The 288,358-nt window shown below is 39.4% G+C and overlaps 3 protein-coding genes, 1 non-coding gene and 2 pseudogenes across 5 annotated transcripts; 4 read left to right on the top strand and 2 right to left on the bottom strand.

Annotated features, from left to right (window-relative positions):
- Positions 1–4,594: 4,594 nt before the first annotated feature.
- Positions 4,595–33,780, bottom strand: LOC148852928 (Zinc finger C-x8-C-x5-C-x3-H type family protein). Its single transcript, XM_088947286.1, has 10 exons — positions 33,437–33,780; positions 32,641–33,004; positions 32,334–32,495; positions 32,105–32,242; positions 31,788–31,946; positions 17,132–17,224; positions 16,515–16,631; positions 9,188–9,262; positions 8,743–8,966; positions 4,595–6,047 (listed from the first exon to the last, which is right to left on the bottom strand). The coding sequence occupies exons 2-10, from the start codon at positions 32,977–32,979 to the stop codon at positions 4,898–4,900; spliced, it is 2,457 nt and encodes an 818-aa protein (XP_088803412.1). The 5' UTR covers positions 32,980–33,004; positions 33,437–33,780; the 3' UTR covers positions 4,595–4,897.
- A 29,210-nt stretch (positions 33,781–62,990) lies between these two features.
- LOC148852927 (uncharacterized) lies at positions 62,991–63,894 on the bottom strand (annotated as a pseudogene).
- An 805-nt stretch (positions 63,895–64,699) lies between these two features.
- LOC148852926 (small nucleolar RNA R71) lies at positions 64,700–64,806 on the top strand. Its single transcript, XR_016100143.1, has one exon. It is a non-coding gene; the product is annotated as a small nucleolar RNA R71 (small nucleolar RNA).
- Positions 64,807–94,169: 29,363 nt separating this feature from the next.
- On the top strand, positions 94,170–211,466 carry LOC148852925 (putative serine/threonine-protein kinase At1g54610). The gene is made up of 8 exons (XM_088942389.1): positions 94,170–95,512; positions 106,171–106,455; positions 142,418–142,735; positions 142,887–143,114; positions 157,793–157,893; positions 186,738–186,852; positions 186,940–187,440; positions 210,709–211,466. The coding sequence occupies exons 1-8, from the start codon at positions 95,060–95,062 to the stop codon at positions 210,913–210,915; spliced, it is 2,208 nt and encodes a 735-aa protein (XP_088798515.1). The 5' UTR covers positions 94,170–95,059; the 3' UTR covers positions 210,916–211,466.
- Positions 211,036–216,077, top strand: LOC148852924 (U-box domain-containing protein 8-like; annotated as a pseudogene). Its single transcript, XR_016099446.1, has 4 exons — positions 211,036–211,143; positions 212,730–212,872; positions 214,356–214,511; positions 214,931–216,077. The product of XR_016099446.1 is annotated as a U-box domain-containing protein 8-like (transcript).
- A 47,406-nt stretch (positions 216,078–263,483) lies between these two features.
- LOC148852923 (uncharacterized) lies at positions 263,484–271,434 on the top strand. Its single transcript, XM_088947533.1, has 3 exons — positions 263,484–263,801; positions 265,474–265,696; positions 270,559–271,434. The coding sequence occupies exons 1-3, from the start codon at positions 263,577–263,579 to the stop codon at positions 270,972–270,974; spliced, it is 864 nt and encodes a 287-aa protein (XP_088803659.1). The 5' UTR covers positions 263,484–263,576; the 3' UTR covers positions 270,975–271,434.
- Positions 271,435–288,358: the final 16,924 nt, after the last annotated feature.

The raw sequence follows: 288,358 nt of genomic DNA, 5'->3' as shown, positions 1-288,358 counted from the left end.
GCCATAAAATCTATCTTCATCACTAAATGTCTTCCCAAGTATTATACATCCTCTTTTATTCTTTTAATTCCAAAGATCAATAATCCCAAGCGGTCAGATTTTAGATTAATTAGTCTCTATGGGTTTTGTTATAAGATTTTTGAAAAATTGCTATCAGAAATGTTGAAACCATTACTGCCTCGTATCATATCTCCAGAACAAGGGGCCTTTATGGAAGGCCATTTCATAGGGGAGAACATTTTCATTGTCCAAGAGATGGTTAGTAAAATTATCAGATGTTCTAGGGGAGGAAATGCAGTTCTTAAACTGGACATGCTAAAGCCTATGATAGGCTTAACTGAAATTTCCTATTCTAAACTCTTCAAAAGTTTGGCTTCAATAATTCTGGGATTTAGTTAATTAAACTTGGACTTTGTAACTGTTGGTTCTCTATCTTGATCAATGGTTCCCAGATGGGCTACTTTAAATCTTCAAGAGGATTGTGCCAAGGTGATCCCCTTTCTCCTAGCTGGTTTATAATTGTTGAAGAGGTTTAAAGTAGAGGGCTTAACAAAATCTTTCACAACGATTATGTAGAGTTTTTTAAAATGCCAAGAGATACTTTTCAAATCTCTTATAGCCTCTTTGCAAACAACACGATAGTTTTGTAAAAGGTCTCAAAAGAAGCCTGAAAAAATCTTATAGAATTCTTCAAAGTTTACGAAGAAGCTTCGGGACAACTAATTAACAAGCATAAGTCGTCCTTTATCACTTTTGAGAAGATTTCGAGGCACAGAATTGAGATGATTGCCAAAGTGATTGGTTTTTCAAGGAACCTCTCCCTTTTATGTATTTAGGAGCCCCAATTGGAAGGAAAAAAAATTAAGAATAAGGGAATTTGATCCTCTAATTGGAAAAATAAGAAAGCGTCTAGAAGGGTGAAAACCAAAATTATTAACACCTAGTGACAAGCTTATTCTTATTCGGAATGTGCTTCAGAGCATGATTGTTCATGTTCTTAGTAATACAACTATCCGTAAGAAAATAATTCATAGTATTCAGAAAACTTTTGCTCAATTCTTGTGGGGAAATTCTGAATATGGACCAAAGCACCATTGGATAAATTGGGAAAGAGTTTGCAAACCTATGGAGGAGTGAGAACATCCAAGAAATTGTTATAAACTCTGAAAAGCAAATGACAAGCTAGTATGAACCTATACAAATAATGAAAATTTCATAGTTGGGTATGCTTGGAATCTCATCCATTCATAGGGCACTCAAGTAAATTTGTCAATGTATGTTTGGAATTCTGGTATCCGTAATAAGATTTCGATATTTATATGGCACATTCTCAATAAAGCAATTCCAATGGACATGGCTATCAAACAAAAAGGGATAATTTTAGCATCTAAATGTGGGTGTTGTAAGGATGCCAAGGAAGAATCTTTTGATTAGTGGAGCACTTGCAACAATAACTCCCCATCCAAAATGTTGAAAGTTCTATGTAGAAAAAATTGGCATTCCAATCCACCCCATCCAACACATTAGAGACCACATTTTAGATTGGTGGAGCACCTGCAACAATAACTCCCATTGTAGCCAGGTTCTTAGGGCATTGCCTTCAGTTCTACTATGAAAAGTTTGGGTGGAAAGGTGAACAAGAGTCTGATGGCAAGTTTATTCCCGCAAGCCAAGTAATCCAACGCATCATAAATTGGCTTGTTGAAATTGATAAAGTTACTTCATTTCCCACTTTCGAGGATGCAAATGATTGGTGGAGGATTGATTTTCCAATTCTGCCCAAGCCCACCTAATCAAAGCTGTATAAATGGGTAATATGGCAAGTTCTTTCACATGGTAAGGTAAAACTAAATACTAATGGTGCTTGTCGAGGAAACCCAAGTGTAGGAAGTGAGGGAGGCTTGATTCATGATGACGAGGGCAGGTTTCTTAAAGCTTGTTCAAGTCCTTATGGTATTTGTACCTCTCTTCAAGCGAAAATTAAAGCTCTTCAGGATGCAATTAATGTGTATTCAACATGGTTATCTTCAATTCGGTCTCTATTCCATGGAGTATCCATTACTGTATAGTTGAAATCAAAAGGCTCCTAGACTCTAGCAATTACTCAATAAAGCATGTGTTATGTGAAGCTAATTGACCAACAGACTATTTGGCTAAAGTAGGTGGGAACCGTGGGATGTTGGAAGGATTCAATAGCTTCAATGCCCTCTGACATATCCCAGATCAGGTAAGAAAAGTAATATTTGAAGATTTTATAGGTTTATCCAATCTAAGAGTTAGATAATCTATTTAAGGATTTTAGTGTCGGCTGGGATGAGGGTAAGGTTGAGAGATTTGTATCTTGGGCTTGGGGCAAGGTAGGCTAAGTCCTCCCCTGTAATAGCTGTTTTTATTTTTGATAATGGTTAATAAAATTTAAGGTGACCACCCCTCCATCTGGAGTATATTTTAGGGTTAAAAAAACATATTTCAGTATTTGAAATGCAAGCATATATTGATTTGTCATTGGAGCTGTGATGCTTTTGCTTGTTAGATCTATGATATGGATACATGTATTTTCATGTATTAACGGATATAGATCCAAAAGTTATAAAAGAGACGTCAATGAGTTTTATTATCCAAAACTCACCTATTAAGATTTCGGTTAGATCACTATTAACGATCATTAATAGAAATTGTCCATATAAACATTTAAGTAACCATCCCTCCATCTGGAGTATATTTTAGGGTTAAAAAAACATATTTCAGTATTTGAAATGCAAGCATATATTGATTTGTCATTGGAGCTGTGATGCTTTTGCTTGTTAGATCTATGATATGGATACATGTATTTTCATGTATTAACGGATATAGATCCAAAAGTTATAAAAGAGACGTCAATGAGTTTTATTATCCAAAACTCACCTATTAAGATTTCGGTTAGATCACTATTAACGATCATTAATAGAAATTGTCCATATAAACATTTAAGTAACCATCCCTCCATCTGGAGTATATTTTAGGGTTAAAAAAACATATTTCAGTATTTGAAATGCAAGCATATATTGATTTGTCATTGGAGCTGTGATGCTTTTGCTTGTTAGATCTATGATATGGATACATGTATTTTCATGTATTAACGGATATAGATCCAAAAGTTATAAAAGAGACGTCAATGAGTTTTATTATCCAAAACTCACCTATTAAGATTTCGGTTAGATCACTATTAACGATCATTAATAGAAATTGTCCATATAAACATTTAAGTAACTACCCCTAATGGCCAATCAAGTTTATTAAACATGTTTATGACAAAATTATCCCTGACCCGGGTCCAGGCCCACTCTAGGCCTACAACTTTTAGAGTGGGTCTTGGGCCTAATATTTCAATCCAACCTAGGCCTGACCCAAACCATATATATATATATATATATATATATATATATATCAGGGTTAATATTATAATAAAAATATTTAATAAGGTTGATTAACCATTTTAGGGGTAGTTTGGTCATGTAAAATACTTAAATGCTTGACTTAATGGAAATCTAATGGAATGTGAGTTTTGGACAATAAAATTCATTACCAAGAGCTCTCTAGAGGTTTTGAAAAGTCATGGTGAGTTCAAGAGAAATGTGACAATCATGATGATTTTTAGATAATATCCCTTAATTTTAAATGATATCAAATGCATTTATCAAATGGTTGGAAGGATCTATAAGATAGAACTAAGAATGATATCAAATGCATTTATCAATCAACAATTTATGCCAGAAAATTAATTTTTAATTATTGGTATTTACAGAATTAAAAATAAAATAATTGCTTAATTATTTTAGTAATTTAAATTTATGAATTTCTTGTGGCTTCCAAATGCTAATGGATCTGCTATATTTTATAAATTAAGATTATTTATTATTAAAACCAAAGTATATTATTTACAAAACTTACTTTACATATAGCAAGTAACTACCATATCAAGAATTGTGTCTTTGACCCTTAGATCCATGGATCTACATTTTCAAAGATCTAATGTATTTTATAGATTAATTACATATTTTATAGATATTAATTGATAATTTAACTTAAATAAATATAACACATTAATGGTATTCATACCTAGGGGTGCTCCAGTTCAGTTAATCAAACGATGAAAAATCATGAACCAAAACCAAACCGAAACCAATCAGTTAACTGGATTGGCAGTTTGGTTTTCAAATGGTTCGGTTCTTTTGTTTTTCATTGTTTTGTTATTTATAATATATATTATAAATAATATACATACTAGAATATATGTATCGGAGTTAACCAAATTGTAGCATATGCTTCTTTCAACCTTGGATTTAGTGGTATTAACATGTATGTCGGATTAATGAGAATTTTCTTAGTGTTACAACGTGTTCAGATTTTTGCCTCGTATCCATGCAGTCCAAAGTATATCACAATACGTATCCGTTTCCAACCTTAGAGATATACATACCAATATTTTGAACCTTGCGTAAAAGTTGTATAAATCGGCCACCTTCAACCCAATCTAGACCTTGGTAGCATGTCTTCCCTAAGATAAAGATCATCCAAGCACCTGTTTCTCATGATTTAAATTCATTAGTTAGCATTTAGCAAACTATCAAAATGCACCAACTTGTATAAGGCAACTGCAGTATTCCATCCCTTGAGTCCCTGTACCGTACAAATTTTGGATCAGTGAATTGGTAACTCCAAAGTAAGATATGGAGATATAAACTACATCACATGCTCCCACTTCCTTGGAGCAAGTCTACTACCTTCAGTTGGAATATGAACATGACACCTGACGATAGCTAAAAGGCTAAAACAGAATTTCAAAATCTGTTTAAGCTAAACCATAAGACATCCAAGTGGGAGATCTATGCATCATTTCTACAGTGGCTCCTCTCTCTTAGATCTGACTAGAACGATGAAGAGGAGATTCACTTCTCAATCTCTTCCTAGAGGCATTACCTTTTCTACCCACAACGCTATGTCCAATCTCCGCAACCTCTTTGCTCTCATACTTTTTCCTCCGGTCTCTACCCCTTCTGCTAACTCTATATTTCTTCTCATGTTCAGCATTGTCGGAATTATCCCCTAATTCTTCAGGGGTGGAGTGACTGTTATTTGAATTATTTGGCACAGAGTAGTAAGCTTCATCTTGTTGGCATGACTTTCCCTCAGACTTATTGAAGGATGAACACTCATCATCAGACCCCTGCTTCTGGTATTTATATACCTTGTCACGCTCATGAGTGTGAGATCTATGTTTCTCTTTCTGCCTACTGTTTGAGTGTCTGTCATGGGCAGATTGCCTACTGCATCTGGACCTTTTTTCATGATATCTCCAACCAGAGTTTTGACCATGGGATTTGTATTTCCAATTATACCTTTGTCGATCATCATCATTCCTCCTGGATTTATCATGCTCCTCATGGAAACTTTCTGTTTCCCAACTACCACATTTGTCCATGCTATCATCAGTGTGGTGATCAGAATCATGATCATGTGATGTATGTCTACCATCATACCAACTAGTAATATAAGCCTCACCACATTCTTCTGATTTCATATCCTCATCAAGAGAATCGCTCTCCTTTATCTGTGTACTTGAACCCTCTCTTCTGCTTGAGTGACTGTGCTTTCGGGCTCTATGTAAATCTGAATATTTTCTACTGGAATCATGATATTGTAATCCATCTTTCATGTCAGTTCTTCTGTGACCGTTGGGATGATCCATCCCCTTTCTCTGGAGATACTCTCTTGAATAACTACTATTTCGTTCTATGTCATCCCTATCAGAGAAATCCTCACTCGAATCAGAATCATGACTGATCCTGCCATCATATCTATCATCTTCAGAGAAATTCTCTTCAGATTGTCGCATCCTATCATGAGAACTTCTCTCCTTCCTACCAATAATTAAGTGTCTGTTCCTCTTCAAATGGCTACTTTGTTGGTGGTCATCATTTTCCTTGGCATGATCTCTACTAGAACCAGCATCCGACCAATCTACATCTTTAGATCTAGACCTTGTTGAGCAGCTTCTTGAGTAATACCTGCCCAAGTAAATCAAGAAATAACTGATGGGAAACAATTAAAAATATTTAGCAAGAAGATCAGACCTCAGTGAACACCACCTTAGGAACACTATAAATTACAAAATCTGTTGATGAAAACCACCTTAGGAAGGGATAAATTACAAAATCTGACCCTTGAAAAGGAACATTATAAAACTTCATTTTCTATACTAATGTTATTATTTTTAGTAACCCGAACTTTCAAAATGTGTCAATTCTGTACCTACCATTAACCAGCCATTAAGTGGCATTTGAAGACACAAATGCCCTTTGAGTGTCATCTAATTTTCTTTATCAACCATCCAAACGTTGACAAAAAATGAATAGTCCCAAATCCTTGCCTCATCTATTCAAGAAAGTTGGGGTCACCATAATGCCCACTAGGACATGACCCCAACTTTCTTGAGAGAAGAGGCAAAGATTTGAGACTGTTCATTTTTTGTCAACGTTTGGATGGTTGATAAAGAGAATTAGATGACACTCGAAGGGCATTTGTATCTTTTCAAATGCCACTTAACGGCTGCTTAACAATTGGTTAACGGCAGGTACTGGACTGGCACGTTTTGAAAGTTCGGGTACTGAATTGTCGCACTTTAAAGTTCGGGGACCAAAGTTGCACTAGGCCCAAAGTACAAGGTACTAATCGGGAATTTTCTATATTAGTGTTATTGTTATTTTTAAATAAGAGTTACAAGACTAGACGGGACAAAAGTGCAACAGGATAAGTGTATCTATGAGAGTTAGGAAGCCAGTACAGCAGACAAGATGATAAGAACTCATAATGGTCCAATTTGGGTATTGACCAAATACTACAGCAGCAAAAGAAAGCTACATTTTTGCAAATCAAATACCTCACCAAGGGCAAGGTGGGGAGAACAGGTGGATTGAAAAAGTGAGGAAAATTATTTACGCAGCTTTTCAGGAGCTTGTTCAAGTTATAAGCATATGCAAGTTATTCAGGTAATCTGGTCTTCCAAAGGAAACATCAGGTGGGTTTGGAGGGAAAGGAAGAAAGCAAGAGAATCTTTTTAGGCTAAACTAAAATCCATTTACACTATACAGGGGCATATGTTTTAATATTTAGGGATGGGTGCTACTATTGAAAGCATAACAAGTATATGAAGAGAATTAATGGTAAAAGGCAATAGAACGAGATTGTAAGACATTTACTTCATCGGACATACATTTTCAACCATTCAAAAGGTTAAACATACAAATACCTTTAGGGTGTTCTTATCAATTAAGATTTTTTTAGAATGAGATATTTTTATATTTATCACCCCAAATTTAAGGCTTTTAGTGCCCCTACTGGTGAAGCAGATGCTATCAATACCCAAGTGATGACTCGCCTTGCAGGGACATGCATAACTAAACAATTCCAGATCTCTTTTCTTTGCATTGAAGGGGATTTGACAATTGCAATCAACTGAAGCCAAAGATTTGGGTGCAACCATTGACATTTGGCCATCTACTTTGATGAGATTAGGGAGACCTTCAGTGTCATTATAGTTCAAATGAAATGGACGCCTAAGAAGTTTATTTGGCACTAGATTAATTGCAACATCATGGTTGAGAGGAGTGTTTTATATGCAAACAGCTCATTGCACAACCTCTCATGTACTAATGTAATCCCTCTAGCATACACTTGTATTGTAACACAATGTACTTACCTTTTCAAGATAAAATAAAGGGATTATAGCTGATAAGGGCAACTTTTGGGTTTTATTATCAATAAAAATAATTTTTTTAACATAACTTCTAGAATAAAGTAATTTTTAAAAAAGTATATCAAAAAAAGGTAAAAACACTGTTCATCTCCTTCTTCCTTCAGATAACTGCTTCCGATTCTGGAGAGATCGCGGCTAATTTTCCTCCTTTCTTTTGTTTCTCCCCATCGCTTATTCTCCACAGTCACGAACCAGAATCAAACCAGATCAGCCCACCGTCCCCCTCTCTTATTTTCCTCCTTCCCCTTCTTCCCCCCTCTTTTCCTCCCCTTTTCTTCTTTGTTCGTCTTCTTCTTCCCCTTTTCTCCCCTGTTTCCACAACTGAATCAGAGGCCTTCTCTTCCCCCTTTTTTAATCAAATATATTTTATTTATCAAGGGCCAGACCTAGAGAAAGCCTTCTCTGAATCAGATCTATTTCTCCCATATTCGGTCACCAGACCTAGAGTTTTTGCGTAAAACTCTAATGAATTCAGTTGACACACCATCTTTCTCCATAGGAACACCCAGGGCACCACCGAATCAGTTGCAGCACCGAACATTGCAGTGAAGACCACATCAATGAAGGTCGAGACCTCCCTCATTTAAAATCCTTTCCTATTTTTGTTAGGTGTGGATAAATAGCTAGAAACACAAGAAATTTATTGGAAAACAAAACTCTCTCGTTAATCGTGAAAACCCGAAGTGTGTCACGGACGGTTGATTTTCAAGAAAAAAAAAAGGGACTATAGCTGAAGGAAGAAGGAGATGAACAGTATTTTTACCCTTTTTTCATATTTTTTTAAGAAGTTACTTTATTCTAGAAATTATGTAAAAGATATTACTTTTATTGATAATAAGACCCAAAAGTTACCCTTATCAGCTATAATCCCTAAAATTAGTGACAAATTTCAAAATCAAACCATAGACACCATAAAATTTAATATGATGATTGAATAACAAGCATACCTGTCCCAATTTGCTGTTATCTTATTGCTGGACCTCTTCAGTTGCCCCCCAGTTTCTGGCTCCATGTCTTTGCCATTTATCAATTCATCTGAAGGACCAAATAAAGCAGCCATCTTTTTGACCCAGTACTTAGGAGGTGGGTTATCCCAATCAGCCCATTCATAGTCTCCACCAGGATTTCGAAAGCAGTGGATAAAGTTGCAGGCTGTACCATGTGAGCATGTCTGTCAAAAAGGGAAAGAAGGATCATCATCATCATGTAGAAGGGTGAGAAATCAAATGAAGAAAACAGTATTAATATAGTAAAGAAGACAATTAGGAAAATCCCCAAGTCTTGAGTTCCAATGTGAATAGAAGAGGCATGGCAGAAAACATAAAAATACTTGTATGAGAATGAGTACTAACTATTAGAGGGATTAAATAAAAGAAAAAATATTGGTTTTACCCTGAGCCTAGACTTCATGTACTCCCCACATATTGCAACCTTCCATCTGGTCACACCAACAAACTCACATGTTATCTGTCAATAATCAGCACAAAAGTCACAAGTCAGTATATAAAATTCTAAAACTGAATACAGAGAAAGAAAACTTTGAAAGACCAACAGGCGACACATTAAAAATGGATAATAGTAACAAGAGATACAAAAGACTTTTCAAGGAAATATTCCACATCAGGTTAGGGAGAAGAAGGCAGAAAAGCAAAATTAAAAATGCATGTGATGGACACTTATATAGCTCTCATTTTCTGGTCAATAAGTGATGCGATACACAGGAGGCAATATTTGAAATCATTTGTTTAGGCCTCAATTAAAAATTGAAGAAAAAATATCAGGCCAGTCACTCAATATGCAGCTAAAATTTGTGTTTTACTTGATTCTTGTGTCATTAGATGGGTTATTCAATTGCTTATCCAACAAGACCAAGATTATGCAATTTTGACATCAATTGAGCAATATGACCAATTTACAAAGAGCCAATGACTTCATATTTTTTATTGGTAAGATTTTTGGAAATCATAAGTTTGAGGATTTACCTTAGTAGATATTTGTTTTAGAAGTAGCTTCTTTATTAAAAAGTTGTGCTAAACTTATAAATTAATTGGTCAAAATGTCAATATTTTAGAAGATTGTCAAGGAGTTCTAATCGGCTTTTTTTGTCATTAAAACTAAAGGTATAAGTTGGAGATTGATTAGTGAAATGGTAATATCCATGATATTGATATAAAGAGAATGGCAAGATTCAGATGCCTTTTGATTTCTTCTCTTTGGGTTAGATGCTAAAAAAACTTATTTTTTGTTTGACTCAATTGAAGGCCTTGTATTTGAAGTGATTCCTTACTTGATTCCAGAACAAAGGTGTACCTCCCCATCCCAGGCCATCGTACATGGTCAACCATCTCATAGGACTAATGATTATGGTTGTTATAAAGAAATATTTTTTAAACCATGTATTCTACTTGCCTCAATGTACATGTCTACATAAAGATGGCTACCATTTTTTCTGTTTTGTTCTTTGCTGAGGTGCCCTTCAATTAGGTCCAGGGTCGTCTGAGAACGTGACAGCCATATCAGGGGCTTTGTAACCAAAGATTGCCACCATCTCCATGAAGTTTAAGCAGAAAGAGGATGATTATATGTGGGTGCTCACAAATGTATACGGACCAAATGACTACAGAGAGAGAAAGGGGTTGTGGGAGGAATTGGCTAATGTTAGAGGGTTATGGGATGGGCCCTGGTGTATAGGTGGGGATTTCGATGTGATCAGATTCTCGGAGGAATCCAATAAAGTTAATCAGAGGGTGACAAAAAGCATGAGGAAGTTTAACAGTTTTGTGGATGCCTTTGAGCTTAAAGAGACTCCCCTAACCCATAAGACATTTTACATGGCCAAATCTCCAAGCTAGACCCATTTGCTCTAAGCTGGATAGATTCCTGTTCTCTTTGGATTGGGAAGAACATTGGGGAACCTTGGCTTCTAGAGCTCTCCCTAGGGTGACCTCGGATCATTGGCCCATAGTGTTATGTAAGGAGGAAAGAAGGTGTGGAGGTCCTACCCCCTTTAGATTTGAAAATATGTGGTTACTTCATCCAGGGTTTACTAACAAAGTGAGGGAGTGGTGGTATGAGTATAACCCATTGGTGGAATGGGAGGGGATGAGATTCCATAAGAAACTACAATTCTTGAAAGCAAAAACTAAGAAATGGAATTTGGTGGAGTTTGGGAGGATAGAAAAAAGAAAGGGAGCTCTGATGGATAAAATTGAAAGCCTTGACTCTAAAGAAGAAATGGGAGAATTTGGAGAGGAAGACAATGAACTCAGGAGAGATTTGAGAAGACAGATAGAGGATTGCCTACACAAGGAGGAAATTAGCTGGAGACAAAAATCTCAGTGTAAATGGTTGCAAGAGGGAGATAGAAACACTAGGTATTTCCACTCTTTGGCATATGGCAAGAGAAAGAATAACTTTATCTCCAAATTGGTAGTAGATGGAGTTGAGTTAATACAACAAGAGGAGATAGTTGGGGCCTATGTGGAGCATTTCAAATCTATTCTAAGAAGGCCTGTGAATAGAAAGGTGTGGGTAGAAGGATTGGATAGGCCAGATGTAGGGGTGGAGAATAGGAGAAGGTTGGAAAGAAGCTTTAATTTGGAAGAGATCAAGGAGGTTGTGTTTTCTAGGGATAGAACAAAAGATCTAGCGCTGGATGGGTTCACAATGGCTTTTTATCAGGATTGTTGGGATATTTTGAAAGATGATTTTCTACGGGTGTTTGAGGAGATTTTTAGAAGAGGAATTGTCAATCCGAGTGTGAACTCTACATTTATAGCCTTAATTCCAAAAAAAAAAGATGCATCCTACCCGAAGGATTTTAGGCCAATTAGCTTGGTTAATAACATGTATAAGATCATTGCAAAAGTGTTGTCTTTGAGGCTGAAGGAGGTATTGTCAAATATCATTGCACGTTATCAAGGAGATTTTGTGAGTGGAAGACAAATTACTGATCAGATTTTAATTGATAACAAGAGTGTGGAGAACTTTAAGAGGGATAAGAAGAAGGGAGTGGTCTGTAAGTTGGACTTGGAAAAGGCTTATGACTTGGTGGACTAGGAATTTTTTAGGAAAGTTGACTAAATTTGGGTTTGGGGCTAGATGGTGTAAGTGGATCACGGGTTGTGTCCGGAATTGTCATTATTCAGTGCAAGTGAATGGGACAGTGGTAGATTTCTTTCCAGCCAGTAGGGGTATAAGACAAGAAGACCCTCTCTCTCCTTTCTTGTTCATTCTAATTGCGGAGGTTTTGGGGAAACTGATTCACATAGCAGATTCTAGGGGGCTCATTAGAGGCTGGAGAGTTGGGAGGGTGGAAACCCCCCTCACTCACTTACAGTTTGTTGATGACATGATTCTGTTTTGTGAAGGCGGTAATGTGAGCTTTATCAGGAACTTGAAGTCGGTGATACAACTATTTGAGAAAATGTCCAACTTGAAGGTTAACCTTGGGAAAAGCTGTGTAGTGGGGGTGAATATGGAGGAGGGAGAGATCAAGGAGAGTGCTGAAGTGCTGGGGTGTGAAGTCTCGGGGTGTCCTTTGAACTACTTAGGGTTGCCATTAGGTGATAATCCTATGAGAGAGAGCTTTTGGAATCCGGTGGTGGAAAGGTTTGAAAAAAGACTAGTATCCTGGAAAAAGAACTACCTCTCTCTTGGTGGGAGAATTACACTAATTAAGGCCACGCTTGCTAACTTACCCATCTTTTTGTGGGAGAATTACACTAAAAAGACTACCTCTCTCTTGGTGGGAGAACTACACTAAAAAGACTGGTATCCTGGAAAAAGAACTACCTCTCTCTTGGTGGGAGAATTACACTAAAAAGACTGGTATCCTGGAAAAAGAACTACCTCTCTCTCGGTGTTTAAAATCCCAGTGAAGGTTTCTAACAGATTGGAGAAGCTAATGAGAGATTTCCTATGGGAGCCGGGAGAGGAGAAAGGGATCATAGAGTTAGCTGGGAGATGGTGTGTAGGAGTAAGACTTGTGGTGGTTTGGGGCTTGGAAATATTAGGAGAAGGAATATGGCTCTTTTGGGAAAGTCATTGTGGAGGTTCCCTATGGAGAAGGAGAAGCTTTGGGCTAGAATAGTGGCAAGTATACATGGGCTGGAGAACAATGGATGGAATGTTGGAATCAGAGCTATGATCACAAGCAATTCTCTTTGGAAAGCCATTCATGACCTGCTACCAGTTTTCTCCCCTAATATCAGGTATGATGTGAATTCCAGTAACTCCATAAAATTTTGGGAACAAACCTAGGTGGGGAGTGCCCCTCTAAAAGATTAGTTTCCTTCTTTATATGCTCTTTCTGATTTGAAAAATGAGCCAATCTCGTCTTTCACCACCCCGTCATCTTCCACTTCTGGAATTGGGTGGAACTTGGGTCTAAGAAGGGATTTGAGGGACTTAGACTTCGACAGTATTTCGAGCCTTATTGCACTTCTTGATAACATTGTTTTAGACCCCACTAGGGCGGATTCTAGAATTTGGACACCTACCCCCAATGGCATCTTTTCTTGTGCTTCTTTCTTCAAAGTCTTAAGTCAATCCACACCAGTCCTACTTCCCCCCTTTCCCTGTTGATGAGGTTTGGTGCAGAGCAATACCTCCTAGGGTTGGTAGTTTTTGTTGGGAAGCAACACTGGTGATCTACTCCAAAAGAAGAGACCCAATACTTGCTTGTCACCTCATTGGTGTGTTCTTTGTAAAGCGGATGGGGAGACTGGTTTTCACATACTGGTGTCTTGCCATTTTGCAAGGTCAATTTGGGATTGGGCTTTCTCCCTATTTGGATGTAGCTGGAATCCTCCATCAGACTTGTAGGGCCTTTTTTCCCCTTCTTTTTTCAGGTGGCGGATAAAAAGGGGAAGGACTATGTGGAGAGGACTAAGGGTTGCAGTATGTTGGACACTTTGGGAAGAAAGAAATTCCATGATATTCTCAGAAGCTGAGAGAGGAACAGCAGATCTGAGGGCTATCATACATATTAGGGTTGTACAATGGCTGAAATCTTTGGAGCTATTCACAGATTACACTGTGAATGACATATTGAGTAATGGGCTGAAATTGCAAACTGCACACAGACCAAGTCAGTAATGAGTGTGTCTTGGACCCCTCCACCTGGTGGATTCTTGATATTAAACTTTGATGGGTGTAGTAGGGGAAATCCGGGACAATCAGGGATTAGGGGTGTTTTTAGGGATGAAAATGGGGCCATTTCTGCCATGTTCTCAGGCCCAATTGGAGTGGGTGACTCCCTTAGAGCTGAGATCTTTGCAGTTATGGAAGGAGTCCAGAGAGCTAAGGAGTTGAACATTGGGAAACTCATAATTGAAGGGGATTCAAAGGTGGTGATAGGGTGGTTGATTAAAGATAACAATGGCTTATGGAAGTACAATAATGAGAGGAGGAAACTTAAGTGGCTGGTGCGGGAGATGGAAGTTAAGATATGTTGGGTGAAAAGATCAGCTAATTCCCTAGCTGACGGTTTAGCTAAACAAGGGGCAGAAAGGGATTCATTGTTTTGGGCTAAGTTGTAACTTTAGTGTTTTTTCCTTTTTTTCCTTTTCTTGAGGTTCTTTGTTGCTCTTGGAAGATAAGTGTGTTTGTCTTCCTCTTGTAAATCTTATATTGATGATTTAATGAAAGTGTTATTGATAAAAAAAAAATAACACCCCACATCAATCATGTACACAGTGAAAATTCGGGTGGTTGTGGGGCATATACACTTCATGCCTGACGTGGAGTATTATTATTGGATACATAACCATCATGTTCAGCTAATCCAGACTCGAATGATCCTCAATGATTGTTTTTTTGTTGGGCTATTCTCCCTTACATTTTTTGGTGTTTTGTAATAGCTACTGTTAAGTGTATCTCTTTGTAAACTCATACATGCCAGACATTGAGTACATTACTTTAACTTTCTCTCAAATGAAGAGAGAGAGGCACCACATGATTGCAGTTTTCCATGAACTCGCCTAAATGAATGAAGTATCCATGTGAAACATGCATCAGATTTCAACATTAAATGGATTCTTGAGGGGCACTCCCATGTGACATTTTTCTTTCTATCATTGCTCGTTTTATATGAAACTACAGCTGATTTTATTTTCTCAGCAAAAGGGTTTCATTAGAGAAAAAGGTTAAAAATTAATACAACTGTTGGAAATTCAAACACCCTTTGGTAACAGTTTTACAAGTTTGCCCAGAAAGGATTTTGCCTGTCAACTCCCTGTTTAGCTAGTACATCCTCTACCCCATTTGCAGTTCTTCTCACCCATCTGAAGTGTGAATTTAATTGCTTTGCAATAACAACAATTTCCCTGAATGTATGTCTATATTTCCAAGGTGCTACCTTGAGTTGCTTAATGGATTACTAGTTGTGAGTCACCCTCCACTTTCAAACCTCTAAGACCAAGCTGTTGTGCTAATCTCAAGCCTTGCAGAAGTACCAAAATTTCTGCCATAATTGAATATACTAAGCCAACTGGACCTGAAAACAAAGCCACCAATAACAACCATAGATTTTTGTACACAAATATCTACTAACACTACTAACCTACACTTTAAGCACCTATATGTAATAGTGGTCCAACCATTTAAATTGTCCAATAGGGGACTCTAGTCACTCTAGTATTTGGATTTTCCCAATTTAAATATAACTTGTGACCAATTGTTTATTGGAAGGCAAATAGGCAAAGGCTGTGAGTTAGCTTATCAATTGTCAGTGGTAATACTTAAAGTTGTTAAACTATTATAGTTCTATGAATTTTAAGAACATAATTTACAATATTTAATATGTATATATAATTAAGGGTGAATTACAGTTCAGCCCAGGGTCAGAATTTGTAGGCCCAAAGTACTGTTTGGGTAGGTGCCAGCTCGGAATTGATGCCAATTCACAGGCGGGAGTTGGTGCATAGAGTGTGGGTTGTTGACATTTTGAATGTTTATAGCTCAGCAGTGGAAATCAGAAATCTGCATTAGGCCTGTTCGTACTTTTCTGTATAATTAAATATCATTTATGTGAGACATGTATACAAATCCTACTTTTTTAGGTTCACCAAGTCAGATTCCTGCACACATGTCAGATTCCAATTACTGTGTCCATGTCCATGGGCTTTTGACCAGGATACAAATTATCACCATCATCATCATCTAAGCCTTATCTCAACCATATGAGGTTGGCTACATGAATTCTGTTTAATGCCATATCAATTGTTAATTTATGAGCACTTAAATCATTTCTTACTATTCCATCCAATGTCCTTTTTGGTCTGTCCCTAACCTTTCTAACTCCTTTACCTTGTAACTCATCACTTTTTCTTACAGAGTTGCAGGTTCTGGGGAATCAGGATGCATATTATGACAGTACAAAAACCATATTTCATTTTTAGTTGTCAAATAGCACCCTTCCATGAAACCAGCCATATGTGCTCATTTCAAACACAAGGAGACCCACAGAACCATTACATATCCAAATTGAATGCCAACCCAACAGTTGGAAGATGAGATACAAGCTACTGAATGAGGTCCAAGCTGCCACTTCCAATTATACTTCTTTCACTTCAAGTATTCATGTGAATTGCATGGGCACAACCAAGATAAACCAATAAATTAATTTACAAGGAAAAGCATGAGCAACAAGAGAAGGAACTTCACAGAAATCAGTCCCTCATGGCTGGAAACTCTTAGCTAAGTAAGAAATGTATACCTGTTTGCCAGCATAATAGCGACCATTCATAGAATGATATGCAAGAACAGCTGATTCCAGGGACTTATAGTGCACATATGCATTCCCACGCAAATGAAAGGAACCATTCTTACACACCTGACCAAAAAAAAATTGCATTAAAAAATGAGACAGTAAGCAACAAGCATCTCAGTGAGATTCAATACTACAAAGTCACCAATTCACCATTGACCATTCATGGTATCTGTTTTCACGATATTTCCAAACACAAAATAAATTACCAACCAAAAGAACATTCGTAATATTCATTTTCAAGATACTCCCAAGCATAATGTATGAGATTATTAATTTTAGATGGGAAGATCAGCAAATTCCTTAGCGGATGGGTTAGCTAAGCAAGGGGCTTCAAGGGAACATTTATTTTGGGCTGCTTTGTGATGCTAGTTCTGGTTAATTCTGGTCAATTATGTTTTTAATTTGATGTAATACTTGTTAGAATAGGTAACAACTCATGCCTCCTCTTGGGTCTACTGTATTGTCTCATATTTCTGATTTAATAAATCATACTCATTTATCAAAAAAGAAGATTATTAATTTTAGAAATATAAAAAAACAACATGAAGGTAGCAACCAGAAACCTTGAAATTGACAAGTTCCCCAAACTTCAGAAATTCTGTGTGCACATCCTCATAAAACTCTTCATAACATCGCTCAACCTCTTCATCTGTGTACTGAAGTACATATGAACCAGGAAATGTCTGTCAGATAAAAAGTATATGCAACTTGAAAAGCATGCAAAAGACTAACTGCCTGATATCACAGGATTCACAGCCCACAGGACAAAGATGCTAAATTCTGTATAGAGAGATCTGCCGGATGTTCTCACAGATGTATCATGCTAACACACATAAATTAACAGCAGCAATACAGCAATGCTGATTCAAATTCTAGATACCCATTCATGCAGAACTATAAATCAAGTAAGCAAACATGGCTTGATTTATCACCTAAAATCAAAAAAGAAAGAGAAAAATAGAAAGAGGAGGCATAAAGAGTGATCCATATATAGTAATGCTGTTATTACTAGAGATGGAAGAAATTTTTAGAGGCAGCAGCATGAAGTAAGGCACTAAGATCTTCTGACACACATAAACCTCAGGACTCGAGGCTTAAGCTCATGAGTTCTCATTCTTTCATGTAATTTAGATGAAATGACCATCACAAAAACAAGGATTATAAAACTAATTAGATTCTTCCAAAATGTTGCAAGATTCAGAGAAAGCTCCTGTGCAAGTTGGATATAAAGGCCTATGACTTGGTTGATTGGAATTTTTTACTAGAGGTCATTAAGTCTTATGGCTTTGGGGATGGATGGTGTAATTGGGTAAATGGATGCCTCCAATCTTGTCATTATTCTGTCTTGGTGAATGGAGTGGATAAGGATTTTTATTCCCAGCTTGTAGAGGACTTAGACAAGGTGATGCATTATCACTTTTCCTCTACCCTAGTAGCTGATGTGTTTGGTAGACTAATTTCTAAAGCTGAGAAGGAAAAGGAGTTTTGAGGATGGAGAATAGGAAGAAATAATATTGTTGTCACTCACCTGCAATTTGTAGATGACTTGATTCTGATTCATGAAGGGAGTAATGTTCAAAGGTGAGAATTTTGAAAATGTTGATTAGGAAGTTTAAAAGAGTTTCAAATTTGAAATTCAATTTGGTAAAAAGTTGTATAGCAAGGGATTAATTTGGAGGATGGGGAGGTAGACTCAATTGCATCTTGTTTAGAGTGCTCCACCTCTAGTTGGCCCTTGACCTATTAAGGTCTCTGTCTCCCTCTAGGAGCAAATCCTTAAGGAAAACAGATTTTGGAACCCAGTTTTAGAGAGGTGCACCAAAAGGTTAGCAAGAAGTTACACTTTGTTAGAGGGGCAGAATTACATTAATACAATTTACACTTCACAATCTACCTGTTTATTTTCTCTCTGTGTTTAGAATACTGCAAAAAGAAGCAAGAAGCTTGAGAAACTTATGTGGGATTTTTTATGGAAAGCCAAGAGAAGGAAAGAAAGATCACTTGGTGAATTGGGATCTAGTGTGTGGGAATTAAAAGGATGGGGGTGGTTTAGCTGTTGAGAATGTGGAAAAGAGGAATTTTGAACTCTTAGAGAAGTGGCTGTAGAGGTGGCCTTTGGAGAGAGAGCATTTGTGGCATGAGGTAGTAGCTAGTATCCATGGTAGGTCGAGCAATGGTTGGGATACAGGTGTATCTTATTGAGATACGTTGACATCACCTTGAAAGGCTATTTATAGTATCCCCCCCCCCTTTTCTCTGATGTGTAAGTGATGTAGGACCAGCTCAGTTCTAGTCCTTAGAGAATGTTGAATGGTCTTCTTGATCAGAATTTTATGGCTGTCAATGGCTGTAATGGCTTCTTCAAGGAATAAGATAGAAAATAGGGAGAGAGAAGAGAGAAAATACCCGAAATCACTCACAGGGTGCCTAGAATCACTCTAGGGCATGGGAATCACTCACCATAGCTAGCATAAGCTGAAGAAAACTCAATATAATTCATAATAATCCTAGGAGTCAAACTGTTAGACTTAATAATCCTATCAGGACTCAAACTAAGTTGTCATATCCTATTTCAATTCAAAGAAGACTCAATCACTCTAATCCTACTTATGCAATGACTCTGAAATTTTAAACATAAGAAAACTATAACTAGAAAATTTAAACCCCATCACTGGACCACACAAAACTGCAAAAGTGACAAAAATACCACTACTGTCCGAATATACAGAAATACATAAGTAAGGCATGAGGTACATATGTTAAGGAGACTTTGTTTGCTTCTGGGAAGATATTTGGGTAGGTGATTCCCCACTTAAGGATTCATTCCCCTCTTTTCAGTCCTTGCCTTTACTCAAAAAGAGTTCTGTGTCTAATTTCTTAAATTCTCTTGTACTACCCGTGGGTCACAATTGGAATTTTGGCTTTCACAGAGGTATGAGGGACGATGAGTCTATTTCTGTGGTAACTCTCTTGCATATTCTTGATAACATTTGTTTGGAACTGTACAATTTGATAGAAGGGCTGGGTTCCCCACCCTAAGGGCTTCTTTTCTTGTGCTTCTTTCTTCAACTCCTTGTTCCTTTGATTATCATCAGCTTTTTCATTCCAACGAAGTGTGTCATGGGAAGGCGAATACTACAGACCTATTGCAAAAAAGAAGACCACTTATGTTCTTATCCCCAAGTTGGTGCATCCTTTGCAAGTCTAATGGTGAGAGTTGTGAAGTGGTGGTTCCCCAAGTGTAAGATAGGGATTGACTTGGGTAATAGAAGGGAGATGGAATAAGAAGAGGAACTTGATATTAATGCTGAGAATTTGGTAATTGCTAAGAAACATCACAGATCAATTAATTCTCATTTGGTTCATGTGACTAAAGTTTATTCACGTCTGAGGGACAGTTTGATGGGGGCGGGTCCTACAAAGAAGTACAAAAGAGTCTTCAAGAGAAGGTATGTGAAGCAAAATGTTCTGAGGGTAGAGACCACTGCTGGGATATCTCAAACCCACATTGTATCAAAGGCAAAGGTGGTGGATATTCCTCTTCAGAAGAAGACTACAGAGGAGTGATCTAAATCTTCATTGGAAATGCAGGATACTCATCCAGATGGCATCATGGCAATTTAGAGAGGCAAGGAAGTATGCCTCTGAGGAAATCGTTAACAGAGATGTTCAGGATGGAAAAGGGCTTGGGTTGTTCTTTTGGGGCGGGGAGGCATTTGTTAGAAGAGCTTTTGAAGAGTTTGAAAAGAGGAGGGAGGAGAGGATGAAGAAAGTCAAGGGATGGTGGAGAGGGCTGGAATGAGGACGACAATGGGCAAGAGGAAGTGTTTGAAGGGGAGGATTAATGGGGGTTTATGTTGGGGGCTCTCTTGATGTTTGATTTTGTTGCAGGCCTCGTGGAAGTTTGTGGCTCGTCAGCTTGTGTTGTTCTTTTTTTATCAATAACAGAACCTTTTATTAATAAAGAAAATAAAGCAAGGTACAACAAGAAGTTAGGAGGAGAGGAAAACTATCTTAACCCTCCCCAAGAAAAACAAGAAACAAATTACAACACAGCCCAGAATTTGCCCCCTTCCTTCCCCATGTTTAGCAAGTGTGTCCATAAATGAGTTGGCACTTCTTTTCACTCGTTGGAGCTAAATCTCTATACCTTGAGTTAACCATTTGAACTCCCTTTTTTCATTAGCATATTTCCATTGCCTGCTCTTCTCCTTTTGCAACCATTTTATAACCACTTGTGAGTCTCCTTCAACAATTAACTTTTGTAGATTCAATCCCTTAGCCTTCTTTAACCCTTCCAGTACTGCCATAGCCTCAGCTCTAAGAGAATCACCCATCCCAATAGGACCGGACTACAACACTATAACTTTCCCTTCCTCATCTCTAAAGTTCCTCCAATGCCTGAAGGCCCCAGATTACCTTCACTGCTCCTATTAAAGTTCAGTTTAATAAATCCAAAAGCTGGTGTAGACCAAAGGGGGGTGGTTTCCATTTGGACTCGTGCTGAATTGGCCACTTCCTTCCAATTTCTAACCAACATATCTGTAGTGGTGTCTTCAAACAGCTCTAGTGATTTTACCCACTGCGCCACTCTAACAGTTACTGCTTCAATTATGGTCTCTTTACTCATTTCCTTTTCAAAAAAATCTATGAGTTCCTTTCTTCCCAGATCGTCCAACAAATGGCAGCCCGTACACATCTTCACATTACTCTGCCCCTCTTCTTTGACCACCTAACAAAGGAAGAAGCAAACAAACCTTGTAGACTTGGCGGGGGAAGTCCATCTACAACCAAAGAGAAGAACCAATCCTCAATAACAAAAACAAAGGGATTGGAGATTAATAAGTGGTACCAGCTCTCACCATTGCCTTAAAAAGGATACACCAATTAGGGGATAAGCACCAAGTAGGTCTTTTCCATTGAAGCAAATCACAGGTATTGCACCTTTCCAAGAAAGCTTCCCAACAAAAAGCTCCAATCCTAGGAGGAATCAGTTTACCTCAAACTTCCAAAACTAGAAAGGTTTGTCCATTGCTAACATAGGACTGAACTAGAGGTTTGAAAAAGGAAACACAAGAGAACTCACCAAAGGAGGTCAAAGTCCAAATTATACCATCTTCCCTCGAGGGGTCCAAAACCACCCCACTCAAAATCTGGAGCAATGCCGAGACATTCTTAGCTTCAGAGTGCCTAAGAGCTAAGACCCCTTCTAAAAGCCCAAGTCCCAATCAAACCCATAACTCGACTTAGAAGGGACCAAAAAGGTAGACACAGACTCCTTGAACAAAGAAAGGGAATACAACGAAAGAATTTGTTCTTTCAAAAGCACATCCCCCACCCAAAGATATTCCCAAATTTTCACATGAATTCCAAAGCAAAAGCTATACCTGATAAACTGCATGAGTGAAGGTAAAATGCCATAAATGGATCTCCATGAAGAAGGTCTTGTATCCTTTCCAAGAATTCCGCAACCCATCCATTAGTTGCTTTCCTATGAATACTCAAAATTACCTTAACCCACAATTTGTCCCTATCCCCTGCTAGTCTGCACAACCATTTCCCCAATAAGGCATCATTTCTCTTTTGAATGTTTCCAATGCCAAATCCACCATCGCTCCTGCTTCCAGTGACCATTTCCCAACTCTATGATCTCTTTTCTCTTCACCTAGTTCCCACAAAAAACCTCCCATCAACTTTTCCAATATTCTACTTACTTTTTTTGGGACCCTAAATACAAATAAAAAAACACAAGCAGTTTGGTCAAGGTAGATTTTATCAATGTGATTCTATTGCCCAAGGATAAATAATTCTTCTTCCATGAAGCTAACCTCTTAGTAAATCTATCCACTACTGAGTCCCAAAAACTGTTATTTCTCAAATTATCCCCTAGAGGCAGTCCTAGATAATTCAGAGGCCATTGAGAAACCACACAATTTTTAGCCTTCTCTGTTACCTACCTCTCATTCATATTAATCCCCACCACACAGCTTTTATCGAAATTTACTTTCAAATTTGACATTTTCTCAAAAAGCTGAAGCACCAACTTCAAGTTCCTAATCCACCTAACATCACCCCCCCTAGCAGAACAGAAGAGTGTCATCAACAGACGGTAGGTGAGTAATTGGTATCCTATCCCTACCAACCCTCCATCCCCTCACCAGGTTTTTGGAATCTGGCCTCTCTATTAGCCTACCCAGCACTTCAACAAATAGAGTGAATAGGAAAGAGGAAAGGGAGTCCCTTTTCCTAATCCCCCTAATTGTCGAAAAGTGATCTACCATTGTCCCATTCACCATTCAATACATCCATGTATCCATTTACACCATCTCTCCCCAAAGCCAAAAGTCTCCATCACATGCAACAAAAAAGACTAATCCACCAAATCATATGCCTTCTCCACATCAAGTTCACACACTATACCCTTTTTCCTAGCTATCTTCAAGTCCTCCAAACTATACCCTTTTGCAATTAAGATCTGCTCAACTATTTGTTTATTTGTTATAAAGGCACCTTGATTATGTGAAACTAAATGTGGAAGTACAAACTCTAATTCTCCAAGAGAGCAACTTAGCAATAATTTTGTACACACTGTTCACCAAACTAATAGGTCTAAGCTCTCTCGGATGACTTGCCCCATAGTTTTTTGGAACCAATTCAATAAAAGTGGAGCTCAGGCCCAGATTTATTGCCCCTCTCAAAGAACCCATTGAAAACCTTTTGGATGTCTTGCTTTAGAATGTCCTAGCAATCCCAATAGAAAACCCATCTGGACCTAGTGCTTTAGATCCATCCACAAAGAAGATTAATTCCTTTGTTTTCCCCAAATCAAAACTCCTTTCAAACCACAACTTAAGGTTCTCAGATAAGTTGGGCCAATCCAACCCTTCTCACCACAGTTTGTTCTTCAGGGGTCTCCTATAAATATATTTGAAGTGTTTGCACAAAGGCCGCTACAACCTCAAACTATTGGGTGTCACACCATCATTCTCCAATTTTTCTTCTTCCATTAGCCAAGGCATTAAAGAATTTTGTGTTTCTATCCCCCTCCCTCACCCACTTATGTTCGGACTTTTCTCTCCAACTGATTTCTTCTTTAAATAACAAATCCTACAGCTGCTTCCTAAGGGCCCATCTCATCTCCTTGTCCCTTTCCTCAAAGGTCCCTTCCCCTTAGCATCCAAATCCTCAATTTGACTAATAACCTCATGTTTCCCCTCTTCAATCCTTCCAAATTGTTGAATATTTTATTCTTTTACCATACCTTTTATTTCCTTTAATTTCCAATGAAATTTCATACCCTCCCGTCTCACCCATAGGTTACTCCCATTCCACCAATACTTTACTTTGTCAACAAAACCAAGGTGAGACAACCACATGTTCGCAAATCTAAAAGGGTCTAGACCTCTACTACCCAACTCTTCTTTAGCAAAGGTAATAAGCCAATGATCTAATGCTACCCTAGGCAAGGCCCTGGAGACTAAGTCTCCCCAATGTTCTTCCTAGTCTACAGTGAACCAAAATCTATCAAGTTTAGGGCATATAGGGGTTGCCTAATGTTAGACCGAGTAAAGCTATCATGCAAACATGAAGGTATTTCTTCCATTTCACCCCCTTTAGTTAGACAGAAGTATGATTTAGTAGGAGTTGTGTCAGTTAGTCAACAATCCAATCTTCCCTTCTATCCTTCCTATTCTCCTTCTTCTACCTTCTTTCTTACTTCCTTCCAAATCTCACAAAAAATAAACAAGAAAGAGTTTGACTATGATGCCAAAAGCATATCATACCTAAAAGACTGAATTGCAATGAAATAGACAAGTAGTATCTATTAACTATAAAAGAGAAAGAAAAGTATAGAAAACCTTATTAAGGGGTGTTTAGCAAGTCTTTTTTTTTATCAGCAACAAGGATTGATTCATTAATTAAAATATGCTACAACGAGGCCCAATATAGATGATGCCTTGCAGCCCCTTGTTTGGCTAAAGTATTTGTTAACCCATTTGCACTCCTCCTGATCCACCTATAATAAGCATTTATATCCTTTGCCTATCTTTCCACTTCTCTGAGGATATGTTTGAGGGTCCATGGGACATGTCTATTACATCTTGCCCAAGATATAACAACTTTTGAATCCCCTTCCACTTCCACCTGACAAATACCCAATTGCTTTACCAATCGGAGACCTTGAAATGAAGCCAGTAACTCTGCCTTTGTTGATTTTGTAATGCCAATTGGCCCTGAATATAGAGCCAATATCTTGCATTCTACATTCCTGATTGCTCCCCCTATTCCTGCCACTCCCGGTTTGCTCATAGAGCTTCCATCAAAATTCCATTTTACTTTGTTAACCTCTGGCAGTTTCTACTCAACTCTTAGAATTTCCTTGTCTCTAGAGGACTATGCTATTTCCTTCCATGCCCTTAGGATGTCACTTAGAGAGAATAATTGAAAACTATCTAAGGTTTTTATCCACAATGCAACCCTCAGTTTTATGTTGTCAATGACCTCTTCCTAAGTTCTAGATTTTCCAGCAAAATTTATGTTATTTCTTTCCTCCCAGACTCCCCATGCAACAGCCGCTTTAGTAGCTCTCCACATTATTCTCCCTCTTTTCTTTTGTTGCCTCAAGAAGTTAGGGTTGAAAATGCATGTTGCCTTTTGGGAATGGTCTCACTTGCAACCAAAGAGAAAAAAGAAAAATTCCCAAATACAAAGTACAAAGGAGCAGGAACTCGGTAAGTGGGAGAGGGACTCTCCACTATCCCTATAAAGAAAACACATATGAAGAGAGAGGCAAGTAGAGGGGCTCCTTTTCTGCAGAAAGTCACATGTATTTACCTTACCAAGGAAAAGAGACCAATAAAAAACTTGAATTTTTGGTGGGATAGGCTCACTCCAAATTTCTTTCACCAGAAGAACCACCCTTTAGGGCCTAGCAGATGCAAAATGTCTAAAGAAAGAGGAACAAGAGAAAAGCCCATCTGAGGAGATTACCCAGAACCTAGAATCCTCCAAATTGGGGTCTAAGTAAACTATTTGCAAGGTTCCAAGGAGATCAGTCAACAAGATGCACTCTCTATCCCTAAGGCCTCTTCTGAATCCAAGGTTCCAATTGACACCTAAATGGGAAGCCACACCCAAATTAGAAATGGTTTCATTCTTGAAATCAGAAATGGCATAAAGGTTAAGGAATTGATCTTTCAGTGGTGATTCCCCTACCCAAAAGTCTTCCCAGAATCGGATTTTATCCCCCTTTCCCACATCATACCTAATGGAACTAGAGAATGTAGGGTAAACTTCATTAATAGCTTTCCAAGGAGAGGCTGAAGTGGAGTGATGAGCCAATTTAGAATCCCAACCATTACAATCTAGACCATGAATGCTTGCAATTACTTTGTGCCACAACCTGTCTTTTTCAAAGGGAAATCTCCATAATCATTTACCCAACAAGGCAGTGTTCCTAAGAGGCCAATTTCTTTGCAAACCTTTCGACCACCGGCTTCCTGAATCCTTCTGTCCTCAAATCCCCCCCCCCAAAGGTAAGCCTAGGTAGGTAATATGCCAACTTCTAATCTCACAACCCAATACCTCTACAAAGCTATGGAGCTCCTCTTCCTCCACATTAATTCCAGCAATTCCACTTTTGTTCCAATTAATCCTCAAACTAGAAACACCCTCAAAAGTCTCAATCAGCAACTTTAGGTTTCTCACCATTTCCAACTTAATGTTCTCGCAAAACAGAATTGCGTCATCAGCGAATTGGAGATGTGAACCAATTACTTGGTCTCTTCCAACCCTCTAATGCACCAGCAATCATCTAGTAAGGACCTTTGTTACTAAGGTGAAGAGGAGGGGAGAAATGGGGTCCCCTGATGTGGACGCGTTTATTGGGAAGAAGTATAGCCGGCGGCAGCAGCAGTAAAGGGAGCAAGATTTGTTGATTCTTATCTTATCTAATTCTAGCTAGATACAGTTCTTATCTTATCAGTTCAGTCTTATCTTATCTTATCAGTTCAGTAGGATAGATTAAGGGAGTCCTATCTTATCTTATCAGTTCAGTCTTATCTTATCTTATCAGTTCAGTAGGATAGATTAAGGGAGTCTTATCTTATCTTATCTTATCAGTTCAGTAGGATAGATTAGTAGGGAGTCTTCCTAATTAGCAAGGAGTCTTCCTAAAAGTAGGACTCTTATCTCTTGTAATCTCATATTTAAGGAGCTGATATTATTCAATAAAGGCATCGAAAATTTCAGTCAAGAAAGAGAGCAAGGAGAGTTAGGTGATCTCTTGGACAAATCACCATTAGGGCGCCAAGATAGGTTCATCAAGAGCAGGGAGGAACAAGGGAAAACAGGAAGTTTTCCCTGTGGACCAACCCGATCCTATTACCAGGCCCATAACAACTTGGTATCAGAGCAAGGTGTCATGGGTGACCTTGAGCAGTTGACGACTAGGGTTTATGAACTGGAGCTCTACATCGTGGAAAACAGCACGGAGGTGCGCGAGATCAAGGACGACATCCGAGAATTAAGGCGCTTGATGGAGTTGTACTTTTCCAGCAAGGAAAGGAACCCGGAAGGGGCTGCAACCACAACCGGCCGCCGACCAGACATGGCAGAATCGGCCGGCGAGCAGCAGGTCGTTGCCCTAGCGCAGGTTAGCAACACCCAAAATGTCTTGATTAAGCAGGAATCCGGTGTCGTCGAGGATTCCATCGACGAGAGTTCAAAGAAGAATAAGAGCAACTACTCCAAGGTCGTCATCGCTAACCTCAACGTCGACCCTCCCGAAAGCGACGGCGATGACTGTGCCTCCATCGCTCCTCCTAATCCCACCAGGAGCATTAAGGAAGAAAATTGTGGGGAGAAAAGTACCTTAGTATGTAAAGACGTTGTGGTTGATGCCACAGAAGGAGAAGCTAAACGGTTAAATAAACTGGGGAAGTGTCGTTCAAGAATTAACAAGGGAAAAAGTTCTCTTAAATGTGGGCCTGATACGGATGCCGATCAACACTGTCAAGGGGCGCTAGCATCCCATGAGGAAAAGCCACAAAAGGCAATGCCAGCATATGAAAAGGCAGCAGAAATATTACTTCAGAGTGAGGAAGAGATTGACAGGCCTGTGTTACTTTCCTTGGTTCACATTCATCATGCATAGTGCCTCCTGCTAGGAAGTACAATTGATCATTGTGCCGATAAAGAACTCATGCATGAAGAACTTGGAGAAATTATTTCTAAGTTGAAGGAGTTAGCTGTAGTCAAATCAGATCCTAGGGATGCACATATCTGGGTGAATCTTGCCAATGCATACTATTTGGTTGGTGATCATAGAAGTGCTAGAAAGTGCCTGGAGAAGGCATCAAAACTGGAGCCTAATTGCATGTCAACTCGATGCTGTTGCGCTTCATCGTATCAAGGATGCAGAAAGGTCTCAAGATCCCACTAAACAACTTTCATGGGTTGCGAATGAAACGGCTTCAATACTCAGAGAAGGGGACTCTGCAACAATTGAGCTTCGGATAGCATGGGCAGGACTTGCCATGGTTCACAAGGCTCAGCATGAAATTGTAGCAACGTTTGAAACTGGACATAATGATTTAACGAAAGTGGAAGAGAGAGCTCTGTACACACTAAAGTAGGCAATAGAAGAGAATCCAAATGATGCAATTCAGTGGCACCAGCTTGGCCTTCACAATCTTTGTACTTTACGGTTCAAGACATTTTAGAAGTACCTTAAGGATGCAGTTGCCCGCGGCAAAGGATGCAGCTACGCATGGTCAAATCTTGGTATCTCACTGCAGTTGTCTGAGAATGAACCCTCTTCATTGGAACCCGATCCAGGGGGCAAACTCATTCCACCTATCCTGGATTCCTTTTCAAGACACATATCCTGATTTCGAGCTTGAGGACAAGCTCTGAGTCCAGGAGGAGAATAATGATGTGGACGCATTTATTGGGAAGAAGTATAACCGCCGACAGTAGCAGTAAAGGGAGCAAGATTTGTTTATTCTCATCTTATCTAATTCTAGCTAGATACAGTTCTTATCTTATTAGTTCAATCTTATCTTATCAGTTCAGTAGGATAGAATAAGGGAGTCTTATCTTATCTTATCAGTTCAGTCGTATCTTATCTTATCAGTTCAGTAGGATAGATTAGTAGGGAGTCTTCCTAATTAGCAAGGAGTCTTCCTAAAAGTAGGACTCTTATCTCTTGTAATCTCCTATTTAAGGAGCTGATATTATTCAATAAAGGCATCGAAAATTTCAGTCAAGAAAGAGAGCAAGGAGAGTTAGGTGATCTCTTGGACAAATCACCATTAGGGCGCCAAGATAGGTTCATCAAGAGCAGGGAGGACCAAGGGAGAAAACAGGAGGTTTTCCCCGTGGACCGACCCGTGACGAGATCCTATTCCCGGGCCCATAACATCCCCTTGTCTTAGACCTCGCTTAGCCAGGAAAAAGTCTTTGGCCACTCTATTAATAAGAATGGAATAGTGTACTGACTTAATGCAGCTTTAATCCACTTCCTCCACCTTTCTCCAAACCCAAGCCTTTCCAAGATTTCTAGCAAGACGCCCCAATTCACTAAGTCATAAGCCTTTTCTAAGTCCAACTTACAAACCAAGACTTTTCCTCTGCTCTTCCTTTTCTCAATAACACAATCATTTGCCACAAGGATTTGATCCACAATTTATCTCTGTTCTACAAAGGCCCCTTAGAAAGGAGAAACTATTAAAGGTAGGACTTGTTTGATCCTCTCTAAAAGAACCTTTGAGATAATTTTGTAGAGGCTCCTTATCAAATTGATTGGTTTGAAATCCTTGGGAGATTTTGCCTCCTTAGGCATCAAGGAGATGAAGGTAGCATTTGCTCCAAAGGGGATCTTGCTTTTACGGAAAAATTCTTCAAAAACTTCCAAGAGATCAAATTTTAGGTGATCCCAACACTCCTAATAGAAGGTCATAGTAAATCCATTCACAAAAGCAAATTGGGTTTGAGAAACCAACTCTTTTAGGACTTCTCTGAGTCGTTTTGAAAGGCCATAGTAATTCCATCTGGTCTCGAGGTTGTCAATCTGTCCATGGAAAATATTGCTCCCTTAATTTCTCCCAAAGAGAAGTTTCTTTCCAATTCCTAGGAATGATCCTCTAAAATCATAATCCAACCCAATTCTAGTGTTGTGTTTTTATGAAATTAAGCCCCAACTCTTAATACTCTTCCAAAAAAACACTTGTCCTATAGAAACATTATTGTAGAAAGATTAACATTTATTAATTTGACGGATTTAACACATCAGCAAATTGTGAGAGAAAAATAGTTGCATTTTTCGCTTCATAAAAGAGGGGGATTTCTTGAAATAGTTCACTCCCATCTTTGAAATGCCAAAAACGTGGTAATTTCATATTTTTGCTTACTTGCAAGCACAAAAACCAAGGAAAACAAAAATAACCAACTTGTAGAAAACCCTAAAAAATATCTGCATGTGTTAATGGACAATTTGACATCGAAAACTTGCAAAGCTCTAGTAAAATAATAGAAACTAGAAGCTAAGGAGGTGCTCTATAACAAGAATGTCTTTGTTTTCATTTGTTTCTGAAATTGTCACATCAGCAAAAAAACAAAAACATGTTCTTGAACTTTGTTTTTGTTTTGAAAAGCAAATATAAGTTGTTTTTGTTTAAAAATAATAATTTGTGTTTCTGAAACCATCAAAGCTATGGTTTTCAAAATAGAAACAAACTCTGTAGTATGGAAGTTATATGATTTATGGAATATGATAGTAAATAACCAGATGAAAACATGTTATTTAAACCAGAAATTCAAGAACACATTTTTAGTGAGAGTTTTGGAAACAAAAAATGCATATACGAACATATTTTCTGTGATTTCTTTAAGAACTAATTTATTTTTAACCTAGATGGTTTTGATTTGTTTTTGGAACACACAACAAGAAAAACATTTCACATTGGAGAACACCTCCTAAGTTATCACAGACTTGAAAGCCCTGCTCATCTCATCCAATAAGCACGTATTGCTGATAATAGCTAACTGAGAAGCATACTTGAAATCATCTCACAGAACCATAGAATCACAGTGCTCAGAAAACTCTATTAGTTAGAAATATCACCAACTTGTGTTACACTCCAAGCCACATGTGAGCCTATCCCTGATGGCTTCAATTTTTTATGGCAACCCTTGCCGTCATCAAGTATGCATTTACATAATTTATCTTTTGCATTCAAATTAAATTGTATATAATGAGCATATGGTAAGTACAGAGATTGCATGGTATGTATAAGGTTCCACCACCTCCAATTTTTATCTCCAGAAGCATAGCCATCACCAGCAGGAAATGCCCAACAAACTACCAGTTGTTAAGGAGTGAAAAACTCATATTTGTCCATATAAAAAGATCTTTTACTGAATAACAAGAAAATTTTATTAATAAAAAGAAAAATGGACCAAAAAACTGCTTTTTATAAGGCTTGACTTAACACCCACACAAGAATGACATTGTACCGAAGCTATCTTAAAAATAAGAAAGTATCGTTATTCTAACAAAAATTAATGAATGTATAGCAGCATCATGGATGTATACAAGCAAAAGATATCAAATGAAAAATGTACCAGTGAAATTTAGGAACAAATATAATGTCTGATAAGAAATACCAACCAAAAATTTAAGAATGTTAAGAATCCTAACTAAATTGATAACCAAGAAGTCATAGAAACCACAGCCGCATATAGAAAATGGCATAGGATACAGAATTGCTATTAAACCTCTATCGCCATCTTCAACCATAGTCAAGAGCATGAATCTCCATTGATGTCAACCTTGAGATGAGTTTCTGATGCAAATAAAATCAAAGAAAACTAAAAGAGCATTTTAATAGAATATGGCCCAAGTCATTCTAAATTTTTTGTACCAAGAGGTCGAAATGAACAATATAACAATTATGCAATGAAGAAGTTAATGCATGAATTGACTATCATGAATTGTCATGCTTCTATAGAACAGTTTACAAGATGCAGATAGGCGGAGGTTCAACTTCATATGAGATATTACAGGGAGAATTTGTCAGCCCCAATATGGAGCCTCAACTCCCAAGTCCTAGATTATGATATTTGCTTAGCAGATAATGCATAAGTAGAATATTATACTATTTGCTTAAAAGATAATGCATAACTATCAGGATACACATGAAAGTGTTATGTACAGACCTCAAGCCCCTCATCTTGTTCCCAAGCAAGGCCAGGTCCATTATACATGTTCTTGATAAGCATTGTGCAAGATTTATCAGGATAAAAGTGAACTCTGCTGCAACGAGACCCAAAACGACAGGCTCCAGTTTTGATATGAAAAGGACAATGAGCTTTATCCTAACAAAATACGATTGAGAGATCACATTGTAATACTCAAGTATTCAACAATAACAATAATTCTAAAGTATCAACAACAAACTAAAGCCCTTGTGATTAAAAAAATCAATAAACAAATACAGAATCAGCATTAATAGAGAGAGAACTGAAATATACACCTGTTCAGTTCCAAAATTTGGGATTTGTTGAGCAACACTCTCAAAGACCTCTTGCGCAGAAATAGATGATGTGTTCTTATATGCAATGAAAGCTTCAGATTGTGGAGGAAGAGGATTGGATGTAGGTCTGTCAGCATCCTGTAACATGAAAAATAACCTTTTACAGTAAAAAAAGATGCACCACAACCACAAAATAACTAAATAGACAAGGTAAAAGACAGTGCAACACCTCAATTTTAGGTTGCTCATCCACATTTTTCTTAGGAACTTTAACCCTTTTCTTCTTGACAATTATCTCATTTCCTTGCCAGATTATTTCTGCAGGCCCTTCTTCTACATAGTCCCAAGCATTATCGTCATCTTCTTCCTTTAATACATTCTCTTGTTCAATCTACAAATTATTTCCAGAAATAAATAAAGCCCACCAGTTCAAATTCAGAACTACATAGCTAAAAATTGGTATCGCAAACCAAGCAAAATAAGATTATATGAATGAAGATAACGATTTCAAATTCAGAACTACACGGGCATTAAACCTGATTGTTAGGTGATTCTTCAAGCAGCTTCTTCTGCGCCTCCTCTTCGGCTTTCTTTGCAGCCTCAATCCACAACCTCTCACGTTCTTCAAATGCTTTCCTCTCCCTTTCCAATACCTTAGCCTCTTCTTGTTCCTTTAAACGAATCCTAAGCTGTTCTTCGGGATCATTCAATCGAGCTTCTTCTTCTTCCCGTTCCTTCAGTGCAATCTCTCTTCTAATCTGCTTCCTCTTTAGCTTCTTTGCAATTTTTCTCCTCTCTTTTCGACATAGACCCACTTGACTTTCCATTTTTAACGGCTTTTTCTCCTCCATTTCTGCCGTAACCTGCTCCGTCATCCTAAAATCAATCCCCCTGCTATGGCTGCAAACCAAATTGAATTCCTGTTAGGATATATTCAATTCAATTCGGTAAGGAAATCATCAGATTCGATCATTCGAATTCGATAAGAATAGCAGAGCATAAACCCAATGATCAAGCAGATACAACATACAATTATGATGTTATCTGATGATAGATACATCAGAACTCAGGAAAAAATTACGGTGGTTCTAGACACTCCAATGCTCGAAAGCAAACAACTCAGAAAACCCACACTGTTTCCAATTTCGTGTTCACACACATGTAGAGAGACAGACAGAAGAGAAAGGGAAGCAACAGTGTCTTTGGATCAGTTGGAGACTTTGAGAGAAATCTGGGAAACCAAGGGATGAAAAACCCTTTCAAATACACAATGAAAATGACTGCAAACCCCAAACAGATTGATAGAAAATTCATATTAGGAAATACTCTTACTTGACTAATAGGGATTCCACGTCCGGTGGTAATTAGGGTTGTAGACGCCAAACAGTCGATGGCATTCCTCGTTCGGTGGTCGAAGTTCGTCGAAACAAGTTCGAAGTTGTCCGATTATTAACAAAATCGAAAGCGAAGAGACGACGAGTGAAGAGGGGATGGGAGACCAAAGAGTGAGCCATTGTTTTCAAACCTTCATTGACCCGGACGGTTTAATCGTTTCAACCGTCATCTGACTTCAATTTCGGTCCGAGTTAATCCCGAACCCGCCAATTGGTCGAGAAACGTCGATATAGGCGAGGAGATCGGCTTCGGTGAGGGCAAGCATGTGCTAATACCGTCCTAACAGCCTATTGCAACCTTGTATCGGAAATATCTCGCCATGAAAGAGTATATAAGTACGGAGATATTCCTATTTTATATGCTTGGATGATTTTGAATTTTGCAAAAAAGTAACTTTGCCTTTTGAGGAATCAATTTAGACCTCGGACAGAAGTTAAGACTTAATTCAGAGATAAATTTGACTTTGCCTTTTAAATTTTTTTTTAGAGTATTTATAGTAGTAGTTTTGGATTTTGGGTAGAATTTATTGGTGATTGAGATTTCACCTATGGTAGTGGTAATTCCTATTGAGTCTATTTGGCGGAGTAAAATTGACAATAAGAATGGCATTCCCAAGATGACATCTTGCCGTAAGTCCCTAACCATGAGGAGCAAGGTTTACAGGCAAGTTCCTTGCTTACAGATATGAGTTGTAGGAATTTTATATTTAATCCCTAAATTTCTTTCATCAATAACGTTTACCTGTTGAGAGGTTTTTTCAAAATATTTGGAAGGTACTATTCCCTCCTTGATACAATTTATATTTGCACCTGAATTGATTAAGGCTATAACTGAAAAACTAAAACCTTTAATTCGAATGGTTAACACTAAGAACCATTTTTTTATACTTAACTTCTTCGGTAGAGCATATAAACTCTTCATCTTCTCCTATGAATTTTGCGGGTTTGAATTTTGATGACTTCTTAAATTGATCCATTGAGTATGTATAAGATTCTAATTGTTTGACTTTAGACTTTAGTGTCTTAACTTCCTTCTTAAGATCATTGACTTCTTGCTTAAGGTCTATTAGAGTAGGGGCCATGAGGTTTGGCTTCTGCTGTAAACAATTTTTTAGATTTTTGTTTTTTATCATTTTCTTTATTTTGCATTGCCATGAACAAATGCTTTTTTCTTGTTTCCTCATCAGAAATCTCTTATAGGATTTTTAGAAGGTGTTTTTCTCTATATTTACAAGTGCAGATTCCGTCATTGTAGCAGGATAAACATCAACTATTAAGAGGGTCTTCTTTTTAAAAATAGTCCCAGAATCAATCCTTTGAAGCCTAGCCCACATGATAGTCTATACATATGGAGAGATCGGAGGTATACAAAACAAGTCTAGTTCACAAGCATCTTTGACACCACAAAAGGACACCTAGGATCACTATTTAATTAAACCCACTAGAAAGTCTAGAATTGCTATTGATAAAAAATGTCATAAGAAATAATGAATTCGAGGGGGCATATGATGCGCCAAAACTGCTTACAATTGGACGGCTTGTACACATAGTGGTTTTTTATATTATTTTTCAAAATAAATCTTTCACTTTTTAATGAAGATAAAGGCACAAAAAGAGGCTTATTAAACACGAAACCTTGAATAGAAACAATGATATCGGGTCCGCTTGGTTCGTAGTCGGAATCGAAATTGGAATCGAAATCAGAATCAAAATCGTTTAGAATCAAAATCGAAATGGTTCATTCCCATAGTCTGTTTGATTTAAACAAGAATGAGAATGCAAATTAAAATCAGTAGGAATGGGATTCCATTCCCAAGGGAGGGGCAGGGAATGGCATTCCAACAGGAATAGGAATGGATTCCGATTCCGCCCAACCAATCAGTTGGAATCGGAATAGCCCATTCCAATTCCAATTCCAGACCCCTATTCCTGCAAACCAAACGGACCCATTAATGATACAAATTGACATACCACCTCTAAAGAACAATGCTCCAGCCTCCTTATTTAGTGGTTAGGGTGATGATGTGTCCGACAAGCTTGTTGTGCCTTTTGCGTCTTTTTCAAATTGTCACAAGTACCCAATCATTGCTTTCATTATAATGAGAATATTCAATGTAATGTTCTCAAAACCAATATATAAGTATGATCCACCAATAAAACGATACCAAGTATTTACCCTAATGTCTTCGTCTCCTCCATAGTGACCCTTTGAGTGGGATCATCACTATATCTTAGGGTAGCACTGGTCTTACCTCCTAGCAATGGGGAGAAGTTTATACCATTTTAGTATCAAAGCTATTGAGTGTCAAGTACCTAGGAGCAATGTTTTCAAAATCGGACTAGATCGGAACCAGTCCTTTTTACCCCAAAACCGTTGTTTAGGCAAAAGCTGTTGATTTGGTTAGCAAATCGCTGACCCGGGTGATCAAACCATCAAACTGTTTGACCTGGGAACGGTTTTGGCCGTTTTTTATTTTTATTTTTTTAGAATGGGCCATCCATTCAGAACGGACGGTCGGGCCATTCGACTTGGGTATCAGACCCTAGAATGGTTCCCTGTATGATTTGGTTTTGAAAACATTGCCTAGGAGAGACACATGAAAAACATGGAAGGCAAGCTTAATGAAGTGCAAAAAAGGGCATCGGGATTCTATGTGCATGACTAGATGATATTGTTGAGAAACTCAACCAATTGATTAGGTTGAACGAGCCTCACAGTAAGGCATTGGAGGTTTTTTCTTAGCAAGGATCACATTTAGAAGTTGGGGGTAGTAGACTGGATGGCTTGCAGGGAGAATTAGAGGAAGTTCATATCAGTGGCTCTCTAACTACCACCTTCACATAACCAAGAGATAGTTCATGGCCGCTCCGGATGTCAAGTTTAATGGACCATAGGGAACAAACCATTTTGGAAGGCTAGCGAAACTGGTTCACTCAGGCATATTTAGTTGAATGTTTCACCATAAGGTTGAACCATGAAATTTGGGTTAGAGTGGAAAAAATGGAGCTGGTGACAATAGCATGAGCACTATGATTAATTATGTTAGAAGAAGAGGAGGTAGTAATTAGATGCTAGGGGCCGACTAGAAATTGATCATCCTAGACCACGACCATCTCAATTACCCTTACGAGGTCTTAGGCCAAAAGGTCCTACTAGCAGTGGACATAAGCCTTAAGATCAAGAGGTTGACACCAATTAAGGCTCGTAAGAGGAGCGCTAAGGGGCTTTGTTACAACTATGATGGGTCATGGGTCATATACCCCAACACCGTTACAAGAGCCAAAAGTTACTATAGATCATCCATGAGTCAAATGAGGATGATAGTGACATTCCCTAGTTAAGTAAGAGGTGAGACATAAGACAACATGCTATAATTTTCCATTCATGTGATGGTAAGGAGATGGGACCATCTCTTCACACTATGAAGGTCCAAAGAACATTGTAGTATCAACAACTATTAATACTAGTTGATGGGGGCTCCATTCATAACTTCCTTGATACAAATGTTGGCTAGCTGATGAAAGCTTCAGAGCTTGGCTACACTCACTTCAAAGTGAATCTGGCTAGTGGGGAGCGGTTACATGGTGTTGGAAGGTGTTCTTTACTCCCTCTTAAGGTTCAAGGTAACAACATTCAAGCTATTTTTTTCCTCCTCGAGTTACCTGACTATGATGCCATGTTAGGGATACAGTGGCTGCGAACCTTAGGTTTGTCACATGGGATTTCACTAAGATTATCATGCAGTATACTAGCACAAATCGACCCAAGTTGTTATAAGGGGATTAAATCATTTGGACTCAAAGAGGTGAAACCCAATTTGGTCAGTGGAAAAGAAGGACAACTATACATCCTACAACTTCAAGTCATGGACTCCTCTACAACCTAGAAACTGATTGATCCAACAATATCCAACTTTCTAATAGAATTTCTAGATGTTTTTGATGAACCAAAGACCCTTCCACCACCCAGAATCTAGGGCCATGCAATTCCTATTATTCAAGGAGCTAAGCCAATTTGCATTCATCCTTGCAAATGCTCATTTCACTAGAAGAATGAGATTGAACACCTAGTTCAGGAGCTCTTAAAAACTAGGGCAATCTAGCCTAGCTCAATTCCATATTCCTCTCTTGCGCTATTGGTGAGAAAAAAAAAGATGGTAGTTGAAGGCTTTGTATAAATTATAGAGCCCTAAATCAAATGACCATCAAACACAAATTTCCTATACCTAAGGTGGACAAGCTTCTTGATGAGTTGCATGGGGTGAGAGTGTTTTCAAAGTTAGATTTATGATCTAGATATCACCGGATCTAGATTGAGGAGGAAGATGTGTAGAAAATGACCTTTAGAATGCATGAAGGCCAATATAAGAAATTCTTGATTATGCCATTTGGGCTAACCAATGCACTAGCAACATTCTAGTCACTGATGAATGATCTACTTAGACAATATCCTCGCAAATTTACATTGTTGTTCTTTGACATATTCTAATCTACAAAAAAATAATTAAGGAGCATCTGGAGCACCTATGAAAGACCTTGACTTTTCTGTGATAGCAACACTTATATGCTAAACTCAGCAATGTAACTTTGTATCCATGTTCATTGACTATCTTGGGCATTTCATTAGTGATAATGGGATACAAGTAGATCCATCTAAAATTGAAGAAGTTATCAAATTGCCAATTCTTAAAATTGTCCAAGATCTCAGAGGATTTATGTGACTCAGATGATATTACCAAAATTCATCTAGAACTATAAAGCTATAGAGAAGCCTTTAATCAACTTTGCTTAAGAAAGGGTGAAGGTAGTAGACAAAAGAGCAAATGGGGCTTTTGATAGACTTAAGGTGCAATGACTCACACATTTGTGCTTACCCCTCCCAACTTCTCAAATGGGTTCACCATTGAATGCGGTGCTGGTTGCACTAGGCATGGAGCAGTTCTTTTTCAAGAAGGATGTTCAATAGCCTTCTTTGGCAAGGCATTGCAACCCATGGACCAATCTCTTTCTACTTATGAGAAAGAACTAAGAGCTTGGTGATTGATGTTCAAAAATGGCAGTCATATCTTATAGGCCTAAAGTTCACAATTCTCACTAATCACCAAAGCTTGGGGCACTGGCTATGACAAAGCTTTCCACCCCAACACAATAAAGAATGTTGGCTAATATGATTGGCTATGACTATGAGGTGAATTATATAGGAGAGGGAAAGAGAATGTGGTGGCAGACTCTTTTATCAAGAATGAAATGCCCAACTCTCTCTAGGCCACTATCCACTTGGCTAGTTAAATGGGAAAATTACTTATTAGTACCCTGTACTTTGGCTCGAGTGGCAATTTGGTCCCCAAACTTTAAAATGCAACAAATTAGTACCCGAACTTTCAAAATGTGACAATCCAGTACCCAAACTTTCAAAATGTAACAATCCAGTACATGTTGTTAACTAGTCCATTAATCAGCCATTAAGTGACATTTGAAAAGTCAAAAATGCCCTAAGAATGCCATATAATTCTCTTTATCAACCATCCAAACATTGACAATAAAATGAACAGTCCCAAATTCTAGATTCTTCTAAACAATCACCAACTTTTTTGAATAGAAGAGGCTAGGATTTGGGATTATTCAATTTTTTGTCAACGTTTGGATGGTCGATAAAGAGAATTAAATGGCATTCAAAGGGCACTTTTGACTTTTCAAATGTCACTTAACGGATGATTAATGGACTGGTTAGTGGTAGGTATTGGATTGTCACATCTTGAAATTTTGGGTATTGGATTGTCACATTTTGAAAGTTCGGGTACTGGATTATCACATTTTAAAGTTCAGGGACCAAATTGTCACTCAAGCCCAAGTATAGGGTACTAATCGGGAATTTTCCCAATAATTTAAGAAGGAAGCTACAACTAATTTGGAAATACAACAACTCACTTAGAAGGTACGAACTCAACCCAAAAAAATTGAAGGCAGGGGTGATTTTCTTTGGAGGAAAGGGAAAATTCTATTAGGTTCTAAGTGAACCTATCAAAGAAGGTTTTTTGATGAAATGCATGGGGCTCCCTTTGGAGGCCATTCTAAGCTACAAAACACATTAAGACACATGAGATCTTACTCTTATTGGAGGTAGATGGCCAGCGACATCCAGCTATGGATAAGAGAGTGTGATATTTTTCAATTGTAAATACATCCGTTTCCCTATACCAGTGAAGGCGATGAAGGCATCAAAACTAGGCTTATAAGCCCATAGTCTATCATAGGCTTGCGATGAACCCAAAGCCGTCGTGGACGTGCGATAGACTAAAGAGCGACCGCATGACTATAGCAAGCCGAAGATGCTCATGACGAGACATCCAACAAATTAAGTGAACTCTTCGAATTAGTTATGATGACATTCTCGCCACATCAACATGGGAGACCCATTAAGGAAAGTAGCAAACGTGTGTCATGAGAATCCTTGGACGAAAGGAAACTTCATCCAAGGAAAATCTCGCTCTACATGTGGTGAACCCCCAGTGGTGTCTTCCTGACAACCGACACCGAATCATGGATTCCCTTTCCAAATGGGAATTGAACTCATTTTAGAACCTTACCCTTAGGGCCTCTGGATCTATACTTATAAAAAAGGGGAATAAATCATAACCAAGGGACAATTTCATAAATTCGTTGCTACCTGATATCCCTCGACCTTTCTTCATCCTTTAACGAGACCACCACACTCAACCTTACCACACCACTTACATTAGAATTTCTGGTTATTATCCTTGATCATAGAGAATGGTTGTCCAAAGAATTAGTCTTTCCCCTATCCCAAAGGAGCAATACGAGAACCCAGACAACTCTAACATAGAGCTTGAAGACCAAGACAATCAAGAGATGATGGTGTAGGCAGACATCGCCATCCTATCCCATAAAGTCTACATCATTGAGTCGTGCTTCAACTGAATGGAGCAGATGCAGGTAGAGATGTGAAGCATCTTGCAGCTATTGTTACAAAGGTTGGCAACTCCCAAACACCCTCCCTTCGCTTGTATAGAACCACCCACACCAACTCCTCCTAGCCATCCTGTGACATCGATTGAGCGACTCACTCAAAAGTGACCACCCGTTTGTGCCTACCATAGACCAGAGAACCCAACATTTTGTTGCCGAACAAACATAAACAACAGTGCGCAGCCCAGAGATAACTAATGCACCCATTAGTCGAATGGAGATTAGGGAATATGTCTAGGGCTTGATAGAGGAAAGCCAAAACAAGACACAAATGACCCTCACCCTACATAAGCTCTAGTTTAATCGCATCTTGTATAAGCCTTACCCAACCAACTACACCCCTCCGCAATAGTGGCCCCAGTATGACGAGTAGAAAGGGAGCCTACAGGAACATGTCAATAAGTTCGAGGATGCGCTAGGTGCATTCACCCTGGATGCAGATCTAAAGGTTAGGGAATTCTCTAAATCCCTGACCGGACCAACTCACTCCTGGTTTGTCAACTTCACAGCAGGGAACATTGACTTATGGATGGAGCCCACGAAGAAGTTTTTGTCCAATTTGCCCAAACCTCAACCCACAGGAACATGTCAATAAGTTCGAGGACACGCTAGGCGCATTCGCCCAGGATGGAGATTTGAAGGTTAGGGAATTCTCTAAATCCCTGTCTGGACTGACTCACTCCTAGTTTGTCAACTTCACAGCAGGGAACATTGACTTATGGGTGGAGCCCATGAAGAAATTTTTGTCCAATTCGCCTGGCTTGTCAGCACCTAACTTTTGCTCGATCCCCTGCCTAAACCTCCAATTCGCCTGAACATTCGATTAGACCCTTCTAATCCTTCCAAAACACCCAAAAATCATAGCTTTAGGCCCAAAGCCCCCCAAATCCACCATTAAACCTCTTCGATACTAATTTGATGGCCCAAATCAATCCCTATCAACACCTCGACCACTAGATCTAACTCCACAAAATTTTAGCTCAAGATTCCTCCGTTTACCCCATCATCAAGCAATTATTCCATTCAGACGCCTCTCATTAGCCTAAACACTCGGAACCCATATTCCCTTGATTTTACACATCCGAACTAATCAAACCACACTATTAAACTCGGATACATCAAAACACCTACCCATAAGGTCCTATTTACCTATCTATCAAACAAAGATTCCATTCCAGAGCATTCTGCTGACCCAAACTCCTATGACCTTGACCCTCTAAAGGCTTATTAGACATCACCATCAGATCCCAGACACCCCTGAAGACCACCTGTGAAATCTCATCCCAGAATACCTCTGTTTACCCTTTAATCACACTAAGATTCCATTTCAATGTTTCAAATTGACCAAATTCCAAACCTGCCCTATTTGGGCCTAGTTGGCTCAATCTAACCTCACCAATCACCTCAAACTACCCAAAAATCCTACCTTATAAATTTTTATACAAAATAAACCTTGTTTGCCCCTCGATCGCATAAAGACTCCAAACCTTGTTTACCCTTTTCCAGATCTGACACATCTGGGCCTAGTTGGGTTAATATGAAACTACCAAAACCACCAATCAACTCAGAATATATGAAAACCCCACCCTATGAAAATTTAGGCAAAAATACCCTCATTTACCCTTTCATCTAAAAAGATTCTATTTCAGTCAATCTCGCTAGCCTGCTCACACAAAACCCTTCTCAATAGTCAGACCCACCTTAACCCTCTGATATTTGAAAAAAAAAATCCCCACCATTGAACTAGAAACCTGACATAACTCCTTGAGACCCGTCTTCACCCAGTTTTTTTTTGAAAATTACCAAAATACCCATCTATTTCCCCAAATTTATAAAACTACCCCTTAGCCCTAATATAAATAAAGAGCTATCTTTCTAATTAAAGCTAATGCACTATCATCATCTTATTCAAACTAAACAGAGGTGGCAGTGGCGTCGCACCCCCTCTCGGCCATTTCCCCTCCAATCTAAATTCCCTTATCCCTCTCCTCTCTTCTTCTTCTTCTTTTCAAATCCCCTATTCACCCTCTTCTTGGTTCGAATGAAAACTAGAGCGGCGGTGAGAAGGAGCTCTCGGTAGCAACGCTGAACAAGTGGCAGATCTGAATCAGGAGCCCTTTCTCTCCACCTCTCTCTATCTCTTCCTTCTTCTTATTCTTCCTCATCTTCTTTTTGTTTTTATTTTTGAATCCCCAGTACACTATTCATTAGCGTCTTCCTCTCTATAGCAGTGAACCAGAGCGACGGTCAGTTCTCAGATCTCTCTCTATTTCTCTATCTTCCTATCATTCTTCTTCTTCTTCTTCTTCTTCTAATTTTCATTCCACCTTCTCTATTTAGCATTTGAAGCTAACTAGAGCAACGAAACTAGCTCTGATCTCCATCATTTATTTCACTCTCTTGATTCCCCATCACTCTCTCTATCATCTTCTCTCGATAATCTTTCTCTTTTTCCTCCCCATGTTATCGCCCCTACCCGCTACCACTGCTACAACTCGCAGCGGCGGTTGTCTTCTCTGTCACTCATGTGATCTCTTTCTTAGTCATCCTCTTGATATCTGTTCTTTCTCTCCACCCTCCCTCTCTCTTTCTATTTTTCCCTTTCCCGAATCAACCACAGTGAACAATGCACCGGTGGCTGAAATCACTACCACCATTGCCGTCAACCATAATGAAACCCACTTGGATTAATCTTTTCTTAGTTCAGACTACAACCCACCCCAAGCAATAATTGCTGAATTCCCACAAGCACAGGTTGTTGCAACTCGGCTTAGAGCTAACTAAGATCTGTCAAAAGTTTCATACGACCAAAAACAAAGGAGACTCCTTGTTACAACATCCAATCTCAGGGAAGATATCATTAGGTAAATGTATTTGTTCCCCCCTCTAGTAGTTTCATTTATGTTATCCTTTGCTAAGCTTGGAATCTAAGGGGAGAAAGAACCGACAAAGTTGGTTTGCCAAACCCACTCTTGCAAGTTCTCCGTATCGACCCGGTTCGGCTATGGTTTTCCTATGCCTTTCTTTTTTTAAATGATACTCATAGATCAAAACTCATTATCTTTGTCTTATTCTCTCAATTTTGAAAATGGTTGTTAGAATGATGTTTATTTTGAATCACTTTTATCCTTGTTTATATTATTTGTGTTTAGTCATAGTGGTGAAAGCATAAATAGATAAATAAATTGTGTTTGATTCCCTTATGCTAGTTTATTTTTGTTTTGGCTTACCTATTAGTGCGATTGTAGTTAATTGAAATACTATTTCATGTTCACACTTGCTTGAAATACCATGTGGGCCTCACCTATTGGACCTGGGAGACGGGTGCCTAACCCCTTCCCTTTCCCATCCAAGTCTTACCCAGACTGGTGTAGACGATGCCTCCGGTTTTGGAGTCACTATTTAAAGAAAGCATTTTTGAAAATCATTTTCGGAGGTCCAATCACCGCCATTTCCTCAATTGATGGGTGATGATTTCATTCCTATCCTAAGTGAGCCATTTTCTCAACGCTCACAATGGTTCAACTAGGAGCGGGGGCTGACCATGGCTGACCTCTACAACATGGAGCAATGCGCCGAGGAGGACCTCCTAGCCTATGTCATGCAATTTCAAAAGTTGACCCATTCAGTCTTCGAGGAACATGTAATAGAGAATGGTTTTGTAGAGCAATGCATACAAGGGATGCACCCTGCCTACAGAATTGGTATAAAAAAACGTGGAAGTAGAGACCTTCAACTAACTCTGGAAGTGTGCCGAGATGACAACACGAACAGTGGCCACCCTTGGAGTAATTACCACCACACAGAGGCTACCTTATGCTAAGCTAGAAGTGTACGCGAACCCTATGGAACAAGAGGACCCAACCAAGCATCGTATTATCGTGGTAGTAGACGAAGGAGCAACTCACTCCTGCCACCTCCATCAGCATTTCCCCTGCAGTAATAGTGAGGTGATTATGATTATGAACAGGTAGTGGGGGATTAGGAACAGAGTTCCAATAGTTTTTCAGCAAACAAGGGGAAAATAACACAGTTCAGAGACTTGCTGTCAAGGAACTCGTAGAAACATTTAGGAGGTCTCTACAACCGCATCATATGGACAAGCTCGAAGTAAAATTCACACCGTAGGATATTCGCTTGGAGGACGCACACCTTAACCACCCCTTATACATAACAACGAAAATAGGGGGCTATGAGATGCGACGGTCCTTGGTAGATAAGGGAAGCTTTGTGAACATGATCTCTATACATACCCTGCGACTGATGAACATACCCCATGATGCCATCAAAGGCTTGCACATGGAAGTTACTCATTTCAGTAGCAATGCATCCATCATAGAGGGCTCCCTCATGCTACCGGTAGCCATTGGCCCTAATGAGGTGTGATTTGGCCCGACTTTTAAACAGTGGACACTTGGAAGTGACTTGATGATTGGATAGTGACTCAGCATTTCCTACCACCTTAGAAGGCTAGGCCCCCTCGAGGTCCAAGTAGCTCGGGATGTCCCAGCCTACCGAGGTAACACGTAGCGGACATCTAGAAGCATGCCAGATGTCTTTGAGCTCTTTGGGATCATGCCACATGATTGTGGGTCTTATCCTCATCCCGCTTGGATTGGACAGACACGATAAGCCTTATCGGCTACCATGATATCCACCTCTCGGTGTGCAATGAACGCCAAAAAGCATGGGCCAAGGATCTCAGTGGTGTTTCGTGAGATCCAAGACAGCTCATCTATATAAGGGGACCTACCCTAGTGGCCCAATGTACGCAATATTTAGTGCATTCATGCTATCTTACTCCCAAGCTTTCAGCTCGCATAAACTAAGATACTAACTTAAGCATCGGAGTGACCACGCCAGGTGAGCCACCTTGGGTTCTTTGAGCATTCATTCTTTGTAGTTCGACCAGCTAGCTAAGCAACCAACATCTAAGTTGCCATCCAGCTAGGAACAACCGTATCGCGCACCATCAATTGGCATCGTTTGTGGGAAACGTGACAAAAAGCTAAATTCCTACTTTATTTACTTTTCCTACAACATTTTATTAATGGCATCATCTAGAAACACTGGTAAGAGTATTGACATGACTGTCATCAGGGGTAGAACCAAACCGCAATCAACTTAGAGGTCCCCTCAGGGACCATCAAATAGTTCACCATCCCCCTCACCATTCTAGGGGTGTCAATAGCTTAGAGTCAATCTTTCAAAACTCAATCCATTAATGCTCCGCTGCCTCATGTGAGCACCACCATCCTAGTCGTAGAACCCTCTGTAGTTCCTCCTAGGTTAGAGCACAGTAGTTCTATGAATTGATATAGAGCGTATGGATCGTGCAGATCCAAATGCAATAGATCCAACAATTCTTGCACTACCAGTATCAGCAGTTCCCTCTGCTCCACCAAAATAATCGGAATCATAATCAGACCCAGAACCAACAGAACGTGCACCGGTCTCCTCCCTGGGGTATAAAGCCTTCTTTGGTCCCGACTGCTCCTCGCGACACAATCTCACCTTAGGACCAGCAGCAGGTCGGCACCCGTCACCACCTCGGTAGGTGGTGGATCAAAGAAATCAGCCACAACGTAGCCGTCAAAGCAAGACCGATCAACAACATTAATCACGACACGAGAACAATGAAAATCAGGTCAGTAATCAGCAATAGCTCGGGGTAAGAGGGGAGGACCCAGTTCGGGGCCCGTCTAACCTTCGCAATTTCCAGCAACATCCTCGTGAGCATGTTAGCAATAGAGACCAACTGCCCCTTCGTGATAGTGTTCAAGATTGGGAGAATACTAGGGTCGAGACTAAGACGCAGACCAAAGTTAACAACACCAACCAAGAAGCAGCAAATAAGCGACGCCGCACCTCGGGAAAGAACATTGTTCTCCCATTGACCACAATAGAGAGATAATAGGAAGAAGTGAGCTCGTTAGCTGCACAACCGGCTCCTGTTTTGTTGAGCCGGCCTTCCCCTCTGGCATCGGAGATCCTCTCAGTCCCGAGGCCAAAAGGTTTTAAGACCCCAATCCTGGAGACCTACTAATGATGCACAATCTGGTCGCTCCCTCGTGTACTATGATTGGCTTGAACCAGGTTCTAATCTAGCAGTTTTGAGCTGCATGGCCGAGCTAATATCTGTACATCCGAGCTAGAAAGAACTATAAAGAGAGAAGGGTGAGAGTGCCCAGGTAGGTTTTACCTAGGAGAACACTCTGATGCTTAAATTAGTATGGGAATTTCGTGAGAAATGTATGAGAGAGCTTAAGTGCTTTAGTGCGCATACCTCTTTGGGATGGATTTAGGGTCCTTTTATAGTCATTTGAGGTTCAGGTGCCTTGGGCAATGTCTTTGAGTCTTTGAAGGAGCTGTTTTAGCACTATAAGGGGTGTTGGCATGTTAGTTGCAAGATTTGCATGGTGGTTACAAGTCGCCCAAGGGTCTTGTAGGGCACGGTTCTCCGAGCTGCTCCTATGGTTGCGGTAACGGCACTCGCGAGGTCGTGGTGCGTGGAATGATTTTGGGTGAGCTCGTGTTGGTGGTAGCTCAAGCTCACCCCAGTTTGGCCGCCTACATGATGTTGAGTGTTACGTGCTGACTTGGCATTGCGCTATCAACAACGTCCACGTGTCGTTAGTTGTCCAGAGGGACCAAAATGCCCCTCATCAATTGACCCCACTCTCAAGTCACTGTCTAGTTGGCGAAGGGAGTAGGATCTTCTGAGGTGACTTTGGTCCATCTGCCTTGTCAGTAGTCTAGCTCGGGCGCATAGTTTGGACCCCTCCTTCTAGATCCTTCTAGAAAGGAGGAAAGAAAAATTCCTCGTGCGCATTTGGGAGGTCGGGCAGTTGAGCGTGCTTTTAAATAAGAATTCGAGTGTGCGCTCATTCGAAAATTTGAATTTGCACGCTCAAATATTGAGCCCGCGTGTTGCTTCCTTGCATTCACTAGGCTGTTATGCATTTGCATCGTCAGATCTCAGGCTGTTAACTATAGTCCTCATCCACCCCATCGGTTTTACCCCTTGTGAGCTATAAGTATGGGGCCCCTACTGAGGTCTCGGCTCATCTAATGTTGGTTTTTGGATTCTCTAAAGAATGAGGGTAGTTTGTAAGTTGGTGTCCAGCATTGATCTACTGAGGTGAGCTCTAGTTATCTTTATCTCGAGACCTTTTGCCGTCATTTCTGGTCCTTTACTTTTTCTAGGGAGTACTTTTGTTTTTCGCCATGTCTCATTGGTTTACTAAAGATAGGCCGTCTAGCAGTAGGTCGAATGATGAATCAAGCTCCTTTGGGGAGGGATTGTATAGGGTCTATTTTGATGGTGCCTTAGTGGGCAGGAGAGAGGAGGTAGAAGCTGTAGTAGGTATCTTTGAGCCGACCCAGCTATCTAGGGAGGAAATAGTTGAAATTTATCAAAGGTATGAGATTCCCGACGAGTATCGTTAGATTGAGCCTACTACTAATCACTATTCTTGGGACCACGGCCGAGAGGGGCTGTGCGTCTATGAGGAGTCATTGGCAGCTGGCCTCCACTTCCCCCTTCATCTGTTCATCACCACTATATTGAGGCGCTACAAGGTATCGCTGGGTTTGCTCACTCCAAATGGGGTCAAGACACTGGTTAGACTGATCAGTTTATGCCACCATTGGAGCTTCCCTTTGAGTCTCACGTCCTTCTTATCTTTAGTAGAGATGAAAAGAATTTCCAGCCCATTTTGTTTTTACGTCCCCTTCCGTAGTGCGAGGAAGATCTTCAAATTTCCCAATAAGGTTAGGGGTTGGAACGAGTTAGGATTGAAGAGTTTCTGGCCGAGCTGGTGCTTGTTCAGGTAGGACTAAACCGTATAGGTTGGTCAGTTATTAGGTTGTAGGTTGCATATTTTCTTTAAGTCATACATCTGCTTATTTCTTTTTCTTGTTAGCTTGGCTGACGGTTCTGTCCTTATCCACATGTATGGCAAGCTTGTCTTCAATGATGTCAACCGATGAGGAGTTGAGGTCTTCTCATAAAAGTGCCGAGCAGAACATCGATCTTCTACGGGAAAGGTTTCTTCATTCGGGACCCCTCCTGTCTTCGATTTGGAGGGGAAGGGGACCCGATGTGCACTAAGCAACACTCGCCTGAGCCCTAGGTCGCCTAGGGAATGGGAGGTTGGCCCTTACGTGTCTGACATGCCCCCTTTATCCCAGTATTCCTGATGTGCTTGTGCTTGACCGATTGAGCAATTCTCGTGTTGCTCTTCGGTTGGGTAGGGGGCTACTTCTTCTTGAGGGCATGCGGCAGTTTAGCGAGCTGGATCTTGTCGAGACTGGAGCTCGGTTGACCCAATGTGTCATCCAGGTTTGTCTCTTTTCCTGCTAGCATTTCTTGATTTTTTTCTGCGAGGCATCTTACTCCATTTTTTGTTTTCGCAAGCGAACACCTATAGTCAGGTCCTGTTGGACCGTACTCACTCTGGCAGAAGGAAAGGGCCAGTATGCAAGCTAACATCGACCTACTTAACGACAAGGTGCAGAAGCTCAGGATTGATTCAGAGGGGGAGCGCCAGGAGTGCCAACGCCTTTATAATGTAAACCTGAGTCAATAGTGCGAGCTGATCCAATCCCGATGCTAGTTGAGTGAGTGATGATCTAGGTGTGCTCAGGAGGTTGATCGAGCTAGAGAGGAGGCAGTTGCTTCTTACTTGCAGTCCCCCGCATAGGGGAAGCAGAGGGCAGTAGAAGGTATCCCTTCGATAAAGAGATGATTCAACTTGTGTCATCATTATCTAAAGTCCTTGTATCCCGATCTCGATGTCATCGCCATTACCTTATGCAAAGTCCCACACGAGCTCGTCACACAGGTGGATGAAGAGCCCTTAACCCTAGAGGAGGAGGAGGAAGATGATGAAGAGGGGGTCGAGGAAGGAGGCGATGAGGAGGCCCAAGGTGATGGCGGTGGTGGCGAGTAGCTTGGTCTGCAGCTTGGCTAGCGGTCTGGTGGTGGTGATGGCAATTTCCTTTACTATTTCGGGGGCTTTATGCTTCTGTGAGCTTTTTGGGGCTTGTGTGCCCCGTATTATCCGAACCTATTGAAATTTTCTTTTCTCCTTCTTTCTCTTTCTTTTTTTGCGGCCACTTGATCTGCTCTCTTGTACAGCCGTTTTGCCCCCATTTTTGTTAATATAAGCGGTTGTTCTTTGCAGTATCTTTTGTTTGTTTCTCTATTTCTGTGTTGTTCAGCTTGATTTTGTTGTTGAGTATATCTCCATTCTTTTGCCATTAGCATTGTTGACTTACCTTTCGCGATGTTGGAACGAGCTGTTAGTTGATTCTAGTGAGCTCTTAGATGTAGTTCAAAACACTTTGTTTTTAGAGTGGCCTGATGAGAATAAAAATTATCATATTTTTATCCCTTAACATTTAGTCTTTTGTACTTATTTTGTGCCTAATTGGAATCACTATTCTTATATTTCGATTTAGGGCACGAAAAGGCGTTAGGTGAAAAACAAGGATAATCTAGTAATTTTGCACAGTTTTGGCACCATGTGGTAATTTGGGCATAATTATCTCATCCGAGCTCCGATTGAGATTATTCAAGATGCATTGGAAAGGTAAGGAAAAACTCTACAACTTTTTTTTATTTTGAGTTTTGATAGATTCGGACTGCATGGAGGTCAAAATTAGGCCCAAATTCTCTATAAATTCGTAGAGAGCCCCAGATTGCAACAAAGCCCAATTTGTAGAAAAGCCCAGTTCGCTGGAGAAGACCAGTCGAGTTCAGCATGCAAAAGAGTGGGCCCACTCTTTCAATCCTAATAGGATTCGACTGAGATAGAGGCTGAATCATCAAAGAGTCTTATTAGATTCAAATTCTTGCTGTATTTCTAAAAAGAAAAAGGAAAAAAAGAGTGAAAGTCCATCTTAGTTAGCATTTCTAATTAGAAAGATAAGGATAAGATTAGATCTGAATTAAGCCTTATCCCATTAGGAGATAAGACTTTCTATTTTTGAGAGGGAACTCCTAAGAGGAGTTGAAAGCAGCCCCTCCCCCTAAGGCTATAAAAAGGGGGGCAGACTAGCAAGGGATCACCACTCAACCTTGGAGACAAGAACTCAGCAAGCAAGGGAGAAAGAAAGCAGATTTGGAGCATCTGAACCTCTCTTCTCTTCTCTTCTTTATTCTCTAATTTTTCTTGAGTTTTCACCATGACCATGCATGGCTAAACTCTAATACTTTGTCGAAGGAAACAAAAGCTTCAGAATCCACCAAAATGTGAAATCTAATTTGATTTTTATTGTTTGATTTATGCTTTGAATATCGAATGTTCTTCTATGTTCTTGTTCATGATTGTTTCGTCTGATTACTAGGAGGCCTACTAGTTTATTATTCATTATGATCTACTGCAAGATTATATATCAAATCCGTAATTATTTGATCCCTCTAATCTGTGAAATAACTAGGGGTTAATGATTTGTTGCGTTAGAAATCGTTAGATCTTAGAAAGAACACTTGACTAAATTAAATGCAACCGCTTGTGCTTGTGTTGTTTAGCTTCATCGATCTTTAATGCTTAAGGCTGTTACTGGATTAAATTCTTTAATGCTTGTGTAAGGGTTGTTCAGTAGTAAGGGTTAAGAGGATCGCTTGTTTTCTGATTAACTATGAAAGGGAGATACAGGAAACCAATTCCTACGATGAATATTCAAAGTTTGAATTGATTTATTTTTGCATCGATGAGCAGTAGTGAAATTCTGATGGTGGATGTTATCCTAAACCAAGACTCATTCTTTTGATTAGTCTCAGCAATCAGAACCACATTGTTTCCCATTTAAATTTTGTTCTTTTTAATTCTAATTTTCTTTTTTTTTAATTATGGTTTTCGTTGCATACAACCCTCTCCACCTTTGTTCACGCAACACACAATTTAGGTTAGATACTCTCTATGGGAATGATCTTTACTCGCGCTACAACATTTAATTTTTAAGATTATAGGTTTTATTTTTGGGTGCCTACGACAGCACGCCATGTCCCTATTGTTGAGCTTGGGAGAGACGAGCTTTTAGGCCTCGTAGAATGGCCCCGTTGGGGACCTCAGCTTGTCTATTAGCTTGGGGGTGCGTTGCTGAAGTGAAGTTTTGACTTATCCCCATCTGTGCACACCAATTTTAGAACTTAATATATTCGAATTGCTTCCTATTGTTCGAAATCAACACTCTGCCTAGACCAAACTTACAAACAATGCTTGTCCAGAAGAAGTTCTAAACGTTGTGAGCTGTTATGGCGACCAAAGGTTTAGCTTCTACCCACTTGGTGAAATAATCAACTGCCACTACTAAGAAATTTTCCTGCCCTTTTGCTGGTGGGAAGGGGTCCAACAGATCTATGCCCCATTGTGTAAACGGCCATGGGCTGGTTAAATATCTCAGGTTGGCAACGGGCTGGTGCAGGATGTTTCATGGTAGGCTAGTAGTACTGGTGGGTGCCGAACCCAACCAAAGATAAATATTCTTGCTCTGGGTTAATAATTTGCAGATAGTGATGAGCAAGGTCGTTCTCCACAGGGATTGGGTGGATTTATTTCCGAGTAGATGGATTAAGGGGGGTTGTAAAGCTAACAAAAATAAGAAAATAGCATAAAATAACAGAAAACAAAGATTAAATCGATGGGAAATGGTTTCCGGTTGAAGGGACAAGTTCAGTTTTGATTTGTAGCATTGATCCTTGATGCAAAGATAGATTCATATGTTTATGAATAAATTGGTTATAGCTATTAACAAGCTCTAACAGCTAGCCTCTACTCTTATTATTAGACAACCAAAACAAGCTCTTTGATTGCTTCCCTTATTAATAGGCAGTCCAAAACAAGCTCTTAGGATTTAACCTATTAATAGCATTAAGAGGGGAGAGACCCAATTCTGGTCAGCGATCTCACAAGCTCGGATCGTTTAAACCTGATCATATATTTTCCTAACATAGATCGAAAACTTTTTTTGCAATCAATTTATGTTAGTTGCCACCATGATCGATCCTACCAATCATATACGAAACTGGAGGTTCAATCGGCCATAGATTATTTCCATTGAATGAGCAAGGGGCCCTTCTTGCTTAATCAACAAAAATAATCCTCACAGTTAATTAGCAGAAAACATATAAATACCCATAAACAATGAACTAAAATAAAAAAATCAATTAGATCTCACAATATTACAGAAACAAGGCTTTCCTAACCCTTCAACCAGAAATAAAAACTTACAGACACTTCATGATGAAAATGCAGCTTCTAGATGAGAAAGGTGGGCGAACTCTTGCTTCTTCCTCCTTGGTTGCTGATTTCCCTCTCTGAAGGCTGAAGCTCTCCTGGAGGAATTGATGCCTTGGGTGCTGGTCCACCCCCCTTTATATAGATTTTGGGAGAGGGCTGCTCTCCAACTTCCTTAAGGAGATTATCCTCAAATTGGAATGTCCTAGTCTAATTTGAACTTATTGTATCTAACTCTTATCTCTTATCTTTATAGGATTACAATTTGAGAATTTAAATCTGGTAAATCTCTTTTATTGAGAGTACATTAAACTTCTATTCTAATGGGACTCTTGGATCTTGAATTCGAATTGGGCTTCTTTAACAATTCGGGCTTGCTTCAAGACTCTCTGCGAAATGGGCTTCAGCTTGTGAAATGGGCCTTGCTGCGAAATTGCTCTGACTTTGGGCCCGAATTCGTCTTTGATGTGGACCGATTCTGCCAAATCTCAAAACATAAAAGTTGTGGGACTTTTCCTTATCTTTCCGTGCTTCTTGAAATATCCAAATCGGAGTCCGGAATTGAGAGTTAGGCCCATATCACTGATCGGTGGCAAAACTGTACAAAAACATCCGATTAGCCTTGTTTTTTTCCAATCGCCTTCTTGCTTGCCCTGAATTGAAATACAAGAGTAATGAGTCCAATTAGGTACCAATTAAGTGTAAAATACTGAATATTTAGGGATAAACATATGACAAATTTTATTCTTATCAAGTACTCTTGCCGCAAAGCCTTCTAGGCAAGGGCCCTATCCCCCTTGTGTCCTCTGTAGAGGCCTTCATGAATCTTGTGCAAGTAAGGTAGTGTAAAAGACCTCCTATAGAGAAGATTGCCCACTATCACGTAACACGTTGACTATCGTTCTATTCGCTAAGCTGCATTCCTCTCTATTGGTAGTGTTCTGTGTTTTAGGTAGTTGTAGATCAAGTCAATCCAACTCAGCTCTGTATCAATTATACGGGTGACCTCTTCTCCCCATTTTTCTATCGAGGGGCGAGGTAACTCTTCCATGTAGACCATTTGTTTTGTCGAGTCAATCGTGTTCATAAGACTAAAAAGGGCATCAACCTCTGTGTTTTCCGATTTTGGAATCTACTGGAGGTACCAAGATTTGAAACTAGGGGGATAGTTCACTTACTTTGGCTAAGTAGGCTGCCATGGTGGTTCTCAGGATTCGTAGTCCCCATTTACCTGATTTACGATGAGATGTGAGTCGCTGCAAACTACCAAGTGCTTAGCTCCTACCTCCTTTGCTAGTGCCAAGCTAGCCAATAGTGCTCCAAATTCAGCCTCATTATTCGAAGCTCGGAATTGGAATCGGAGAACATACTCCAGCTTTACAGTGCTAGATTCATAGAGCATTCACCTAGCTCCGTTCTCGCCCTGGTTGGACGAGCTATCTCATCCCAACCTGCTATCTCACGAGTTGGAGGTGGTGCCACACTAGACGAAGCTTCTACTTCTAGCCCTGTCGCTTCGGGGGGTGGTGAGTTGAAGGAACACTCGGTAATGAAATTTGCTAGGACCTGCGCTTTTCTTGTTGGCCATGGCTAGTACCGGATGTCGTACTCACTGAGATCTATTGACCATTTTGCCAGTCTACTTGAGACCTCAAGTTTCTGATGGACTTGTTTCAGGGGTCAATTGGTTAGGACAATAATGGTGTGGGCCTGAAAATATGGTCTCAGCTTTTATGTGGCTATCGCTAGTGCAAAGTAGAGCTTCTCTTTGTTAGGGTATCTTGTTTCTGCCACATGTAGGACTTTGCTTACGTAGTACACCAATCGCTATATTCTATCAACTTCTCTTATCAGGATTGAGCTAACTACATCGTCACTTGCGGAGAGGTAGAGTTTGAGCTCGTCCCCGGTCTCAAGTCTAGTCAGCAGGGGAGGCGAACTAAGGTACAACTTTAGCTCATAAAAGGCGAGATGACAGTCCTTAGTCCACTCGAAGGCTTGGTTTTTCTTTATAACCTTGAAGAAGGGAAGGCACTTCCCAACCGATTTGGACATAAATTGGTTCAAAGTTATTACTCATCCGGTTAGTCTTTGGGTTTCCTTAAACGAGCTAGGCGGCCTCATGTCTAAGATAGCCTAGATTTTCTAAGGATTGGCCTCTATGCCACGCTGGCTGACAATGTAGCTTAAGAACTTACCTGAGGTTACACTGAAAGCACACTTATTCGGGTTTAACTTTAAATTATGCTTTCTGAAAACAATGAATACAAGGTTTAAATCGGAAATCAAATCCATTGAAAAATGAGTCTTTACAACCATGTTATCTACATAGCACTCTACTTTATCTCCAATTAAATAAATAAAAAACAGAATTAAGTAGACATTAGAAGGTCACCCCAACATTTTTCAAACCAAAGGGCATGACCTTGTAATAGTACAAGCCTGTTTTGGTAATAAAAATAGTCTTCTCCTGGTCTTCTAGATTCATTAGGATCTGGTTATAGCCTGAGTTGGCATCCATGAAGCTGAGCAACTCAAATCCCGAGGTTGCATCCACTAGGCGATCTATGCTAGGAAAGGGAAAGCTATCTTTTAGGCAAGCTCGGTTTAGGTCTATGTAATCTATGCACATTCGCCACTTGCTATTTGCCTTCTTTACCAGAATTGGATTTTCTATCCAGCTCGAGTATTGGACTTCCTTCACAAAGCCAGTTGCCAATAGCTTTCCCACCTACTCGTTTACTGTGTGCCACCTTTCTGGGGTGAGGTTTCTCTTCCTATGCCAGATGGGTCTAACTATAGGGTCAATGTTGAGTTTATGAGTTATTAGTCTTGGGTCTATGCCGGGCATTTATGTTGCCAACCTGACGAAAACATCTAAGTTATTTAGTAAAAAACTTACCAGTTCAGATCGCACGGGTTCCACCAGGTGGTCTCCGATCTGAAGCATTTTTTCCAGGCTCTGTTATGGAGACTGGGAACATAATGGTTTCTTCTATCGGGCGAGCTCTTTCTTTAGTATTTTCCAGCTGTGGTTCTAGATCAATACCTGCAACTATCTTTCCCTTTATTTTTAGAGATGCTACATAGCACTTTCTGGGTTCCAATTGGTCTCCTCACAGAACCCCTATCCATGTGTTTGTTGGAAACTTTAATGTGAGGTGGTATGTTGAGACTACAACGCCCAGCGCATGTAGGATTGGTCATCCTAGCACCTCAACCGACACTCTTACACTTCCAACTGGGTGAACTACCTCACCAATGAATCCTACCAAGTGTATATCAGCGAGCTGTAGGCCGACTTTGTTGAGCTCCATTCTCTTGAAGATTTCTATAAACAAAATATCTATTGAGCTATTTTGTATGGGTACTAGATCCCATGCATATCTCCTCAATGAAGTAGATTATTTCTTTTTCTAGGGGTGCTTGGACGGATTGCTATCTTCCTGTTCTAGCTCACTTACTAAAATTCTACCTGCTGATAAGGTGCAACCAACAACTATTGAACCTCCTGTGATTACATTAATGGTCCTTTGGACCTGTCTTTCCTACGGTTGCTGGTTGTGGGGAGCTGGCTCCTGTTCACTGCCGGCCTGGGGCACTTCCCTGTTGGTTTCCTCTTCAGGTTGTCGTTCATCTTTAATGAAGTGTCACAGGTAGCCTCTTTTGATGAGGCATTCGATTTCATTCTTCAAATTCCAACAATTTTCTGTGTCATGTCCTACGTCTTTGTGGAAATGATACTATTTGTTTGGGTTTCGGGTAGTGGGGGTCCCCCCTCATCTTGGGTGGCCATTTCACATAGTCGTTAGATTTGATTTGCATCAAAATTTCCTTTCTCTTGGAATTCAATGGAGTGAATGTCCTGGTATACGCTGGCGGTGTGGCTGATCGTCTATTTGACCCCCTAGCTGCGACTTGCTTCTTCGGTGCGGCGAGCTGCTACTCCTTCCTCTTGGCGACTTGCTCCTCCTAGAAGTCTTACTTCGTCGTTTGGTTCTATTCATACTTGCTTCTTCCTTGGTTTGTTTCCTCTTCCTGTTCTGGTCAATTTCTGATCCCATTGCTTCCTCTGCCTTGATGAATTTGTGAGCTACATCAAGAACACATCCATGGTGGATGGTGGGTGTAACTCAAGTTCCCTTAGTTTCTCATTTGGCTTTTAGATGACGTTAAATAGGCAAATCGCTGATTTGGAGTGTCTTCAGATAGTGGCAAATTGGTTGATGAAAAGCTTGGCGAACTAGTCCCAATTCTTTATGGAACCGAGAGTCAATCTAGAGTACCAGAGCCAAAATTCTTCTTTCAATGTTGTAGGGAATGCTATACGCAGGCTGGCATCATTTGCTTCATGAAGGAGCATGAGGCCTAGAAGTTGTTGGCATGCTCTATCGGGTCTATCTTACCTACGTAGCAATCTAGGGTTAGGGCCCATAAGTTCTTTGGTCTTAGAGCTTTGAGAATTGTCTCACCCAAAATTATTATCCTTGGCTAAGCGGTCATTGAAGCGTAGCTTTAGGTGTCGAATCCACAGAGAAGCTAATTAAACCAACAAAAAGAGTTATCGCTAAGAGTGAATAACCTAGAGAAAATGATTTTCTAAAAATAAAAAGAAGGGCAAAAATATTTGAATAAAAGTAACGATGATTAAAGGATGAAAAGTAGTATTGTGATAAACATGGCTTTGAGATTCACTTGATCGATTTGCTTAACTGGTCTCGACTTTGATTCCTATTACTCAATTACAAGTTTCAAATCCCAAACAAACAATCGGAAAATATAACTTTGAAACCAACAACAAGAACAAAAGTATTTGTTCTGAGAGAATTAATTTTCGATGAAAAACAGAATGATCTATTCTTACAAACTACCCAAGAACGACAATTTATCAGATTGACAGTATTGTAGTCAATGATCAATTCATAAAATAAATCTACCCAATCAATTATTTTCTAACAAATTGCACATAAAAAGAGCATGACTAATCTTATATGGAAATTGAAGAATATAACTTCAGGGCTTATCAAAATAATAAAACAAATCTCTCAAAAACAAAATTAAACATTGAAATATCTCAAGGAATCAAAGTAAAATAACAAGTAAAACTCATCCATCAAGATCCTCCCTAAACTTGTTGAAGTGTTAACTGTGCTTGGATGTCATTCTCCTCTCTTCTCTTCAGTGAAAGACTGAGAAAATAATGCCAAAATAACCTCTGCAAGTCGTCCCCCTTTTATGTCAGATTTTTCCTTTTTATTATGCTACCAGGCTCCTCAATCAACTCAGCCCGAATCCACGCCTTATCCCCCAATTTTCACTAGATGGAAATTGATTTAGAGGAAGTTATCAATAGATGAATTGTATCCCTATCTCTTATCTATCCATAGCCCCAAGAATCATTGAAATTCTATATTTGTAGAGAAAGATATGCCCTAAATACTAGACCCTATTTAGAGTAAAGTGGGAAACGAATCAGCACTCAAACTTGGGTCATGGAACTTGGGTTAGGGTTTCTTGGACCAATGTTTGGGCTTTCCTATATTTAGTTATTAATTCTTTCAACATAAAAATTTGCACAAATAATAAAATTGACATTTATAAAATTATTAGGAAAAAATATTACTTTTAAGCTCTTTATTTTTCAAATGTCCATTGTTGAGCACACTTTAGATATATATTTTCATGCTTTTGTCACAACCCCCAACTAGCTTATTGCTAGCCCCTAGCAATTTAAGCGCAAATAAAAAGACAAATCATGATGATTAGCTTAAACTAAAATCCAGCAAAATCACGTAGGCATTTCAAACAAAAAGGTTGGAAAAACATCACAAATGCAATCAAAATTACTTCAATTATAACTTCCAAAAGTGAATGTGTGTGAACTAAGCAAAACCTTCATTCTACAAACCACAACACATATAGCCTTGAGAATTAATCAAAGTAAAAGCTTTAACTCCATATCCTCACAGGTAAGTTGTTTTAAGGCAAGGGATTTTCTCAGGGAGTTGGAAATCAGATAATCACTCAAAGAAAATGTCAAATTTACAAACAAATAAATAAACGATAATTGATTAGAAGATAGGAAAGTTAATTGTTGAGAACACAACCATTCTTACCACCAACCAGCTTTAGGATTTTGATTAGTCAAATTTGAGAGCAATGCAAATAGAAATTGAACCTAGTTAGAAAGATTGTTCCCCAAGAAAAGAAGTTCATCTTTTGAATTGACAGAAGACTTTATTGTACTGAGTCTTCTTCTTCAATTTTTTTTCTTGTTTTTTCTCTTTTTTTGACTATACAAAGTAGGGAAAGTGAGATTTTCTCACATAACTAATATTACACTTGTTATTCCAAAGGTTTCACATAAAAATAACACGAACTAGTCCCCCTCTCTCTCTCTCTCTTTTTCTTTGGAAATTGACTAATATCATCCTTCAGCTTATCATCCAAACATTCCTCAAACCAAGTAATTCTAAATAGCAATTAACTAATTCAACAGATCAATGAAAGTTCATAAGTTGTTTCCTCAACTCTCCACTCACTCACAAAAGATGTGAGTCTAGAAAAATGTGCACTTAAACATGACAATTCTCTTAGCTGTACATATTGAACATCCATCTAACCACAAAGCTTAGTATTGTGCGCAAAAAGTTTTTAGAAGTTATTCTTTGATAATCAAGATAGAGAAGTGACTTAAACCAAACAATTTTGAAATCATACTTAGATAGAAGAGCAGAAAATCCAATCTAAGCTTCTCAAACATGCAATGCAAACTTATTCACACAAAAACCACCAGAATAAAAATAATAAGCAAAGTGTTGGTTGTCTCTCTTTCATACGAGAAGAATGTATATAAAACTGTGCATATTATGTGCATGCAATGCTACCACCCCCAACCTGAATGAGACGTGTCCTCACTGGCATAAAATAAAAGAAATAGCAAAGCAAAGGGTATGAAACACCTGATTGATGGACTGAGACTAGACCTGCAAATTTATCAAGTAGAAGAAGGAAACATAAAAACCAACAAAAGAAAAACAAAAACAATTAAAAGAAAAGAAAAATAAAAGTGGTAGTGTAGAAAGATAGAACTTGATTAAGCATTGTAGACCGGAGCTACAAAAGTGATCTCCTCAGGTTAGTCTACCCTCTCCACATAATGTTTCAACTGTTGTCCATTGACTCGGAAAACTCTCCCATTGGTCGAATCCTCAATCTCAATAGCACCGTTAGGAAAGACTCACTTCACCACAAATGGACCTATCCATCTAGAATCTGTTTATCATGAGCCGCTGGAGATGTAAATGGGAATCATACAAATTCACCCGTTGGTTTGGCTCAAAATTCTTCCTTAGGATCTGTTTATCATGAGCCACTTTTAGTTTACCCTTGTAGATCCTAGAATTATCATATGCATCATTCCTTAATTCTTTTATCTCAAACAACTATAACTTCCTTTGAATAACTGTAGCATTTAAATCAAAATTAAGTGCTTTGACAGCCCAATTAAGTCGGTGCCATGTCGCTCCTTAATTCTTCTATCTCTAACTGTAGCTTTATGCTCAAGCTCTACAGGTAAATGACACGCTTTCTTATAATTAAGTTGGTATGGGGACATCCCAATGATAGTTTTGTAAGCAATACGATACACCCAAATTGCATAAAAAAGGCGTAAAGACCAATCTTTACGGCTCGGGTTGACCATTTCTTTCAAAATTTACTTGACCTCCCTATTAGCTAACTCAACTTGCCCATTGGTCTGTGGATGGTAAGCGATTGATTCCTTGTGAATAATGCCATGCTTGCACATCAAAGTTTCAAAAGAATGATTAGAAAAATGTGCCCCTTGATCACTAATGATCACACGTGACATATTGTACCTGGATAACACATTTTCTTTTAAGAACTTAACAACAACTTTGCTATCATTAGTACGGTATGACATAGCTTCAACCCATTTAAACACATAGTCAACAACAAGAAGAATATACAGATAACCAAAAGAAGGTGAAAATGGCCCCATGAAATCAATACCCCAACAGTCAAAAATCTCAATAACCAAGATGGAGTTAAGGGGCATCGTGTGACAATGAGTTAACGTACCTAACCTTTGGCACCTATCACAAGAATGACAAAAAGCATTAGTATCCTTAAACAAAGTAGGCCAGTAAAAACCACTTTGAAAAACCTTTGCAGCAGTCTTCTTCATAGAAAAATGGCCACCACAAGCTTCAGAATGACAGAAATTAAAGACACTATTAATCTCACCTTCTGGATTGCAACACCTCATGATTTGGTTAGGGCAATAAATAAACAAGTAGAGATCATCCAAAAAAAAATTTCTTACCTCCACCAAGAACTTAGCTTATTTTGTGCACTCCAGTTCGATGGAACTTCACTTAAAACCAAATAGTTAACGATGTGGGCATGCCATGGCACTTGGCTAACGATGAACAAATGCTCGTCGGGGAAGTCATTTCAAATGGGTGGGTCATCATCAGCAAAATTATTTAACTCCAATCGAGACATGTGATCAGCCACCACATTTTCAACACCCTTCTTATCTTTGACCGTTAGATCAAATTCTTGCAAAAGCAAAATCCACCTAATTAAGCGAGCCTTAGTATCCTTCTTAGAAAGAAGGTGCTTAAGAGCTGCGTGGTCAGTAAACACATTAATAGGTGAACCAATGAGATAAGCACGAAATTTATCTAAAGCAAAAACAACAGCTAGTAGCTCATTTTCAATTGTACAATAATTCCTTTGAACCCTATTAAGAGCTCTACTAGCATAATAAATAACAAAGGGCTTCCCCTCCCTTCATTAGCCTAAAACAGCTCCCATTGCATAGTTACTAGCATCACACATAATCTCAAATGGAAGGTTCAAATCCCGTGATTGCATGGTCAGTGCGGTGGTTAGCTTAGTGATGAGAGTTCTAAAGCTTCTTCACACTCCGAGGTCCAATCGAACTCAACATCTTTGACTAAGAGGTTGCATAATGGTCGTGCTATAGCAGAAAATTTTGTATGAACCTCTTGTAAAAAACAGCATGTCCGAGAAAACACCGGACTTCTCTTACTGTTTTGGGAGTGGATAATTTAGAGATCAACTCCATTTTGGCCTTGTTAATCTATATTCCTCTTTCAAACACGATGTGTCCCAAAACTATACCTAAAGACACCCTGAAATGACATTTTTCCCAGTTAAGCACAAGTCCTTTTTCTTCACACCTAGTTAAAACCGCTTTTAAATTAAGTAAGCATGAATCAAAAGAATCACAAAAAAGAGTCAAATTATCCATAAATACTTCCATGCATTTTTCAACCATATTAGAAAACACACTAAGCACGCAATGTTGAAAAGTAGCTGGAGCATTACATAAACCAAATGGCATTCTACAGAAAGTATAAGTACCAAAAGGACATGTAAAAGTACTATTATCCTGATCTTCTAAAGCTATCTCAATTTGATAATAGCTTGAATAACCATCAAGAAGGTAATAAAAAAGGATGGCCAGTCAAACGTTCTAAGATTTGGTCAATAAATGGCAATGGAAAATGGTCTTTCCGGGTGGCTGCGTTTAATTTCCTATAGTCAATGCACATGCGCCACCCAGTTACTACCTTAGTGGGAACAAGAACTCCTCCTCATTTTAAACTACAGTGACCCCTGATTTTTTTGGCACAACCTGTGTAGGACTAACCCATTTACTGTCAAATATAGGATATATGATTCCTGCGTCTAACAGTTTTAAGACCCAGGTTTTAAGACCCCCATTTTAACAACTTCTTTCATTATTGGGTTCAATCTTCTTTGGGGGTCTCGACGTGAGATAGTTCCTTCTTCTAAATGAATCTGTGGGAACACATCATTAGGCTTATGCTTTTAATGTCAGCTATGATCCAACCTCGTACAACCTTATGTTCTCTTAACAGATTTATCAACCTCTCATCCTGCTCAACACTAAGTTCAGAAGATATTATAACAGGAATGGTATCACCTGATCCCAAAAATGCATGTTGCAATCCTTCAGGTAGTGGTGATACCTCCACTTTGGGTGTATCCATAGAAGATGGCTTCGGCTGGTCTCTCTCACGTGGCAACTCCCCTTAGCGTGGTTGCCAAAACTTCTTCTACTTATCCTGCATATCATTAGAAAGAGGAAACATTAGAGACATCATTAATAGGATAAACCAAAAATTCAGAATTCAAATCAGAATTACAGAGAGATATTCTAAAGATTCAGAATTTTCCCTTTCATGTACTTCCTTCCTCTGCAATGAGAGAGTCTATCATGTAGGTATGATAGCACTCATCCTCATCTCGAGGCTGCTTCCCAGCATGAAAAATATTCACCTCAAGAGTCATATTCCCAAATGAAAGTTTCATCAAACCATTCCTACAATTAATAAGAGCATTGGATGTAGCAAGGAATGACCTTCCTAAAATAAGTGGAATCTTCAACTCACCATCAACTACAAATTGAGTATCTAAAACTAGAAAATCAATAGGATAATACAATTTATCAATCGAAAGGAAAACGTCTTTCACTGTCCCCCTTGGTTTTCGAATAGAACAGTCAGCCAACTATAACACCACGGACGTGGTTTTATCTCTCCAAGACCTAACAGCAAGTAACTAAATAAGGCATTAAATTTACACTTGCTCCTTGGTTCAAGAGAGCTTGACCGAAATCTTGTGTCCCAATATGGCAGGCAATTTTGGGGCACCTTGGATCTTTGTACTTTGGCAGCGTTCTCTACTCAATCACCGCATTCACCTGTTCTGTCAGAAATGCAGTTTTCTTGACATGGTGTCTCTTTTTCATGGTACATAGATCCTTGATCACCTTGGGATAAGCTGGTACCTACTTAATCCCATGCAACAAAGGAAGATTAATCTTAACTTCTTTCAAATGTTCCAAAATCTCACCTTGGTTGTCTAAAAATTTTCCTCCAGATCTGAGAGCTTGGGGAATGGGCACTTGGATTGTAGCATCATTTTTTGGCTCTTTTAAGGGGGCATCTTTTGTTCTGCTCGAAATGGTGACGTTTGTGCAAGGTGGGCTCGACAAAGGCCCATCTAAAACCTTACCACCATGAGTAATGATGGCGTGAACCCCCTTAATGTTTTTCGGATCATAGGTGGATCCCTGTACCATATGTGACTCATTCAAATTGGTCTAAGGCTGAGATTGAATTTTTCCTCTCTCTTGTATAGTAAGAGCATTGGTAAACTTCGTTATCTGACTCTTGATATCCTTGTTCTCTTTAACCACCTACGTAAGAACAGATTCAAACATTTGGTTAGCCTAATTCTGTGCCTCCATAAATGCTTGAAGTGTTTCCTCTAAAGGATTCCAATTTGGTCGAGCATTGTATTGAGGTGCAGGATGAAATATAGATGGTTGTGTCTCTACACTCCAATTATTGTTGGACGATGTGGGTTAGTTCTGATCAGCCTTCCAACTAAAATTGGGGTGGTTCCTCTATCTAGGATTATAGGTCTCTGAATAGGGTGTGAAAGGTTTCCTATGCATTCCTAAGGCATTACACTGTTCTTCAGAAACCTCTCTCATCTTACAATAGGTTGGGAAATCCTGAGCTAAGTGATCCAATCCCCCACAAACAAAACATGAAGTTTGAGTTTCTACCCTGGTGACCATGTGGGTGACTTTATTATTTCTCATCTTTACGGCCTCAAGTTCTCTAATTACAACTTCTAATTGGTTTTTGAGGTTGTCTTCCTCCTTAAGATGGTAAATCCCGGTTGGACGTGACCTATTAGTAGTAACAGTAGCACTAGGGCTAGTCCATATGTGGGCTTTCTCAGCTAAATCGTTTAGGTAATCTATGGCTTCTTCAGGATACTTTTGCAAAAACTCCCCATTAAACATCATCTCTATGAATTGGTTCTCCCAGCTGGTTAATCCCTCATAAAAATAACTAACTAGCCTCCAACTTTCATACCCATGGTGTGGACACAGGTTCTGTAAATCTTTAAATCTTTCCCAAGCTGGGTATAAGGTTTCACTATCCTTTTGAGAAAAGGTTGAGATCTATCTCTTAAGGTTGTTGGTCTTATGGTGCGGGAAGTACTTGTTAAAGAAAAGCTTGGGTCATATCTGCCCATGTACCTATGGATCTCGGTCTGAAAGAGTATAGCCAACTCTTAGCACTCTCTTTCAAGGAAAAAGGGAAAATTTTCAACCTAACAATGTCTGCAATGTCAGCTCAGTTATGGAAGGTGGCCACTACCTCTTCAAATTCCCTAATATGCACATACGGATTCTCACTATCTAAACCATGGAAATTAGGTAAGAGTTGGATCATTCCAGGTTTGAACTCAAATTATAGTGTATTCGGAGGGAACATGATGCATGATGGTGTGGCTGTTTGGGTGGGGTGCAGGTAGTCTTTTAAAGACCTAACAGGGTTGTCCTCGTGTTGACTCATGGTTTCAAAATTAGAGGACAAACTAAATGCTACTTCTTTAGGGAGGGGTGGTGGGTTTATTCGTATCTGTCTAGTGAATCTCCCTCTTTTGTCCCTTGGTCTATTCATACACCATAGGCTCCTATTTTTTTGTTTTTGTTTAGCTTACAAAAAGAAGAAAAGGAAAATAAGATCAATAAAATGAAATGCAACAAAAGAAAATGAAACAAATAGAGGAAATAAAAGAGAAGTAAAGAATGTTCAAACTCAATTGTTGGTTTGGCTTCCCCGGAACGTCGCCAAATTTTGTGTCTCGCCCAAAATTATTACCTTTGGCTAAGCGGTCATTGAAGCATAGCTTTAGGTGTCGAATCCATAGAAAAGCTGATTAAACCAACAAAAGGAGTTATCTCTAAGAGTGAATAACCTAGAGAAAATGATTTTCTAAAAATAAAAAGAAGAGCAAAAATATTTGAATAAAAATAACAATGATTTAAGGATGAAAAGTAGTATTGTGATGAACAAGGCTTCGAGATTCACTTGATCGATTTGCTTAACTGGTCTCGACTTTGATTCCTTTTTAGTACTCAATTGCAATTTTCACATCCCAAACAAACAATCAGAAAATATAACTTTGAAACAAACAACAAGAACAAAAGTATTTGTTTTGAGAGAATTAATTTTCATGAAGAATAGAATGATCTATTCTTACAAACTACTGGTTGGCTTTCTGCTGGGACTTGGTCATTTCGGGCAGTACCGTCGGCATGATCCCAGTCTCCACCTTTGTCAAGGACCTGAACCTAGCTACGAACCCGTGGGTGAGGTGGGTCTTCACGGTTCAGGATATTGTCTTGAGGAGGCATCTACTGGTAGTTTGTAGGTACTTCTTAGTTATTATGTGGAACTTGTCGGTCGTTGGGCAGTACTTACTGATTGTTGAGTGGTTGCTATTGACTGTTTCGCGTACCTGCTGGCCATTCTACGACACTTGCTTGTTGTTCTATGGTACTTGCTGGAGGGGTACCTGCGGGTATTGCTATTGCTGATATTTTTGTTGTTGCCATTGTTGTCCTGTCATGAAAGGTAAAACTGTTCTCCCAGGACCTGTGTTCTAGATCATGGTCTACACGCACTGCACCAGGTCATTGAAATGTTGTACGTGAACCGCCACGGGGGCTGCTGCAGGGTCGGTAACTGGAGGAAGTACATTCATATTGCCTTTAGCTTCAGTTGGAGGTAGGGGAACATCGATCTGGCCTATGGTGACAGTGGGGATTTGGCCATTGATGTTGTTATTGGAAAAAGGATTGCTTGAGGATGTCATTGATGGGTTCTCAAGTAAGAATAAAAGAAGGGAACTCTAGATTTTTGTTGCATTTCACACATACGGTGCCAATTGATGATGTGTAATCTGGTCGCTCCCTCATGTCTTGTGACTGGGTTCAAACCAAGTTCTGATTTGGCAATGCGTAGTTGCACGACTGAGTTGATATCTGTGTCTGAGATGGAAAGAGCTATAAAGAGAAGAGTGAGAGTGCCTGGGTAGGTTTTACCCAGGAGAACACTTTGATGCTTAAGTCAGTACGAGAAATTTGTGAGAAATGTATGAGAGAGCTTAACTGCTTTGGTGTGCAAACCTCTTTGGGATGGATTTGGGGTCCTTTTATAGTCATTTTAGGTTCAGGTGCCATGGGCAACGTCTTTGAGTCTTTGTTGGAGTTGTTTACACAATGTAAGGTGCATTGGCATGTCAGCTGTTACATTCGCGCGACGGTTATAGGTCGTTCGTGGGTCTTGTGGTGCACGGTTTGCCAAGCTGCTCCTATGGTTGCAGTAACGGTGCCCACGAGGTTGTGGTGCACAGAACAGTTTTGGGCATGCTTGTGTTGGCGGTAGCTCAAGCTTGCCCCATCTTTGCCGCCTACCTGATGTTGAGTGTCACATGCTGACTTGTCGAGTTGGCCTGTTGACTTGGCATTGCGCTGTCAACATTGTCCATTGTCATTAGTTGTGCGGAGGGACCAAAATGCCCTTCATCACCTACAAAGGGAAGACTGATCCTAATGACCACATTGATAGCTTCCAGTCCTTGATGCTGCTCGTGGGAGCTGATGAAGCCAGCCTGTGTATGGCGTTTTCAACAACTCTAAAAGAAGAAGCAAGGTTGTGGTACCAGACTCTGCCTCCAAGTTCGTTAAGGAGTTGGAAGCGGTTTGTCGACCTTCTCACAACACACTTCACTACTAGCAAGAAGTGCCCAAAGTCGGTAACAAGCCTTCTAAATTTAGCGCAAAACGAAATGGTGCCATTGAGAGACAACATCAGGTGGTTTCACTCAGAAAGGTTACAAATACCAAATCTCAACCTCGTCATGCAACTCGGTACAACCAAAAGTGGAGTATGCCTACATGATCTGCATTGGCACCTCGAGTTGAACCCCTCGAGCACTATGGAAGCATTCCTTGAGGAGGCCGATAAGTTCATCAAGGCGGAAGAGGCTCTTGGGTTGTGGCTAGAGCAGCACTAGGCTGGAAAGAGGAAGAGAGAAGAGGAAGAGTCAGGCAGTAGTAAGCCCAAGCGTGAAAGAGTAAGTCATTGAAGAGAAGCAGATACCCAAGAAGTAGAAAGAGCAACTTCCCACCTTGAGGTTCTAGGTCAAGTCAACGATCTAGATCCCCTCCTACTCAGAGATCCAGCTATACCAGCCTGAATGCCAAGCGGGGCAAAATTCTAATTGCCATTATGGACACCGGCTACGTCAAGTGGCCGCCTAGGATGAGAGGAGACCCTACCACTAGGAATCTGAATCAGTATTGCCATTTCGCCTGCGACATCAAAAATGGTATTGAAAGCTGCCATAACTTAAAGGATGAGATTGAAGAACTGATATGTTGGGGTTATCAAGCATGAGGACAGAGAAGCGGAGAACCGACCTATCGAACAGTAGATAGACAGGCTAGAATCGAGCATGTGGAATAACTGTGACCAGTAGCTACCTCGACAACCACCACCAGAAGACAGACCAATCTGCGGGGTGATCAACATGATCAATGGTGGATCCATTGTTGTAAGTTACAGTATGATAGCAGGAAAGACATTAGTTCAGAAGTTCGCTCACGAATAAGAAATCCCATTGAAGCACCTTGGGTGGAGGAGGTGATTTACTTCACCGAGGATGACGTTCACGGGATCCAATACCCACACCACAAAGCCCTTGCAGTCAAGAAGGTGATTAATGACTTCGAGGTGAAGTGGATATTGGTGGATTCAAGCAATTGTACAAATATCCTGTTTTGGAGGCGTTGGACAAGCTACAGTTGGAGTGGAAAGACTTGAAGCCAGTAGACACACCCCACGTTGGGTTTAGTGGAGACATGGTAAAGCCTCTCGGCAGAATCACGGTTTTGGTTGTAGTAGGAGGGAGGCCCAACACAGTTTGGTTCGAGCACACGTTCCTAGTGGTGACGACCCTGATCCCCTTACAATACAATTCTAGGTCGGCCCATCTTGCATGCCTTATGTGCGGTATTGTTGACCTACTACCTCATGATGAAATTCCCGACAAGCTACATAGTAGGGGTAGTGCGGGGCGACTAGCTAGAGTTGTGCAAGTGCTACATGGCTGTGTTGAAGGGAAAAGCAAAGTTGGAGGATGACGTCGAGCTGGAACTACCCCCTAAGCATACAGAGGAGCGAGCTGCCCCAATGGAGGAGACTGTCTAGGTCTCGGATTCTGATGTTGAGCCCACGAAGACTCTCCAGATCAGTGCTCACCTAAATGAACCACTTCGGTCGCAATTGGTAAGATTTTTACTTAACAATCTAGATGTTTTTGCTTGGTCAACAGAAGAAATGCCTGGCATAGACCCTAGAGTTATAACTCATAATTTAAATGTGGATCCTTTAGTAAGGCCAGATGGAGAGAGAAAAAGGAGCATTGCCCTAGAGCGGTGGAGGGTAGTAGATGAGGAGGTTAGGAGGCTCCTTGTAGCAGACTTCATTAAAGAGGTCCTGTACTCGAGTTGGTATCCAGCCCTATGCTCGTGAAGAAAGCCAAACGAATGTGTCTTCAAGGTCACCTTGGTTAAATTCCTCGGTTATATCGTGAACCGACATGGCACCAAGGCCAATCTAGAAAAATAAAGGCTGTCCTAGATATGAGACCACCCTGAAAAATAAAGGAAGTACAAAGGCTAATTGGCTGGGTAGCCGCCCTAAACTGGTTTATGTCTAAATCACTTGGTTGGTGCCTACCCTTCTTCAATTCAATAAAAAAGAACAAGGACTTCAAATGGTGCGAGGAGTGCTAGCTCGTGTTTGACGAGCTCAAAAAGTATCTAAGTATCCCACTGGTATTAACCCGACCTAAACTAGGAGGCGAGCTTAGAATGTACCTCTCTGCGAGTGATGAAGTGGTCAACTCGGTACTAATCCGAGAAGTAGACCTTGTCAAAAGGCCCGTCTACTATATAAGCAAAGTTTTGCAGGCAGTTGAGAGAAGATACCCCGACATCAAGAAGCTGGCTCATGCCATAGTCATCATAGCTTCGAAGCAAAGCCCATACTTCCAAGCTCATACCCTCGTCGTCCTCACCTACAGACCTTTGAGGCACATTCTGTAGAAGCCCGAGGTCTCAGGAAGATTGATCAAGTGAGCCATCGAGCTGAGCGAATACGATATCCGGTTTGTGCCATGCCCAGCCATTAAAGCTCAAGTCTAGGTAGATTTCATCGCAGAATGCATGTTCAGCACGTCATCCCTTGAAGTGACTGAGCCAACCAACACGTCGAAGGCATCAACCAATGCGACATCGATTCCGATTAGGGAAGCCCCGACTTGGGACGAGGTGCCTTAGATCCTCCATGTTGATGGATCGTCTAATCAGCGAGGAAGCGAATCCGGACTCATATTGTATGGGGCAAGCGAAGTGAAGTTGGAGTATGCTCTCTGATTCGGATTCGAAGCATCAAACAACGAGGCAGAGTATGAGGCATTGATAGCTGGGCTGAACTTGGCGAAGGAGGTCAGAGCGAAGCATGTCGTGATGTGCAGCGATTCCCAGCTAGTTGTGAACCAAATGAAGGATGAGTACGAGGTTCGAGAACCCACCATGATAGCTTACTTGGCCAAGGTAAGGGAACTCCTACCCGGATTCCACTCTTGGTTCATTCGGCAAGTACCGAGGTTGGAGAACGCCAAGGCTGATGCACCCTCAAAGTTCTCTTGTACAAGAGACAACACCATGAGGATGGTGTACATCGAAGACCTGCCTTGACCCAACATCATTAGGGGAGCAGAAGAGGTTGTTCTCGTGTTGCAAGCAGAACCGAGCAGGGTCGATCCACTTGTTGACTATTTGCTCCATGGGACCCAACTAGAGGAACGTAATGTAGCTCGGAGGGTAGAGCATCTGTCTACCTGGTACATTATCATCGACAGGCGGTTATACAGGAGATCCTTTACACTCCCCTACTTGCGCTGCTTATGGCCTTCAAAAGCAGGCCATGTGCTATGCAAGATCCATGAAGGTCACTGTGGAGGACACCGGGGGGCAATGTGCTTGCCCCAAAAGCACTATGGCAAAGATACTAGTGGCCTACAATGAAGGCGGATGCAATCGAGCTTGTTCATAAGTGTGACAACTGCCAGAGGCACACCAACATCCTTCATCAGCCTGCTGCCGACCTGAGGTATCTAACCAGCTCGTGGCCTTTTGCCCATTGGGAAATTTAAATCCTTGGTCTGTTCCCACCAACAACCGGGTAGAGAAGATTCTTGGTTGTAGTAGTTGACTACTTTATGAATTGGGAGGAGAAAGTGCCACTGGTGACAATCACAGCTCGGAACATGCAGAACTTCTTTTGAAAGAATATATGTCACTTCGGACTACCCAATATGTCAATCTTAAGCAATAGGAAGCAGTTCAAAGACATCAATTTCTAGAACTGATGTGCCAAGATGGGGATCTAGCAAAACTTCATGTTGGTAGCACATCTCCAAGGAACAGGCTGAGGTGGCGAATAGGGCTATTCTCCATGGACTGAAAGCTCGTCTGCTGTGAGCTAAGGGTTTGTGGGTGGATGAGCTGTCTAGTGTCCTTTGGGCTTATAGGACCACCATCAAGACTGCAATGGGTGAGACTTCATTCAATCTGACGTATGTTATGGAGAACGTCATCCCAGTCGAGATCGAAGTACCGACCTTGCGACTAAGGCGTATGACAAGGAGGCCAATGACGATAAGCTATGCACAAACCTCAACCTGATCAAAGAGGTATGTGACTTAGCCTACATCTGGACTATGGCGTACCAACAATGGGTAGCTCAGTACTACACTGCCTAAGTTAAGAGACGCCGGTTCCGAGTTAGTGACCTTGTGCTTCGGAAAGTAATGGTGCTTGAGCCCGACGTGGTTAAGCTCGGACCGAACTGGGTTGGTTCGTATAGAGTAAGACGGGTATTCAGTGAAGGCATGTACGATCTCAAGACGTTGGAAGGGAAGCGGGTGCCCCGTGCCTAGAACATCGACAACCTGAAGAAATACTACTTGTAAGCTCGGGAGCAAAGCATCCGCCAAAATTTTCTGAGTCCAAAAGACCAGCGAACTGGTCAGGTGGCATGTCGACTAAATGATATAGCCAACTAGGCTATGAATTGCTCCTAAAGCCTAAGGGATACGGTGTTGAGCTAATAAGTAATCTCAGCGCTAGACACAAATAAGACCTAGTCGCTTACAGTTGAACTCAACTTGTGCCTCATCAGTGCACAGGCAGGTCGGGTATATACCCTACTATGTCTCTCCACCTTGACTCACATTAACTTTGGGTTATTCCTTATTGTAACCCATACTTACAAAAATTTTGCAAATTCATATTATTGTACACAAACTAACAAAAAAGAGAGTATTTCATTACTTCCCAAAAAAGATGCTTCATACATTTAGTCAAAAAAAGAAAGAAAGAGAGAAAAGGTAAAGCCTATTGAACTGAGTTTAGAGGCATGGTTTACACTACGTTTATAGGGAGGCCTAAAGAAAAGAGGCAAAAGTTAATCTTCATGGGGGCTCCTTGCCCCCACCTTCGATGTTTCCACAGTCCCTTGCTAGCTCAACTGCCACAACCTCGTCTACTATAGCAACCTCATCGGCCTTCATGGCCTCATCGACTGTGGCGTCTGAGTCTTTCTCCATTGCTCCCTCGTCGCCCTCCTCATCGGAGTCTGACTCTTGGGTAGCTTCCAATACCATCTTGGTGGTAATCTCGGTAGAGGTGATGACTCCAAGGTCGCGCTCGAAAAACTTGTGCTTGGTCACCCAACGACAGAGCTTGAAACCTTTCTGGAAGGCATCAATACCAAGCTCCTCTTTCATCTTGCTGTAATCTGGGGAGGCCTGATAAGCCTTGACAGCAGAAACCTCGGCATCCTTAATGCCTTGAAAAAGAGTGGCCTCACACTCGACAGAAGAAACCATCAGCTCCTCAGTCTCCTTCTCTAGTTGCTCGATTTGCTCCTTCATCGCCAACACTTCGACCTCCAACTCTTGAACAAAATCGACTATCTTCAACATCTTGACTTGGCACTCCACAGTTGAAGCCTCAGCTCGTTCAGCCTTTGCCTTGGCAACCTTAGCTTTTGCAATGTGTTGATCAAGCTAGTGTATGAGGGTGTGGATCATGGAGTTCGCCTGCGGAAAAGGGAAAAATTCGCTAAGTATGGAAGACATAACGAATAGAAACCAGGTATCGAGTTCAAGAGTATACCATCATAACATAGCCCATCGCCCTGGCACCCACTTGAGCATGAAGCAGCTCGACAAACCTGGCGATCTCTTTGGGAAAGGTCACCCCTTGCTTTTTATTAAGTTAGTTCTGTCGTTCATGATGCTAGACCAACTCATGGCCCTCTCTAGAGGAATTGGCTCCGGGATGGATGGTCTGAGGCTCAAATGGCGAGACTGACTCAGGTCGGTGAGGAGATTGGCCCTTCTCTTGGTTCTCCTCGACCAAATTAATGATTGGAGGGTCCTCGGGTTAAGCAGGAGCAACCGACTCGATTAAAGGTGCTTGGGAAGAGTCATCTAACAACATCTTTTTTTCTTTCTCTTCCTTATGCCAACGAAGAGGTTACTCATTGGAGCGCTCGACATAATGCCTGTAGAAAGCAAGTATCATATTATCTGGAGTGATGTAAAAAGAAAGGTGTGTGCTTGTACCAAGGTGGCGACCTACCTAGAGGACTTAGCTCGGAATTGACAAGCTTGTCCTCGGCCAAGTAATCTCCCAATTTCAGGTCGAGTTCGACCAACTTTTGCATATTCTTCCTCATCTTCATACTTAACCGGTCCCCAGGATCACTAGTGGCAGTTCTCCACCGAGTTAAGAAGGGCCATCCCCATTCAGCTATCATAGTAAAGTACCTATTTTTCCAAGATGGCACTTTGGAAGGATATTCATGGAGCAATTTGTACCCAGGTCGTTAATCTATGTAACAACTAAACTTGTCGACCCCTTTAGGGCCGACAGGGTTCTTCTTGATTCAGCAGAGTAAGGTGAAAGTATCAATATCCAAGGGGAGGCCGCGATAATGAAATAGAGAGATGGTGCTGACTACAGTGCAAACTGAGTTTGGGTGAAGTTGGTTTATGGTGACATTGGAGAAGTTGAGGACTTTAATGATAAAGGGGTGAAGAGGAAGTCGGAGCCCAGTGATCAACTGTTCCCCGAAGATAGCAATCTCATCATCGCCATGCTCCCAGGGAAAGTTCTCTAAGGGCAAGTTCTAACCATAGTGGTCGAGAATTTTATAATTGGCGATTAGCGCCTCAATCCTTTCTAGCATCAAAATAGAAGGAACGAAGTAGTGAGGTCCCCGAGTAGGACGAGTGCAACAAGAAGAAGAAGCCTTTTTACTAGAAGCCTTACGCTGTTGAACCGAGGTGTCCACCTTAGATGGCTAGACTCCAAGCTGTGGGCTGACATGGCCATCTCGGCCAGGCTAGATTCTATGTCTTGAACCAAGGTGCCCACTTCGGCCCCTCCAGACTCACTACTCATCTTGAACAAGTTACCACAGCACCATTACTAGACATGATGAAAGTGAAGAAGCAAACTCAAACAAAGTCAAGGAAAAGCGACTTACCTATGGGAGAAGGAGGAACGACTTTGGGAACAAAACAAAAGCACCTACTTGGAATCTAGCGCGTGAGCTCGAAATTGCGAAATCCAAAATAGGACAAAGCGAATGGAACCCCAAGGCCCCTATTTATAACTACAATAGTTAATCTTGGATGGATCAAACCAGTGCGATTCGATGGCCCTCATAAAAACCGATTGCACGGCTCTCGAGGCCGAAATCGATTGAGCACGCATTTTGACGTCTACGGAGTTTGTAATCCATGTGATGTCCAGGCATCCCCTTTACGCGACTTGGTTTAGCAGTCGAACCAACCGGGTCATTACGGTCTGGCCACAGGATCGGGCATTAGTCTAGGTGAAGACTGGGCCAAATCTGTGCAATCCTATCATGAACTCCCTGCGCCAGGTCAGGACCTCTAGCATGAGGAGTGGGGGGCAATTGATGACGGGTAATTTGGCCCGACCTATAAACAGTGGACATGTGAAAGCAACCTGATAACTGGATAGTGACTCAACATTTTCTGCCACCTTAGAAGGCTAGGACCGAGGTCTGAGTAGCTCGCGATGTTCTAGCTTATTGAGGAGACACGTAGCAGACTTCTAGAAGCACTCCAACTATCTCCGAGCTCTTCGGGATCATGCTGCATGAATGATGGTCTTATCCTCATCCCGCCCGGATCGGACGAACACGATAAGCCTTATCGGCTAACGCAATGTCCACCTTCCAATGTGGAATGAACTCCTAACAGCGCTGGCTAGGGATCTCAGAGGTGTTTTGTGAGACCCACGGCAGCTCATCTATATAAGGGGACCTACCCTAGTGACCAGGTTCTCTGAGCATTCCTTCTATGCAGTTCAACCAGATAGCTAAGCAACCAATGTCCGAGTTGCCATCTAGCTAGGAGCAACTAGATCGCGCACCATCAATTGGCGTTGTCTGTGGGAAATGCAACAAAAAGCTAAGTCCCGACTTTATTTACTTTTTCTGCAACATTTTATTAATGGCATCATCTAGCAACACCGGTAAGAGTATTGACATGACTGTCACCAGGGTTGAGAGCCAACCCATAATCACATGAGTAGCCAAAGTCGAGGATTGCAATTACCAAAGCAATTAAGCGATCTTCCTTGAGCAGCAGATTGGAAGAAGCAATTCATATGCGTAAAGGTGACTGACGAAAATGGTAAAAGCTACTACACGATCGTCAAAGAATATAAGGAAGCTGCTCCCCCCCCCCCAATCGGAAAGAAAGCCATTCCAAAGACCTATTTTGTGAAAAACATGTCACTGGAATCACCAAACAATAACATCATGATGTTCGCATCCCAAACAGAGCAGAACTCATCACAACAAAACATAACAAAGCAGAAGGATCAACCAAAAGAAACAATAGAGTACTATGATGAAATCCACGTGCCTCCTAAGCACATGCAAGATTCAAATAGCATAGTTGAGGAACCATTAGAGGAGGTTGACATGACCATTGGAGAAGGAGAGAAGAGGCCATTATACATATCAGCTAAATTGAGCCAAGAAGAAAAGACGAACTTGATAGGTCTCCTAAAAGAGTTTCATGACATTTTCGCCTAGTCGTATGATCAGATGTCGGGGCCAGATTCGACACTAGTCAAGCATTTACTTTGCGTTAACCCTAAGTCCAAACTAGTGAAACAACTACAAAAGGGTGTTCAAACCAAAAGTCACCCTAAAGATCAAAGAGGAAGTTGAACGACTCCTACAAGTAGGCTTAATAAATCCCAACGCACACCCATATGGCTAGCCAACGTTGTCCTGGTCAAAAGGAAGAATGGCCAGCTAAGGTGCTATGTAGACTTCAAAGACCTCAATAAGGCCGACCCAAAGGATTAATTCCCGTTGCCCAACATGGAGATCCTCATTGATACCAAATCCGAGAACCAGTTGTTTTCGTTCCTAGATGCATATAGCGGCTACAACTAGATCTACATGGATCCTAGAGATGCACCCACACAACGTTCAGAATGCCAATAGGGAACTTTTATTACAAAATTATGCCCTTTGGTTTGAAGAATGCTGGAGCCACCTACTATAGTGTTACGTAGATGATATTGTCGTAATAGTTAAGAGAAAAGAGGATCTTGCTGAGGTGCTGAGGAAAGTATTCACATGATACTATGCCTTCAACCTAAAACTCAATCCCCTCAAGTGTGCGTTCGAAGTGCAATTAGGAAAGTTTTTAGGCTACTGGGTCAATCACACTACAATCCACCCAAGCGAGGGCATGGTGAAGGCAGTCCTAGACTTCCCTCCCCCAAGTATTGAGTTGCAATTGAAGACGTTCCTAGGGAAAGCATCTTACCTTAGGAGGCTAATACTTAGCTTTGCATATGTTGCATCTCCCCTCCTCAAGCTCACCAAGAAATCCATAGAGTATAAATGGACATTGTAGCATTAGAATGCTTTTGACCAGATAAAACATGCCCACGCTAAGGCACCAACCATGTCCTCACCAAAGAATGACCAAGAGTTCCAATTATACATCGCGTCCAATTCAAAAGCCATAGGGTGCCTATTAGCCCAGGAAAATGAGGAAAAGGTAGAGTGCTCCATCTACTATACCAGCAAGACACTGAAACTTGTAGAGAAGAACTATTTCCACATGTAACAACGATTTCTAGCATTAGTGATTGCTACATAGAAGTTCATGCATTATATATTAGGTCAAAAGGTGGTTCTAATAGCAAGAGGTCGCCCACTCAAATATTTCATGGATAGACCACCACTCTCCGGGAGGCTAGTCAAATGGATGATGCAACTAAGTGAGTATAGTATTGAGTACACCTGGCCTAAAGCAATCAAATGTAAAGCCGTTGCCACCATGTTGGTAGCCTTCCCATCTAGAAATGACTTCCCCATCTCTAATGAAATACCAAGTGACCTCCCCTCATTGCAACAGTAGAAGACATTGAATGGACCTTAACCTTTGATGGCAGTAGTACCAATTTTTTGATAGGTGCAGGAGTAACCTTAACCTCCTTTAAGTTACAATTCCCCTGTTCTCAAAACATCGTAGAATATGAGGCCCTAGAAACACCATGCACGATCTTATATACCATGGAAACCCTAGGAGCGATTTTACATACCCTAGCAACCCTAGGGGTGACCTCACATACCCTATCAACCCTAGGAAGGCCTTGACAACCCTAAGGGTGATCTCACATACCCTAGCAACCCCAACCCCATGTGCTATCTCAAATACCCTGGCAACCTGGGTGCGATCTCACATACCTTAGCAACCCTAGGAAGGCCTTGGCAACCCCAGGTGTGATCTGATATACCCTAGCAACTCCAAGAAGCCCCTAGCAACTCAAGAACGATCTTACATGACTTGGCAACCCAGGAGTGATTTTGCATAGCCTAGCAACCCCAGGAAAGCTCTAACAACCCCAGGCGTAACCTTACATACCTTGGAAACCCTACGAAGGCCCTAGCAATAGCAGGAACGGTCTTACATACCCTGGCAACCCCAGGCGCGATCTCACAGACCCTAGCAACCCTAGGACCAGTCTTACATACCCTGGCTACCCCATGCACGATCTCACATACCTTAGCAACCCCAAGAGCAATTTTATATACCCTGGCAACCCCAGGAAGGCCCTAGCAACCTCATGAGAAATCTTACATACCATAGCAATCACATGAGCAATCTTACATACCCTAGCAACCCCATGCACAATCTCACACACCTCGGCAACCATACGCGCAATGACTCATCCCTTGACAACACCAGGTAGGATCTAACAAACTTGGCCACAAAATTTACAGAAGGCATGACATAACAAGCAGAAGAATCTAATTTTTGAAAAATCACTCATCGCAAGAAGATATAAAATGCAAGCAGTAACATTGTGCTCTACCAAAATGGGAACATAATACAACTTTACCAGGGGGGCTCAAGCCATTTGCTCGTAAAGGTACCTCAAGAACATGGAAGCCAGGGGAAGCTGATGACCATTGGCTGCCAGGATTGCAGGTGGGGCCAACACGATGTGGAGACCATAATCAGGGTTCTCAGGGAATAGAAATCATTATGCAACATAAAGAATAAATGCAACAAGATGGCACTAGCTATCCGCTTTCCTAACCATGATGTCTAACGTGTTGTTGCTCTCAAATCAGTAACTCACCCATGCTTAAAGTGGCTACTTCCCCCGAGCGGTCGTCACATCCACTTGTACCTTGAAAGTGGAGATCTAACAATGCACTGTGTGAAGATCTAACAACGTGCTGAGAATAGGCTTGGCACATTGCAAATGGTGGGCTGAAATGGCACTGGCCAACGACAAAACAAGTAAAGCAGCCACGTCTTCCATGGTAATGCCAAATTTGCCAAATGTGCCAACAAACATACGCATTCGACAACACCAATGCGACAGGAGAGGCCACATATAATTAAGGATGACAATTTTCCTCATTTCCCCGATCCCGATGAGGATCTACCCCGAGTGAGGAGGGGATGGGGATGATTTCCCCTCGTAGTGATAGGGATGGGGAAACACATCTTGGAAAGCGATCCCCGCCCCATGGGTTCCCCACTAATATATATGTATGCATACATTATATATGTATATATGTACACATACGTCTATATATTAATATTTTTAAAAATATGGTCGAATATTTTCTAATAGGATAGTAAATTTTAATTATTTTATTTTTGTTTTTTAAATAAAATAAAAAACAAAAAGAAAAAGAAAATGATTAACATTATAAAAAATTACAGGGAATGTGGATCCCTGTGGGGACAGGGATGGGGATAACCTTGTCCCTGTTAGCGGAGATGGGGACAGGGACGGGGGTGGGGATAGGGATTTTCGTGGGGACGGGAATGTGGAGAGACTCCTCATCCCCGCCCCGCCCTGTTTCCATTCCTACATATAACTCATCCCTTCCCTACTTGGAAGATGCATGAAACAATCAACAAACTTTAGGAGCCCGACATTATGCAACAACTGATAGTACATATGATTTTCAAGAATGAAAAGAGCCCATGAGGTAGAGGTGAGAATTCAGTTTATTTTGTTAAAAACCAAATTTAATTAATATATATTTATATAATATTATATATTATAACCTATAATATACATTATGAAATTTAATTCATTATAATACATTATATATAATATATTAATATATAAATATATAGCATATTATATATATTAAATATTATACATTGTATATTATATATTATATAATGAATTTTAGTTAATTCGGTTAACCAAATTTCTAAATCTGAAACCAAAATCAAAAACCAAAATTACTAAAAACCAAATTAACCAAACCAAATTACCCAAAAACTAAAAAAAATCGAAACCAAAATTTTTGGTTTGATAATTCGCTATTAACCGAATAATGTTGACCCCTAGGACAAGGCAACACTATGTTTCTAGCGACCATACAAACACAATATTTCATTTCCCTCCACAACATCGAATATGCCACCCTTCCCCCTCGACATTGGCATGGGAGGCCAAAAAACCCGTCGGTAGCTTTGGCATATTCGTACTCTGATAACATTTCGGTCATATCCACCTCCCTAATATAATCAACAAAGGGACAAATAGACTGCACATACTGCACATTATTCTAATGCTTGCGAGGCACCATTTGAACTAGAGAAAACCCTCGACGAAGGATACACCAACCAACATCAGAACTCGTAACAGAGAACACAATAGAAGTATACCCTTAAAGCGAAATGAAACTTAGGTGGGAAGAAACCCCCCCCCTCCAAAAGAGTATTTAAATAGAAACACGATAGGGTGGGAAGAACGCCATACACTGTGTCGCGATAATTGTCCCCAATTAGGCAGGAAGGAACGAACCCGATGATTATCCTATTCTAAGTATACACCCCATTTTTGTGCCCCTTAGTCTTTTTACGGTATTTTGAGTTTCAAACGTATTTTAGCTAATCTCACAGTTGATTTAGGGTATTTTTGGATTTTTACAAAAGTTGGGGTCTTAAGGATCCAAGACCATAGGTATGTAGAGTCTAAAAACCCGATCTCAATGACACTAATCACCCAAATCTGATACCATTTACCCTTTTATCCTAAGATTCGAAGCTGAAACATATTCTAATCGTCCGATCGGAGTCATTCTGATCATGAACCTCATTTCACATTAAATCCAAAATCTGAGACTATAGGTACGCAGAGCCCAAAATCCCAAATCCAACAACACCAAAATCACCCGAGTCCGACACTCTTTACCCCATCACCCAAAAACCCAAACTGGAACCAATTCCGATCGTATGATCGGAGTCATTTTGATCATAAACTGTATTTTACATCAAATCAGAAATCCAACACCGCAGGTATGTAGAGCCCAAAAATCCAAGTTCGACAATACTAAGATCACCCAAATCCAACACCACTTACCCCTTCATCTCAAGATCCGAAGTCGAAACCGATTCTAGCCATCCGATCGGGATCATCTCTAATCCTAAATCCTACCCCCCATAAAATCAGAAATCCAATACAATAGGTATGTAGAGCCCAAAAATCCAAGTCCGATAACATCAAGATCACCCAAATCTTACACCGCTTACCCCTTCATCTCAAGACTCGAAGCCGAAACCGATTCAAATCGTTTGATCAGGATAATCTCTTATCTGAAATCCTATCCCCCCATAAAATCTGAAATCTAACCCTGTAGATGGATAGAACTCAAAATTTTGAGTCCAACGGTACCAAGATCATCCAATTTCGACATCGTTAATCCCTCCATCTTGATACCCGAAGCTAGATTCAATCCAAGCCCTCTGTTTGGAATTCTCTTCACAACAACTTTGAGCCTAGGGCATCCTACGACCAAAACTTCCTCTTTGCCTCTAGAAGCATCTTAAAAATCAAATATTTGACCAGTTAGGAGTCTCCAATCAATCAGGCCAATCACATAAACTTGGAATGTTCAATTTAGGTAAATTGGTGAAATCTTTCATTCTTTGTCTTGATTGATTGAGAGGATCTCTCCCAAAGTTGTCTTGATAGCCCATTCTCTCAAATAATCTCCCTCCAAAAACCCTTTAAACCTCAACCATTGATTTCCCTTGTCTCCCAATCTCAGCTCTTCATTCTCTTCTAGAATCCTCCCCAAAAATCTATAAATACCACCCCTTTTCTCACATCCTAGACACATAATCTAACCTACACAAGCTAGCTTAGAGAGAGAGCTCAACACCAACAGCCATTACCCATGTTCCAAAGCCTCCCCCTCACACTCCAGCATCCCTAGAGTCTCTCATATTAGTTTGAAGCCAAAGAACACCCTTGGTGTAGACACCCTATTTTTGCACTCTTTAGTCTTTTTGTGGCACTTTGAGCTTCAAGCATGGTTCAACTAACCTCTCAACTGACCTGGGGTATTTTTGGAATTTTACAAAAGTTGGGCCTCAATGATCCAAAACCATAGGTACGTAGAGCCCAAAAAATCAAACTCAATGACACCAATATCACCCAAATCTGATACTATTTACCCCTTCATCTTTAGACCCAAAGCCGAAACAGATTTCGATTGTCTGATCGGAGTCATTTTGACCCTAAACCACATTTCACACCAAATCATAAATCCAAAACTATAGGTACATAGAGCCTGAAAATATAAATCCAGCGACACCAAGATCATGTGAGTCTGACACCGTTTACCCCTTCATCCCAATACCCGAAACTGGAACCGATTCCGATTCTCCGTTCAGAGTCATTTTGATCTTGAACCTCATTTTACATCAAATCCAAAATCTGAGACATAGGTACGTAGAGCCCAAAAATTCAAATCCAACAACACCAATATCACCCGAGTCTGACACCATTTACCCCATCATCCTAAGACCCGAAGTCGAAACTGATTCTGATCGTTCGGTCGGAGTCATTTTGATCATAAAACTCATTTCACATCAAAACAGAAATCCAATACCATAGGTGCGTAGATCATGAAAATCCAAATTAGACGACACCAAGATCACCTAAGTTTGACACTGTTTACCCCATCATCCTAAGACCCGAATCCGGAACCGATTCCAATAATCTAATCATAGCCATTTTGATCCTAAAACTCATTTCCCATCAAATCAGAAGTTCAAAACCATAGGTACATAGAGGCCAAAAATTCAAATCCGACGACACCAAGATCACCCAAATCCGACACCATTTACCCTTTCATATCAAGGCCTGAAGCCGGAACCGATTCCGATCGTTTGATCGGAATCATCTTTTATCCTGAACCCTATGCCACATGAAATCTGAAATCCAACATTGTAGATGGATAAAGCTCAAAATTTCAAGTCCAACGGTGCCAAGATCATCCAATTCTGACACAATTAACCCTCCATATTGAGATTCAAAGCTAGACTCGATCCGAGCCCTTCGTTTAGAATCTTATTCACAATAACTTTGAACCAAGGGCATTCCACAACCAAAACTTCCTCTCAGCCTCTAGAAACATTTTAAAAATCTAATATTTGACCAGATAGAGCCTTCCATCATTCAAGCCAATCACCTAAACTTGGAGTGTCCAACTTAGGTAAATTGGTGAAATCTTTCACTCTTTATCTTGATTGATTGAAAGGATCTCACACAAAACTGTTTTGATAGCCCATTGTCTCAATCAATCTCCTTCCAAAAACCCTTTAAACCTCAGCCATTGATCTCTCTTGTCTTCTATCTCAGCCCTCCATTCCCCTCTCAAAAAAATCTATAAATACCACCCCTTTCTCATATCCTAGACACACAAGAAAGCTTAGAGAAATTATTCTATACTCACCAGTATAGAGAATACCCCATTCACATTCCCCACGTCATTGTGTCACTCCATATCAATCTTAACTCCAAGAACCCCTAGGTCAAACTACATTGAAGAAGAAAACCAAAGCATTCTTAAGTCTGAAGTTATTGCAGAAATGTTGACGATGTCCAACACCGTTTATTGGGCTACATGAACAACACTTTCTCATTCCTTGGGCCAAACATATCTACTGCGAGATATAATGCATTTCTCTTGCCTCTAGATATATCGGTCGTACTCAAGGAAAGTTCACGATCTGAGGTTCCTTTGTTTGATTTGCTCATTGTTGATAGTAATCGTTAAGGATTGTTAAGGATTTATTGGTTTGACCTATGATTGATTGTTTTCACTATTAGCTATTTATCTTTTTAGTGATAATCAAATTTCTCAATAGTAATTAGTTCACGTAACTAAGGTTGCTTAGATTTCACCAATAGCCTACGGTTGATTTTCAAGTCTATAGCATAAGTTTTATCATTCTGATTATTATTATTCACAAGTGTTAAAAATGGCTTAGTTAATTGATTTGCTTATAATACGAGCATGCATGCATATGTTCAATAACCGTAGTCCTCATGTGATTAACAAATAGTTTGTTTATATCTTTTCCACCATTCCCATCATATGCATTAATTAGGCCTGGCCTCTAGTTTAATACACTTGTTAGTTTACGTATCCATCCCGCTTTTCTTATATTTTCAGCATACAAGGTAGGAAATGTCTTTAGTAATTTTCCATTAAGTCTTAAAGTTTATATTTAGTAGTTAGGTTTGTAGTTCTAATTTATTAATCATTTAATTTTCTAATTAGTATTATCTTTCTATTTTGAGTTTCTTCTTGCATATATTTGATTCACGGATTGACTGTGCCTTTCACAATATCACCAATCTCCTAGTTTTTCATAGTTTTTTTTTCCTATTTTGTTTACTAACAAATTCCTTTTCATGTAATACTAGATCTTTTTCTCTTACTTGTGTTATGTTTGTTAATTTCAATTTGTCCTCTTTAAAAATTTTCTTTTTTTAATGCCCAATAATTATAAAATTATCCTTGGAACATTGGTGAACTAGAGGCCGGTTCAACCAGGCGAGTGTGGGGTGCCTAACACTTTCCCACACCATACCTTGGTCCTTGGACCCTAAGAATCTCATCTCCATTGGATAACGAGTTACCAAGAAAATCAAATTGTTTTTTCTTGAAAATTCTCGGATTTTTCTAAATTACCATTTCCAAAAATTTAGAGTAGACACCCCATTTTTGCACTCTTCAGTCTTTCTGCAATACTTTGAGCTTCAAGCATGGTTCAGCTAACCTCGTGGTCGACTTGGGGGTATTTGTGGAATTTTATAAAAGTTGGGGCCTCAAGGATCCAAAATCAAAAGTACATAGAGTTCAAAAAACCAAACCCAATGACACCAATATTACCCAAATCTGACATTGTTTACCCTTTCACCTTTAAACCTTTTGATCGTCCGATCGGAGTCATTTTGACCATAAACCACATTTCACACCAAATCAGAAATCCAAAATCATAGGTACCTAGATCCCAAAAAACCAAATCCGATGACACCAATATTACCCAAATTTGACACTGTTTACCCCTTCATCTTAAGACCCGAAACTAGAACCAATTCCGATTGTCCGATCAGAGTCATTTTGATCTTAAACTTGATTTCACATCAAATAAGAAATCCAACACCATAGGTATATAGATCCAAAAAATCCAAGTCCGACAACACCAAGATCACCCAAATCCGACACCGCTTATTTCTTCATCTCAAGACCCGAAGCCAGAACCAATTTTGATCATCCGATCGAGATCATCTATGATCCAAAATCCTTTCCCCAGAAAATCTAAAATCCAACCTTATAGATGGATAGAGCTCGAAATTCTGAGTCCAACAGCACCAAGATCATCTAATTCCGACACCATTAGCCCCTCCATCTTAAGACCCGAAGCTAGACTCGATCCAAACCCTCCGTTTAGAATCATATTCACAATAATTTCGAACCTAGGGCATTCCACGACCAAAACTTTCTCTCAACATCTAGAAACATCTTAAAAATGTAAGATTTGACCAACTATAGCTTCTAATCAATCAAGCCAATCAACTAAATGTCCAGTTTAGGTAAATTGGTGAAATCTTTCACTCTCTGTCTTGATTGATTGAGAGAATTTCTCTCAAACCTGTCTTAACAGCCCATTCTCTCAATCAGTCTCCCTCAAAAAATCTTTTAAACCTCAGCTATTGATTTCCCTTGTCTCCCATCTCAGCCATTCATTCTCCTTTCAAAAAATCTATAAATACCACCCATTTCTCACATCTTAAACACAAGAAAGACTAGACATCGTACACTCACTAGTGTAGAAAATACCCCCTTCACGTCCCAAGCAGCCCAAAACTTCCCTAACCCGTGTCCTACACACTTTCTCTACCATCTCTCATGTCCCTATAGTCTCCCCATATCAGTGTTTCAGACTAAGAGCTCCCCAAGTCATGTATACATCGAAGAGACGAAGCTGAAAGCATTCTTGAAACAAGAACATTGCAATAGATAGATGACAACGTTTTCTCCCATATTAGGCCACATTCCAGCACTCTAAAAGCACTCTAAATCCTTTTGATAACAAGTCAGAAGTTGAGGATCGGTCGCGAGTTCATTCAAAGAGGAGAGAAGCTTAGGATTTGCTTGAGAGGATGCTGAAAAACAGTTGATAGAAATCTTCTTAAGTCATTTGGGCCATATACTCCTTATCTTTGTCCTTTTAAAATGATCTTAAAGTCAACGTGTTCTTCATGGCGCAAGAGGTGCTCAAAGGGGTGCATTTGAAGAGATGGCCTTTGTTGAAATCGTTGGTTCCAAAATTTTGAATTGCTGAATATATGGCTAAAGGAACAATGCCTATGGTGGAAAACGTTCTTAGGGTATGTATGTTGTGTTTTTTTTTTACCAATTAGTATATCTTTATTTAGTTCATATTTTTAAAATCAGAAATGTTTTAGGATTGGCCTAGCAGCCATCCCACGATGAATATCATTTTTAGATCTTAAGTGCTTACTTTTACCTAGCATGAGCATTCCTAGTTTCTATTCATTTAATTTACCCAAATACAATCATTGGTACTTCATTTCAAAATTAACTTTTTTTTCATGCATTAAAGTCATTGAGAGCATTACATGTTTAGGGAATGTTCAGCATTGTTTTAAAAGGTAAATTAAAGGAAAAAAAGTTGTCATCCAATTTCCTTTTTTTTAAGAAAAACTAGTTTTTTTTTTTTTTTTAAGTCAAGCATCTTTCACTTTACAACAATCCTCCATTAATAGGTCCATTTAGTTTTTTTAGGTGTATTAGTCTCACTTACAACCTCCATTAACTTGTTCTTTTATATGCAGTTGTAGAAGATTTTTTCTTTACTTGTTTGGTTTTGTTAGTTATCCATGTCTTAATAGAGTATCTCATTTTAATCATCTTTTTTTTTTTTTTTTAGTTTGTTGGTTGTTTAGTGGTCAATTGGATTCTTGACTCTTTTTAATGTAGTTCAACTCATCACTTGTTTACTAGTTTCCATAGTTATCTTTTTTGTTGCAATTCAGTTTATCCCTTAACTAGTCCATTACTTTTCTAGCTTTTTTTTTCATGTTACTTTGTCTTAATGTTTCATTTAATTTTGTGTTCATTTTATTATGTTTAGTGAATGCGTGTTCATTTCATTAAATAATTCAAGCCCAAAATTGTTAAATTTTTCTTGGAACTTTGGTGAGGTAGAGGCCGGTTTAATCGGGCAGGTGTGAGGTTTTTAACACCTTCCCACACCGTACTTTGATCCCTGGACCCAAAGAATCTCATCGCCATTGGGTAACAAGTCACCAAGAAAACAAAATGTTTTTCATGAAAAATCCCCAATTTTCTTAAATTCCCAATTCCAAAAGTTTAGGTGACAACTCCAAACTCTATATCCAAATCCGTCTCCCCCCCTCCAGGTTGGATAGCCACACTTATATCGTGCCTCAATTCAAGAAAGAAGCACGAAGCATTCTTGAAGCAAAGATTTTGCTGCAGAAAAGTTACAATCATCCAACATATTTTCTCACATTTTGGGCTACAAAATCTCGTCATTAACCTCCCAAATAACTGAGAGTTCATCTTGAAACCAAGGAGTCTCTCGAGGTTTCAAAGGCCTCATGGAACACATAACAAGGGCAGCTATCAAGGTCGGAGTTATTAAGGGAAGCTATTCAATATAATGATAAAATGGAAAGAGTAACTCCTACTTTGTGAAGCCAACTATTAAGGTATGCCGTTCTCTACTTCCATTCTTTTATTATTATTATTATATTATTTTTGTCATATAGGTTTGTTGTTTCCATTCTATTTTAGAAAACTTTTGCTTCTTTCAATGTAATCGAGTAGGATTAGTTTATTAGTTGTCCGAAGACGAAAGTCCCACCCTTAGAGTGCTCTTTGTTTAGTCTAACAATCATTTGCATGCATTTTTTTTTTTTGCTTTTATTTCATTATTTTCACCTTTAAGCCTAAATTCCTTCTATTGGAATCATCAGAATTTCACGTTAATCATTTCCTAATTAATTGTCTAAGAAACTTCTACTAACATTTTTTGAAAATTGCATTAGAATAGTTGTGTTTCATGTTTTTCTTAGATAATTAAATTCGGCCTTTTTCTAATCAATCATTTAAGTCGGTACCTCTTTTATTTTAAATTTCATTAGCATTATTCCCATTTGTCTAATTAGCTTCCTACATTTGCATTTGCATATTTAACTAGTTCCAGCCGTACCTTGTTTTCTTTGAATTAGTGTAGAATAGTTTGCATAACCCAGGCTTGTCATACCACATTAAGTTTCTACTTGTTTTCTTTTAAGCTGTTATCATAATATCATTAATTTTCTTCTTCCACTTAGCTAGTACTTTTTAGCATTAGTTTAGAACTTGACAATGATTTTTCAACATTCTTTTATGATTTAAATAGGGTCATTTGTCAACTAATTTTCTTTAATGATATTAATTGTTCTTAGTTGCTTTAGTCCTAGCACTATTATCCATGTATAATTTATTGCTAGCTTATAGATTTTGCATTTAACGTTTCATATCTCCATGGCATATAGTAGGTTTCGTCCATTAGTCACAATTTTCAGTTCTTTTTTTTTTTTTCTTTGCAAATAACTAGCTTGTTAATTTATTAACCCACTCCATTGTTATCATTCTAATAGTTCAAATGCATCTCTTAGTTAATTGATTAAATGCTTAGAACTTCCTCTTTTCTTTCTAGATTTCAATTGCTTATTTTAGGTTGTGTTTTATTTCTAAAACCAAAACTAATGAAAGTTTCTTTGGAATGTTGGTGAAGTAGAAGCCAGTTCAACTGGGCGTGTGTGGGGTGCCTAACACCTTCCCACACCATATCTTGGTCCCTGGACCCTAAGAATCTCATCCCCAGTGGCCAATTAGTCATCAAGAAAACAAAATGTGTTTCCTTGAAAAATCCTGGATTTTCCTAAATTCTCAATTTCAAAAATTTAGGTGGTGATTCCAAACTCCATATTCCACAAATTCATCCAATAAAGATCTCGCTCGACATGTGGCAAACCCCCACTGGTGTTTTCTTGACAACTGACATTGGGCTCATTTTGGAAACTTCCCCTTAGGGCCTCGAGATCTACACTTATAAAAAGGAGAATAAATCATAACCAAGGGACGATTCCATTAATTTAGAGACCCTTTCTCATCTTCGCTACTTGATACCCCTCGACCTTTCTTCACCCTTCAAGAAGACCACCACATTCAGCATTACCACACCACTTATATCAACAAAATAAATATGAAAATGTGCCATTACTTGAGCTATTGCAACCTTTATGGCTGCTAGAAAGGGTCTGGTCCAAAGTCTCAATGGAGTTTATCAAAGGCCTCATTCCTTCAAGTAAAAAGATGGTGGTCATGGTGGTAGTGGATAGGCTCTCCAAGTACAAGCACTTTGTTGCTCTCTCTCACCGTTACACTACATGAGATGTCACCCAGGTCTACATGGATAGAATATTTTGACTCCCTGGGATGTTAGGGAAATTGTGAGTGATAGAGACACTACCTTCACAAGTTCCTTTTGGCAAGAGTTGTTCAATTTATATGGTACCACACTGAGAATGAGTTTTTCCTACTATCCCTAGACAAACGGGCAAATTGGTGTTAAACTGGATTTTGGAGGCATATTTGAGGTGGCTTGCTGGTGCCAAACTGGGCTCATGTCAAAGTGGTTGGCATTGGTAGAGTGGTGCTACATTAATACTACATACTAGTTTGTAGTTTGCAGCAGAAATCATCCATTCTATGTAAAAAAAAAAGATAGGGTTGATAGCTTCTTGTTGAAAGTGGACTTAGCCAAAGCATATAATGAGTTGAGTGGAGCTTTCTCTTATGGAGCCTTCTACAATGGGGATTCTCTCCAAATTTCATCTCTCTTATCCGTGCCTGTATTACCTCTGCTTCTTACTCTATCTTGATAAATGGTAAAATGGGAAACTCATCCAGACCAGAAAGAGGTTTAAGACAGGGGTGTCCTTTATCTCCATATCTTTTGATCTTATATATGGATATTCTCTCTCTAATGCTTCTACACAAATTGAATGGTGGTTTGCTACAAGGTTTCAAGATTGCAAGGAATTGTCCAAAATTAAATAATCTTTTCTTTGCAGATGATATACTTATTGTTGGTAATTGTTCCATCTCTGAAATTTCAACTATAAGAGAGATTCTTTTCAGATTTGGGGGTGCTTCAGGTCAAAGAAATAATTTTGAAAAGTCAGTTATTTATTTTAGTAAAAATGTCCAGAGACGGAGAAGGAATGATATCTCCAAATTTCTTGGGGTTTCCACTATGAAAACTCATGACACCTATCTTGGTGCCTTGCTGTTGAAACATGAAGGCCAAAAGAGCATTTGGAACTTTGTCATTGAAAAATGTAAGCAAAAGCTAAGTAAGTGGAAGACTGATTGTCTATCACATGCAGGAAGAGAGGTGCTTATTAAATCAACAATTACTTCTATTCCATCTTACTTCATGGCTTCAAATCCCCTCCCTCATTCAATCTGTTCCCAAATCAATTCAGTTGCACGGGATTTTCGGTGGGGTTTCAAAAGCAATCAGGCTCATATCTATCTCAAGGGTGGAAAAAATTCACAAAACCAAAGTTCAGTGGTGGTCTTGGGATTCAGGATATTCTCCTGAAAAATTGTGTGGCATCCATGAAGCAAGATAGACTTTGGGCCAAACAACTGAAGCTAAAGTATTTGAACTCTGGTGAATCTTTCTGGAGTATTAAGCCTAAGGGCTCATCCTCCCACATCTGGAGGTGTCTACTTTACTGAGGGAGGATTTAAGTAAGGGAACACGGATGTTGAGCTCAAACGGATGGGACACAAACATCTTCAATGATCCGTGGGTCCCAAACTTCATCCTTAACAAAGATAATTCTCAGTCCAATGGTAAAGTTGCATATCTGATTGACTTTGACTCAAGTAAGTGGAGATCGGATTTGATTTGCTCGAAATTCGATCTTGTTATTGCTCAAAGCATTCTTAATATTGAGATTCCGACTAATCCTCTTGCCCACCAGGATAAGATTATTTAGGCTTTCACCCCCAATGGTTGTTTCTCCAGGTTCTTCCGCATATAGATTACTGAATGGGGAGTATGCTGATTCTTCTTATAATTTGAGTGCAGCCCCAAACATTTCTTGGAAAGAATTCTGGACTTTCAAGGAACTTTCGCCACGTATTCACATCTTTGTTTGGAGAGTTCTTCGCCAAATTCTTCCTCTGAAAGGAGTTCTCTCCAAGTATGCAAAGAAGATTGACAATCTATGCCCCTTTTGTTCTAAAGTGGAGGAAGATTTGGATCACCTATTTATTCACTGTTATTTCCTTCGCCTAATCTGGTTTGGATCATGCTTATCACTTAGAGTTGAGGAGCAGCCACATAAAGGAGTTAGGGATTGGATTTCCTTTTGGTGGGACAAAATCAATGTAACTCCAGATAATGATCTCAGTGCGTTTAGTAAATTTTCTATTATCCTTTGGCACTATTGGAAGGTAAGATGTAAAGTAGGGTTGGAGAATTCCCATTTTAGGCCTTCTTCGATAATTGCTGAGACCAACACCCAAATTGAAGAGTTGACCAATGTGAAATTGAGCCAAGTTTTAAATCAATTGTCGAATTCAGTCATGATCTCCCCAAAAATTTCATGGTGCCCCCCTACCCAACCTTTCATTAAAATCAATGTGGATGGAGCTCATAACCACTCTCACTCTGGTTTGGGGATTATTCTGAGGGACCATAAAGGTAAGTTCTTATTTGGTAGAGTGGTTAACTTTCCTTTATCTGATCCGGATATCTCAGAGGCTCACGCTTTCTGAGAAGGTATTCAAATGGCCAAAGATTTATAAATCAAGGTTCAAAGTATCGTTACATATCGGCCAATACAATTATTCCGGGACCCTTCCGATACGCCCCTACAGTGGGTGTATCAGGGTCTGACTGGTTCAGGGGATGGAGGGGTCCTAGACCAGCTCCCCTGAACCAGTTTTGAAAAAAAAATAAAAAAAAAAATAAAAAAACAAGTATCAAAACAATCATATGCCCCTACTGGCGTATCGGGCGTATTGATTTTCAGTCTTACTGTTATCTCATTTAGGCCTCGTACAGGCAAATTAATTTGTCCTAGGCTCAACTTAGTTGCAGGCCTCGGTTCATGCTCTAACTTAGTTGAAAAAAATTAATTTGTCCTAAGCTCAGCTAGAATGAAGAAGATTGCGGACTTTGGCCACACTGAATGCGAGTTCTTAGTTGGAGGCTTTGTTTATTTGCGCTTCCAACCTTACCGACAGAGTTTGGTGATAGCCCATCGGTCATAGAAGTTGGTTGCTCATTATTATGGACCATTCAAGGTACTAGAACATGCAAGTAAGTTTGCTTGTAGATTGAAGTTACGGAATGAGTGTAGGCTCTCCATCCTGTTTTACATGTATCTGTACTAATTAAAAAAAATTGGGAGCCATTCTTCCTCACCTGATAGCAATCCTGGATTGAAGAGTTTTGAAAAGAGGGAAATAGCCAGATTGTAAGATGCTTATTCAGTGGGTAGGAATGTCTGAGGCAGACGCTACTTGGGAGCAGTGGATTGAACTTCGACGGTGGTTTCTATGGAGTCGGAGAACTGATATCAATTGTCATACCATCTTTCAAGAAGAGTGGTCCAACCTCCTTATTATTGCCCAGGGTGATGATGTGTCCAAGGGCATTGAGCACTAAAAAATTTGTCGTGCCTTTTGCACTTTTTTTTGGGTTCAACTATAATATGAAAAAGATATGATATCGAAAAAATAATTGGTTAATAAATTAGAATCATAAACGTGATAATGATTCATGTATAATTTATCAAAATTCATAGATGGATTGGTCAAAACTCTTTCCATACCATATATATTTTCTGCATCATAAATTTTCCTTTTGTTTATCTGTTATATATCAGTACCCAATCATTGGCATCACTTCAATGAGAATATTGGATGTAACGGTCTTAGAACTGAAAAAAAGTATTAATCATTGAAACTTCAGATTATGTGTGAGCTACATCAAATTTATATAAACAATGGGAAAAGTGCATATTTAGCATGGAAAAAATCCTAATTGATTACTAATTAAGAGCTGGTGGATAAAAGTTGGGTTGGTTTTGGACCTGAGTTCTAGTTTTTTTTTGGTTTCAAGAATTAATAATGAGATTGCCTATACTTTATGACATGGAAGATGACTAATGCAAGAACAATTGTACACAATGGTCTATGAATACCTACTAATATTTCAATCCATTGATTTTTGGGGTTTTTATTGTTCAATCCACCCCCAAAAATCTTAAACTCCACCCTACAGTTAGAGTAGGTGCCAATTCGGAATTAATGTCAATTCATGAGCATAGGTGTTATAGGTGAAGGTGTTTATAATTTTGAATTGTTGTAGGTTTAGGTTGAATTCAAAATTCCAAGGTTGAATGCAGTCAACTTACCCTTGATTCTTTAGAGTTGACTTATTGACGAAATTTAGTCAAAACAATTTTTTTTCCTTACATTTTAGAAAGGCAGGGGGGCAGGGCCAACCGGCCAATGCCATCTCAAAAGTCATTTACGTGAAAACAGATTCAACAAATAGCCCTACAAAATAGATTTTTTTGTCATTCTCAACTTTGTCTTATCAACATTCATCACAAAAGATATATTATACAAGAACTATAACAATTCAAAATTTCAAATACCTCCGCTTTAAACACCAATACCCGCACTATTGGCATCAATTCTAAAAAACTGGCAACTACCTGAACTGTAGGGCTAAGAATATACATACCGTGAGAGGCAAATTTGAATTTAACGGACCGGGTGCCACGTGGCAAGAATATAACAATTATGCAAGCCCAAGTCCGAGAACGAGCGCCCAGACGTGAGACGTTCGGAGTTGGAATGGTGGGTTGGACGCAGTCCACTCCTGCGGCGTCCGAGTGTAATTAAACATTGTCTCACAGATTCTTGCAACTTTCCTCCCTGAGTCCTTCCCCCACGGGAAGGTCGTTGTTCTCTGCTCCTCTCTCTCTCCAAACTTTCTCTTTCAAAGCGCTCACTCTCCTCTTTCTTTCTCTCTCTCTCTCTCTCTCTCTCACTCTCATGGTCTCTGTCTAACAAGGAAAGAGAAAGCCGGAAAGGAAAGACTTAAAAGAAGAAGGAAGGAAGACAGAAGTAAAAGGGCCGGGGGGGGGGGGGGGAAGGCGGGGAAAGAGAGCGAGTGAGCGAACTAGGTCAGCAAGGCTTAACACCCTGTCCAATCCCAAAATTTCTCGGCCACTCGCAACTTTAGGCCTTCTGAGATCCGAAAAATCCTCACTTTGGTCCTCTCCCTTGTCTGTGACAACCCACATTTCAAATCAAGAAAATAAAGGAAATAATATATTTTTTATATTTTTTTTATGCAAATTCTTCATTGTTTCTGTTATTTCCCCTCTCTTTCTTCGATTTATACAAAAAAATAGTAACATTCTGTTTTAATGCTTTTAACAAGTTGAGAAACAAAAAGATTCACCTTCCCGGAACGCCGTTGAAGTCCTCCCTCGGCCAGATTTCCTGCCTCAAGTTTGGATTTCGATTCGATTCTTGTGTTTAATGCTGGATTTCTGGTCTGGGGTTGGACTCTCTTCGGGTTCCTGATCTTTTTCTTTATTATTTTTCCCTTCTTTGCAGTTGTAGGAATTTAGAGTCTCAGCAGTGCTTATGATTTGGGTTGGTTTTAATAAAATTCGTCTGGTTGGGGGATCTGGGCTTTTGATGATTTCACATTTAGGACATGACATTCTAAGACTTTTGAAATTTGGATCTTCTCCACGTCTCTCTCTCTCTCTCTCTCTCTCTCTCTCTAGGATTGTATTATCCATTGCGCATCAAAGTTGATTGCATTAGTCAAATTATATCCAATGCTTCAGGTTCAGAATTGTGAGGATATATAACAGTAGTATTGGTGGTTGAAGAGGGCCTAGGGGTTTCTTTTTTTCATGTTGGAAATTTTAGATTAATGAACAATGCTCTGGTTAAGTTAAAGTATGTTTGGAGCTGCTGGGTTTTGATTTTCTAGGAGTAACTGGAGTATTCGAATTTTAAAGAACAATGTTGAATGGCTTGTGAGTACTGAAGGTTTATGAATCTGTACATTACGAAGGGAAATGTTCACTTGATTGGGGATTGCAAGGGTTGGGGAATTCGAGTGTTCTGGTAGAATGCTGGCGGACCACTGTCCTTAATGAACCAATGGTTGTTGCAATCAATAGAAACAGATTGGGCAGATAATTGCAAGATTTCAGCATTTACCTGTGAGTTGGGATTATGGGCTGTATTTGCTCAAAAGGGACCTCTGCAAATGAGTGTGTCGAGAGCCAGAGGGAGAAAGAATCTTCAAAACGGTTGGTTGCTCCATCAAAAAGAGAGGACATTGCAGTGGAGGTTGATGCTGGGGCTAATGGACCTTCGGATGGAACAGTATTGATATCAAAATTGGCACAGCAAGCGAATACGGTTTCCAACCCAATTTTATCTGTTGAAGTAGAGAGAAAGCCAGTAGTTGAGAGGCCTGCAAAAGCTCAACAACAAAGACTGGAAACTGCGGATATTGATGAAAATGGAGGACAACCACCAATTTCAAGGATTGTTAGTATGCCTAATGGTGTTGAGGGGGAACAGATTGCTGCAGGGTGGCCTTCTTGGCTAACATCAGTTGCATCTGAAGCAATCAAAGGGTGGGTGCCACGCAGGGCAGACTCATTCGAGAAGTTAGACAAAGTCAGTTTTCTTAATCCTTGCACTAGTTTTCCTCTCTCTCTCTCTCTCTTTTTTTTTTTTTCTGTTTGTATTGCGGTTTCACACCATTTTAGTGTTCTTGTCATTGCTAATCTGCAACTTTTATTTGTTCATATTTGTATAAGAATATATAATTTTTCTCTTTTCTTTTGGCTAACTTGTAGCAGAAAGTGATAGTTTATTAGGTAGTAATCTCTGGAAATTGTTAACATGTTACCCACCTAATTGCTTAATTATATGGATTTTTTTTATGTAGAAAACATAGATCCTAGGGTAGTTCTCTAGGTACCATAACTATGTTTCCCTAATAATTATTCATAATAAAAGTATAGAGTTCATGTTAAAGTATACGAAATCAACATATTAATGAGAAGAAAAAGAAGAAGGAAAAGAAAACTCAAAAAATATAGGAGCTGAACCCTTATTTTTGTTATAGGAAAAGAAGAAAACAAAAAGTAATATAGGAGCTGAACCCTTATGAAGATGATGTGTTGATTAGACAAAATTTTAAGTTCTTCCTTACTTATTGGTTCAGATTTTAAAGTCTTTGAGGGTTCAATACAGCATTTAGCAATGTTTGTATTGATTAAACCCTAAAAAACAAGAAAATAATAAAAAGAAATTAATACATAAATACACAAAATGAATATTTTAGTTTAATAGTGCCTATTTTATAATTATAATGTCAAAGGGCACCTTGTCGCCTAGCGTCACCTTGACAACTATGCTATAAAGAGCAAAAGTACATCAGCCTATCTACAATAAGAACCTGTACATTGGGAATAAACAAAACAAAGAAAAGTCATCCATAGAAAGGTCCAGCTTGCAAAAAAGAAATGATCTGGACACCCTGAAATATTCTTTGTACACCCAGCCATGAACAAAGCACAACTACAAGAATATTTCTGACTTCCTCTAAGGCCTAATATTTGTTGTCAAAAGTACAATTATTCCTTTCCTTACATAGTGTCCAGATGTTAGACCATCCCTGTACATTTGTTGTCAAAAGTACAATTATTTCGTTCCTTTCCTTACATAGTGACCATAGAAGTTTTCCCCTTCTGTTCAAACCTTTGATAGACCATCCCTTTAGCAGCTAAAGTAATGATTCCAGCAAGTAGTAATGAACCCCAAAACAGGATAAAGCCATACTCCATAGCTGCTGAGAGAAGCTACAATGCATGGAAAGCTGGTTTGAGAATTCTGGGGCTTTATTGCACGAGGAGAAAAGAGAATTAGGAAGGGGCATTCCTCTTTGAAGCAGCTCGTTTATAGTTAAGCATCTATTGATGCCTGCAGTCCAAACCAAGAGATGGGATGTGAGGGCACCAGATTTGAACTTGGATTCAGTCCTCACAGGACCATGCTCACACTGTCCTCACAGCCACTTGCAGCTGTGCATTGGGAATATCTCCCCATGAACAAAAACATACAAGTATGGAGATATTCCCAATACATGGTTGCAATTGGCTGTGAATACGGTGTGGACACGGTCTTGTGAGGACTGAATCCTATCTCACCAGATTCTAGCCCAGGGGAAAGCAATGCCCAGCCAGTGGGTGAGAGAGCCATAGAAGGATTGAACTGAGAATTGGCTTGATTTCTCCCAGCACCAAACCCTTTCATCTTCCAGCTGGGAATTAGGCTTTATGCCTTGGATAAGGTTTAACAGATCTGCCAACAGGCCAATTTCTAGTCATTGAGGTTTCTTCTAAATGTAGGGACCCAAAGTATTCTGTCATTCACCAGATCAAAGCACTCCTGCACCACAGCTTCCTTATTTTGGGCTATATCAAAGAATGAGGGAAACCTTTCTTTCAATGTAAAGTCTCCACACAATTTATTGTACCAGAATCTGATTTGTTTGCCTTTGCCTACCCTGTATCTGATTATGTTTAAGAAATCCTGAAGGGATTTTAGGATATCACACCAGACTGTGCACCCCCTAGGAGGGAAACTAGGCCCCGAGTACCATCCAAAGCTTGAAAGACTATATTTTCTTGCTATAATCCTTCTCCAAAGGTTTTCTCTATCTTTGCTGAATCTCCAGCACCATTTACTGAGGAGGGATGTGTTGATTTTCTTGATATTTCAGATGCCAAGGCCACCATATTCCTTGTTTGGAATACAATATTCGACTTCACCAAATGGAATTTAAACCTTTTCCTCTAGCCAGCCCAAAGAAAGGGTTTTCATTTTCTTCTCTAGTTGTTTTGCAATGCTAGCAGGGACTTAAACAAGGACAAGAAATATATGGGAAGAGAGCTCAGAACAATTTTTATTAATGTGAGCTTACCACCCTTTGGTAGGTATTTAGAGTTGTTTTGCAACACTAGCAGGGACTTAAACAAGGACAAGAAATATATGGGAAGAGAGCTCAGAACACTTTTTATCAATGTGAACTTACCACCCTTTTTATCAATGTGATCTCAGAACACTTTTTGTCTGTGAATGCTCTCTCCAAGTCATCTGCATCCTCACCAGAGATACTGTTTATATCCAAACCATCCAGCCGCATTCTCTTTTTCCACCTTTTCTTTACAGTTTTTAGAAACTGGACCAGACTGGCTGGTCGGACCGGTTGAACTGTGACCCAGGACCCTGACCGGTTCGATCACACCTAATAACCATATTTTCTAAAATCCGGTGAAAACCAGCTAACCAGATGGTTTAATTGGAAAACCAATGAACCGGTCCCGGTTTCATGAAACTGCCCTGGTCCATAAATAATTGAAATTTTAAAACATGGTTAATGAGATTCGAACCTATGACCTCTAATTTACATATATTACTTAATTACCACTAGTCATCCTCTTTTCTTTTGTTGATTTGACTCTTTATTGTACATATTACTTTAGTATGCACATATTTGAAAGAAAACATAAATTAAGAGACTTGAACCCTAACCATTTGCTTTAAAAAATAAGGAACTTGACATTTATCTACCATATTTAAGTATATTAAAAGTTCCAACCAAGTGGTCACGGCAAGCATGAGGAAATTCAATGAATTTATTGATGAGTGAGAGTTAGAATTTCCTCTCCAATAGACTATTTTCACTTGGTCTAACCTACAAAATCCCCCAAGTTGTTCTAAATTGGACACACTTGTTTTTAACTCTGAATGGCAGAACATTGGATAAGGTTGTCTTCTAGAGCCTTGCCAAGAGTCACTTTGGGTCACTGTCTGATTTGCACTGGACCTAAGAAAGTGGCCCTAGACCATTTAGATTTGAAAATATGTGATGAACACACCTGGATTTTTCTAATAAGGTGAAAGAGTGGTGGAATGAAGAGTTGGAGGGAGTTCAATGGGAAAGGAGTAGCTCTTCATAGGAAATTACAAAGCTTGAAGAGCAAAATCAAGGAGTGGAATTGAGTGCATTTTGCGATAGTGGAGGAGAGGAAATTAAATGTGATATCCCAAATTGAACTTTCAGATGAGAGAAGGTCAGGGTGTGTTAACAGAGGAAGATGGGAGTCTAAGATGGTCATTGAAGGATTTGGAAGAAGTCTTACTCAGAGAAGAGACTTATTGGAGGCAAAAATCAAGACATCAATGATGAAAGAAGGGGATGAAAATACTAAATTTTTCCATGCACTTGCCAATGAGAGAAGACGGAAGAACTTTGTGGAGAAACTGGAAGTCAATGGAGAAATGGCGATTGATCAGGAAGGGATTGCCAATTGTGTTATAAATCATTTTAAAACAGTTTATAAAAGACAGGAGGACACTATATTTAGTTAGGAAGGCTTAGACTGGCCAAGATTGGAACTTGAAATGGCATGATGGTTGAAAAGGGATTCTGAACAAGAAGAAATAAGGGGAGCGGTGTTCTTAATGGTAAAGCACCCAGACTGGATGGTTTCACTATGGTCTTTTATCAAGATTGCTGGGAAATTATCAAGTCAGATTTATGGGTAGTCTTTGAGGAATTTGCTGAGGAGAATTTTATAAGTCCAGGGATTAACTCTGTAGAGAAGATGGGCTGAATGGCCCATAGGCTATTACTCTATGTTATCTTTATGTTCTTCTCTGTAATGGGCCTTATTCTGGGCCCATACTCTTCTATGCTCTTTTTTGTAATTTCTTGTCCAACCAAGGACCTCTCTTGTAATTACTCAAAGATTAACTTAATAAAAGAGTACTAGAGTGTTAGAGGGAGGTTTAGTTCGAACCTCTCATTTTCTAACCCTCCTTGCCGCAATTTCAACTTGGTATCAGAGCAGGCCTGAGCTTGGCGTGGTTCTCATGTGGTTATGGTCGAGCCGACTGCATGGGGGTGTTCTAGGGCTGGAAGTTTAGACTCATTCGCCTGATTCTTGGAGGTCATTGGAGGGTGCCCAAGACTCTATTCACTTGGAGAATAGTTCGGTGACCAGGAAAAATCAAAGAGAAGGATTGTTCGGCCTGATTTGAAGTTCAAATAAGAGATTCATACAACTGTAAGTTGCTTCAGTTATTGCTGAGTTACTGTTGGGCTATTTTTCTGATTTGGGGAGCTGTTAAAGTACTCGAAACCCCTCTATATTTGCTCTACTGTTCGGCTGATGCTGGACTGATTTGGCTCAGAGATTTCTGGGTTATTTTTCTTATCTTGTTGGACTGCCAAGTGGCTGAAACTTGTTTAGACTCAGTGGCACGAGTCTCTACTTCAGTTCAGCTACTTCTTGGACCTATACAGAGTGTTCTTGAAGTGATTCCTACTAGTTAACAGTGGGGTGTTGACTGCTGCATACATAGTGTTTGTAGAAAGGCCTCTTAAGTACTGTGGATTGTATTTTTGCTCTCTTTGGGAAATTATTGTTGGGAACCAAGAATACATAGTGTTTGGAGGTTTGCTGGTTGTTTCTTGAAGGCTGAATCAGGCCTTCTTCTTGAAAGAGCTGCCACCAAACTTGGTTCTCACGGCTGTCAGGACTGAACTGAGTTTGTGAGTTGCTGTGTTTGTTGCCGATTCAACTCAATCTGAGTTCATCAAATCAGTACACTAGTGGAGGCTTGTCGAAACCCTAATTGAAGTCTTTTACATAATGGACTTCTCAAATATTGAGAGCAAGAGTACTGCTGAACATGGACATACTTTGGGAAACCCAACTGATTCTTTGTTGGCTGTAACCACAGTTAAACTGGATGGAACCAACTATTTGGCCTGGTCACAATCCGTAAAAATTCATATTTGTAGTAGAGGAAAGTGGGGGTTTATCTCTGGGAGCAAGAAAGCTCCCCCAAAGGATAATCTCTCTTATGAGAAATGGGTGCAAGAGAATTACACCGTGATTGGGTGGCTTCAATGCAGCCACAGATTAGCCAACATTATCTCTGGATGAACTCAGCTAAGGAAATTTGGGATAGTGTTGCAGAAACCTACTCCTAAAAACTGAATGTAGCCAGAGCCTATAAAGTAAGGAGTGATGTGAAGAATCTAAGACAGGGGGAGAAATCCCTTGCGACTTATATCTCAACCTTGAAATCTCCATGGCAAGAAATTGATCTGATAGAAGCTGTGACATGGGATACTCCCAATGATGCAGAAACCTACAGGAAATTAGTTGAAAGGAACAAGGTTTTTGAGTTCCTAACTGGGCTAAACCCTGAATATGATATCACAAAACAAAAATATTCTGTCCAAGGAAAGTGTCTCATTATCACAAACATATGCCTTAGTCAGTAGTGAAGAAAGCAGAAGACAGGTACAGGTTCAAGGAGTTGGCACTAATGCATTTGCAAATATGGGGTTTAAACCCAAAGGAGTTATAGGGGCTCCTAGTGGTATTGGAAAGAAGGAGGTTGTTTGTGAATATTGCAAGAAGCCGAAGCACAGTGAGGACAAGTGCTGGAAATTACATCCCGGGCTTGTTCCTGTTCGATTCCAGAAGAAAAATGATAGTAGGAAGATAGGGAGTGCAAATGCAGCCACGGGTACAGATGTTGAAGTTGAGTTTGCCTATGCACAGTTGGCAGCCATGAAAGTTGAGTATGAAAAGTTTGGAAAGATGATCAACCATCTTGACGGAGTGACTTCATCATCCAACCCTTCAGGAAATTCAGCCACCACTAAATCTGCTCACTCAGGTATAAGGGCTTTTGCTAACCATGCAGCCACCTCAGGTAATCCTAAGACCCCTTGGATCATAGACTTAGGTGCTTTTGATCACATGACCAACCTTTCCACTTTGTTTGTTTCATATGATTTGCTTCCTGGTTGTGACAAAATCACCTTAGCCGATGGCTTTCTTGCCTCTATTTCTGGCAAGGGAACTGTCAAGGCTACGAACTCCTTACTCCTATCTTCCACCCTTCATGTACCTAGATTAAATACCAATTTGTTATCTGTAAGTAACTTAACCAAGTCATTGAATTGTTGTGTAACATTTTTTCCCTCTCACTGTATTTTTCAGGATCTGGAGTCTCAGGAGGTGATTGGGAGTGGCCATGAAGCGAATGGAATATACTTGCTTGACACTCTTGGACAATGCCTTGATCATCCTAAGAATGCTGCCTTTGGATCTACCTTGTCAGAGTCTGTTAGTCGAATCATGTTGAGTCATTATCGTTTGGGTCATTTGCCTTTTTCTGCTTTAAGTCATCTATTTCCTGAGTTGTTTAAGGGAGTCAGTGTGTCTAGTCTTAATTGTGAGTCTTGTCAGTTATCAAAGCATTGTAGAAACAATTACCCTTTGAGCAATAAAAGATCCTCTTTTCCTTTTAATATTGTACACTCTGATGTGTGGGGGCCTTACCACTTATCTTCTATGGGGGCTACAGATATTTCATCCTGTTTATTGATGATTTTTCTAGATTCATTTGGATATACCTAATGAAATCTTGTGAAGATGTTCCAAAACTTGTGAGGAAATTTCATGAATTTGTTTTAACTTAGTTTGATACCAGAATTGCGATTTTCAGATCTGACAATGCAAAAGAGTATTTTGAGAAGAGTTTATCCTTGTATCTCTCTGACATGGGAGTCATTCATCAAAGTTCTTGTGTTAGAACCCTTGAACAGAATGGAGTTGCTGAAAGAAAAAATAGGCATATTGTTGAAGTTGCAAGGAGCCTTTTGTTTGTCTCACATGATTTTGGGGTGATGCTATTCTCATTGCTACCTATCTCATAAACTGTATGCCATCCAGGGTTCTAGGGTTTACTGAGCCTCTTAGTGTGGTTTCTGACCTTAATCTTCCTATTGCGGTTCGGAAAGCAAAAAGGACATGTGCTAAATATTGTATCTCAAATTATGTCTCTTATAATACCTTATCTCTCTCTTATTGTGCCTATATCTTTTCCATTGCTTCTGTTTTTATCCCTCGTAGTATTACTGAGGCAGTGCAGTTCCTTCATTGGAAGGATGCTATGAACTAGGAAATGGAGGCGCTTGTGAAAAATCCGACATGGGAAATTGTTTCTCTTCTAGTGGGCAAAGTTCCTATTGGGTGTAAGTGGGTTTGCATAGTGAAACATAAAGCTGATGGCTCAATTGAAGGTATAAATCTCGACTTGTGGCAAAATGGTACACTTAATCTTATGACATTGATTATGAGGAAACCTTTGCTCCAATAGCTAAGATGAACTCAATTCGAGTTATCATGTCTTTTGTTGCCCATTATTCTTGGCCCTTGTATCAAATGGATGCATTCCTTAATGGCGACCTTTAGGAAGACGTTTATATGGAACTTCAACCTGGAGTGAAAGAAAGGTTTGTCATTTGAAGAAATCCCTTTATAGCCTTAAACAGTTCCCTAGAGCTTGGTTTGACAAATTCAGAAAAGCTATCTTAAAAATTGGCTTTTCTCAACCTCAAGCTAACCATGCCTTGTTTATCAGGAGAGCGTATGGAAAAGTTACTATGTTGATAGTATATGTTGATGACATTGTTATCACAGGGAATGATATATCTGGAATTGTATTACTAAAGTCTTTTCTTGCTACTGAATTTGAAATTAAAGATCTTGGAAATCTTTGGTATTTCCTAGGGATTGAGGTCGCAAGGTCAAAGAGGGGCATTTATATTTCTTAGAGGAAATATGTTCTTGATTTACTTCAGGAAGTAGGGAAATTGGATTGTAAACCAGCTGAAACTTCAATTGATTCTAATCACAATTTGAACATGCTGGGCATGAAAAATATCTATGCTCAACTTGAGGGGGAGTGTTGAGAATGTAAGGGCATTTATGTCATTTCATCCTTTTTTGTATTTGGGCGCTTATTCAAGGACCCATTTGTAATTTTCTTCAAATGTTAAAAAGATCTCTTCAGGGTGTGAACAGTAACACATGCAAGTTATTCAAAGAAACTCTTCTTCTTCTTCTCGAATCTCGACTGCTTTAACCATAAGAACGGATACGAGATGTGCTACGAATGGTACGATACATGTCCAGTCGTGTGTATCAACACCATATCAGTATATATTGGTGTGTATCGCATTGTATCGACCGATACAATACATTCCGATATAGGCTGAGACACGCACATCTATTGTCTTATCTAAAAAGCACTGTTACGAAGATTCTAACTCAAGTCTTAGTGCACCTATGCCGTTGTGCGCTAAGACTCTAAGCCACTATGCCAACATTCAAATTGTGATATTAATTGAAATAAAATGCACTTTATCAACTTTATCATTAACATGAACCTAGACAAATACTATATGTTCATGTTCAACAATTCTATCTTAAAATAAAAAAAATATTAAAAATTACTATTTTATAAACATTAATGAAGTAAACAATCTATCAAATTTATATTTATATCAAAATTTGTTGTTTTCTCAATAAATTTATACAAGTAAAAATATTAATAATAGATAATTATTTTAGTACCTAAATTTCTTAAAATTGCACATTATATGTATCTTCAAATTTTATATATTTGTTTATAAATTATTCATTAATATTTTAATTTAGACTAAAAATAACATATTTATTATTTAAAAAAATTAAAAAATTGTTTACAAAATATTCAAGAATATAATATTAAATTGAATTTATCAAATCCACTAATTTAAATTTATATAAGAAATGATTTGTTATTTCGAAAAACTATAGAAAATAAAAATGTTAATAATGGAATCGTTACTTTAATAATTAAAAATTATGAATTTCATATGATGTGTATCTTAGAAATTTTTATAATTTTGATATACTTTTAGTTAAGATTAAAAGTAAAAATATGATAATAATATATGTATCTTAGAAAAATTATAAATTTCATATGATAGTAATTTTGATATTATCAAACATTTCAAAATTTAATATTTAATTGACTTTTTTATTAATGTTCAAAAGTAAAAATAGAAATTAATTGCTATAGTAATTAAAATATAATACTTGCATATGTTTTGTGTATTGGACTTATAGAATTTAACATAATAATGGTTTTGTGCATGTTTTACTTTGTAAAAACTATATAACATGAGTCTTGGACCCTTGATTATTGGATTATCAACAGAATTGTAAGATATTTATGTATTTTGTTATATTAGTAGTACATTTCCTTATGTATTTATGCTTTTTTTATGGTTATTTTGACATTTAAAATTAGTATAATTGATGTATTTACGAATTTTGTATCATTTTCATAGTGTATCTACTTGTTTTCATATCTTTCGTCTGTATCCATGCGTTTCCAAAGCGTATCCGTATCCGTATCCATATCCGTATCCGTATCCAAACTGTCTGATACGATACTCGATACCGATACTTTGATTCTTGCCCATGATAAGCCAGAATAATAATTGAAATTTCACAAATTAAACTAGTGATTGAAATGGTGTGCCTCAGGTGCATTTAGGATCTAGGTGCACAGGGGAGGCACATTTCAACGCGTGTGCCTTGCCTAGGCCTAGGCGCAATCCTTTAAAAAGGTGTGCGCTTGGTGCCTCTGCTCAAGCATGCACCTTTCTTAAACTTTTCGCTTTTTGTACCTTTTAAGCATGGAGAACTCCCTTTTTTCTAATATTGTTCACTCATTTTTCCTAATACAAGACTTTTTTTTTTGAAAGATATGAACCAAGACTAAATTATAAAACAACTTTTTAAGTATCAATTGAGAATTTAAGACCCTAGCATGGACTTATTTGGGCTTGCTTCAAGGGGATTGTTATAAAGCCACTCATAGAATTAAAGTAATGCAATTGAGAAAGAAATAAAGAGAATGAAAGTTTAACTTGCTTGAATTGTTTAGTGTTTGAATATGTTTATATGTTATGTTTATATTTTTATCTGAGCAAATAGTCTTTTTAAAACATTTAGTTTAAAACTTAATTATGTATTTTTAATGTGTTTTCAATTTTTGAATATTTTAGCAATTTTTTTGTATTTTATGCATTATTTTTTTTAAAGATTTAAAAAATTTCGTGTTTTGCTTCAAAGGGGTGCATGCTTCACCTTGTGCCTTGTGCCGGGCATAAAAAGCCCCTGCACTTTTAAAGCACTTCATAAACAATTTTCTGCCTATTTTTGGTGAAATGACTATTCTAAGGACTTCAAAGCTCGACTTCCATACTTACACTTCTGCCACAATCAACCTGATGTGAGATTTTTTAGATATGATATTCATGTTTATGGTTACCCTAAATAATTATTAGAGTTTTGTTCTATCAATTCTTCATGTGTGTCTTGCTTTGGCTGTTGGTGCAGATTGGACAAGGAACCTACAGCCATGTATACAAAGCTCGTGATCTTGAAACTGGAAAAATTGTTGCAATGAAGAAAGTACGGTTTGTTAATATGGATCCTGAAAGTGTCCGTTTCATGGCAAGAGAAATCTACATTCTGCGTAGGCTTGATCACCCAAATGTTATGAAGCTTGAGGGTCTAGTTACTTCACGAATGTCCTGCAGCTTGTACCTTGTATTTGAGTATATGGAGCATGATCTTGCTGGGCTTGCAGCAAGACCTGGTATCAAGTTTACTGAACCACAGGTTCTTCTTCTTCCTTTTCTATTTTGAGGAAATTAAAGTTGCCACTAACATGAATGACAAGATAGTTTTACTATACTTGTTGACTGTGTAGCATAGAACAACTTTTGAATGGGTTCCTCCCAGGAGATCTCTGTATTAAAAACCAATGAATCAAATAGATTGATTTGATCAGTCATAAAGTGAAAGATATCATGATAATTCTAGTAGATCCGAATGGAATATTTTTGGCTTGGGAGATCTCTTTAGTTAGAATATTGTCTTAACGTTTACAGTATGCTAGTCCATCACCATATAAATGGATGAATAAATATGAAACTAGTGATACAGGATTAAATGGGGGGGGTATAGGGTTCAGATGAGAGAGGGAATCCTGATCTAGAAAGATGAGAACATAAATCAGATAGTGATGTGGGGCAGTTATAATCTAGGGTGAGAAAATTGAGGATTCAACGCTACTTGCTAAGATTTCTATATAGGGTTTAGGTCTAGGAGGAAAGCTATGGGCTAGGGAATGATTTAGAATCGATTTTAGGGCTCTTTGGGTGCTGAAGATTTGATTAGGTCTAGATGGGTTCTTGATTGGATTCTTAGCTAAAGTAGAATTCCTCACGGGGCTGAAAAGTAAAGAAAGAAAATTGAACAAAGTTGTTTAAGGTTAGAGATTTGTCATTGAAACTTCGCAAGAAAACAAGGATCAACATGACCTAATGTTGGAAAACGTGGGGTTACTGGTTCAGATCTGAAAATAGAATTGTATATATTCCTAGGATTGTGGAAGGACTAATTTAGAAAGTTTTTTCTTTCTATTTTTTTCTTTCTATTTTTGTACTTTCTATTTTCTCTTCTTTCTATTTTTTCTTCTTTCTATTTTCTTTTCTTTCTATTTTTCTTTCTTTCTATTTATTGTAGCAACTTACTGTATAAATATGCCCATTGGCAATAGAATGAAACATATCAGTATTCTACCATTCCAAAACATGGTATAAGAGCTCTAGGTTTGTCAACCTTGAGTTTTTTTCGGCCTTCATTGCCAGTTTTTTGTGTTTTTCTCTTCTGGCCTTCAGTGTTGATCTGTAACTAGAAGTGTTCCTTTATTCTCCTTTCCTGTCTGACAAACCTATTCCAAAGCCCATGACGCTGCTCGTGTCTTTGAGGTCAAAGTGAAGACTGTGGTGGCCAAACAAGGGAGCAGGAGTGTTACAGAGTATGCAAATTTGCTGCAAAATTTATGGCATGAGCTTGATCATTATCGGGTTCTTGAGACAAAGTGCGTAGATGATGCTGTGATATTGAAGAATTTTATTGAAAGAGATAGGGTGTATGATTTTTTGGTTAGACTGAATGCTTAATTTGATCAGGTCCGAATACAAATTCTTGGCAAAGAAGAAGTGCCTCCATTGAATGAAGTCATAACCCTTGTCAGAGCTGAGGAAAGCCGCCGTGGAATCATGCTTGAGCCTAAAGATCCCGAAGGCTCAACCATGGTGGCAAGGGGAGGAAGTTACAGTGGTTCAAAGGGTGAGAACAATCACAACTTGGCTTGTGACACAACCACTCGTGACTCTAACGATAACCTCTGGTGCACCTATTGCAAGAAGCCCAGACACACGAAAGATCGGTGCTGGAAAATTCATGGGAAACCTCCCACATCCAGCAAGGAATGGGGAAATCGAGGAGTTTCAAAAGGAGTTCAACAGGCCCATAATGTCTCCACAACCCCGCAGCAAGAACACTCAAGTCAGGGACCATTTAATGATGAAGAAATTGAAAGGCTAAGGTGCTTCCTGAAATCCTTGAAACCAGGAAGTGGTTCTACCTCTCTTGCTCTCTCAGGTGAGTGTTTATCTCTAGGATTACATGCCTCGGCTAGTGTTTTTCCATGGATTCTTGATTCTGGAGCTACTGACCACATGAGACCCTCTTCACTACATTTTTTCACCTATACACCTTGTCCTAGTAATAGAAGAATTTCTGTTGCTAATGGTTCTTTCACCACAGTGGCAGGGATTGGGAATATTCAAATTACTCCATCCCTATTACTTAAAAATGTGCTTCATGTTCCTAAGTTATCCATTAGCCTTATCTCTATACATTAACTCACCCAGGATGTGAACTGCAATGTTGTGTTCTTCCCTTCTTACTATGTATTTCAGGACCAGGTTTCGGGGAAGAAGATTGGACTTGCTAAGGAAAGAGATGGACTCTACTACCTTGAAGCTACCAACAAATCACTCACACTGTTATGCATGTCACTCATGAGTCATTCTTATCTACCTTCAATAAAGATTTAATTTGGCGTCATCATTTCCGTTTTGGTCATCCTTTTTAAAAACAATGCTTCCTTCCTTGTTTAAAGGAATTGATGTTGAAACCTTTCATTGTGATGTTTGTGAACTTGCTAAGCACAAAAGGGTTTCTTTTCCAATCAGCAATAAAAGATCTTCGACTCATTTTTATTTGATTCATTCGGATATATGGGGCCCTTCTCAAATTCCCAACATTACTGGTTCCAGATGGTTCGTCACCTTTATTGATGATTGCACTAGGGTCACATGGATTTTTCTTCTTAAGTCTAAATCTGATGTGGGTACGATTCTTCCCAACTTTCATAACATGGTCAAAACTCAGTTTGGTGTGAGAATTAAAAGGTTTCGATCTGATAATGCTACAAATTATTTTAATCAGAATTTGTCCCCATTTTTTCAGAAAGAAGGCATTGTGCATGAATCCTCTTGTGTTAACACTCCCCAACAGAATGGGGTATCTGAGAGAAAAAATGGCTATCTTTTGCAAACCACCCGAGCCTTTCTCTTTCAAAATCAGGTGCCAAAATAATATTTGGGGGAAGCTGTCCTTACTGCTGCCTACACCATAAATAGACTACCATCTAAAGTTCTTGACAACCGAAGCCCAATACAAGTCCTTTCTTAATTTTACCCTGATATTTGAGCCTCAAATAATCTCACACCAAGAATTTTTGGTTGCACTGCCTTTGTTCATGTCTATAATAAGGGACAATTAGACCCACGAGCAATCAAGTGTGTCTTCTTGGGATATTCCCCAACTCAGAAAGGTTATAAATGTTATCATCCAGCCACCAAAAAATTCTTCACCTCCATCGATGTCACATTTGAGGAAGGAAAATCTTTTTTAACTCAACCTTATCTTCAGGGGGAGCCCTCATTAATGGAAGATAAGGCCTCGGATCTACTCTCCCTAGATGTATTACCCTCCTCACAGACATTCAATCGTCAAGAATCACATCCCTTTGAGTCACATTCCTCTGAGCCCCACATTCCCAAGTTTCAACAAGAGTCAAACAACCCGACCATTGAACCAAATTCGGACACTATTAACCCCACGAATGATGTGCATGATAATGTGAGATATATGCAAGTTTACTCTAGGAGGAAAAATCCAGATCCTCAACCTGTGCAAGTCTAAGTTTCAACTCCTAATCCTAGAGCTGAGGGATGCTTAGATCTTGAACCTACACCTTCACAGTCTGAGTATGAGTATGACCTACCTATTGCACTGAGAAAAGGAACCAGAGAATGTACCAAACGCCCATTGTACCCTTTAGCCAAATATGTATCATTCCAAAGATTCTCTAAATCCCATAAAAGATTCTCTATCTGGAAAGAATTAACACTGGTGATCTACTCCAAAAGAAGAGACCCAATACTTGCTTGTCACCTCAGTGGTGCGTTCTGTGTAAAGTAGATGGGGAGACTGGTTTTCACCTAATGATGTCTTGCCACTTCGTGAGTTCATTATGGGATTGGGCTTTCTCCTTATTTGGATGCAGCTAGAATCCCCCATCAGACAAGCAGGGCCTTTTCTCACCTTACTTTTTCAGGTGGCGGTTAAAAAGGGGAAGGACAATGTGGAGAGGACTAAGGGCTGCAGTATGTTGGACACTGTGGGAAGAAAGAAACTCTGGGATATTCTCAGAAACTCAGAGAGGAACAACAGATCTGAGGGCTATCATACATTTTAGGGCGGTACAGTGGCTGAAATCTTTGCATGCTGACCAAGTCAGTAACGAGTGTGGCTTGGACCCCCCCATCTAATGGATTCTTGAAATTAAACTTTGATGGATGCAGTAGGGTATACTCGGGAGGTCGGGGATTGGGGGTGTTTTTAGAGATGAAAATGGGGTCATCTCTGCTTTGTTTTCAGGCCCAATTGGAGTGGGTGACTCCCTTAGAGCTGAGATATGTGCAGTTATGGAAGGAGTCCGAAAAGCCAAGGAATTGAACATCAAGAAACTTATAATTGAAGGGGATTCAAAGGTGGTGATAGGGTGGCTAACTAAAGATCAAAATGATTTATGGAAGTATAATAATGAGAAGAGGAAATTCAAATGGCTGGTGCGGGAGATGGAAGTTAAGACGTGTTGGATTAAAATTTCAGCTAATTCCCTAGCTGACAGTTTAGCAAAACAAGGGGCAGGAAGGGATGCTTTGTTTTGGGCTAAGCTGTAACATTAGTGTATTTGTATCTTTGTATTTTCTTTTTTCATTTCTTGAAGTTCTTTGTGACTTTTGGAAGATAAGCGTGTTTGTCTTCCACTTGTAAATTTTCTACTGATGAATTAATGAAAGTGTTGTTGATAAAAAAAAAGGGATGCAAATTTCTATTTTTCCAATTTTTCCCTTATAAAGTGTTTGTTCACCTCAATGTGCTTGGTCCTCTCATGTAAGACAGGGTTGCTGGCGATGTTTATGGCTGCCTTGTTGTCACAATAAAGAGACATAGGATTATGAACTACAACTCCAAGCTCCCCTAGAAGATTCTTTAGTCAAAGGACTTCAGCCACCCCATGTGCCATAGCTCTATATTCAGCTTCAGCACTTGATCTTGCTACCACACTTTGTTTCTTGCTTTTCTAGTCACTAGGTTTCCTCCCACAATTGTGCAATACCCACTTGTGGACTTTCTGTCATCCACAACACCTGCCTAATCAACATCTATAAAGACTTCCACTTTTAGGTGATTATGTTTACTGAATAGTAGACCTACTCCAGGATATTTTTTCAAGTATCTAAGAACTCTCTCTGTTGCCTCCATGTGTGGTTTCTTATGAGAGTGCATGAATTGTTTTAGAACCCCAACTGAATAGGCAATGTCTGGATGGGTCATGGACATATAAATCAGCTTTCCCACCAACTTTTGGAACTGTTTCACATCATTCAGAGGATCACCATCACAGTCACCCAACTTGTGGTCAACATCCATGGGAGTATCTGCTGGTCTTGCACCTAATTTGCCCATGTCCTGTAATAGATCTAGGGTGTACTTCCTTTGAGAGATAAAGATACCCTTTTCTGAGCGGGCGACTTCAATTCCAAGGAAATACTTCAAGGGACCTAGATCTTTCACTTCAAATTTAGAGGCAAGGAATTGTTTCAATTTTTGTATTTCTGAACTCCAACTTCCTGTAATGATGATATCATCCACATACACTATCAATACAGCAACCTGTTCCTGACATCTCTTCACAAAGAGTGTATGATCAGACTGACATTGTTTGAAGCCCATCTGCTGAACTGCCATGTGAAACTTACTGAACCAAGCTCTGGGAGATTGTTTGAAGCCATAAAGAGACTTTCGCAGTTTGCACACCTTATTTTCACTTCCCTTGGCACAGAATCCAGGGGGTTGAACCATGTATACTTCCTCCTCTAAGTCGCCATTCAGAAAAACATTCTTTTTGTCCAGTTGATGCAATTCCCAATCAAGATTAGCAGCTAATGACAGGAGAACCCTAATTGAGTTCATCTTAGCTACTGTAGCAAAAGTCTCACCATAGTCAACCCCGTACACTTGAGTGTACCCTTTGGCTAGTAATCTTGCTTTGTACCTTTCAATTGTTCCGTTTGCCTTGTGTTTAACAGTAAACACCCACTTACACCCCACGGGGACTTTCCCCTTTAGAAGATCCACCAATTCCCAAGTTTGATTTTTGTGAAGAGCATTAATCTCCTCCATAGCATCTGTCAATTCAGGGCATTTTAAGGCTTTTGCAACGTTTATGGGAACAGGGATGCAATCAACTGCAGATAGAAAGGCTCGGTATGAGGGGGAAAGGTGATCATAGGAGACAAAATGGGTAATGGGGTGTCTGGTAGTGCATGACCTAACTCCCTTTCGTTGAGCAATAGGAATGTCAAGGTCATCCACAGTAGGAGTAGGGGGGTATCAACAGGTGCAACAGGGATTGGACTTACCTCCTAGGTGTCTAACTGTGTCGGTTGCTCAATGTTTGGTTGCTCCACATCTCTATCACATTGCTGATTTCTACGACGTGTACGTTGGAAGACATGAAAGGGAGGAAGGTCCGGAATAGAAGGAAGAGAGACTTTGCTGACCTGAACCTGCTTCTCCTCTTCCACACTACTACTCTCCCCCTGAGGAGAAGCAGGGAAGAATGACTCAGACTCAAAGGACACATCCATAGACATAAAAAACTTATGACTAACGGGATCAAAGCACCGATATCCTTTTTGAGAGGAGGGATACCCCAGAAAGATACAAGGAATGGACCGAGGGTCTAACTTACCTCGAGACGGAGACAAATCATGGACAAAGGCACGACAACCAAAAACTCTCATGGGAATGGAGAATAAAGGGGACTGAGGGAACAACAACTGATGAGGGGCCATGTAGTTCAGCACTTTGGAGGGCATGCGATTGATGACATAAGCAGCTGCAAGTATAGCATCCATCCAATACCTTTTTGGAACATTCATGTGTAGCATCATCCCGCGAGCTACCTCAAGGAGGTGTTTGTTTTTTCTTTCTGCAACACCATTTTGTTGTGGTGTTCTGGCGCATGAGCTACTATGAATAGATCCATGGGAGATAAAGAACTCATTAAGCTCACCATGGAAGTATTCTTTTGCATTGTCGGATTGGAAGATCTGTATTTCAACATGGAACTGCGTAAATACCATCCTCTGGAAGTCTTTCATAATCTTTGGAACTTTGTCTCTACTACGCATAGGGAATACCCATGTATAGCGAGAGTAGTCATCGATCAATGTGATAAAGTACTTATATCCGCCCTCAGAGATTACATTAGTAGGCCCCCAAACATCATAATACACAACATGGAAAGGAACACTTGATCTTTTATTATTTGAGTGAAAAGTCTATATTGTTCAATTAACACGTTTGACACTGGAACTCTGACACTGAACATGACTTAAATAAAACTGGAAACGAAGACTTTACTATTTCAAAAGAAACATGACCTAACCGACTATGCCACAAAAAAAATTGACTCTTATTTGACTGACTATGTGACTCTGAGGATGACACCGAGAGACCAGCTTTGCTGTCGATAATGTAGAGACCATCCACTAGGCTCCCTCTACCAATCGTCCTCCCAGAAGTTAGGTCTTGAAAAACATATGATCCAGGAAAAAAGGTTACGCTACAGTTTAAAGAGCTCGAGATACTACTAATTGAAAGCAAATTTATAGGAAGTTGAGGGACATGCAATACACAATTCAGGTTAAGGCCAATGGGAAGAGATATTGATCCTTGGCCTGCAATGGAGAAAAATGAGCCATTTGCAAGTCTCACTTTATCCCTTCTTGACAAAAGGCTATAAGTTTGAAACAAGTTCAGCTTACCGGTCATGTGGTTGGAGGCCCCTGAGTCAATGATCCATTGGGAACCCGTGGGAGTGACATGGAATGTAGAAGCCATATTACCTAACGTAGATGCAAATGAAGTAGAGGGAGTACCAGTGACTGAGTTATCCATTTGTCGCAAAGCCCTACCATAAGACTCCAGGTGTTCTCTGAAGGAGTTCATTATATCTTCCTTGGGGTCAGAATTATTAAGGTGGTCCCAGGTAGTACCGGCAACCTAAGTATCTTGGGTTGCCACATGTGCTGCATTTTGTGCTGTGTTAATCTTCTTATGACCTTGACCTTTACCCTGTTCTTGGTTCTTTACTGCCCACTTGGGTTTCCCATGAATGTCCCAACATGTGTCACGTGTATGCTGTGAACGCCGACAGTGGGTACAAAACAACTCGTCTTTATCATCAGTCTTCTTGGTGTCACTTTTCTTTCCCGTGTTATTATTCATCGCAGCCAAAGCAACTTGTTGCTCCCTCTCAGCTATAACCATCACACTCCGCCTACTTTCTTTTGATTGAACAAGGGAGTATACCTCGTGAATGGACGATAACTCTTTGCTTCCTAGGATCTGAACTCTCAAAGGTTCATAGGTAGGATTCAGTCCCAACAAGAAGGCAAACACACTCTGCTGAGAAAGCAGCTTCTTGTAGGCCTTAGCATTGTCATCATGTTTCCACTCTATAGCCTGATAATGATCCAATTCTTTCCATATGGAAGTAAGGGGCAGAATAATAGGAAGACAAGCTACGATTTCCCTATTTACAGGTTGAGGATTCAGCTTGTAATTGGTAAACTTTGGCATAATGCCTTTTGCTCAGAAGAGGTAGTTTTGGCCTATTCCCAGATCTCACTAACGGTGTCTTCCCACATAAAGTTCTTCTTAACATCAGGTTCCATGGCTGCAAGGAGCCAAGACATCACCATACTGTTTTCTTGGTCCCACCTATCATGTTCAGCTGTCTTACTCTTGGGTTCTTTCACCCTTCCATTTATGTAACCAGCTTTTCCTCTTGCCGTTACATAAAGATTTACACTTTTAGCCTACTCTAGGTAGTTTAGACCATTTAAGGGGGTAATGGGCATGGGAAACGTCATGTTTTCACCTCCCATACCAGCTGTGCTGCGGTTCAGTGTAACCCCGATGAAGTTGATTCATAATTTGCCATAGAGTACTACTGAAAACAGTCCAAATCCCACACAACTACACAACAACCACAAACATAATACCACCCCTCAAGAAACTTACTTCTGGGATATGGAAAAAAAAACAAGAAACTGCTGAAATCAACTCTGTGATGGCTCAGTCATTAAACCAGCCCGGTAATCTATCCAACACAGCCAAGGCAGACATTACTATTAGTCCGACTACAACCCATACAGTCTAACAAACCAACATCCAAACGAATGTGTTAGAGTAGGGGTGTTTCTGTCTTTATACCTAGATTAATGTTGCTGATCTGTAATGTTGTGTTGGAACAAGTGCTCTTAACTTAAGTAAGGGCACATAGGTCTTTTCAGTTATGTTTTAATAATAATATAAATACTTCCTGGCCGATTGGGAGAAGTCATGTTGACTCTTTCAGTTCGAACCAGAATTCTCTCTTTTCTCTTTCTCCCTCTCTTTCACCTTACTTCTTCTACGTAACTGATCTCAGACAAGCAGAACTCTAAGGCAGACCCGAATTCTAACATGGTATCAGAGCAACTTGAATCTGCCTAGATTTCTGCTTGCCTAGGTTTCTATTCTCTGCGCACCCTATCTAGGGTTTTCTTTTTTTTTTTTTTCTGTGTTCGATTGGAGATAAGGGAAAGGGCTGAAAAGGAGTGATCGCCCTCTTCCCTTGGAGGTTTCTAAGCCTCCAGTTAGGTTGTATGTGGTCGGTTGCTGTGATTTCTGAGATCGCCCTCTCCTAGTAGAGGAAGAATAGAGGGCCGAACTGTGTGTGCAGTGGCTGTCGTGTGTGGACTGATTTCTTGCTCGCATGGGTGTTACTTTAGTGATAAGGTAAGAGATTTCAGTGCATGATATCTGTTATGGATTAAATAGGAAGTGTGTTTCAGACCATATGCTACGGTTTCAGAAATGTGCTAGGGTTTATGCTGGTTTCTTTATGCATTTTGAAGGAAGAGATATGATCATATAGTGGTGAAATTTCAGGTAGTTGTAGGAGTAGGGTTTGTGGTGTAAAGAGCACACTTTTCAGTAACAACAAGTGCTGAAATCAGTGTGACAGGTGTGATCTAGGGTTTGTGGTGTAAAGAGCACACATTCCAGCAACAACAAGTGCTGCAATCAGTGTGACAGGTGTGACCTAGTGGTGTGTAGTGTGCATATCTCAGTGATAATAGAATTCAACAAGTGTGCAGAATTGGTGATAACATAATGGGAGATAATAATGATTATAAACCTAGTGTGATGGTGCCTACAAACTACCTGAATGTTCAGATGACCTCCATTAAATTAAATGGAGAGAATTGTGTGCCTTGGGCTAAATTCGTTGAAATCTTTCTGAAGGCAAAGAAGAAAGTAAAACACATCAGAGAGGAGAAACCCTCCTCTGACTCTCACGAATATGAAGACTAGGAGCAAGAGGATGCTCAGATCATCACATGGTTGTGAAACAGTATGGAACTCAAGATTAGTGTGAACTTCATGTTTCTTGATACTGCCAAAGATGTGTGGGACCATGCGAAGAAATTGTATTCGGGGCAGGACAATACAACCAACGTTTATTAGCTTTATCAAGAGTACTTTAACCTGCAACAGGGCAATTAGAGTCTTGAGGAGTACTATGCCAACATGAGGAACATACGTAATGAGTTGAATGTCTGTCATTCTCTCACTCCTGATGTCAAGATTCAACAACAACAGAGAGAGCAACTTGATGTGACTAGATTTTTGGTGGGACTAAAGTCTGAATATGAACCAGTACGGGCTCAGATATTAGGAGGATCAACTCTTCCTTCCCTAGAAGAGGTATTTGCTCGACTCTGGAGAATTTCTATTGGATCTACTGAGAACTTTAATATCTCAGATAGATCTGCCTTTGCTGTATCGAGAGGCCGTGGTGTTAGAGGTGGAGCTAGGGAAGCTCAGTCTGGCCATGGTGGTGGTAGTGGTTCTGCGTATGGCCGAAGTGGCAATGGTGGGTCTACTCATAATCGTGGTGGTGGTCGTACTGGGGGTAGAGATTAAGGGGGAGCCCGTGGTAGAGGACGTAGCTCAGGCCCGAGGAAGTGCACTCATTGTGGTATGGATGGACATACCATCAACTATTGTTATGATCTACATGGTCCTCCCTCAACCTGGGCCAATCATGGCACGACCGGTGACTCAAGTTCGAGCTTTAGACAGGAGAATCATTCATCTGATTAGATGCCTCCTACATCCACAGATAGTCCCATGAAGGAGATGGTGAGTGTTCCTCGTGATGAATATGAGAGGTTTATCCAATCACAGCAGAACACGGCGACTTTCGCTCACTCAGGTGTGGCTTGTCTGGCATCTACACCCAATCCCTGGATCATTGACTCTAGAGCCTATGATCACATGACTGGAACTCCAGGTGTGTTTTCCTCCTTATCTCATTGCTCAACATCACAATCTGTCACCCTTGCTAATGGTTCCACATCCTAAATTTGTGGTGTTGGTAATGTTGACCTAGATCCTGTATCCCTCTCATCAGTTCTGTATGTTCCTAAATTGCCTTTTAACCTTATGTCTATTAGTAAGCTGATCAAATCACTTAACTGCTCCATTACCTTTTACCCTTCTGTGTGTTTTTCAGGATCTCAAGATGGGGATGAAGATTGGTGGAGGGCATGAAGCAGGTGGGCTGTATTATCTTGACGGTGGTGGTGGTAGAACTTCAATAGCTCTCCAGTCATCTCTTTCTCCTCTCCAGTGGCACTGCCGATTTGGTCATCCGTCGCTAAAAGTCTTGAAGTCCTTGGTTCCGTCCTTGAGTTAGCTTTCTGTTTTGGATTGTGTGTTGTGTCAGTTTGGGAAACACCATCGTGTTCCCTTTAGTTCTAGGGTTGATAACCGTGTGTTGAGTCATTTTTCTTTAGTTCATTCAGATGTTTGGGGTCCTTATAAAGTGATGTCATATAATGGATATAGATATTTTGTCATTTTTGTGGATGAATTTCAAGGATGACGTGGCTCTATTTAATGAAAGAAAGAAGTGATTTGTTTACCATTTTTCAGAAATTTTATGCTGAGATTCGTAACCAATTTGGTACCCACATCAAAGTTTTCAGTTCTGATAATGGCCGCGAATATTTATCCTCATCATTTCAGGAATACCTGGACCAACACGGCATTATACATCAGACCTCGTGTACCTACACCCCACAACAAAACGGGGTGGCTGAGAGAAGAATCGCCATCTCCTTGAAACAGCAAGATCCCTCATGCATCACATGCATGTTCCCAAACCTTTTTGGAGTGATGCAGTGCTTACCTCTTGCTTTTTGATTAATCGGATGCCCACGTTCATCCTTGAAGGTCATTCTCCGTTTCAGGTCTCGTTTCCCACTTTGTCTCCGTTCCCTCTTACGCCGAGAGTTTTTGGGTGTGTCTGCTTCATCCATAATCTGGGTCCCGGGAATGACAAGTTCGATGCCCATTCTCTCAAGTGCATCTTCCTTGGCTATTCTTGGACCTAGAAAGGGTATAGGTGTTACCATCCTGGTTCTCGACGGTCCTTTGTGTGTGCTGATTTCAGCTTCTTTGAGTCTACTCCGTTCTTTTTGGGATCCGGTGATGCTTCTTCTTCCTCATCACCTCCTCCTCTTCCACTTCTCGTTGTCGATCCTCCTTCCTTTGTTCCAGTCGTGACCAAATCCTTGCCTCCGGTGCCACCACCTATTGAACGCCCACCTATCTGTCATGTGTATACACATCGCCCACGCGCACCAGCTACTACTCCTTCGGCTACATCTCCGTCGACGGATCCGGCACCAGACCCGCACTTAGCATCTGAGCTTGATCTACCCATTGCTTTGCGGAAAGGTAAACGTACTTGCACCCTTCATCCCATTTCTAATTATGTTTCTCTTACTCACCTTTTTGCTTCCCATCGCCATTTGTTACCCTATTATCATCAGTTGTTGTCCCTAAAGATGTCCAGGAAGCCCTTGCCTCTCCAGGGTGGTGCCGTGCCATGGAAGAAGAACTCTCAGCCCTTCATCATAATCATACTTGGGACCTCACTGCTCTTCCTCCTAGGAAGCAAGCTGTTGGTTGTAAATGGGTATATACGGTTAAGTATCTGCCTGGTGGTAGTGTTGAACGCCTGAAAGCGCGATTAGTTGCAAAAGGGTACTCCCAAACCTATGGTATTGACTACACAAAGACCTTCTCACCAGTTGCTAAGGTAGGGTCAGTTCGTGTTGTGATCTCTCTTTCAACCATGTATGAGTGGCCACTATATCAACTTGGTATCAAGAATGCCTTTTTGCATGGTGACTTACTCGAGGAGGTCTACATGGAGCAACCTCCAGGGTTTGTTGCTCAGAGGGAGGATGGTAAGGTGTGCAGACTAAGGAAAGCTATATATGGGCTTAAACAGTCTCCTCGAGCATGGTTTGGTAGGTTCAGTGAGGTGGTAAAGAAGTTTGGTATGAAACAGTGCAAAGTTGACCATTCTGTATTTAGTCATGACTCTCCGGGAGGAAAAATACTGTTGGTGGTGTATGTAGATGATATTGTTATTACTGGGAATGATAACATTGGTATTGACAGGCTGAAGACTTATTTGCAGGATCATTTTCAGACAAAGGATCTGGGTAAGCTGAAATACTTATTGGGGATAGAGGTAGTGAGATCCAAGTATGGTATTAACCAGTGCCAGAGGAAGTATGTGCTTGATTTGCTGGAAGAAATAGGCTTGTTGGGTGCCAAACTAGCTGAAACACCCATGGACACAAATACCAAGCTAAACAGTGATATGGGTGAAGTGTTTGAAGACCCTGGTAGATACCGACGACTTGTGGGCAAACTGAACTATCTAACCATTACCAGACTAGACAGCTCATTTGCGGTTAGTGTGGTAAGCCATTTCATGCAAAAACCTTTGATTCCTTATTGGAATGTAGTTATGAGAATTGTGAAGTATCTAAAAGGGGCTCCGGGTCGCGGTCTGATATACAAGAGTGGGGGAAAACTTGAAATAGAAGGGTATTTTGATGCAGACTGGGCCGGTTCTATATCTGATAGGCAGTCTACTACAGGCTATTGCACGTTTCTGGGAGGTAACCTAGTGACATGGAAAAGTAAGAAGCAGACGGTTGTGGCAAGAAGCAGTGCAGAAGCAGAATATAGGGCTATGGTGCACACCGCTTGTGAATTAGTGTGGCTAAGGAACCTTCTACAAGAAGTAGGGTACAACAGTAACACTCCAATGAAGCTCTATTGTGATAATCAGGCTGCAGTTCTTATCTCCTCTAATCCAGTGTTTCATGAAAGAACGAAGCACATTGAGGTTGACTGTCACTTTGTGAGGGAGAAGGTGCTGAATGGAGAGCTAGACACTACACATGTTAATACAGGAAATCAGTGGGCTGACTTATTTACAAAAGGCTTGAGTCGAGGAAGAGTGGACTGCATATGTAACAATCATATACTCCCACTTGAGGGGGAGTGTTAGAGTAGGGGTATTTCTGTCTTTATACCTAGATTAATGTTGCTGATCTGTAGTGTTGTGTTTGAACAAGTGCTCTTAACTTAAGTAAGGACACATATGTCTTTTTCAGTTATGTTTTAATAATAATATAAATACTTCCTGGCCAACTGGGAGAAGTCATGCTGACTCTTTCAATTCGAACCAGAATTCTCTCATCTCTCTTTCTCTCTCTCTTTCACCTTTCTTCTTCTACATAACTGATCTCAGACAGGCAGAACTCTAAGGCAGACCTGAATTCTAACAGAATGCATAGAACCAAGGAATAAGGCCTTCATAGCATTGGCCAAAACACAAAAAGCAAGAACACATACCCTGTCCAGCACCTGTACGAAGGTGCCAACCAAAAATTGACTTCACAGTATCGAACAGAGAGGAAAGGGAGTCTCTATCTGCATTGCCCTTCTTCGACTAGGGTTTCCTTTATATTACGACCAAGGAAGAACCTAAAGGAGGTGCCGCCAGTAGTTTGCTAGGGTTTCTCTCTCTTCCACATCCAAGAATTTAAAGGAGGAAAAGAGATGTGGAGCAAGTTCAAAATAGGAGAGACCGAAATTCTTTTACAGCCCAAAAACTTGCTCTAATACCATGTAATCATTCATGCAGAGTGGAAGACGGGAGAGAGAGAGAGAGAGAAAGAGAAGGAGAGGAAGATACAATTGAGAGAAAAGAACTAACATCTCTGGCGGCCGCCAGTTCACTATTTATATTAACTTAATAAAAAGAATGGAAATTACAAGTATGCCCCTGGCGGCACACCCTAGAGACAAACTAATAAAAAAGAAGGAAAAATAACTAACTGGCAGTATCTTAAGAGGACAACCTACTAACAACAACTATAAAGTAACAATTAAATAGGCCTTACAACAAGATTCTTTGGAATCTAGATCCTCAATCCTGACAACAAGTTATTCTTTTGATCCTCTATCCTTCCAAACTGCTCCCGATTCCACTCTTTTAATCTTGGCTCTCAATCTCTTCCACTTTTTGTGGAACCTTACACCTTTCCATTGTACCCCTCTCAAGTCTTCATTCCACCATTCACCCACCAATCATTCAAAATCGGGATGAGTCAGCCACACATTCTCAAATCTAAAGGGTAGTGGTCCAAAGCCTAGAGTTTCTTGACCTAATAGGATAGGGCAGTGATCAGACGTAACTCTAGGAAGAGTTCTAACCACCAAAATCCTTCAGTGGTCCTCCCACTCTACATTAAAAAGGAACCTATCAAGTTTGGAACACAAGGGGTTTTCTTGGAAATTAGACCATGTAAAATTAGCTTGTAGGAAGGGTAATTCCTTTAGACCACAGGTGTTAATCAAGTCATTGAAATTTTTCATGCTTGTAGTAATCATTCTTTGGTGATTATTTGATTCATTACAAAACCTGATTATATTGAAATTCTCCCCCCCCCCCCCGCCGGCACCACAAACCATCCCACAAGCCTTGCATTCCATACAACTCCTTCCACATTTCTTTCCTTTCTCTATAACTATTTGGCCCGTGGACATTAGTTAACACCCAAGTGAATCCGTCTTCCACATTTTTGAGTTTTAAAGACACAAAGAATCTCCCTGTAAGTTCTTCTATTGATTCTACAACATCCTCCCTACACAAGGTAACTATCCCTCCCGAGGATCCCCAAGAAGGAGCTGAAGTCCAACAAACTCCTTTTGATTTCCACACACTTCTGACCCATCTTCTATCCAACATCCTCCTGTAACATGACTATGTCAAGTTTCTCTCTTCTCAGCAAGTCTTCAATTGCCCTTCTTTTTCTTGCATTCCCTAATCCTCTCATATTCCGACTAATGATTTTCATTATAAAACTCCTTTCTGATGTCCATTTCTAACTCGGTTCTATCTCACACAAAACCCTTCCTTCTCTCTCCCCTTCCACTAAACTCAATATCACCCTCTATATCTGAGATTAGTCTCTCCACTTCTAATGTCCTTATCTTTTTCCTTTGCACATTCCCCTCTATCTTTGTAGCCGGCCCACTGGCTTCACCCACCTAGGCCACCTCCCCCCCAACCTAGGGCTTCTATAACACTCCTTATTCTGAGAGTTTGCTTCATGTTCCCCGCCTTCTAGCCCTCCTCCTTTGCTTTATATTCCTCCAATAATGCATAGACCTGCTCCCATATTCTTTCTAACTCTTCCTCCTGCTTTTTCTTAACCTCCAACTCTCCCTCACTCCTCTCACCTTCACCAATATTCATCTCTCTGCTTTCCTCCCCGCTTAATAATTTCTCTCGTGATGCTGGAGTATCTGTTTCAACCACAAGAAGAGCATCAATAACTAAAACCGAATGAACAAAAATACTTGTATTGTTGGGGACCAGGTGAGCTTCTTCCAAGGGAGTGAGACCGACATAGGAAAGCAAGTCTAATCTTGTTTCCTGTGGTCTGAACTGCATAGAAAATTTTTCGTAGGAGATCAACACCTTGCCACCTTCCGCAGTTGAGTTAATCTTCCACTGCTATCTGGCTTCAGGCGATACATCATAGACCATTCCGGTAGAGTCTTTCCTTTCCAAACTGTGAATAAACCCTAGTTGATTCTAGGTCAAAGTAGAGAAGAAGAAAGAAAGAAAAGAGAAAGAAGAAGGAGAGAAGAAGAGTATTTGGCCAAACTAGAAGAGAGAATATGAAAAATCACTCTCCTAGCCGACCCACTTGAATTTTATTCATAAAACTTAGAGTTACAAGAAAGACAATTTTGTCCCTCATAGAAGATGGGACACATAACTTAAACTCAAATACAATAGACCTTTCACTTTCAAGAAGATAAACCAGAATGACCAAAATACCCTTGGCTTGAGCATTCTAACACTCCCCCTCAAGCTGGAGAGTATATATCATATAGTCCCAGCTTGTTACAAATGTAATCTATTCTTCCCCGAGACAATCCCTTTGTGAAGAGATCTACCCACTGATTTCCTGAGCTCACATGAGATGTAGTTATTATCTCACTTATCACTTTCTCTCTCACAAAGTGACAATCCACCTCAATATGTTTAGTTCTTTCATGGAAGACGGGATTAGATGAGATGTGAACAGCAGCTTGGTTATCACAGTATAGTTTCATGGGTTTGTCAATTGAGAATCCCATCTCCTGTAGTAAGTTCTTCAGCCATACTAGTTCACATGTGGTATGGGCCATAGCCCTGTACTCTACTTCTGCACTACTTGCCACCACTGTTTGCTTCTTGCTCTTCCAAGTTACGAGATTGCCACCCAGGAAGGTACAATACCCTGTGGTTGACCTCATGTCTGATATAGAGCCAGCCCAGTCAACATTTGTGTACCCTACTATCTCAAGAGTTCCTCCCTTTTCGTATAACAAACCACGACCTGGAGCACCCTTTAGGTACCTAACAATTCTCAGAACAGCTTCCCAGTGAGGAACCCGGGGATGTTTCATAAACTGACTCACCACACTCACAATAAATGATATAACTGGTCGGGTAATGGTTAGGTAGTTCAACTTTCCCACCAACCTTCTGTATCTTCAAGGATCATCAAATTCTTCACCTGCATCCACACTTAACTTGGCATTGAGTTCCATAGGAGTCTTTGCTGGTTTAGCACCTAACAACCCTGTTTCTTCAAGTAGATCAAGAACTTATTTTCTCAGACATAGGTTGATCCCCTGTTTTGACCTCACAACCTCTATTCCGAGGAAATACTTTAGCTTCCCTAGATCTTTTGTATTGAAGTTGTCCTGTAAGAATTTTTTCAACCTATCAATTCCATTGCTGTCACTTCCAGTTATGACAATATCATCCACATACACGACTAGCAAGATTTTCCCATCCTTTGAGTTATAGCTGAACACAGAATGATCAACCTGACACTGTTTCATTCCGAAGGCCTTCACCACTTCACTGAACCTGCCAAACCATGCACGTGGAGATTGTTTCAATCCATAGATTGCCTTTTTGAGCCTGCACACCTTACCAGCCTCCCCCTGAGCAACAAACCCTGGTGGTTGCTCCATATACACCTTCTCAACAAGATCACCATGTAGGAAGGCATTTTTGATGTCAAGTTGTACGAGAGGCCAATCATACATAGCAGCTAATGAGATCAACACCCGAACTGAACCAATTTTAGCCACAAGAGAGAATGTCTCCATATAGTCCACACCATATAACTGAGAATAGCCCTTGGCCACTAACCGTGCCTTCAATTGTTCCACACTGCCGTCAGGAAGATGCTTCACTATATAGACCCATTTACACCCAACAGTGTGCTTACCAGGAGGAATGGTGGTGAGTTCCCACGTGTGATTATGTTGTAGAGCAGCCACTATCATTGGGTAGGAATGCGCAAGGATGTGTTGCACTATGTATCCGAATGCCAAACCTGCCAACAACAGAAATACTCCTCACAGTCTCTCGCAGGCCTTCTGCAACCCCTCAAGATTCCAAAGCAAGTGTGGGAAGACCTCTCCATGGACTTCATCACGGGTCTTCCCCGTTCTGCAGGAAATGAGGTTATCATGGTAGTGGTTGACCGTCTCACCAAGTACAACCATTTCTCTGCATTGCCTCACCCTTACACCACAGCAATGGTGGCTGACATCTTCATACGGGACATTGCAAAACTGCATTGAACCCCAAGATCCATTGTCTCAGACCGTGACCCTGCCTTCCTGAGTTCATTCCGGACCCAACTGCACCCATCCACCCGCAGACTGATGGACAGATTGAAGTTCTTAATCGATGCTTGGAAACCTACCTTAGATGCTTCATAGGGGAGAAGCCTAGACAGTGGGCCCACTGGCTTCTGTGGGCAGAATACTGGTACAACTCAACTTATCTGTCGGCTGCAGGAATGACACCATTCAAGGCTCTATATGGTAGAGAACCCCCTCCTATATTACCTTATGAATATGGGTCATCCAAGGTGGCAGAAGTAGAGACCCCCTACTAGTGAGAGACGAGATCCTTAGACTGCTTAAGACCAACTTGACAAAAGCCCAACAACTAATGAAGACCTGCTATGACTCTCACACCGCCCATTAGAGTTTCAGGTGGGTGATTTTGTTTACCTTAAGCTCCAACCTTACCGCCAGGTCTCAGTGGTAAGACGGGCTTGGCACAAGCTAGCGCCCAGGTATTATGGGCCTTGTTGCTTACAGGTTGGACCTCCTTGCAACCTCAAAGCTTCATCCGGTGTTTCACATCTCACTTCTCAAGAAGGCTGTGGGAAATCATACTTCTGTCTCATCCAATTTACCCCAATTCACTGAAGAAGGGGACATTGACACGGAGCCTATCAGAATTGTGGGTTTCCGTTGGGTTCGGCGAGGTGGACAGGTTGTGCCAGAAGCCAAGGTAGAATGGGCTGGGCTGCCTCCAGAGGATGCCACTTGGGAACCTTATCTAAGGCTGAACGAGAGGTTTCCAAACCTAGACCTTGAGGTCAAGGTCAATGCCAAGGAGGGAGGAATTGTTGGGACCCAAACACTCCCTCCAAACCCAACTAGGGGAGTGGAGCAGACCACCACCCATCAGCAGTTCACAAGGAGACAGAAAGGACACGCGACAGAGCCCCATAACTAGTTACACTCAGAACCTTCCAGAGTTGGTTACTCTGCAACCAGAGGATATTCTCCCCATGATATCTTCCAGAGTTGGTTACTCTGCAACCAGAGGATATTCCCTCCATGATTACACACCTGTAGACCAGCTATATAAGGCCATAATCATATAATAAAAGGTGTGAATAAATATCTCTTTATTTCTCTCTCTGAATCCATCTTCTTCCTACCTCCCCTCTTCTTCTCTTCCATCATTTTCTGTTTCAGGAGGCTAAGCCACCCTCGAAGGGGCTTCCGAGGTGAGCGGTAACTCATCACCTAACCTTGCCAAAAAATTCTGTCAAAGATATGAAAAAGCCTTTAGAATTTCTCTTAAATTCTACTACAAATCTTCTTCCAGTTTCTGGGAGAAACTCTTTCCAGCTATTTTGTTTTGCCGTTGTTACTTGCACCTCCCGCAAACAATTTTGTACCCTTCAATCACTCCCAATCCTTCTAACAGCACCATCCCTTTCTTTGCTTCCCTGATTTTCAAGCTCAGCTGACCTTTTAGTCTCAGTTCCTCGAATAGGAGCTCCTTAGCTTCAATCTTCAAAGTATTTCTCCAACGGCCTATCTCCACGAACTATCCCATCTCAACACTGTTTCAGTCACCATCCTCAACTGTCTTCCTTTTCTTGAATTAAAGGGTTACCAGAATTGCATTCAAACACTGGCTCATCATTTCTCTCTCTTTCCCCATTTTGTTGCAACACTGGTCTGAATGCTTCCTTTGCAAACTCCTCCCCTCCTAGGAAAAACAGAGCAACGTTTTGCTGACTTCTACTTCCTTATTTACAACAATCTCTAAATCACATGTTTTCTCGTCCTTGAGTTTCATCCATCATTCGTTCTTCTTCATTAGCCTCCCCTGACTCTCCTTTTCCACTTTCTCCCAAGGGGAATGTTCTGTACTTCCTCCTTTTATAAGTTCTTACTCCATCTCCTGACTTCCTTCCTCCTCTCTTCCCCCTCCCTCAGTTGCTAGATCTTCCTCCCTTCTTTTCTCTTCTGTTAGAACTTCGTTCTTTTCTCCTTCTCCCTTCCCCAATGGCTCTTCCGCATCTCCCATTTCCTTAGCTCCTATCACCCCAGTCACTTCATCCTCTTGACTGCAATTCCTTTCTTCTTCCTCACCATCAGTGATGTTCACTAACACTTCATCATCCTTTCCTATTGAGTCTCCCTCTTCTCTACAACACTCCTTTTTTTTGCCCTGTCCTCCTCCTGAATCGTCCCTGGAGCCTTCTTTTTGGGGAAGAAAATTGTCGTTCTCCAAACAAAACCTTCAGCATTGCAAGTGCCTTCTTCTGTGACCACCTTCTCTGTTGAATCCTCTTCAACCTCTGGGACACCTGAACTATCTGCAGGACTCCTAGTTTCTCCCAACGTTTCTTTTCTTGGCTCACGAGATTTATGTTTCTCTAGCTGTGCAACCTCAAAAGCCTCTTGGACTGACCCACCTTCAAAACTGGGCCCACCTCTCAACTCATTTCTAATGGCCTGGCACCTGAAAATAATGCATAAATCAATAAAAAACTATATAGATTACCTCATTATTTTTTTTTGGTTTTTTGCATTGCAATATTTACTCTCTCTCTCTCTCTCTCTGAATGAGAGGAGTTTTTCAGTTTGAGAAAGTTCGTGGATTAAGAAGAGGCAATAACTTGTCTCACATGGAACATCCTGCAGCTTCTTACTATTGACCTTTGTAAATTTGATGAATCTCCAGCTTCATACTAATGTACCAGAATGTTAGGTTCCAACAACTTCAAGGTGGCATAATCGAGATCTTGCTGTACAAGGTTGAATTCCCTCTTTCTCTAATGATAAGTTTCTTCATGAAGTGGTTCGTTTTTTCTGTTTTATGGGAATTGATACTTCAATTACATCGACACTTGATCGATGACATGGTAGGTTGGGTCAATGTTTTGAATTGAGAAAATAGAGGAGAATATCAGAGTAGAGGATTTTATTTATTTATTTATTTTTCTGGCAGTAGAGGAGAACATTCCACCATTCCCTCTCAACACCCACTTTCTTTTCTTTTCTTGAGACTGAGAACTGTCCATTCAATTTCTCCTAACACACCACCTCCACATTTCAATAACACCATCTTCATTAAATTAAAAGAAAAGAGGGAATACAGATACAAAAGGGGATATAAAATAACTTAGCTCCCCAAAAACAGAAAACTAAGGGAGTGCAAAGAAGAAAGATTAAAAACTAGCCCAAAAAACAGACTCCCTATTCACTCCTTGCTTGGCCAACCCATCCGCAAATGAGTTGGCACTCCTCTTCACCCAGCTGTACTGAATCTCAATGTTCCTATCCCGCCATAAGAACTGTTTTTTTTTCATTGTTGTTAAAGTTCCACAAACCACTGTCCTCTGTCTTCAACCAACTAACCACCACCTTCGAATCACCTTCCAGGATCAAACGGCTGATATTTAATTCCTTTGCTCTTCGAATTCTTTCAAGCGCTGCAAGGATCTCAGCCATAAGAGAGTCACCTTCTCCAATAGGGCCAAAGAATGAAGCAGTAACAATCCCTTCCTCATTCCTGAAGACTCCTCCAATCTCAGAGGGCCCTGGATTCCTTACACTGCTGCCATCAAAATTCAGCTTTATAAAGCCCGAGTGGGGAGGGGACCAAAACGGACTAAGAGTCTTCTTGCATCTAGCAATGGAAGCAAACTCTTTCCAGTTTCTTAGCAAGTCATCCATAGGAAAATCTGAAAACAATCCATAGATTTTAGCCAGTGGACAACCCTTAAAAGGATTCGATCTAACAATTCTTCCAATGTTCTTTCCTTGTCAGAAAAAATGCATGAGTTTCTTTCTTCCCACAATGACCAGCATATTGCTGCCCTAATACACCTCCACGTAGTCTTCCCTCAATTCCTAGGCCAATTGAAAAAGGAAGGAGAAAACAAAGCTTGGATAGTCTTCGGAGGATACCAAGAGCACCCAAAATGGGAGAAAACCCACTCCTAAACAGTTTTAGCAGCCTTACAAGAGACCATGAGGTGGTAGCCAGATTCCCCATCAGATTTACAAAGAACACATCTATTAGGAAGTAGACAATAGTTGGGTCTCTTTCTCTGAAGTAAGTCTAAAGTGTTGATTCTTTCCACGAAAATTTCCCAACAAAAAAACCAACCCGAGGAGGAATAAGCTTGCTCCAAATTTCCTGAACTGGAAAGGACAACCCAAAGGGGATAGGAGGCTGAGTTAAGGTTTCAAAGAAAGAAGCACAAGAAAAGGTACCAGAGCTAGAAAGGGTCCAAAATCTGGTGTCTTCCTTAGTAGGGTTTAGGAAGACAATCTCAAGGGAGGCTAGTAAAGTTACCAAGCTATCCATGTTTGAATCCCTAATTGCCCTACGCAGGCCAAGGTTCCATCCAAAGCCAGAAGTGGAGGCTAAAGGGACCAAGAAAGAAGATGTTGAGCAAGAGCAAGAGCAAGTGATAGACAAGAGGAGAGAAGAGAGGGAGAGAGGAGAGGAGAGCCGAGAGGAGTGAAGGCCCCTATTGAACTTAGGGAGCGAAAGAATGATCTATTATTATTTATACTAGTACAGCCGAACAATGTAATCAAAGAGGAAATTACATCAGTACCCTTATGGTACTAAACCTGAATACATAAACATAAACAACTGACAACACTCCCCCTCAAGTTGGAGCAAAGATATCTGTAGTGAAGATGGGCCGAATGGCCCATAGGTACTAGTTCAGCACCTTTGGATTCATCCTTCCCTGACCTTGATATTACCATTGCTGTTAGAAAAGGAAAACGGAAGTGCACTGCACATTGCATTTCCAAGCACCTTTCTTACAGTTTGCTTTCACCTTCATATTTTGCCTATCTCTCTTCTGTTGCTTCTCATCTTATTCCCAGGTCTGTGTCAGAAGCTCTTAAGATTCCAGAATGGAGGGATGCTATGAAATCTGAAATAGATGCCCTACACAAGAATGACACATGGGAAGTGATGGATTTTCCTGAAGGGAAGGATCCTGTTGGTTGCAAGTGGGTCTTTACTATCAAATACAGAGCTGATGGTACCATTGAAAGGTACAAGGCCAGGCTGGTTGCAAAAGGCTATACACAGACATATGGGATTGATTATTTAGAGACTTTTGCACCTGTTGCCAAGATGACATCTGTGAGGGTTCTTCTATCTTTAGCTGCTCACTTTGACTGGCCTCTTTATCAATTGGATGTGAAGAATGCATTTCTGAATGGCGAATTACATGAGGAGGTTTACATGTCTCTTCCTCCAGGGATGTATGGAACTGATATAAAAGGGAAGGTATGCAGGCTGAAGAAATCTCTTTATGGACTAAAACAGTCCCCTAGAGCATGGTTTGAGAGATTTAGAACAACACTTGTTAACTTTGGTTATGTGTAGACACAGTCCAATTATACTCTTTTTGTGAAGAGGAGTGGACCTCTGGCAGTATACCTCATTGTGTATGTAGATGATATTGTAGTGACGGGTAATGATGCCTCAGGAATTCAAGATCTAAAATCTTTTCTCCATACAGAGTTTGAGATTAAAGATTTGGGGGAATTGAGATACTTTCTTGGCATAGAAGTGGCTCGATCCAAGGATGGGATTCTTATCTCCCAAAGAAAGTATGTTCTTGACTTGCTCTCTGAAACTGGAAAGATGGGTGCTAAACCAGCTGCTACTCCTATTGATATGAGTCATAAACTCTCAGCCTCAGAAGGGACATTGTTAGAAGACAAAGGAATCTTTCAGAGACTTCTTGGGAAACTTTTGTATCTATGCATGACTCGGCCAGATATTGCATATGCAGTCAGTTGCATTAGCCAATTCATGCATGCTCCTCGATACACTCATTTGGCAGCTGCAGAGAGATTCCTAAGTTATTTGAAGGGCTCCCCAGGAAAGGGTATTCTGTTTGCCAAGCATGGTCATATGAAACTTGAAGCTTACACCGATGCTGATTGGGCCGGGAACATTAATGACAGAAGATCTACATTTGGGTATTGCAGCTTGGTAGCTGGTAATGTTGTTTCTTGGAGAAGCAAGAAACAATCAGTTGTTGCTCGATCTTCTGCTGAAGTAGAATACGGGGTCATGGCACATGGGGTTTCTGAATTATTATGGCTAAAATCTTTGATGGAAGAACTTGGAGTTGAATATGACAAGCCAGTGTTGTTATACTGTGATAATCAGGCTGCCATCAACATTGCTCACAACCCAGTGCAACATGATAGAACCAAGCATATTGAAGTTGATCGACACTTCATTAGGGAAAGGGTCTCTTCGGGCGAAGTGTGTCTTCCTTTCATCACATCTGAAGGACAGTTGGTAGATTTCCTTACCAAAGGCATTCCCAAGACAAAACTTCAGCATGATACCTGCAAGCTTGGCATGATTGACATCTATGCTCAGCTTGAGGGGGAGTGTAGAGAAGATGGGCCGAATGGCCCATAGGTTGTTTATTCTTCTTGTTATTTTGGGCCCATCCTGTCAATGTTAAGTTATTTTTTTTAAGTTCTTTGTAAATTCTGCCCAACTAAGGGCCTCATTGTAAATACTCAAAAATATCTAATAAAACAGTGTTAGAGGGCTGAGATAGAGACAGTTCGAAAACTCTTCTCAGAGCCCTCATTGCCGAAACACACAAGTCTCCTCTCCTTTCTTCAGTTTCAACAATATCAATCATGCCCAACTTGTCACAAAGATCATGATGTCTGGAAAGGTTTAAACCCTTTGTAAAGATGTCTGCAAATTGGTTCTCAGAAGTGACATAGGGGGTACACACTTCGCCTGTGATAACTCTCTCTGATAAAATGCTTGTCAACTTCGATGTGTTTTGTTCTATCTTGTAGCACCGGATTGGCAGCAATGCTTATAGCTGCTTTGTTATCACAAAATAGAGTTATAGGTTTGGTCACTGGAAAACCCAACTCCCCCAACAAATTCTTTATCCACATGCCTTCAGCAACCCCGTGGGCCATAGCACGATATTCAGCTTCAACACTAGATCTAGTTACCACATTTTGCTTTTTATTTCTCCATGTAACAAGGTTCCCTCCTATGAAGGTGCAGTAGCCACTAGTAGACTTTCTGTCACTTTGGGATCCAACCCAATCTGCATCTGTATAAACTTCAACTTTCAAATGTCCATGCTTTTGAAACAACAAACCAGTACCTGGATACTTCTTCAAATATTGGAGAATTTTCTTTGCTGCTTAAGATGAGAAGACCTAGGAGCATGCATGAATTGACTGAGGACACCAACAGCATATGCAATGTCTGGGCGAGTCAAAGAAAGGTATAACAATCTCCCTACAAGTCTCTGAAACTGTTTCACATCCTTGAGTGATTCACCACAGTTGTCACCTAATTTATGGTTGGGGTCGATGGGAGAGTCAACTGGCTTCACCCCCATCTTTCCAATGTCCTGAAGTAAATCTAAGACGTATTTCCTTTGAGAAATGAAGATACCCTTCTTTGATTGGGCAATTTCAATTCCAAGGAAGTATCCGGCAGGTCTTAGATCCTTCACTTCAAACTGAGTTGCAAGGAAAAGTTTCAATTTCTGAATTTCATCGTTCCAATCACCAGTAACAATTATGTCATCCACATAAACAATTAGAGCAGCAATTTTACCTTCTCATTTTTTCACGAATAGTGTGTGATCTGACTGACATTGCCTGTATCCTTTCTACTGAACTGCCACATGGAATCTACTGAACCAAGCTCTTGGTGATTGTTTCAGCCCGTATAAGGACTTCTTCAACTTGTACACTTTCTGTTCATTGCCTTGGGCTAGAAACCCAGGAGGTTGAATCATGTACACTTTCTCTTCAAAGTCACCATTCAAGAATGCATTCTTGATGTCCAGTTGGTGTAAAACCCAATCCAAATTGGCTGCAAGAGAGAAAAGGACTCTAATGGAATTCATCTTGGCAACGGGGGCAAAAGTTTCAGCATAATCAACTCCATACACTTGAGTAAATCCCTTTGCCACTAAGCGAGCTTTATACTTTCCACTGTTCCATCAGCCTTATGCTTGACTGTGAACACCCATTTACATCCAACTGGAGCCTTTCCCTTGGGAAGATCAACAAGTTCCCATGTGCCATTTTTGTGAAGGGCATTAGCTTCTTCCCTCATGGCATTTGTCCATTCAGGAACTGAAAGAGCTTCTGCCACATTCTTAGGGATAGGGACACTGTCAATAGAGGTAAGGAAGGCACGGAATGAGGGTGAAATGTTCTCATAGGAGACAAAGTTGGAAATGGGATGTTTTGTGGTGCACAATCTGACCCCCTTTCTGTGAGCAATAGGACGGTCTAGATCATTAGCAGTAGAGAAATCATTTTCAATAGATTCAAGGATATCATTGGGAGCTAAAATACCTGAGTGAGTATGATCCTCCCTCGAGGAGTTTGATGGCACTGGAGGTACAGCTTCCAGATTCTCTACAGCTCTTGGATTTGGCTGGCCTTTGCGACAGCGAGAAAAAACACGAAAAGGTGGAGGGTCAGGGAGAGAGGGAAGCTGAACTAGTTTCTCCTCATGTCTACACTCTCCCTGAGGAGAAACAGGATAGAAAGGCTCATCTTCAAAGAAAGAAACATCCATGGAGACATAGAATTTACGAGAAACAAGATCAAAAACACGGTAGCCCTTTCGAGTGAAGGAGTAACCAATAAATATGCAAGGTATAGCATGAGAGTCCAATTCTCCACGGGTGGGAGACAGATTTTGGACAAAACACCGACAACCAAAGACACGAGGAGGAATAGAAAGAAGGGGAGCCTTAGGAAAGAGAAGTTGATGTGGGGCTTTGTACTCCAACCGACGAGAGGGCATACGGTTTATAAGGTAAGTGGAACAAAGAACAGCTTCAAGCCAAAAACGTTTGGGAACATTCATATGAAGTAGTAAACCTCGAGCCACTTCAAGGAGATGTTGGTTCTTCCGCTCGGCCATACCATTTTGTTGTGGTGTGCGGGCACAAGAGCTACGGTGAAGGGAACCATGCGAAGCAAAAAATTCCGTGAGGTCACTATGAAAAAATTCTTTTAGATTATCTGATTGGAAAATTTGGATTTCAGTTTGAAATTGAGTGAAGACCATCTGCTGGAAATCTTGAATGATTTTTGGTACTTCTTCCCTAGTTTGCATCAGATATACCCATGTAAATCTAGAATAATCATCAATGAGGGTAATGAAATACTTGTAGCCACTCTCAGATGGTAAAGTAACAGGGCCCCACACATCAGAATGAATAATGTGAAATGGAGATTCAGATTTACTATGTCTTTGAAGAAAATGAGTTCTACAATGTTTACTCAACTGACACGTTTGACAAGAAAAGTCAGAGACATACATTGACTTAAACAGTTCTGGGAATACAACTTTCAAAGACTCAAAAGACAAATGACCAAGACGACAATGCCATAAATAGACTTTTTTCTTACAGGACTGACTCATAGACTCTGTAACATGAAGAGCAGCCTTATTCTCCAGCATGTAAAGTCCATAAGCCATACGACCCCTACCAATCGTCCTCCCTGAGGCCAGACCCTGAATCACACAATGAGAAGGGAAAAAAGTCACTGAGCAATTTAAGGAATTAGTAACACTACTAATAGAGAACAAATTAATGGGAAAGTTTGGAACATGAAGAACATCAGAGAGGGTAAGGCCAAGAGGAAGACAGAGGGTTCCTTGACCAGCTATGGAAGAGTATGATCCATCGGCTAGTCTCACCTTGTCTCTTCCAGAAAGAGGGTGATAGGTTTGAAAGTAAGAGGACGTACCTGTCATATGTTTTGATGCTCTAGAATCAATGATCCATGGAGAGTCATGGGTGTGAGAAGCAACATGGAAAGCAGTGGCAGGGTTACCTGACTTAGATGAAAATGAGGTTGAGGGAGGAGTATCCATCTGACGAATTGCTCTACCATAGAGCTCTAAATGGTCACGGAAGGAATTCATAATGTCCTCCCTCGGGTCAGGTCCAGTAAGATTTGTCTGAGTCATAGTAGAAATGGTAGGCTGATGCTCCCGGGTAACCATGTTGGCCATGTGATGTTTCTTTGTATTTTGCTGCCCGTACTTCTTATTCACCTCTGAACTTTGCTTCTTAGTCAGATCTTGAGCCCATTTTGGTTTCCCATGAAGATCCCAACAGGTATCTTTGGTGTGTTGGGGTTTCTGGCAATGAGTGCACCACAATTTTTCCTTATCTTCAGTTTTTTTTTGGAGATCTCCTTTCCGGGAAGAAGATCCCCCACCAGTAGATACACCCCCTTTTGCAACTAACACAACAGCATCCCCACTAGGGCTGTTCATCAAATTTCTCCTGCTTTCTTCAGATTGTACAAGAGCATAGACTTCCTGAACAGAAGGGAGATCCTTAGAGCTGAGAATCTGAACTCTGATAGATTCATACATAGGATTCAGACCATGTAAGACTGCAAACACCCTTTGCTGGGAGACAATCTGTTTGTACTTCTTAGCATCCTCATCACACTTCCAATCCACACTCTGGTAGTGATCCAACTCCTTCCAGGCAGATGTTAAGTCCGATAAACACCTCTCCCCCTGTCTACAAGTAGAAGTTGCTGCCTGCAGTTGATAAATTTTGTCATAGTGTCTCAATTCTGAATATGTAGACTTTGCTTGTTCCCAGATTTCATTCACAGTTTCGGCCCACATGAAATTCTTACTGATTTGAGGCTGCATGGAAACCAAGAGCCAGGACATAACAATACTGTTCTCCTGATTCCATCTATCATATTCAGCACTCCCGGAGGATGGTTCTTTTATCCTCCCATTAATGTAGCCTATCTTCCCTCTTGCAGTGATGTATAACTTGATCCCTCTTGACCATTCTAGGTAATTTAATCCATCAAGAGGAACAACAACCATAGGGAAGGATAGGTCACCACCCCCACTCATTCCATTTAGCACTGTGGAGATTCCAGATGTGGCTGAATCTTCACTATTCATGATTTCAGGTTTAAGAACACACAACACCCAAGGCACACTGCCTCACAGAGTTGCTACAGAAAAGGGATCTTATGTCCTTCAGTCCACAAAAGAAGAAGCACTTGCTATTTCAGCATACAACTAGGTACTTCTGACCTGCGGTTTCACAGAGAGCCAAGAACGAGCACTGTTGCTGCAACACTTGGACTAGTCTGTATAACCTACAATTTTTGTTGGAATCCAATGAACTAACATACAAACACTGCAATGCAGTACATCACCAGGTCTGTATGACCTACGGTTTTACAGTTTTCATACAACTCCTTAGTAGAAGAGAGACACAAGGTGATAGTTCACCATACACCTAATCAGCTGACCCCAACTTCAGGGTAGCCGAACAGTCACTGAGATCAATAATGTAGCTGAACAGCAAGAACAGTCAAGGAAGAAAAGAAAACTTTAGTCCAACAACAATGTAGCCGAATAGTAGTGACACACCAGAGGAGAACACCACATTCGGATTTTTAGGGCATCAACAGTCCATCGAAGGGTGCAAGAAGAAAAGACAACAAAAAACAGCTTCAGTTGAATACCAGGGCACCCGAACAGCAGATGGACAGTACCTTCTTGAACTCCAGCCTCTTTGCAAACCAGAACCTCCTCTTCGTACATCAGGTGACAGCCTCTCTACAGCCGAGCAATCAATGAAAACAACATATGGGCTGGAATACGAAAAGACTCTGTACCAGAACTCTTTTCTGCGCTAGGAAGCTGAACAGTCAGGCCGACACCTTCTTCCTTCTTGAAGTCGAGCATCAGGGATACAACTTCTCGGAGATGAAGAGGCAACCTACTCAGCATTGGAGAATGACCTCAACTAATTTGTTTTCAGGCCTGGATGAACTTGCTCTGATACCATGTTGAGCAAGAGCAAGAGCAAGTGATAGACAAGAGGAGAGAAGAGAGGGAGAGAGGAGAGGAGAGCCGAGAGGAGTGAAGGCCCCTATTGAACTTAGGGAGCGAAGGAATGATCTATTATTATTTATACTAGTACAGCCGAACAATGTAATCAAAGAGGAAATTACATCAGTATCCTTATGGTACTAAACTTGAATACATAAACATAAACAACTGACAACAGAAGATATGGGTTCATTTTTCAAGTCTGATAGAGCATACAAGGAAAGAAACTGGTCCTTCAGAGGAGAATCCCCGACCCAAAGTTGTTCCCAGAATTTTATTCGGTTACCAGAGTTTAGACCATACCTGATCCATGGGGAGAAAATTGGAAGCAGATTGTGAATGGATTTCCAAGGAGAAGCAGCTGAAGCCCTTGCCAAGATTCTAGAATCCCAGCCATTGTCTTCCAGCCCATGAATGCTAGCCACAATCTTAGTCCACAATTTATCCCTTTCCAATGAAAACCTCCACAACCACTTCCCCAGTAGAGCCATATTCCTTTTCTTGAAATTACCAATCCCAAGACCTCCTAGTTTTTTACACCTAGTGACCACCTCCTAACTCACTCTATGATCTCTCTTCTCCTCTCCAGGCTCCCAGAGAAAGTTCCTTATTAATTTTCCCAAAAGATTTGAAACCTTTGAGGGGATCTTAAACACTGACAAATAGTAGACAGGTAGGTTAGCTAGGTTTGACCCAATGAGAGCGACTCTCTCACCTAAAGAAAGATAATTTCTCTTCCAGGCCGCCAGCCTCTTCTCAAACCTCTCCACTACTAGAGCCCAAAAGCTAACACTCTTAGGATTATCTCCTAAAGGGAGGCCTAAATATGTCAGGGGCTAGTTCGAAGTTGCAGAACCAAGCTCACCTGCAAATTCCCTTAGGTCCCTTTCGTTCACATTCACTCCCGCCACACAACTCTTATCAATGATTACCTTGAGGTTAGATATCTGCTCAAAGAGTTGTATTGTCAACTTTAGATTCCGGATCCAATTGGAGTACCATCCTTCACAGAAAAAAGGATAGTATCATCTGCAAACTATAGAAGTGTTAAGGTAACATCCTCCCTTCCTACTCTCCACCCTCTTATCAAATTCCTCGAGTCTGCTCTATGGATCAATCTCCCAAGCACATCAACAATCGGGGTGAAAAGAAATGGGGAAAGAGGATCTCCTTGTCTTAGACTTCTCAACGCGGGAAAGAAGTCAACCACAGTCCCGTTCACCAAGATAGAATAATGACAAGTCCTAACACAACCCTAGATCCACTTACACCACCTGTCTCCAAAACCAAAACTCCTCAACACCTCCATCAAGAAAGACCAATCAACCAAGTCATAAGCCTTCTCCAAATCCAATTTGCAAACCACTCCCTTCTTCTTTGACTTCCTCAAGCGTTCCAAGCTCTCATTTGCAATGAGAATCTGATCGGTGATCTGTCTTCCCTCCACAAAAGCACCTTGGTTGGGTGCAATAATAGAGGGGAGCACCTTCTTTATCTTGAGAGATAGAACCTTTGCAAACTCCAGCCTATTCCACTCCTTTAATTGTGATTTTAAGTATTGGAGTTTCTTGTGGACCCTCATTCCCTCCCAATCAACTACCGGATGAGCTTGCTCCTACCACTCTTTGATCTTCTCAATGAAACCCAGATGAGTCAACCACATGTTTTCAAACTTGAAAGGGGTAGGCCCAACTTCTCATTCCCTCCCAATGAACTACCGGATTAGCTTGCTCCCACCTCTCTTTGATCTTCTCAATGAAACCTGGATGAGTTAACCACATGTTTTCAAACTTGAAAGGGGTAGGCCCAACTCCTCTTAATTCCTCCTTGACCAACACTATAGGCCAGTGGTCTGAAGTAAATCTTGGGAGAGCCCTAGAGGTAATATTGCCCCAATGTTCTTCCCAATCTGTTGAGAACAAAAATTTGTCCAACTTAGAGCAAATTGGCCTTGATTGAAGGTTGGACCAAGTGAAGTTATTATTTAGGAAGGGAAGTTCTTTGAGTTCAAAAGAGTCCACAAATTGGTTGAACTTCCTCATACTTGTTGTCACTCTCTGTTTGGGGTTGTTGGTTTCCTTTATTAATCTGACTACATTAAAATTCCCTCCCACACACCAAGGTCCATCCCAGAGGCCTCTAATGTCACTCAATTCTTCCTATAATTTCTCCCTCTGCCTATAGTCATTGGGGCCATACACATTTGTTAGTACCCATTCATATCCATCGTCTACCTGTCTGAACTTTAGGGTGACAGAATGATCTTCAATTAGCTCCTCCACACCTATGAGTAAATCTTCTTTCCACAAGGTCACAATCCCTCCTGAGGAACCCCACGAGGGAGCAGCCACCCACTTTATCCCCCTAGAACTCCACACACTCCTTGCCCATCTGCAATCAAAATCCATTCTTTTGGACTTCTGAAGCATTACCACATCCGGATTAAACTTCTTAATTACCTCTTTAGTTGTCACTCTCTTCCTAATTCTGCCCAACCCCCTCACATTCCAACTTAGGATTCTCATTGAAAACTCTTAGCCTTAACCCTAACTCCTCCAAGAATTATTTAGACCCTTTTCTTCTAATCCCTTTCACTTCAAACTTCTTGTCCCCCTCAATATCTCTTTTTAATCTCTCCACTTCACTCAGCTTTCTAATCTTCATCTTGATGTCATCTTTTTTTTGCATGTAGGCTTTTAGATCATTCGGGTTCTTTAGCTTGCACCCCAACTTTTTCACAAACTCTACAACTGAATCTTCCCCACTAGTTTCCTCTTTTTCTAAAGATGCACTCTCCTCATTCCTAGGAAACTTCTTGTTCCTTCTCACATTACCTCCAACTACAGCCCTTTCTGTCCCCTCCAAGCTCCCTCTCTACAATTCCTTCCTCTCCACTTCACCCAAAAGGCTCTCTAAGATTTCCCATATTTTTGTCTCTCTACAAGTTTTTGCACCCACTTCCCCCCCTGTAGACGCATTATGGCTTTCATACCAAGGGCTTCCGACTCTTGGTTGGGAAAAGAATCTGGAACAAGGGACACAGAGCGCTCATCAGTAGCCAAAACTGAATTGACAGAGTTGAGGGATTTACCTGGGGCAGAGAAGTGAGGAGAAAGCATAGGCGAAGGAGTGGTAGTCACTTTCATTTTTGAGAAATTAGAGCACTCTGTCTCCCTGAGTTGGGGGAAGAAAATCCCTGTCGTTGTATCAACACAAAGACCCCTTTTTGTACCCAAGTATGTACCTCTCTGTGAGGTACCCTTGTTCTGCTCTGAGAAGACCCGAGCTACCTCCTTTTTGGCCTCTTGCAAAGCACTAGAACTAGGGGAGGGCTCAGCCAAATTTGGGTTTCTCCACCACCAACTTTTTTTCTTCCCCTTTGGTCCCATTGCAGCACACCATTTTCCCCGCCCACTGGTTCCTTTTCTCTCTCCTACTTCCCACCTTCTTCTCTCTTCATCTTTTGTTCTATGCGGGTTTGACTTTTAAAAGGAAATGGGGAGATATCAATTTTGATTAATTTTTACAAGGGGCACACCTAAGAAAGTAGATAATGGAAATATTTGTATGAATTTTTACAAGGGGCAAACAAAGCAATTGAATAGTGCTTCAATCGAGTGGCATTTGCAGAAGCGGGGTAGAGAGGAAGGGACATAGTTCACAATATCTATGATATTTGGCAAAATATCCCTAAAATATCCCCATTTTCTAGGTGGCAATACAAGATCTTCTAGGAGTTCATGTTTTCCAAATATTCCTGATATTTTGCCAATATGTTGGTGATATTTCAGGTTTCATTGATAAACTGTATAATTAAAATTTAAAATTTTAGAATATTAATCATTACTTTCCAATAAAAAATTATCATAATTTTTTTAAAAAATATTTTCCTAAAAGAACCAACACAAAATTGTTGATCGGATAATTTGCATACTACTTTGATATGAATCACTTAAAGGTACTATAATTCCAAAGAAAAATAAAAATGCACATGACTACAAAAGAGTGTTCTCAATCTAATCAAAACATATAGTAACAATAAAGACAAGTAATTGACATATATTAAGAAGAGAATAAAGACCAAAAGGGAGTTAAAGAGAAACATACCTGTTACAGTCTCTTAATTTTTCCTATTTGATTTATATAGTTTTTTTCTGTGGTTTTTTGAGACCTAAATGTGCAATTATATTTCTTCTAGTGACCTCTTAAAGTTTTATTAACTAATTTCATGTTTCTAGAAAACTCTTCTAATTTTTTAGTTTTTCCAAATATCTTAGCAAAATTAGCAAAATATCTCTGAAATATCTCCAACTATACATGGTGGAATGTTTTTCAATATCGAAATTTCTTCAATGTCCATCGATATTGAAGAGGGAGAAACATCCATTACAACTCTGAAACACCACTATTGTTTCTCAGTGATGTTTACAGCTGAGGAGAAGAGAGGAAGGGAGGAAGAAGAAGAAACATCCATTACAACTTTGAAACACCACTGTTGTATCTTGGTGGTGTTTACAGCGGTGAAGAAGAAGAAATGTCCATTACAGCTATGAAACTCCACCGTTGTCTTTTGGTGATGGTGTTTGCAGCAGCGGAGAAAAGGGGAAGGAATAAAGAAGAAGAAATAGAGGAAGATGGAAAAGAAGAGAAGAGAAAGAATGACATGTTTTGAAAATCTAATGAATGGTTAAGCATACTTTGGTCTTTTATGTTTTATCTGTTAGATTCAACGTTATAAAATGTTGAGGTGTGCATGAAGTGCATGAGGTGTACACTTCTAGAATGCCTCAAGCAAAAGGCATATGAGGCATGTGGCCTCATGGACCTGTGGTGTAAACCTCAGTGCGTATATATAAGTAGGTTTTGAAACTACAAGGTATATATAAGTAGTTTCCTCAAACTTCAAGGTACATACAAGTAATTATCCCTTTTAGAAATTATAGACCATGCTTATGATAGGCTAGACAGTAGGCAGTTGCCATGGGTCTGCATCATTATCATTGATTTCTCCAATTTATGTAATCCAAGTTGATTCTTCTTTTGGTGTCTCATATAGAAGTCTGTGTATTATAATTGCAGATTAAATGTTATATGCAACAGCTACTTTGTGGGCTTGAACACTGCCATAGTCGTGGAGTTCTTCATCGAGATATCAAAGGTTCAAATCTTCTGATTGACAACAATGGACTTCTGAAGATTGGTGATTTTGGGCTGGCGACCTTCTTCAATCCTGACAAAAAGCAGCCGCTTACAAGCCGTGTTGTAACCCTTTGGTACAGGCCTCCTGAGCTCTTGCTTGGTGCTACTGAATATGGTGTTGCTGTGGATCTCTGGAGCACAGGATGCATCCTTGCAGAGTTACTTGCAGGGAAGCCTATCATGCCAGGAAGAACTGAGGTACTTCCCTGTCTATTTCCTAGATCTGTTAGGTTTGTACTTCTCAGTTTTAGGAAATGGATTACATTTCAAGACAACAATTGATAAAAATGAGTCTTTTCTCCATATGGATTTAAATGATAGTTGACGTATTCATGTTTAACATTTATAGGTTGAACAACTGCACAAGATTTTTAAGCTTTGTGGTTCACCCTCTGAAGACTACTGGAGGAAATCAAGATTGCCGCATGCAACCAGTTTCAAGCCTCAACATCCTTATAAGCGTTGTGTTGTAGAGACGTTCAAGGACTTTCCTTCTTCAGCCTTGGCTCTTATTGATGTCCTTCTAGCATTGCAACCAGAAGACCGAGGATCAGCTACTTCTGCACTTAACAGTCAGGTAACTTTGAGTTCCCATTTGTTAGATTTATTCCAAGAGTTCAAGAGTTACTCTTAGTGAGGTAATTTTGACATAACTAAATTGAAAATACACCTTTTGTTAGAAGTTTGGTTGGTGTTTTTATGCTTCAGACATAAATTATTTTCTTGTACTAGACTTTAGTTTAGCAACTATCGGTTTTTTTATTATTTTTATTTTTTTTAAGAGAAGTGATCTCAAAAGAAAGAAAAGAAGGGAAAACCTTATCAAAAAGAAAGGGGTAGTGATCTTCTAGGTGACTTTTACATGAGGGGTGACATTTCTGACAGGTTGATTGTTGTTGCACCTAGGTCGCAACTGTCTTATATGTGACACCACACTGGTGAAAAACTTTCCTTGTAGAATTGGTTCCCTAATGGAAAATTTTATGATTTGTTGATATGTGTATTTACATTCTGAAACCAAGGGCCCTGATAGTGAGCTATTGACAAGAATTGGTTCAAATAGGTGTTCTAAAGTTCATAGGAAGTTTTATACATCATTTATCTTTGTTAATATGCTTTCTTTACATGTAAACGAAACAACAAATATTAATAGGTATCCAGAATAGCAGTACACATTATATATGATTCAGAGAATCTTCTAGTCCTAAGACACCTCCCTAGTGGATGTATCATGTTAAATGTCATCCCACTAAGATTAAAGTTACCAGTGCTTGTCACACATTCATTTGCTTGGTCATGGTTTTAGATTTTGGAATTTAAATTGTTTTGATTTGTATCATGGGAGTGACTCAAAGGTGGCCCACACCTTGTTGATTACAGGCACAGATTGGCATGGTAGAAACACTGCATTAAGAAGCAAAGTGAGAAATTGAAGCAGTAAATGCTGCATTCTGCTACATCTAAGTTTCATATTTGGGTCCTATGCTACTGACAAAGGGGCCATTGCTTGATGCAGTGGTAAAATCTTGGGCAGAAAACTGTGAGAACAAGGGTTTGACTATAAGGTGGCCACTTTGTGCAATAAAATGCTGAAGTTTGGGTCAGTATCTAGTTCACCCCTCCACAGGCCCTGGATAGCCTGAATGAACTTTTGGTAATGTTCCTTTTTTCCTAGGTTTCTTACAGGCTAATACTTCCTGAGCCACAAGGTTGCAAATATCTAATGAGCTGGTTTCCGTAACATGTAGCTATTTTAGAGTAGGAAAGAATGACCTAATGTTATGTATTTGTGACTTGTGAGTGGAAAAATCAGACAGCAGTAAGAGGGGTAAAACAACAAACTGAGGGCTGGAATCAGCATAAATAGAACTCTACACTTGTTTTAGGAGAATTTGTTTTTGATCATTAACATGGTGAAATTTTATTGGATATGCAATGTAATGGAGATAGAGCTCTGCACTCCAAAATAGAGTAGTTAGTAGAAAAACAGCTAATGGCTGTTCATTTCCCCTCACAAGTTTTTACAATCATTTAACCCAGTTAACAATGATGCCCCTCCCTAGACCTGGCACACTTGATTCTAGAATATTTCTATGCATCCCCCAATCTTGTGAAACTATCAGCCAGGATGTTATCTGATTTTGGAATTCTTGACAGTGTAGCCAGCCAGAGGTAAGCGGAAGAGGAGAGAAGAGAAGAGAAGAAGAAGAGAAGAGAAGAGAAGAGAGGAGAGAAGAGAGAATGTTTGCAATGTAACAGTCCTGGCGGCACCAATGTTTATTTTACTATATATAGGGCGACAGAAATAACAAGGGAAAAGACCCTTGTGCTGAGTACAATAACAGACATAATAGAAATAAAAAAACACTTTAATTAGCCAAACAGGCCCTAACATCTGCAACTAAGTTAATTTAACATTATTCCAACACTCCCCCTCAAGTTGGAGCATAGATGTCAATCATGCCTAACTTGTCACACAAATCTTTGTGTCGCACATGATGAAGAACTTTGGTGAAGATATCTGCAAGTTGCTCTTCCGAGCTGACATATGGTGTGCACACTTCTACACTTTCAAGTTTCTCTCTGATAAAATGCTTGTCCACTTCAATGTATTTCGTCCTATCATGCAGAATTGGATTAGCAGCAATATTGATGGCAGCTTTATTGTCACAGTAGAGTGACGTAGTATTGCTTACTGCGAAACCCAGTTCACCTAACAGATTTCTTATCCACATGATTTCCGCAACCCCATGAGCCATCGCTCTATACTCTGCTTTAGCACTGGATTTAGCCACTACACTTTGTTTTTTGCTTCTCCATGTGACAAGGTTTCCTCATACAAAGGCACAATAACCACTGGTAGACTTTCGGTCATTGATTGCTCCTGCCCAATCTGCATCAGTATATACTTCCACTTTTAAGTGACTGTTTCTAGAACAACAAACCAGCTCCAGGAAACTTCCTGAGATATTTCAAGATCCTCTCTGCAGCCTCAAAGTGAGTTGTCCTCGGGTTGTGCATGAATTGACTAAGGACACCCACTACATAGGCAATATCAAGCCTGGTCATAGACAAATACAGAAGTCTCCCCACGAGTCTCTGGAACATCTTTACATCTTTCAAAAACTCTCCCTGACTGTCTCCCAGATGGTGATTAGGTTCAATAGGTGAATCGGATGGTTTTACCCCCAACTTGCTTGTATCTTCTAGTAGATCTAGTACATACTTCCGTTGGGAAATAAAGATGCCCTCGTGAGAGCGGGCAACTTCAATTCCAAGAAAGTATCGTAAGGGGCCTAGATCCTTCACCTCAAATTTAGTGGCTAAGAATTTTTTTAGTCTCTGGATTTCAACCTCCCAATCTCCTGTGATCACTATGTCATCCACATACACAATAAGAGCTGCAATTTTACCTTCACCTCTTTTTACAAATAGGGTATGATTTGACTGGCATTGTTTGAACCCCATCTGTTGGAATGCTAAATGGAACTTACTAAACCAAGCCCGAGGTGATTGTTTCAACCCATATAGGGACTTTTTTAACCTGCACACCTTTTGTTCACTGCCTTTGGCATAGAACCTTGGGGGTTGGGTCATGTACACCTCCTCTTCCAAGTCACCATTCAAGAAGGCATTCTTGATGTCCAATTGGTGAAGATCCCAGTCAAGATTTGCTGCCAAGGAAAGGAGAATCCGGATAGAGTTCATCTTCGCTACTGGAGCAAAAGTCTCTACATAGTCCACTCCATATACCTATGTGAAGTCTCTTGCTACCAGTCTAGCCTTGTACCTTTCAACAGTTCCTTCAACTTTGTGTTTCACTGTGAACACCCACTTGCACCCCACTGGTTCCTTCCCCTCACGAAGATCTATCAACTCCCACGTACCATTTTTGTGTAAGGCATTAATTTCTTCATGCATTGCATCTGTCCATTTAGGTTTTGACAAAGCTTCTGCCACGGTCTTAGGGATGGGGACACTATCCACAGAAGAGAGAAAGGCACGGTACGAAGGTGAAACATTTGAAGGAGCAATGGGATGATTAGTGGTACAAGATCTAACACCCTTTCTCTTAGCAATAGGAATATTAAGATCATTGAGGACAGGTGAATTAACATTTAAAGGAGCAATGGGAGCAAGTGTGCCTAACTGATGAGACGGATTTGCCTCGGGTGAATTCGATGATGTTGGTTGCATAGTGTCCGGCTCCACGGCTCTTGAACTCTGCTAGCTCTTATGGCGACGATGAAAAACCTGGAATGGAGGAGGATCGGGTAAAGGAGGTAATTGAATTTGAGTCGTCGCCTGTTTCTCCTCAACCCTACTCTCCCCTTGAGGAGAAATCGAGAAGAACGGTTGACTCTCAAAGAATGAGACATCAATGGAAACATAGTATTTGCGGGCAATGCGATCATAGCAACGATACCCCTTTTGAGATGAAGGGTAACCAAGAAAAACACAAGGAATAGCCCGAGGGTCAAGTTTACCACGAGTAGGTGGCAGGTTGTGGACAAAACAACGACACCCAAAAACACGCATAGGAATGGTGGACAGCGGGGCTGTAGGGAACAAGAGCTGATGTGGGGCCTTATACTCTAGTAGCCGAGAGGGCATGCGATTGATGATATATGTTGCACACAATACTGCATCCATCCAGAATTGTTTTGGCACATTCATATGAATCAGCAAGCCACGAGCAACTTCGAGAAGGTGACGGTTTTTTCGTTCAGCCACACCATTTTGTTGGGGTGTCCTAGCACAAGAGCTTCGCTGAAGTGACCCACTTGAAGCAAAGAACTTCGTGAGATCACTATGGAAATATTCCTTTGCATTGTCCGATTGGAAAATATGAATTTCCGTTTGGAATTGAGTGAACACCATGCGTTGAAAATCTTTCACAATTTGTGGCACTTTATCTCAAGATCGCGTAGGGTAAACCCAAGTGTATCGAGAATAATCATCAATCAAAGTAACAAAATACTTATAGCCAGCCACAGTAGGTAGAGTAATAGGGCCCCAAACATCGAATAAACAATATGAAATGGAAATTCAGATATTTTATTTCTTAAAGGTAAAGAACTTCTACAGTGCTTACTCAACTGACAAGTTTGACACTATAACTGACTCACTGACAAGGATTCAAACAACTTTGGGAACATAACTTTTAACGACTCAAAAGAAAGATGACCTAAACGACTATGCCATAAATAGGCATGAGTCTCACTCGACGAACTTGTGGACGTAGTCGCCACTAGACCAGCATTATTCTCCAACACATAGAGACCATCCACCATGCTTCCTCTACCAATCGTCTTCCCCGAGGTCAAATCCTAAAACACACATGAAGACGGAAAATAGGTGACTGAGCAGTTCAAAGAGTGAGTAATACTACTAATGGACAACAAATTAATAGGTAATTTCGGAACATGTAGGACATAAGGAAGATTAAGACCAAGTGGGAGAGATGTGGTGCCTCGGCCAGCTATGGTAGAAAATGAACCATCAGCCATTCTTACCTTATCTATCCCAGAGAGAAGGTTATATGTCTGGAACAAATTTGACTTACTGGTCATGTGATTTGAGGCTCTAGAGTCAATAATCCAAGGTGAATCAGTAGTATGAGATGACACATGGAAGGCTGTGGCATTACCTGATGTAGACGCAAATGAGGTAGGAGTAGGCCCAGAATCCACCTGGCGGAGAGTCCTATCATACAATTCCAAATGTTCACAGAAGGAGTTGATAATATTTTCCTTAGGGTCTGAACCGAGATGTCTCTCCTGAGTTACGGAAGGACTAGTCTCTATCGATGCCATATTAGTTGAGTTATACCTTTTTTGATTATGCTGGCCTGATTTCTTGCCCTGATCCGGTGCTGACTTCTTACCCAAATCATGTGCCCATTTAGGTTTTCCATGGAGATCCCAGCATGTATCTTTAGTGTGTCGTGTCTTCTGGCAGTGAGCGCACCAAAGCTTGCTTTTATCTTTTGGTTTTTTCTGAGTGTCACCCCTTTTAAAGCCACCTCCGACATTTGTATCTGAATTTCCCCGGACCGCTAGGGCAACTGACTCCCCTTCTACACCATTCATCACACTTCTTCTGCTTTCTTCTGACTGCACCAAGGCATACACCTCCTGGACTGATGGAAAGTTTTTACTACCCAAGATCTGTACCCTGATGGACTCATATGACGAATTCAGCCCTAGGAGGATGGCAAACACGCGTTGTTGTGATGCAGGTGACTTATAGGCCTTTGCATCTTCATCACACTTCCAATTCACATTCTGATAGTGATCAAGTTCTTTCCATATTGATGTCAAATCAGAATAGTACATCAAGAGACTCCTCTCCCCCTGCTTGCAAGTAGAAGATTCAGCTTGTAGTTGATATATCTTGGCATAGTGTCTCTGTTCTGAATAAATGGACTTCGCTTGTTCCCATATCTCACAAGCAGTTTAAGCCCACATAAAAGTCTTCCTTACTCGTGGCATCATTGAAACCAAGAGCCAAGACATCACCATATTGTTCTCTTGGTTCCACCTATCATGCTCAGCACTTCCATACTTCGGTTCCCTTACTCTCCCATTGATGTATCCTATTCGCCCCCTAGCAGTGATGTAGAGTTTTATCCCCCTAGACCACTCAAGGTAATTCAGACCATCAAAGGGAATGACAGCCATGGGAAAGCTCATATCCATTCCCCCACTCACTCCATTGTGGCTCCTTGAGATCTCTGAAGTAGCAGAATTCTCAGTCAACATGGTCAAGCAGTTAATCAGTCCCAAACACTGGACTTAGGACCCCTCCTTACTCTACAAAACAATGCTCCACTCAGTTCACACCCACACACTCGGGTTTACCAACCAGATTGAGCACAAACAGTACCAAATTCCGGACAAAAACTGAGGTAATATTCGGCAGATTTCAGACCTGTATAGTTTTATCAGTCCCCACCTACCAGAATTCAAGAATCTAACAGCCACTAATCAGCAGGAGAGATCCTTCTCACTTATAGTCAACTCAAACCATTGAGAAGACAGGTCAGCATTGACCTACAGTTGTCTTAACACAATCACACGATCCAAGAAAACTGGGGTTACACAGGTTCGACAGCATTCAGCCGCCCCAGATTCATAGGGTTTTCACTCGGCACATGACCAAGGAGAGTAAAGAAGAGAAGAAATAGGGAGAATTGTACCAGTTGTAGTTATTTTGTAGTCCAGAATCAGATTTCTTTTCTGCTAGTCTGTTCGATCTGTTCTTTGGGTTGATCAATCTTCTCTTGACAGTAGGGTTGATCGATCTGCTCTCTTTTAATCAGCATTCCCGCTCTGGTACCATCTTGACAGTGTAGCCGGCCAGAGGTAAGCGGAAGAGGAGAGAAGAGAAGAGAAGAAGAAGAGAAGAGAAGAGAGGAGAGAAGAGAGGAGAGAAGAGAGAAGGTTTGCAATGTAACAGTCCTGGCGGCGCCAGTGTTTATTTTACTATATATAGGGCGTCAGAAATAACAAGGGAAAAGACCCTTGTGCCCCTGAGTACAATAACAGACATAACAGAAATAAAAAACGAAATAAAAAACGAAATAAAAAACACTTTAATTTTCCAAACAGGCCCTAACATCTGCAACTAAGTTAATTTAACATTATTCCAACAGGAATCCATTTGAACAAACACTTCATATTGGATTTCAATTATTTGATTTCCCTAATCAGAAATCCAAATATCCAAAGACCTTCATCTTCACTGAACCAGCTTAAGCCATTTGCAGTCACCTTCAACCTTGATTCCATTCCATCTTGCTCCCAATGCTAGTTTAGATCTTGATATTGTTCCAGTAATTCTGCTTTTGAAGAGTTACCAACCCTTGCTGGGCCTACATTGTTCATTAACATTTTGACCTCATGATCTCCAAATACTCCCCCCACACCTGATTGAACCAGATTGCTTAGGGAACTACCATGAAAGTTCAGTTTGATGTGTTGCTATCAGGAACATTCTATACTGCATGTTAGTTTTCAGCCCTAAAAGAAAGTAAGAGGAGAATAAGAAGATTGAGAGAAAGGGGGTGGTAGCTCAAGTTCACTTGCTCTCCACCCTTCTGTAATATATATACTCATCTTTAAAATATGGGGAAATTAGATGACTGATTCATCAAAAAAAAAAAAAAACATGATTGTCCTTAGTTGGGTGATAACACCAAAACATATTGGGAAAAACAAATAAAATGATGTTTAACGCTTACAACATTCTCCATCAAGTTGCGCATAGGTGTTGATTGTGCCCAGCTTACAATTCATTAAAATTATCCCTCGGCAACCCTTTACTGAAAACATCAGCAAGTTGTCTTCCAGAGGGCATGTAGGGAATACACAAGTCATCAAATATAATTCTTTTGCTTACAAAGTGTCTTTGATCTCAATGTGTTTGGTTAACTATATTGATTGGTATCTGGTATTCTTGTGTCCTCCCATTCCCCCTAGAATGAGTGCCTTCTGTTGGGAAGTGTTTCATGGTTGCGTTAATACTTGTGATAAGCTTCAATGAAAAAGGCCAAACTGGTGTTTGTCCCCCAACTAGTGCAGCTCATACAAGGTTAATGGTGAGGCTGCTTTTCATCTTTTAATCTCTTGTCCTTTTGTTGCTTTATCTAGGAGTGGTTTGCCTCACTTTTTGGTTGTAGGTGTCTCTCTCCTATTAGCTTGGAGGGGTTGTTTTTCCCTTCTGTTTGCAGATGCACTACTAAAAGAGGTAGGTTGATGTGGAAATGTGCAAGGGCAGCAGTTATTTGGACAGTCTTGGAGGAAAGAAACTCCAGAATTTTTTGGGGAAAAGGAAAGAACTAGCTTTGATTGAGGCCATATCCCTTTGAGTGGCTCATTGGATTAAGTGTTTAAGCTTTTCTCAGATTTTCAGATTGATAACTTTTTCAAAGCATGGGGGATTATAGTTGTTTCATCTTCTAGAAGACATGTTGAATCAGTGGTCTGGTCTCCTCTGCCCTGTGGCTGGTTAGTGTGGGCAATCCAGGCCTTGCAGGTATTGGAGGAGCTATCAGGGATAGGAAGGCAATATTTGTGCCTTATTCTTGGGTCCCGCTGGGCATAGTGATATGGGAGCTACAGAATTCGTAGCTGCTGTATTTGGGCTTGAGAAAGCTAAGGAATTGGGCCTGGAAAGACTAATTATTGAAGATGACTCCAAAACAGTTGTGAACTGGTTAAGAAAAGGGGAAGAAGTATCTTGGCACCAAAGGAATGGCCTTAGGAGATCCAAAAGGCTCTCCAGGGATATGCTGATTCAAATTAATTGGGTTAGAAGATTGGCCAACAGTTTGGCAGATAGTTTGGCTAAACAAGGGGACAAAGACGGTCTATGTTTTGGGCCTATTTGTAATTTTTGGGGGTCTGGACATTTGGTGTCCTCTTTATTTCCTTCACAACTTCTGGTTGTACTGCTTTTTAAATTTCTAATTAAATTGATTTCCCAAGTTATTGATAAAAAAAAACTATATTGATTGCTATTTGGTACAGAGGAGGATGTTAGGGAGGTGATTAGCTGAATGGAAACAGATAAATCTCCTGGTCCAGATGGTTTGACAAATCTGTTCTACATCAAATGTTGGGATTTTATTAAGCAGCATCTTATGAATGTGTTTTAGACCTTTCATAGCAGTTCCTTTCTACAAAGAAGCCTGAACTCCACCTTTATTACCCTCATCCCCAAAGCTGCTGGGGCTGTGAACTTAAGGGACTTCAAGCCTATAAGCCTCCTCAACAGTTCTTATAAAATTCTGGCAAAAGTCTTGGTGGAGAGGTTGAAAAAGGTTTTGTCCAATGTGATTTCTGAGAACCTAGGTGCCTTTGTCCCAGGTGGACAAATGGTGGATAGTGTGCTTATCACAAATGAGCTAATTGACTCTAGAAGGAGAGATGATAAACCTGGTCTGGCATGCAAATTGGATATTGAGAAAGCGTATGATCATGTAAACTGGAGATGCCTTGATTTTGTTCTTGGGAGAAAAAATTTTGGTCTCAAATGGTGGAACTGGATGGGAGTTTGTGTTTCTTCCCTTAAATTTTCAATTCTAATCAATGGACAAGTGGCGGGCTTCTATGAAAGTTATAGAGGGATTAGGCAAGGGGATCCTCTCTTCCCCCCACTTTTTATCTGTCTGATGGAAGTGTTTTCTCAGTTTAGCAAGTTGGCTATTGCAGAAGGTTTATGGGGTGGTTTTGAGATCTCTCCAGGTGGGGAGAAGGTCATCTTCTCCAATTTTCTGATGACACCTTGTGCTTTATTGATGCTTCCCCAGATCAGTTTGAATCTATGCTTGGCATCTTGTGTTGTTTTGAGGCTGTGTCAGGGCTTAAAGTAAACTTAGGGAAAAGTGTGATTTTTCTTGTAGGGCAAGTTGAAAATTTGGAGGAGTTGGCTGCAATTTTGGCTTGTCAGGTGAATCATCTACCGAGGAAATATTTGGGGTTCCCACTTGGGGCTTGTAGAGAAGATGGGCCGAAAGGCCCATAGGCTGTTATTCTATGTTATGTTTATGTTATTTTCTGTAATGGGCCTTATTCTGGGCCCATCCTCTTCTATGCTGTGTTTTTGTAATTTCTTACCCAACCAAGGGCCTCTCTTGTAATTATTCAAGAATTAACTTAATAAATTTGTATTAGAGTGTTCGAGGGGGAGATTAGTTCAAACCTCTCATCCTCTAACCCTCCTTGCTGCCAGCTCTCTCCATCTTCACCAATCTTTTCAGCTGTTTGCCTTTTCTGGATTTTCATTTAATCTTACACAGTCCCATACTTCGAAGGGCTGTTTTTCATCTTGGTAGCAGAGCAGGTTTGAGCTTGGCGTGGCTCTCATCTGGGTTTAGTCCAGCCAACTGCATGAGGGTGTTCTAGGGCTGGAAGTTTAGACTCATTCGCCTGATTCTTGGAGGTCATTGGAGGGTGCCCAAGACTCTAATCGCTTGGAGAATAGTTCAGTGACCGGGAAGAATCAGAGAGAAGGATTGTTCGACGTGATTTGGAGCTCGAATCAGAGATTGATAAAACTGTAAGTTGCTTCAGTTATTTCTGGGTTATATGTCTGATTTGGGGGGACTGTTAGAGTGTTCGAAACCCCTCTAAATCTGTTCAGATACTCAGCTGTGGTCAACCTGATTTAACTCAGAGATTTCTGGGTTGGTTTCTCATCTTGTTGGACTGTCAAGTGGCCGAAACCTTTTTGGACTCAGTGCTCAGTGGCGCGAGTTCCTACTTCAGTTCAGTTGCTTCTTGGACCTATACGGACTGCTCCTGAAGTGGTTCTTACTTGGTGACAGTGGGATGTTCACTGCTGCATACATAGTGTTCGTAGAAAGGCCCCTTTAATTTCTGTGGATTGTGTTTTGCTCTCTTTAGGGCACCTATTGTTGGGAACCTGGAATCCCTAACTAGGAAGCTGCTCCAATTGGGTACACAGTGTTTGGAGGTCTACTGGTTATCTCCTGAAGGCTGAATCAGGCCTTCTTCTTGAAAGTGCTGCCACCGAGCTTGGTTCTCACGGCTGTCAGGTCTGAACTGGCTTTGTGTGTTGCTGTGTTTTGTTGCCGATTTAACCCAATTTGAGTTCATCAACAATCAGTACACTAGTAGAAGTTGACCAAAATCCTAATTGAAGTTTTTACATGATGGACTCCTCAGATATTGAGAGTAAGAATGTTGCTGAATATGGACATGCTTTGGGAACTCCAGCTGATTCCTTGTTGACTGTGGCCACGGTTAAACTGGATGGAACCAACTATCTGGCATGGTCACAATCTGTGAAAATTTATATTTGTAGTAGAGGGAAGTGGGGTTTATCTCCGGGAGCAAGAAGACTCCCCCAGAGGATGATCCCTCTTATGAGAAATGGATGCAAGAGAATTACACCGTTATTGGGTGGCTCGTGAATTTAATGCAGCCACAGATTAGTCAATATTATCTATGGATGAACTCAGCTAAGGAAATCTATGATAGTGTTGCAGAAACCTACTCTCAGAAACTAAATGTAGCCAGAGCCTATAAACCGAGTGATGTGAAGAATTTAAGACAGGGGGAGAAATCCCTTGCGGTATACTTCTCAACCTTGAAATCTCTGTGGCAAGAAATTGATCTAATAGAGGCTGTGACTTGGGACACTTCCAATGATGCAAAAACCTATAGGAAATTGGTTGAAAGAAACAGGGTTTTTGAGTTCCTAACTGGACTAAACCCTGAATATGACATTACAAAACAAAATATTTTATCCAAGGAAAGATTATGCCAAAGTATAATCTGATCCACCAGTTTTAACTCACTGTCCTTGCAAACATGATGATTTTGGTGAATTGGAAGAGTATCCAGGAGGTAGATTCCATTCGTTTCACGACCACTCCCAATCGTCCTCTTTGAATTCAGATCCTGCAAAATACAATGTCCAGGAGAAAAAATTACTGAGCAGTTCAGATTCTTAGTCAAACTACTAATAGATAACAAATTGGTGCTCAATCTAGGAACATGGAGGACAAAGGGTAAATAAATGGAATCATTAATCTTGACAGATCCTTTCCCAGCAATAGGAACATGGGATCCATTAGCTGTGGAGCCCCTATCTCTGCCAGAACTGAGCTGGTAATAGGAAAAAATGGTGGAGCAATGGGTCATGTGCTCTGAGGCTCCAGAGTCTATAATCCAAGGAGATCTCTCCTTACCTGAAGCAGAAACATAGTTTGCAGTGACATGTGAACTACCTATGTGGGCAAGGGAGGTAGAGTGAGTTCCACCTGTGCTACCTGTACCTTGTTGTCCGGTTGCGGCTGAATTGGAACTAGCTATATCCCTCTGGTTTAGAAGTAACCCAAACCTCTCAAGCTCGACCCTTACTGCAGCAGTCACTAGTAACTGCCAAATGTGCATTTTCTTTCTTATTCTTCAATCTGGTCGGCACAAGATGTGGGTGAAGCTTCTAGCAAGTATCTCTTGTATGCTTCGGTTTCTTACAGTAGTCACAGACTAAGTCCCTTTTGTCTTCCTTCTTGTTCTCATTGCCATTTTGTTTAGGTTTCACAGCACTTACCATAGCAGACTGATCAGACATGGGATTCTTCATCATTACATCCCTCCTGCACTCCTCTCCCGACACGAATGCATATGCTTGGGAGAGAGTGACACTGTCCCTGGAAAGAAGATTCTGTCGTGCAATGTCATACTCAGGGTTAAGGCCAGCAAGGAATTCGAACACCCTATACTTCTCTAATTGTCTTTGATAGGTAGCTGCATCCTTGGTGGTTTCCCAAGCAAAGGTCTCTAGATGGTCAATCTCCTGCCACAGGGTCTTAAGGACTAAAAATAAGCTGCAACAAATCTATTTCCCTGCCTAGTAGCAATAATCTGATTTCTCAGTTGATAAGCCCTATCAACATTCTCCTTCTGTGAATAGGTCTCTGCAACCCCATCCCATATCTCCTTAGCAGTGTTTGCCCATAAAAAGTTTTTACTTATATGTGGCAACATAGAATTACACAACCATGCCATTACCATATAATTTTCTTGCACCCACCGGGAGTTGCCAGTTTTGGGTTTTACCTCTTCACCAGTAATATACCCCAATTTTCCACGAACCCCGATGGCCATCTTTGCAGATTGGGACCATTCCAAGTAATTTGTACCATCCAACCTAACTGTAGTAATGATTCCGGCTCCGAAGGGGTCTCCAGCACCTCCTTCCACTGGTCCCATTTAATTCCCGGGCTTATATTCAACTCTGTGTCCCTCCATGTGTCTCAAAGAGGTATAGAAAACAGCTAAAAAATGCAACAAGAATAAACAGAATACCTGGAACCAACGACACTCCTTTGGTGTCCAGAACTTTCTTCCCATGAAAGATTCCTTTTCGGTGGGATGGGGAGAAGAGAGAGAAGAAGCAACCGCCCTCTCTAGAGGCCTCCAAACCACATGGAACTTGAATTGCCCCTTACAAAAAACCCAGAGGAACCCTAAAAAAATAGGGCGCCACTACCTAGGTCAAAATTGAAGAGTCCAACAAAATCAGGACTCTTCCCCTTTCTCCAGTTTTTCCTGATTCTGATGAGAAACCCTAGACCAGCTATAGGGCATACGGATCCATCAAGAAAATCCAAAAACTGGGCTTACCTAAAAGCTTCGATCAGCCTCTTAAATCTCCATGCGGTGGGCCGATCTAGGGCTACAGGAACGAATCTCTTCAAGAACCTTCAGCCTTCTCTGATACCAAGTAGAAAGCCTTATGTGCTGATTTTGGCCAAGCTTCTTGTGAAAGTAATAGTAGAAAGTTGGGGATTTCAGCAAGAGATAGAGGAAGGGGAAGAAAAGAGAAGAAGGTCGACTAGGATAGGTTCACATAACCCTAGCCGCCAGCCCCTCATTCTATTTATAATTAACTTAAGTATGAGATATTACAAAGATGCCCTTAGTAGGGTGGCAACTCAAACTAAGTAATTACAGCTCTTTAAAAAATAAAATCTAATGGGCCCAAGGCCCAACAACATCTTAATTTAAAAGAAAATAAACTAAATACAAGTCGGCCCACTCAATAGAGGTAAAATTTTCATTCTTGCTCCTCTTTCTCTCTCTCTCTGTCTCTCTCTCGTTCGCTCTGTCTTGCCCCCTGGTTGTTGGTTGAACAACAGCGGCAGCCACTATTTACATTGTATTTTTTAGATTTTGAGATGTATTTTTGTTGTTTTTTACAAAATTTTGCTTTATTTTTCATTTTCAATAGAAGGGTAAAATAGTAATCTATCACCATCTGTTATTTAACGTTAACTTCTTGACATGGGGCCCTTGGACGTTTTGCAGAAGTTATGGTGAGTTTAAGAGAATTCATGAAAAGTCATGGTGAGGTTTAGACAATTTCTCTAAAATTTAAGTTCATATTTTTTATTAATGTTATGTTTAATATTTTTTATTTTTTTGCATTTGTTTTGAAATTTTTTGGCTTTTGTTTTTGAATTTTCTGACATTTTTTTTTGTATTTTTACGCCTTGCTTCAAAAAGGTGTGTGCCTCACCTTGTGCCTCAGGTGCAAATTGCCCCTTGCACTGTTTTTGTTCCTTGCACTTTTAAAACACTGTGATGGATGAATTTTTCTGTTATACTGATTTATAGTTTAGATACCTATTTCTGGTATTTATCTGATATATTTTACATTTACTAGGTACAATTAAAGGATTCATGTACTCACAATCCTGAGTTTTTTTTTTTTCAGTTTTTCACAGCAAAGCCTCTTCCTTTTAATCCATCAAGTTTGCCTAAATACCCACCAAGCAAGGAGTTTGATGCTAAGCTTCGAGACGAGGAAGCTAGAAGGTACAATTAGTTTCTTTGTCTTATTTTGATTTCATTTTATTCTGTTTGCCTTTTGAAAATCCTTTCTGCACTTCTGAAAAACTATTATAAGATATCTTTTTCCTTCTGAAAACAATTGGGGAAGTAATATGTTTGTAACAATCTACCCAGAATATACACAACCTCATATGCATAACATGAATTTGTGCATAACTTGTTAAATCTTTGTAAATGTGAAATGGAAAGGTAGGTATTGTTTTTTGAGGGAGGTTAAACAGATTTCATTCTGTATTGATTCTGAACTTCTGCTATTGACATAAGAGTTCTAATCTATGATAATCGTGTACCTGTACATCCCTATCTTACTGATATAATATCCGATACTTATCAAATATGATATAAGCATATTACATGGGATACCTGTACCCATATCCATGTCCAGGATTTTACGAAATTGTGAGTCATATTGCTGTTTACTGTATTTGTGTCTGTATTTGTATCCATATCTGGGCAATCATAGATTCTAATATTTTTGGTGCATTAATTCCAAGAAAACCAATTAGTACACATAATGACTAGTCAGCCAATTGCAATATTGGCAAGATTTGGTGAAATTTCTCTACAATCTCTTGATTTTACTAGGGGTTATACAAACAAAACGATCAGGAATTTTCTTTTCGTTATATTGTCAATGTATTTGTGATATTTTCAGTGTGATTGATAATTTGAAATTCACAGGTTTAAGACTTTCAAAATACTGTCAAAGCTTTCTAATATTTCAAAAGAAAAAACAGAAATACTTCAGTAAGTTTTGAAAATTTTTTCCTAAAAGAAAAGTGGGAATTTTGTGATTGGATTACTAGTTACTTTTCTAAATGTAATTCGCTAAGTTACCATAATTCCAAAAAAGAAGAGAAATGATAAAAAGCATATAGTGATGATGCAGCTCAAGTATGCTAGAAAATGTAAAAAAGGAAATTTGCTCAGAGAATTAAGAGACAAGAAGGAAATTGGATGGAAATTCTATTAATATGAACTTACAATATGAAGTAACAAGGTTGTGGACTCACCCAAAGGGGCTGGGGACTCACTCACCCAAAGAGAGAACTCTCTTAACTCTTGAAGAAGGCTATAGGCTTCTCAAAACAAAGGGAAGATCTCTATGCCTTTGGCTTGAGATTACAAGGTTATATATAGGGAATAAGCTAGCTAACATTAAGTGAGAAGAATAGTTGTTGGAGTATTAAATGCAAAACTAGTTGTTACAACATTAAATGAAAAACTTGTTGTTAAGAGTTGTTGGAGCTTTTAATGAACTAGCTGTTAGAAATCCACTAACAACTAGCCATATGATTCTATGTTTCTTGGAGCATGATTCTCCCCCTCTTGTAAAGAACTCGTCCTCGAGTTTTGGTGTAGAGATTGTCTTCCATAATTCTTCATCAATATTCTTCAAGTCTTCATCATTAATCCAAGCAATTTTTGATGCGGGTTTGTCCTTCCGGCGAAACAAATATTGTGTGTAAGTGCCTACTCGTGTACTTATTGAACGTATATCAAGAATATCAGTTATCTTTGATTTTCCAAGTGAAGATGAAATTCCCAAATCATCAACAATGGTAAAGGGCTGATTTGGGTCACCATGAAAAGGATATAAATCGGCAATGTTGAAGATTGGACTGATTTCCATTCCGCATGGTAAGTCAATCTTATATGCCTTGGGGCCAATTTTTTTTAAGATGTGACAAGGGCCAATCTTCTTAGACTTAAGCTTGTGTTAAGTACATGTTGAGAACCTTTCCTTCCTTAAATATGTCATAACCAAATCACCTTCTTGGAATGCAAAGTGTCGACGATGAACATCCATAATTTCTTTGTACTGCTTATTCGCCTTTTCGAGATTCACTCTAACTTGCTCTTGAATTTCATGGATGTGATCAGCAAGTTCCTAAGCTTCCATGCTACTCCTAGCTAGATTGGGAAATGACACTATCTATTACATGACTTGGACTCCTTCCATAAACTACTTCAAATGGGGTTTGTAAAGAGACTGGGTCGAATGGGCCCTAGTATCTATTCTTGTAGTTTGTTTTTATTTATTTGTTGCTAATGGGCTTGTTATTTCTTTTTGCTAGTTCTCTTTATGTCATTGCCTAGCTGGCCGCCCACTTATGTTAAGACTGAAGTTTTAGTAAAAGGATTAGAAAAGGGAGGGAAGAGACATTCGAACTCTTCTTCTTCTTCCTCCTCTTTTCTCCATCTTCTTTCTCTTGTACTGTTGTTATATTCTTTTCTTCCTCTTTTCTCTCTAATTTTTTCAAGTTTACATCTGTTTTAGAGGACTGATTTACATCTTGGTATCAAAGCAGGTTTCTTTCTTCCTTCTTTTCTTCTTACTCTTTTCCCATACACCCTTCGATTAAGAGTGTATGGAGAGATAGGTTCTCTATAGTTCAGAGGATCTTTTGCCTAGTTGGTAGAGGGTTTGGAGAGTTTAAATCTAGCCTGATATTGCCAAGAAGTGGTGTTGTATTGTTTTTGCCCAAAACCCTAGCCGACTAGAGATTTTTGAAGTTACAGGTAAATATGAAGCTTTGGGTGTGGTGCTCTGTGTTTGGGAGGTGTCTTTTGACTTCAAAAAGAGGGTGGTTCAGGTTTGGAAGAGATTGGGAAGCTCTGGTAGGAGTGGCTATATCTTCTCTCTTTTTCCTCAACAGTCGGATGCAGTAAAACCCTAGTTTTCAGGCATCTGGGTACTGGTTTGGCTTTAAGTAAGTTTTTAAAGACCAAATTTCTAGTTTTTTTATTTTCGTTTGATTAATGGAGTAATACGGAAGTGAGTTCAAGCAGGTACCGGTTTTCGGGCTTGGCTCGGTAGATTCTGTTTTGACTGGTGTGACCACAATTAAGTTAGATGGGACAAATTATCTTGCTTGGGCATAGTCTATAAGAATTTATGTTTGTAGCAGAGGAAAATTAGGGTATATCACAGGTAGTAAAGTGAAACCCGAAGAGACAGACCCTGAATTTGAGAAATGGATGCAGGAGAACTATACTATCATAGGATATTGGTCAACTCTATGCAGCCTCATATAAGTCAACACTATCTTTGGATGTCCTTGGCCAAGGAGATTTGGGACAGTGTTACTGAAACTTATTCACTGAAGTTGAATGTGGCTAGAGTCTACAAGCTGAAAAGTGATGTGAAGAACCTAAGATAGGGGGGGAAGAGTGTGGCAATCTACTACTCTATATTGAAATCTTTATGGCAGGAAATCGATGTTATGGAGACAGTTGTATGAGAGAGTAAGAATGGTGCAGAAATGTTTAGGAAGTTGGTGGAAAGAAACAGGGTTTTTGAATTTCTTATTGGACTCAACCCTGAGTTTGACATTATTAGGCAGAATATTCTGACCTAAGATGAGATTACTCTTGCCTAAGCATATGCTATGGTGAGCAATGAGGAGAGTAGGTGACAGGTTCAGTTACAGAGTCCACCTATGGAACACTTTGCACATGATAGAATAAAGCCAAAGAGTCCAACTGAGAAGGAGCAGGTATGTGAATATTGCAAGAAACCGAGGCATACGAAGGACACCTGTTGGAAGCTTCCTCCTGATCTTTTACTTGACCGATTTAAGAATAACAACAATTTTAAGAAGGGTAGTCAGACAGGAAAGCCTAAGACAACTAATGTTGCCACAGTACCTGAAGGAGGAAGTAAGGAGAGTGAAGAGAAGTCAACCATTGAACAGTTGGCAACAATGGAGGTAGAATTTAAAAAGTATGGATGGCTGTTAAATCACTTGGAGGCTACTATTTCTACATCTCACTCTTCAGGCAACACATCATCATCATCAGCTTTTGCTCACTTAGGTATTCGTGCTTCTACAAACCATGCTTCAGTTTCAGGTAATCATAAAATCCCTTGGGTCATTGATTCTGGTGCATCAGACCATATGACCAGCTTGTCTAACCTTTTCTATTCATAGCATCTTCTCTCTGGTAAAGAGAAAATATCCCTTGCCGATGGGTCTCTTGCTCCCTTTTATGGAAAAGGGGATATAAAGAACTTTAACACCCTTTATTTATCATTTGTCCTTCATGTCCTTAAACTTAATACAAATCTTTTATCTATTAGTAGCTTAACTAAATCCATGAACTGTGGCATAACCTTCTTTCCCACTCATTGTATTTTTCAGGACCTATAGTCTCAGAGGATGATTGGGAGTGGCCATGAGGCGAACGGAATATACTTGCTGGACACACCTGATAGAGCTCTTGGTCCACCTCATGGAGTTGCCTTGGAGTCAGTCTTGTTAGAATCTGTTGACAAAGTCATGTTATGTCACTTTCGGTTTGGTCATTTGTCTTTTTCTGCTTTGAGTCATTTATTTCTAGATATGTTTAAGGGAGTGTCTTTATCAAGTCTTCATTGTGAGTTGTGTGAACTGGCAAAGCATTGTAGACAATTTTATTTAGTAAGCAATAAAAGATCTATTTCTCCTTTCCATATTGTTTACTCCTTTCCAACAGTCCCTCTTCCTTTTCCTTTTGAGTCATCTCATGAGGTGTCCACTTATCCCATTGGACCTACCTCCAATATTCCTTTTCCTCCTCCTGTAATTCCTCCTCATCCTGTTCTCCAAGGGTGGTACCAAAGGCACAGATTCAGACATGGGCAAGTTGTTTTCGCTCCTACAGAAGAGCCTCTTGCTCCTCACATCATTACTGAGGTAACAGATCAGTCTTCCTTTGACCCATCTACTTCTTTCCCAGACCTTGATCTTTCTATTGCTCTCTGCAAGGGTAAGTGGAAGTGTACAACCCATTGTATCTCCAAACACCTGTCTTATAGCCTTTTATCTCCTACCTACTACTCTTTTCTTTCTTTTGTTTCTTTCCATGTGATACCCAAGTCTGTACTAGAAGCCTTATCTAAACCTGAATGGAGGGATGCTATGATGGCTGAACTGGATGCTTTGCATCAGAACCATACCTGGGATATTGTTGACTTACTTGAAGGGAAGGAACCAGTGGGTTGTAAATGGGTATTTACCATTAAATATCACTCTGATGGCTCTGTTGAGAGGTTTAAGGCCAGCTTGGTTGCTAAAAGCTACACTTAGATGTATGGTATTGACTATCTTGAGACATTTGCTCCTATGGCTAAGATGACTTTAGTCCGGTTTTGTTATCTCTAGCTGCTACTTTTGATTGGCCTCTCCACTTAATTTGATGTTAAAAATGCCTTCTTGAATGGAGATCTATATGAAGAGGTCTATATGTCTTTGCCTCCGGGGGTGTATGGAAAGGAAATGTAGGGGAAGGTGTGTAAACTATAGAAATCCATTTATGGTCTCAAACAGTCTCCTCGGGCTTGGTTTGAGAGGTCCAAGGCTGCTCTTGTCTGCTTTGGTTACACACAAACTCAATTTGATCATACCCTGTTTTTGAAAAGAAGTGGCTCTCTGGTGACCTTTTTGTTAGTTTATATTGATGATATTGTGGTCACGGGTAATGACACCCAAGAGGTCAGTAAACTCAAAAGATTTCTTTACTCTGAATTTGTGATCAAGGATTTTGGAGATCTTCAATACTTTTTGGGTATTGAAGTTGCATGATCTAAGGATGGTTTCTTCATTTCTCAACACAAGAATGTTCTTGACCTCCTTGCTAAGACTGGTAAACTTGGTGTTAAACCAGCCTCCACTCCTATTGATCCCAAATGGTGAACTTTTATTTGATAGTGGAGTGTTTCAGAGACTGCTTGGAAAGTTGTTATATCTTTGCATGACTCGGCCGAACATTTCCTATGCAGTGAGTGTTGTTAGTCAATTTATGCATTCTCCTAGAGATACTCATTTAGCTGCTGTAGAAAGAGTTCTGTGTTACTTGAAAGGCATTCCATGGAAAGGTATTCTATTTGCCAAACATGGACACATGAAGCTGGAAGCATACATTGATGCTGATTGGGCCGGATGTATTGTTGATAGGAGATCCACTTTAGGTTATTGTGCTTTGGTGACAGGGAACATTGTTTCATGGAGGAGTAAGAAACAGTTTATAGTTGCTAGATCCTCGGCTGATTGACATCTATGCTCAGCTTGAGGGGGTGTGTAAAGAGACTTGGCCGAATGGGCCCTAGTATCTATTCTTGTAGTTTGTTTTTATTTATTTGTTGCTAACGAGCCTATCTTAATGGGCCTATTATTTCTTTTTTCTAGTTCTCTTTATGTTACTGCCTAGTTGGCCGCCCACTTAAGGGTCTACTTGTAATTATGTTAAGACTGAAGTTTTAGTAAAAGGATTAGAGAAGGGAGGGAAGAGACATTCAAACTCTTCTTCTTCTTCTTCCTCCTCTTTTCTCCATCTTCTTTCTCTTGTACTGCTGTTCTCTTCTTTTCTTCCTCTTTTCTCTCTAATTTTTTCAAGTTTACATCTGTTTTAGAGGACTGATTTACATATGGGTCTTTTTAGTAGATCGATACTTAGAACTGTTATATGCAAATTCAGCTTGAGGAAAAACAAAGTCCCATTGGCGGGGATAATCACTTGCTACACATCGAAGTAAATCACCAAGAGAACAATTCACTACTTCAGTTTGTCCATTAGTTTGTGGATGGTAAGCACTTAAGAATTGAAGTTGAGTGCCCGTGAATTTCCATAAAGTGCGCCAAAAATGACTTACAAATTGTGTCTCTATCAGAGGTGATGCTCTTAGGTACACCGTGCAATTGAACAATTTCTCTAAAAGAAAGATGAGCAATATGAGAAGCATCTGTAGTGTTTTTACATGCAATAAAATGAGCCATCTTTGAAAATCTATCAACCACTACAAACATAGAATCAAACCCTTGTTTTGTTCTTGGCAACCCAAGCACAAAATCCATACATGTCTTCCCATGGTTGAGTTGGAATTGGTAAGGCTTGTAAAGTCCATGATTTTGAGTTTTTCCTTTGGTCCTTTGACATATCACACATTGTTGAACAAATCGCTCTACATCTTTGTTTAATTTAGGCCAAAAGTAACGTCCACGAACCATAGCAATGGTTTTATCTCTTCCAAAATAGCCACCTAAGCCTTGACCATGTAGTTTTTTTATAACTTGCAATCGTTGGGATCCTTCTAGAATACTTTGGCTCCATGCAACTTATCTAACATGTCATCAAGTTGAGGAATAGGGAAACGGTATTTAATTGTTACTTTATTAATTGCTCAACTATCCACACAATCCTCCAAGTCCCATCTTTCTTGGGTGTAAGAAGGGAAGGTACAACACAAGGGCTGAGACTTTCTTGAATAAACCCCTTATTTAACAATTCATTTACGTGTCCTTGAAGTTCAGCATGTTCTATCGGACTCATACGATAATGGGGTAAGTTTGGTAAAGGGACACTAGGAACTAGGTCAATATGATGTTGAATATCACACATAGGTTGTAGTTCACTCGAGAGCTCCTCAGGTGTGATATTATTAAATTCGCTAAAGAGTTCTATTAAACATGTAGGTATTTTTTCTCCTTTTCTAATCTAATGGACTCATGGACTATGAGGGCATAAGCAATTAGAACCTCCTTTGAAAGAGTCCTCAAATTGCCTAAGGGATAAAAGACTACAATTTTCTTTTCTAGTCACTCTTGAAGGTATTTCCTTCAAAGGAGTCAAAATATACTTTACTCCATTAAGAAAGAGGCACACGCTTGGGCTGAGGCGACTGGGCTGAGGTGCAAGGTGCACACCTGGGCTAAGGTGCAAGGCGCATCCGGCGCACCAGGTGTGTGCCTTTTGAAAGGTTTGTGCCTAGGACCTAGTCGAGGTGCATACCTTGAAATGCGCCTCGCCTGAGGCACACTTTTTAAATCACTGCTCCAAAAGTGGTTTTCTCAACTCGCTTAAGGGAAGCCCTTTTTAATTTCTCTAACGCCTTCGAAGCCATTTGATAAGCTTCTTCAAGGCTACTTAAGTGGTGCAAAATTATTTCATCTTGAATGGATAATTTTAAACCACTTAAATACCATGCAACTAATTGGTCATCGGTTTCTTGTAGATTCACCCGACTTAAATATTTATAAAATTCTTTGGTATAATCAGAAACACTTTGATCACTATTTTGGTGGAGATGATGAAACTTTCGGTAGAGAGTTTGAGAATAATCAAGAAGGAGGAGCTTCTCCTCTAATTTGATTTTCATTTCTGCTCAAGTATTAACTCATCGAATTCCTCTTCATTCACGAGTTAGTTGGTATTGTTGCCACCAAACTAGGGCATGACCTTTGAGTTTTGTAGCAACAAATTTGACCTTCCCCTCTTCTGATAATTCTTTTCACGCAAAGAAAGTTTTTAAGGATGCAATCCAATCACAATAAAATTCAGGATCGAGCTTACTATCAAGGTTAGAAACATCAACACGGATGCTCTTGTCAGTTCCTTCTAAAGCATGTACAAGTCGATCCATGTCCCAAGCTTGTTGTGAAGGTGTTGATCGTGTTGAAGCTCCTTTAGTAGAACTTGATGTGTCAGAAAGATCATATTTATCAGAAGCGTTCGGTTCTTCAAATGTTTGCTCCATAAATACAGTTTGATCGGTAGGATTGCTTGTAGAAGCTTGCCCGGGGAGTCTACGTAACACCTCTTCCACCATATGTTGAATGGAATTGTAAGATTGCTTTAATTCATTGACTTCTTCGCGTAAGTAGGCATTTTCTGTTGGAGCCTTGTGTTGCTTCTTAGGCCGACCTCTTGGCATGGTGTCTCACTTATTTGAAAGGTTCGGATATGCAGTCAGCTCTGTTGACCAAATTTGGGTCTCTTATAACTTTCCATGGAAAAATCTGATTGGCGAACCATTTGTTGCGTTAGAAAGTAGACTCAAAGAACTTTCCAACGATATATAACATGACCCAATTTGATGAATATTTCACTACCGAAATTGGGACGTCAACTGACCTATTTTCTGGAATTGTAACACTGTCTCTAGACGAAGAAAACGAATAGAGCAAAGGAATTACAAGCTCAAACTCATCCTGCTATTATACCAATTGATGAAACTCAAGTTTGATAGAAAATGTAAAAAAAAGAAATTTGCTTAGAGAATTAGAGACAAGAAGGAAATTGGATGGAAATTCTATTAATATGAGACTAATAATATGAAGCAACAAGGTGGGGGGCTCACTCACCCAAAGGGGCTGGGGACTCACTCACACAAAGAGAGGACTCTCTCAACTCTCAAAGAAGGCTCTAGGCTTCTCAAAACAAAGGAAAGATCTCTATGCCTTTGGCTTGAGATTACAAGGCTTTATATAGGGAATAAACTAGCTGTTAGAACATTAAATGAGAAGACTAGTTGTTGGAGTATTAAATGCAAAACTAGCTGTTACATCATTAAATGAAAAACTAGCTATTAAGAGTTGTTGGAGCTTTTAGTGAACTATCTGTTAGAAGTCCAATAACAACTAGACATATGATTCTATGTTTCTTGGAGCATGATTGTGGACTGCATCAAGTAACAAGAAAGACAAAAATGTCTAGTTGATGGTAATGAATTAAGTATTTTTGGTAATCAGTATTAAATGTCTCAATTTTCTTTTCATACTCATATTTATTTGCTATGTTTTTCCTTTTGAATATTAAATGTGCGGTTATACTTCCTTTAAAAGGTCCTTAGCAAAAAGAAGATCCTGATGTTTTGTTCTCAAATCTGATTCAGAAAGATTAGTAGGGTTCAATTTCTCAGTTGTTATGTGGAGCTCCATGCTCTAAAATGTCAATGGTGGATTGATGCATATAGGATCTCGCTTGTGGTGCTTCATTTCTTTGAGAACCATTGGGTATTTGTACAAAGGCATACTAGATGGAAACCAGCATTCAAGCAATATTTTAAATAACTAGATTTTGTGAGAATGCATTTATGGTTTGAAGTTGGGAGAAATCCCTCTCACATTTTGCTGTTGAGTATATGAGTTGATGATTTGAATATGATGCACAATTCAAAGCATGTCAGTGGTCTCTGTTGGTTAGAATTGTAATATAGGTATTATATGAGCTTTCTTGGGGTGCTTCCATATGATTTCTTCCTAACTGTGGTTGATCCAAGACTGTTAGGAGTTCCATTCTCGTAAATGGTCTCTCTGTCTCTCAGCAGTTTGACTAGGAAGATAGATGACATGGCATCAAAGATAGGGCATCCTGGAGTTGTGGTTTTGAGAATTCCATTTGAAGGGCTCAAACTCTCATCTGTTTCCCTTGAGTTGACTCAGAGTATATGGATCCTGTAGGTTTTCAAGACTGCTATTCAATCTTGACCACTAAGAGATTTCAGGTTCGATGAGAAGAGAAAGTGAAGAAGTAGAAGAAAGAGTGGTGAAAGAGCAGTAGAACACAGATTTTGAGGAGAACAGAATGTCAATATTCTGCCGCCGCCACTTTAAGTTAATATATATAGGTTATGCTAGTTACATGAAAGGACATATTTGCCCTTGGTGTTTACATCATAACTGCTAACAAATAACAAACAATATAAAACTGAAACTAGAAATAATAGAATAGCAAAATAACTACAGCTGTGACTAAATACATTCTACCCTACGGACAGAGTGGGACCACAGCTGTGGGGCCCATATCAATGTTCTCTACACTCCCCCTCAAGTTGGGAGTATATGTTCATCATTCCCAACTTGGATAGATCTGCCTCTAGCTTCTTTCTTGATACGGATTTAGTGAGGATGTCTGCTAGTTGCATACTGGATGTGATGTAAGGGAGGCATACTTCTTGAGATGAGACCCTCTCTCGCACAAAATGGCGGTCAACTTCAATGTGTTTGGTTCTGTCATGCTGTACTAGATTATGTGCTATATTAATGGCGGCTTGATTATCATAGTACAACATCAGGGGCTTCTCATACTCAATACCCAACTCCTCAAGTAGAGATCTTAGCCATAGGATTTCAGCCACTCCATTGGCCATGGACCTGTATTCTGCTTCAGCACTTGATCGTGAGACAACACTTTGTTTCTTACTTCTCCAGGAGACAAGGTTTCCTCCCACAAGGGCACAATATCCTAAGGTAGACCTTCTGTCATCAACACTCCCAGCCCAATCTGCATCAGTATAGACCTCCACCTTCATGTGATTGTTGTTCTTGAAAAGTATACCCTTACCTGGGCATCTCTTCAAGTAGGCTAAGATTCTTTCTGTCGCAAGAAGATGTGTGGTTCTAGGAGAATGCATGTACTGGCTGACAACACTAACAACATAAGTAATATCTGGCCGAGTGAGGCAGAGATATAGGAGCTTTCCTACCAGTTGCTGGAACATAACTTTGTCTTCAAGAAACTCCCCACTCTCGGCACTAATCTTGTGATTCTGTTCAATTGGTGTATTTGCAGGCTTGACACCTAACTTTCCAGCTTCTACCAACAGGTCTAGGACATATTTCCTCTGAGATATAAAGATCCCCTGTTTGGATCTAGCAACCTCAATACCCAAGGTCCTTCACCTCAAATTCTTGGTGAAGAAGTTGTTTAAGAGACTCAATCTCATGGCTATCATTCCCTGTGACCACAATATCATCAACATATACGGCTAGTAGTGTCAAAGAGGACTCCACCCTCTTGTTGAATAGGGTATGATCTGACTGGGCCTGTACATATCCAGACTTCACAAGTGCTAATCTGAATCTATCGAACCAAGCCCTAGGTGACTGTTTCAAACCATACAAAGCCTTGTTGAGCCGACAGACCTTCTTACCTATTTCTGCATCATAGAATCCAGGAGGCAAACGCATCTAAACTTCTTCCTGTAGATCTCCATTTAGAAAGGCGTTTTTCACGTCCATTTGGTATAAAGGCCAAGTGTGACTTGCTGCAAGGGACAATGGAACTCGAATAGTAGTCATCTTGGCTACCGGTGCAAATGTCTCCAAGTAATCTATGCCATAAGTCTGTGTAAACCCTCTTGCAACTAACCGAGCTTTGTACCTCTCAATAGATCCATCTGCATTATGCTTCACCATAAATACTTATCTGCATCCAACTGGTTTTTTTCCTTTTGGCAAATCAACTACCTCCCAGGTGTTGTTTTTCAATAGGGCATCCATCTCAACTGGCTTTGCATCTTTCCATTCAGGGACGGATAGGGCTTCTTGCACTGTTCTTGGAATAGGGACATTGAAAATGGAGCTAAGGTAGGACCTGTAGGTAGGAGATAGGCGATCATAGGATAAAAAATGGAAAATATAGTGGGCTGTGGATGTGGTACAATGTCGTTTCCCTTTACGGACTGCAATTGGAAGGTCAAGATCATCTGTAGGGGAAGTCTCTGTGGGCTCTCGGACTGAAGTATCTGGACCTGGAGCTGCAGATGAGATTGGAGCTGGTCTGGATTGCTGATGATCAGGTTCAACCTTCCTGCACCGCCTGTGATAAACCCTCAACTCCTAATCCCTCTGACCACTCTCACCATTGCAGCTTTCCCTCAACTCCTGATCCCTCTGACCACCCTCACCATTGCAGCTCTCATCACCCAATGGAATGGGTAAAGGAACTGCCCCACTCTCACTGCTCTCCCCCTGAAGACAAGAACTCAAACCCCCACTCTCACTACTCTCCCTCTGAGGGGCAACCCGAGGATAATAGGGTGTCCCCTCAAAGAAAGTGACATCCATGGAGACAAACTTTCTCCCGGAGACAGGATCATAACAGCAATAACCCTTTTGAGTTTGTGCATAACCAAGGAAGATGCATTTGGAGGCTTTGGGTTCGAACTTGGAGGGATGGGGTCCGAGAAGTTGAACAAAGCAAGTGCAACCGAATGTCTTAAGGGGAATAGAAAACAAGTCCTCACGTGGGTGTAGAAGCGAAAAAGGAGATCGCATATCAAGGACCCTGGAAGGGACCCGATTAATAAGGTTTACTGCCGTGAGGATAGCATCTCCTTAGAAGCGAATAGGGACATTGGAAGTAAACATGAGGATTCTAGCCACTTCCAAAATGTGCCTATTCTTCCTCTCGGTATGAGGGCAAGAGCTCTAGTGGATAACCCCATGATGAAGAAGATAAGAGGTCAATGATTTAGCAAAGTATTCCTTTGCGTTATCAGATCTGAGAACTTTGATCTTGGCATCAAACTGGGTTAGGATCATTTAGTGAAAATTTTGGGTTAGGGAAGGTACCTCATCTCGTGAACACATGAGATAAACCCAAGAAAAACGGTATGGTCATCAACAAATAACAAAAAATATCTGTACCCACCCATGGAAGGGATATGATAAGGCCCCCAAACTTCAGTATGCACAATACCAAAAGAATTATCACTCCTTTTATTACTCAATAAATAAGGCTTTCTACAATGCTTAGCAAACTCACAACTTTTACATTATAGCTGAGACAACTCTATAAAGATCGAAAAGACAAATAACCTAATCGGTTATGCCAAAGCATAACCGGACTCACACTCTGAGAAACAAAAGACAACTTCTCTACTGACTCTCCCTAATGGAACTGCTCCCCGAGCTGATAGATCCCATTCGTCTCACGGCCAGTCCCAATCGCCTTCTGCGTCTCCAAGTCCTAAAAAACACATCGGTCAGGGAAGAAGGTTACCGAGCAATTCATATGCTTGGTGATACTACTGACTGAAAGAAGGTTAGTATCAAGCTTAGGAACATGCAAAATATATGATAGGGAGATAGTATCTGAAAGCTTGATGTCACCCTTCCCAAAAATAGGAACCAGGGAGCCATCAGCAATAGATACCTTATCCCTACTAGAAGACAAATGGTAAGTAGTAAACAATGAAGGCAAGATAGTCATGTGATCAAATGCACCTGAGTCTATTACCCAACAAGGTTCAGTAGTACCTGTAGCTGAGGCATGATAAGTTGAAGCTCGAGTACCTGAATGGGCAAAGGTAGATGTGACAGGGGCTGATGGAGGCTGCGATGGCTGAGCTGAATTACCAACCTCCTTTTCTAGCTGTATTAGGGCAGCCCGAACTGCAGCTAAGTTCTCCAAAGATGTTCCTTTTGTGCCAGATGAGGATGCTGAATCAGTGTTCATGGCTACATGAGCAGTGCCCTTCTTGTTTCTTAACTTCGCAGGAACCAAGTGGGGATGCAGTTTCTAACATGTCTCTTTTGTATGTTTGGGTTTCTTACAATGTTCACATACTACATCCTTCTTGTCTTCCTTCCTCCTGTCCTTCTCTGAATCACCCCTTGATTTTGGTGTAGCCGCTACAAAGGCTGATGTGGGTTGCATCATAACCTTCATTCTGGTTTCTTCACTATTTACAAATGAGTAAGCCTGAGAGAGAGTCACACTGTCTCTAGTCAAAATCTGCTTCCTCACAATATCATATTCTGAGTTCAGTCCCGCCAGGAACTCAAACACTCTGTTTGTCTCGATGTGCTTTCTATGGGTCTGAGCATCTTTGGGACTCTCCCACTCAAGAGGGACTTCAAGGTAGAGAAGTAGAGCGACACCGGTTTCTCTCCTTGTTTAAGGGTGTTCACTTCACATTTCAATTCATATGTTCTGGCAACATTAAGGGGTTGGGAGTAGGTTTCTTTCATATCATCCCATATCTCCTTAGCTGTTTTTGCCCACAAATAATTCCAGCTAATATGAGGCTGCATAGAATTACACAGCCATGTCATAACCAAGTAGTTTTCTTGCATCCACTTGGTATATGTCGGGTCTCCCTTGGAAGGTTCTTTCATCTCCCAGGAGGTACCCTAATTTACCTCTTCCACCAATAGCCATCATGGCTGATTGGGCCCATTCCAAATAGTTTGATCCATCAAACTTTACGGTCATAATCTGAACACCCATCTCAGAAATACCACCATAACTGATGTTCCCAAGACTGCCTTCTGCCTGAATTTTAGACTCCATTTCTGTCAATTCTCAAAATAGCACTTGAATCACCAATCACAATCAAAACAGTATAGGCTTGATCTGTATTCTCAGTGTATGTGCACAAAACGAAATAATTCTGATCTGAAACCAACTAGCCAACACGACAGTAGCTGTCCATAGATCTCTAACTCCCTTAGAACTCTGAGAACAACTTTAAAAAAAACTGATATGCTAGGGAAAGTTAGGGTTTTAATCAGTCCTGAAAGGAAGCAATTCAGTCGCACAGTCCAAACTGTATAGATGAGCTTGCAGTAGGATTAATAAGAAACCCTAGAATCTGATCGAACCTACCAATAAACTTAAGAGTAGCTCTAGGTAGATCACAGGGTTCAGTCAAACACTAGGGCTTGCCACAGATCACTTTCAAACCCTAGAGTAGAGAGAAACATAGTTCGGCCAGGGTTTGCTGTAAAACCCTAGTGAATCGAAGAGAGAAAGAACTAGAATGGTTCGGCCTTCCCCTCTGAAAGAACTTCTCTTAAAAAGTAAACAACTTACAAGGAAAAATTAGTTCGCTTTCTTCTAGGGTTACCTGCACCCTAGTTTTCTCTGATCCTTCCTGACCACCAACACTCTGAAACCCTAGCAAGTTTCCAATAGCTGCTAGCACCTCTGGCGATCTCCAAGAATCAGTCTGCGAACTCCTCCTTTTCAGCTTTCAGTCCTAGGGAATTCTCATGTGGTTGGCTAGTATTAGACTCACATGAAAAACCCTAACTTGGCTCTGATACCATGTAGGTTTTCAGGACTGCTATTCAGTCTTGACCACTAAGAGATTTCAGGTTCGATGAGAAGAGAAAGTGAAGAAAAAGTAGAAGAAAGAGTGGTGAAAGATCAGTAGAACACAGATTTTGAGGAGAAGAACAGAATGTCAATATTCTGCCGCCACCACTTTAAGTTAATATATATAGGTTATGCTAGTTACATGAAAGGACATATCTGCCCTTGGTGTTTACATCATAACTGCCAACAAATAACAATCAATATAAAACTGAAACTCGAAATAACAGAGAGAAAAATAACCACAGCTGTGACTAAATACATTCTACCCTACGGATAGAGTGGGACCACAGCTGTGGGGCCCACATCAATGTTCTCTACAGATCCCACTACAGGATGACTGGGCTCTGCTAAATTTTATTTACAGGTATCTTGCTCTTCAAAATTCAAATGCAAGGATTGAGGATGGAATGAAGTATTGGGTGTCACGAGGAGGCAGTTTCATTGTTTAATATCAGGGTTCCATTTGAGCAGTAGTGATCCCAGAAGTGGGCCCTTTAAGCCTTAACTGAGATGCCCAATCCCCAGTCTCATGACTAAAATAAAATTTTTGCTGGCCATAATGGTCTACTGGCCACCTCACTTAGAAAAAGTGGTTGTGAGGAAAGGTATTTATTTTACTGTCATATGAAAGAAAAAGCCCAGTTTTAATTCTTTGGTGGAAGGTGAGGGATTTAACAATTTAGGGGAGATAGATGGTACCAAAGGCAGGCAGGGCCACAGGGAATGATAAACCTCTCTTTCATTTTGTTTTCTGAGTAGGTTCTCAACCCTGAAGTTAGAAGCTGGCATTCTTTAAGGGATTTTTTTTTTATCAATAACAGAATTTCATTGGAATTAATTAGTTAGTATTACAATCAAACAGAGGGATGTAAACTGTCTTAACTCCCCCACAAACACAAAACAGAATTAGAAAGAAGCCCAAAACAATGAAGCCCTATACACCCCTTGCTTAGCTAGCCTGTCAGCAAAGGCATTTGTAGTTCTTTTAACCCAGCTGTTCAATATCCTTTGCGAGCCATTTGAATTTTTTCCTCTCATTGTTGTATTTCCACAACTCAGGCTTGTCTTCCTTTAATCAACTTACTACTATCTCTGAATCTCCTTCAGGAATTAGTTTCCTAATATCCTGTTCTCTTGCGCTTTGGATCCCTTCCTGGGCTGCTGATATCTCAACCCTGAGAGAATCACCCTCTCCAATTGGACCAGAGAAAAGGGCTATAGTATTTCCTTCCTCATTTCTGAAAACCCCTCCAATTCTTGATTGTCCTGGATTCCCAATGCTACTGTCATCAAACTTTAACTTTATATTACCCATCAGAAGGGGGGATCCAAGAAGGACTAATGACCCTCTTGACCTGGACTGATTTTGCGACTAATGACACTCAGATCTGGACTAATTTTGCTATTTCTTTCCAATTTCTCAACAACACATCCACAGAAAAGTCTGAAAACAAATCCATGGATTTCAGCAGTGCACTATCCTTAAGTGGATCATCTCCATTAAGTTCTCAGCTTCCCTCTCCTTTTCTGAGAAGATTCTGGAGTTTCTTTCTTCCCACAAAGACCAACATACAGCCGCCTTAACACTCCACATGATCCTACCCCTCTTTGCAGGCCAACTGAAAAAAGAGGGGGAAAATAAACTCTGCACATTTGAAAGGGGGATTCAACTATAGACAAAGGCCAAGCCGAAATAGTTGTTGCATAATGACAAGACACTAATAAGTGGTACCCAATCTCTCCATCAGCTTTGCCAAGAGCACACCTGTGCGGGGAAAGACAAGTCTTGGGTCTTTTTCTTTGAAGAAGATTACGAGTGTTTATTCTTTCCAGAAAGTTTCCTAGCAAAAACTCCCAACCCGAGGTGGAATAGGCTTGCACCAAATTTCTTTAGCAGGGAAAGGCATTGCAAGGGAAGTAGGATGCTGAGAAAGGGACTGAAAGAAAGAAGCACAAGAGAAAGAGCCCGAGGGGGATGGGGTCCATATTCTGCAGTATTCCTTTTGGGGGTTCAGAAACACATTTTCAAGGATTGCCAGGAGGGGCAGTTTTCTTGTAAGTCAATGTCCCTTACAGCCCTTCTCAAATTCAAATTCCATCCAAAACCAGAGGAAGCATTGGAAAGGACTAGAAAGGAAGAAATAGGCTCATTCTTATGGTCAGAGAGAGCATACAATGATGGAAATTGGCTTGACAAAGGAGAATTCCCTACCCAAGTCTGTTCCCAGAATTTAACAAGTTTACCTGAATTCAATTCATACCTGGTCCATTGAGAGAAGACTGGAAGGAGATTATGGATTGCTTTCCAAGGAGAAGTGGTTTTGGCTCTTGCCAGGATTCCCAGATCCTAACTATTATTCTCCAGCCCATGGATGCTAACCACTATCTTTGCCCACAGTTTATCCCTTTCTAATGGATTGCCCACAGTTTATCCCTAGCCTACCTTGTCTCTTGCTTCTAGTCACCACTTCCCAACCTACCCTATGGTCCTTCTTTTCCTCCCTTGGCTCCCACAGGAAGTCCCTCATCAATTTCTCCAGCTTATTAGAAACCTGTTTGGGGATCTTGAAAACTGACATGAAATAAACAGGTAAATTAGTTAGGGTTGATCTAATCAATTTGATCCTTCTCCCATAGAGAGATAATTTTTCTTCCAAGAGGCAAGCCTTTTCTAAAATCTTTCAACCACTAGGTTCCAAAAACTTCCTTTCTTGGGGGTATCTCCTAAGGGCAAGCCCAAGTAGCTTATTGGCCAATCTAGGATTACACATCCCAGCATATCTGCACACTCCCTAACCTCCCTTTTCTCCATGTTTACGCCCACAATACAACTTTTCTCAAAGTTCACCTTAAGATTAGACATTTGCTCAAAAAGTTGTATAACCATTTCAAACTTCGAATTTGGCGTATATTCCCTCCTTCACTAAAGAGGATTGTGTCATCTGCAAATTGCAATTGCGTGAGTGGAACCTCCTCCCTTCCTACCCCATTGAAATCACTATTCCTTTATCTCTTCAGTTTCAAAATTCCTTTCTAGCCACTCCCTGCACTCTGACCCCAAATCTGGCCATTTCAAACCCTTTAACCACACCCTTTCATTTAGAGGCCTTTTAAAAATAGATTTGAAGTGGTGTACAAAGGCCCTTGCTATCTTTGTTATGTGAGATGGTTGATCCCTCAACTTCTAATTTGGATATAAAATTCTTTCTCCTTTTTCCATTAGCCACAGTGTGGAAGAATTTAGTATTACCATCCCCCTCCTTTAACCATTTGCATCGAGACTTTTGTTTCTAGCTAATTTCTTCCTTTAGCAAGTGATCCTCTAGTTGTTTCCTCAATAGCCATCTTTGCTCCTTGTCCCCCTCCCCAAAAAATCCCATATCTTCTTTACGATCCAATTACTCAATCTTCTCAATTAGAGCTTGTTTTCTCTCTTCCAACCTGCCAAACTCCAACAGATTCCATTCTTTTATCCTAAGCTTTAGATATTAGAACTTTTTTGTGAAATTTCATTCCTTCATATTCCATTGATGGGTTGCAATGCTCCTTCCATTCTTTGACCTTCTTGACAAAAGCTGGATGGGATAGCCACTTGTTCTCGAATCTTAAGGGGGCAAGCCCATCAGTCCTTAGATTTTCCTTGCAGATCATAATGGGCCAATGGTCAAAGGTAATTCTGGGGAGTGTTCTAGAGTTGATGTTCCCCCATAGTTCTTCCCAATCAGTTGAGAACTGGAATCCATCCAACTTAGAGCAGATTGGGTTCGATTAGAGATTGGACCAAGTAAAATTGTTGTGCCAAAGAGGAATCTCTTTAAGCTCAAAGGTTTCCCTAAATTGGTTGAAATTCCTCATACTTGTGGTAACCCTTTGCCTAGGGCTATTAGTCTCATCTGAAAACCTTATAGTTTTAAAATCTCCTCCAACACACCAAGGTCCATTCCATAATCTTCTAATGTCTTTAGCTCTTCCCACATTTTCTTTCTCTCCCTATAATCATTAGGACCATAAACATTGGTTAACACCCATTCAAAACTCCCTTCCATCTGCCTAAATTTCAATGAGACTGAAACCCATCAACTCCTCAATCCCCTCTAGAACATCTTCTTTCCACAATGTCACTATTCTTCCAGAAGCTCCCCAAGAAGGAATAGCTTCCCACTTTATCCCTCTAGATCTCTAAACACTTCTTGCCCATCTTCTGTCAAATCCCATCCATTTGGACTCCTGAATTAGAACCACATCTGGATTAACCTTTCTTATCACTTCTTTAATTACTGCTCTTCTTCTTGCATTGCCTATACCCCTAACGTTCCAGCTCAACAATTTCATTTTAATCTCTCTCTCTGTCTCCTTCCTAGTACTTTGTATCCACCTAGCCCCTTTTCTCCTTTCCCCTTTCATAAGGAAACTCCTATCTCCCTCTACATCTCTCTTCAATCTCTCAACTTCATTTAGCTTCCTTTTCTTTGTCTTATTTTTCTCCTTCCTTTTTTGTAGGAAGGTTTTTAGATCATTCAGATTCTTTAACTTGCATCCCAGCTTCCCCACAAATTCTGCTACCGAGTCATCTGCTTTGGGGTTATCTTGCTCTCCCCCTACTCTCTCCCCTTCTTTTTTTCCTTCTATCTCCTCCTCATTCCCCTTTAGCACCTTTAGTGCACCCTCTCCTTGTAGTTGTATTATTTCAACCTCTCCCATTATCTTTTCAATGATTTCCCAAACTCTTTTATTTCTTTCCCTTTCCCCGTCTACTTCCTTCCTCCCTACCTCCCCTGTAAGTTCCGAGCACAAGCATTTATAGTGGTTGCAATGTCATGGGCCTTTGACTCCTAGATGGGTAGGGAATCTGGGACAAAAGACATTGAACACTCATCAGTAACAAAACCGGAAATGACAAGGTTACTTGGGCAAGAGAAGAGGAAGGAGAGAACACTTGATTTGACTTTCTCTGTTTTGAGGTGTGAATGAAATCTGGCTCCTTGGGTTGGTGGGAAATCAATTTTGTCACATTTGCAACATTAGGATTTCTTTCCAAACCTGACTGTTTAACCCTTTCTGGTGTGTTCCCAGTTTGCTTTTGAGGAGACTGATTTACCTCCTTGTCAATGTAAGGCATTGAGTGGGTACTTGGTTGGACTTTGTCTGTTCTTGGGCGCTAGCTTTCCTCTCTTACACTAGAGAAACACATCTCTTGTGGTCTTATTTTCTCTATTTTCCCGTGTCGGCCTGACTAAATGTTTTTCCTTCTCATCATTTTGAAATAGAACCTCCAGGTCTAAGGTAGCTTCATTTTCCCCCATAATGGAGCTTGCATCATCATCACTTTCGATGCTAGAAGCTTCATATGAGCTTTCCCCATTGCTCTCTTCCTCCACTGTATTGTCAACCCATCCTTCATCTTCTTCCTCTCTATCCTCCAATCAACCCTGAAGAAAACTGAAGAGAGGAGAGCTTGAGAATTCAGCAATGAGGGTCTGAGAATGAGAGTTTCGAACCTACCTTCTCTCAGCACCCTAACATTCTTTTATTAAGATATATTTGAATAATTACAAGGAAGCCCTTAGGTGGGCAAGAATTTACAAAGAACTTAATATAGACAGGATGGGCCCATAATAAGGCCCATTACAGAAAAGAAACATAAATAACAAGAAAGAATAAATAACCTATGGGCCATTTGGCCATCTTCTCTACACTCCCCCTCAAGCTAAGCATAGATGTCAATCATGCCAAGCTTGTTGGTATCATGCTGAAGTTTTGCCTTGGGAATGCCTTTGGTGAGAAAATCTGCCAATTGTCCTTCAGATGTGATGAAAGGAAGACACACTTCACCCGAAGAGATCCTTTCCCTAATGAAGTGTCGATCAACTTCAATATGCTTGGTTCTATCGTGTTGCACTAGGTTGTGAGCAATGTTGATGGCACCCTGATTATCACAGTACAACATCATTGGCTTGTCATATTCAACTCCAAGTTCTTCCATCAATGATTTTAGCCATAATAATTCAGAAACTCCTTGTGCCATGGCCCTGTATTTTGCTTCAGCAGAGGACCGAGCAACAACCGATTGTTTCTTGCTTATCCAAGAAACAACATGACCAGCCACCAAGTTGCAATACCCAGAAGTAGATCTTCTGTCGTCAATGTTTCCGGCCCAGTCAGCACCGGTGTAGGCTTCAAGTTTCATATGACCATGCTTGGAAAACAGAATACCTTTTCCTGGAGAGCCCTTCAAATAACATAGGATTCTCTCTGCTGCTACCATATGAGTGTCTCGGGGAGCATGCATGAATTGGCTAATGCAACTGACTGCATATGCAATATCTGGCCGAGTCATGGATAGATACAAAAGTTTCCCAAGAAGTCTCTAAAAGATTCCTTTGTCTTCTAACAATGTCCCTTCTGAGGCTGAGAGTTTATGACTCGTATCAATAGGAGTAGCAACTGGTCTAGCACCCATCTTTCCAGTCTTGGAGAGCAAGTCAAGAACATACTTCCTTTGGGAGATAAGAATCCCATCCTTGGATCGAGCCACTTCTATACCAAGAAAGTATCTCAATTCCCCCAAATCTTTAATCTCAAACTCTGTATGGAGAAAAGATTTTAGATCATGAATTCCTGAAACATCATTACCAGTCACTACAATATCATCTACATACACAATGAGGTATACTGCCAGAGGTCCACTCCTCTTCACAAAAAGATTATGATCGGACTGTGTCTGCACATAACCAAAGTTAACAAGTGCTGATCTAAATCTCTCAAACCATGCTCTAGGGGACTGTTTTAGTCCATAAAGAGATTTCTTCAGCCTGCATACCTTCCCTTTCATATCAGTTCCATACATCCCTAGAGGAAGAGACATGCAAACCTCCACATGTAATTCACCATTCAGAAATGCATTCTTCACATCCAATTGGTAAAGGGGTCAGTCAAAGTGAGCAGCTAAAGATAGAAGAACCCTCACAGATGTCATCTTGGAAAGAATATTCTGTTTTGTGATATCATATTTTGGATTTAGTCCAGTTAAGAACTCAAATACCCTGTTCCTTCAAAGGTCTCTAAATAATCAATCCCATATGTCTGTGTATAGCCTTTTGCAACCAGCCTGGCCTTGTACCTTTCAATAGTGCCATCAGCTTGGTATTTGATAGTAAAGACCCACTTGCAACCAACTGGATCATTCCCTTCAGGCAAATCCACCACTTCCCATGTGTCATTCTTGTATGGGGCTTTGATTTCAGATCTCATAGCATCCCTCCACTCTGGAATTTTAAGAGCTTCTGACACAGACCTGGGAATAGGATGAGAAGCAACAGAAGAGAGATAGGCAATGTATGGAGGTGAAAGCAAACTGTAAGAAAGGTGCTTGGAAATGCAGTGTGCAGTGCACTTCCATTTTCCTTTCCTAACAACAATGAAAATATCAAGGTCAAGGAAGGATGAATCCAAAGATGCTGAAACAGTACCTGTTGTCTCTTCTGTGATTGGAAGTGTATGAGGCCCATGTGTTGTAGGAGAAACAACCTGCACATTTCTGGATCTTTGCCTTTGATACACCTTGGGATTGAGGATAGGATGAGGAGGTAGAGTACTGGGACAAGGAGAAAGGAACGACTGATCCACCCTTGATGCATTTGAAGGAAAAGCAGACACATCAAGAGACTCAACAGGGACAGGAAGAGGAAGAGCAAACACCTGTGACAAATCCTCCCCCTGTGGACAATGTCCTTCTGGAGAGGAACCATAAAAGGGGGAAAGCTCATCAAAGGTGACATCCATTGAGACATACCGATTGCCAGACTTTGGATCAAAACAACAATAACCCTTCTGTGTGGGGGAATAACCAAGGAAGATACACTTTTGAGCTTTGGGTTCAAATTTATGCCTTTGGACACTTGGAACATGTACATAACAGGTGCAGCCAAAGACACGAATAGGAATAGGAAAAAAGTCCTTGTCTGGATGAAGAAGATTGAAGGAAAACTTATACCCCAAAACCCTGGATGGCATACGGTTTATAAGATAGGTAGCAGTAAGAACAACATCACCGCAAAACCTGGTAGGAACATGTGAGGCAAATAAGATTCTTCTTGCAACTTCAACAATATGCCTATTTTTCCTCTCAGCAACCCCATTTTGTTCTGGGGTCCTAGCACATGAGCTTTGATGAATAACCCCCATGTCAGAGAGATAGCATGATAGGTTTTTCTCAAAGTATTCTTTTGCATTGTCAGATCTGAAGATTTTAATCCTGGTATCAAATTGGGTTAAAACAAATTCATGGAATTATCTTACAAGTCTTGGAACTTCATCACGGGATTTCATCAGGAATATCCAAGTGAACCGAGAAAAATCATCAATAAACAGGATAAAATATTTATATCCACCCATGGAAGGTAAGTGGTAAGGCCCCCACACATCAGAGTGCACAATATTAAAAGGAAAAGAAGATCTTTTATTACTCAAAGGATAATTGTTTCTACAATGCTTTGACAATTCACAAGACTCACAATGAAGATTAGACAAACTAATTCCCTTAAACAGTTCAGGGAAAAGATGACTTAAGGCAGAAAAAGACAGATGACCAAAACGACGATGACACAACATAATCCGACTAACAGACTTTGAAGAAACAGATCCAAGAGCAGCATTCCCAAGATGATCAGTGCATTGTTCCGGGGTATCAAGCAAGTATATTCCATTCGCCTCATGGCCACTCCCAATCACCTTTTGAGACTCCAGATCCTGAAAAACATAGTAAGAAGGAAAGAAGGTTACACAACAGTTAAGTGACTTGGTTAAACTGCTTATAGACAACAAATTTGTATTTAGTTTAGGTACATGAAGGGCAGAAGGTAGGAACTAGGAATCCGTAGCCTTGATGGTTCCCTTACCAGAGATAGGGGCAAGTGAACCATCAGCTAAAGTGATTTTATCACGTCCAGGGAGCAAGTCATATGAAACAAATAGGGTAGAAAGATTGGTCATATGGTCAGAAGCACCTGAGTCAATATCCCAAGGGATTTTGAGATTACCTGAAGTGGTAGCATGATTGGCAGAAGCCCTTATACCTGAATGAGCAAATGCTGAAGCAGCGGAAGAATTGCCTGAAGGGTTGGAAGGAGAGGTCACATCACTCAGCTGACTGATCATCTTCCCAAACTTTTCATATTCTTCTCTCATGGCTGCCAACTGTGAAGAAGCAGACATTTCTTCACTATCTAGCCAGGCAGCTACATTTGCACTTCCTGATCTTTTACTATCATACTTTTTTTGAAACCGACTGGGAACAAGATTAGATGTAGTTTCCAGCACTTATCTTTGGTGTGCTTTGACTTCTTGCAGTACTCACATATAACTTCTTTCTTTCCTATGCCACCAGAAGTTCCAGCATTCCGTTTGGGTTTAATCCCCATATTGGCAAAGTGATCATTCATATCAGCCCCTTGAACCTGAACAACCCTTCTGCTCTCTTCACTACTCACCAATGCATAGGCTTGTGACAAAGAGACACACTCCTTGGAAAGAATATTCTGTTTTGGGATGTCATATTCTGGGTTTAGTTCAGTTAAGAACTCAAATACCCTGTTCCTTTCAACCAATTTTCTGTAGGTCTCTACATCATTGGTGGTGTCCCAAGGTACAGATTCTATTAGGTCAATCTCTTGCCATAAGGCTTCAGGGTTGAGAAATATATAGCAAGAGGTTTCTCCCCTTGTCTTAAATTCTTTACATCACTTCTCAATTTATATGCCCCGGCCACATTGAGTTTTTGTGAATAGGTTTCCGCAACACTGTCCCAAATTTCTTTTGCTGAATTCATCCATAGGTAGTGTTGGCTGATTTGCGGCTGCATTGAGTTCACAAGCCACTCAATGACAGTGTAATTTTCTTGCATCTACTTCTCGTAGGATGGACCATCTTCTGGGGGAGCCTTCTTACTCCCGGAAATGAATCCCCACTTTCCTCTACTACAAACATGAATCTTTACTGATTGTGACCATGCCAGATAATTAGTTCCATCTAGTTTAACTGTGGTCACAGTCAATAAGGAATCATTTGGAGTTCCCTGAACCAGTCCATATTCAACACCACTTTTGTTTTCAAACTCTGAGGAGGACATCATGTAAACACTCTAAACAGAGTTCAACTGACCACAAGAAGACAATATACTGAGTTCAGCCTTCAAGAAGTAATCAGAAACTCCTAGGCACTGTGCACTCAGCCGAAATACCTTTTCAAGGCTGTGCACTCAGCCAAGAAGAGTAAATACCAGAAACATGCCTTTTCACAAACACAGTGTGGGCAATAGAGACAGCCCCACTGTCAAGGAAGAGAAAAGACCCCAAAAAACAGTTTGTACAACCCCTTAAAACAGCCAAAATATGAGTAACAATACACAACCTTGTTACAAGGATGTTTCGGCAGGTTTTAGCAGTCCAAGAAGAAGAGAAAAAAACAGCCCAGAAATTTCTGGGTTAAACCAGATTTAATGCAGCCGAAGGTAGTACAGAACAACTAGGGTTTTCGGACACTTCAATAGTCCAAACACAGTCGAAGATAATACAGAACAACCAGAAACTGCGCACAACTTACAGTTCGAGCTTCAACAGTCCAAACACAGTCGAGCTTCGAAAACAGAACAACCAGTCCGAACACAGTCGAACTTCAGAGCAGAAAACTGAGCACAACTTATAGTTCGAGCTTTAACAGTCCAAACACAGTCGAGCTTCAAAAAACAGAACCGAGCTGTTCCCCTTCTTCTTCCCCCTTTTTTTTTTCTCTCTGATTCTTCCTGGCCACCGAACCCCTTCCCCAAGAGTTTCTAGTCTTGGGCTCGTCCACTGACCTCCAAGAATCAGGCAGTATGTGACTAAGCTTCCAGCCCTATGATATTCAGGTTCAGATATGCTCTGATACCATGAAGAAAACTGAAGAGAGGAGAGCTTGAGAGTTCAGCAATGAGGGTCTGAGAATGAGAGTTTCGAACCTGCCTTCTCTCAGCACCCTAACATTCTTTTATTAAGATATATTTGAATAATTACAAGGAGGCCCTTAGGTGGGCAAGAATTTACAAAGAACTTAATATAGACAGGATGGGCCCAGAATAAGGCCCATTACAGAAAAGAAACATAAATAACAAGAAAGAATAAATAACCTTTGGGCCATTCGGCCCATCTTCTCTACAGACCCCTCACATACCATGGGTTTGGACGGTCTAGAGATGGTTGATTCTCATCTTTCTCCCTGAAATCTCTTCGAGTGACCCATTGTAGCCATGATTCCAAATGTCGCAAAATGTCGCTAATGTCGCCCGACATATGTTGATGTCGAGGTTCATCGACATGAAAATGGTTGGTAATATAAAAATTACATTATTTCGATTGACATTTCCTATATTTTAGAAATGTCGACCAAATCGGTTCCAATAACCAAAAAAAGACAGTTTTTCTCATTAACTAGTTAGTATTTTTTAAAATATTTATTAAAATCAGAAAATGTTTATTAAATTTTATAATAAATCATGTTCTACATTTAATATAAAAAATCAGAATAAATTTATTAAATTTTATACTAAATCATAATTTACTATAAATTTAGTATTATAAATCATAATAAATTCATTAAGTTTTATAAGAAATTAGGATTTATCATAATCTTAAACTACAAAAAGGAGAATCAGTTTATTAAATTTATAATAAAACATAATTTATTATAACTTTAATATTTAAAAAATCAGAATAAATGTATTTCTATTTACTAGTGTGAAGTAAATATATTAGAATTTATAATAAATCAGAATTAAAAATAAGAAAAGAAAATATCAGATAACCTTGTAAAAACATCAAAATGCATAATAAATCAGTAAATCGTCATTTACTGATTTGTTATTGATCTTAGTTTCTTAGCTTTATATAATGGTTGGGAATAAGATAATAGTCTAGAAATATGTATTAATGCTTCTTTTATCATTTTACAAAATATCATTTTATAATTCCACATATATCTCTAATTTTTACAATATTTCCCCTTGGCATTTCCGACATATTTCCTATATTTTGGTAAAGCGACATTTCCATCGACATCGACATTTTAAACCTTAATTGTAGCGAGCTTCCTTGGCTTTCTCTTACTGAAGTTTGTCGTTGCAACCCTGAACCATCGAGATGGCTAGTTTTAGAAGATGATAGATGGGAATTTCCATCTGCAATCATTCCTTTGGGGACCCACCCCACGTGATCATTTAAGTTATCACGTGGGACAGTCTTTCAAATCCGGCCCACCCAAACCTTGATCCCCACGTGACCATTTAAGTTTTCCATGCCTGAAAGTGAAAGAGTACTAGTTGATATATTAGTGCAATATTTGCAGGATGATAAAGTCCCAAATGAAATGCTGTTGTAGCCAATAAACAAAGAGTCCCATAAGCCTTGCTCACAAGTGGAAGTGATTTATAAAATCAATTATAGGAAGCTCTAAGTTCTAACACTTGTTACATAAATGAGGCCAATAGATAGAAACAGAAAAAAGAATAATATGAATCTGGAATTGAGGAAAGAAAAGACAGATAGAGAAGGTTTACACTGCAGGAGAAGACATTGAAGACACAGCATTCTTTAGGGGATGACCCTGCTAGAATTTGTGTTTTTTTTTCTTCTTGAGTGACAAGGCATCCAGTTTATGATTCCTTTTTCTAGATTCAAGTTAAGGGTGCTCCCTGCCATGTGACAACTGATCTCTGTCTGCTCCCTGCCATGTGAAAGCATCAGTCACACTATTGGATGATCCCAATGTCTAGTTATAGTTTTTCCCAACTCCCTATCTCTCTCTCTCTCTCTCCCATTTCTCTAACTACATGTATGTAATTCTAGGATCCAAGCAGTTATGTGAAATCGGGGTTCTCCTTCTACTATCAGATTTCTGAACTTTAGGAGTTCTGCAAGCTTCATGCCTTGTTGGATTTTCCATCAGCACTGCCCTTGTAGAATCCCCAGAGCTATGGGACTACATGGTGCTATAAGTCCTAAACTTTTAGAATTTTTGTTACATCTCCTTGTTTGAATATAGTGTGTGGATAACTTAGCCATATGATACCATTTGTCCAACATTTTCTGCCTTTTTAGGCTTAACTGTTGATGCATTTTTCCTGTTTAAACCAGGAAAAGAGCAGCAGCATCAAAATTGCATGAATCTGAATTGGGAAGAAGGGTTTCAAGACAGTCCAAGGCGGTGCCAGCACCAGATGCAAATGCAGAGCTGCAGGTTGCGGTACAGGTATTTCTGTCACTCTTAAGATCCATCCTATTGTAGCTAGTTGTTTCATATTTTTTACCATTCTCCTCACTTTTATGTTTTACATAGAAGCGGAAAGGACAAACAAACTCTAAAAGCACTAATGAGAAATACCATCCCCAAGAGGATGGTGGGTCTGGCTTACCAATGGAGCTTCCTGGAGGAATTTCGCAGAGACGTTTTTCCCATTCCAGCTCAATGATTCACCACAATGCATTTGGTTCATCATTGAACAAGAAGGTGAGGGAGGATGAGGCTCTAGGAATCCAAACATTTGGTTTGTCACATAAAGGCCCAGAACTGAGGACTCAAAGATCTCACATGCCTCAAAGTGTTTCTGAATTTGCCAACTATTCTGGTTCAGTAGTGGAAAGAAGCACTTCAGAGTTTGACAAATATAGGGAAAGGAGTTCAAATCTGCACTGGCCAGAGCAGGGACTGAATGGAAGGAATCATCATTTGGATGATACTGATGCCTCTGCAAAGCAAGAACGGGTCCATCATCTGCTGGATAGGCCAACCTCTTCTCACAGGAAGGCTGAAAGGGTGACTGGCAAGGAATCTACAACGGTAATTTTACTACCTAAGTTTATCAGTCAACTGTTAATTTAAACTTAAACCATATAACTTAGATGCAGTTAATGACACTGGAGTCCATTTCTTTTGTTCTGTCCAATCTGCACTCAAATAGTTTATTTTGGGACTGCTATGTGAGTTACATGCAGAAATGATCCAAAGGAAAATCATTTGGTTACTCTCTCTTCTTAAATTAAGTTGCAATTTTTACGAGTTCCATTTATTATAATTATGTAATTCCCTTTCTGATATTCTCAACATTCATTTGCTAGCATATATAATAACTATGTACATGCCAACACCCAATAAACCATTTCATTTAGGCATGGAAATACATAAATTCATTGGGGTTGTTATATAAGGGGCATGTGGAGTTTGTGTTTATTAAACCATTTCATTTAGGCATGGAAATACATAAATTCATTGGGGTTGATATATAAGGGGCATGTGGAGCTTTTGTTTATTGAATCATTTCATTTAGGCATGGAAATACATGAATTCATTGGGGTTGGGGTGCAAATCAGGCTGGGATAGGTTAGGCCAAGGCCAACCCTATCCCAACCTGGGTTGTTGAACCCCCAAGCATAAGCATAGCCCAACATGACTTTTCGGGTTGGGTTAGCAAAACCACTGATTTTTTTGATAAATAGCAGAATCACTGATTTTAACATTATTTTATGTACAAGGACAAAGTTATGGTGCCTTAAGCGACTAGAAAATCTTTGCTTTCAAGCTTAAAATTGCTGATATACATACATATTTATTTGTGCTAATACATACTGTTGAGCAAGAGAAGAGAAGAGAAAAGATAGGAGAGAAAGAGAGGAGAGGCGAGAGGACTGAGAGCCCAAAAGTACACTGCAGGCGTGTGCAGTATGTTATTATTTATACTAGGCTGGTCGTACAACATAAAGTATGAAGAAATCACAAAAGTACCCTTGTGGTACTAAACATGTGTACAACAACATCTGTCAACACTCCCCCTCAAGTTGGAGCATAGATATCAATCATGGCCAACTTGTCATAGAGATTATGATGTCTGGAATGGTGTAGCCCTTTTGTAAAGATGTCTGCAAGCTGGTTCTCAAAGCTGACATAGGGAGTGCATACTTCGCCTATGATGACCTTCTCTCTGATAAAATGCTTGTCAACTTTGATGTGTTTTGTTCTATCATGTAGCATTGGGTTAGCAGCAATGTTCATAGCTGCTTTGTTATCACAGAATAGAGTCATAGGTTTGTCCACTGGGAAACCCAACTCACACAATAGATTCTTTATCCACATACCTTCAGCTACTCTGTGAGCCATTGCACGATATTTAGCTTCAGCACTGGATCTAGCCACCACATTTTGCTTTTTACTCCTCCATGTAACAAGGTTCCCTCCTATAAAGGTGCAGTAGCCACTAGTAGACTTTCTGTCACTTTGAGATCCAGCCCAATCTGCATCTGTATATACTTCAACTTTCAAATGCCCGTGCCTTTGAAATAACAAGCTAGCACCAGGAAACTTTTTTAGATATCGGACGATTCTTTCTGCTGCTTCAAGGTGAGTGGACCTAGGTGCATGCATGAATTGACTGAGGACACCAACAGCATAAGCAATGTCTGGACGAGTCATAGAAAGATATAACAATCTCCCTACAAGCCTCTGAAACTTTTTCACATCCTTGAGAGGTTCACCTTAGCAGTCACCTAATTTATGGTTGGGGTCAATGGGAGAGTCAACTGGCTTCACTCCCATCTTTCCGGTGTCTTGAAGTAAATCTAGGACATATTTCCTTTGGAAAATGAAGATACCCCTTTTTGATCTGGCAACTTCAATTCCAAGGAAGTATCTAGGAGGTCCTAGATCCTTCACTTCAAACTGAGTAGCAAGGAAACCCTTCAACCTCTGGATTTCATCCTTCCAGTCACCAGTAACAATTATGTCGTCAACGTATACTATCAAGGCAGTCATTTTACCTTCTCTTTTCACAAACAGTGTGTGATCTGATTGACATTGCTTGTATCCTCTCTGCTGAACCGCAACATGGAATCTGGTGAACCAAGCTCTTGGTGATTGTTTCCGGCCGTATAAAGACTTTTTCAACTTGCACACTTTATGTTCATTGCATTGAGCCAGAAAACCAGGGGGTTGAATCATGTAAACTTCCTCTTCAAGGTCAGCATTCAAGAATGCATTCTTGATGTCAAGCTGATGTAGATCCCAATTTAGATTAGCAGCAAGAGAGAAAAGAACTCTAATGGAGTTCATCTTGGCAACAAGGGAAAAAGTTTCTACATAATCAACTCCGTACACTTGAGTAAACCCCTTTGCCACTAAGCGAGCTTTATACCTCTCCACTGTTCCATCAGTCCTATGCTTGACAGTGAATACCCATTTACATCCAACTGGATCCTTTCACTTAGGAAGATCTACAAGTTCCAATGTGCCATTTTTATGAAGGGCATTAATTTCTTCCTTCATGGCATTTGTCCATTCAGGTACTGAAAGAGATTTTGCCACATTCTTGGGGATAGGGACACTATCAATAGAGGTAAGGAAAGCACGAAATGAGGGTGAATTGTTCTCAAAGGAAACAAAGTTGGAAATGGGATGTTTAGTGGTGCACAATCTAACACTTTTCCTATGAGCAATAGGAAGGTCAAGGTCATTTCCAGCAAAGGTATTAATTTCAATAGAATCATGAACATCATTGGGAGCCAAGTTACCTGAGTGGGTATGATCCTCCCCCGAGGAGTTTGATGGCACTGGAGGTACAACTTCTAGATTCTCCACAACTCTTGAATTTGGTTGGCCTTTGCGACGACGAAAGAAGACACAAAAAGGCGGAGGATTAGGAAGAGAAGGGAGTTGAACTAGTTTCTTCTCATGCCTACACTCCCCCAGAGGAGAAACAGGAAAAAAATGTTCATCCTCAAAGAAAGAAGCATCCATGGAGACAGAGAATTTCCGAGAAACGGATCAAAACAACGGTATCCCTTTTGAGTGAAGGAGTAACCAAGGAATATGTAAGGAATAGCACGAGAATCCAATTTCCCATGGGTGGGAGATAGATTTTGGACAAAGCACCGACAACCAAATACACGAGGAGACAGATTTAGGAAAGAGAAGCTGATGTGGGGCATTGTACTCTAACCAAAGATAAGGAAAGGCATGATTAACAGATTGAAGAATGCTGAGCTTTTAAATTCTTGGCTGGCATGGACCTGATGTATGAGAGCAAAACATTCCAAATCTTGGGAAGGGATGAAATGCCTGATTTACATCATGTTTACTATCTTGTAAAGAATGAAGAGGTTAGAAGGAAAGAGATGCAAGTTGTCACCCAAGTACAGCCTTGATTTCTTCAACCCGAAAAGGGGGCAAGCATTCAAACAAGAGGCATCTCAAGTGTTTTCATTGTGGAGGTTGCAGACATTTGAAAGAGACTTGTTGGATTCTTTATTCTCACCTGAAACCAGCTGCATTAAGGAAAGATAATAAGCCTCAGAAGAGTCAAACAACAAGTGGGAATGTTGTCATACTTGAAAGATGAAGAAGAATAATTGTTTACTGTATTACAGGTTTGAAGAGAAGAAAAGGGAGAAAGAGAGAAGAGAGAGAGAGAGAGAGAGAGAGAGAGAGAGAGAGAAATAGTGAAGAGAGGAGAAAAGAAAAAAGGGGTTCAGTGGTGAATGATCTGCTGCCCCATACACTCCTTTATTTATAGCTTAGGATCCTTACAAGAAAAGGCAATAAACAAAAATTAGAAACAATAAGGTCAACCAGCCCAACTTAACATAAATTAGAAACTTCTAATAGTAGAAATTAGAAACTACTAATAAAAGAAATTAGAAACAACTAGGTGTGGGTATGAAACCACACACACTAGAGCCTGAGTGTGGGTATGGAACCCCACACTTGTGGCTAACCAACTATTTCTTCACTCCCCCTCAAGTTGGGAGTAGATATTTGTCATGCCCAACTTGCATAGATCTGTCTCCAATTGGCCTTTTGTGACTGCTTTGGTGAAGATCAGCTAACTGCATGTCTGAGGCAATGTAAGGAAGGCATACTTCTTGAGATGTGACTCGCTCTCGGATAAAATGTCTGTCAACCTCGATATGCTTTGTCATGTCATGCTGTATTGGGTTGTGGGCAATATTAATTGCAGCTTGATTATCACAATACAGCATCAGAGGCTTCTCATAATCAACCTCTAGTTCATTAAGCAAGGATCTCAGCCGTAACACTTCTGCAACAACCATTGGCCATGGATTTGTATTCCGCTTTTGCACTGGAGTGAGCAACAACATTTTGTTTCTTGCTTCTCCAAGAAACAACATTTCCCCCCACAAATGCACAATATCCAAACGTGGACCTCCTATCATCAACACATCCAGCCCAAGCCGCATCTCTATACACTTCTATTTTCATATGACCATTATTCTTGAAGAGTATACCTCTCCCTGGACATCTCTTTTAGTAGGCAAGGATCCTTTATACTGCAAGGAGATGGGTGGTCCTAGGAGAATGCATGTATTGACTGACAACACTGACGGCATAAGAAATATCTGGTCGGGTTAGACAGAGATAAAGAAGTTTCCCAACCAGCCTTTGGTACATAGCCTTGCCCTCGAGGAGTTATCCACTTTTTGCACTTATCTTATGGTTAGGCTCAATGGGAGTATCAGCAGGTTTCACTCCTAACTTGTCAGTTTCTTCCAATAAGTCCAAAACATACTTACTTTGGGAGATGAAAATGCTATGCTTAGATCGAGCTACCTCAATTCCTAGGAAATAGTCTAACTTTCCTAGGTCTTTCACTTCAAATTCCTTGTGAAGGTGTTGTTTAAGGGTTTCAATTTCACTAATGTCACTTCCTGTTATCACAATGTCATCTACATAGACTGCAAGTAGAGTCAGGGAATGACTTGTCTTCTTAAAGCAGAGGGTGTGATTTGATTGAGCCTGTATGTATCTGAATTTGTCCAAAGCCACTCTAAACCTATCAAACCAAGCTCTCGGGGATTGTTTTAGCCCATAAAAGGCCTTCTTCAAAAGGCAAACTTTTTTTCCTGCTTATGTACTATAAAAACCAGGGGGTAACTTCATGTATACTTCCTCTTGCAAGTCTCCATTGAGGAAGGCATTCATAACATCCAACTGAAATAGTGGCCATGAGAAGTTTGCAGCAATGGATAGAAGAACTTTGATAGTGTTCATTTTTGCAACAGGTGCAAAGGTTTCTGTATAGTCTATGCCATAAGTTTGTGTGAATCCCTTTGCAACCAATTTGGCCTTATACCTCTCTACAATACCATCAGCATTATATTTTACAATAAACACCCATCTGCATCCAACAAGTTTCTTCCCTTCAGGCTAGTTAACTAGTTCCCATGTGTTGTTCTTGACAAGAGCATCCATCTCTAATTGCATTGCTTCCTTACATTCATGTATCAAAAGAGCTTCTTGCACTTTTTTGGGTATAGGAATAGAAGAAATAGATGCCCAGTAAGATCTGTAGGATTCTGAGAGACAATTATAGGAAAGGAACTTGGAGATGCAATGGGTAGTGGATGAGGTGCAACAACGCTTCCCTTTACGAATAGCAATTGGAAGATCAAGGTCATCTGTCGGTGAAGGCTGAACCCTTGTAACAGTGAGATCAACATTGGGAGCAGTAGTAGTGTCTGGATCTGGAGTTGTAGACGACGTTGGGACTGGCCTGGATTGCTATTGAGTACGAGAATCAACCTACCTCCACCACTTTCTATGATACACCCTCAACTCCCTCCATTTTTGACAACCTTCTTTGCAACTCCCCCTTCAGTAACCAGGACAGGTAAAGGAACTCTTGGAGCTGAAACTGAAATCCCTTCCTCACTATTCTCCCCCTGAGGAGAAGCCTTATGATAGTAGGGCATATCCTCAAAGAAGGTGACATCCATGGACACAAAGCGCTTCCCTGAAACTGGCTCATAACAACGATATTCCTTTTGATTTTGTGCATACCCAAGGAAAATACACTTAGTGGCTTTGGGATCAAACTTGGAGCGATGAAGTCCAAGGATTTGAACAAAACAAGTACACCCAAAAGTTTTGAGGGGAATAGTGAATAGGTCCTTATCTGGATATAGAAGACTGAATGGGGTTTGCATGTTTAGGACCCGTGAAGGAACCCTGTTAATGAGGTATATGGATGTACGGATTGCATCTCCCCAGAAGCGTATGGGAACATTGGAGTTGAGCATGATGCTTTTGGCTACCTCTAAAATATGTCTGTTTTTTCTCTCAGCAATCCCATTTTGCTAAGGTGTGTAAGGACAGGTGCTCTGATGAGTGATCCCATGATCAAGGAGATAGGATGCCAAGGGTTTTGCAAAGTATTCCTTGTCATTATCAGATCTAAGAATCTTGATCTTGGTTTTAAATTGAGTTAGGATCATCTGATGGAAAGCTTGGGTCAGAGAGGGCACCTCATCTTGAGAGTGCAAAAGATAGACCCATGAAAAACAAGTATAGTCATCAACAAATAATAAGAAATATCTGTACCCCCCTCCCAATGGTGGGAGTATGGTAGGGCCCCCAAACATCGATATGCACAATCTCAAAAGGAAGGTTGCTTCTTTTATTACTTAAAGAATAAGATGATCTACTACGTTTTGCAAGTTCACAACTTTCACATTTTAACCCAGACACTTCTACTGACTCAAAAAACTTTCACAATAGGTGCTAAATAGAGTAGATATGCTGGTCATATGATTTGAAGCACCTAAATCTATTACCCAGGAAGGTCTAGTATTACCTGGGACCGAAGCATGACAAGCAATAGCTCTTGTACCTGTATGAGCAAGGGCTGATGTAGGCTGGGCTGAATTACTAAATTCATTTTCTAGCCGAGTCAAAGCAGCTCGGACTGCAGCTAGGGTATCTAGAGGAGTGCCTCATGTGCCTGATGAAGTTGTACTATCAGTGTTGACAGCCATATTAGCATTCTCTTTCTTTTTTTTGAGATTTGCTAAAACTAGATGAGGGTGCAAATTCCAACAGGTGTCCGTAGTATGTTTTGGTTTCTTGCAGTGTTCACATACTAAGTCCTTCTTTGCTTCCTTCTTCTCCTTACCCCCCTAGATTTAGGTCTAACTGCTACCAAGGCTGATTCAGAGGGCTATTGCTGCAAATAACCTTTCTCCTAGTTTCTTCACTATGCACTAGGGAATAGGCTTGTGATAAAGTCACACTATCTCTTGTCAAGAACTGTTGTCTCACAATGTCATATTCAGAGTTCAAACTAGGTAGGAACTCAAAAACTTTGTTAGTTTCAGCATGCTTTCTATATGTTTGTGCATCTTTCTGACTCTCCTACTCAATTGTTTCAAGATGATCAATTTCATGCCACAGGGATTTTATGGTTAAAAAGTAAATAGAGACCTGCTTCTCTCCTTGCCTCAAATTTTTAACCTCACATTTTAGCTCATAATCCCTAGCAACATTAAGAGGCTGAGAGTAAGTTTCCTTCATAACATCCCATATTTCCTTAATTGTTTTGGCCCACAAGTAGTTTCGGGTGATGTGTGGCTGCATAGAGTTGCACAGCCATGTCATCACCAAAAAATTTTCTTGGACCCACCTCCTCCTTGGAGGGTTCCTTCACATCCCCTAGCAAAAAGTTCAATTTTCTTCTACCCCCAACAGCCATCATGGCTGATTGGGCCCATTCCAAGTAGTTTGATCCATCAAACTTAACAGTTGTAATATGAAAGGTATTTTCAGTCATGTTACCTGAACCACCAGTCCAAAAGCACCTTCCCCTTGGTTCTTGTACTCCATTCTAAGTTAAGAAGAGGCTTTAAACTACTGTCACAAGAAAAAGCAGTATTTCAAAGCTGATAAAAGCTGACCTAGGACAATGATTTTGCAGTTATATAACAGTCAACTACTGTCCTGGGATTGATATCAGTCCTGAGATTTTCTATCCGTACCTCTCTGAATGAATAACAAAGTCCTTTTGAGTATCGATCTCAAGAACAGGTACTTACTTTATGAAGAAAAAAGCCCAGAAAACTGATTGCTACCTTCAGTCTTCAAACTTGATCAATCGATTACTGTCAGCACCTTGAATCTTGATCAAAGAACCAAGAAAAAAAACTGATCGGCACATCCAATCTTGATCAAGAATGGATATTAATCACTTAATTCCTGCCTGATTCTTCCTGACTACAAGAAGCTCTCTCCAATCATAGGACAGCTGCTAAAGCCTTCTTGCAACCTCCAAGAATCAGCCGAAATAAGGATCTTTCTGCACTTTCAGCCCTAAACAATTCTCATGTGGTTGGCTGAATTAAATCCACATGAGAAACCCTAGATCTAAGGCTTTGATACCAACTTGAAAGAAGAAGAAGAACTGTTTACTGTATTACAGGTTTGAAGAGAAGAAAAGAGAGAGAGAGAGAGAGAGAAAAAGAGTGAAGAGAGGAGAAAAGAAAGAAGGGGTTCAGTGGTGAATGATCTGCTGCCCCATACACTCCTTTATTTATAGCTTTCTAGATCCTTACAAGAATAGGAAATAAACAAAAATTAAAAACAATAAGGTCAACCAGCCCAACTTAATAGAAATTAGAAACTTCTAATAACAGAAATTAGAAACTAAAGAAATTAGGACTACTAAAAAGAAACTAGAAACTACTAATAAAAGAAATTAGAAACAACTAGGTGTGGGTATGAAACCACACACACTAGAGCCTGAGTGTGGATATGGAACCCCACACTTGTTGCTAACCAACTATTTCTTCAGTAACAATGGTGAAAGCACAAGGAACACACTTATAGTTGCACCTCCTCCTATGGGACATACTACTAATTCTCGCACATCAGGGTCCTTTGATTTCACCACTAATGAGGTAGAAATCCTTAGCCGAGCCATGGCTCGTCTAAGGAACAATTCTCTTGCCTCCACCTCTCTTGCCAGATTAGGTATTGTCTTTGCTCACAGTGTGACTGGTTCTATAGTGTCTAAGTCTTGGATTATTGACTCCGGTGCTACTGACCTAAGCAAGGATCTCTCTCTTAAGTCTATTCTATATGTTCCCAATCTTGCTTCCAATCTCTTATCTATTTCTAAGCTTACAAAAATTTTAAGTTGTAGCATAACATTCTTTCCTACTCATTGTGTCTTTCAAGACAGATTGACAAAGAGAACGATTGGGAGCGGCCATGAGTCTGGAGTTCTCTATTATTTTGATGCAGACATTAGTTTAGCCTTACAATCATTTGCTGTTAGTGGTAGGGATAATGAGGAGTCAGTAGCTAGATTACATTTGTGCATGCTAAACTAGGTCTTTTACCTTTTTCTTCAATGCAAGGATTGTTTCCTGAGTTGTTCAAGTGTGTTTCGAGTCAGAGTTTGGTTTGCGAAGTGTGTCAGTTGTCAAAACAATGTAGAGCTCTTTATCTAATTTCTATTCTATGAATGAAATTCAAGCTCCGTTTGAGTTAGTTCAATTTGATGTATGGGGCCATTCACCTCTTATATCTATAGATAGCTTTCGTTACTATATCAGTTTTATTGATCACTATTCATGATGCACATGGATCTACTTGTTAAAAGGGTGTGATGAAGTACCAAGGATAACCATGTCTTTTTGTAAACTGATTGAAACTAAGTTTGGTAAGAAAATTAAGCAATTCCATTCAAATAATGCTACTAATATTTTGAAAGCTCATTGAATCTGTTCGTGGAAGATGTAGGCATGTTACATCAGTCATCTTGTACTAGTACCTCTCAACAAAATGGGGTTGCTGAACGCAAAAATAGACATTTATTGGAGACAACTCGAGCCTTACTATTTCAGCACAAGGTTCCCAAGCACTACTGGTCTCAAGCAGTCCTTACCACATCGTGTCTGATAAATTGAATGCCATATAGGGTGTTGGGTATGAGAACTCCTTTCTCTTTCCTTTGTCCTAACCTTCCAGATTTCCCTCTTCCTCCTAGAGTTTTTGGTTGTGTGTGTTTCGTTCATGTCAAGGATCCTAAGAAGACTAAATTGGATCCTAGGGCTACAAAAGGGGTCTTTCTAGGGTACTCTCACACATGAAAAGGTTATAAGTGCTATGATCTACTTACCAAGAAAAAATGTCACCAAAGATGTGTTTTTTGAGTCTCGATCCCATTTACAGTCCTCTAGGGATCCTCTTTAGGGGAGACTAGTAGGATGGAAGAGGATTCTTCTTCTCCCTCCTTCTTTGTGCCTCTTTCAGCCTCGGGTCTTCCATCTTCTCCTCTTGATCCTCCTAGTTTTAGCTGCCCAGGTGAATCTAGTGAGACTCCCACTGAACTTGTTATTTGCTCCTGACTATCCAAGTGAATCCAGTGGAACTCCCACTGAACCCGTTACTGCTCCGGATATTGAGGATGTGGCTAATAACACTAACAAGCAACAAAAATATATGAGAATTCCCTATAGAAGAAGGAAAAAAGATAATCCAACTTATGGCAACAACCAATCGGACTCGGACCAATTTGTCTCAGTGGTTCTAGGTAATCCTATCACTCATACTTCTGATTTGGATCTTCCCATTGCTCTTTGTAAGACTACCCATTCTTGTACTACCCAACACCCCTTTTCTGAATACGTTTCTTATTCATGTTTATCTCCTCGTTATTATTCCTTTATGCCCGCTCTTTCTTCTGTTCATGTCCCTGTAAAGGCAGTGTTTGACCCAAGGTAGAGAGGGGCTATGAATGAAGAAATGAAAGCCTTAATGAAGGTCAGGTCTTGGGAATTAGAGGATCAAAAGGGAAGAGCACTGTGGGATGTAAGTGGGTGTTCACTATTAAGCATAAGAAGGATGGGTCTATTGAAAGATATAAGGCCAGGTTAGTGGCGAAAGGGTTTACTTAGAAGGAAGGGATTGACTACAAGGAGACTTTTGCTCCAGTTGCAAAGCTTAACACAATCTGGGTTCTATTGTCATTAGTTGCAAATTTCTCATGGGAGCTACATTAGTTGGATGTGAAGAACACTTTTTTGAATGGTGATCTACATGAGGAGTATTATAATCTAATCTACTCTTGAATTTTGTTAGAACAAGGATTGGATAAGTAATAGAAAGACTAAAGAAGAAGTAGAAGGAGAAGAGAGCAGAATAGAGAAGAAGAAGAATTCTCCTTTGATGATCAAAAAAAAAGAAGAATTCTGGTTCGAACAAGAGAGATTAGTCACCTCTCAAGTTGACCAAATTTAATTTATATGTTTCTATTAAAAAAAAAGACTCCTTTGCCCCTTAAGTATGGGACATAACCACTAATAAAACATTACACATCAGCAGCTTTAAACATATATATAAAGACCAAAATACCCCTACGCAGTTGACATTAACACTCCCCCTCAAGCTGGTGAGTATATATCATATAGTCCCAACTTGTTACATATGTAGTCCACTCTCCCCCGACTCAACCCTTTGGTGAACAGGTCTGCCCATTGGTTTCCTGTGTTAACATGTGCAGTATCTATCACTCCACTCAACACCTTCTCTCTCACAAAGTGACAATCAACTTCTATATGCTTGGTTCTCTCATGAAACACCGGATTAAAAGAGATGTGGACTACAACTCGATTGTCACAATAGAGCTTCATTGGAGTGTCAATAGAATATCCCATCTCTTGTAGAAGGTTTCTCATCCACACTAATTTACATGTAGTGTGTGCCATAGTTCTATATTCTGCCTCATGCACTACTTCTTGCCACAACTGTCTGTTTCTTACTTTTCCATATCACCAAATTACCCCCAAGGAAAGTACAATAGTCTATAGTGAATCTCCTGTCAGATATAGAGCCTGCCCAATCAGCATCAGTATTTCTCTCTATTTCAAGTTTTCCTCCACTTTTATATATCAAGCCACAACTAGGAGCCCCCTTTAAATACCTTAAAATACTTAGAACTGCATCCCTATGTGGAACCTGAGGTTTCTACATGAACTAACTCACTACACTAACTGCAAATGAAATATCTGGCCGAGTAATGGTTAGGTAGTTTAGTTTACCCACCAACTGCCTGCACCTTATAGGATCTTCAAACTCTTCACCCATATCACTGCTCAACTTAGTATTTTATTCCATAGATGTTTTAGCTGGTTTAACACCTAATAATCCTGTTTCTTCCAACAAATCAAGAACATATTTCCTCTAACACAAATTAATACCATGCTTAGACCTTGCTACTTCTATCCCCAAGAGGTACTTTAGTTTACCAAGGTCCTTTGTCTGAAAGTGTTCCTACAGAAAGATCTTCAACCTGTCAATTCGCAATCTATCACTCTTGGTAATGACAATATCATCTACATATACCACCAGTAAGATTTTTCTAGCCTGAGAGTCATGATTGAAGACTGAGTGATCAACCTGACACTGTTTCATACCAAATTTCTTTATCACCTCACTGAACCTACCAAACCACGCATGGGGAGACTGTTTAAGTCCATAAATGGCCTTCTTTAGTCTGCACATGTTACCATCCTCCCCTGAGCAACAAACCCCGGTGGTTGCTCCATTTAGACTTCCTCAAGTAGATCACCATGTAAGAAAGCATTCTTGATGTCAAGCTGAAAGAGAGGCCAATCATACATAGAAGCTAGAGATATCACAACATGAACTAAACCAATCTTAGCAACAGGAGAGAAGGTCTCCGTGTAGTCAATACCATATGTTTGGGAATACCCTTTGGCAAACAGTTTAGGTTTTAACCGCTCTACACTACCATCAGGTAAATACTTAACAGTGTATACCCACTTACAATCGACAGCCTGCTTACCAGGGGAAGTGTGGTGAGGTCCCACATATGATTATGAGTTAAGGCAGAGAATTTTTCTTCCATTGCATGGTGCCACCTTGGAGAGGCTAGGGCTTCCTGGACATTCGTGGGTACAACAATAGAGGATAACAAGGAGATAAACTAGCGATGGGAAGTAGAAAGGTGAGTGAGAGAAACATAATTAGGAATAGGATGAAGAGTGCAACTATGTTTACCTTTCTACAAGGCAATGGGAAGATCAAGTTCAGAAACTGGGATTGGAGCTGGTGTGGGAACAACTGTCGGATCTGTTTGAAGAGATGTGAGATCCATCACATGGACGCCCAAAAGCTGCGGAATAGGGTGGGCGAATTTCAAAAATTTCTCTCCCTTCAACTGGGAATCGTATTCCCTTTTTTAGAAAAATCATATTTTTCAAGGATCAATCTTGAACCATAAACCGAACCAGATTTGAAACGAAACAGTAGGAGAGGGATATACCTGATATAGAGAAATAATATCTCTCAATGGAGGTGTTCACGCCCAAAGAAGATCACCAAAGACTGCTCCCACTGAAGATGGCACAGTGGATGGAGGAGCAGAATCAGCAGAGTCCATTCCACGAACCGAATTCTTCAACAAGAATCTAATGGAGGCAGTGAGCACAACTTCCTATCAACCTTTCAACAAAGACTGGTGTCAATATCCAATCTTGATCACTCCTACAATGTTGGAGAACGAACTGGCAGTATGGCGGCGTCAGGAAGGGATCACAGGGAGAAGGCGCAGTCACACTGTGTATTCTTCTCTCTGTAATTCGAAATCTGGTATCTCTAGAATTTCTTGGATGATCTGGATGGTTCACCTCCTCCTGCTTTTATAGGCTTAAAGAGATCAACTCCTGATAGGATCAGGAGTTTCCTAATTCAGATCATTATCTGAATCTGGACTCTCTTCAAGTGATAAGGATAAGACCCTTATCTTATCTGCAAATTACATCAGCCTTCTCCTGATCTTATCAGGAGGTTTCCAGATCTGAATTCAGATCTGGTCTCTCTGAGTGGATAAAGCAGGGCCCTATCCTATCTGCTAATTTAATCCCAGATCCGCCCCATCTATTTAACTAATCAAATTAGGCCAGTTCGAAATGGGCTTTAGACCCAATAAGTCTATGTGCTCAAAAACTGCTGCCCAGTTGGGCTTCTTTTTATGGCGTGGGACCCAAGCATTGATCTACACATCAGCGACATGGGTTTAGCCCAGCCTTTGTTACAAGGCCTGTTCGAATACACTGTTGTGGACAGTGCACCCCCTGGAACCCATCACATGGGCTTCTATTGGGCCCAACACTTACATTAAGTGGTCCCTGGGCCAAGCCACCTTATAAAAACCTAGGGACTGTGGGCAGATGCAAGATTAGCCCATCAGGCATTACCCTCAGTGGCCTTACACTTAACCTCTCAGCCCATAATGATCAAACACTACCCGACAAGAGAGGACCTCTCCATCAGAGAGAGTGCATCCCCGATCATTTCCTTTGTCCGACAAAGGGGCTGATCCTGTCACTATGATCACCCACTCAGATGAATTCTCAGACTATCCCAACATACCCAGGTTTTGACCTCCGCTAAGGATCTCACTGATTGGTACATCAAAGACAGCCCAATCCGACACTTAGTGCAGTATCATAATCGAGTCTAGGGGTCAGGTGTAACTTTCCAGTTTTGCCCATTAATCTCCAAGGTCCAGGGCAATACTGGAAATCTGGTTCGGTTCAAAGATTCAATTAATCCTATACTGCATGTGCCTTGGATCTCACCCTAGCGGCTGAGACAGGCCACCCCAACCGACTTGGTGGCACATCAATGTCAGCCTTATCAGGATAGGTCTTCCCAGACCGACCCACCGGCTGTGAACATTCTAAACTAACACGAGTCTCATTAAGTGTCCAGTTTAAGGGTATAACACAGAAACAAACCACAAGAACATGAATCAAATATGCACTTTATTCATTTACAATAAACGTCAAAAGTACATCATTTTGATTTATGCTAAGGGCATACAAAGACTATCTAACATTGTCGACGGTGATGGAGCTAGAGGAGGAGCCGGTACATGTTAGCAATGTGTATACACTTGACGAATAGGTGGCCCTTCAACAGGAGGTGGCATCAGAGGCAAAGACTTGGTCACAGTTGGAACAAGTGGAATGGGATCTACAATTGGAACTGGAAGAGGTGGAGGTGATGAGGAAGAAGAAACATCACCTGATCCCAAGAAAAACGGAGTGGACTCAAAGAAAGTAACATCAGCGCACACAAAGGCATGTCGAGAGATAGGATTATAACACTTATACTCTTTCTAGGTCTGGGAATATCCAAGGAAGATACACTTAATAGATCATGCATTTAACTTGTCCCTTCCTAGTCCTAGATCATGAACAAAACAGACACACCCAAAAACCTGAGGTGAAATGAGAAACGGAGACAATGTAGGAAACAAAGTGGTAAAAAGAGAGTGACCTTCAAAGATGGACATGGGCATTTGGTTATTCAGAAAACAAGATGTAAGTACAACATGACTCCAAAAGGGTTTGGGTATATTCATATGGTGCATAAGGGACCGAGGAGTTTCCAAAAGGTGATGGTTCTTCCTCTCAGCTGCCCCATTTTGTTGTGGGCTGTAGGTACATGAAGTTTGATGGATAATGTCATATTGATCCAAATACTCTTGAAATGGTGCATAAAAGTATTCACGACCATTATCGGAATGGAGAATTTTAATGTGTACACCAAATTGGTTGCGAATTTCAGCATAAATTTTTTTAAAAATGGTAAACAATTCACTCCTTACTTTCATTAGGTAAAGCCACATTATCCTTATCATCAACAAAAATAACAAAGTGTCTATAACCATTGTATGACATTACTTTATTTGAACCCCAAACATCTAAATGAATTAAAGAAAAAGGACTCGACATACGATTGTCAACCCTAGGACTAAAGGAACACGATGATGTTTCCCCAACAGACATGACTCACAATCCAAAACAGAAAGATGACTCAACGACAGAACAAGAGACTTTAAAACTCTAAGTGATGGATGACCAAATCGATAGTGCCACTGGAGAGGAGAAAGAGATGTTTGAAGAGCTGTTGATGCACTTCCACCACCATCAAGGTAATACAGTCCACCAATTTCATGCCCTCCACCAATCTTCATCCCTGTCTTGAGATCTTGAAAAACACACGAAGGGTAAAAAGTGGTAGAGCAATTAAGAGACTTGGTCAACTTTCTAACAGACATAAGGTTAAAAGGAAACTTGGGGATATACAAAACTGAGGATAAAGATAAAGGGTCTATGTTAACATTACCAATAATACAAATGGAGGATGTGGAACCATTAGCAAGGGTAACAGAGTGTGATGTTGGGCACTGAAAGAAGGAGGAAAACACACCTAGAGTTCCAGTCATGTGACTGGAGGCTCTAGAGTCAATAATCCAGGGATTGGGTTTGGATGCCAGACAAGCCATACCTGACTGTGCAAGAGTGGCTGTATTCTGTTGAAATGTGGCCTGAACAAACCTCTCATACTCATCACGTGGAACACTCATCGTCTCCTTCCCGGGAACATCTGTGGATATAGAGGACATCTGATCATCTAGATGGCTCTCCTATCTGGAACTACTAACACTGGTCACTGCATGATTTGCCCAAGTTGAAGGTGGACCATGCAAATCATAACAATAATTGATGGCATGTTCGTCCATACCATAGCGTGTACATCCTCTTGGACCAGAACTGCATCCTCTACCACAAACTCCTCCTAAATCTCGACCTCCAGTACGTCCACCACCACGACTATACATAGGTTTACCACCACTACGACCATACACCGGTCCACTGCTACCACTACAACTATATTGAGCTCCCCAAGCTCCACCACGGTCTCTTGATACTGCAAAGGCTGACCTATCAGAGATACTAGAATTCTCGGTAGATCCAATAGAGATCCTCCAAAGCCAAGCAAACACGTCTTCTAAGGAAGGAAGAGCTGATCCTCCTAGTTTATGTGCTTGTACTGGTTCATATTCAGATTTCGGCCCTACCAAAAATCTAGTCACATCTAGTTGTTCCCTTTGTCATTGCTGAATTTTAACATTAGAGGTGAGGGGGTGATACACATTTATCTCATTGCAAAGTTTCTCATGCTAACATAGTACTCCTCAAGACTTTGATTTCCCTATTGCAGATTAAAGTATTCCTCATAAAGTTGATATACTCTAGTTGTGTTGTCTTGTCCCGAATATAGCTTCTTAGCATGGTCCCAAACTTCCTTGGTTGTATCAAGAAACATGAAATTCATACTAATCTTGGGTTCCATACTATTCCCTAACCAAGTTATTATCTGTGCATCTTCTTGTTCCCAATCACCATACTCATGAGACTTAGTAGAGAGTTTTTCTTCCCTTATATGTTTCACTTTCTTCTTTGCATGAAGAAAGACTTCTATAGATTTTGCCCAAGGCACATAGTTTTCTCCATTCAACTTGATAGAAGTCATCTGAACATTCAGGTAGTCAGTGGGAACCATCATACTAGTTTTACTTTCTCCGTTGTCTCCCATGAATGTAAAAGAAAAAGAAATTCTTCCTACTTCACCTCTTACCACACTGCACACTGTACCTCTTGTTGCTGAATTCTTCACTCTCCACACCACAACCCTACTACACGACTACCTAAAAACTCACCACTCTACTCGAAATTCACTCACCCTTCGAACCACATTGAAATCTGCATAAAACCCTAACACACGACAACCTGAATTTTTACCACACGACTTGGAACTCATCAACCATTTGATCCACACTGAAAAAACTACACAAAATCACTTACCTAATCACCAGAAAATCAAGCTGCACTCGACACTTCACTGCATCACTCGAATCACCCCTCTTCTCTCCATCGATTAGGGGGCCTTCCTACAAGCCACTACAAACGCCCACAAACTTGCTGACCGAAGGCATAGAAGCCTCCAAGGGAAGAGGGTGATCACTCCTTTTCAGCCCCTTTGCTTATCTCCAACTAATGACAAAGAAAAAAATTAAAAAACCCTAGGCTGGATGCGTGAAAATCAGAATTCTGGGCAGATTCGTTTTTGTCACAATTGCTCCGATACCATATTATAATCTAATCTGCACTTGATTTATATTAGAATAAGGACTGGAGAAGTAATAGAAAGACTAGAAGGAGAAGTAGAAGGAGAAGAGAGGAGAATAGAGAAGAAGAAGAATTCTAGTTCAAACAAGAGAGATTAATCACCTCTCTAGTCGACCAGATTTAATTTATATGTTTCTATTCAAAAACAAAAAGACTCATTTGCCCCTACTTAAGTATGGGACACAACCACTAATAAAACATTACACATAAATATAAAGACCAAAATACCCCTACATAGTTGACATTAACAAGGAGGTATTCATGAATCCTCCACCTGGTTATGATTTTGATGGGAAGGTATGTAGGCTAAGGAAAGCATTATATGGACTTAAGCAATCCCCTCGAGTTTGGTTTGAAAGGCTCTATGGGGCCATGAAGAAAGTGGGATACACTCAGAGTGGTGTAGATCATACCTTGTTCATAAGGAAATAGGATAGTAGGCTTACAACACTTATAGTTTGTGTGGATGATATGGTGATTACAGGAGATGATCCGGAAGAGATAAAAAGATTAGAGTTTTTGGCATCTGAATTTGAGACCAAAGATTTAGGCCATCTGAGATACTTCCTTGGAATTGAAGTTGCAAGGTCACAAGAAGGCATTTATATATGCCAAAGGAAGTATGTTCTTGATCTTCTAGAGGAGATAAGTATGATGGGGAGTAGACCAACAGATACTCCAATAAAGCAGAATCATTGTCTCTAGGAATTGGTTGTAGAGGACTACCCTGATAAAGAAAGATACCAAAAGCTGGTGGGAAAATTGATATATCTATCTCTTACTCGACCTGATATATCTTATGCAGTACATGTTGTCAACCAATTAATGAACTCTCCAAAGATTCCTCAGTCTATGGCACATGGTGTTGTAGAACTGTTATGGCTTAGGACTCTCCTTGGTGAGCTCGGGGTGAAGGTTTATGGTCCACTCAAGCTGTATTGTGACAACAAGGCTGCTATCAACATTGCAAATAGCCCAGTACAACATGATAGGACTAAGCATATTGAGATTGATCGACACTTTGTAAGAGAGAGAATTGTCTTTGGTGAACTTTGCATTCCTTATACTCCCTTTGAGATGCAGGTTGCTGATGTTTTGGCAAAAGGACTATCTTCAGTGAAGTTCCTAGGCTTAAGTGGCAAGCTAAACATGACTGACATCCATGCTTAGCTTGAGGGGGAGTATTGGTTCGAGTGATTAAAATGTTTGTGGGCTTAGTTTATCTTTTATGTTTAAGTTCTTTAGTCTGTTATGAGCCTTTAGTTATTGGGCCTAAACCTGTTTTATTTTTCTTCATTATGTCTAGGTGTCCCATCACTAATCAGGGGCATTTTAGTCTATTTCTGTAACTTCTTATTGTAAATATATATAATAGCTTCTAGGGCCGGCTGAGATAGTATTGGCACCCGTTCTCTAACTTCTCTTCTCTTCTTCCTCTTCTACTGCTGTACATCAGCAAACATTTCTTATATTTGGATGACCGGCGTTGACATTTTAAACCTTGGTTGTGCTAAGTAGATCTATTTCACATGGTTTCCAAATGTTTCCTTGAGCAATTATCATTTACTGAAATAGTGTGTGTGAAAATTAAGCACTTTAATCTTCCTATCAAATAAAATGCACTTCAATCACTTGTATGAGCTTTATAGTGGATAAAATACAGTGGCTGTTCAAATCAGATTAAGCTTATGAAAATATTTAAGTGACTTATCTGATTGATTAGTATTTTAAGAATGTGTACTGATTTAGTAGAGAAAGTAGGAGGAAGAGAGGCGATTACTGATTTGGGAGAAGAGCCAGAAGTATGAGGTGTGATCCCCTTTACATTATTTATATTACTTTACAGCATCAGAAAATGACCAGTTTACCCCTGGTCATGTGTCTCTTTATAATAGCACCATACATGACAAAAAACAACCCCAAACAAAATAAAAACCAACTCCTTAGCCCTTCTAAGAAATATATAATGATTTGACTCCTTCAAACTAAAAGAACTGAAAAATAGTCTTTCAGCACTCTCCTCAAACTGAGCATAGGTGGAGATCATGCCTAGCTTGCCTAGAATATTTCCCAACTTTGACCTTGGAATGCCTTCAGTAAATATATCTGCAAGCTGTTGATTGGTTTTTCACCTAGGAAATCACATTGTCCTGAAGTCTATCCTATCATGAAATAAACTGGTCTAGTCTGCATCTGTGAAGAGTTTCTATCTTAATATGACTATAGCAAGAATAAAAATTCTCTTCCTAGAATATCCTTTCAAATAAACAAGAATCTTTTATGTTGCTGCTAGATATGTAGTTTGAGGCACATGCATATATTAGCTAACTACACTAACTGCATTTGAAATTTTTGGCTAGGTCAATTGAAGATACAAGGAGTTTCTTGTACATACGATCCTCAAGCAAATCACTATCTACGACACTAATTTTATATATGTATTTTTTGCATTAATAGGAATATGAGTATCCATTGTTTTCACCCTAACTTTCTTGTATCCTTTAATCAATTAAGAACATATTTCCTCTCTTATTACTCAACCAAAAAAAAGATCTTCTAGGCTACTAATATATCATGTCCAGATTATGAAATTTCTATTTCCTACAATTATCATTCCCACAGATCTTTAATTTCAAACTTGATACCACAATATCATCAACATGGACAAGAGCCATCACCAATTAATCTCTCTTGATGAACAATATATATTAGATTGATATTGAATGAAGCCAACCTTTTAAAGGCACATCTGTAGTGATCAAACCTGGTAAGAGGACAACTTAAGTCCATAGAATGACTTCTTAATCCAATACACTTTATTCTTTTCAAATTTCTTTAAAAGCAAGGAGGTAACACCATATATGCTTATTCATGCAAATTATCGTTCAAGAATGCATTCTCAACACCAAACTGATTTAATGGCCACAATTAGTAGCAGCAATAAACATCAGCACCCTAGTAGAAGTCATTTTGACCATTAGAGAAAATTTTCCTCATGGTGAACTCCATAAGCCTAAGTATAACCTTTAGCAACTGGTCTAGCCTTGTATCTCTTACTGATCCCATCAGCATTATATTTTATTATAAACAGTCATTTACATCCAACTATTATCTTGTGTTGGGCAAGCAGTACTTGACTTCACAGGTGTAGTAGTGGCAGAACTAGAAAAGGCAGACTAGGAAAGCTTTTCATACTCCTCACGTAAGATTTAGATTGTCTTTATCCTTAAAAACATTGGAAGTAGGAGAATCTTCAGTTACACTAAGACTCCCAAAGTCACCTTTCACCATTGCATGGTTAGCTCAGGATGATGGAGGGCCATAAAGATCAACAAATTTGATTGTGTGACCTTCTCGTCCACAATGTGAGACTCACGAGCTGAACCACGGCCACTACCACTACGACCACCACCACCTCTTGCAACACCAACCTCTCTACCACCTCATCATGCACCTCTAGGCCCACGACCAAAACCCCTCATGTTACCTCCACCTCTACCACGCATATTTCTACTAAGAAAACCTCCTCTGGTAACCACCATGGCTGATCTCTCTTAAGGTGGGGGATGATCACTATGTGGATTTGAGGCTCTCCTTATGTAGGAGAAAAACCTCAAACAAGGATGGAAGATCACTGGTTCAAATTCATACCTCAACCCAGATAAAAATCTTGCCACATCTAGATGTTCTCTTTGTTCTTGTTAAGTCTTCAAATCAGTGAATAGGGGTTGATAAACATTGAGCTCATTCCTTCAACTTTTAAGAAAAGCATAGTATTCTTCAACACTTTTATCCCTTTGTTGAAGAGAAAAATAATCTTGGTATAACTACTAAATTCTTGTGACATTGTCTTGTCCAGAATACAATTGCTTGGCATAATCCCAAATCTCCTTGGTCGTGTCTAGAAACATAATGTTCATACTAATGTGATTCTCCATACTATTCCAAAGGAATGTCATAATTTGGGCATTCTCTTGTACCCATTAATTGTACCCTTCTGATTCACTTTTCAATGGACCCTCCTTGATGTACTTCAACTTGCCTCTTGCAATGAGATATTTGTCAACCGACTTGGCCCATGGGATATAATTAGTACCATTAAGTTTCATTGTAGTTAACTGAGAAGTCATGAAATCTGATTGCACAACTACTGTAGGCTTAGTGCTACTATTTGATGAAGCCATGAGTGAGAAGAGATCACTGATTTGTCACTTAGGCAAACTGTCAAAAAGCTGGTATGCAACTACTGTAACACCTTTTTCTTTAGGAAAAACACCAAAAAACATCAGCCCTTTACTTTGGAAACACTTGGGAAAGATTATACACTTACTACAAGGTGTTACCACACCACAAGCCACTAAAAATCACCACACATTGAGGAGCACCTACCTCACAACTCAAGACATCACAAGGCTGCCCTCTTCAAACTGCTGAATAGAGGGCTTTTAGAAGAACACCATCAATTTACACAACACTGCAAAAAGTTGAGACGTAAACAGTGCCGTGAACAGTCAGTCGACATCAAGGCTCTGATACCATGTCCCAACTTTAATAAAGAAATGAAAAGGTGAAGAAAAGGATAGGAGAAAGAAAGAGAAGAAGATAGGAAGAGAAAGAGAAGGTAAAGAGAAGAAAAGGAGGAAGACTAGCAAGGAGAAATCTAATCTCCTCTTCTTACTGTTGACCCAGGTTGTATTAGCATTCTGCTAAAGCTGAAATGACCACAATACCCTTAGGTAAGTTACAACAGACATAAGAAAGAAAAATAACATGAAAAAGACAATAGTGCCCCTTTTAACTAATTCTAACAATTCTAACATGTTCATTATCAACAATCACCCCTGCTTGAAATGTAGACCTGAAATCTCCAGTTTCAATTGAAACATGATGCCAAAAAGTAATTATCTGAGTTGTTACTTTGTGAGTAGTATGACCAGATTAATTGAATACAATTATAAATAAATGGTCCTCTTGCTATTAAAATGTTAATTTTCTTGTCAAGACAAGTGTGCTAGGTGTGGGTTGGCAATCTACCATTTTGGTATCATGTGCAAGGAGCCAGACCTTGTTTAAAAGAATTTGTTGAGTTCAAGAACGCATGACAAAATAGCCCATGATTTAGCAGCTATGGTCATTTTGTTAGCTCAGAGACTTCAACCTAAAGACTTATTAAACTTCATTTCAGATATTCACTTAGAAGTTACTTTCTGAATCTAAAAGTTCAAGTTATTTCTTACACTTTCATTTGGTTGTTACCCAGGGTTATGTCCCCAAGAAGAACAGAATCCACTACTCTGGACCATTGTTGCCTCCAGGAGGAAACATTGAAGAAATGCTGGAAGAGAATGAGAGGCAAATCCAACAGGCTGTCCGTAAAGCTCGTGTTGATAAGGCCAAGACTAAGAAAAATTATAGAGAAAATAGTGGGTCTGAAGCTCCTCTCCAGCATGGGTCAAATGGCAGGTGATTTTGTAGAATTGTGTTGCTTCATCACTGTTACGGCATAGCATCACTCTCATCTTTGTTGGAGATACTATATTTGTGGTTTGGCTATTGTTGTCACCATCAGTAAAAGAATAATGTCTATATGGTGGAGCTTCATCTATACATGATCCAGGATTTACCACGTCATACCTTATCTGAGGACTTGCTAAGACTTTTAATCTGTCAAACTTGTGGTCATTCAAAACTGCTGGTAATCCAGAATTAAATGGAATCAGCTACCACTGACTACTATTTATGGTGGCAATCTGTGCAGAAAAAATTCTCTGAGCAGTACAAGAGAGGGCCTCAGTGGCTTCTGTAGTTCTACCTGTATTTTGAAGGGCAGGGAGTCTGTTTTGTACAGCCCAGAAGAGGTTTGGTGGATCAATTTCACCTCCTCAAAATTATATGTTCCCAAATTGGAGTGAATTTATTAGGCCAAGTCTATACATATTTAATACAAGCAACAGCCGCAAATGCTTTTCTATATTATATTCTTTTACATTTAAATACAACCTATTTTATTCCCCTCAATATCTTCATAGTGGATCTTTTGCTCTTACATTCCTTAATGATGTTTTTGGTTTGAAGGGAACTTTGTATAGGTCCCCTACCTTTCCCTTCCTTTCCCTACCTTCATACCAAACACAGCCTAAAAGATCATTACCACATTGTCTATATTCTATTGTAGTCGCAATCACCTTTTCTTATATAGCTTTCGTTAGTATGACTCTTTTGTGGTTTTCCTTCGCTGTGATTTCAAGAAAATTGGTGCCCATGGTTGGGTTTGATATAAAAACATGGGTTTCACTATTATGTAGTAAAGACATGATACCCAAAAAACTTATAACCAATCAACCAGTATCATAAAAGTGATAACCAATCAGGTGTGTTTTCATCAATGCTCTGTTCGATTTTCGGTAAGTTGCTTACCTGGGTAAATGCACTTATCTGGGTAAGTCTTTCCCAAGAAAGACTCATCCGGGTAAGTGCATTTACCCATGTTCTTTTATTTTTCAAGTAAATAAGGCAATGACCATTTTAGCCATAAAAATCCATTATTAAAATAGTCATTTTTTTCCCATTCAAGTATTGGCAACTTCCTCCCAAGTGGTAAAGTTATTTGATACTTAGGAAAATAAACTTTCCCTAATCCCCACATAAATCTGAAAAAAGAGCATGGATTTTTTTTATTGGTCAAAGCCTTTCCAGTATTATGTCTTTACGGCATCATAGATTTTTCCTTTTTTTAAATAAATATACAGAAAATATGTTCTTGACTTCAATAGTGAAACTTTAACTTATACTTTCAAAAGTATGTTTTCCCTTGCTGGTTTGGTATTATGTAAGATCAATTTACACCCGTCCTCTTGATCCAATTTCCAACCTGCTAATGAAATGGTTAATTTTACATATTGCATTCTGATGGTTATTCTTCTTTGATTTAATAAGCTAAAGGGCACCTTTGCAACCAAATGTTTTGAGATGTCCAATGGTCCAAGGAGACTCGAATTCTAGCATATAAGATCCATTCTTTTTGAGCTATTCTCCTTCAGAAATTTTTATTGATTTTGTAAATGTATTGTCTCAAACCTCCACCTATTTTTGTATCATCTAATAGGAGTAATGAGGGTCTTTAATTGATTGTACAATATTCAGGATTAAAGAGTTATTCAAATGAGAATTCATAAAGTTGTGTGTAACCAAAAGTATGCTTTCGTTATACTGTGTAATTCCAAATCTTGTTCAAAGCGCTATGCACTTGTACTGTAAGTAGTGTCTTCAAGTCTACTGCAGAATGAAATCAACAAGAATGAAACTGCGAAGTCAGATGACCAGTATGCTAGGAAGTCTGATTGCAAGGAGCCTGGATTGGTTGGAGACAAAACAATGCATAAGGTGTGGGTCTCAGAACAGCCCAATGCATATGGAACACTGATGTATTCACTCACGATAGATTGCTCAGCCTGATGTGCATGCTTGTCTCCATCCCATCTGGTCCCGGTTACAAGATACCGTCTTTCGCTAGAAGTTTTTCTACCATACAATACATTTCTAACATTCTCCTGAATCCTTTATATCATCTGGTTTAACTACTGAAATTCTTTGTACTACAGTTATAGAAATATAGCAAGCTGAAAAAGACAACACAACAAGCTTTCTACTATTCTTTTCTTGCTCTATAGTAACCACTACACACATCTATGAAAGCAATGGGATTTGTAGTGCCAATATCTCAAAAAAATAAATAAATAAATAAACTCAAGGAGGCTCATAGAGAAATGAGAGAGGCCTGGTAGCAAGAAATGTTCTTTCTCCCTATTTTGTGACAAATAAAACTCAATGATTGACTTAAACCTCTCCTAACATTTCTGATAAATACTTAATCTCTCCTATTTTGATTGGGAGGAAAGTTGGTCAATGGGATTCATGGGATTGTGAATCCCCTTTACCAAGAAACCCATGTTCTTTTTTCTGATTTATGTAGGGGCTAGGGAAAGTATATTTTCCTGGGTACATATTCATCTTCTAGGTGGGTAAATTAACTTTCCCATCTTGGAAAAGTTTCTAACACTTGGATGGGACAAAAATGTCCCTTTGGTAATGATATTTTTATGGCTAAAATAGTCATTATCTTAATTACCTGAAAATTAAAAGAATATGGGTAAATGCACTTACCCGGGCCAGGAAATAGTTACCTGGGTAAGGGCATTTACCTGGGAAACACTTACCCGGGTAAGTGCATTTACTTGGATATTAAGTAACTTACCGAAAAGAAATCAGGGCCTTAATCTCTCCAAATAGAGCAAATAATACCTTAACCTCCCTTTTGTTAAGTTGGCATTAGGAACCTAACAGAAAATCAATGAATGAGTGTATAAAAACTTATGGTAGAGTGGCCATAGGCCCTTATTTTATCCACAACATGTTGGAGTATCCAATGGCCATGTGACAAGCCACATGTTAATGGGAGATGTATCTCATGGTTATATCTTTGCAACACTTTCACACACAATCATGCATTTCTTAAATTATTATCTATTTATTTATTTTCTATAAAAAGAAATTTATTTAATTGTTTACTTGAAAAATATTTTATTAGACCTACCAATATTGTTAGATTACTTTGGATCTTAATTTCAGTTCTTACTAAGTCAATGGAAATTCATTTGGCTTGGTGTAGGTTTGATGGCCAAGTGGTTAGATCCTTTTGTCGAGACACTTGTCTCAATCCGAAGGAGCTTGAACTGATTTTTCTCCTATTATATAGGTTAGTTGTGTTCCCCACCTCAAAGTGAGGTAAGGAACGTTGGGGAATACCTATAAATATTGTTGTCTCACAATGTTGAAAAACAAAGTTGAGAATAGTAAGTTTGAAGGGCAAGCAACCTCCACTTTATTTTGAGCCCAATTCGAATTCAGCTCTTTCTCTTTTGTGCATTTGCTCGAGTGGATTAGTGTCTTGGGATCCCCTATTGTATTTTTGTTCTCCTTCTTTTTGTATGCAGATTTGAAGCAGCCAAAATCCTGGTTGTGCGCCCCATTAAGATTCGGAGAACAAAGAGTGGAGACTTTCAGGTATCTTGAAAAACATCTAAGAAGCACTTATGAGCATTTGGTGAAAAACACTTATTTAATTTAAATAGGGATACTATAGGTATCTTTAAAATGACACAGTGGACCAAGAATGCCAGAGAAAATAAGAACTTATTGCATAAGTACTTAAAAATAATTCCAAAATTTGGGTTTCTCAACTAAGTACTTATTCTCATAATAAGCATTTATTTTAGGCATATTTTCTCAAACACAAATAAGTGATTATTGGTATGGTCCTGTCCCAAAAATAAGTTCCAATGAACACTTAGTTTGCATTTTGCATTTTCTCTGTTTTCTTTTTCTTTCCATTTTCTCTTGAAACTTTCTCTGTTTTCTTTTTCTTTCCATTTTCTCTTGAAACCTAACCAATCCTAAAATACCTCCATTGGAAACCCATGCAGACACACCTTCGACCGATCTTCCATTCAAGGGTGGTTGGACATTGGCAACCGGACCTACCCAATCACCAAACTACCCCTCCCGCAGCACCCTCGCCCATCCCCAACCACTCTCAGAAGCCTCATTTCTAATTTCACCCTCTCTTCCCCTCCAAAGCCACAGTCTCAACCAAAACCCCAGACCCTAATATCCACTCTCACCTCAACCGGAACCCCGCCTTACACCTGAAGTTAATAGAGACTGGTGTTGTTTCTGTTGTTCTCAATTGTGTTGGCTCCGAGGATTCCGGTATCCAAGAATTGGCGCTTTCACTTCTCTTGAACCTTAGTTTGGATGATGACAGTAACGCGGGTTTGGTGGCCGAGGGAACCATCGGTGCCTTCCTGTTTACAATTAGAGGTCTTGTTTTGCTCCTTTGGGATGGCAACGGGAGGGGGAAGAAAGAAGCAGCGATGACTCTTTACGCCCTATGTTCCTTCCCTAATAACAACAGGAGATCTGTTGAATGAGGGTCGGTGCCAATTTTGATTGAAATGGCCAGTTCTTTGTTGAAAGGGATGTTGAGGTTCTAAGCTTGTTGGCCAAGTGTAGAGAAGGGAGAGAAGAAATTGAAAAGTTTGATGGTTCTGTCTGGATTTTGGTCAGAGTGTTGAATGGAAGTCCACGCAGTGTACAACACGCGCTATCCACATTCAATTCACTATGTTCTTGAAAGCAAAGAATGTGTTGAGAGGCTAAGAGCGAGGATACTGAAGAAATTTGTTTTGGATTCCTGGAAGGTGAGAATGAGAAGATTAGAAGAAATGCTTCGGTTTTGATTCAGGCTCTACATAGGTATTCATCAAGGTTTGATTTGAGTTGGGGTCTGTTTAATTAGCAAGGATTTTTTTTTTTTTTTTTTTTTTTTGTAGAAGATGAAGTGAAGGATATCTTTCATTTTGGGATGAAGCATTTGATGCTCTATTCTTCTTTATCGTCAGTAGAGGTGAGTTCGGTTCTATTCATTAGCCTTCCTCCATTGGATGGTCGTGTAAAAAAGAAAAGAGTAGATTTTAGTGGGGTTGAGTCCTGTCTGTATCTTGTAAATTCTCAATAAACATATCAAGTTTCTATTTTTGTTGTTCATATAAGAAATCTTTCTTTTGATTATCTGAACTGCCAATCAAGGAAAGAAAAAAATCTGTATTTCATTGAATTGTAACTTATCTTATTTTCTAAAGAAAACAAAAGAAAAAGAAAAGGAAGACAAATTAAAAGAGAAAAACAGAAGACAAAGAAACTGTTATGTAAGAGTTCTGTTGCTTTTATTTCTTGGAAAACTGAAGACAAAACTTAATTCTAACTGAGCTGCACAAGTGCTTGACTACTGTCAATGTTAACTGTTTGCTCTGGAATCCAAGACGAAGGGAAACTTAGGCTGTGTTTGGAAGAGGCATAAAACATCATCGGTGTAAAAAATACACTGATGACGTTTTACACTGAACCGTAAGTATATATGACTGTTGTATCTTAAAATTGATGTAAAAAGATGTTTATGTTTTACATTGATTATCGATGTAAAACTTTAAAGGTAATGAAGTTTTCCATCTATCATCGATGTAAAACTACACTCCATCCAAACGCACACAAAATTGAACTGGAGTGTATTAATCATTTGGACCTCAACATTCGTTGTATTAATCAATTGGAATGAATGGACGAACCAGAAAGGTGAGCAAGGAAAGACAATGAACAATATAAAAAACTAAGATGATTTCATAAATTAACGAAAATGGTAATTTGGGTATTTAGAAAGCTTTAAACCGTGAGATATGAATCTTTTTTGAAGTTAACTGACAGAACAGAGAGAGGGGGTCTTTGTCTAACAGCTAAAATTTAGGGGGGTCTTTATTGCAAAAAAAAGGTGCGGGGTCTTTGTCACAGACCCCATAGTACAGGGGGTCTGTATAATTTACCCTTTTTTTTTACAATATTTTATCTGAATTAATTGAAAGGTTTAACTGAGCGGTTGGACCATTCAACCCATGGCTCAATCACCGAAACGATTGTCCCAGTATTTGGAAGCATAAGAGCTCTAGAAACGCCATCAGTGATGGTATTATATTTCAGAATTACTTAAAGCAACACTGGTGGATAAGAGCTCTAGAAAACATCCTAAATTCATCCAAGAAACAGTAGATGATGAGACATGGTGAGAAAGTCGGTGTTGTGTTTAAAATAGACCTGGCAAAAGGTTGATCCAACCAGCGAATCCGATCCAATCCAATCTGAAAAAATAGGGTTAGGGTCTAATATTGAACTACCTAAATTTGAGAATGACCCAACCCGATCCAACCTGGAAAAAACTGGGTTGGGTCATGGGTCAACCCATTGACCCAATTATTAGATCTAATTGGAACTAGTTATGCATTATTAGATGTTTCCACTCTTTAATTTTTACTATTTAGTCTTTACTCTTTATTGTTTATTTTTTTAATTGTTAAATATTCAAGTTTTTTATTTTATATTTGAAAATTTAAGATTAATTCCTTTAATTTTGGTATTTTTCATGTATTTATTCTTTATTTTTTAAATTTTAATTACTTTTTGGGATGACCTGAATTGACCCAAGGGTCAATCTTAACCCAAACATTTAGAGTTGAGGTCTAACATTTGGCAATCCAACCCAAAATTCAATCTGTCCCGAAATCAACTCAAAAAATAGTGTGACCCAACCCGAACCCGATCCATCCAACCCAATTGCCAGGTCTAGTTTCAAAGCAATGCAACCCATCGAAGTTAAAGGGCAATGTGAATCTGATTTAACTTTGATTTTCTTTCTTTCATAGTTTCATGGATGGGGGCACGTAGTTTTTCTCTTTATCTTCAATTCATTTCCCTCCAATACTGTTGTGTTCATCAGCTTGGTAATCAGCAATTTATTTGTTTTGCTAGCATTCCTGTTAGTCTGCTAATTAATGTCAAATCAGTCAATTCAAACTAACCAACGGAAAATGAACCGACCAAAAATTCACTTCTCCTTGCAAATTAATGTGAAACCAGTCAATGCAAATTAACCAACGGTTTGGCGTTTCACAACGGCAGCGATGTTATCATTGATGGGAAGAATTTTTTTATAGATATTATTGATGGGAAGATGTTTCCATTGATAATGAACGTGTATAGTGATTAGAGCTCTTCATGGGCCGGGATCAGGCTTCACTTTTGTTAAAATTTGAATGGCCTTGGCCCAAAGCCCGGGCCGGAAATAGTGTAAAGTTGGATTTTTTTTTTTTTTTTTTTTGTTTAAAGGATGGGTTTTGAAACGGGATGAATTTTGGGATTCTACGTACAATCCATACAGGTACAGGTAGGATACGGTATTAGGCTAAACCTGACCCTCCCCGAGTATATTGTTGGAGAGCATATAAATTTTAGTATTATGTATTAAATTTAATAATCTTTTGAATTTTATGTGAACGATAATTGATATTATATATGTTTTTTTTTACATGTTTTAATCAAATAATTGAAATTTTTGTTGTTTGTTTGTGTTATTTTACTTATTTATTGCTTATATATTAGAAGAAACATAGGGAATTAGATATGTGGGTTCTAAACCCAACTTGCCCGTATCCTTGAATGTGGGAAGGGTAGGGTTGGAGAGGGTTTCGTATTTTCATGTACGGGAAAGGTTTGGTTTCTCAAAATCTAACCTGTTACGGGTTTTGAGGCAAGTATGGGTTGGGAGGTTTAAGGAGGCAAATAGGGTCTAGAATTTACAGAACTCTTCCCAAACCCACCCAGTTGCCATCCCTAAAATCTGGCCCAAAGCCTGGCCCATGAATAAATCTCATATATCATCTAGGGATTTGTCTAACGGTCTTTGAATGATGGTGTTTAGTGAAAGAGAGAAATAGGGAAGAGTTCTCCCCTCCCTTTTCTCTCTTGTTCAGAACTATAGTATCGCTTTCCTCCTCTTTCTCTGGCCTGGTGGGGAAGAGGGCTTTATTTTTATTTTATTTATTTTTTATTAACATTTTTTGGTGGAAAAATAATCACATCATTTGAATTTACCCCCAAAAGTCAGGGCAGGTATTTGGGGAGGTTAAAAGTCAAGGTAGGGTCAAGTATTTATAAAAAAATTCAGGAGAGGTTTAAGTAATTTACGCTTAAAGATTTTAAAATCATTTTAACATCTTTAATGTGGTTGGTCAAAATTTGCTTTTAACATCGAAAAAAATATTTAAAATGCAACATATTGGACTCTAGATTTTGTCCAATTCAATTATAATATTCCTATGTCTGCTATTCTTCAACTAAACTTGCGCTTCTTTTCAGCCCCTTTTTCTTTATTTCTTTTACTATCTTGCCTCAGTTGTCTACTTGCCTCTAACTATTCATCCAATTGCTAAATGTCTATTTTCCTTTCTCGAGGCATCAAAATTTATTTTTAAGATTCCTTTTTAAATATGGTGCCACCTTATATTTTCCCATTTCCCAAATTTCTCAACTTCTTCATCCATGTTGCCTATCTTTGAAAATTCCCTTAACATAAGGAATCTCTTTATAAAGGTGTAAATTGGGCCATGTTGGGCCAATACGACATGGCCTATGGGTGGGTTATGCCATGCTTCACTCCCTTGGGATTAGAGATGTAAATTGGGACAGGCCACGAACAGCATAGCATGGCTCGACATGATTTTAGATCAGCTCAGCACAACCTAGTACGATGACACACGGGTTGCGTTAGGCACAGAATTATCGTACAGGCCGTGCTGGGCTGGGGGTTTCAAGTCCACGGGCCAGCATAGCCAATGAGCTCTCGCAATAGGCCGAGCACAGCCTGGCCCCAATGGCTAGTTTAAGGTTTTGGGGTTCTTTTACAAAAATATCCCCTAACAACTATAAATAGCTAGTTTTTTGGGGCATTGAGTCAAGTGATAAATAACTTTACAATGACCAAAATATCCCTCCCAACAACTAAAAAAATGGCTAGTTTTTAGGGTATTTGGGGCAATTACATTATTTTTAATTTGTATAAACCGCTCTATTCTCCACCATTCTCATTACACCAATTTAAAAATTCTCTTCTCATACTTTCTTAGTCTCTCATACACTTTCATACTCTCAATACTCTCTATACTCTCCAATTAAGTCTCAACTTTTTTCAAGTTTCGACAAGAAGAAGGCTTGCTCAAGTATCTCAAATTAGCAATTTGGAAGACTTGGAAGCTTCGTTTTTTAAATCAAGTTGAGATTTTGAACTGACAATCCAAGTGAGTGAAGCATGGCATAGCCCGCTTTGGAAATTATTTAAAATGGATGAGGTTGAGAGGAAGGAAAAAAGGGTCATTTTCCAAAAAGGAAGGGTCATCCATGAGATTCAAGAAGAAGAAGAAGAAGAAGAAGAAGAAGAAGAATCACAAACACAAGTTGGGTGTGGGGATTTTGGTACTTTTAAATATTTACAAGAAAAAAATGAGGGAAGAGTTAGCAAAATATATTGTACATGTTAAACAACCATTTTTATTAGTTGAGGATAGTAAACTTGAAAAATTTTTACGTAATTCTCTAAATGCTCAATTTAAAAAAAATTCTAGAAATACTATTAGAGCAAATGCTTTGAAAGTTTTCTATTCATATAAACAAAATTTAATTTCTATTTTATCAAATCTTAATTCTAGAATTGTAATTACTTTTAATATTTCGACCTCTAAATTTAATATAAGTTATATTTGTGTTACTAATCATTTTATTGATGAAAATTGTCTTTTACAAAAAAGAAATTTAAGTTTTTCTAGGCTTGAATGGCCACATACTAGCCCAGCTATTGCTGCAAGTATTTTAAATATTTTACATGCTTACGGAATTGACAATAATATTTTTTTTATTAATTTTGATATTATACTAGATCAAGATTGGGAAATGACAATTTGTATAAGAGATTTTTTACAAATTTTTTATTATGCAACTAATGAATTTTTGGGTGTTTATTGCCCAACTAGTTGTCTTTTAGTTAATCAATTATTCATGATTAATGAATGTTTTTCAAAATATAGAAAAAACCATAATTTACAAGAATTATTGAAGTAATGGAAAATAAATTTAAAAAATATTAGGAGAACATTTATCTTCTTTATTGTTTAGCTACAATATTAGATCCTAGGATTTGGACAGATGGTTTAGATATTTTACTTGAATCATATTGTGAAAATATGGATATTGAAATTCGAAATTAAAAATAAAAAATTAATTGTTTATTATTTGAAATGTATAGCTCATATAGAGTTTGGTCTTTAATAAATAGGAGGCAAAAATCTATTGCCACCTCATCAACAAGTTCATTTATTAAACTTAATTTTTATTTACAAGAAATTTTTTCTAGTTTAAGTGATTCTTTTAACTCAAAATGAATGAATAATTTTGATATTTTAGCCTGGCAGAGTGGACATGAAAAAAATTATTCAGCCATTGCCGCCATGGCATGTGATCTAATAACCCCTTCGGTGTGTATAGTTCCATTGGAGTCTTGTTTTAGTGTAGGTACCAGTGTGTTGGAGACAAGATAAGTTGCATGAATGATGAAGGACCGGAGATGTTCGTTTGCTTCAAAGATTGGCTAGATGCTAATGATAGATTACAAGACAAAGGAGGGCATGACACTACACCTCATGATTCACTTGAAGTAGATGATCATAATCAAGATGGAGATGGAGGCAAAATTTGAAGAAAAATGATGAAGACTATTTTTTTGTATACTCAATAATTTTGTAGCATTTTTTAAAATTATTGTAAATTTTGTTATTCAATTTTACTTCAATTATTTGTTATTTTTTCAACAATGAAATTTTTTATTTTCAATTTGTAATTGTATTTTATTTTTTATATTTCATTCCATTTTGTTAAGTATTTTTTTATCATTGCATTGTTCAAGTTTCAAATTTAAATGAAATAAAATTTCTATTTTTTTCTAATCTATTGTCCATTTTGTATTTTGTTAAGTATTTTTTCATTTCTTTGTTAGAATTTTTTTGTTTTCAATTTCTTCCCAAAGGAAAGTTAAGTATTTTAGTTTTCCTTGGATGACTTTTTGTAGGAAGTTTATTGTGAAAGAGGAAAGAGAAAAGTCTTAATATTTGGGGGGCATTTAATATTCTATATATTAGCTAACCAATTAAATGTAACATTTGGATTAAGCATAGAAGAATAGTTCAGCAAATAAGTTGTTTTTATAGAAAAGGTCTCCTTGGGGTTGCACTCCCAAATAATTTTGTCCACAATAGAGTTAGGGGCAATAAAAATTGGCTTAATTTCTTGCCAAAATTGATTTGGAACCCCAACCCTAATTTTATCCTCATTCCAACATTCTCTCTCAAGGTCAATCATGTTAGAGACTTTAATAGTCATTTATAATAGTCTCATGGTTAATGGATTTAACTAGAGGTTTATCATAAACCCAATTATCATGCTAGAAGCTAATAGAACTCTTATTTCCCACTTACCAATGAGTGCCTTTTTAGTGAGATCTCTAGTTAGGAGAATACCCCTCCAGGCCCAGGAGATACCTCTTTTAATTTTGGTATTCTAGAAATTCTCCCTCCTCAAATATTTACTCTTAATAACTTTAACCCAAAAGTTGTTCTCCTCAGTCCTCATTTAAAATCTTCCACCCCAACTTGGGCAGACTTGCCTCATTTAACTAGTGGAGTTTCCTTATTCCTATACCTCCCCACCTTTTGGGTCTACAAGCTTTTTCCCAATTCAATAGATGAATAGATTTCTTCTTTCCATTTGCATTTTTCCAAAGAAAAGAAAATCCCTTTTGAAACTCATCCAATTCATCAATAGAGTTTAGGGATTTTGAAGGAACTCATTATATATTATGACATCATGTTAGTTGTAGAATTAATAAGGGTATGTCTACCTACTACTGATATAGAGTGTTTTTTCCAATTTTCCAATTTTCCAATCTTTGAATCATTTTCTCTTTAATTTTAGCAAAGGTATTCTTTGTAACTCTTTTAGTGATTAAGGGAGCCCCTAAGTAAGAATTGGAGTTTGCTTCTAAGGGGATTCAGAGCATTTTTTGAAACCTATGAGGAGTGTTCTTTGAGAACAACACCAAGACTTATTGAAATTTCGGCATTGACTTGAGGCTTTTGCATAGTTTTAGATGATTTCCTTAATTTTCTTGTAGGTTGGGATGGCAGTATTAGAAAATATAAAACAATCATATACAAGTTGCTTTTCTTTACCCATTGCTTTTTTTTCCCATTTTTTTATAACACTTCTACAGAAAGAACAAAAATATGATGAGATAGAGGATTTCCTTGCCTAATACCTCTAATAGGTTTAAATTCATTTACTAAACTCTCATTGATTAAAATTTTGTAGGAGACAGTTTTGATACATCCTATGACCCTTGAAATCCATTTCTCATGGAATCTGAATTTTTTCAACACTTTCTCAATAAAGTCCCATTCAAACTTATCATAGGCCTTCTCCATATTAATTTTACAAGCCATTATCCCCAAATTTCCTTTTTTTTTCCTTCTTCATAGTGTGAATCATCTCATGGGTAATTAGAATATTATCATTTATTTTCTAGTAGGGTACAAATGCACTATAATAATGGGAGATAAAATTGTCCAAGAGATGTTTAATCCTATTTGTTGATGTTATAGACAAATTGTGTAGTTTATAGTGGTAGTTTTTGATTATTTATTATTTAGGTAGGATGTGGAGATCACAATACTTTTATTGGGTCCTATTTGAGAAGTTATTTTAATTGTTTTATGTGTTAGCTGCCCTATAAGGGCATACTGGTCTTTGTACTCTTTATTATGTTTAGCCGCCCTATAAGGGCATTATTGCCCTCTTTTCTCTCTCTCAAATCTCTTCTCTTCCTTTTCTCTTTTCTTCTCTTCTTCTTCAAGAAATATTCTTTTACATATATTTCTTTTTTTATTTTAGCACTGTTCTACTCGGTATTAGAGATCGACTAGGGTTTTTTTGAGTTTTTTTCCATGTAGTCCTAGATCAATCGATTGCATGAGGAGATAAGGGCTGGTTGATCTATTTCAAATTGCCTAGTTCTTGGAATTTTTTGTGTGATTTAGTCATCAGGAGGGTGATTTATATTTTGGCATCAAAATCAGGAAGAACTGGAGTGTGGGGAAGAGTCTTAGTCAAGTTGGACTCTTCAATTTTGATATGATCTTGGGTGCTCAGGTATTGTTGGACTTCTCTAGGTATTCTATAGGGGGCGGTTAGGTTTTTGGAATTTTATAGGCCTTCTGGTGTGGCTGATTCACTTTTTTCTTCAGTGGAAGATAGTTTGAGGAGAGAGATTTCTCTCCAGATAGGGTTTTCTTCTTTCGAAAATGTCTGTTACCTTTGTGTGTGAGATCTATTTGATCTTGGAGGCTCTCTATCTAATTATTTTCTACTTTTGAACTATTTGATGTAAAATGGAGAGTTAGAGTACCGAGTAAAAGTCCATTGGGAACATGGGTCTGGGTATTGGAGGTAGTAGTGATATTTTTGGGTCTAGAATTATTACTACAGTGAAGTTTGATGGTACAAATTATCTAGAATAGGCACAATCAGCCAAGATGACCATTGGTTATCATGGGAAACTGGGGTACATCATTGGGAAAGAGAAGAAACCTGATACAGATCCCTTCTTGTGGTTACAAGAGAATTACATGGTGATGACCTGGTTGTATAACTCTATGTTACCTAACATTGGTAAAGATTTTTTGTAGGCTAATACTACAAAGGAGATTTGGGATGGAGTGACAAAAACCTATTCCAAGAAACAAAATGTAGCTAGAGCCTATCAATTAAGGAATCAAGTGATTAGTACAAAATAGGGAGATAGACATCTTGCCACCTATTTCTCCATGCTGAAAACTCTTTGGCAGGAGATCGACCACTTAGAAATTGTGGCTTGGGAGAGTATGAAGGATGTAGCAACCTATCAGGGGTTGGTAGAAAAGAATAGGGTTTTTGAATTCTTAGATGGGTTAAACCCTGAATTTGACATTGTTAGGTGACATCTCATTTCTAGGGAAAGTGTGACTCTTTCTCAAGCTTATGCCTTTGTCTCTAGGGAGGAGAGCAAGAGGAATGTCATGTTGAGACAACTTGGGATTGACCATTCAGCTATAGTTAATACAGTTAAATCTAAGCCAAATTGTGACATGGGGAGTAGTGAAGCTAGGAAGGAGGACAAGGACTTGGTGTGTGACTATTACAAGAAGACTAAGCATACTAGAGACACCTGTTGGAAGCTTTACCCTCACCTCGTACCAGCTCGGATCAAGAACAAGAAGGGAAATGCAAATGTGGCAATTACAAGAGCCCTTTCAAGACCCCTCTCCCAAGCTAATCTGGAATCCATTGTAGTAGTAATAGTGAGGACTAAATTGGAAAAGTATGGACAACTTATGAGTAATGAGAATTTAGCCACTTCTAGTTCTTTAGATGGACAAAACTTTGCAGGAGCCGACCATACTACTTTCTTTGCTCATACAATTTGTTCATATGCAGTTGCAAATCATGTATCAACCTCAAGTAAGGAGGGACCTTCTTGGATCATAGACTCAAGAGAATTTAAGCACATGACCAAAATATCTACCTACTTTAGTTCTTATCAGTTATGCTTTGGTAGAGGTAAAGACTCTATAGCATATGGTTCCCATATTCCCATTGTTGGGAAAAGGACAGTAAGAGTGATAAATGACATTACTTCATCCTTTATCTTACATGTCCCTAAACTCCACACTAATTTTCTTTCAGTAAGCTTTTTGATAAAAAAAATTGAACTGTTTAGTGACATTTCTTCCTGGCAATTGTGTTTTGTAGGATCTGGAATCAAAGAGGAAGATTAGGAGTGGTCGTGAGGTGAATCGAGTCTACTCGAGACATCAGAGCCATCATGTTAGTAGCAAATGTCACGGAGTGACACAATGGGTTGTTAGGCTAGAGGTTTCTAGATGTTTCTTGAGGCTTCTAGCCAAATTTGCATATTTTTTGGGGTGTTCTAGAGAGTTTTGAGGTGTTATGGAGTGCTCTTCATGTGTCTAGAAGGGTCTAGATGTTGGTGGAACTCTCTAGAACCTTGTGGAAAAATCAGGGTTTGTGTGGAATAACCTAGAGGGGTTGGGAGCAATCTAGACTTCCTCTAGAGTGTTCTTGTATCTTATGGAGAGGGCATCCCATAGAACAGTGTAGAAAGTAGAATGTTCTAGCGGTGCTTTTAGATGATGCCAAGTGTACATAGTTCTAGAGAAATGTCTTAAAGAGGTGGAAGTGCCTATAAAAGGGGACCCCTCTCTTATTTGCATTTAACCAAACAATCAAGTGTTGCATCCCTCTCTTGAGAAATACAAAGAGTTCCTTTGATTTCTCCATCTCTCTTTCTTTATGTATTTTGTGCCTTTGTTGCCTAAGTGTGAGGGATGAGTTGGTAAGCTAATTGGACACAAGAGCCAAGAGAGTGCTCTAAGTAGGGAAGGCTGACTTCTGGAGCGGTGGACTGCTGCCCAAGTGCCGCACGAGATGCTAGAGGAGTCTATGCCCATGTCAAACAGAGTCTCATCAACACTAAGCACATGGATAAGGACGGGAAGGAAACTGCCTTTAAAGTGGAGGATGCCACAAGGATTGATGTTACCAAGGTGGAGCCAAGCAAGAAGAGTAAGCATGGTAACAAGAACTGGCAAGCATTCTCGGACAAGATCGCTAGCTTGGACTAGTGGCTAACCAAGGTAAATATGACTCTTGGTTAAGCCCATGAGGAGATTGAAAAGCTTAATGGTGGCCTAGACTTCTTTGAGAATGAGTTATCCAAGTTCGAGGAGGTCATGGATGACACTATCGCTAGGGCCATTGAGGCCTTGCGTAGAGAGTATTAAGGCCAAATGGAGGCCATGCAGCGGACTATTGCCAAGCATCAAGCCAAGATGGAGGAGATGCAGGCAAATCATGGCTTATGAAAGAGGGCTATGGCCAGTGGAAGACTATCCACCCTAGATCATGAAGTGGTGAAGGTGAAGACCCCTGAACCCAAACCATTCAAGGGAGCACGAGATGCACATGTGCTAGACAACTTTCCTATGGCAAATGGAGCAATACTTTGAGGTAGTTGGCCTTGAGGACAAGAGGTCAAAGGTATGTACTACAATTATGTACTTACTAGACATTGCCATGTTGTGGTGGCGTAGGCGATGCATGGATGTTGAACGTGACACATGCACCATGAATACTTGGGAGGACTTTAAGGGAAATTAAGAAGCAATTCTACCTAGAGAATGTTGAGTACCTTGGTAGGAAGAACCTTTGGGACCTCAAACATGTAGGTACTCTAAGGGACTACGTGAAAGCATTCTCTATGCTCATGTTGGTGGTACCTGACATGACAGGCATGGACTTCTTGTTCCACTTTATGGAAGGCCTTCAACCATGGGCAGAGCAAGAATTAAGGCACCGTGGCATTCAAGACTTGTCTAGTGTCATGGAAATTTCTAAGCAACTGATTGAGTACGAGAAGGAGACCAAAGGCCAACCCACCAAACCGAGTCAAGGTAAAGGTGGGGGAGATAAGGCTTTTGCCAAAGAAGGATCATTTAAGCCCTTGTTCTCTCAAGGCCAGAAGGATAGAAAGAGTGGCAGTTGGAGAGACAAAGTTAAGGGCCTAGAGAAGAAGCCACTCAAGTGTTTCCTATGTGATGGAGCACACATGATCAAAGACTGCCCCAAGAAGTAGGTCTTCAACTTCCTTACAACCAAGGAGTTAGAGTATGAAGATGGCCATGAGAAGGCCAAGATTGGACCACTGCAGTTACTTTGTAGTGTTAAGAAGCTCGAGGGCCGGCTAAGGGGGCAGCCAAGACCATGACGGGGTCAAGGCTGATGTATGTGGAGGTGTTGATCAATGGTGAGAAGACCCAGGCCATGATCAACATAGGGGCAACTCACAACTTTGCCTCAATTAGGGTGGCAAAGCGCTTGGGCTTAAGGGTCACAAAGAGTGTAAGCATGACCAAGGTAGCTAATTCCCAAGCACGTGAGATTGAGGGCATTGCTCAAGGGGTGAACATCTAGTTAGGGAGCTGGCAAGGTGCCATAGATGTGACCGTGGTGCCAATGGATGACTACTAAATGATATAAGGTATGGACTTCTTCAACAATGTGTGGGTCATGCCCATATCTTATGCACGGGTGTTGTGCATCATGGGGGTAGGGGTCTCATGCATGGTCCCTTTGGTGGATGGAGTGCAATGGTGAAGAAGTTATCAGCCCTACAATTGGGCGTGGGGCAAGGCCATGGGGGCCAATCTAGTCTAGGAGTGGACAAGAAACTAAGGGCAGCACAAAACGACAAGAAGGTCCAAGGAAAGGACAAAGTTGTGGATGTAGGAACAAAGCAAGGCAAAGGCCAAGGCAAGGACACTAATAGGAGCTAGGGAACTTATCAAGATTGGAGGAAATGGGTGGCTAGAGCTACTATGAAGGTCACATATCTGAAGGGCAAGGAACTTGAAGAGATAGACCATGATTGCTTTTCTTGGGGTAACTCAATCGGTGGAGTACATAGTCAAGTGGAAGGGGTTGCTTGTATCAGAAGCATTGTATGTATGAGTGAATGAGTTGATTGCAGCCAGCCACAAGGACTTGATCAGGCAATGGGATGCACATGCCAATTGAGTGCAACGAGGGCATTGCACAATCAGGTGGGGGAGAATGTCACAGAGTGACACAATGGGTTGTTGGGTTAGAGGTTTTCTAGATGTTTCTTATGGCTTTTAGCCAAATCTACATGTTTTTGGGGTGTTTTAGAATGCTCTCCATATGTCTAGAAGGGTCTAGATGTTAGATAGTTATGCCCTTAGCTCCAATTAGATTGATGCATCTTTTGACATTTGTTGTAAAACAATAAAGTACATAATTGATTCATGTCATTGTGGTGTGTTTCTGTGTAATACCATTAAATTGGACATTTATGAGACTCGTGTTAGTTTAGAATCTTTACACCCGTTGTATAGATTTGGGGAGATTTATCCTACCAAGGATGACATTGATATGCCGCCAAGTTGGTTGGGGTGGCTTGTCTCAGCTACTAGGGTGAGACCTGAGGTACATGTAGTGTGGGTTTCCTTGAAACCCTGAATTGGACCAAATTCCAATATTGCCCTGGACCTTGGAGATAGATGGGCAAATCTGGAATGTTACACCTGACCCCTAGAATTGATTATGCCAATCAGTGAGATCCTTAGAGTGGGTCAAAACCTGAGTATGTTGGGACAGTTCAAGAATTCACCTAAGTGGGTGATCATATTGATAGGATCAACCCCTTTGTCGGACAAAGTGAATGATCGGGGAATGCACTCTCTTTGATGGAAACCTAAACTACCAGCAATTGATTTCAAACGTTGAAATTTGTTTTTGCAAAATATATTTGTATATATATATATATATATATATATATATATATATATATATATTGGTTTCAAAAGGTTTTAATTCCCAGGATCCATGTGAGTAGAGAGTGCAACACTGTACCTTGTAGCCGAGGGAGATGTCTTCTCTTGTCGGGCAATGTATGATCATTATAGGCTGAGAGGTTAAGTGTAAGACTATTGAAGGTAATACTTGATGGGATAATCTTTCATCTGCCCATAGTTCTTGGGTTATCAATAGGTGGCTGGATCTAAGAACCATTTAGTGTAAATGTTGGGCCAATTAAGAGCCCATGGTGATGGATTCAGGGGTTCACTATCTCTTATAGTGAATTCGGCCAGACCTTGTAACAAAGGCTGGGCTAAACCCATGTGGCTAATGTGTAGATCAATGTTAGGGTCCCACACCATACAAAGAGAGCCAACTGGGCAGCAGGTTAAAGAGTATGTGAGCACATAAGCTTAATGAGCCTAATGCCCAATTCGAACTGGGCTTAAGTTAGTTAATGAAAAGGGGGCAAATTCAGTTCTGAACTGATTAGGATTAGCTGAAGGATAAGATAAGTCTTATCCATTTAAGAGTTCAGATCCAAATGTCATATTTGGATTAGGAAACTCTTTCCTAATTAGATTAGGAGGCTGATCCATAGAAGGCTATAAATAGGGGGTGAGTTCTTCAATTAAAACACTCTCAAACATAATAGCAAACTGCAAAATTCTTATCAATTATTGTCGCCCTACCCAATTTGATCACCACTTGTGGATCTGATCAAGAAGAGTTCTTGATATTCTTTCTTGGTAGAATAAACAATCAAAAGGCATGCTCACTAGCCCCTACTCAATTCTTGCTGAAGAATTCAGGTTCTTGCTGAAGAACCATCCTGTTGATCCTGCTTCACTACACACTGTGTCATCTTTAATGGAAGTAAGTTTTGGTCTTTTCTTTGGGCGTGAACACCTGCATTGAGAGTTCGTGCTACTCCTTATCAAGTATATCCCTTCCTATTGGTTTCAGATTTGGTCCGGTTTTGGATTCAAGAACAAACCTTGAAAATGCAGTTTTCTAAATTAAGGAATATGATTCTCGGGTGGGAGAGAAATTTTTGAAATTTCGCCCAACCTTCTTGCAAGGTTCGGCCATCCATATGATGGATCTCCCATCCATTCACTAGTCGTTGGTGGAACTCTCTAGAACCTTGTGGAACAACCTAGAGGGGTTGAGAGCAATCTAGACTTCCTCTAGAGTATTCTTGTATCTTATGGAGAGGGCATCCCATAGAAGAGTGTAGAAGGTAGACTATTCTAAAGGTGCTTCTAGATGATGCCAAGTGTACATAGTTCCAGAGAAATCTTTTAAGGAGGTGGAAGTTCCTATAAAAGGGGACCCCCTCCCTCATTTGCCTTCAACCAAGCAATCAAGTGTTGTATGCCTCTCATGAGCAATAGAAAGAGTTCCTTTGAGTTCTCCATTTCTCTTTCCTTGTCTTCATTGTGCCTTTATTGCATAAGTGTATGCCTTAGTGTGAGGGATGAGTTGGTAAGCTACTTGAATACAAGAGCTAGGAGAGTTCTCTAAGTAGGGAATGCTGACTTGTGGAGCAACGGGTTGCTACCCAAGTGCCACACGAGATGCTATAAAAGGCTACATCCATGACAAGTAATAGTGGATCAGAGTCAGTGAGTTAGATTATGCTTTGGGTAATCTTTTTTCATTTCATTGAGGTTTTTGTTTCCAAAGTTGTTTGAGTTTATTCAGTTGTCTAGTTTGGAATGTGAAACTTGTTAGTTGGGAAAGCATTGTAGATTCTTTGAAACCAAGAAAAAAAAGAATTCCTTTGCTTTTGATATTGTTCATACTAATATATGGGGTCCTTGCCACATTTCTTCCATGGGTGGTTACTATTATTTTCTCTTCTTTATGAATGATCATACATAATATTCTTGGATATATTTGATGAGATCACGTGACGAAGTATCCATTTTGGTGTGACAGTTCTAGTAAATGGTTCTCACAAAATTTGGAGTGAGGACTAAAGTCTTCAGATCAGATAATGCTAAATAATACTTTGAGAATGACTTGTCATCATACCTTTTGGAGCATGGTGTGATTCATTAGAGTAGTTGTGCATACACACTACAATAGAATGGGGTAGCAGAGACGAAGAATAGACATATTGTGGAGGTGGCATGGAGCCTTATGGTGCGTGCCTCAGTTCCTATTCATTTTTGGGGGGATGCAGTTCTCATAACCGTGTTTTTGATTAATTGTGTTGCTTTACACACTTTGGGGTTTAAGGCAACTTGCATCTTACTTTTTCTAGATGGGGAGATATTTCATCTACCTTTGAGAGTCTTTGGGTGTGTCTCCTTTGTTCATATTCTTTGTCCTCATTGCAAGAAATTGGATCCTAAGGCCAAGGAATGTGTTTTCCTTGGGTATGCTAAAAACCAAAAAGGGTATTTTTGTTATGTTGGGGAGCAGGTTTGTCACTATGAATGTTATTGCTTCTGCATTTACTTTCTTTTTCTTAGGTGGTTCTCCTCAGGGGAAGTGTTTTGGGGAGGAGAACTCACAACATATCCCTCATCCTCCTATTCCACCATCAACAGCTACAATCCCACTGCTTGATCCACCACGACCAGCCTCATAGGTCTATCAGCACTACTAGAAGAGGGTTGACTCTACACATGCTCAGATAGAAGAACCTAAACCACTCTCCACCTGTCCACTTGAGATCCCAGGTTCGACTGATATAGTTCCAAGTATTTCCCTTGACCCTAAGCCTATTATTTCCCTTGATAATGGTGTTTTTACACCTAACACTATTATGGCAGTTGATCCCACTGATCTTGATCTTCCCATTGCATTCCACAATGGGAAGAGAAAGTGTATAGCCCATTACATTTCACACCATCTCTCCTATAGTACCTTATCACCCTCCTACCGTGCTTTCCTTTCTTCTTTGGATTTTGTGTCTATACTCAGGAATGTTAGCGAGGCTCTCTCCAAACCTGGGTGAAAATTAGATATGTAAGAAGAAATGAAATCCTTGGTTACGAGTTAGACATGGGAAATAGTTGATCTTACTACAAACAAAGAGACACTCCAATGTAGAAGGGTGCTCATTACGATGTATAGGGTTGATGGTAGCATAGAGAGGTACAAGGCAATGTTGGTTGCAAAAGGGTATACACAGACCAATGGTATTGATTACATGAAAACTTTTGCACCAGTTGTTAAGATTAGCTCAGTTCAGATTCTCTTGTCCCTAGAAGCTACGTATTCATGAAATCTATTCCAACTTGATGTTAAAAATGATTTCCTCAATGGTGATCTACAAGAAGAGGTATATATAGAAATTCCAACTAGTTTTTATGAGAATGTTGGTAAGGGAAAAGTTTGCAGGTTAAAGAAATCACTATATTGTTTGAAACAGTCAGGCATCCATGGTTTGACAAGTTTAGATGAGCACTTATCCATTTTGGGTACACATAGACTCAATCCGACCATTCTCTCTTTATAAAAAAAAGAGTGGCACTCTTGTTAGTATTGATTGTATATGTAGACGATATAATTGTTATAGGAAATGATCTGAAGGAGATTGATGCACTCAAGAAATCACTACAACAAGAGTTTGAGATCAAGGATTTAAGTTAACTGAAATACTTTCTGGGGATTGAGGTTGCAAGATTCAAGTATGGGATTTTCATCTCTTAGAGGAAGTATGTGTTGGACTTACTATAGGAGACTAGGATGCTAGGAACTAAACCAACTGATACTCTTATTGACCCAAATCATAGAGTTAATGTTTTGAATGGTGAGTTGGTTAAGGATGTGGGAAGATATCAGAGGATGGTATGTCGGTTACTATATTTATATATGACATGTCTAGACATCTCCTATGTTATTAGTATTGTGAGTCAGTATATGCATGCTCCTTGGGTTCACCACTAGGAAGTCATTGAGAGGATACTTGCATACATAAAGAAGCATCCTGGTAAAGGGATAGATCTACATCAGGGGTATGCACCTTTGTGGGAGGAAACTTGGTCTCACGGAAGAGTAAAAAATGGTCAATTGTGGCTAGATTAAGTGTAGAGGCTGAATATAGATCTATGGTTTATGATGTTTCAGAATTACTTTGGGTGAGATCTCTACCAAGTGAGATTGGAATAAAGGCTAAGGAACCCATTATGTTATATTTTGACAATCAAGCTACAATCAATATTGCCCACAATCCAATTCAACATGACAAGACTAAACACATTAAGGTTGATAGGCACTTCATAAGAGAAAATGTGACAACTAGAGAAATCTACTTATCTTATATCTTCACCAAAGGGATTGCAAAGAACAAGCTTGAATACAATTTATGCAAGTTGGTAATGTGTGACATTTACTCCCAACTTGAGGGGGAGTGTTCAGGTTTTAGACAAATTGTATAGTCTATAATGATAGTTTTTTATTATTTATTATTTAGATAGGAAGTGGGGGCTTCAACACTCTTGTTGGGTCCTTTTTGAACAATCATTTAATTGTTTATATTGTTTTGTGTTTTCTACCCTATAAGGGCATATTAGTCTTTGTACTCTTTATTATTTTAGACTACAAATAATAGTGAAGAGGGTGGACTACATTATTGGTCTTTTTTTCTCTCAAATCTCTTCTCTTCCTTTTCTCCTTTTTCTCTTCTTCAAGAAATATTCTTTTACAGATTTTTATTTCAGCACTTTTCTACTTTATCAATGATGATTTTAGTAATAATTTTATATATGACATTGTAGAGACTGATTGATGAGTCACTCATTATTTCTAGGTTCTTCCTTTTTAGAATGAGGGTAATAAAAGTTTAGTTAAAAATCTCATACATATTTCCATTATAGAAGAAAGATTTAACCACACTATACACAGAATCCCCTATAATATTCCAAAGTTTATTAAAAAATAAGACATTTAAACCATCCGAGCCAAGAGCCTTAAGATCCTTCATAGACTCCAGAGCTTCTTGAATCTTAGCATTAGTCACTTCTCTTGAGATTTGAACATTCGGCTCTTCAGTGATGTGATACATTGGTCTATGTCATTTATAAAGTCATCCACTCCCCTTTGTGCCTTCAGATTTAAATCTTCGATTGTAATTTTCTGTGAAGTGATTTACAATACTTGAATGGTAGTAGCCATTGTATGGAAGAACTTCTTGGTTTTATCTCTGAATTTTATCCAATCAATTCTTTTTCTTTATGCCCAGTAGGCCTCTTCCCTTTCTAGAATTTTATCAAGGTGTTTTTGGATTGCATTCTCTAAATTTAAGAGGGTAATATTACTTGGATCATCAGAAATGTTTTTTTTTTTTTGGACTTGAGAATTTCTCATATATTTTCCAAATTAATTATGCACAGTTTTCAAGTTCGGACACTCACAACTGAGTATTAGCAACCTCCTTAGTCCCTCTTTAGCACAAACCCAGCTGCCACCAAATGACACTAAGTGGGATTCTATTTCTTAGGAATTTTTTGTTTTGTAATAAAATTTTATCTCTTCTATTTGTTAAACAAGTGATACTATGTCATGTTATCATTCTCCATGATTTTATCTTTGTATTGAGTTATATACTTGAAAGTACAAACTACTGTTATTGATTGGTTTTATTAATCATAACAAATTCTTAAAGAGTTGGTATGCTAACATCATTCTTAGAAGGTTCAAACTGAACATTTATAAGTCATACTAGTATCCACATAAGTCACATGCTCTTATCATTTTTGGTCTCATTCAACTAAAAGCATTCATCAAACTTAGCCTCTTTAATTTGATTTGTTACATACATTGATATTGATTTGATATGATTATTGTCACCTACCTTCACAACCAAGCATAATGGTCTGGTTTTCTATGAAATTTGTCAAGTTCTTTTAGGTTCTTGACCTTATCATCCACCATAGCTTATACAATAGACCCTTACATTGGAGCTCTAATTGATACCAACACTTAAATAATTTTTAAAGAAACAAAAAAAAAAGAAAAACTTTTGGCCATTCTATAATGAAGAATTGTAAATTTTCAAGAGAAATATGATTGCTAATTAGAGGCAAGTACCATGCAAATTCAATTAAGCTTATAATTTGACAAGTTGCACTGCCTTGTCTCCTGTATGCCATAGTTGTTGTATTGACCTAGCCACCCTCATATGCTAATACTCAAGGATTGTTTGTTCTTTAGGAAATTAACAATTATTCCTATCTTCTTTACCTATCTCAAGCACATGAAAATACAACCCCACAAAATTAGTGCAGCTTGAAAAAACTATAATGAACAAAAAAAAAAAAAAAACAAACCATAGATTGGATGGTTATATTAGAATAAAGGTCATCAATTTAATCATGGTCCCAATCCACATGCCACATATGTGGTTTCTTTTCCTCATCCTAGGAAATTAATAGTTGTTTCCACATGATTTAAATAGAGTACCATGTAGGTTGAAGTTGATTTCTGTTTATTAGAATTGCCATGGTTTTATTTATTTATCATAGATTTGAAGAAATTAAGTGATGCCAAACGTGATGATCCCGAGAAACAACAATCAACTGAATGTGTCAAATGCTTCTCTTTGGATGAGAATTTTCAATATCCATTATTTTTTAGAAGGATTTTGAAGATGGAAATTTTTAAAATTGATGCCAAATGGGATCTTAATAGATAATTAATGCATGGCGGTCCACTAAATGTGTTGCTTCAATGACCATCTTATGTATGTAGGACCCTGAGCAATGGGGGAACCTATTGATTTAAGCCCTTCACTTGGCCCCACCATGCAAGTTCAAATCAGCCCCCCACAACATTCCACAACACATCCCCACCATGTATTGGGAGCATCTCCTAATGATGACATCATCACTTTTGGTATTATCATCGCAGGGATGTGCTGTGGGACATTGTGGCCTTGTGGAGGGCTGATTTGATGTCGGCCAAGGCGCATTAGAAGTTTCACCTGAAAGAGCTTTAATCAGTATTTGTGCATCCCCCTCTACTTGCAAATGTGACAGTCCCAAAGAATGAGCGAATTTTAAACCTTGTTTTGAATATTTGTGCATCACCAAACAGTGCAAAGGCCTCCGTTTCCGAGGCTGTCATCCCTCTCATTTTGATAGTTCAACCAAAACAAAATCCCCTTGTGTTTTGAATAACTATATCCAAACCTGAGCAGCTAGCAAAAGTTTCTCCATCAAAGTTTAGCTCTATAAAATCTCCACTATTTCCACCACCCTCTTTCCAAGGCTAGTCCTTGTTTTCTATTACTTAAAATAAGCGCATATTCAAATAAAAGTTAAAATAAGTGGTAAGACTACACAATAAGTGGAAAATAAGTACTTGTTCATGTTTAGCAAAAAATCGTAAAAAAAGTGTTTATTTTCAAAATAAGTGCTTATTCCTATTTCATGGGACAAAAATGTCCCATTGTCTTTTTCATTTTTGCGCAAGAAGCTTACAATGATGATGGAAATGTGCAATTAGTGGACGACCAGCGAGCTCCAGTCCATTTTTGCTTCTAGGCATGTGATATATTCTTCTACATTTGTAGGTCGTTTTTGGGCATTTCTCTGGTTTTTGGGTTAAAAACCCATTATTGCACTATTGACAGTAGATCTACAATAATTGGGAAGACACCCAACCACCCAGCCAGTGGCATTCCAGGTTTGGTGAGTTCTATTTCTTTTTTTTTTTTTTAACTTTTTAGCCATTTACAAAATGTTTGAACATTTTTTTTTGAATTTCCCTACATACCATTGTGAATGAAAATGATAATTCCAAAATTTTCTTATAGAAAATGTGTTTAAATTTTTATTTAATTTTTTGCTTATGTTTTTTATTACAATCTTTTCTATGATTATTTAGAAAGAAGAACGTTGTTTTCTTTAAACGAAATAATCTGCATTTCTTTTTGGTGCTTGAAAGCTTTTCCTTTTTAACATTGTAGTTTCCTTTGTGATTAATTGGAAAAAATATTGGTCTATTTTTTCTTCATCAGTGGAATGACAATCAAAATTTGTCGTTTTTTTTTTTATTTTTTTGGTATGATATTAGCATTTGTACAATATTATTAATGTTAACTTATCATTATTAAATTAATTAGTTTATTATTATTATTATTATTATTATTGATGTTGTTGTTGTTGTTACTATTATGATTCTTGCCATTACAAGAAATTAAATTTTTTTCATTTATTTATTATATTTTCTTATATAAAATAAATTATTTAATAGTGCCACATGTGTGACCTGTAGGCCCATGTGTGTTGCAAGGGTTAAAGTTGTCATTTTCATCAAAATAGTTCAATATAATATTAATAAAATAACATTTACATGCATCTGTTAAGTTGGAGTTATAATTGTCATTTTTGCAAATATAAGTACTTGTTTGTTAAGTGGTATCCCAAATAAGTTTTTAAAATAAGTGTAAGTGGTTTGGAAACAGATCCCAAACACTAGTAAGTAATTATTCAAAGAAGTACTTAAAAATAAGTATTTATTTCTCAAACTACTTATTTATCAAACATACCCCTTTGGGGAGTTAACTATGCTTGGTGAGACCTAATGTGGTTCTCCAATTCTCAAATTTGGGGTGAGGCAGCATTGATAATTGAAGAGTTCTTGGCTTCAATTGATTCTAGAGCTAATTTATATCTACCCTTCCAAATGTGCCATAGGAAAATGATGCACTTCGTGAGGGTGGAAACTTGTTGGTAATCAAACATGTGGTTCAATTGGGCCCAAATACGAAACCACTATAGCAACTCTGCTCCATTTACACCAAACAGCTCTTGAGACATCACACTCTAGAAAAATATGCTCCATAGTTTCCAAATTTGAGTTGCACTATGGTAATAAATTATCTATTTTTCTTATAACTAGTTGATCTTTGGTGGGAAGTGTTTGGGTTATGGATGAACTGGCCAAGGACGTCACATGGCAGCCTCCACGGCCATCTTCTCTCTCTAGCCACATCGGCACCACATAGGATAGATAAGCACGACCAAGGAGTGTCTTGCATGGACGAGGAAGTTAACTCTTTGGGGGAAGAAGAATCATCCAGAAGACCTCGGTGGGAAACCTCATCCTGACAACCCCAGAAGCCTCGTCCATTTAGAACACGGATGTCCAACTATAAATTGGTAATCTCCACTCAAGGTAAAGGACTTTGGTACTTAGAATACCTCGGCTCTACCCTCTTAACTCGGACCAGCATCACTCTCACCTGCTCAGCCCGACCACATACCCTTCCATTCTACTAACTTGAGCGTCAGAGTACCTACCCGGGGAATGACTCCTCGGGTCTTTGACTTTCCCTCTTAGTTGCAGATCCTAGTGTGTGGCTTCGTCCTTCCACCTTGGCTTCGTCCAGTTGGCAGAATTATCTGACTGCATCCTCGGTTTGGGACACCTCAGATCAGACTGCATCAGATTGGCATCGTTTGTGAGAAGCACACAAAAAGCCATTTCCCAAACCTCCTTCCGCACACTCAAATTAACCATGCCTAGAAACACATCTGACAACTCTAGAGCCCGTTCCCCATCTCGGGGTTCCCACTCTCATTGCAGCTCTCTACCTCAAGAGCCCCAATAGTAGACCACGGTCAACTCCACACAATTCTAGGCAATGCAACACAAGGTCGACAACATCCTTGCCATGATGGAGACGCTGGGGCAACCAGCTCAAGCCCCTCAGACCATTTGCCCTGCTGCACTGGGGCTTACCATGGTTGATCCTCACACTAAGGACCCCAAAAAGTGCCACAAAGACAGGTACAGGGCCTGGTTTGACCATGAAAATCAGTAGTCATCCAGAAGACCAGACTCCCTAGTCTGGTCCCACACACACGACATCTACAATAAGTCACATCATTCCACCCGATTACCGGCGAAGGAATGGACCGGCTAGTGTCTACCACAACCACCAATCTCAATAGCTAAGTTCAATTCGGTCCAAGATCGGCCTACAATCCCAAAAGGAGGGAAGCCCACAGATGCAACCCCTGCCGATAGAGATGCCAAAATTAGAGAGTTGAGAGAAAGCCTGGTCGTACTAGAATGCAGCTAAGCAGACAGAAGCATGGCTCCTCCAATGTTCGGTCTGTAGGAAAGCACCATAGCCATCCCATGAAGGAACTTGTCTTCGTCCAAGAGATCGTGGATGAGATCCCACTAGCTGGTTGACGACCTCCTCAGTTCAAGAAGTACGATGGAGCCTTGGACCCCAATGATCACATCGAAAGGTTCAAGGCCATGATGATGCTTTACGGCTGTCCTGAAGGTCTCATGTGCAAGGTCTTCGTAGCCACCCTTTACGGATTCCCCAAGACGTGGTATGCCTGCCTTCCTCTGTGGTCCATATCCTCATGGGAGCAGTTGGAGACATAGTTTCTAGTGCAGTTTACCACCAGCCAAAGGCACTGGAAGATGTCAGCTAGCCTCATGCAAGTGCAGCAACGGAAAGTGGAAACCTTGAGGGAATACTTGGCGAGGTTCAATGCTAAGGCCCTCCAGGTCCGAACCTTGGACCAGTCAGTGGTAGTGACAACAATCATGAACAACCTGCGCTCCTCCATGTTCAGCTTCTCGTTGCAAAAGAACCCTTCCCTCAACTTGGCCACGCTCATGAAGCATGTATAGAAGTACATGAACATTGAGGAAGCCCAGGCGCTGCAAAGGAGCAAGGAAGACTAGCATGACCGGAAGTGAAGGGATCATGATGAGCGCAGGTCAGATCGAGGGAGAAAAAGGAAGGAACAACGATCCGACTGCAGATCGAGGACCCTGTAGTCATCATACAAGGACTTCACTCCACTCAACGCTCTAAGGGCTCATATACTGATGCAAATCCGTGACCACAACTTCGTCAAGTGGCCCAAGAAGATGAAAACCCAAAGCAATAAGAGAAACTGAGATAAGCTCTTCGACTTCCACCGCGACCACGGCCAGGACACTGAGAGTTGCCACAACCTCTACCACCATTTGGAAGATCTCATCTGATGCGGGTACCTTCGCGGATTCATCAACATCAAAGAACACAGGCCTAGGGAAGAACTACATCGCACCAATGAGCCCCCACCCCGATCTACCCCCGTCGAGGTCATCGCTGTTAGACAGTGTATGCCCTTAGCCCCAACCGAAATGACATACCATATGACATTCAATGTAAATGAATAAGTACATATTTGATTCATGTTATTGTGGTGTCTTTCTGTGTAATACCCTTAAACTGGACACTTATGAGACTCGTGTTAGTTTAGAATGTTCACATCCGTTGGATAGATCTGGGGAGATTTATCCTGATAAGGCTAACATTGATGTACCACCAAGTTGGTTGGGGTAGCCTGTCTCAGCTGCCAGGGTGAGACCCGAGGTACATGTAGTGTAGGTTTACTTGAAACCCTAAACTGGACCAGAATTCCAATATTGCCCTATACCTTGGTGATTAGTGAGTAAAACTGTAATGTTACACCTGACCCCTAGACTTGATTAAGATACTGCACTAGATGTCGGATTTGGCTGTCTTTGATATGCCAATCAGTGAGATCCTTAGAGGGGGTCAAAACTTGGGTATGTTGGGACAGTCTGAGAATTCATCTGAGTGGGTGATCATAGTGACAGGATCAACCCCTTTGTCAAACAAAGGTAATGATCAGGGATGCACTCTCTCTGATGAAAACCAAAGCTGACGGCAGCTGATTTCAATCGTTGAAATTTGTTTTTGAAAAATATTTATATATATGTGAGTAGAGAGTGCAACATTGTACCTTGCAACCGAGGGAGAGGTCCTCTCTTGTCGGGCAGTGTTTGATCATTATGGGTTGAGAGGTTAAGTGTAAGACCATTGAGGGTAATACCTAATGGGCTAATCTTGCATCTGTCCACAGTCCCTGGACTTTTATAAGGTAGCTTGGCCCAAGGACCACTTAGTGTAAGTGTTGGGCCCATTAAGAGCCCATGGTGATGGGCTCAGGGGTTCACTACCCATAACAGTGAATTCGGCCAAGCCTTGTAACAGAGGCTAGGCTGAAGCCATGTGGCTGATGCATAGATCAATGTTTGGGTCCCACACCATACAAGGAAACCCAACTAGGCAGCAGTCTGGAAGGTTAGTGAGCACATAGACTTAATGGGCCTAAAGCCCAATTCGAACTGGTCTAGTTTGATTAGTTAAAGAAGGGGGCGGATCTGGGATATGGATCAGTAGATAGGATAGGGAGTTATCCTTATCCACTCAGAGAGTCCAGATCCAAATGCAGATTTGGATCTGGAAACTTCTAATAAGATTAGTAGGGCTGATCTAATCTATAGATAAGATAAGGGCTTATCCTTATCTTTTAAAGAGAAGTCCTTATCCAAATACAAATTTGGATTAGGAAACTCCTAATGATATTAGGAGCTCTCTTTAATGCTATAAAAGGAGGAGGAGGGCAAACCTCCATTCATCTCAACACAACTGATCTTAGATCACAGAGAATGAGAAGACAACTACAGTAAGACTGCGCCATCTTTTGCTCTTGCGCCCTCCTCCTGCTACCACCATTGCCAGTTCGATCTCCACTATTGGAGCGATCAAGAAGTGTTCTTGATATCAGTTCTTGGAGAAAAACTGATCTAAAGTCATGCTCACATTCCCTCTATCGAATTCTTACTGAAGAATTCAGTTCTTGTGAAGAACCTGTTGATTCTGCTCCACCCTACGCTGTGTCATCTTTAGTAGGATTAGTCTTTGAAGTTTTCCTTGGGTATGAACACCTTCATTGAGAGATATTGTTTCTTCGTATTAGGTACCTCCCTCTCCTATCTTTTGGTTTCAGTTCTGGTCTGGTTCTTGGTTCAAGATTGATCATTGGAAATGCAAATTTTCTAAAACAGGGAATGTGATTCCCAAATGGGAGAGAGAGAAATTTTTAAAATTTCGCCCTACCTTCCTGTAGGGTTCGGCCATCCATATGATGGATCTCTCATCCCTTCATTGGTATCAGAGCCATGGTTCAAATCTTGAACCAAAATAAAGCAGATCTGAACCTGCGCAAATGCATAGAAGGAGTTCTACTCGATTTGCGCAGATTGTGGTTTTTCTAGGAAATTGTTTCCTAGATCAAGGGCGAATGATCTTAAATTAATTCTTTATAAATCTGAAATTTATTTAGAATTGTTCTTTATAATTTTCTTGATTTATGGGTTGTTCGTACAAAGGAGATTGAATTCTTTATTGGCGTAGGATATATGTGATTTTGTAGTTCTATTAATTTTGGTCTGTAATTAATTTTTTTTAATTTCTAGACTGAATGTATAGGATTCGATCTGATGTAATATTAATAGAAAGATTAGGGTTTTCTATTTATTTTATTTCATGATTGAAGGTGGCTATGCAAGAGAAGGAGAATTCGCAGATAAGGATATTGCTATCTGCGATTTGTAGTTTATGAAACTGCAAACTGTGATCTAACATCTGTTTTGCAGGTTGGGAGATGTGCAAACAGCCTTGTTACTAATTTTTGTTTGTCTTTGATCAGTAATTAATTCCAGATCATTTTCTTGAATTAATTCTTGAATTAAAAAATCAAACCCTAGACCCATTCGAAACAGATTGGACCAAATTGGTTGGACCGAATCTGTGGTTCGATGGGGGCTGTTCTCAGCTCTAATTTCCCACTTTTGGGTCAAGTGATTGATATTTAATTGTGAGACTTAATTCGGCCCACACCTGTAAGGCCCAATTTTAAGGAGTTAAAACTGCTAAAGCCCACCAACTGTAGAAAAAGCAATATGGGCCGAACTACTTAATGCTATTCAGCCCATATACCTAGATAATATTAATCAGTAATATTATGGATATTTTTGGGCTTTAATAACAGGCTTCACAGATATTAATTGATTGGATCAATTCTATCCTTGCATGTGATGTATGGATGTGTGATGTGCAACGTTCATGGGTCATAAGTACTTGGCTCATGCAGATACGATAGTGGCTCTTGCGCACACCATGGCTGAATGCACATCATTGTCATGTTGTCCCTAAAAGATCATTGGATGATCTCCCTTTGTGGTGGGCCCCACACCTCTCCTAAAGAGGAACTATGCGGAACCCTAGCCGTTTAGGGCCCACCTAAATCCGGCTTTATAAAAGTCAGTGGGAGCCACTTTGGTTTGACCTAAATCAATCTAGGGCATAACTTTTGTTCCCTCCTGAAATATGAGTCTATATGATAGGGAGATTCATATGATGAAATCTCTAAAGGCTTCCATCAATAGCATGAAGATAGATCCTTCAGTTATTAGGAGACGTACCATAAAATTGGGCTATCCAAGTGCTGTTAGATCTGTTGGAATGTTTCATAAGATGATAGGGGCGTCATAGACCGATGTGGGAGGGGCCTATCCTAAAATGGAAGACTCTCTTACGGTACCTTGGCGTTCATGAATATGATGGGTGAGCACTTAGTAGATAGAAAGGTTTAACCTAAAATGGCAATGAACCATGTCTGACAGAGGTCAAAGGGAAAGCTCATACGATGAGTGGATATGATCATTCACAGACTCCATGCACCCTATGTGATTTTCCACATTCCCGGAGACATAATCGCAATCTCCATCACTAGGATAGGAGGGAAGTCTTAGAGATGAACAAATGAAAATGGAACATAGATTAAAAGCCATATCTATGTAGATAACATGAATCAAATTAAGTTGTAGACTGATGTTTGCTTTTTACTAAAAATGGCAAACGAACAATTTGCAAAGCTGTTGTACGACAACAAACTTAAAGGACCAAACTATGCTGACTGGTACCATAACCTTATGCTGGTCCTGACTCCTGAGAAGTTGGACAAGGTGGCTAAAAACCCTACCCTAGAGCGTCTGGGTGATAGGGCTTCAAGGCCCATAGGAGGGACTACCAAGAGTGGGAAGAGAAAAATTCCCTACCCTGGTGCTATATCATTGCCTCCCTGGACAATCAGATACAGAGGTAGTTGGATCAGATTGAGCTAGCCAAGGACATATTGGACTGTCTAAAGACAATGTACGAAGAATGGAACCATTCTACTCGGCAAAAGGTCTTGAAATAGTTCATGACCGCACAAATGTCCAAGGGCCAGCAGGTTCATGACCATTGTCTTCGGATGATGGGCTATATCAATGAACTTGAGGCTCCTGGATCCAGGTTGGACTATGTCACTAAGGTAGATGCCATCCTGAATTCTTTGCCTCCTTCCTTCAATCCGTTCATCATGAATTACAACATGAACAAGCTGAATGCCAGCATTTAGGAACTCAGCAATATGTTGCAGAGGGCCGAATAACTAATTAAGAAGGATGAGCCTCTTGCTATGCTTGTTGAAGCTGGAAAGTCGGGCAAGAAAAAGAGGAAGGCAAAGAAGAAGCCCTAGAAGAAACCCACCAAATCTAAGAAGCAGAAGAGGACAGAGCATCGGATGCTTCTCACTTCTGCAAACAGACTGACCACGAGAAGAGGAACTATCCTCAATACTTGAAGTCCAAGAAAGGTAATTTCGAATCAGGTGTCATAGAAACCAGTTTGTTGGTTACTTCTGCTTACTGGTGTATTGACTTCGGGGCATCGACTCATGCATGTAACTCACTGCAGGGGTTCAGGATAAACAGAAGACTGAGTGACAAAGAAGTAACTCTTTACTTGGGGACTTCTGTATGTGTTGCAGCTACGGCTATAGGAACCGTAGAGTTATTTTTCAGAGAATGATCCATTGTACTTAAGAATTGTCTTTATGTATAGAATTTAAGAAGAAATTTGATTTCTTAAAAGAAATAATAAATTCATCACATATGGAGAACTTGAGAATAGTCTCTATGTTCTCCATCATTCTCTAGAAACTAACATAGTTGAAATTACGTCGATTGATATTCCCAAGAAAAGAATCCATGATACAATTAATCCCAAGTGCCTGTGGCATTACCGACTTGGCCATATTAATATAGATCATATCACAAGGTTGGTAAGGGATGGTCTTTTGGGTTTTCTAATGTAGAAGATCTTCCCACTTGTGAACCTTGCCTTCAGGGTAAGATGACGAAATGGCCATTTAACGGTAAGCCTGAAAGATGTACAGGCACGCTTGACCTTAAACATACTGATGTATGTAGTCCCCTGAGTGTTAGGACTCGTAACTAGCACATTTATTTTATTACATTCTTCGATGATTATTCCTGGTATGGTTACATGTACCTAATGAGACACAAGTCTGAATCATTTGAAAAGTTCAAAGAGTTCAGACAAGAGGTCGATAAACAGTTAGGCAGAGAAATTAAGACCATTGGATCGGATTGAGGTGGCAAGTATCTCTCTGACAAATTAAGGGACTACTTGAAGGTCAACGGGATAGTATCACAGTTAGCCCCTCCTACTACACCACAACTAAACGGTGTTTCAGAGAGGAGGAATAGGACCTTATTGGGTATGGTCCAGTCACTTCTCGTGCACTTAGAGTTTTCCATGTCCTTTTGGGATTTCACATTGGAGAATGTGATTTATGTACTGAATCGGGTTCCAACCAAATCAGTTCTGAACACTCCATATGAATTTTGGACAGGAAAAAAATCAAATGTCATACAATTGAAGATTTGGGGTTGTCCAGCACATGTTAAAAGAACAAGTAAGTACAAATTGGAATCTAAGACCAGTCGTTGCCTATTCGTAGGGTACCCTAATGGCTCTATGGGTTACCTATTCTATGAACCAGGTGAACTGAAGGTGTTCTATAGCCGAAATGTCCATTTCTTGGAGGAAGATTACATCCTGAACAATCATCGTAAGGAAGTTGTTCTTGATGAGGAGAGCTTAGGGTCAGTGGGAGATGTCCCACAAGTTCCAGGTAGTGACCAACCTAGAAGATCTACTCGGGTTTCCAGGCCTCTGGTTCGTCTCGACTATGACCAGGATAGTTACCTGGTGGAAGCTACAACCATTGAGGAGGATCCCGTGACTTACACAGAAGCTATGTTGGACAAAGATTCCTTAAAGTTGGTAGATGCCATGAGAGCTGAGGTGGATTCAATGGAGACTAGTGGAGTCTGGACTCTAGTAGATCCACCCCCGGGGTAAAAGCAATTGGCTGCAAATGGATCTATAAGAGGAAGAAGGGCCTCGATTGTAAGGTTGAGACCTACAAAGCTTGTTTGGTGGCGAATGGGTATAATCAGAAAGAGGGCATCAATTATGAGGAAACCATTTAACCGGTGATTATGAGGTTTGGAAAATGGATGTCAAAACTGCGTTCTAGAATGGAGATCTTAATGAAGATATCTATATGCAGCAACCATAAGGTTTCATAGTTGCGGGTCAGGAACACATGGTATGTAAATTAAATAGATCCATATATGGACTTAAGCAAGCTTCTAGGTGTTAGAACATCCAGTTTGACTCTATTATCAAAAAGTTTGACTTTGAGCAGAATCCGGATGAACCCTGTGTTAATAGGACATCCAGTGGAGATAATGTTACGTTCTTGGTTCTGTATGTAGATGACATTTTGCTCATTGGGAATGATGTAGGAATGTTGACTACGATGAAAGTATGCTTTCACAGCAATTCTCCATTAAAGATCTTGGAGAAACCTCCTATATACTAGGTCTTCGACTCTATAGAGATAGATCAAAGAGGATAATAGGATTATCCCAATCTGCTTACATTGACAAGATAGTCAAAAGATATAGCATAGAGAACTCAAAGAAAAAAATGTTGCTTTCAGGCACGGAGTCACTATCTCCAAGGGGATGTCTGCCAAGACTCCCGATGAGATTGAGGGCATGAAGGATGTTCCCTATGCCTCAGCCGTAGGGAGCATCATGTATGCCATGTTGTGCACTCGTCCTGACATTGCTCAGGCAGTGATTGTGGTAAGTAGATTCCAGGCAACCCAGGGCAGGAGCACTGGATTGCTGTGAAAAACATACTTAAGTACTTTCGAAAGACAAAAGAGTTTTGTCTGGTATTCGATGGTAGTTCACTATAGATCCAGGGGTATATTGATGCCGACTTCCAGTTAGATCTAGATGATAGAAAGACTACATCTAGGTATGTTTTCACGATAGGATCGTGTACTGTTTGATGGAAAAGCAATAAACAGGGGTTCACTATAGATTCCACAACCGAAGCCGAATACATTGCCACAAGTGAGGCTGCCAAAGAATCCGTATGGATGAAGAAGTTAATTCATGAATTGGGAGTAGTTTCATCCAGCACATCACCCATTCCATTGTTGTGTGACAACAATGGAGCTATTGCTCAGGCTAAGGAGCCACGAGTCCACTCGAAGTTGAAGCACATCAAAAGGAAGTACCATGTACTGCGGGAGATAGTTGGAAGAGGGGACGTCCTGATTCAGAAGGTAGCATCAGTGGAGAATGTAGCAGACCCATTGACTAAGCCATTGACACAAAAAGTGTTTGAGAAAAGCTTGGATAATTTGGGACTTTGACTTGTACCAGATTGGACTTAAGTGCAAGTGGGAGCTGTTAGACAGTGCATGCCCTTAGCCCCAATCGAAATGATGTACCATATGACATTTAATGTAAATGAATATAGTACAAATTTGATTCATGTTATTGTGGTGTGTTTCTATGTAATAACCTTAAACTGGACACTTATGAGACTCATGTTAGTTTAGAATGTTCACAGCCATTGGATAGATCTGGGGAGATTTATCCTGATAAGGCTGACACTGATGTACCGCCAAGTGGGTTGGGGTAGTCTGTCTCAGCCGCTAGGGTGAGACCTGAGGTACATGTAGCTTAGGTTTACTTGAAACCCTGAACCTGACCAGAATTCTAGTATTGCCCTGGACCTTGGTGATTAGTGGGCAAAACTGGAATGTTACACTTTTACACCTAACCCCTAAACTCGATTATGATACTGCACTAGGCGTCGGATAGGGCTGTCTTTGATATGCCAATCAGTGAGATCCTTAGAGGGGGTCAAAACCTGGGCATGTTGGGACAGTTCGAGAATTCATCTGAGTGGGTGATCATAGTGACATGATCAGCCCCTTTGCCGGACAAAGGTAAGGGTCGGGGATGCACTCTCTCTGATGGAATCCAAATCTGCCGGCAACCAATTTCAATCATTGAAATTTGTTTCAATATATATATGCATATTATGGTTTCAAAATGTTTGCAAAAGGTTTTAATTCTCGGGATCCATGTGAGTAGAGAGCGCAACACTGTTCCTTGCAACTGAGGAAGAGGTCCTCTCTTGTCGGGCAATGTTTGATCATTATGGGCTGAGAGGTTAAGTGTAAAACCATTGAGGGTAATACCTGATGCGTTAATCTTGCATTTGCCCATAGTCCATGGGTTTTTATAAGGTGGCTTGGCCTAGGTACTATTTAGTGTAAGTGTTGAGCCCATTAAGAGCCCATGGTGATGGGCTCAGGGGTTCACTGCCCATAACAGTGAATTCGGCCAGGCTTTGTAACAGAGGTTAGGCTGAACTCATGTGGTTGATGTGTAGATCAATGTTTGGGTCCCACACCATACAAGGAAACCCAACTGGGCAGCAGTCTGGAAGGTTAGCGAACACATAGACTTAATGGGCCTAAAGCCCAATTCGAACTGGTCAAATTTGATTAGTTAAAGAAGGGGGTGGATTTGGGATTTGGATCAGCATATAGGATAGGGAGTTATCCCTATCAACTCAGAGAGTCCATATCCAAATGCAAATTTAGATCTGGAAACTTCTAATAAGATTAGTAGGGTTGATCTAATCTACAGATAAGATAAGGGCTTATCCTTATCTCTTAAAGAGAAGCCTTGATCCAAATATAGATTTGGATTAGGAAACTCCTAATGATATTAGGTGCTCTCTTTAAGGTTATAAAAGGAGGAGGAGGGTGAACCTCCATTCATCTCAACACAATTGATCTTAGATCACAGAAAAAGAGAAGACAACTATAGTAAGACTACGCCATCTTCTGCTCTTACGCCCTCCTCCTGCTGCCACCATTGCTAGTTTGATCTCCACTATTGGAGCGATTAAGAAGTATTCTTGATATTAGTTCTTGGAGAAAAACTGATCTAAAGTCATATTCACATTCTCTTCATCGAATTCTTGCTGAAGGATTCGGTTCTTGTGAAGAACCTATTGATTCTGCTCCACCCTACGCTATGTCATCTTTAGTGGGAGCAGTTTTTAGAGTTTTCCTTGGGTGTGAACACCTTCATTGGGAGATATTGTTTCTTAGTATTAGGTACCTCCCTCTCCTACCTTTTGTTTCAGACCTGGTCTAGTTCTTGGTTCAAGATTGATCCTTGAAAATGCAGACTTTCTAAAACAGGGAATGTGATTCCCAGATGGGAGAGAGAGAAAATTTTGAAATTTCACCGTACCTTCCAATAGGGTTCGGCCATCCATATGATGGATCTCTCATCCCTTTACGCCCATACTTTAAAGACTTCGACCTCCACCGTACAAATAACCCATAAATCAAGAAAATATAAAGAACTATTCTAAATATGTTTCAGATTCATAAAGATTTAATTTAAGATCAACAGCCCTTAATCTGAGAACCGATTTCCAAGAAAATCAATTATCTATGCAAATCGGTTAGAACGCCTTTTGCCCATTTGCGCAGGTTCATATCTGATCTAATTATGGTTCAAGACTTGAACCTGACTCTAATACCACTGAAATTCTGGTCTGGTTCATGGTTTAAAAAAACCCTATAGTGCATGTTCCTAGGGTCTCACCCTAGCATCTGAGACAAGCCACCCCAACCAACTTGGTGGCACATCAGTGTCAGCCTTGGCAGGACAAATCTCCCCAGATCTATCCAACGGCTGTGAAGATTCTAAACAAACACGAGTCTCATATGTGTTCAGTTTAAGGGTATTACATAGAAACACACCATAATAACATGAATCAAATATGTATTTTATTCATTTACAATAAATGTCATAATGTACATCATTCTGATTGGAGCTAAGGGCATACACTATCCAGCAGCTCCCACTTGCACTTAGGTCCAATCATGTACAAGTCGGAGTTCCAAACTTTCCACGTGTTTCTCAAACACTTTCTGTGTCAGTGACTTAGTCAATGGGTCTACCATATTCTCCGCTAATGCTACCTTTTAACATCAATCTCCCATAGATCCAGTGTTGTCACACAACAGTGGAATGGGTAATATGTGGAATTCCAAATTCCAGAATGAACACCTTCATTCATTAGGCAGCCTCACTTATGGCAATGTGTTCGGCTTGGGTTGTGTGTTGTAATTCTAAATACTTAGGACCCCTGTTTGCTGAGCACACGATTTTATCATGAAGATATAACTAGATGTAGACATTCTACTATCTAGATCTGACTGGAAGCTGGCATCAGTATACCCTTGGATTTGTAGTGAGCTACCATCGAATACCAGACAAAACACTTTTGTCATTCGAAAGTACTTAAGTATGTTTTTCACAGCAGTCCAATGATCCTGCCCTGGGTTGGCCTAGAATCTCCTTACCACACTCACTACTTGAGTGATGTCAGGACAAGTGCACAGCATGGCAGACATGATGCTCCCTACTACTGAGGCATAGGGAACGTCCTTCATGCCCTCAATCTCCTCGGGAGTCTTGGGAGACATGCCCTTGGAGAGAGTGACTCCATGTCTGAAAGGATGAGAGATCCTTCATGCCCTTGGAGAACGCCTTCTGCCCATTTGCGTAGGTTCAGATTTGATCTAATTTTGGTTTAAGATTTGAACCTGACTCTGATACCACTGAAGGGATGAGAGATCCATCATATAGATAGCTGAACCCTACAGGAAGGTAGGTCGAAATTTCAAAAATTTCTCTCTCTCCCATGTGGGAATCACATTCCCTGTTTTAGAAAACTACTTTTTCAAGGATCAGTCTTGAACTCTAAACCAAACCAGATCTGAAACCAAAAAGGTAGGAGAGGGAGATACCTGATACAGAGAAATAATAACTCCTAATGAAGGTGTTCACACCTGAGGACATCTCCAAAGACTGCTCCCACTAAAGATGATACAGTGTAGGGTGGAGCAAAATCAGTAGGTGGTTCTTCACAAGAACTGAATCCTTCAGCAAGAATTCGATGGAGGGTATGTGGGCACAACTTCAAATCAGTTTTTCACCAAAAACTGATATTAAGAATGCTTCTTGATCGCTCCTATAGGTGGAGAATGAACTGGCAATGGCAGCAGCAGGAGGAGAAGACAAGAGCAGAAGATGGTGCAGTCTTACTATTGCTTTCTTTCTCTCTTGTATCTGAGATCAGATTGAATGAATGGAGGTTCGCCCTCCTCCTCCTTTTATAGCCTTAAAGGGATCAACTCCTAATCTCATTAGGAGTTTCTTAATCCAAATCTATATTTAGATTAGGACTTCTTTTTAAGAGATAAGGATAAGCCCTTATCTTATCTGTAGACTAAGATCAACCCTCTTAATCTAATTAGGAGTTTCCTAATCTGAATCATTATTTGGATCTGGACTCTTTAAGTGGATAAGGATAACACGCTATCCTATCTGCTGATCCAAGTCCCAGAACTGCCCATCTTTAATAAATCAAATTAAGCCAGTTTGATTTAGGCTTTAGGCCCATTAATTCCATGTGCTCACTATCCTTCCAAATTGCTGCCCAATTGGGCCTCCTTGTATGGCGTGGGGTCCAAACAATAATCTACACATCAGCCACATGGGTTCAGCCTAGCCTTTGTTACAAGGCTTGGCCGAATTCACTATTATGGATAGTGAACCCCCTAAGCCCATCACCATGGGCTATTAATGGGCCCAACACTTACACTAAGTGGTCCTTGGGCTAAGCCACCTTATAAAAACCAGGGACTGTGGGCAGATGCAACATTAGCCCATCAGGTATTACCCTCAATGGTCTTACACTTAACCTCTCTACCCATAATGATCAAACACTGCCCGACAAGAGAGGATCTCTCCCTCGGCTGTAAGGAACAATGCTACACTCTCTACTCACATGAATCCCGGGAATTAAAACCTTTTGCAAACATTTTGAAACCGTAATATATATATATATATATATATATATATATATATATATCTTTACACAAATATATTTTGCAAAGAAAACAAATTTCAATGATTGAAATCAGTTGCCGACAGCTTTGGTTTCCATCAGAGAGAGTGCATCCCCGATCATTACTTTTGTTCGACAAAGGGGATGATGCTGTCACTATGATCACCCACTCAGATGAATTCTCAGACTATCCCAACATACCCAGGTATTGACCCCCTCTAAGGATCTCACTGATTGGCATATCAAAGATAGTTAATCTGACACCTAGTGCAGTATCATAATCTAGTCTAGGGGTCAGGTGTAGCATTCCAGTTTTGCCCATCAATCTCCAAGGTCCAGGGCAATAATGAAATTCTGGTCCAGTTCAGGGTTTCAAGAAAACCCACACTACATGTACCTCAGGTCTCACCCTGGCATCTGAGACAAGCCACCCCAACCAACTTGGTGGCACATCAGTGTCAGCCTTGGCAGGATAAATCTCCCCAGGTCTATCCAATGGCTGTGAAGATTCTAAACTAACACGAGTCTCATATGTGTTCAGTTTAAGGGTATTACACAGAAACACAACATAATAACATGAATCAAATGTGTACTTTATTCATTTACAATAAATGTCATAATGTACATCATTCTGATTAGAGCTAAGGGCATACACTATCCAATAGCTCCCACTTGCACTTAGGTCTAAATGGGTACAAGCCGGAGTCTCAAACTTTCCACGTGTTTCTCAAACACTTTCTGTGTCAGTGGCTTAGTTAATGGGTCTTCCACATTATCCGCTGATGCTACCTTTTAACATGAAACTCCCATAGATCTAGTGTTGTCACACAATAGTGGAATGGGTGATGTGTGGAATTCCAAATTCCAGAATGAACACCTTCATTCATTAGGCAGCCTCACTTATGGCAATGTGTTCGACTTGGGTTTTGGGTTGTTATTTTAACTACTTAAGACCCTCGTTTGTTGAGCACACGATCCTATCGTGAAGATATAACCAGATGTAGACATTCTACTATCTAGAATTGATTAGAAGCCAGTATCAGTATACCCCTGGATTTGTAGTGAGCTACCATTGAATACCAGACAAAACTCTTTTGTCCTTCGAAAGTACATAAGTATGTTTTTCATAGCAGTCCAATGCTCCTACCCTGGGTTGGCCTAGAATCTACTTACCACACTCACCGCCTGAGCGATGTCAGGACAAGTGCACAGCATGGCATACATGATGCTTCCTACGGCTAAGGCATAGGGAACGTCCTTCATGCCCTCAATCTCCTCGGGAGTCTTGGGAGAAATGCCCTAGGAGAGAGTGACTCCATGCCTGAAAGGAACATTTCCTTTCTTGGAGTTCTCCATGCTGTATCTTTTGACTATTTTGTCAATGTAAGTAGATTGGGATAATCCTATTGTCCTCTTTGATTTATCTCTATAGAGTCAAAGACCTAGTATATAGGAGGCTTCTCCAAGATCTTTCATGAAGAGTTGCTTTGAAAGCCACACTTTCACCGTAATCAACATTCCTACATCATTCCCAGTGAGTAAAATGTCATCTACATACAGAACCAAAAATGTAATCTTATCACCACTGGATTTCCTATAAACACGAGGCTCATCCGGGTTCTGGTCAAAGTAAAACCTTTTGGCAGTAGAATCAAACTAGATGTTCCAACTCCTAGAAGCTTCCTTAAGTCCATATATGGATCTATTCACTGTACATACCATGTGTTCCTGACCTACAACTATGAAACCTTGCGGTTGTTGCATATAGATATTTTTAGTAAGATGTTCATTCAGGAACACCGTTTTGACATCCATTTGCCAAATCTCGTAGTCATGGTATGCTGTTACAGCTAGCAGGATCTTAATGGATTTAAACATGGCCACCGGCGGAAAGGTTTCCTCATAATCGATGCCCTCTTTCTGAGTATACCCTTTCGCTACCAGATGAGCCTTGTAGGTTTCAACTTTACCATCGGGGCCCTTCTTCCTCTTACAGATCCATTTGCAACCAATTGCTTTTACCCTAGGGGGCGGATCTATTATTGCCTAGACTCTATTGGTCTCCATTTAGTCCATCTCATCTCTCATGGAATCTACCCACTTTAAGGAATCTATGTCCAACATAGCTTTCGTATAAGTCACGGGATCCTCCTCACTGGTCGTAGCTTCCATCAGGTAACTATCCAGGTAATAGCCAAGACAAACCAGAGACCTGGAAACCCCGATTGATCTTCTAGGTTGGTCATTACCTAGAACTTGTGGGAAACCTCCCCCTGATCTTGAGCTCTCCTCATCAAAAACAACTTCCTGATGATGATTATTTAGTATGTAATCATCCTCCAAGAAATGAGCATTTCGGCTACAAAATACCTTATGTTCTCTTGGGTCATAGAATAGGTAACCCACAGAGCCCTTGGGGTAGCCTACGAATAGGCAACGATTTGTCTTGGATTCCAATTTATCCGCACTCGTTCTTTAAACGTGTGCTGGACAACCCCAAATTTTTAAGTGTCTGACACTTGGTTTTTTCTGGTCCAAAGTTCATATGGAGTGTTCAAAACTTAATTGGTTGAAATCCGGTTCAACACGTAAATCTCAGTCTCCAATGCGAAACCCCAAAAGGATGTGGGCAACTCTGAGTGTACGAGAAGTGACCGAACAATATCTAATAAGGTTTTATTCCTCCTCTCTAAAACAACGTTTAGTTGTGGTGTAGCAGGAGGAGCTAACTGTGATACTATCCTGTTGACCTTCAAGTAGCTCTTGAATTCGTTAGAGAGATACTCGCCACCTTGATCCGATCGAAGTGTCTTAATTTATCTCCCTAACTGTTTATCGACCTCTTGTCTAAACTCTTTACACTTTTCAAATGATTCAGACTTGTGTCTCATTAGGTACTCGTAACCATACCGAGAATAATCATCAGTGAATGTAATAAAATACACATGCTAGTTACGAGTTCTAACACTCATGGGACTACATACATCAGTATGTATAAGGTCGAGCGTGCTTGTACATCTTTCAGGCTTACCGTTAAATGGCCGTTTCGTCATCTTACCCTGAAGGCAAGTTTCATAGGTGGGAAGATCTTCTACAGTTAGAAAATCCAAAGGGCCGTCCTTTACCAACCTTGTGATACAATCTATATTGTTATGGCCAAGTCGGTAATGCCACAGGCACATGGGATTAACTGTATCACAGATTCTTTTCTTGGGGTTATCAACCGACGTAGTTTCGGCTATGTTAGTTTCTAAGAATGATGGAGAATATAGAGATCATTCTTAAGTTCTCCGTATGCGATGAATTTGTTATTTTTTTTAACAATAATTGTATTATCGGAAAGAATAGAATATCCATCTGCTCATAATTTTGAAATAAAAATCAAATTTCTTCTTAAATTTTGTACATAAAAGACAATTTTTTAGTACAATAGATCTTCATATAGATGGCCATACACAATTTTGGCACACAATTTATATATATCATATAAATATATTTTGCAAAACCAAATCTCAAAGATAGTTGAAATCCACTTCCGACAGTTTAGGTTTCTCTCAAAGAGAGTGTAAGCCCTATCATTCACTTTGTTTGACAAAGGAGCCAATCATGTCACTATTTTCACCCACTCAGATGAATTTTCAAGCTGCCCCCAACATACCCAAGTTTTGGCCCTTGATGGATTTCAATAATTAGCATATCAAAGATAGCCCAATCCAACACCTAGTGTAGTACTATAATCAAGTCTAGAGGTTATGTGTATTTTCAAATTTTGCCTATCAATCTCCAAGGTTTAGGGCATAACTGGAAAACGGTATGGGTTCACTATTTCATCTAAACACACACTGCATGTGCTTTGTTTCTAACCTTGGCAGTTGAGATAAGATGCCCCAACTTCTTTAGTATCACATTAGTGTCAGCCTTGGCAGGATAAACTCCCCAAGTCTATCTAGCGGCTGAGGACATTCTAGACTAACACAAGTCTCATAAGTCTCTAGTTTAAGGGGTAATTACACAGAAATATACCAATATTAACATGAAATAATAATGTACTTTTATTCATTTACAATAAATGTATTTGTACATCAATCTGATTAGAGCTAAGGGCATACACTGTCTAATAACAACTTAAGATGTCATGTGACTTGGATTAAAAATGGTCATGGATCTCGGTATGAAGCACCTATCTCTTAAGAAGACAATGCTTATCAATTAGAGATAAACTCCTAATCCAAATTTGATTTGGACCAACTCCTAATTAGATTAGGATAGTGCTTTTTATAAAGGAGAAAGAGGGGAGAGTCTAATTGAACCAATTCTCTCCTCTCTTGCTCTCTTCTCTTTTCCCTTGTCTCACAAAAGCCCTAATTCCTAGCTTTGATAAGGGCTGTTTTATATCAATCATCCACTGTATTTTTACAAGGAAAACATCAAGGTACATTAGGTTTACATACTCTCTTCGATCCAATCAACTTGGAGACCGGATCTTGTTGAAACGGTGTTGTTGAATAGGCTTCACATACACACTACGCCATTTTCAGTGGGAGGCCAATTTTGGGACTGATATTGGATGTGAACTGCCACTCTGGGTGTTGCACACTATAGTCTCCATATCAGGTGCATTCAGTTTTAATTTGGATTTCAAATCTGGTCCAGCTTAATGCAAGATTGATCCCAAAATTTTAGATTTTAATGTCACTCGGAAATTAGTTCCAGGATTAGGTTAGAAAATTTTTGAAAATTCGGCCAGCCATTAAACCTGGTTCAGCCATGTCAAATCTAATTTCTAACCCTTCTAACAGGGTTGTCTACCATCTTCCCCCTTTGGCCCTTGAAGTACTACCATCCCTTGCTAGAATGATGCTTCCTCAATGTGAATAATTTTCTAAAGAGATTTAGCATTAGTGAAATCTCTTAGCGGTGAGCCACTATGAGGACAATGATGATTGTCTTAATGGCGTTGGGAGGAAGCTAGATGAGGGTAATTTTGTAGTGTTTCAAGAGATTCAGGATGAAGGGATGCAAAGGAAATTGGAGCCTAATCTATAGATAATGCTCGTGAACGCACACCTTGCCTTCCCTAGTTGATCAAGGCCTATCACCCACGTGAAAAATCCTAGCCCTTTAGCCATTTGGGATATAATACTTATCGCAAAGTATCTCTATATTTGTACAACAAAAGGTGCAATCCAACTCTAACTACATTGCCTTAGCGCCCTCACCCTTGGCTTCATTCCCCTCGGCCTGGTTATCCTCGACTTCAACTGATCCCTTTCCTTCCTCTCCCTCCAAGTTCACTACCGGAGTTCTACTGGGGGCACCACCCCTCAGAGGCCTAGGCCTCCTCGACCCAGTACCCTCCTCTATTGATGAATCATAAGTCTAGTCATGGTTGGGCCTACGAGCAACAACCCTCCTCTACATGAGCTCTTAGAACCGGAGCTGGACTTGTAAGTTGAAATAGGACTGACTAGGTGGGCTCATGTTGGGGAGGTCATAAGCCTCTAGGTCGGAATCGGAAGTAGAGATGGTTGAGGATGAGATCTTACCTAGATGAGGAAGAAGAACAATGACTTTGATAAGATGGATACAAGAAAACAGATAGTCTTAATCTTTCGCATCCAATGGTCAGTATCACCTTGACCCAATTGCCCGCCGATGACCACCATGTGGCATTAACCTCGGTAACCGAAACGATGCCTATAGTTTCAAATTGTAACCTTCACCAATAGACGAGGATATGGAGTTACGTAAGGCACAACCATTAAACTTCATCTCTCTACTCCCTTCACTCGAAGCCGAGACCGACCTCGGCCTTGACCTTGGGAGTGGGGGCAAGTGATATGGGTGCAATTGATCATTCCATCAGCCAATGACACATAGTGCACCCCAAGTGTATTCTCGTCATCCTGACCTCATACGGCATCATTGTCCTTTCTCTCTATCATCAAGACTTCATTGTAGGCATTATGGCTTTAGTTGAACCCTCCCCAACACATTTATTGCAGGTAATGTTCGTCCACCTGGATTGTGTTCCCATTAACTCCCACAGTCAACGCCCTCGACATGCGGATCCATTACACTACATACACAACGTTGACTCTCGGGCGACACTGTATATAAAAGACCCCGTGGCCTCATGTAGCTCTCTTACGCACACTAGCATTCTCAAATTTCTCTTGCTTATTGAGACCTTAGTTAATTTGACCATCGAAATCCTCACCCCTAGGACCACACCTGGGGACTCTGACGTTTTTTTGACTATTCACAGGTGGGACCCTCGAGTTCTTCACCTTGAGAGTGACAAAACTACCTTCATCTTCAGATTTGGCAGCAACGCAAAACAAGTTGTAAACTGGTTGTAAAATATGGATCATTATGTCGTTACCAACATACGCACCATAGACATATGGGGTAGAGCCCTTCTTTGCTAGGATTAGGATTTTCTCTCTTTTGTATTAAAAGACAAAAAAAAAAAAAAAAAAAAAAAACCAAATATTTATAGAGTCTAACACTCAGCCTAGTCATAAGTGATCTCAAAGAACATAATCTAGATATGAAATTATCGTAAACTAGGATGAAATCGAGATAAATTAACACTAAAACTAATGGGATGAAAAGGGATAAGTAGAGGATAAAGTAGAGTCGTAAATTTTTTTGGAACCAACGTTTTGGTTGACAATGGATTTTGACATTGAAAAGTTCCCCAATTTTGGTAGGTTTTCCTTTCTTAGAAAGGTAATGTTAGATTGTTAGGGACTTTACAAAGGGGATGGAGAAGAAGGAAAAAAAGGCTAAAAAAGGGAAAGGGAAGAAGGAGCAGGTGGATGATGTTGTTATTATATTTATATACTAGCAAGGATTAAAATATATATCGGTATCGATTATTGAATCAGGCAACTTGGATATGGATATGGATGCATATACACTTTGGAAACATATGGATATGAATGAAAAATATTATAGTATGCATATATGTCATACAATTTTATTGATAATGCACCAATTAAGAGTCCAAAACACAAAAAGTATGCACCTATTATATTTTAATTATTATATCAATTATTTTCTATTTTATTATCTTTAGTTTTTTACATTAACAAAATGTCAACCAAAAATTAAATTCTCAAATATAAACTAAAAATCAATTAATAATTTATAAAAATATAATCTCAACTTAAAATATATCAAATATTTTAAACTTTCTAAGATAAATACCATATGAAAATTCATAATTTTTAATTACTAAAATGATTATTTCATTATTAATATTTTTATTTCTATAATTTTTTAAAATAAAAGTAATTTTTGATATAAATGTAAACTAGTAGGTTTTATAGATTCAATTTAATATTATATTCTTGAATATTTTCTAAATATTTTTTATTTTTATGAAAAATATGTTGTTATTTAATATAAATTAAAATATTAATTAATACTTTAAATATATATATATATATACATATATAATTTTTAAGATACATACCATGTACAAATTTGTAAATTTGATTACTAAAATAATTATTCTATTATTAATACTTTAGTTGTATGAATTTATTTAGATTCAAATAATATTTTGATACAAATATAGATTTGATAAATTATTTTATAAAATACTAATTTTATTTTGAATATTATTTTATAAAATAATGATTTTGAGTATTATTTGATAAATTACATTATTTTATAAAGTACTAATTTTGAATAATATTTTATCCTTAATTTTTAGTTGGAGTTGTTAAACATAAATACATATTGTTTATTAGGATTGCATTTAGAGAATAAAATTAATAAAAGTTATTTTATTTCGTTTCTTATCATAAGAAACTAAGTACCTTAGTCTAACAAAAAACAAAGTGGCTTAGTGGTTTAAAGGTGTTCCAACTTTAATAAATTAAGAAAAGGTGAAGGAAAATGATAGAAGAAAGAAACAGAAGAAGAAGAAGAAGAAGAAGAGAAAGGGAAGGGAAAGAGAAGAAAAGGAGAAGAAAATAGGGAAGACAAGAAAGGGGAAATCTATTCACCTGCTAACTACTTCTAACAATTCTGACACTCCCCCTCAAGCTGGAGCATATATATCATAAAGTTCCAGCTTGTTACAAATATAGTCCATCCTTGAGCGACCCACACTTTTACTACAAATATCAGCTACTTGGTCTTCAAATATAACATAGGGAGTAACAACCTCTCCACTTGTCACTTTCTCTCTCATGAAATGACAATCAACTTCAATGTACTTAGTCCTTTCATGAAACATTGGATTAGAGGCAATATGTGTTGCAGCTTGGTTGTCATAAAAAATTTAATGGGTTGACAAATTGTGATATTTCTCTCTTGAAGAAGATGCTTCAACTAGACTAGCTTACAGGTGGCATGAGCCATTGCCCTGAATTTAGATTTAGCACTACTCCTAGCAACTACGTTCTACTTCTTGCTCTTCCAAGTAATGAAATTTCCACACAAGAAAGTACAATAACCTGTAGTAGACTTCCTGTCCATCGGAAACCCTGCCTAATCTGCATCTGAGTACCCTACTAGAGACATATCTCCCCCTTTCTAATACAGAAGACCTTGACTAGGAGTACCTTTTAGATACTTCAACACCCTCATAATACCATCCCAATGAGCAGTTGTTGGATTCTACATGAATTGACTAAGGACTCCAACACTAAAGGAGATGTCAAGCCTAGTGATGGTAAGATAGATCAACTTGCCTACTAGTCTCCGATACCTTGTAGTGTCTTCTAATGGCTCCCCTTGATTATCATTCATCTTCACATTGAGATCCATGGGAGTTTCAACTAGCTTGGATCCTAACAACCTAGTTTCATCAAATATATATAAAGCATACTTTTTTTGGGATAGAGAGATTCCCTACTTCGATTGAGCTACCTCAATTCCAAGAAAGTAATTCAAGATTCCTATATCTTTAGTTTGAAAGCGTTGTTGTAGGAACTATTTTAACTCATCAATTCCATGTGTATCATTGCTAGTGAGAACAATATCATCAACATACATAACTAGAATGATCTCCCCAAATGATGAGTCTCTACTAAACACAGAGTGATCAACATTTTATTGTTTCAAGGAAAAATCTTGCACCACACTACTAAAATGGCCAAACCATGCTTGTGATGATTGGTTCAGCCGATAGATAGCCTTCTTCAATCGACACACCTTTCCTGACTCCCCTTGAGCAACATACCCAAGAGGTTGCACCATATATACCTCCTCTTGAAAATCACCATGGAGAAACACATTTTTGACATCAAGCTAAAATAGGGGCCAACCAAAGTGGCTAGCTAAATAAATGAGCACTCATACAGAACCTATTTTAGCCATAGGAGAGAAGTTTTTTGAATAGTCCACACCATAGATATGAGTATACCCCTTTGAAACAAGTCAAGCTTTGAACCTCTCAATACTGCCATCTTGATAGTATTTAACTGTATATACCTATTGGAAACCAACAACTTACTTCCCAGGTGGTAAGGATGTGAGGTCCTAAGTATTATTGGACTGAAGAGCATGAAATTCTTCATCCATCGCCTTCTTCCAATTAGGATATGAGGGAGCTTTTTGTAGAGGACATGGTAGAGAAACAAAGGATAGAAGGGAAATGAAACGTTGATGTGAAGGAGACAAATGAGCAAAGAAGACATACCAAGAAAGGTGGTGATTTGTGCAAGTACGCTTACCTTTACGAAGGGTAATAGGAAGATCAAGATCTGAGGATAGTGGATTTGTCAATGACAAAGACTCTGGTGGCATGTCAGAAGTTGGGGTTGGATTAACTATTGGCGACAATTCTGGTTGTTTATCTCGTCTGAAGTACACTTTGTGAATAGATGGTCAAATAGGCTCCTTCATAGTAGGCAAGGGAATAAAAATGTCACTTGAGTCAAAGGAAAGAGGAATAGAAGGAGAATGTTCATATCTAGAGAAATAGGGTAAACTCTCAAAGAAGGTAACATCTAGAGCAATAAAAGCTTTTCATAAAACATGATCATAGCACTTATAACCTTTTTGAGTATGAGAATAACAAAGAAAAACACATCTAATAGCTTTGGAGTCAAGTTTATCATAGCCTAAACCCAATTTGTGAACAAAGCACAAAACCAAACACACAAGGAGGAAGAGAGAAAGGCAAAGTGGAAGGAAACAAGATAGAAGAAGGTGACTCACCATACCCGATCTGACAAGGGCCTCAGGACGAGTACACGAAGTGACTATAAGAGCCCCCTGCCCCCCGACAATGGAGGTATGCAAACTTTGCGCTATCTGGTATTACCTTGCTTTTGAAGGATTCTAACTTGAGCTTCGGAGCCTCTACACCGGGTTCCTCCCGGAGCTTTCCCATCTCCTCCGTTTCAGGTTCCCTGCTACCCCGTTCGGAAGCAAGGCAGCGGATAGCTAAGACCAGCCGGATCGCGCTCCATCATATATATATATATATATATATATATTCAAAAATATACATATTATATATAAAATTTCTGATATATAAAATATCCGTTTTAATCCATTAAATCATTTTTAATTTCGAGGCATCTAGCCTTTGCTTTCTTAGACTTGAATCTTTTATCATTCATACCGAAAGAATCATTCACAAAACTGACCCAAACTTATTCAAACCGACTAGGTCAATTTTACTTAGTATTGGGTTGATTTCAATTTCATTTATAGGTAAACCCACCAAGTCGGATCGGTTGGAAAAATGCCAATAAACCGACCCAACCGGAACCATGAACAGTCCTACGCCTAACGTAGGGGCGGGTACCACCGGGTAAGGTAGAATTGATATCACTAATACTAATGGGCGTGAAAAACCAGAAAAAGGAAATTCCATACTAACGGGTTGACTCGGAGCTATTCCTCCCAAGTTAACCCACTCGGTGTTGTCCTACCATTTACTTTCCTAGGGCCCGTTTGGTTTGTCTGAGATGAAGAGTTGGTTAAGCTGGCTTAGTTGCTTTGAAGACGCCTGACTAAGCCAGAAACGGCTCCATTTCAGCCCTCCCAAACGGATCACTACATGGTCATTTTGAAGCAATTTCTCTCTCTCTCGTATATATTGCTTTGATCCATTGTTTGTCCTTGCAAGAGCCTTTTCTTCTTCATCGTCAATATCCACGATGGGTAAGTATTTTGAAGGAAAGGCTCTTGAGGACGATCTATGCCCAGGCAGCCTTGAGGAGAAGATTTCAGTGTTTTATGCGGGAAATTCAGAGGAGTTTGATCGTTCTTTAGAGGGTAATAATGAGTCAGATCACGAAGGTGACGATGATTCTGATAGTAGTGACTCATACGATCCCACAGAGAGGATCGAATACTGGGAATTGCAGGAGACCATTCTTCAGGTAAATTATTAATGCAGATTCGTTATTTCTTTCCCATGGATCCCATTTCTTAATTTTTCGTTTTCCTTTTCGACATTCAGACATATATTTTGATCATTTCCTCAACACAACTCAACCCAGAGAATTTTGTTTTCTGAATTCTCTGCGGAATTAATTACACATGAAGATAGAGTCCTGAAATTTTCTCGGATGGATGGATGGATATGAGTTAATTGCTAAACCGAAAGGTTTTTATTTTATTTTTCTCTTCTACTGGGTTTCCATTGAATCTTTATTTTAATCAATAAACAGCTCCAGAATTCAAAAAATCTTGTCACCACAAAATTAGAATATTGGATTGGCACTATTTATTTTAAATTAATATCCAAATCTCGTACCCATTTTCGTTTTAATAATTTGAAAATATTCAATTATTGGATCATTAATCGCAACGAATTAAACACTACTTTTCTTTTCCTTACAGTGTTTTTTCCTAGAAAAGAGGAGATTCGACCACTCTAGGCCACACAGTTGTTTTGTACTTTCGTTCCACTTCCACATACAGAAGTGTTGAATAGATCCACCAGACCATTTTTTGATTGGTGATGAGAATATCTCCATATGGTCAGACCTGATCTCTTTCTCCAACCACCAAAGCAAAAATATTAGAAATCCGGTCCGACTGGTTTTCGCGGACCGAATCAATCTGACCAAACGTCGTTCGTTTTTTTCCCAAATATATAATATTTTAAATATTTTCTTATAAATTATTTGTTCCAGTTTTTTTGGGTTCTTTGGGCTACACAACCGCATGTATATAGAGGCTCAAGGTTAATGGAGAGCTTGTTGTCCTTCACCTTCAGACTTATCTCGTATGTCCTTGTAATGGAAGGGTACAAATAAGGGTGTCCAATCTATTTGGACGGATTGGACGGACCAAAAAGATATGGGGGATTGGACCAATCTGGTTCAAAATATTTATTAGATTGGACTGGACCTGGTCCGTCCATAATAAATTTATATTGGATTCGGTTGGGTTAACCCAATATCTGGTCCATTGATATAAGATAAGAATATAGGTGTTAATGAACGGGGTTTGGGTTGAAATCAATCTAAATTAAAATAAATTTAAACATATTGGATGGTCTGAACATTGAATTGGACCTGTCCAAAATGATCCAAATTATTCATAGGATTGGATTGGACCTGATTCATTTGCAGTGGACTCGCATTGGACCGGGTCGAATTGGATCAAATCCAGTCCAATCAACACCCCTTATACTTTACATCTAATTATCTATGACAAAACAACTTACAACTTCATTTTTCATAATATAACCTTAATAAATATCATAGTAAATTAATAAAATGTTGATAAAACATGTGTTTTTAATCAAAATTATTTCATATAGCGTCTATAAAATTTACCCTACACAAAATATAACAAAAGTTATAAGAAAATCAAGCAACGTCCTTTATATATTATTAATTATATAATCGGTTCAGAACATCAAGAATCAGTCCCGTTCCAATTATAAATGAAGATACAAAACACGTAGAACCAGAACTGGCATAATTGGTTGATCAGTGGGTTCGGTTCTGTTTTATAAACCCGACCCACTGACAGCTCTTTTATATCTGAAATTACAAATTTTTCCCCCTGGCTCAACCGGCTGGCTTTACTTTTTCTCAGGAAGTGCTGGACCACAACTGCTTGACGGGATCAAATTTACAGCGAGAAGTTAAGCGAGCCTTGGAGACGGTGAGAGCGACATGCTTGTGCCAGTGTTCCAAGCAAAGATACGGTGAATGCGGTAGCTGTTTACGCCGAGCAGTTGTTAATCAGCTTTGCAATAAAGGATTCAATGCAGGCTTATGCACATCTAAATGGAAATCCACATTAAAAACCCAAGGAGGTAAATTGCCAACTCCACTCAAGTTTTATGCAAATTATTGTTTTAATAATAATAAGTGCCCAATTTTTTATATTTTTTATTACTGTAATTTTTGTAATTATTATTTTTTAAATGTTTTTATTCAATTATGACATCATGATTTGATGTGATAATTAAATTGTTGAAATACTTCATCACCTAGATAAAGAACAATTTCATTTTTGAGCTGATGTTAACGTATATTTTATATTATTAAAAGTATTGAATATATATATCTATTTTCTGAAATTTAGGGCCCATTTGATTTGTAAGAATAAGGTTTTTTTTTTTTTTTTGATAGAAAAGAAAAAGTGCTACACAACACTTGGGATAGCATGCCCCACAAAGTCACTACAACAAATAAAATCTAAGTCCCTAGGAGGACAAACACGATCCATGTGCTGTATATATGCTCCTTAGAGTCCAAGAAAATGCTTCTAAGGTTCCAAGGAGTTAGGCCCTTGAGACATCTAGCAACAAAATTCGAATCCCCTTCAATAATAATCTGGTATTCGTTGAAATTTGTGGCCAAGTTGTGAGCTTCCCATGCCACCCATACCTCCGCTACATTAATAGTAGAGTTACCAAGAACATAACCTTTGTAGTCCAAAACCTTACTGAAATGGTTCCTAGCAATAGCAGCAACAGAGCAGCTACATTCATAGTACAAGAAACATCAAAATCTATTTTAATTTCACCCAAATTCGGAGGATTCCACAGAATATTCTTCACCTTCCTCGTTTCTATTTTCAAATTCTGGTTATCATTAAGCAAACTGAATTCATCGAAAGCCTTAAATGCTTTCTAAAGAATAATTTGGGGGGAGTCTTCTTTTTCATTGAAAGTCTTTTGGTTTCTGTTCTTCCACATATGCCAGAGGATACAAGCACATTTCCACCACTTGAAAACATCCATACTATCCCCATTTAGGAAGTCAATGTTAATACCTGAAATCTCCTAAACTTGCTTAGAAGATGGACACTTAGAAGAGGATGTGGAGGTAGGGGTGTCAATTAGACTGGATTTGGTCCAATCCGGTCCAGTCCAATGTAAGTCCATTACAAATGGACCTGGACCAATCCAGTTCAATGAATATTTTGGACATTTTGGACCGGTCCAGAGACTGTCCAATCTGTTTAAATTCATGTTAATTTAAATTGGTCCAATCCAGTTCAATGAATTTATATTGGCTCAATCCAATATAAATTCATTATGAACAGACCAGGTCCAATCCGATATATCATATTGGTCCATCCAAATTCAATATGTCTTATTGGTCCATCTAATACATTCAAATGAATTTTGATTTGGACAGAATCAAACACAAAACCAGTCTATTGACACCCTATGTGGATGGTCCTCTATGGATCCACATCTGTTGCAATCTCCATTAATATCAACCCCTTCCTTCTTAGGAAGTCCTTCGATGGAAGAAGTCTAATAAGACATTTTTTTATTTTGGAATACTATTTAATCTCCATACTGTCGAATTCCAATTTAGCTGAGTCACTCGACCACAGACAGTCCCACACTTGAGATTATAAGCCGAATTTAAGTTGAAAATACTCTTTGGATTAAGGCTCCAAACTAGATTATCTTCTTTATTACCTTTAGGGATAAATATTGATTTAATTTTATTCCAAATATCAACCAATGTCCGAATCTCATTTTCTTTCCAAATTCCTCTCTCTATCAATGAAATCGCTTACTAGAGCATTTTCTTGAATTTCCTACGAAGGATCGAAAGTATCAATCAAGGGGCGTCTGTAAACCCAATTATCTATCTAGAATTTAATAGCAGCCCTATTTCCAACAATCCACTTAAGATCCATTCTCAGGAGCTTTCTAGCCTCCAAAATACCTCTCCAAGTCCAATAAACACCCTTCCTTTTCTTGGCTTTTCAAACATTTTCTTTCCTCAAGTGTTTTCCTTTCACAATTTTAACCCATAGATAATTGTCCTCAGTAATTATCTTCCATTCCTAGGGGAATAAGAGTCTAAAATTAGAATCAGAATGGCCCATTTCAATTCCAATGGTTTAGTTGGAATTGCATAACCTCATTCTAGGGAGTGACATTCCCCCCCCCCCCTCCATAGGGAATGAGATCCCATTCCAATTGATTCTAATTGCGATTTTGATTCCTGTTTGAATAAAATTAGGCATGTGAATAGACCATTCCAATTCTGATTCTAAAGGATTTAGATCCGATTTTGACTACAAATCAAATGGTTCTTTAGTTGTGAGAAAAAATACCTTAAATATTGAATTTAATAAAAGAAAATAGGAGTTCACATTTTAAATAGAAGACTTAATGAGACTGAATTAAAAGAGATGAAAAGTAGCATTTCAAATTATATTTTCTGCCCTCACAATTAGAAAGGGATCAAATTCAAAAATAAGGATATTTTAATAAAAAGAGGTTCATAAGCTCACTTTTCCGTTAATTTGACTAGAATGCTAAAAAGACATGATACTGGAAAAATTATAACCAATCAAATGGAATCATAAAAGTGGTAACCAAACAGGTGGGTTTTCATCAAAATCCACCATGGATTTGATTGGTCAAAACCTTTTCAATATTAATGTCTTTCCGGGCATCATAGATTATTACAGTGTAGATGTTGGTAGTAGGGATGACCATTTCCGGTCCTCCTTGGCCTGTGATACATTTGAAGTTATAGGTCTAAAGTTTAACCTACTCCTTATAATAGGTGTTAAGCCTAACCCATGATCACCCTTTGTAATGACCAAGAAATTCAATAACAACAATATCAACAATAAGGATATAGGGTGATAGAAGAGGTTCACATAGCTCACTATCTTGGTTTTTTTAGTTGGAAAGATTAGAAGCGGGATAACTCGGAAGTCATTGAGTTGGTTCTAAGAATCATGTCTACATTATCGAAAAAAAAAAAAGCATCTATTTATATGTTCAGGTGTCCTATACTGGTGGGCATGGTTCAAAGCAATATTTTAAAAATCGATCTAGAATTGGAACTGTTTTTGCCATCAGTTTCTGGGTCAGTAGTTAACCATCCAGCTTGAACAGATGACCCATTGTAATATAAAAAATAAAAGATAAAAATAATTAAAATAAAAATGCCCAAAAATCGTTATTGGGGTCTAATGGATTGGTAGTTCGACCACCTAGATGAATAATTTGTTGACCAAGTCAATGATTTTTTGCCAATGAACAGTTCAGGGGTGAAATGGAATCAATTGCCTAAATGAGTCAATAACGGTTCTAAAAGCATAGTTTAAAATACTAATCTCTCTATGCACAAAATTTTCATCATACTTTAGATGGACATTAAGCTTCATATGTGCAAATCTGACCTTTCAACCATCAATCATGTCATACCAATTAATGTATTCTAGTTCAACCATCCAATCAGAAAAAGATTGGGGATCTAAGTTTATTGAATCTAGGAACACATCTTCACCTTCTTGGTTATGTCATTTGCACAGCCACCACGTTCAGCTTATACAATCATCTATTTAAATAGATTTATAAGATAGATCAGGATCCAGTAGGTACAACACATTTCGTGAGAACTTAATAAATATTTTGACAATTGACAAAAGTTGTTTTTAACATTTTTCAATAATCAGCTGGGGGTATTTTAAGGGACAGGTGTCAAAAAATTTTCAAAGCGTTCATTGAATGTGTTTATAATGCGGTGCCCACCTGATCTAGCCTGTTATAAGACATGCTTCTAGTTCAACTCCTTAAAAGGGTATCCTAAGCTTGGCTACCTTCCTTTAAGGATAACATACACTTTATCTTCATGATCATTATCATCTACCTTAATACCTTCTTAGACAACTCTTTCGGCTGAGTTTAGAAGGAGTACAAATGTAAATATGTAGAGTGCAAAACCTTATATTTTGTATGTATTTTCGCTGTACATATTTGCATTTGTACTGCTTCCGAACTGAGCTTTTGTTGTTTTATTTATTCCTCACATTGACCATAGGTGCTTTTTGTTGGATTTCTTCATTAGCCTCTTCAAGTTCTTTCCAAACCTAACTAAACTTGGTTACCCTCTTCAACTAAATATTTTAAAATTATCTATGAATTTTCAATAAAAAATATTAACAAACCTATTTTTTATTGTCATGTTAAAATGCAGCATCTCTTGTTGTATTTCTAGTTTTTATTTGCAACTTTTAGTGTTTATATATTGTTATATTTTTTCTGTTTTTTTCCTTCATTTTTGTTCTATTTATTGTATTATTTACAATTTTCTACATTTTCTTTATTTTTAATTTTTGGTTGTATTTTATCATTTTCTTTGTAAAATTGTCTCATAAAAATGACATAAACAATGCACACGACAGTCACAAGAGAATCTTTTATAAAATTAACAGACAAAATGCTAACAGGGGTGAAGTGCTCAATCTGAAAGTTCAAGATGAGTGGGGTATCACTCAAAACGAAAGTCCTCCAGGGAGTCAAGTGTTGCCATCCCTAAGGCTGTATTTGATTGCAGTGCAATCTTATTTGCACAAATACAAATGCATAGGAGCGCAAATGAAAAGAATGCAAAACTTTGGTTTAATTTTATTTTAAATTTTACTTTATTCTCTTTCAGGTCTTATTTTACTTCATTTATATTGCAATCAAACAAAGTGAGGTCAAATATAAAAAAAATAAATTAATTAAAATTACATGCAAATCCTTTACACTATCATAATTTTGCATCAGTACAAGCTTATTTGCACTGCAACCAAACGCAGCCTAATATTTATAGTTTATGTTGCTTCTACTCTCTCTCTCTTGTGTTGTTAAACCATAGAAAAATTAATTCCTATTTGTTTTTTTTTTTTCGTTTTTCTTAGGAATGCATGAATACATAGATGTTATTGCAAAGAGCGCAGGAAGAAAGAAAGAAACCCGGTTCATAATTGAACTGGATTTTCGGGATGAATTTGAGATGGGGAAAGCATGCAACGAATACAAGAAGTTGATAAACCAACTGCCGGAATCTTTCATCGGAAAACACGAGCACATGAATGCGATCATACGCATCGTATGCGATGCAGCAAAGACGTCGATGAAGGAGAAGAAATTCTACATGGGTCCATGGCGGAAAAAGAGCTTCATGGAGATGAAATGGCTTGGTCCTTACCAAAGATGGTATTTCGATCAATCTTCGGTCCTTCAACCGGTTTCTTCACGGCAACTGCGATTGGCAACATCCTCCAGGTTCTGCTTTCAACAGTTCTCAGCACCAACAGCACTAGAGGTCACCTGAATATCAGCAGCAGATCGATGTTTGATCAATTTTCCTATGATTCTTCATCGAGCCACGCAGCAACTCTGCAAAAGCACTGTATCTCCATCATAGGAGTTGAGATTTTCTGCCAACAAAACATATTCCAACCCTCTATCAACTTAATCGGATACTACACATCTCATATAACGAAACTCTCATAGGACTCACTATAAATTGTGGGGTGTGAGATTATATTGGTAGAGGGTTGGAACATGTTTTATTGGAAAGGTGATCCGGACTTCCATATATATATATATATATATATATATAATAGTATTCATGGAAGCCGTTGAGGCCGTTGAGGTTGAGATAAGTATTACTATTTTTTTTAACTACAAATGTAGCTGCTTATGGGCTGATGAATTTAACTAAGAGTTTAGGTGTCTAATAAAAAGAATTTTCAAGGCAATAAAGAAATCAAAATCCACAAATTCTTTCATCTCCTTACCCCTTAATCAAACAATGGAGGGAAAAGATGCTCAAGTATGTATGCACTAACACAAAGCCGATCTCTAACTAAGAGTTTAGATCCGATTAATGAAACCTTGCATCTAAATTCGATCTCAAATTTGATTGGATTTGAAGATCTCGAATTCAAATCTAAATTCTAATGGATTTGGATGAGATTCGGGTTTAATCTAACTTTGTTTTAATTTTTTAAAATATAAAAAATTAAAAAGTTAATTACTTTTCAACTTTATATATAATAAATTAATGTAAAAATAAAATACCAATTTGGTTATATTATAAATTTATATATAATACAATATGTAAAATATATTTTTGTGATTTTAAATATATTATATAGAATTTATATATTAAAATCAATAAATATTATAATATAATTGGATTCGGATTTCAATCTATCCGATAGAATCAAATCTAAATCCGATCTAATTATTAATTGAATACAGATTCCAAAATCCAAATCCGGTTTGATTATATAAACGCATCATCTGAATTCAAGATAATCAGACGGGCCATGGATTTTCAAGTATCATTTACAAGCCTATACACAATATTATCTATTTAAAAAACCAGTTTAAATGAAATTGGAATTACACTATAGTCTAAATCAAACAAAATCAGGTTTTTTTTTTAATTCAAATAAAAGACTCATTCTTTTAATTGAAATAGGTCATTAATTACAAATTAAACCCAATTTAATTTATTGGATTAAATAAAAACCTAAACCAAACTTGCTATATAAGCATAAGTAGTGAATCTCCAACGAAATGATAAGTGGTGTGGGATCGATTCTTCTTGGTAAAGTGGGTTATTAATTCTATATAAAATCTGATTTAATCTCTTAAATCAAATGAAAAATCTATCTGGCCAAAAAAATCTTTACCAAAAAAAAAATATGGGAAATTGTCTAAAACTCACCATGACGTTTAAGCATTTCTCTTAAACTCAATATAACTTTTCAAAATGTCCAAAGAACCCCATACCAGTGAGATTTTTTTTTCTAGAACTCACCATCCATTAAAACACAATTGGTGATCATTGATAGAAGTTGTTCACATCAACATGAATGCAATTTTCATGACCATACTCCTCATGAATGCCAAGTTCAAACTAGTCTTTAGTGGCAGCGAAACCTACTAGACGATTGGAATTTGGACCGGGTCTACCGTGTCCGATGTGCTTGAGATGATGATACGTTACATCTATAGCTTTTATTTCCTCAATCCTTCAGGTACATGGAAGTCTCGCTAGAAAATAGTTCAGATTCAATGGACCCTTCGGTTCACGGGGCATGTGAACCCTCCGCGTGCACGTCACCCTCTTCGGGTTTGCTATTCTATTAACGAAACGAGTCTGTTAACGTTGTCAGCCCAGTTCAACTGGTTAGGTAAAAAAAAAATCTGGGCCCTATCTTTTCCCCTCATTCGTTTGAACTCTCTTTGCCCAATTTCATTTTCACCCGAGCCCTAGCTTAAGAGCAGGAGGCCACTCTCACCGACAGTAATTTCAGCAAGTCTGATAACGTAAAGTCAATCGGCAACAAGAATCAACTGATGGTAAGCATCCATTTTCCTCATTTTCCTTCCAAACCTGTTATTCCTCTCCAATCTCATATTCTTCTTTTCTATAGACCACCGCGGTGATTTCTTTGTTTCACCAAGCTCCGACAACATAGAATCAACAACCGACAGTTGAGTTGGGGGTCTTAATTGCTCTAAGTTCTAAAATTGAAAATCTAACAATTTTTGTCTCAACACCAAGATAAAAGGTTTGATAAAAAACGGAGAGAACAAGCTATTATTGGATGGGAATACTTGTTTTACTAGACAGACTGAACATTTCAAGCTTTGATAAATCTACGAAAATGTGAAGATCCATAAACCAGACCTTGTTCTTCCCAAGATGTGGGTCATTTGATTATGGCATCTTCACAACTCACAAGACTTCCACTCTTGTCTGAGTGCACACGATTGAAATCTTTGAAAAAAAAATTGCCGTCGATGATCTGTAGAAAGGAAGGATATCATACTGGAGAGGAATAATAGGGCCAGTTGAAGCATTACACATAGTCAATGCAAACTGGCAACTAGAATATGTTCTGGTCTCATCCTAAGAATTGGTGTCGTGCTTATGCACTATATGCGAACTTGGGTGTTTGCAATAGTTTGACACTGAGGCATTGCAACTGCCTCTCTAGGTTTCGACCTCTTGATGGCCGTGCATGAAACTCTAGCAACTACCTCTCTACATGCTTGTAGAACAAACCAGATCAAAAGGAGTGTGGGAAGGCCGAATTTTCATGAGCGTACCTGAGTTGACATCTGAGAATGCCACGTACAATTTCAGCTACGCCTGGAGTGAGGACGACAGATACTTCAATTACTCCCTAAAGCAAAGTAATTTTCCTTCGTCATTTTGGGTGTTGGATTCTGTAAGAAACATCACGCATACAAGTTCTACAACTGGGCCTAAGACATGTATAATAGTTTCATCAGCATTTTATGTTACGTGTCTTAGGAGAATCCATCCCTAAAAGCTAGTTGTTAGCTGTTAGAGGGAGGAACCCAAGCACATATATACCCCATAACAGCATCCCATATTACTGATGTGTGATACCTCACATTCATCCCATACTATCAACATGAGACATGGATCATAACATTCCACACTCCGCAGTCCTGGCACCCACGCAGGCTGGCTTTGCATTAGTCCACCTAGTCCTGGCCGAATACTACAATACCAACATCACCAGTTGCGTTGCATGATTGCAACTAGGAGGCATAGTGTAGGCTTTGATACCATTTGTTATGTGCCTTATGAGAACTCACCCCTAAAAGTTAGCCGTTAGAAAGAAGGAACCCAAGCACATATATACCCCGCAACAGCTTCCCATATTCCCGATGTGGAATACCTCACATTAGCATCCCATACTACTAACATGAGACATGGTCCAATCTACCCTACAACTACTCCAAAAAAAACCAGAAAGCGTATGTGCAGTAGAAGGCACCAAGAGGTGAGTTGTTTTATTCCAAACAGGGATATATTGATGGACTTGAATCTTTCTTCACATCGTTGGATGCAAGCTTGGAAGTCGAGATTTTACCATTCGGGAATTATTCCCCTGGGATCCTATTTACATTCTAGGTTCGTTTCTTAATCAACAATTGACAGCCAACAATAGGCACCATGTTATGAATCATTCGTTGTTTCAACAATTTGGCTAAGTGATTTCAAATGTAGGAGTAGAATCAAAATACAGGCGAGGGTTGTTGTACACAATTGCCATAGTAGCCGACATACTGATGATGCCTTTGTTGGGTTTGGGCATCTTTTGTTGCTTGAAGAGAAGTATCAAATATAGAGGTAACCTCTCACAGTTGACCTAAAAGTTGAAAATAAGTTTTTGTCGGTTAAAAGACGAGCAAGATATTATTTTGTCTATATTCAGTAGAACAAAATTAAACAAACGAAGAGAAATTATTACCTGAAATTGAAGATGGGAAGGAAGATGGTGAATTAAAACTATTCAGTTTATCCAACATGTTTGGTTTACTTCTTATTCTTTCTCATTTTTATCTAAGATGAGAAAGAATGGGTAAAAATAGGCTAAATGAGAAAATATTCTTATGAATCAAACACTTTCTTTTTTTAAAATAAATTCTTTTAAGACTGACAAGTGTCCTATGCTGCTTATTTTCATTCTAAAAAAACATATGCTGGTATTTACAAATTACCAGCCTAGGTCTCCAACAATCAAAGTTTACTAGTTGGCATAGATGTTTTACAAAAATACTTTCGTAAAAGTGCTTTTATAAAAGTACATCTGTAAAAGTACTTTTATAAGAGTACTTTCGTAAAAGTACTTTCATAAAAGTACTTCCGTAAAAATACTTTTACATAAAAACTTTCATAAAAGTGCTTTCGTAAAGTACTTCAATAAAAGTTTTTTTATAAAAATACTTTTTATAAAAGTACTTTCATAAAAATACTTTCACAAAATTGTTTTATTAAAGTACTTTTGTAATGTGTTTTCAAAAACTGTTTTCATAAAAGTACCTTCGTAAAAGTGCTTTAGTAAAGTACTTTTATAATAGTGTTTTCATGTAAAAGCACCTTTATAGAAGTGCTTCTGTAAAAGTATTTTTGTAAAAAGTGCATTCGCAAAAGTAAGCATCTATGGAAACAGTTTTGTAGACAAAGCTTCTTCAAAGAATGAAAATGTGCAAGATTGGGCATGATTATTTTTTATACTGCAGGCTACTCCATTTTTGTGTTATGGGACTGATTTTTCCTTCTAAACAGAATGTGGCCATGGCAAGAATTTTGCAGCCAAACACTAATGTTATTCATTCTTGTCCATTCTTTCATAGAATGATCAAGAATTAAAAGATTAAGGTCCAGAGCAATGAACCAAACATGGCCTTAGTCGCCACAACACTTTTCATCAGAAAATAAACTTGGTCAAGGCGGATTTGGACCTGTTTACAAGGTAAGCTCCTGTAGTTCGAACTTAGTCCGGCCTCCTGCACACTGCACTTCCATTCAGCCCGTGATCAAATCAGTGTCTCACTACATGCATACTCAAAATGGGTTGGAAAAGAGTGCATGAGATTCAAATTCATTGAGTCATGGTAAATCCCTGTTTTGAATAACAAAATGGTGAAAAACTCTTCGTATTTGTCCTAGTCTACGAAACCATTGTTTTGAATATCAAAATGGTGGAGAACTCTTCTTATTGGTCCTAGTATGCAAAACCCTAGTTTAGTCTGGATCAAGTTAAAAACTCCAAACCCACTATAACATTGATTCTCCACCCAAAAGGCAACTAAGCATCAATGATAACATTCATTAGTTTATTTAACGTTAAATTACTCGGATTCTTTGAGTGTTTTGAAAAGTTATGGTGAATTTAAGAAAAATGCTAAAAAGCTATGATGAATTTTAGACAATTTTAGCCTAAATTTACATGGAGATGAACAACAAAATAAGTTGAATTGGTCGCCCGTACTACCTAGGGGGATCATTGTCTAGTTGGTATGAAAATAAAACGATGCAGAATTGCATAGTGAAGATTTGGAATCGTTTAGCTTACTTGAAAATTTAGGCTATATAAATGATTCCGAATCTATGTAACCTTCATGAGTTTTCAACTTTTGATACACTCTTATTATTTCTTTTTATTGTTTGAAAATAGGTTTAATACAACTGTTTTCGTACTTTACAAACAATTAAACATTCATACCATTTAGAGTATTTGGTGGATTCAAAAACCAATATGTATCATCGGTTGTTTTTATAGGAAAGTTTGTTAGACTAAAAGCATTTAGTCATTACTGATGGTGGCTCAGGTGGTAAGTTTTTATAGGAAAGTTTGTTAGATTTGAACACATGGGAAAGTTAGGGTTTTTCTATGAGCCTACGTGATAAGGGATGTAGAGCAAATGCAAGAGCACAAGGTGAGGTCGTGAAACGTGGTTGCAAGGTGAGGTTGTCAAGGTTAAGGGTCTGTTTGGTTCGCAGTCAGAATTAGAACCAGAATTGGAATTAAAATCCTCTAGAATCGGAATTAGAATGGTCCATTCCCATAAATTGTTTGGTTTAGATAGGAATGAAAATGAGGATTCAAATTAGTAGGAATGGAATTTCATTTCCCAAGGGAGGGGCAGGGAATGGCCATTCCCTCAAATGGGGGAATGCCATTCGAGCAGGAATGGGAATGAGATTCCGATTCCGCTCAACCAAAAAGTTGAAATCGAAATAGCTCATTCTGATTCTGATTCCGATTCCAGACCCCTATTCCCACAAACCAAATGGGGCCTAAGTTGTGAGGTGAGCTTACAAGACGAGTCCGAGAGGCAAGGACATGATACGGGTTGTGATGGTTTTGCGATGTGAGGCCATGACACCACAACGCATCGCAAGGCTTTCATTACGACATGGAATGCACTGAGATGTAATTGTCCATGAATTGATTACCTATGTAACTTTACAATGGGTCATTGTCAACACTCAATTTTTGCTCAATCCCTCTTAATTCCCTTTTAAAAAACCTAAAAAACCAAAAAACACCTCAAAAACCCAAGTTTTCCAAAAAGATCAAGAATTAACTAAAATGTATTAGAATATCTCCAAACACTTAATCAAACCATGCTAATGATTTTAGAATGACCAAAAACCAAAAACAAGATCTTAACCCCAAATTCTCTAGACCCACAATTAACATAAAAAGATTCCATTTCAAGAATGAAGAACAAAGAGAAATGATAAGATGCCCTACTTGCACCCAAAATCCAATCCAATCATTTAGATTCGACCAAGAAACTTTAATATACAAAAGAAAAAAACCTATTCCTATGATCAAACACTCTAGATCCAGCATTAGAGCCAATTGATGCTTACTAAGGGTCAGATTAACTTGAACTAACAAAATTTGACCATCATCTTCCTTATGAGGATGATAAAAATTGCCATTAACTTTAGGAAGTAAAAATATAGTCACACGTCAGATTTTATGAATAAACTCCCTAAGATCAACCGTTAAATCTTATGTGATACCTATCCGTTTATCTAGATCAAATGAACATGTGAAAGAGAAATTCTAAGTTTGAATTCTTCAATTTAGCCACATCACTAACTCTAAAACATCAAAGTTAACCTTGACACCAACCTACACCTAAAGATATGCCAAATCCACCATTACGCTCGCTCGATCCCTACTCGATGGTCTCAATCGACCTATGCTTACGGCCCTATCACCTGATTAGACTCATCCGCTAAGTATAGATTACTAAAATACCCATACATATCAAATTACAACTTTGAACTCTAAGATTCCATCATCCAACGACTAAAGATTTTGTTTCAACGATTCTGATTAGTCAAGACCTCTAAGGCTTGAAAAACTACTGAACCACATCTCACAAACACATTGAGCCCTACCTTTAGGTCCAAAACCTCAAACTCATCTAACTATTGACCCATAAACAATCCAAAATTCCATTCTAAGTTTCCAAATTAGCCAATCCAATGCGACCTAAGATGCTTTTAATAGTCATAACTCCTATTCCACCCATCCAATTGAAAATTTGTCCTTTCCTTCAAATCCCTAACAACTTCTCAACAACTATTCACAAAATCTTCTAATCTCCACCCTTTTATTAAAATTCCATTTCAGTCCACCGAGTTTATAGATTTACCCCTTCGACATGATTTCGGACCTATCAAACACCACCAATAAACTCAAAACATCTCCAGACACCCACACACCATATTTTGAACCTATCAAACACCATCTAACTTTCCATTAAATCAAGACTCCATTCTAAGCTTTTGTATTGGCCAAAACACCCATATTTCAAATCCCTTTCATCCCATCATCTTTAAACCAATTAGAACCTACAGATGGATCAAGAAACCATAGAAACCCCATACTGATAAATTTCATCCAAAAATTCATTCATCTTCCCTCCTATCAAACAAAGATTCTATTTGGAGCATCCTTATTGATCGGTTCTTTCACCCTCTAAATCTCTTTGGTCCAAGCTAGTAAAAATCCCAACTACCAAATTTCATTCAAAATAGCCTAATTTGTCTCCACACAAATGGAATCTCGGTTTGACTTACCCCATAAAATTACTAAAATCCCCTTATAACATCAATAAAATTATAAAAATGTCCTTTTCCCTAAATATTTAAAAGCCTAAGTTTTCAATTAAACCTAATGAAAGAGAAATTACTATTCATCATCTTCTCAAGCGGCAACGAACAAAGAACCAATAATTGATCACCCGTCAACTAGCCTCTCTATCCATCCTCCTCATCCTCCTTCTTCTTCTATTTTTATTCCTCTCTCATTTACCACCACATCTAAATTGGTTCCTCCTCTATTCTTTGTTTCACCATTGTCGTTAATCCCACCACACCTAAATTGGTTCCTCTCTCATTTACCACCACACCAATACAAAACCTTATTTCTATATTATTTCATCAGCAAAATCATCTAGGTAGTTCTCACTATGCCTTTGATGATGAACATCTCTTATGCCGAATAATTTCCATTTCATATTTTCTTTAGTTCTTATGTGAAGTTGCAATTCTTGGTTTAGACTGTATAGTATCCACTATTATCTTTGTTTATCATGAATTAGCCAGTTGCTTACTGTCATCAAGTAATTTTCAATTTTAAATGATTCTTAGTTTGTATAGGTGTATAAGACTCGTTTTTTAATAACGTTTAGTGAATAGTTTCCATGATTGTCATTAAATACTGTTCTTCTTAAAGTATTGAACAGTTCCCTTCTTGTACCTTCCAATATAATTCATTTAACATCATCACTTGGTTAAACTGGTTTGTTCTCTCAGGCAATTGAATGGCTTTCAGTTTAGTAAATATGCATGTTTCTCAGAGTTAGGGTGATACATGGTTACATTTTGTGCCATGGATATGTCTCATTCTTACTCTTCTTAGATATTTGTTGGCACCTGATTTTTGTTCGGTCTGCCGCCTGAACCTCAAATTTACCTTAAACACCTGATTAAGCCCTTCTGATTCATCCAAAACACTCAAACCCCCCCCCCCCAAAAAAAAAAAAACCAACTTTCAATGCAAAAGCCCCAAAATCCACCATTAAATCTACCTAATTCCAATCCAACAGCCCCGATCAACCCCCATTTACACTTCAACCCTCAAATCGGGCACCACCATTAAGCCCCAGACAACCCAAAATACCTACCCACAAAATTTCAAATCAAGATTCCTCCATTTACCCTATCATCAAACAAAGATTCTATTTTGACCCCTCTCGCTAGCTTAAAACACCCACAACCCAGATTTCCTTGATCCAAACACATTTGAGCCAATCATACCATACGGTTGAGACTCAAACACACCAAAACACATACCCATAAAGTTTTAGCCCAAAATTCTCTCGTTTTCCCTTCCATCAAACCAAGATTCCATTATAGATCTCTTCATTGACCCAAATTCCTATGATCTTGACCCCCATGAACCAATCAGACATCACCATCAGATCCTAAACATCCTCAAATACCCACCTATAAAATTTCAGCCCAAAATACCCTTGTTTGCCCCTCGATCACACATAAATTCTGTTTTGGGGCTCTAGATTGACTAAATCAAACCCTTTCCAGATCTGCCCGATCCAGGCCCAATTGACCCAATCTGACACCACCATTCAACTCATAATGTCCACAAGCCCTACCTTGCCAAATTTCAACAAAAAATAACCCTGTTTGACCATTTATCCAAAAAGATTATGTTTTGGTCAATCTCACTAGTCCGCACATGTGAGATCCCTCTCTTTGCCCAGAACCGATCTTAACACCTTGATCATTGACCCAAACCCCCCACCGTTGAACCTGAACCCCCGATCTGACACCTTGGACTCGGTTTAACCTAAATTTTTGAAATTACAAAAATGCAATTATTACGATGGAAACCAAAATTTGCAATGTATTATAGAATAATGAAGACATGAAACTAATACAATCACATAAACGATGAAAATGATGACATGACTAAATATTCGAAAATGCCAATAATATGCCAGAATGTAATGAATCCAAAATGCGATCAAAAACTCAAGAGTTATCATCTCAACAGATTTAGTTCAATTTAATTGTCATTTCCTACCTAATCATTCTTCTTGTTGGGATTCACTTCTCTATACATTTTTACCACATTTTGCACTTTTCTTTTTATTGCTTATCTTTTTTATTATTTTATTATTTTTCCCCTTTTTTTAATTTTTTTGTGCACAATGAACAATTGAATTTCTTCTTAAAAGACTTTTGCAGTGGTGCGACTTAAGCTTATTCTTTGAGACACATCAGTACTCGATTCAGATGTCAAACTCCATAGGCTACCCTTAATTTAGCTCTCTTTCTTCTTTTCTTTTCTCACTTTTTCTTTTACTTTTCCTTTGTAACTTTCGGAGCAGAAAGACAAGGCAATTTAGGTAGAAAGAAGATGAGAATTCTTTTACTTTTATTGTACATTTTTTGGAGGCTACGAGATCGAAACAAGATGTGTTACTAGCATTAATTCATTTTTTTTTATTAGAAACAATAACTTTCATTAGAGATAAATTAACCTGAAATACAGAATTCAACCCTTATTAGAAAAGGTTGATCCAATAAACATCAAACATTACAGCACTGCCCAAAAAAGACTCTCCCTTGCAGTCCCTTGTTTTTCTAGGGCGTCAACAAAACCATTTGCTAATCTCCTTACCCACATGAACCAAACACCCACCTCCCTTGTTATGCTAAGAATTTCCCTTATCAACTGTCTATATTGCCAAATTCTCAACTGCCCTAATTGCATCCACCCAATTACCAACTTGGAGTCTCCCTCTATCTCAATCTGCTGTAACCCCAACTGTTTGGCCAATTTTACACCTTGATGTAGTGCCAAGATTTCCACTCTTAAGGAATTTCCAACTCTTATTGGACCTGAAAACAAAGCCATTATCTTGCCTTCATTATCTTTGAAAACACCTCCTATACCAGATGGGCCTGGATTACTTATAGAGCTTCCATCAAAGTTCAGTTTCACCCTTTGTTGTGCCGATGGAGACCAAACTTCCTATATCATAACTTTGGAAGTAGTAATAGATGCCACAATACCCCAACTTCTATAAATGTCTTCAATTGAGAAATCCTTAAAAAGATCACAGGATTTCAACCAATGAATAACCTTAGTAGTTATTCCTTCCACAACCTCTTCCTTGGATCTACATCTGCCTTTAGAGATCCTATTGTTTCTTTCCTCCCACATTGACCACAATACAGTAGCTCTAGTGTCTCTCCACATAATCCTTCCACGAACCGTTGGTTGCCTGTGAAAAGTTGTATCAAAGAGGTTCACTAAGCTTGAGGAGGGAGTCCACCTATAGCCAAAGAGAGAAGAGAACCAAGACCAAATAAAAAACACAAAGGGACATGAGATTAGTAAATGTGAAATTATCTCATCAGAACCCAAACAGAGGCAACAAACATGGGGGGAGAGGCACATATTTGGCCTCTTTTTCTGCAATAAATTCAAGGTGTTGATTTTTTGGAGTACCACTTCCCAACACAAGGCCTAAATTTTAGGGGGTACAGGACTACCCCACACCTCCTTTGGAGGAAAGTTCCCTACAAGGTTAGAGGTCTGAAGCAAAATGTTATAGAAAGAAGAGCAATTGAAAAAACCGGAAGGGGAAGGTTTCCAAATTCTGCTATCTCTATAGGACTGATCATGAAAGACTTCCCCTAACTAGGTGATCAAATCATCAACCATCCCCATTTCAGAATCCCTTAGACCTCTTCTCAAGCCCAAATCTCAAGAGTTATCAACAAACACTGAAGAGGTCACTTTTCTTTTGTTTTTAGACAATGAGTAAATAGAAGAAAATCTATATCTAAGGAAGTTTTCACCAACCCAAACATCTTCCCAAAACAAGACTTTATTTCCAACACAGAGATCGTATTTGAAATAAGGAGGCATAAGAGGCAAAATACCTTGAATAGCTTTCCAAGGAGAACACTAAGAAGCCCCAGGGTCGAGTCTTGCTTCCCAGCCATTATCTGCCAATCCATGAATACTAACAATCACTCTAGACCAAAGTCTGTCTTGTTCCATCTATAGTCTCCATATCCATTTCCCCAGCAAAGCCATGTTTCTTAATTTCATATTTCCTAACCCAAGGCCTTCATCATCCCTACTCCTAGAAACCACCTCCCACTTCACTAAGTGCTCCTTCTTAGTATCCCTTGGTTCCCACAAGAAATCCCTCATTATCTTCTCTAACTGATTAGCTACTTTCATTGGTACTCTAAAGGTAGACAGGAAATAAACTAGCAAGTTGTCTAAGGTTGACTTAATTAAGGTTATCCTACCCCCTAAAGAGATGTAATTCCTCTTCCAATTTGCTAACATTTTGGAGAATCTTTCAATTACAGGGTACCAAAAACTCTCAACCATTGGGTTCCCTCCCAGTGGTAGCCCCAAATATTGTAAAGGCCAACCCCCCACTTTACATCCCAAAATCCTAGCTAGGGAATCCACCTCTCCACTTAGATCGAGCCCTGCCATACAACTTTTTCCCCAATTCACTTTAAGATTGGACTTCCTTTCAAATTAAAGCACTAGACTCTTTAAGTTCCGTAATTCCCCTTCCTCCCCATCGCAAAACAAGATGATGTCATCTACAAATTGTAAGTGTGTGACCACCACCTCCTCCCTACCAATCCTCCAACCTCTTATCAAATCGTTAGCATCGGCCCTCGAAATCATGGCACTCAACACATCAACTACTAGGGTAAAGAGGAATGGGGACAATGGATTTCCTTGCCTAATACCCCTCTTTGCAGGAAAGAAACCCCTAGTTACACTATTCACCAATATTGAGAAATGACATGAACAAAATGCATCCCTTTACCCAACTACACCATCTCTCCCCAAACCTTCTCTACTTAAGAACCTCTAGTAAAAAATCCCAGTCCACCATGTCATATGCTTTTTCAATATCCAATTTGCAAACCAACCCCTTTTCCTTTCTCCTCTTCTTCACCTCAACACATTCATTGGCAATAAGTATTTGATCTACAATTTGTCTTCTTTCTACAAAGGCCCCTTGGTACGGTGAGACTAAAGATGGAAGGATCTTTTTTAATCTTAGCGCTAAAACCCTAGAGATGATCTTATACATGCTTCCCACCAAGCTTATAGGTCTGAAATCCTTTGGTTGGAGAGCGTCCTTCTTCTTAGGAACCAAGGCAATAAAAGTTGCATTTGCTCCCAAGTTAAATTTTCCTCTCTCATAGAACTCTTCAAAAACCTCCAACAAATCCTTTCTAATTATCTCCCAACAATCTTGATAGATGGCCATCGAAAAACCATCAAGCCTAGGAGCTTTAGCTCAATCCATGGAGAATATTGCATTTCTCACTCTTCTTTCCAAAGATTCCAATAAGACACTATCTTCCACCCTCCACTCCAAGTCTTCTAATCTCTCACTAGGTCTCCCTGGGTTCTCATACACTAATTTGAAGTGATTAACTAAAGCTTGAGCTATATCATCTTTCCTTATCAGCAATTGCCCATCCCACTCCAATTTTGAAATAGAATTTTTCCTTCTCCTCCCATTTGCCAACGAATGAAAAAACCTTGTATTGATGTTCCCTTTAGCCATTTTCATTTGAATTTTTGCCTCCAACTTATCTCCTCCTTCCTAAGATCTTCTAGTTCCTGTTTCAAATTCCATCTTTCCACCCTACCTTCTTCCCCAAGCCTTCTTTCAGCTTAATTCATGATGAAAAAATTATGTCAAAAGGGACCCATGCCATGCCTTAGCAAGAGATAAAAATACTTTCCCCATCTTCAAAAGAGCTAATCGAAACTCTAGCAATGATAAAGGCATGTGCATCAAAAGTGCGAAGGAGACAATCATAGACTTGCCTTGGAAAGCACTTGGGTTTTATGGGAAACTGCCACAGTCCTTGGCTAACAAGATGATTTGTGATGAAAGAGATGCTTGATTGAAGAAGATTCAAAACAAAATCCCTCATCGCCAACCAATTATGTCTATCTAGTGCTAATTACCAATTTTTAAAAGATTGATGAGGACTTGGTGAATGGAATGAAATGTGGTTTAGGACAAGGGATCTGAAATGAAGGGTAAAAGGCTCAAAAACTTATTTATAATAGGAAACTAAATGCTTGACCTTTATGTAGAGTTGTTATTTTCTCTTCATCCTTTTTCTTTTTCCCTCCTTTTTTATATGCTATTCGCACCTTCCAATATGAACTATGTTTCTTCACTGATCATGGAGGACTTCACATATTAGAGAATTAACAAACAAATACTCAACCCAATTAATTCTAGAGTGATTGAAACATACATCTGCTCCAGTTTTTTGTTTTGCTTTTTTTTTTCTTTTGTTTTTTGCACTTCTTTCTTTTTTTAACCTTCTACAATTATTTCTCCATCATTTCCTTACTTTTTATTTGCCCTAGATTCCCTACTTTGATTTTCCTTGACTTCAATTTCTTCAAGGTTTCCAATATTTCCAATCTTCCTTATTCATTCCTTCATACTAAGTTTCCCCGATTTCTTCTTTATTGTTCCTTCCTCTTTCTCCTTTTTTCTTCTTTTTTTTCACTTTTTTTTTCTTTTTATTTTTATTATCTTTTTTTTTCTTTTTTTTTTGTTTTAGCCCTGCAAAAAGCATACTGGGAGTTTAACAAGTTCACCAAGAAAAGGTATTTATCCAATGGCCCAATCGAGCTAACTAGTAGATCTTAAGAAATAATAGGGTTACTTAAGAATTAAAAATGGCCAAAGTTGGCATCCAGTCCTTTCCTTTATCAATTGGTGAAGCACTAGGTTATGATGATATCCTTACTCTATGATAGCTCAAGGGGAATAGGTAGATGATACATGCTTAAATAGTCAAAACCGCATCAGTTTAGGATATTTAGGTGCTCTTGGAAAAAAGGTTAAGATTTATGATCAAAGCAATTTGAAATGCTTAATGAGGTGAATAGGGGTGGGCATCAGTGCTTTTATTCATGGGACTATCCCCTTTTGTCGAGTATTTCTAGATGCAAGTCAATGATTATCAACTAGCCTTTTACGAAGACATGTCTTTGTAATTCATTGTGAATCCCCGATTTTCTTAGGTTCCACTTATGCAACTTTCTTAGAAAATGGAATCTTAATTTTCTTCCAAAGATAATAAGATCCGATAGGATTTATTGTTTTGACATGGATAAGTGATTGAGGCAAAAGCAGATAGAAAAAAAGGATTGGAAAAACTAGTATTTTATTAATGGAAGAGACCATACCTAAGAGATAGAATGCACTACGTACCCCTTTGAAAGGGATCAGGCTGAACATAGTTCAATGTGTGTCTTTGAATGACATAAGAATACAAAGGGACAACGACTATGCACAAGGACGAAAATATGCTCTTGATCAATGTGGAAGTAAGGTAGAAAGCATTGTCCCCTACTCTGGACGTTATATTTAAATTAACAAAAGTTCCCCAATATCAGAGGCAACATTTGAAATAGTAGACAAAATAATCTCGGCTCCTGGAAAAACATCTGAATTGATCACAGAGTTGTCCTCCTTGGGTAGGCTTTCAATAACACATTCTGCAGTATGCGCGAAGGTCAGGTCCTCAATCATTGATGGTGACTCATAATTGGAATTGGTGACTTTGGTCGATCGAGGCTGAAGTGACATTGAACTTTTCACCTTATAATGACTACCTCCTTTGAGAGTTGGTGGAAAGTTAACGATATGCTTCGATCAAGGATGAGAGGTCCAATTGGGTGATGACTTGATTCTAGGAGAATGGGCCATTAGTAGGTCTCCAACAGGAGTAATAAAAATTCTAGGACCACAAAGTGCCTTTCCTTCTCCCAGGAAATTGACGGAAGTGTCAAATTTTCCCCTGAATTAGGTAGTGAATTCTGGTTGACTTCTATAAATTGTTGCATTTGCATAAGGTCCTAGTAAGTAAGAATGTTGCCATCAATCAAATCTTGAAATACAAAATTCAACTGCCAACAATGGTAGGAGGTGTGACTAGGCCCTTGATGATAATCACAATGAGCACTCTCGTTATAATTTCTAGGTTTGGGCTCCCGTGGAGGTCTCCATGTAAGCAGTTACAAAAACCCGCCTTAAACTAAAGTAGGGAGTAGTTGAGAATGAGGACATGGCAAAGGGGAAAGCTTTCTTCTTTCTTTTTGAGGAGTTTGCTGAGTGTGAGCTCCGGAAAGCTCATGGCCGGCTCAAAGAAAAGGAGTTGCCACCCTTTTTTAAAGAAAATGGATCCTCAGTATCGGATTTGAAAGATTCGAATCAAGTCTTTGATAGTGACTCCGTCCTCCATAGGGAAGGCATTGAACTAAAATCTTTTGGCTTCCAAAGATTGGGAGAGAGAAGGTGTTAGGCACTCCTCTCTCCAAGTTGCTATAGCAACCCATCATGGGAGTAATTCAGAAACATGTTCTAGCAAAGTACGAAATTAACATGATTACTCAAAGCTCCTGAAATCTGGAAAAAATGTTTACAACTTTTCCCAAAATTGACTTGAGGTGGTGTTATCAGGTCTTAGGTATTGGTTTCCCTATGACCCCCACCTCTCTACCTCTTTTTCTCAATTTAGAAGAAGTTGGAAATGCAAGTTTCCCAGGATGTTAGGGCTTCAAGCAACCTGAAACTAAACTAAAAGCAAAGAGATGATGGAATGAGAGGCTTACCTCTCATGTACAACCTTGAAACGAACTATCCAACAACTAAAAGGACTTGAGATGGGCTGAATGTTTTTGGTGTTAAGTTGGAAAACAGGGGATGAGGTTTGAGCTTGGCTTCAGGGATTTCGGGATTTCAAGCAGAATGAGTGTGTTACAGAAGTTGGAAAACTGCCCTTCCCCCCTCTCTCAAGCTCGAGTCGGGCCTCTATTTATAGAGAAAATGGAGAGAGATGGGTCTAAAACTCGTCCAACTATAGTATATGTGGTTCAATAGAGTTTTTTTCACTGAAATAAAGCAAGGATTTTGAGAGATAAGGGCCTATAGTTGACCATTCCTTCTTTGTTCAACAAATGTTCTAAACTTTGGAGGGCTTCTCATGAATTTTGTGCATCCAATGAGGGATTGGAGCATGTCAGACGTTGCAGCCTCACATTTGGGGCTGACAGTGGCAAAAAATGTAAATTTGATGAACTTTTAAATGAGGTTTTGTTCGTTCCTAGTTTTAAGTGGGGCTTGTTTGGTATTTTGAGCTCTTTAAGCCTATTAGGCTCAAATTCATTGGTCCAAGTGTTTTAATTCTGTTAAGTAAGGAGCTGACATCAGTCCCACCCTCTTAAG

The sequence above is a fragment of the Nelumbo lutea genome, chromosome 5, assembly GCF_056320005.1.
Source record: "Nelumbo lutea isolate HS-2025 chromosome 5, American lotus-T2T, whole genome shotgun sequence".
NCBI lineage: Eukaryota > Viridiplantae > Streptophyta > Magnoliopsida > Proteales > Nelumbonaceae > Nelumbo > Nelumbo lutea.
The sequence above is the reverse complement of the archived record's forward strand: the minus strand, read 5'-3'. Positions and strand labels throughout refer to the sequence as shown.

What these genes read in the sequence shown, in the direction of transcription:
- LOC148852928 (XM_088947286.1), bottom strand. Translation starts at nt 32,979, where the DNA reads ATGACGGAGCAGGTTACGGCAGAAATGGAGGAGAAAAAGCCGTTAAAA. An exon ending in AAGAATCACCTAACAATCAG is followed by an intron (nt 32,496 to 32,640) that starts GTTTAATGCCCG and finishes AATAATTTGTAG; the next exon opens with ATTGAACAAGAGAATGTATT. An exon ending in ATGAGCAACCTAAAATTGAG is followed by an intron (nt 32,243 to 32,333) that starts GTGTTGCACTGT and finishes TTCATGTTACAG; the next exon opens with GATGCTGACAGACCTACATC.
- LOC148852925 (XM_088942389.1), top strand. Translation starts at nt 95,060, where the DNA reads ATGGGCTGTATTTGCTCAAAAGGGACCTCTGCAAATGAGTGTGTCGAG. An exon ending in TCAAGTTTACTGAACCACAG is followed by an intron (nt 106,456 to 142,417) that starts GTTCTTCTTCTT and finishes TTATAATTGCAG; the next exon opens with ATTAAATGTTATATGCAACA. An exon ending in AGCTGCAGGTTGCGGTACAG is followed by an intron (nt 186,853 to 186,939) that starts GTATTTCTGTCA and finishes TGTTTTACATAG; the next exon opens with AAGCGGAAAGGACAAACAAA.
- LOC148852923 (XM_088947533.1), top strand. Translation starts at nt 263,577, where the DNA reads ATGGGTAAGTATTTTGAAGGAAAGGCTCTTGAGGACGATCTATGCCCA. An exon ending in TGCAGGAGACCATTCTTCAG is followed by an intron (nt 263,802 to 265,473) that starts GTAAATTATTAA and finishes ACTTTTTCTCAG; the next exon opens with GAAGTGCTGGACCACAACTG. An exon ending in CACATTAAAAACCCAAGGAG is followed by an intron (nt 265,697 to 270,558) that starts GTAAATTGCCAA and finishes CGTTTTTCTTAG; the next exon opens with GAATGCATGAATACATAGAT.